Source organism: Dysidea avara, chromosome 3, assembly GCF_963678975.1.
Source record: "Dysidea avara chromosome 3, odDysAvar1.4, whole genome shotgun sequence".
Classification (NCBI taxonomy): domain Eukaryota; kingdom Metazoa; phylum Porifera; class Demospongiae; order Dictyoceratida; family Dysideidae; genus Dysidea; species Dysidea avara.
The window spans coordinates 25,850,181-26,134,482 of NC_089274.1; the positions used below are offsets into that span (position 1 = coordinate 25,850,181).

The window sequence follows — 284,302 nt, forward strand, 5'->3', positions numbered from 1 at the left end:
TAATTGCTTCAGCATGCAATGAAACGAGTGTCAAATCAAAACACTATCCGATTTGCCTGTTCATGAAGAGTAAGAATGTATTCACTGAAGGGAAGATTAGTTGTTTATGATGTTGTTTATGATGTGGAAGAAAATTTAACTGCCCTTGTTCCTTTTTTTGGACACATGGAGGAATATACATGTAGCACTATACCTTGATGGATTCATCTGTTTATGGGCTGCCAGTCTAGTCCACCAGGCCAGTCCAGGGATTGTATGCAACTGTACAACCAACATAATTGGCTGAAACCTTTCGCAGTCCATTTCTTTGTTATGAACATGACAGGTTTTCACACAGCTGGTCACATTTGAGGGGGGAATTAATGTTTGGATAACTAGTATCTCCTCATTTCATTTTTAGAATTTTCTTTTTGCTGTTTCTATGTTTGGGCTAAGTATAATAATTTTTTGATCACACAGAATATTTTACAAGGCCTTTTCTGTGTCATGATATACAAACATGGCAAGGTCATAGCAAGAGATGATAAGACCTTGAAATAGTACGGACTAGTTTTGCTATAGTGAAACTGTCAGTATCAGTTAACCCATTATTATTATTTCCCCGGTAGCATGTCAGTCTTGTGGTTTCATCCACATCAATGGAGAAGAAGTGGAGGAGTCTAAATTTGACATCACCATGCAGATGTATGCTAAGAAACTGGACAAGAAAGATTTCTTTGGGAAAGTATGATCTAATCTATGGCATGTGTGTCATTTGGGTGATATCATATTTAGCTATTGTTGAGTGGGCTGAGTTACAGGGTTACAATTTCCTGTTGGTGTTAAAGTCTAGACTAGCTTGTGACTACCCATAGTGTTTAGGGAGTGTAATATGATATTGCAGGGATGCTTTATTACATGTTATCTCATCCACAGTCTGATCCGTTTGTGGAGATAGCTAAGGCACAAGAGGGAGGAGTGTTCACTGTTGTCTATCGGAGCCAACCCATCATGAAGACACTAAATCCCAGGTGTGTTTAGTGTATCAGTGTTCCTTATCTCTTGTGAGCCCCTAACCAAGTGATGTTCACTATATGTCCATGTCAATGTGCAATAAATGGTACGAGAAGTTACTTATGGTATAGTGATCAACCTAGTCACTAGTGCTGGGCGGTATTGAAAAATAGCAAACGGTATACCTTCCATAAAAAGTATCACAGAATTAATGTAAAAGCATTAGTATTAAAGTAACTGCCATTTACCTCAACAAAGCACCAAATACCAATGGTAGGTCAGCAAACCTCAGGTACAAAATACCATAAACAAACTTGTTTACATAGTTTGGTTAGCTGACTACATCAGCACCTGCCTACAAACATTGTCACATGTCTGGTTACCTTCTAAACATGGGATGAAACAAGCCCACAGGGAGGCCATAGTGCCCAAACGGTATGGCGGTATTAAAACCATTGTGACTTAAATATCACAGATTACTAACATGGTATATCGCCCAGCTCTACAGTAGTCACCATCTTAATAGTCATTTATTATAACAGTGTACCATATGTGAATGTATGGTATATCTCATGTCTTCAGTAAAACCAGCAAGTCCCAAATGTAGCCAAATTGTAGTTTATGACCTCGTTAATGAGACCATGCATGTTGCTATAGTGACCATGTCAAGTTGATCCATAATATAGCTATAAGGTGTACTTTATATGGCCTCATTCAGTTTATAGTTATAGTTATGCATACAACATGAATATAATAAGCACACAAGAAATTGGACATCTTTTCTATTGGAAATCCTCTCTTATGTATAGTTGGAGAGAGTTTGATATAACTATGCAGAAGTTATGTAGTGGGGACTGGGACAGAACATTACAGTTGAGTGTGTATGACTGGAACAGGTTAGCAAGGACAGATCTGATGATGGTGTTGTTAATGATATTATTTGTCCTGTTGGTTACCAGGTCAGGGAACCATGAACTGATTGGCAAGAACACTTGTACTTTGCGTGACATTACAATGGAAAGGTACTGTGATATTTTGCTGCTTGTATTTTTGTACATTCGTATTGTGTTGGTACTATGATTATTGGTATACCGTGATTGATAAAGCACTAAACTTGGTATAATAATTTGCTTGATTCATGCTATTTCATATTAGATATGGTGCCATTAAAATTGCTAATCATATTATGCTCAAAGAACCTGACAATCAAAAATATTGGGGAAGTCATAAAAGTGCTCGATAGTAAATTTGCTGGGACTTTGCATCTACGTAGGCAAGCAAGGGATGGTCACATCCAAAGCTGATCAAGAGAGGTGTCCATCTAGGTCGTTACAGAGGGTAAAGGTATTCAAAGCCATAGTTGTACGATATATTGTTTCTATTGGATTGTGTCTGTACTTTTTGTACTGAAATATTGGCTCCATTAGAAGTGCAGTTTAATAGTTTCCAAACATACCTAAAGGCAACGTATCTCAAATGATCTACGCAACTTCCACAGAAATTTAGGTGCTCTTAAATGAATGATTTCATTAAAATTTGTCGCTTAGTTGCTCTACTATTACTCAGTCTGATCATTTCGTAACTATTTGTGTAATCATTGTGTAATCTCCGGTTTTGTTTGTATCCCAAGTTCAGAAAAAATATGGCACTCAGGGGTGTTGGCCTAAATCTGTTTGCATAAAGAAAGTTGTGTTAAGATTTAAGTAGGTAGTTCACTCATGACACTATTGTATATGACACTTATATTATAAAGGTTATACAGTTTTGGCTATGGGCTGTGTGTATTTGCAAGAAATGATTGTGTTGCAAGGTTGCTCATACTATAATATTGTCACATCCTTACACTCTTGTGCAATATTCAATAGCCTTGTCTTACTTTTGAAATACTTTGCTATAATGGTGATTACCCAACACCTGTAGTGCTATTGTAAGGATATAACAGAAGACATAACACCTACAGCATGTGATGATCACACGGATAGTTTACAGTAGTAGTACTATTGAATAAAGCCTATTGGTCAGCTACATTTAAAAAAAGATCTACTTGAAGAAAATATTAACCATCAGAAATATCTTGTATTGGTGGAATTGTAACTTTGATTGTCAAATTCACATGTACCAATTGCATATAATGTGATCCTCACAACTGATGATGAACTGTTGTTGTTCTATTATCACAGAGGAGGTAACATTACTCAGTTACAGATGATTCATCCTCACAAAAAGGCCAAGAAAGGTTACAAGTATCAAAACTCTGGAATTCTGTATTTCCATCACGTGAGGTAAGCAGATAGTAAACACTCTGTAGCAAGTGAATTTGGGGAAGGAGTAGTACTTTTAATATGAAACAAAAATTTATGATTTTTATTTTCAGAATTAGTAGTGACCAATATTTTATTCTATGATGCAGGATTGATGTTTTGGATGTGTGCAATTTTATATATTTGTAGGGCAACTCCATCATATAGTTTTGTGGACTACTTGAGAGGTGGATGTGAAATAAACCTCATTGTGGCTATTGACTTTACTGTAAGAGTTTATCTAATCCAAAACAGCCAAGCTGTAAAAAAAGTGTGCGGCCCTCAGAAAGGCTATGGTGAAAAAAGATGTGAAATCCAAGGTGGCGGCCAAGAAATGGCTGTGATGGTAGGTTAATGGTAAAATTTTTAATAATGACAATTCAGGTAAATTTTGTGAAGCGGCACAAAAATTCACCTGAATTGTCGTTATTAAAATTTTTACCATTAACCTACCATCACAGCCATTTCTTGGCCGCCACCTTGGATTTCACATCTTTTTTCACCATAGCCTTTCTGAGGGCCGCACACTTTTTTTACAGCTTGGCTGTTTTGGATTAGATTTCATTTCTTTTTGTATTTGTATACCCCAAAGCCGGCCTATGGCCAGCTTTGGGACTTTTTTAACTTATGTTTTTTTTCTTTACTACAGGAAGACGAAAAGATGAAGTAGATGTACTTTAAATATTTTATCAGTAAATGTACAAATTATATATGTGATCGGATTTGCGAAAAGGGGTCTTCCACACACATCCAATTTGCCAACTTTGACAATTGATAACTTCAGATTGGAAAGAGCTATTGCTTTGAAATTTGGACAGTGGTGATTTCTTTGCAGCTGAACTCTCTACATGATAGTTTCTTTGTAGCTGAACTCTCTACAAGGTAATTTCTTCTAGCTGATCTCTCTACAGGGAGATTTTTTGTAGCTGAACTATCTACAAGGTAACTTCTTCTAGCTGATCTCTCTACAGGGTGATTTGTTTGTAGCTGAATTCTTTACAGGTGATTTGTTTGCAGCTGAGCTCTTTACAGAATGGTTTCTTTGTAGCTAAACTCTCTACAAAGTAACTTCTTCTAACTGATCTTTCTACAGGGTGATTTGTTTGTAGCTGAACTATCTACAAAGTAACTTCTTCTAGCTGATCTCTCTACAGGGAGATTTGTTTGTAGCTGAACTCTCTACAGGTGATTTGTTTGTAGCTGAATTCTGTACAGGTGATTTGTTTGTAGCTGAATTCTGTACAGGTGGTTTCTTAGTAGCTGAACTCTCTAAAAGGTAACTTCTTCTAACTGATCTTTCTACAGGGCAATTTGTTTCTGGCAGAATTTTCTACAGGGTGATTTCTTTGCAGCTGAACTCTCTACATGATGGTTTCTTTGTAGCTGAACACTCTACAAGGTAATTTCTTTTAACTGATCTCTCTACAGGGTGATTTGTTTGTAGCTGAACTATCTACAAGGTAACTTCTTCTAGCTGATCTCTCTACAGGATGATTTGTTCGTAGCTGAATTCTGTACAGGTGATTTGTTTGCAGCTGAGCTCTTTACAGAATGGTTTCTTTGTAGCTGAACTCTCTACAAGGTAACTTTTCTAGCTGATGTCTCTACAAGGTAGCTAGTTTGTAGCTGAACTCTCTACATGGTGGTTTCTTTGTAACAGAACTTTCTACAAGGTGACTTCTTCTAGCTGATCTTTCAATAGGGTGATTTGTTTGTAGCTTCACTCTCTACAAGGTAACTTCTTCTAGCTGATCTCTCTACAGGGAGATTTGTTTGTAACTGAACTTTCAAAATGATGGTTTCTTTGTAGCTGAACTCTCTACAAGTTAACTTCTTCTAGCTGATCTCTCTGCAGGTTGATTTGTTTGTAGCTGAATTCTGTACAGGTGATTTGTTTGCAGCTGAGCTCTTTACAGAATGGTTTCTTTGTAGCTGAACTCTCTACAAGGTAACTTCTTCTAACTGATCTTTCTACAGGGCAATTTGTTCGTGGCAGAATTTTTACAGGGTGATTTCTTTGCAGCTGAACTCTCTACATGGTGGTTTCTTTGTTGCTGAACTCTCTACAAGGTAACTTCTTCTAGCTGATCTCTCTACAGGGTGATTTGTTTGTAGCTGAACGATCTACAAGGTAACTTCTTCTAGCTGATCTCTCTACAGGGAGATTTGTTTGTAGCTGAACTCTCTATAGGTGATTTGTTTGAAGATGAACTCTCTAAATGATGGTTTCTTTGTAGCTGAACTCTCTACAAGTTAACTTCTTCTAGCTGATCTCTCTACATGGTGATTTGTTTGTAGCTGAATTCTGTATAGGTGATTTGTTTGCAGCTGAGCTCTTTAAATAATGGTTTCTTTGTAGCTGAACTCTCTCAAGGTAACTTCTTCTAGCTGATGTCTTTACAGGGTCACTAGTTTGTAGCTGAATTCTCTACATGGTGGTTTCTTTGTAACTGAACTCTCTACAAGGTAACTTTTTCTAGCTCATCTTTCTACAGGGTGATTTATTTGTAGCTGAATTCTGTACAGGTGGTTTGTTTGCAGCTGAGCTCTTTAAAGAATGGTTTCTTTGTAGCTGAACTCTCTACAAGGTAACTTCTTCTAGCTGATGTCTCTACAATGTCACTAGTTTGTGGCTGAGCTCTCTACATGGTGGTTTGTTTGTAACTGAACTCTCTACAAGGTGACCTCTTCTAGCTGATCTTTCTACAGGGTGATTTGTTTGAAGCTGAACTCTCTACAAGGTAACTTCTTCTAGCTGATCTCTCTACAGGTAGATTTGTTTGTAGCTGAACTCTCTACATGATGGTTTCTTTGTAGTTGAACTTTCTCAAGGTAACTTCTTCTAGCTGATGTCTTTACAGGGTCACTAGTTTGTAGCTGAATTCTCTACATGGTGGTTTCTTTGTAACTGAACTCTCTACAAGGTAACTTTTTCTAGCTCATCTTTCTACAGGGTGATTTATTTGTAGCTGAATTCTGTACAGGTGGTTTGTTTGCAGCTGAGCTCTTTAAAGAATGGTTTCTTTGTAGCTGAACTCTCTACAAGATAACTTCTTCTAGCTGATGTCTCTACAAGGTCACTAGTTTGTAGCTGAGCTCTCTACATGGTGGTTTTTTTGTAACTGAACTCTCTACAAGGTGACCTCTTCTAGCTGATCTTTCTACAGGGTGATTTGTTTGAAGCTGAACTCTCTACAAGGTAACTTCTTCTAGCTGATCTCTCTACAGGGAGATTTGTTTGTAGCTGAACTCTCTATAAGGTGATTTGTTTGTAGTTGATCTCTCTGCAGGTTGATTTGTTTTAGCTGAACTCTCTACAGGCTGATTTGTTTGTAGCCGATCTCTCTACAGGGTAATTTGTTTGTAGCTGAACTCTCTACAAGTTGATTTGTGTGTAGCTGATCTCTCTGCAGGTTGATTTGTTTGTAGCCGATCTCTCTACAGGGAAATTTGTTTGTAGCTGATCTCTCTACAGGGTGATTTTTTTGTAGCTGACCTCTCTTCAGGGTGATTTGTTTCTAGCTGATCTCTCTACAGGGTGATTTTTTGTAGCTGACCTCTCTTCAGGGTGATTTGTTTCTAGCTGATTGTTCTACAGGTTGATTTGTTTGTAGATGAACTCTCTACAGGGTAATTTGCTTGTAGCTGAACTCCTTACTTTGTGTCTAGTTTGTAGCTGATCTCTCTACAGGGTGATTTGTTTGTAGCTGATCTCTCTACAAGTTGATTTGTGTGTATATAGCTGATCTCTCTGCAGGTTGATTTGTTTGTAGCCGATCTCTCTACAGGTAATCTGTTTGTAGCTGAACTCTCTATAAGGTGATTTGTTTGTAGCTGATCTCTCTGCAGGTTGATTTGTTTTAGCTGAACTCTCTACAGGGTGATTGCTTGTAGCTGAACTCCTTACATTGTGTCTAGTTTCTAGCTGATGTCTCTACAGGGTGATTTTTTGTAGCTGAACTCTCTTCAGGGTGATTTGTTTCTAGCTGATCTCTCTACAGGTAGATTTGTGTTGATTTGTTCATTGCTGATCGCTCTAAAGGTAATTGATTTGTTGCAGTTGAACACCCTGCAAAGTGTTTTGTTTGTAGCTGATCACTCTAAAGGGTAATTTGTTTGTAGCTGAACTCTCTCCACAGTATCTTGTGTGTAGCAGAATTCTGTGTAACTGAATTCTCTAGAGAGTGACTTAATTGTAGCTGAATTCTCTACACAGTGCATGACTTGTTTATAGCTGAACTTTCTTCAGTGTGACTCGTAATGTTCTGAATCTCTATAGTGGTATATTTGCTTAACTCTCCACATGGTGACTGTCTTCTTGCTGAACTGTCTATAAGATTAACTGTTTGCAGCTGAACTCCCTACAGAATAACTTGTGATGTAATAAAATTCTATAATGGAGTAAATAAATTAGCCGAATGCTCTATTAGGGTGACTGTTCTATTAGAGTATCTCGATCTCGCATTTGCTACAAGGAGTTGGCTTTCGAATCATAACTCAGTGGTTTGTAATCCGATTCTTCTGTACTACTGGAAGGACTTTCTATGAAGATTATTCCAGCTATACACCGATTTTCAGCTCATTGCTCTAAGCGGTTTGCCTAGTAGGCGTGAAAACTAATACTTTTTATTCATAAAAATCGATCGCGTAATTGTGACACAGGTTGGGTTTTGTGTCATATCTCCGTGGTCTTTATCTCGATTCCTTTCAAATCACCAAAAGGCACTCCTATGATGGTTACTCCATCTACATAGCAATTTTCAACTCATTCCATGAAGCGGTTTACCCTGTAGGCGTGACAACAAATCGATCTTGTTTTACGCGAATAATCGGGCATAACTCCTGAACCATTCATCGGATTTGTACCAAAGTTGATGCTAGGATTCGCCTTTGGACTCCCTTTCTGTGTGCCAAATTTCAAGGCGATCGGAGTACGCGTTTGCTTGTTATAGCAATTTTTGCAAGTGTGCGAAAAGACGAAGAAGAAGAAAAAAAAACAAAGAAAATAAAACGAAACTTTGGCAGCTCGTATCTCGGAAATGGCTGGAGCGATTTCCTTCAAATTTGGAATGTAGACTCCCTTGGTTGGCGGGCAACTGTGTAGCAAATTTGGTTCCAATCAGATAAGTGATCACCGAGATACAAAGGTGTGAAAATGACGTTTTCGTTCTTCCTGTCAATATACTCACGGTGTGGCGCGCCGGCTTCTTGGGCCGCACGACACACTACCGTGTGTCTTGATCCCATAATATATGAAATTTTATTGAATTGTGTTATTTTGTTTATATAGGGCTCCAATGGTAAACCTGCCAACCCTAACTCACTACACTATAACACTCCTTACAAGGTATGTATAAATGAAAACGTATAAAAAAAGATGCCCATCAACCTCAGACAATCTTCTTATAACAGTAGAATTTCATCAAATAAAGTAGTCCCATAGTGTCCATTTTAAGGGGTTCCACTTTTATAAAATTGTATTCTTACAGTGGCATACATACTGTCAAAACACTCTAATAGAACACACACTTGTTTTACAGGACAATGATTATGTGTCAGCCATCAAGTCAGTGGCCACCATATTAGCTGATTATGATTCTGATCAAATGTTCCCTGCGTTTGGATTTGGTGCCAAGTCACCTCAGTTTGGAGGTGTGTCTCACTGCTTCCCTCTCAACTTCAATTTCAACCAACCGGAAGTGAGAGGTGTCCAGGTAATGTATGCTCTATTAGAGTATATGTGACCAGATCTGCAAAAACTTGACACAATCACACAAGCCTAAATTTACAGTATAAAGCAGAATACAATGAGTGAAATGCTTCCATATAATTATTAAAGAAAATTCATAATTTTTAAAAATGTTTTGTTCTTAGTCAAGAAAGAGGTTAACAATAAAACCTGGATATCATCTTGTTTGCCTACTCAAGGGGAGCTCGAAAATCTTTGTTTAGTTGCAGTAGACACAAGGATACGGAAGTTATGGGTGTTTGTTTACGTCACATTGAAATGATAGTATGCATCAATCTTTCTTCACTGATTTTTCCATTGTCTGTAATGAAGAAAGGTGATACTAGGAAAACCTTACCCATTAATCAATTCCCCTACTCATGGCGAACACAATGGTGCAAATTTCAACTCCATGTGTCATTTTGCTTGTAAGTACAACTATTTTGGTAAGCACCTTCCCCCCCTCTTACTTCTGTACAAATCGATGTTTCTGTTGTTGCTACTTTGTAGGGCTGTAACTCCCGAAGTTATTTCTGTATCAGGCTGAAAGTTTTCCAAAACACGAAGTAGATTATAATATTTAATAAACAGGAATTCGAAAAATGTGTAATTGTGTCGGGTTCACAGATGCGGTCATGTATTGGTGTTTTGTGTGCTATGATGTTGACCAACAAAATTTCCTTTTCTACAAGTCAAACAATTTATATTTACAAATTCCTTTGTATAATGCTGTGCTCATACCAATGCTGGTTGTTTACCTGTCCACAATTCTTTTGTATCCTGGAAATCAATTTAAAGCCACTACTATCCTCAATATCATTCATCGGAAATAATTTTGTACCTCAAATATCTTTGCATACGGTATAAGTTGTTTAAATACAACAAAAAGATGTTGGTAGAACATGTGCTGTTTAACTCTTCTAGTAGAGATGACTTGGAAAAGAGGTTCATTTTACTATCATTTTGTAACATAGGGCATACTGGATGCTTACCACTACACTTTGAACAATGTGGAGTTGTATGGACCAACAAACTTTTCTATAATAATGGACAAGACTATGGAGTATGCCACACATGCTGGACAGAATCATCAACACTACCAAATTTTACTGATCATTACTGTAAGTATGTGTGTGTGGAGGGAGGGAGGGAGGGGGGGTGTACTCGCATCCTTGAGTGTGTGTACATGTACCAACATTCTGTTACAGTTTTTTTTTTAACTTCCACTTGCATTGCACCAGTCTACCAGGCTGTATTAATGGTGACCTGGGAAGGAAACACCAACTGTCCATGCATCACACTACATGTTAATGCCATTAATCATTGTGACTGTTATTTACAGGATGGCATTATCACAGACATGGAGAGAACAATTGACAAAATAGTACAAGCATCCACCCTACCATTGTCTATTGTGATTGTGGGAGTTGGGGCAGCTGACTTCACTGCTATGGTAAGTTGGACTTGTCCCTTTATTGTAAACTATTAATTGACAATACAGAAGTGCTTACAGCATGACTCAGTTCTCTAACTGGGTTGTGCATGTACACTATCATTTTATGGCACAACATAGAACATGTCTACCTACCATTTGTGTTCTATAGGAAATACTTGATGCTGATGATGTCCCACTGATAGACAGAAATAATGTAAAGATGGCCAGGGATATTGTCCAGTTTGTGCCGCTGAGATTATTTAAAACTCAGGGAGCAAATTTCTCCTTGGTACATAGAGCTGTTTTATAATACAGTGATGTAATCTTTTTGCTATTGCAGGCTCGAGAGACATTGGCAGAGATCCCAGGTCAGTTTATTGAATACATGAAGAAGAGAGGTGTCAAGCCAAATCCTCCTGTGTCACGGCCTCCTCAGCTTCAACAACAACAACAGAATTCATCCCAGCAGTTGGTAACAGCACCATATCCTCCTCCCCCTCAAACTGCACCATACCCAGCACAGCCTCCACCATATTCTACCACTGCCCCTGTATATCGCTCTACACAGCTCACTTCACAGCCTGCACCATATGCTAACTCACCACAATACACATATCCTCAGAGCACTGTACAGTAACACTATATGATTATATGTAAAACTGCATTTTTATATTGTCAAAATAATTTAAACAATAATGTAGTACCATTGACCATTTATATATTGGTTATAGCTCTATGTACATATGCAATTGCATAGATAATGTCTATGGCAAAGTAAAGACTTCCATTCAATTTATTCTCTCATACACTGTGTATAACTTCATGGTTTGTGGGAGAGTGATTTGTGAATTCCTCCTATATTGCTTGGTGGGAATTACCGTAATTAGCTTTTTTTTCTGCTGCAAAACAATTTTCGTATGCAAAAATAATTACATGAACTTTCTAGCAAAATTTTTTCCAATAGATCAAGATACTCTAATAGAGCAGTCATGTAAGTAACCTTGTGAAAAAATGTGTATAATTAACCATTAGAAACCCCAAGTACAAATCCTCTGTGAGAAATACTTGACTATTACAGTGTATATAATGTTTTCTTTTTAACATGATATTAGTGTGGGTATATGTAGGTACAGTGTAACAGAGTACATACAATTAGACTATAAAGGTGAAATGTACAGAGGTATACCCACTTGTACAATAAGACTGCATAATTATGAAGTGAAAACAAAAGTTATAAAGTATGCAATAAGAATCAACAAGTTCACACTACACACAATGTGGCACAGGAGAGATGCTTATGTATGATGTACTTTCATCTTTGATTTACAGTGGACAATAGAAGTTCCATTCCTCACACGTTTCTTTTTAGCTGGAGGTTCAGACAGTAGTAAGGGACGTAGAGAAGCCAACACAGTCAGTTCATTTTGTTGCTTTTTGACTGCTTCTTCATATGTGCCTTTGATCTTGATCAACACCAGTGAATGAGGTTTGGTAATGGTCTCAAAAACAAGCGTAACAATAGCCCAGCTCACTTGCTGCAAAATGTGCTCCTTCCTCTTCTTAATTACTGTAAACCTTTTTCATTTGGATTTTGCAAAAATTCCTTCAGCTCTTCACAGTCCTGACATGTACATGTCAACTTTACAGTACAAGTATAGTCGGATGGGGCTAGCACCTTTGTAGATGAAGCCTCAAGAGAACATACACAATAATCAAGAAGACTTTGTAGGGGCCTACTCTCAAGTTTGAAATTTCGACTTATGTCTACAATAGCTGGTCCCAGTGTTTCCATTACTGGGTAAAGACCTGGCTTACTGCACAAAGCACTTACAACAGAAACAAGTAAGTCACCACAACCTAAAGTGTTAACTATGGCTACAACTTGGGACACTAACTCTTTACTTCTGTTGTTCATTATCACTGGAGTACGATAATCATTGGTGAAAACCTGTGATGGCTCAGTTGATATTGTCTGATAAAAGGTTTGGTATCTTCCTCACTAACCAGGAAATCCACAATGGCAGCAGCAAGGTACTGGCAAAAATCTTCGTGGTCATCACTTAACAAATCTGATGAAATCTTCAACAAAAACCGACAGAAGTCATTGACTGTTCTACAGCAGCACGCAGCTTTGAATGGAGGCTTCAGGATGTCCCAACCATAGTTGTTTCCAATTGTAGGAAGTATTTCATGCAAAAATTTTAAAAATATACGGTGAAGGAAGCATGGGTCATGATTCGTGACTATAGGAACTATGTCTAAGCACTCAAAAATTAGTTCTGCATTGCCAACAACCAGCAAAGCTTGCAAAAACTGCATGTACGAATCAACACTTATCCACCAAGCACGCATCTCCCTCATTATATCTTTGGCAACCGCTGGTATGTCAGCTGCTTTCTTATCTTTCTTCACATCTTCATCAAACAGTTTGACCATATTGTTTCCACCCTTTACAGCTGTTCGCTTCTTGACTGGCCATAGAAGTAGTGCAGCCCAGTGGTAATGTCTGTCCACCGTAGCACCTTGATTGCCAGTCGCCTCTTGCAAATGTTCTACATCAGGAAAAACATCTCCAAAAATATTTTCAGGAAAAAGACAATGTTGTTCAAGCTCAATGCAAGAAGATATTTTCTTTGTATTGTAAGCCTTGAGGTGAACAGCATAAAGATACTCATTACATAGCTCTTCAATGGAGTAGTCACCACAGTCATAATGAGAGGCTGACTAAACCTCCTGAAGCAGCACATTACCCAAATAAAAATAAAAATCAACTTGCGCTGTTGCTTGAATCAAAACATCTGCTACAACTCTGTCAACATTCTTGAACAACTGAAATGAGAGACCTGCCTGGCAATACTGGTGCTCCAACATGAATCCCATCATAGTGGGACAATCTTCATTCTCAATATCTTCAATCCACGCCTCCAATGCTGATATGATTGTAGAAACCTGTCTTTGTTGTCAAATGGCGCTAGACAATCATTAGTTCCGGAATACAGAAGGTTGTAAATAAGACACTGTGAAAAAGGTGGGATATAAGATGGTATTTCCAGTGGCTTATTAAATACAAATAAGCCTTAATATAAACCCTGTATTATACTCATGTTATACTTTAGTATAATGCATACTATATGGTTTCAGTTTATTTACCACAATACCTAAAATAGCTTATATCAAATATAATGCCCACACTATACCATCACATATATGGTTTCAGTATGTTTAACACATTAACTAAAGCCTTACATGTGATTGTTAGTATACTACAGGTTATATCAAGCTTTTTTGTATTCAATAAACCACTGGATATATCATCTTATATCCCTCTTTTTTCATAGTGAGACACAACCGGTACCCCTTGGTGACTGACTTTACTTCATGCTCACAGTCAGCATAAAAAGCCGTAAAGTTACTGCTTGATTCTATTCCACTGAAACTGAATTCCATCTGCTTTTGTTGGTGAAATACAGTTAAATGGCCACCTTCATAATTTGAGGGTAACTGAATAACAAGTGTACCAGACATGTTATCCACCTCCTCAGTATCTCTGTGACGCTAGATGTAAAAAGAAAAATACATAAACTTTTAAGTTGTCACTATGCAAATAAAACAGAAAAGTTAAACTAAGCAGGCCTTCAATGAATATTAAACATTGTAGGTTTTTTTTGTTTGTCTGCCTGCCAGCTTAGCCTGACCACAGTTGAACTACTAAAGGCTTACTTGAATAGGGTACACAAATTTATCAGGTATAAAATGCTAGGCATAACAATATGCTAAGGCACTTCCATTGGCCAGAAATCTGGCCCAAATACACATGCCTAAGACATATAGTGCTGTAACTTTCAAAGTGTACCTCCTATCGCTACGCACTCTACTCATTATATAAAATGGTATCTAGGGTTTTACCCTAAGGCAAAACTGTAAGGCCAAAACCTGCTGAGTGAGCAGCTTTTCGGTAAAGAATAAAGAAACACACAAACCTTTTACATACCTTTACAATATGATCCATAATTCAGCGACGATTGTTCAGCTGTCAATGCGAAGATGGACAAGTACATTGGAATACTTTGACGCTTCATAACAAGTAAGCCTTTGTGTACAGTGTTCATGTAAACTTTTCCAAGTAGCCCAGTAAACAGAGTTTCAACCAATGTTGTTAAGTTTTAAGCAGAAAGAGTCAAGTCACCCCTTTAAAGTCGCCAAGTATGCCAGTATAATGTGTAAACACGCATTCCGCAAAAGTTCTTTACGGGTTAAACAGTTGTAGTATATACGTAGCTGTATTTGGGAGTGCCAATTAACCATACACACAAGGAATATTAGTCACTAGTAAACATGAACACAACCTCTCCTATATTGGATTTGTGTAATATATAAATATTTGTACAAGCTCTCATCTTGCTAACCTTAGAAAATCCACCTGGTTCATAAAGCAGCAACTTGTACAATTCACATCCAACTGTCATAGTTGTGTCACAACCAAGTTGTGTCTGTACTTTAATTAGAAGTGTGGAGATACTTCTTCCCCATTTGGGATTGCTGAAGTTGCCATGTACACCTCACAGAAGTGTCCACGATCGTCTTGTCTCCTTGGCCGAAAGGAGCCCTACTTGCAGGTTCTTTGCTTGTGGCTTGTCAAGGGGTAGGCCAAGAATTGTGTCAGGTTGTCCATCAATAGAAAGCGAAGGCAGGGGTTTAGTAATTTCTCCACCAGCAGCAAAACATCCTGGTCTCTTTATTGGTCCTAGTGTATCAACAACTGACTGATAGTAAGGCTTACCCAATGGCTCCTAGAAACAAATAAAGTATCTGCTGTCATAAACTCCATGTCACAATGTAGGTTGTAATCTTATTAAAAAGACTCACACATACATACGTGATATGTTATTCTTTACTCCAGCTCAGACAGCTGTGTTCACATACACGCTATAGGACCTTTCAACTCTTTTCCATCATGCACGTTGCTCATTAGTACACAACAGGCCTGGTTATGTGTATGACCCATGTAAAATTAACCACCCCAAAAACACCTTCGCTGTAAAAAAGGCGCGCCCAAGAAACTACAAGTACCTGGAACCCAATGTAAAAAAACAAAAAGAAAAAAACAGCTCAGCTGAAGTGAAAAGTAACTGGTAACTTAAAGAGCTGATATCTGAAGCGGCCAAGAATACAATTACTAAAGTTTAATCCATGCAAGAACACCTTGGCTATAAAACAGGTGTGCACATGAAAGTAACTGGCAACTGAAATGGCTGATATCTGAAGCGGCCAAGAATGAATGGTCATATACAACTAATTCAAAAATTTAACACCGAACCTTTATAATTCAGCTGTGTTCTATATTCACTCTTGCTGCATCGTAAAGTTTTAACTCTAATTGGCTGGTAATTTGGCCGCCTTTTTTTGCTCTATTATACTGACTATTAAAAAAGGCGGCCAAATTACCAGCCAATTAGAGTTAAAAGAAATTACTTTACGATGCAGCAAGAGTGAATATAGAACACAGCTGAATTATAAAGGTTCAGTGTTAAATTTTTGAATTAGTTGTATATGACCATTCATTCTTGGCCGCTTCAGATATCAGCCATTTCAGTTGCTGTTACTTTCATGTACACACCTGTTTTATAGCCAACGTGTTCTTGCATGGATTAAACTTTAGTAATTGTATTCTTGGCCGCTTCAGATATCAGCTCTTTAAGTTACCAGTTACTTTCCACTTCAGCTGAGCTGTTTTTTCTTTTTGTTTGCATCGCTGTCTATTAGCTTGCAGTCCAGTTTGCAATGGTAGTCCCCTCGCCAGACCCTTAGTAGGGTAGTACCTGCAACTGGTATTGAGTGGCCGCCGTATGCTGTTATTGCTGTCTGTGCTGGCATAACGTGTGATAGGATAAAATCTCCTGTTGCTTTCTTGTATACTGCAAGCGGAATCACATTACGTTGTGCACCTGTATTGGCCTGAAATCGAATATAGTTACCAGAATCAAGCTTAAGTGTGACTAACTGGGTGTCATCCAGTTGCACTGGGGCGACTTCCATTGGAAACGTTTCATCATCTTCCTCAGTGTCCACAGCTCTTACTACCCTTTGCACTGCTGGCCATTTACTGCGACATCTTGATGCAAAGTGATTCTGTTTGTGGCATTTTCTACACTCCCTTCCATATGCTGGGCAGTCTCCTGTTAGTGACATCATGTACCTGTCCACAGTTCCAACATTTTCTCTGTAGTTTCTGAGGTTCTGGGCGCTTATGCTGGCTTTGTGCAGGTCGCCTATTAGCAGACTTCCCCCGTACTGGTGCTTTTACAGTATGCACTGTTGTATCCGTTGCTTCGTTAACTATCTTCACTTGTGCGACCATGCGCTCAGCTGCCCTGCAGATCTCGTCCGTTTTTGGCAAGGTTAGCCCACTTTCTCGAAGCAAACGCTCTCTAACTTTATCGTCTTGTATCCCAAAAACTAAGCGATCGCGTAAAATCTCGTCCGGCGTTATTGATTGAAATGCGCAGCTATCTATGGGGTGCCATTTGTCTCAAAACCCTAAAAATTGAGATCTAAACTAAATATCGTCAATATTTACTAAACATCGACGACATTTGCTAAACATCGACGACATTTAGGCCACACCAAGTCAAACCTTAGTTTCTGGTCACCCGCCCGCATGGTAAACCTGGAACCCTAGTTTATGAGGACTATTATTAATATTACAGGTGCTTAAGTGCATGTGACCCAGCAAGACACTTATTTTTTACTGTAAAAGATCGAGATACTCTAATAGAGCAGTCACACTACTCTTAACTCTAATATTAGGTATATATGCCACACTAATAAAATGTTTCTAACTATAGCTAGTTTTGTCCTTGATTATATAGCTGTTCAGATTATAACTGCTACTAATGCTTCTGTAACCAAAGTAATTTCAGTAGCATTAACTACTAGCCCATGCAGATGGGCCATAGCTTTAACTTTATAATTCAAATGTAGTCCTCTAATGATTAGTCTAGTAACTTCAAATTCCTTATCACTGAACACTGCAGGGGTATGGAAAGCCGGCAACATTCGGTGAGCTTAAACTTAAACTTTTCCATAACTAAAATTAGATTGGCAAGTAGAAACCCTTATAGTTTAAACATTCCCAGATGATCACTAAAAAACACTAGTCTGGAGCACTCAATGACTCAAAACTTTGACAGTTACTTTTCTCAAGGTTACTGAATAGAAGGCTGGAAACACATAGCTAGTGGGCTACGACTTCACATCTGAATGAAGAATTTATGATGTGAAAATAGAAGTTAAATTTCATTTTGGGTCATGATCATTTGAACAACTTAGCTATATAAGTCGTAGTAATATTTTCCTGACATAGCTAATGAGACATTTATTTCACTTGGAAAGCATAAGTAGCTACATGAGCAAAACATTTCCTATAGTATATTCTAAATAAATAATTAAATAAATAAATAAATATACTTAAATGCTATACATCAGTGTATAGCTAGCCATGATCCATCAACAACTTTCCTAGTGCATTTTTGCCGAAGCACAACTACTTATGTTGTTGGTTAAGTTTGACTAAAAACAAAATCAACATGAATTTGCTAAATTGAGCAAATAATAATACCATACAGTATATTGTCACAGTAGAGTCTATAGTCCTGATCATCCGCCCGCCCGCATCCATTTGTAGGCTTGGGAGTGACCAGAAACTAAGGTATGACTTGGAGTGGCCTTAGCTAAACATCGACGACATTTGCTAAATATCGACGACTTTTGCTAAACATCGATGATATTTACTAAACATCGATGATATTTACTAAACATCGATGACATTTACTAAACATCGACGATATTTACTAAACATCGACGACATTTACTAAACATTGATGACATTTGCTAAACATCGACGATATTTAACAATTCACCTGCTTTTGCGTTTAATTTTCTGCGAATCCTCAGTATAATAATATTATAGGCGCTTATGCTTGTAAATACTAATTGCTGATTAGCTGCTTGTAACTGTAGATGAACCATCTGTGGTGCTATGCGTGACTCATTAGGCTTGTTTTCATTCGGATGAGTCCATGACCTTTAATGGAAATAATTGCTGCGCGTTTATTAAGATCAATGTTGCTGTCATTGGCGACGAGAGGAACTGATCTCATCTGTAACTAAGGATGTGAGGTATGGAGTTACTTTTTCAGTTGTAAATGTGACAATTTGTAAACTGCACGTGTTTCACTTTTCATCCCTGGGTGCCAATACTCTCAGTGACAGCATTATTGAATATAAGGCCAATGAAACTTGATTACCAGTTTCTCGCTCAGATTTTTGAAAACTTGATGCGGGCGGGCGATTATTATTCATTATTTTCCAAAAGCACAACACACATCCAAACATGAAGATTTCTGCCAAAAACAGTGAGATCTACATTGCATTAAAGTACGTTACTAATCCATATAACAAGTGATTTTTCCATTGGAGTATAGCTGATTGCTCTGTTATAGTAAAAGTGACTGCTCTATTAGAGTATTTCGATCTGAAATACCAATAATGAAATTCCATGCGGGTGTATCAAAAGCATGCGGGCGATGACGCGAAACTGCTAATCAAGTTTCATTGGCCTAATGCTGTCCGCTGTCACTGAGAGTATAATTCGGCTGAGTATAATTATTTAGTTGCATGAATCAAGTAGTGTTTTATTTAGTTGTTTATTAATACTTTACAGGACTGTAATGCACCTATCAATGTAATTCCCGACTACCACTGATACGGGCTAAGGGTAGGGGATGGTGGGGGAATTGATCGCTACATTTCTCCGACATAGTGGGGATCTATCTTCACTAAAGAAATTCACTCAGACAGCAAAGCTGTGTGCTTTCAGGTTAATTAGGAAGGAGTGTCTCGGGTGTTAGCTACTACGTTCGTACTAGAATCCACTCGAACTAACTCATCACTAGACCAACGCCACACAACCGTACAAATCCCCTCCTAGCCCCAGTATTCCCGGGGGTTACAAGTCGAGACTTGGTCGTGGTTTGCATTGCCAGTACGTCCCCAGTAGGTGGGGAATTGTAATTTTCAGTGATGCAAATCCCCACCTTCCCCCACCTCAGCCCGTATTAGTGGTAGTCAGGGATTACATTGATAGGTGCATAACAGATCAGTACACAAAAATTAAACTAGTAAAATAGCTTGTAATATTCATATGAATCTCAGCAGGCCACAATTTGAGTGCTCTTGCCAGACCAGTACTTTTTATTTAGTCAAATTTCCCAACCAAACAATATAATATGGACTTACCTGCAGATCATTCCAACTTGTCAACTAGCTACACACAAGGGTAGTTCTAGAAATTTGCTGCCTGGTCTCCCAACTCAAAGGTAGAGCAACTTGTTAAGCTTGATTGTCAGTTTTGCATTATTGGTTGCATGCTTTTAATTCACCCTCAAGGAATTTTAATATTGGTAATTTAGATCAAGATACTCTAGTAGAGCAGTCAATATTAAATTACTCTGATAGAATCATCAACATTATAGAGAGGCAACAAGAAGAATTTTATTTGCTAGAGTCATCCATGTAATTTATTTTATAGCAGGTACAGTGGAACCTCTCTTATCCAGGTAGTCTGGTATACTGTCCTTATCTCAGAAATATCCGTAACTGGTAAAGTTAACTGTTCTGCAATGTTACTATTGCTACTATACATTTTAGTGGGCAGAAGGGGAAGTCACTACAGAGCATTCGTGGTCACTCCCCTGGGTTGTAAATTTTTTTATCACCTAGCAACCAAGTGGTAGTTAGAATCAACAAGCCACCTAACACGTAAACATCTTATTGTCAATAGACTACAGGCCACATGTTTGTGACTAATTTGGACTGTCTGGGCCTGGATAAAAGAGGTCCAGATAAGGGAGATTTCAAAGTTATTTCACAGGTCCCTTAGTCCTGTAGGGCAATGTGTGAGAGGCTGTACAGTTGAATTACAAAGTGCAAAATGATTCCAGTTTGTGTCAATGAACACCTATCTACTGTATCAGCGTGAAAAGTTTAAAGTGAATGAGAATTTTTAATTAATAGTTGGAAAGTACTGCTTCTACCTTTTGCTACCCTGTCAGCAGGCTGCTACAATTTTCAAGGCAATAAATCATCACAGTTTTTTCCCAGTTTTAAGAGTAAACAATTTTCAAACATGAGATATTGTGTGTAAATCAACAGCTGTAATTTCAAACAGCTATAGTGCATTTTTTTACATCTGTACAGCAAACTGAAAAATGTGCATTGTATGATGTCACTAAAGTCTAGCCTCACTATATTATGTTTTTTTTGTTTTCTTTCCTTTTTATTTGTCTCCTGGCGTACACTCACAAACTTGATGTGGACATTCTGACAAATCACAAAAGAAACCCAAAACAGTACATTTCTGAGCTCTGATTGTGGATCATCCATAGCGAGTTGATGAGCAACTACATACTAGGTAGATCTACATACGAAGCAAATACAGTGGAGTAGAATCTTACACTGACACTGCACCATTTAGTAATATGCTTAATTCTTTGTTCCACTACTTGAGAAACTTTGGCAATGGTGAAATTGATTGTCACCAAAGATCTGCTGTAGTGACTTCAATGGTTGTATACTTCATACTGTTTTAATTAATAAAAGATTAAACATGTTAATGTTTAATATCAGTACAAAATACATAAGTACTGTACACATGTGTAACTCAGTAGTTTCCAAGCACAGATAAGATGTGCTTTATTACAAAAGGCCATCTAAGAATAGATGTAGGGGTGCTCGAACACTTTCTTTTTACTGTGTAGTAACTACAATAGGAAGGTACTGCTATAAGCTACAGGTGCACTTGTATTTTATAAACGCTAATATCTTTTAAAAATTAATGTGCTTGTGTCAATTATGTTGGCATGATTGTATATTAACAGGCTAGCAAAAGCATCAAGTATTATGCCAGCAAATAATACAAGATTTTAAAGCAATGTGAATGTAAGAAATACGTGCAACAAAACATGAACACACTATGCATAATGCTGCATTTGATATCAAATGTACAGTACTCTTATTTTTACAGTTTTTAACTGATTTGATATACTCTAATAGAGCAGTCACAAAATATATTCTAATAAAACTGTCAGCTCTCAAGCACATTATTTAATTGCATGTGATGGGGCATTTAGAATGTAACAGTATCCTCTCAACCAGTCAGTTTGGCTTCCACCAAAAACGTTCTGCTGATCTTCAACTACTATTAACTGTCCATGACTTAGCATCCAGTTTAAATGACAAAGCACAAACTGATTGCATACTGCTGGATTTCAGCAAGGCATTCTACAAGGTTTCCCATAAACTCTTACTGTTAAAGTTAAGGTGCTATGGAATTACCAGAGAGACAATTAACTGTATTTGGTCTTTTTTAACCAACCATAAATAGTAAGTTTTTTGTGATGGTTCTATTTCAGAAGCTGTCAACGTTACCAGTGGAGTACCTCAGTGCTCTGTATTGGGCCCCTTACTGTTCTTGTTTTTATAAATGACTTTCCCAGCTGTATTAAATCTACTTGTCACCTAATTTGCAGATGACTGTCTGTTGTAACGTATTAAGACACATACAGATAGGTATCTTTGGAATAAGGTCAATAGCTAGCTAGCATTCACAGTACATTAGTCACCTTGCATACCGTACGCAAGGAAATTTTGACAATAGAAAAATTTAACAAAATTGACGAATCAATTAAATTCATCAAACTTAAGTTCGTCAAATGTCTTTAAAAGTACAGGTTTTGTCTACAATTTTTTGATTTCGTCAACATTTTATTCATCAAATCTGCTGAAATGTGAATTCATCAAATTTTTCTTGTGTCAAAATTTCCTTGCGTATGGTACAGCAGTGTAGGTAAAGTATACGAAGTGATGCATACACATTTTTAAAATGCTGTATTGATGTCCATATGAAGATAGGCTTGTGTGTATATAAGACTGATTTTGCCACAAATATTTATTATAGTATGATAATAGTACATCACTGCACTAACAGGAAACAAATCTAGGTTGGCATATAAAAGTGTAAAAACAAAATACAAGAATGGGGTATGGTATCAATGAGCAGTGGCGTAGCCAAACCCGGGCAAGCCAGGGCATTGCCCGGGCATCAGACTTCTTTGCCCCACCATCAGCTCCTAGAGTAATTATAAAGACGTGGGCTGGATAGCTCGAGATTTTGCTAAAGTTACTTAACTAGTCACTGCACAACTTATACAACACTCACCGAGCCATTTTCGCCGATGGTTTCCTTCTTTTTGGCTAAACAGAGATGGGGGTTATCCAAGGGATTTTCCCTACCAGTAACTTGATTGTGCACAAATAGGAGGCAATAAATAGAAGCAAGATCACGTGATTACAATAAACCGCGCAGCATTGTGGCAAGGAGTGAAGGACAAAGAATTGGTTTCACTATAGTGGACTGGACGGTTTACATTTGGATTAAGTGATCACGGTAGCTATTGGTGTGGTCAAAACTCGGGAGGCAAAGCAATCTAGAGGTATTTGTGAAATTAGCACCCATCTATCCGTGTGGATACTGCTCAGTTGAAACGGTATGGAGTACTTGTTCAGTCAGCAATTCTTTTCTTTTTGTTTCCACTTTTCTAGGCTAACAACTGTAGTGGCAGAGCATAGTCATCACGTGATAGAGCGCCTCGTGCTTTAATTCAAGAATCTTTGTGGTCTGGCATTAAGACACATGTAGCTAGATGTATGTGATATGTTAGAAGGCCAATAGCTAGCTAGGCGTTCGCTTCTATTAGGTTGATATTAGTCATCTTGCATACAGTAGTGTAGGATGATACATAATGCATTTTAAAAATGTTATATTGATGTCCATATGAAGATGGGCATGTGTACGTGTGTTGCATGGGAAATGGCTTGCCCACCCATGGCGAAAAGTCTGGCTACGCCACTGTCAATGAGACAGCAACTCATTTGCAGCCATATACATATAGTGCATTTTTGAGCTAGGTTTTGAAAATATGTTAGGTGGTTATTCACCTGGGACAGTCAAGCCCATGAAACAACTAATTTAAATTGCCACGTAATAACACTACATGTAAATGGGTAGTGTCAAGACCAGTATAAACCAAGATTTGAACTGTACTAGATCCCTTCTTCTCCCTACCCAATTGGTCTGGCCACACAAGGCAACCCAACATACACCACGCATGCACAAATTAAAGTATGTAGCTGTCATTGTGCACAAATCTTGTATACTATAGTCTCTAGACCCTCGTTCACGTGAGAGTCTGCCTCTGCCAGACTGAGTTCTCAGTGTCATTGGAACATTAAAAATCGAAAAATGTGCAGTGTACCTTCTGTCACATTTACAGCTTTAGAGGCTAACCCCATACCTCTTATCCTCACAGATGAGTTCCTTCCTCTCAGTCCAACTCGTCGCCAACACAGCAACATTGACCTTAATAGATGCGCAGCATTAAAGGAGGTACGAATGCCTAATGAGTCACGTAGTACCACAGATGATTCATCTACAGTCGCAAGCAGCTAATCAGAAATTATTAGTACTGTACGCGCCTATAATATTATAGTAAAGGATCCGCAGAAAATTAAAACGCGAAAGCAGCTGAGTTGCTGAATATCGTCGATGTTTAGCAAATGTCATCAATGTTTAGTAAATGTCGTCGATATTAATTTTAGTAAATGTCACCGATGTTTAGCAAATGTCGTCGATGTTTAGTAAATGGGGTATCACTCTTTTCACCCTATTTCATAACCCTACAGAACTTAGACAAAAAAAGGTGAACCAAAAGGCGAAAAAAAAAGTGTAGTCTTGAAGGGGGATCGAGCCCAGGATCCCAGTGTGATGGTCCAGTGTGCTATCGATTATGCTACCGCTGCTAGCTCCCTTGATTCCCTTCTTTTGTATCTTATAAATGTGACTAATGAAATAAGCTGTATATAGTAAGAAGAACCTAACCCTAAAGGTGAAGAAGAAACCAAAGCTGAACTCTAACCCTAACCCTAACGCTAACACTACTAGACGCTTCCCCTAAAGTCTACTACTCGTGGCAACTACTGGACGATTCCCCTAAAGTCTACTACTCGCGGCAACTACTGGACGCATCTCCTAAAGTCGACTACTCGCGGCAACTACTAGATGCGTGCCCTAAAGTCGAAGAGAGAGAGCAACAACTACAGTAGGAAGTCTGGATGCTTTTGAGCTTAATATTATGTAAGGGTTATGAAAGGTGGTGAAAAGAGTAAAACCCTTAGTAAATGTCATCGATGTTTAGCAAATGTCGTCGATGTTTAGCAAATGCCGTCGATGTTTAGTAAATATCGACGATATTTGGTTTAGACCTCAATTTTTGGGTTTTTGAGACAAATGGCATCCCATAGCTATCTGCCAGCATTCGCAGTGCAGTACGATATTGGTCGTACGACTCCCCAGGCTCCTGTGCTCTGAGGTTGAAACGGTAACGTTCGAACGGTATGTTCTTTCGTGGCTCACAATACATCAAAAGTGAAATACGACTGTTTGCAGATGATATATTACTCTACAAAGTTATAGCAACACCAAATGACCATCACATTCTGCAGAATGATCTAAATTCTTTAACCAAATGGGCAAGCAACTGGCTGATGGAGTTCAATATTCCTAAATGTAACATTTTACAAATAACATTACATCACAACAAAAGTAGCTTTACATACAAAATGTCCAACATCCCACTCAATACAGTATTGGAACATAACTATCTAGGTATCCGTCTTCATCACAGATTATCCTGGAACCCCCATATCAACTATATTTGCAGCAAGGCTAACCAACTTCTTGGCTTCCTAAAAAGGACCTTGCACACTGCACCAATAGAAATTAAAGACCACCTATACAAACAACTATTACTACCATCCATTGAGTATTGTTCAGCCAACTGGGATCCCTACCACAATACAAGTATATACAAACTTGAAATGATCCAGCATCGGGCTGCTCGTTTTGTTCTAAACAAACCGTGGTTCAGATCTAGTGAGCAACAACACGACAGTATAATAGATATGCCGACATACTGTACCTTGAATGGCCTAGTCTCCAAGACAGAAGGACAATGACTCGACTTATTTTGCTATTTAAAATTTTGAGAAGGTTAATAGTCATACCTGATCGTTGTATACCTCTATCAGTTCCAGTATCATATACTCGTTCCAACCACTCCCTCAAGCTATTTCACTTACCAACAAGAATCGATGTTTACAAATACTCTTTCTTACCACGAACAATTATTCAATGGAACCAACTACCTATCTCTGATATTGACAAGATTGACATTGACACTTTTAAGAACAATCTGATTGGTATTGTGTGTAATTGTAATGAACATTAGCGTGTTGCCCCTGGTGGGCTTTGCTAATTAATAATAATAATAAAATAATAATATGATTTAAACTTATCTATCACTATACTAATCTTTGTGTCGTCGCCCTCAGCTTCCCATGTGAAGGTAGCAAACACTTCTCGAGCCTCTTCGCCAATTACTGTTAGCAGTGTGGTCACTTGTACGGCTTCTGATTTCTTATTTAATTCAGTTGCAACAATGTAGCTGCTCCATGCCCTGTAGAACTTCTTCCATTTCTCCGAGGCGTTGGTACCATGGATCTCCAACGGAGGTGGGGGCGGAAGGCTATAACCAGATGCCATGTGTACTCACTTGTTCTAATTGGTGCCCTGTAGGGAGAACAGCAACACGACGGAGACGATTAAAACGCGTGACTGGCCTTAACAGGTACCGTTACTAATCTGATAGAATGCCACGGTACCACAACGTGAGCACTTGTACTCCCGTCACCATGTAACGTTATGCCAGCATAGATATACTAACCAATCCCGTACCTGGGGTTAGTATATCTATGATGCCAGTATCCGACACGGCATGTTCAGTGATTCTAATTCATTCAATCTGTCATCACGTGCACCTACTTTACAATACCATTACACGTTACAGTAGTTATAGTTTGTTTTGTAAAATTTAAAAATAAAAAATAATGTTGTTCATTCCTCCGGGTGTAGTATCTATGATTCCTCTGTATGGGGTGCCATTTGTCTCAAAAACCCAAAAATTGAGATCTAAACCAAATATCATCGATATTTACTAAACATCGACGACATTTAGCTAAATATCGACGACATTTAGCTAAATATCGACGACATTTGCTAAACATCGATCACATTTACTAAACATCGACGACATTTAGCTAAATATCGACGACATTTACTAAACATCGACGACATTTGTTAAACATTGATGACATTTGCTAAACATCGACGATATTCAGCAACTCAGCTGTTTTCGCGTTTTAATTTTCTGCGGATCCTTTACTATAATAATATTATAGGCGCGTACGATACTAAAAATTGCTGATTAGCTGCTTGCGACTGTAGATGAATCATCTGTGACTCATTAGGCATTCGGACCTCCTTTAATGCTGCGCATCTATTAAGGTCAATGTTGCTGTGTTGGCGACGAGTTGGACTGAGAGGAAGGAACTTATCTGTGAGGATACGAGGTATGGGGTTAGCATAGGCGGCGGAAAGGGGGGGGGGGCTAGGGGGCTAAAGCCCCTCTCGGTCTGCTGATGGGGGGCTTAGACCCCCCTCAGAATGATATCACACCGAAATTATCTTTCTTGGAGTGGGGCTGAAAACCATGATAAAGATCGAGATACTCTAATAGAGCAGTCACTCTAATAAAGTAGTTAGTGTGTAGCGAGCTATGTAAGGATTTTTATGTAGTTTATCAGCTAGAAATGGTAGCTGGTGAGGTGGAAAGCTCTTGTCAGTGACCTTTTTTTTTTTTTTTTTTTGGTCTCACCTTACCAAACTATAGAAATAAGTCTGGGTCAGCCCAGCCCCCCCTCATATCAACTACTTCCTCCGCCGCTGGGGGTTAGCTTCTAAAGCTGTAAATGTGACAGCATGTACACTGCATGTTATTCGTGTTATTCGCTTTTCACTTTTCCAGTGACAGAACTCATTCTGGCAGAGGCAGACTCTCACGTGAACGAGGGTCTAGAGACTCTATAGCATACAGGATTTGTGCACAATGACAGCTACATACTTTAATTTACGCATGCGTGGTGTATGTTGGGTTGCCTTGTGTGGCCCAATTGGGTAGGGAGAAGAAGGGATCTAGTACAGTTCAAATCTTGGTTTATACTGGTCTTGACACTACCCATTTACATGTAGTGTTATTACATGGCAATTTAAATTAGTGTTTCATGGGCTTGACTGACCCAGGTGAATAACCACCTACCATACGCAAGGAAATTTTGACGTCAAAAAAATTTGATGAATTTGACGAATCAGTTTAATTCATCAAATTTAAATTCATCAAATGTTTATAAGCGGCCTTAAAAGTATAGCTTTTGCCTACAATTTCTTCATTTTCGTCAACATTTTATTCATCAAATCTGCTGAAGTCTACATTCGTCAAATGTTTTTGACGTCAAAATTTCCTTGCGTACGGTAACATATTTTCAAAACCTAGCTCAAAAATGCACTATATGTATATGGCTGCAAATGAGTTGCTGTCTCATTGATACCATACCCCATTCTTGTATTTTGTTTTTACACTTTTATATGCCGACCTAGATTTGTTTCCTGTTAGTGCAGTGATGTACTATTATCATACTAATAAATATTTGTGACAAAATCAGTCTTATATATACACAAGCCTATCTTCATATGGACATCAATACAGCATTTTAAAAATGTGTATGCATCAATTCGTATACTTTACCTACACTGCTGTACCATACGCAAGGAAATTTTGACGCAAGAAAAATTTGACAAATTCACATTTCAGCAGATTTGATGAATAAAATGTTGACGGAATCAAAAAATTGTAGACAAAACCTGTACTTTTAAAGACATTTGACAAACTTAAGTTTGATGAATTTAATTGATTCATCAATTTTGTTTAATTTTTCTATCGTCAAAATTTCCTTGCATACGGTATGTAAGATGACTAATGTACTGTGAATGCTAGCTAGCTATTGGCCTTCTTATTCCAAAGATACCTATCTGTACGTGTCTTAATACAATACAACAGACAGTCATCTGCAAATTAGGCGACAAGTAGATTTAATACAGCTGGGAAAGTCATTTATAAAAACAAGAACAGTAAGGGGCCCAATACAGAGCACTGAGGTACTCCACTGGTAACGTTGACAGCTTCTGAAATAGAACCATCACAAAAAACTTACTATTTACGGTTGGCTAAAAAAGACCAAATACAGTTAATTGTCTCTCTGGTAATTCCATAGCACCTTAACTTTAACAGTAAGAGTTTATGGGAAATCTTGTCGAATGCCTTGCTGAAATCCAGCAGTATGCAATCAGTTTGTGCTTTGTCATTTAAACTGGATGCTAAGTCATGGACAGTTAATAGTAGTTGAAGATCAGCAGAATGTTTTTGGTGGAAGCCAAACTGATTGGTTGAGAGGATATTGTTACATTCTAAATGCCCCATCACATGAAATTAAATAATGTGCTTGAGAGCTGACTGTTTTATTAGAATATATTTTGTGACTGCTGTATTAGAGTAAGCGACTGCTCTATTAGAGTATATCAAATCAGCCAAAAACTGTAAAAATAAGAGTACTGTGCATTTGATATATCATTATGCACAGTGTGTTCATGTTTTGATGCACGTATTTCTTACATTCACATTGCTTTAAAATCTTGTATTATATGCTGGCATAATACTTGATGCTTTTGCTAGCCTGTTAATATACAATCATGCCAACATAATTGGCACAAGCACATTAATTTTAAAAGACATTAGTGTTTATAAAATACAAGTGCACCTGTAGCTTATAGCAGTACCTTCCTATTGTAGTTACTACACAGTAAAAGAAAGTGTTCGAGCACCCCTACATCTATTCTTAGATGGCCTTTTGTTATAAAGCACATCTTATCTGTGCTTGGCAGCTACTGAGTTACACATGTGTACAGTACTTATGTATTTTGTACTGATGTTAAACATTACCATGTTTAACCTTTTATTAATTAAAATAGTACGAAGTATGCAACCATTGAAATCACTACAGCAGATCTTTGGTGACAATCAATTTCACCATTGCCAAAGTTTCTCAAGTAGTGGAACAAATAATTAAGCATATTACTAAATGGTGCAGTGTCAGTGTAAGATTCTACTCCACTGTGTTTGCTTCGTATGTAGGTCTACCTAGTATGCAGTTGCTCATCAATTCGCTATGGATGATCCACAGTCAGAGCTCAGAAATGTACTGTTTTGGGTTTCTTTTGTGATTTGTCAGAATGTCCACATCAAGTTTGTGAGTGTATACCAGGAGACAACTAAAAAGGAAAGAAAACAAAAAAAAAAACATAATATAATGAGGCTAGACTTTAGTGACATCACACAATGCACATGTGTGTTTTTCAGTTTGCTGTACAGATGTAAAAAAATGCACTATAGCTGTTTGAAATTACAGCTTTTGATTTACACACAATATGTCTCATGTTCTGAGGTGTTTGCAAATTGTTGACTCTTAAAACTGGGGAAAAACTGTGATGATTATTGCCATTCACTTTGAAAATTGTAGCAGCCTGCTGCTGAGTACTGACAGGGTAGCAAAAGGTAGAAGCAGTACTTTCCAAGTATTAATTAAATATGAACTGCTTATAAAAATTTCACATACTTTCATTGACATATAAGTGAACCAGAGGAGGTACAACACACTCATGTGAGCTCATAGGATTTGTACAGAGTAATAAAGCTACTTTAGAAGGGTTTCAATAAAAACTGGTTGACCTTGCTGAACCCCAGGAAATTGGAGACGTCATCAAGTGATAAAGAGCTTACTGCATGAAATGGCAACAATGGAAGAGATCAGCACTGTCAATTTTATTTATTAAAGCTTTAAAATACAAGTGCTGAAGGACTATAGGATTCCTGATCCTACCAACCTGTTTAAAGGAAGTATGTTTGAAAAGGTGAAGAAAGCAATTGTATTCAAGGTCTCCACAATCCAGTAAACCTAGGCTAAGCAGCAGCAGCAGCAGCAGCAGCAGCAGCAGCAGCAGCAGCAGCAGCAGCAGCAGCAGCAGCAGCAGCAGCAGCAGCAGCAGCAGCAGCAGCAGCAGCAGCAGCAGCAGCAGCAGCAGCAGCAGCAGCAGCAGCAGCAGCAGCAGCAGCAGCAGCAGCAGCAGCAGCAGCAGCAGCAGCAGCAGCAGCAGCAGCAGCAGCAGCAGCAGCAGCAGCAGCAGCAGCAGCAGCAGCAGCAGCAGCAGCAGCAGCAGCAGCAGCAGCAGCAGCAGCAGCAGCAGCAGCAGCAGCAGCAGCAGCAGCAGCAGCAGCAGCAGCAGCAGCAGCAGCAGCAGCAGCAGCAGCAGCAGCAGCAGCAGCAGCAGCAGCAGCAGCAGCAGCAGCAGCAGCAGCAGCAGCAGCAGCAGCAGCAGCAGCAGCAGCAGCAGCAGCAGCAGCAGCAGCAGCAGCAGCAGCAGCAGCAGCAGCAGCAGCAGCAGCAGCAGCAGCAGCAGCAGCAGCAGCAGCAGCAGCAGCAGCAGCAGCAGCAGCAGCAGCAGCAGCAGCAGCAGCAGCAGCAGCAGCAGCAGCAGCAGCAGCAGCAGCAGCAGCAGCAGCAGCAGCAGCAGCAGCAGCAGCAGCAGCAGCAGCAGCAGCAGCAGCAGCAGCAGCAGCAGCAGCAGCAGCAGCAGCAGCAGCAGCAGCAGCAGCAGCAGCAGCAGCAGCAGCAGCAGCAGCAGCAGCAGCAGCAGCAGCAGCAGCAGCAGCAGCAGCAGCAGCAGCAGCAGCAGCAGCAGCAGCAGCAGCAGCAGCAGCAGCAGCAGCAGCAGCAGCAGCAGCAGCAGCAGCAGCAGCAGCAGCAGCAGCAGCAGCAGCAGCAGCAGCAGCAGCAGCAGCAGCAGCAGCAGCAGCAGCAGCAGCAGCAGCAGCAGCAGCAGCAGCAGCAGCAGCAGCAGCAGCAGCAGCAGTAGCAGCAGTTTAAAAGTCAAAAATAATTATGCAATTAACACAAATTCTTATTGAAGACACTTAAAGAGTGTCATACCTCCTCTGCAGATCTGTGTGGGTATTCGTCTCAAGAAAATGTTTGACAAACTGCTTCTGGTGCATTCTCAGGTACCCGAAAATGATTAGACATAATCTCAGGTTATTACTCTTCCTGATGCATTACCCCCCTACATAAAACCTTGTAAATGTGCAAATGATAGATGACTAAGGTCACATTAATTTTTGTTGTAGTAAAAGCTAAGCAATTTGTATTTGCATAGCTAGTTGGTCCATGGTCCAGGTCCACCACCATATTCCAAGACTGAATTATACATAGCTGTGCTTAGTAACCACACACAACTATTTTCCGTATACCAGTTAAGGTTATGGTGTATATTTTTAATGTATGGGAGTAAAAAATTACAAAATGTGTTGTAGAGAATGATACTTTCAACAACTATGTTGTGGTAGAAATACAACACTGCAAAACAACATCTGTTCTTGGGAGTGTGGTACTGTGGTCCACAATAGTGATGATTTCCCAAAATACTCCTCAGCCAGACTCACAAATTACTGAAGCTGAATTTTTATAATTTCAACACAAGTAACTACAGAATGAAAATAGGTCTTATTTTTAAAGTTCATGTTTGTGAAGATGTTTTATTGGACCATTATTACTTTCTTTGAGTGAACAAGCTATATGAAGGCTTATATCTTCATTACTGGGAAAAACATGCCAAAAATGCTTCCACAGGCCCAAATAAAATTTAACACACAGTATCAATAAGCCCCAGAAATGTAGAGTCTACATCTTTTGCAGCATCATGCAGCAGAATAAAATGATAGCTGAGTGAGAGCAGAGGCTCCAACCTTGGATCTTTCTTGGGAGTGAGATTTTTCATAAAGGTGAACAATGGAGATGTAATCTAAGCATGCAATTCGACAAAGTTAAATCATAATCAGCACTTCAGGATTTCATGACATAATAGCATGGCCTCCTTGTACTAGTTACATTTGAAAGTGTTTGCACATAGTTACATCATTGAGAAGCTGTGTATTACTAGCTAAAAGTGTAAAATATTAATAGCTGGTTGTGTGTGTGTGTGTGTGTGTGTGTGTGTGTGTGTGTGTGTGTGTGTGTGTGTGTGTGTGTGTGTGTGTGTGTGTGTGTGTGTGTGCGTGTGCGTGTGCTACTGTACATTACAACTGTGGCAATTCATTACAATTTCTATGACAAATGTGACGCTCATGTGATCTGCTGGAGTACACACTTCTACAAGATGTCTTGCCAGCTCAACTATCTAGCTTCTAATCATGTCCACACAGGTTGTAGCTATCTTGTAGCAACAAGCCGCCTGGATTCCCAGTGACCTTTCAAAGTTCCAGTACATTGTTTGCTGTCCTTATACAACTCTCCTCAGTTGTGGAACCAGTCAACTGCCATTGAGAACTCTGACCACCAAACTAAAGTTTTAACGAGAGATCACCACGTGACTGCTGAAATCCTTGCACATGCCACAACCTTTTTTAGCCTCAGGGAGCCTTCAGTGAAGCATAGTCAGCAATAGAAAATTCTGGGAGTGAGCATCAATTTTAGGCATGAGAATGTTAGGCGTGATTGAAGGCCAAATTGTGAGCATCACACCTAAGGCATGAGAGTTGGAGCCTCTGTGAGAGCGAGGTACAACTGACTTACTATTGTTGCTACTACAACTTGCCTGCCTCAAACTACTGTATATAGCTACAAAAATTCTCATTCACTTTAAACTTTTCACACTGATACAGTAGATAGGCGTTCATTGACACAAACTGGAATCATTTTGCACTTTGTAATTCAACTGTACACCCTCTGACTCACACATTGTTCTACAGGACTAAGGGACCTGTGAAATAGCTTTGAAATCTCCCTTATCTGGACCTCTTTTATCCAGGCACTGACAGTCCAAATTAGTCACATGCATGTGGCCTGTAGTCTATTGACAATAAGATGTTTACATGTTAGGTGGCTTGTTGATTCTAACTACCACTTGGTTGCTAGGTGATAAAAAAATTTTACAACCCAGGGGAGTGACCACGAATGCTCTGTAGTGACTTCCCCTTCTGCCCACTAAAATGTATAGTAGCAATAGTAACATATTGCAGAACAGTTAGCTTTACTATATTAGCTAGTTACAGATACTTCTGAGATAAGGACAGTATACCAGACTACCTGGATAAGAGAGGTTCCACTGTACCTGCTATAAAATAAATTACATGGATGACTCTATAGCAAATAAAATTCTTCAATTATCCCTGTTGCCTCTCTATAATGTTGATGATTCTATCTAGTGATGTGCGATATGTGATATATATCGAAACATTGTGATAAAAATTTTTATATCGTGATATGATATAGAATCTTTATATCGTGATAATAAGCCTAGGTATAGATTTTAACTATAATTAGAGAAAAATGTACCCAAGATGTCATTGTATACTGTACTTTTTTTTGATAAAAGAGCTTGCAATGTTGTATGTTAGTCATGTACCATGTTGTATTGTACTTCTAGTACATCACTGCTACAAGTGTCAGTGTAAATACACTAGATGAGTGATGAGTTGTTGTATATCGTGATATGTATCGTATCGTGATATATTTGTACAATAATCGTGATAGGAAAATATCCTATATCGCACACCACTAATTCTATCAGAGTAATTTAATATCGACTGCTCTACTAGAGTATCTTGATCTAAGTTACCAATATTAAAATTCCTTGAGGGTGAATTAAAAGCATGCAACCAATAATGCAAAACTGACAATCAAGCTAAACAAGTTGCTCTACCTTTGAGTTGGGAGACCAGGCAGCAAATTTCTAGAACTACCCTCGTGTGTAGCTAGTTGACAAGTTGAGAATTCATCTTTGCAGGCAAGTCCATATTATATCGTTTGGTTGGGAAATTTGACTAAATAAAAAGTACTGGTCTGGCAAGAGTACTCAAATTGTGGCCTGCTGAGATTCATATGAATATTACAACAAGCTATTTTATTAGTTTAATTTTGTGTATTGATCTGTTATCTGTGTTATGCACCTATCAATGTAATCCTCGACTACCACCAATACGGGCTGAGGTGGGGGAAGGTGGGGATTTGCATCACTGAAAATTACAATTCCCCACCTACTGGGGACGTACTGGCAATGCAAATCACGACCAAGTCTCGACTTGTAACCCCCGGGAATACTGGGGCTAGGAGGGGATTTGTACGGTTGTGTGGCGTTGGTCTAGTGATGAGTTAGTTCGAGTGGATTCTAGTATGAACGTAGTAGCTAGCACTCGAGACACTCCTTCCTAATTAAACTAAAAGCACACACCTTTGCTGTCTGAGTGAATTTCTTTAGTGAAGATAGATCCCCACTATGCCGGAGAAATTTAGCAATCAATTCCCCTACCCCCAGCCCACATCAGTGGTAGTCGGGAAATACATTGATAGGTGCATTACAGTCCTGTAAAGTATTAATAAACAACTAAATAAAACACTACTTGATTCATGCAACTAAATAATTATACTCAGCCGAATTATACTCCCAGTGACAGCGGACAGCATTATAATCAATAATGCTGTCACTGAGAGTATTGGCACCCAGGGATGAAAAGTGAAACACGTGCAGTTTACAAGTTGTCACATTTACAACTGAAAAGGTAACTCCATACCTCACATCCTTAGTTACAGATGAGATCAGTTCCTTTCGTCGCCGATGACAGCAATATTGATCTTAATAAACGCGCAGCAATTATTTCCATTAAAGGTTATGGACTCATCCGAATTAAAACAAACCTAATGAGTTACGCATAGCACCACAGATGGTTCATCTACAGTCACAAGCAGCTAATCAGCAATTAGTATTTACAAGCATAAGCGCCAGGGGCGTAGCTAGCCAGAAGGTGATGGAGGGGCAGGCATGCCCCCACGAAACACTCAAAATCATTCATTTATTTATTTATTATTTATTTATTTATTTGTACTGAGCAGTCAGCCCTGCTGGTATGCTCAGGAAAAAAAAAAAAACAACAACAACAACAACAACAACAACAACAACAAAAAACAGTTCTAACTTAACATACAGTAAACCAATTGTTCAACTAATTACAAGCTAGTACTAGTGTGGTAATATGATTGTAAAAGTGATGTGAACGAATCTGGATCAGACGTTTCAATGATGTTAACAGGCAAGGTGTTCCATTCTTTAACAGTTCTTGAGAAGTAGCTGCTCTGATATGATCTGGTGGATGATGATGGAATTATGAGATGCAATGGATGGTATGATCTAGTTTCTCTCGTTGGTGGTAGGTAATATGATGGTATGCAGATGGCAAGCTGGTGATGGAGTGCCTTGTGCAGGACTTGTAATCTAGATATCTTGCGACGAGTCTCAAGAGATGGCAGGGATAATTCATTTAACATTGCTGAAACTGAGCTAAATCTACTATAGGCATTATAAATCCATCTGGCTGCACGACGTTGTACCTTCTCTAATTGCTGAATTTGTGAATTGTAGTATGGATCCCACACAGCTGATGCATATTCCATTTGTGGCCTCACCATTGTGATGTATGCAGATTTCTTAACTCTTTGTGAGCAACTACTAAGGTTACGTTTCAAAAAGTTGAGGGTTTTTGTCGCCTTTGCTGCTATGGTAGATATGTGTGAAGACCAGGATAATGACTTGTTAATTAAGATGCCCAGATAAGAGTGTTGCTCAGATGTTTCTAATATATGGCCGTTCAGTATGTAATTATGTGTGATGGGTGAAGTATTCCTTGTGCATTGCACTACAGCACATTTGATGACATTAAAGTTCAGTTGCCAGGTGTTAGCCCATTCAGATAACTTGTTCAGATCTTGTTGGAGCTGGATGGTGTCTTCTCTGCTATTGATTATTCTGTAAAGTAGACAATCATCTGCAAACATCCGAAGAGGAGAATCAATATCATTTGCTATGTCGTTTATATACAGTAAAAACATCAGGGGACCCAGGACAGTTCCTTGAGGGACTCCTGACAAAACAGGTACAGGGTTTGAGGTTTCACCATCCAAAACTACACATTGTGAACGTCTAGTGAGCCAGGATTCAATCCATGCAAGAGTACTGTCACTAATTCCATAATGCTTTAATTTAGTCAGAAGTCGTTGATGTGGAACTGTATCAAATGCTTTAGAAAAGTCTAGAAGGATTATATCAATTTGCTTTTGATGGTCAAGAGCGTAGGATATGTCTTCAGTCAAAGTGATGAGTTGAGTGACACAGGAGTGCTGTGATCGAAAGCCATGTTGATTTTCAATTAAAACGTTGTGTTGGTTAAGATGGTTCATAATGGAGTGGTAAATAATGTGTTCCATAGTCTTAGCACAAATGGATGTTAACGATATAGGTCGATAATTGATGGCACTACTGCGGTTACCCTTTTTATACACAGGACAAATGTTAGCTGATAGCCAATCACCCGGTAATGAGCTGGTAGACAAAGACTGGGTAAAGATCACTTGTAAAATTGGAGCAATTTCATTAGCACAATGTTTTAGTATGTATGGTGAAATAAGGTCAGGTCCACTAGACTTTTTCGTCAAGTGTTGAAAGTAGTTGTTGTATCCCAGACTGTGAGATGGAGAGAGTAGGCATGTCAGGTATAGCATTAATAGTATTACTTATTGTAGGTATTGTTGATAGGTTTTCTTTTGTGAATACAGACTGGAAATGATTATTCAGAGCTTTTGCTTTGTCTTTTGAATTATTAACAGGTTTTCCATTAACAAGTAGGGTGGGAATATCATGTTTATCCTGTCGTTTGGCCCTTACGTACTTCCAAAATTGGCGGCGATTCCCACTGAATGAACTATCAAATAGTCTGGCATAATAATTGTTGTGTGCCTCTTTCAATCTGCAGTTGACTAGGTTCCTGGCATCACGATAAGCTTTCCAATCAGACTCTAATTTGCTTCTCTTAGCCTTGTTGTATAGTTTTTTGCGTGCTTTCATATCTTTCTTTATTTGCCTATTAATCCAGGGTAAACTGTTGCGTGAACGTTTCACTTTGTGAGGAACATGGTTAGAGACAGCTTCATGGATTACTTGCTTGAATTCTTGCCAAAGTTGTTCAACTGGTCTGGAATGTGGGTCACTTAATAAGAATGTATTTGCAAAAGTTATTAGATCTCTTTTAATTAGGTCGATGTTACCTTTGTGATACAAAGCAATTTTGTGTTGCTTTGTACTTGGAGTTGCATGCTTGTTTATATCAAGATGGAATGTTAACGCATCATGATCTGAGATACCAGGAACAGTAGAAATGTTAACAATTTTTGGATAAGTACAGAAAACAAGATCTAATGTATTCTCTAAGCGGGTTGGCAAGTGCACAAATTGTTCGAGACTGTTATCGTTTATTACATCCAAAAACATGTTATTTAGAGCATTTCCATAAGTGGGGGTGGTAGCAATGTTACCATAACCATTGTGCCATGTGATACTTGGAAAATTGAAATCCCCCATTAACACAATATTTGGTGGAGTATTTGAATCGTTTAACCTGGCTAGTGAAACACTGAGCTGTTCTATGGGATATGAGTCAGGATTAGGAGGGCGGTAGAATGAACCTATGTGGATGGCAGGTTGATTTGATAAAGATAACTTAATCCAAAGTAGTTCAGCTTCCACCTCAAGGATTGGTTCTTCTGATGCAACCAAATTCTTTTTTACACAAACAAAAACTCCGCCACCACCCACAGTGCGGTCTTTTCTAAAGACATTATAATGGTCAGAAAATACTTCGGGTGTGTGATATGATTGGTCAAGATAAGACTCACACCCACAAACTATATCAGGATTGCATTCTTCAATAAGTGCCAAAAATCTTGCTCTTTTAGAGTTACTTCTCAAACTACAGCAGTTTAAACTTAAAAATGTGAGGTCAGATTTCTTGGTTAATTCAACACTAGTACTGTTATGTTGTTCACCGGTTGCACCTTCTTTATGAATTGGAATAGGTTTGTTGTTAGCTTCTTGAGAATCATTTAGTGTACCATTAGCAGGCAAGTAATCAGGATTTGGAATTATGATTTGCTGTTCTGGATCAGAATAGTTAGTTTGTATATCAGTAACGTTACATGAATTCATAATTGCAAAAAAGGCTAATGACCCAATGGTGGGCTAGCCAACATACGGTGTTGTATTATTACAGCTTAAATAACTAGCTACATAACCATTTTAGTACTGACTGCTTCCAATCGAGGTAGCTATATTAGTCGAGCATCATCGCACGTGCCACAACTGTACTCCAACAAATTCATCCACAGTCCGGTAGAGCTAATACTTTAGTGCAAATACAGGTTACTTTACGTTAGCCACAGCCTGTGCTGCAGTCCAAGCATACTGCTGACAGGATGACGTATTCACTCACTTCACTCAGCGAAATTCAAATGCCATGTATTGCACGAAATCCCACCTGTCTTGCTAGCAGAACTTGTAAGCTTGACTGATCCACCTGACTGACTGACAAAGTAAAAACAGACTGCACTGCCGTACGTACAAAGGTCCAGTGTGATCGACTCGATAAAATAAACTTGGTACATTTATTTAGCTAACACTTTATCACCTCGTAGACAGTAGGTTCGTAGCATCATCTGGTCTCCTTTGTCACTTGTGAGTTGTGACTCCTGCCGTGGAGAAGCGGGTCACTCTTTTTAGATTCAAAAATGTTCTATCACGCGAGTAATCTAGGCTAAATATAGAAGTATGTGTCTAATATTTTCGTTCGATGGATTCACGAGCGAGTTGAATGTTGTGTGTGCGCATTCACTAGCAACCCCTGGTGATACCGCGTAGTAGTGTACATAATTTACGGTCATTTGCGTGTCAGTTTAATACTGGTAAACTTGTGATGAAGGTTTTAAAAAAAAATCATTTAGTGATGGGGGGCAAATGCCCCCCCTTGCCCCCCCTTAGCTACGCCTCTGATAAGCGCCGATAATATTATTATACTGAAGGATTCGCAGAAAATTAAAACGCAAAAGCAGGTGAATTGTTAAATATCGTCGATGTTTAGCAAATGTCATCAATGTTTAGTAAATGTCGTCGATGTTTAGTAAATATCGTCGATGTTTAGTAAATGTCGTCAATGTTTAGTAAATGTCATCGATGTTTAGTAAATATCGTCGATGTTTAGTAAATATGATCGATGTTTAGCAAAAGTCGTCGATGTTTAGCTAAATGTCGTCGATGTTTAGTAAATATCAACGATATTTAGTTTAGATCTCAATTTTTGAGGTTTTGAGACAAATGGCACCCCATACCTCTGAGCGGGGGGTCCTTCAGGACATACAAAGTCCATCGACGATATTTCGAAATATGTGACCGGATTTCATATAACAAGGCTTCCACACACACAAAATCAAACTTACGATTTTATCAGAAATGGATTGCTGGTCTAATACACTATCATATTTCACACTGTACTTCCTTCAGCACTGGCAAGTCTGGTTTCTGTAGCAGCTTTCTTCCGACCCTGTCAAAGCCACGAGTGTGAGATTGGCACCATTAAATGGCCATGGCTTTGTGATAATGGTGTGTAGTGAGCTGGGACTTCACAGAGAGCTCGCCAATAGTGTTCTCAGTCAATTTGGAGTAATTTGAGGGCCATGGAGGGCCATGGAGAGCCCAAACTTGGCCTCTGGATTCCAATCGTCTTCTTACTTCATTCTATACCCGTATATTAAGACTACCGTCCACCCCCACCCTCCCACCCTATTACTACCACCTGTGATATTATTACCCGCTCGAAAAAAGCTGCTCAAAACAGGGCAAATTTTGGGTATCAGAAATGTATACACCCACTCAGTGATAGCTAGTGAACAGATGAACAATTGGTGCAAATTTTGTTTGCACAGCTGTAGGCACTGGGAAGTTATTACACAATGATTCCTTAAAACCGCCATATCTCCTAACAAAGCTTTGTGCGTCGAAGCCTTGTTTTGTCAAATTCAGTCACATATGGAAATTTGCCAACCCAAATTTCTAATTTCTGGATATATTTCTACCAAATTTCCAAATTTCTACCACAGTGTCCAAATTTGTCTTGGAAATTCTTGAGTGCTACGAAGTTGTAGCTTGAGTTGTACTATATTCTGTGCCTTATGCACTTGTCAATTTCATGCCCCACCCCCGGGGGTGGTTGTGGGAATACAGGGGATTTGACAAGTCGTGGTGTCAAATTCCCCACTATACTGGGGCAAAATCTGCTGTCAAATCCCCACTATGTCCCCATCCCCTAGTAGGGGATTTGACAACACCTCAAGGATAAACGCATATTTCATGCATGCGACTAATAATTAACCCAATGGCGGATCCAGGATGGGGCATTTGGGGCAAATGCCCCCCCCTCAAGAAATTGCATACAAGATTGAGATACTCTAATAGAGCAGTCAATTACTCTAATAAAGCAGTCACAATGTTCATGAGGCAGTGTAGTCTGGCGCCGCCCGCCCCTTTGCATAAAGTAAGGGTCTGGTGAAATACAGATACTAAATCATTTCTAGTGCCCAGATTCGGCGCTAGCCAATTAGTGCATGCCAATGACGTTCACACAGAAATCACCTTGGCAACACAATGCTTTTGTTCGAATTGAAGTGCAATTATCTGACGTAACAAGCATTACGTGCGCTGTCTAATTGAATTCCTTTTGAAATGATTAGGTATTTGTATTTCACCAGACCCTTACTTTTTGCGAAGGGGCGGGCGGCGCCAGACTAGAGGCAGTGTAGTTTACCTATGAGGCTATAAATAAGGATTTTATTTTACATAACATACATGATAGAATATATTTGGTAAAGGATAACTAGCTATTACTGTTGTGACCTTTTTTTTTTTTTTTTTTGCTCTTCAACTTTTTTCAGCAAAGTGCCCCCCCTCTTTCCAAACTCTGGATCCGCCCCTGTAACCTGGTATACACCTGTAGCTAGTAAAATTATAGTGAGTACGATTTAATTGTTTAGAAATGCAACTACCGAAAATCGGTCAGTGAATTGGAGAACTGTCAATTTCCCCAGGGGTGGGGACAAGAAGCAATGTCAAATCCCCACTTGGGGTGTGGGGACGCCCGGGGGTGGGGCATGAAATTGACAAGTGCATTAGGCTACTGTATTAGATGAGCTGTGGTTTCAACATGCGTTCAATCCGAGCCGAGCGGTTCACTAGCGGTCTGGTAAGCCATCGTGACTCTATCGCGGTTGGGGTAGTCTCGCGTGGCCAGACCGCTTTTTCTCGGCACGGCGCTTATCGATTGCATTATAAGTGCCTGCTCGAAAAAGGCGCTTATAATGCAATCGATAAGCGCCGTGTCGAGAAAAAGCGGTCTGGCCACGCGAGACTACGGTTGGGGCGAGGGTGCCAGTACATGTGACCTCTCAGGAATTTGAATAAAACACTCGTCAGTAATCTACGGACACACCAAAACGACTTACACTGTGGCCTTTGCACTGTGGGAATCGAATCAGCTCGAAAGGATACAACAAATTCACGAGCATATGAAGAAGTTTTGCTCAAAAATGGAACTTTCAGGCCAGCTGCCATGACTAATTAGGTGATTTGTCCAATTAAGATCAAAGCAATTAAGCAGCTGTAATTGATTCAACTTGCTATATTTCATTTATTAAAGGCTTTACTGTTGCTGATTTTTCATTTTGTAGGTTTTGGGACATCTCTACTACACTGAGCGTCAAAGATTAGCTATTCTTCCATAGTGCCAGTTGATGACAGATGTATTGGTGTACTAGAACTTTTGCACACATACAGTGTTTCATTAATAAAATAGTTTTAAAGCACTGGATTAAGTGTGGGAAGTTATTTATAGTTAAAGATTGGCTGTGCGTTGCTTGTCAAACCTAACTCGACAAACTCCGTGCCAAAACACAGCTTTAATCTCGCTCCGAATTGCCCGCATATTTTACCTCCAACTTTAGCATTGTTTTGACGAGATATACTTTACGCTGGAAGTGCTCACTATGGCTTGTTAGAAACGCTCAAGAATAGGCTACCAGAATCTAGCAGCGAATCCTGAAAAATCCAAACATGTCACGAGATATGATCGAATCTATAAGAATAGTGAAAATGCCCCATAGGAAATGTATTGAAACCAATTGTGTTCCTGTATTGTCAAAATGACGAGCGGGTTTTTTGTGTACCGAGCTTCATTTAGTATCATTCTGTTCACCATGAGTTGCTCTTTCTCATGCTACTTGGGAATCTGAAATACGTATTTGGAGTGAAAAGATACGTGAGTATAAAGTGTCTGTACAATAGAATTTATCCACTTTATAGTGAACAAATCGGTGAGGCTGGAGCAAAAACGTAGCAAATTTCCGCAAACTTCTTGATATGAAGATTACGAACACATGTTAGTGCGCTTATAATCTAGATGGCACTATATGTCTTCTATTGACAGCAGGCCTGCCAACCCTCACGGATTTACCGTGAGACTCACGATTTCACTACCAAGCTCAAGGTCTCACAAGCAGTAGCTCTAAACTCACGGATTTTTAGTTAAGCCTACCAATCATCACCGTAAAACTCACGATTTCTTTCACTTTCAAGCTCAGGCCAGAGTCAAAACTCTCAGAATGCCCTTTCCAGTTCTCAGGGGATTTCCCCGGGTACGTAATTGTGGTACAACTAATAATAGAGGCAAGATCACGTGATTATAAAGGCGGGCATTGTGGCAAGGATTCGCCTTCGGCCTTTTTTATTATTATTATTATTATTACTAGGACCGGGTCACACATAACCAAGTAAATTTGTTAACATATAAAACAACTTGTATTTGCTTTGTCTAACTGTGATGTATAATAAGTATTGTAGGACCTCCATTATCCGAACATCTGTTTCAGTTCAACATTAAAAGCTTCCAGTTAAGTGAATTTGTTCAAATAAATGAAGCCCATTTGTTTATATAGAGTTATGTTCAACTACTCTAATAAAACATACACATGCTCTAATAGAATGTTCATGTAATGGAAAATACTCTAATAGGTTACACATCCCCAGTGCAGTGGTCCCTTTAATGTTCGGCCATCAATACCCAAATGTTTTGTTATTCAAACAGAAGTGACTGTTCTATTAGAGTATTTTGTTTCAGAGTGTACACTGTATGTTCTATTAGAGTATTTGAATGGAATTCTGTGTATAAATCAATCGGTTTTAACTTCCCATTATTCAATGAATTTAAATAATAGAAGGACCACTGTACAGATAACAAGGGGAAAGCCATGTGCACAGTGTACATACACAAAATACATGGTAATATTATAAGTTGATGTCACCCGTACCAATACAAAGACACTGAAAGCTCAGTACAACTTCGTAACAACGTTAAAGTATGTTATCAAAATTATAGGGAAACAGATGGATCAACCAACACAGAGAAAAACTATCATAAAAAGATTGGGAGTTATCCATCACTTAATTTTATCATATGTGCACACAACAGTCGCACATTGTAAGCTAATAATGGATATTATAGCAATTTATTAAACAGTGGATCCTCAATAATCTGAACAGCACTGTTCTCAAGTTGATAAAAGTAGTAAAATTGTTCAGATTATAAACTATATGTGACCGAATTTGACAAAACAAGGCTTCCACACACATCCAATTTTCTGACTTTAACCAGCTGTAATTTGACTACTCAGCAAGCTATTGGCTTCAACTTTTCACATAGTCCTTCCATAGCATAGTACAATACCAGGTCAAACTTTGAGACTAATGGCTTACTGCTACATCACGTTATGGTACTTCAAAGTCATAAAAGTGGATGTGTGTGGAAGCCTTGTTTTGTAAAATTCGGTCACATATACAGAACCCTATTCAAATACTGTAATAGAACAAACACTTGTTCTCAAAATACCCTAATAGAACAGTCATTTCTACTGTTGGGATTAGATTACAGAGTTTGGGTTAGCGAGGATCTATACTGTCCACATACATTATAAGCTATATGCCAATAGTTTATATGATAGAATCTTAGTATGCACACTACCAACATGGCTATCCACTCCCAAAATGACTAGCTCAATACATTTACATTAGCACTGCTATTGTAGCCATCAGTACTCCAATATAATTGTAAAGTGATAGGTTTATTTGCTATGGTAGCTATAAGCCATGTTCATACACAAATTAATTTCATTCTACGAAGTGTACAGAAAAGTGTATCTACAATAGATTGGTCTTAACCAGTAGTCACACATTCAAACTGCTGCAAGGTATGGTGAAAGTGATCTTTAAATAAGATGCTCAAAGCTATACTATCATTCTCTGACATGTGTGCCTATATGCACCAAATGGACAGTACTGATATGTCTAGGAAAGCTGTATACATGAAACACGAACAAGTATTATTTATAAGAAAAACTGCTTGTATCAGTGATTTTATGCACAAACTAACAAATTCACTCTAATTATAAGACGCTGCTTGTATTCATTTATCAATTAGAGTATTACAGTCTGCATGAATCTTATGTTTGATACTGTCTGTGAGCTTACATGGAGCCAAGCCCATGGCCACCAGCAAGAGTTCATAATATATAAAGAGAGGAGAGTATCCTACTTCAGTATATAGCCTGTGCATATGCATATCTCGAAGCGATGATGCAATACCTATAGTCACTTTTAATGTGTTAGTTGGTCAGGTATCTACTCAGCATTAAGTTTCAATAACCCTTGTAGTTTGCAATAAGCAGTCCACTGATGACATTGTCAACTGACATCCTAAAGAAATCAAAGGTTTACTGTATTACTTCGAGATACACACCCTGTACATGATAACGATAAGTGGGTGTGGCTCACAAAAAAATAGATTGTATATAGCAGGACTAAGTTAAAACACTTCAAAGTGAACTAATTGATCCATCGCACACATGATCCAATCCAGATATTTGATTGCGCATCGGATGATCTAACCCTATGAAAGGGATCAGTGGACAGCTCACTGTGACTGAACACTAAATCTACAAGGCAGACATTTCAGCACAACAAACATTCAGGATACAAATTCATCCTTCTGTCAGCCTACAACATCTGCAACAGTGTAGAGCCAATTTACCAGTAAATTTAATAAAAATTAAATAGTGTGTATTTTGCCAAATTGACAACTGCAAATTGCCTAAATATTATTTTGTTGTTACACAGCATTTACACATGCTTTGAGGTTATGCTATGACATTATCACTTGTCAGCAGAAGTCTACCAAGTAAGTGGGCAAAAGACAGTACCAGTTAATCAGTTTTTCCATACCGGTTTACAACACTATTACACAGAAAACAAGCGTCAACTCTGTGCTCGGTGTACACAATTAATAATATTATATGGTCAACTTATATAAAGCTAATGTCCCCAATACCATGTATGACACTGAATAGGACCATTATCAACCCCATCTGCTTTATTCTCAGTAAAACCTAGTAACAATACTACAGTATGCTATAAAAATTATAGCATTACAGATGGACCGGCCAACACAACACAGAGTAACATTATTAAAGAAAGATTGAATGATATCCACTACTTAATTTTACTGAATGTACATACAATAATCACATATGTGACCATCTCAGTGAAAACCTGTCTAGTTCGCACAACCTCCAAATATTTTTTTTTTATTTCTCAGCATTATCTGCATAGTCCAAGAAATGGTTCACCAAAGTTTCAGCCTTCTGTGGTGAGTAGTTTTGGAATTACAGTGCTAGAAAGTAGGAAATCAATTTGTACGGTGACTAAACTAAAAATAAACTACAGGCGCTTGCATTCGCAGTCATACCCTGTAACTTCCATTTGGATTAGTCTACAAAGTTGAAATTTGGCTTACAATGTTCACCATGGATTGGCAGACCAACTAAGGTATAGTTTTGCCTTGCATTCACCTGTGCATAAGGGTATGAAGGTGGTTTTGTTAAAAAAAAAACAGCAATAACTTTGTTTATGTCTACTGCTCTGTAAACAAACTCACGTGACACACAAACCATTGGAAGATTCTAAAACAAAGATGGTGCATAGTTTAATTGATTTGAATCTTCCTTCTTTGAGTACTGGCCCGATAAAAACTTGCATATTTTTTTCTTGTAGCATGTGTAATTTTACGGATTATTTTAAAATTTCTATTTTCTAAATACTCATGCTTGTGCGAACTAGACAGGTATTCGCTGAGACGGTCACATATCGTAAGTCATCATACATACGTACTGTACACAGTCATACATTACAAGCTATATGTAACAACAGACATTTAACTAGAACATAATTATATTAGTATCCTATAGCATACTGTATGTATGCGATATATAGACTATTGTTATGCGAGTAGTTAGCAACAAGTTTATAGTTGTTTGCGAGTGAATCTTTGGTTTTGTTTTGGGACGTGAACAGGCAGCACTGCTATAAGACAGAATCTTAGTACAAACTCCACTAACACTGTTACCATCCACAAATTGAATAGCTCATTACATCTACATTTGCGCTGCTATTGTAGTCATTAATACTCAGTGTTAACAATATTGGTTTGAATGCTATAGTAGCTATAAGCCATGTTATCTACAATAGATTTGTCTTGACCAGCAGTCGCACATCTAGTGCTGCAAGCATATGGTAAAAGCAAATGTTCAAAGTATATTATTTATCTTATGACACATGTGTCTGCATCATTAGTGTACAACATGCACAGTACTGATATGTCTACAGAAGCTGCATACACATGAAACACAAACAAGTCTTATAAGAACGACTGCTCTATATGAAAAACTATTTCTTGGTGCCCCTTACTCGATCCTGAGCACAGTAAGAGTCTTTTATTTTGTTTTGCTACCTTTTTAATAGCTAAACAATGCTTGTACAGTAGTTACAAATAGTAAGTCACCACTTATGGACTAGTCACTAAATAACAGACCACACAGCGTAGTATCAGTGATTTGACAGTAGTACAAACTTGTAAATTTGGTCCAATAATAAGACTTTTCCCCTACTGACTATTAGCTAAAATCTCGTAAGTGTATTCTAATGCTTTTGCGCATTTTAATACTCAAATGGAATACCCTAAAAACTACTTGCAGTAAAGTAATAGTTGGAGTACATTACATAGAACTAACTTCCAAGTAAGAAAACATCGTTGCTTCCACCAATAATAGTGCTTTCCCTCATAGGAGACAAGGAGTCAAGCGCCTGGTTTAACGCGCAGGCGGCGCAGCGCATTTGAATTGGTTGCTATGAGCTACAAACCGGCCTTACTAGTTTCTGGGCACGCAAATAGGTTTTACGAGTGGTAACTAACGAGTTACTGGTTGTCAGGCACTGAAAAAGGATGGCGTTATATGGAAAACTGTATTCAATAACGAAGGCACGGAAGAAAAAATCCCTTTTTATTTTTCCTGTTTTACTACCGTCTAACACAATCCCGGTGAGCATTTGTGTGTGTGCTAAGTAATTTCGCTGTACATTAATTAATTAATTATTTATGACGTCACTTATTACTTGGTTATGTAATTATGTAATTACTGAGCAGTCAGCCCTGCTGGTGTGCTCAGATTTGCCCGAATACATGTAACACAATTACAATAATGATTGTAGTCCAGTTCTAAAAATGTCAGCATCTGCAACTTCAACAAGATCTACTGGTAAGGAGTTCCAATCATTAATTGTTCTTGAAAAATAACTATTTTGGTGTGCAGTGGTAGATACATGTGGTACGATGTAGTGTAGTGGATGGTACTGTCTCGTGGATCGTGATGTTGGTAGGTAGTATGGAGGAATTGTAAGTGATATTTGATGGTAAAAAATTTTGTGTAAAGTTTGTAGTCGAGATAATTTGCGGCGAGTCTGGAGAGTTGGCCATGAAAGCTGATTTAACATTGAGGTGACAGAACTAAGTCTACCATAATCATTCATTACCCAGCGTGCTGCTCTTCGTTGTATTTTTTCTAGCTCTACAATATCTCCAGTTTGGTGAGGGTCCCAGACGTCAGATGCATATTCTAGTTGTGGCCTGACCATTGTTAGATAAGCAGATTCTTTAACTTGTTCTGAACATTTGTTTAAGTTACGTTTCAGGAAATTAAGTGTTTTAGATGCTTTAGCCTTCTATTTAGTACCAATGCATTGGAGAGTATTTGGAACAAGATCTGGAGTTGATTTTAAGCGGTCAGAACTCTGATCAGAATACCAACCCTGAAGCGCTTGGTTTGCACATCACACAAGAGTACCTGCTTTCCCAACTGGGTTTGTAGCCTATACAAATGGTATGTACTATGTGTCTGGAGTATTTTATTTGCTTTCAGCCTCTAGGATGAAATTGACACATCTCCACCAAGTCATCATGTGATATTATAAGCACCTAGTGGCTTATATCAAGAATGTTCCATAGTCCAGTCACGTGTTACAACTTCACAGCACTGAATAAAAGAGTAACATGTTTCACTTTCAACACAGTGACTTCCGAGTAAGTACATTTAGCTAGCTGGTGAAATAAGACTCATGCACACATTTACTGCAGGTCTAGATATTCCATGCATAGATTAGTGATGCAAAACATGTTTAAATGCTATATTGATGCCCATATGAAGATGGGCATGTGTATATGTGTTGCATGGTAAAGGTGGCCTATTTGCCCATTGTAAGGGCATGGGACTGTTGCAACTTGCTGTGTCTGCCTATAATAATGTGCAGATACAGTAGTCCATTCTGGATGTCAAGACCAAGTCTCAAGGTTTTTCTGTTCCCTAGGTTGGCAGGCCTGTGACAGTGACCCCTATTCCTTGCATCTCGCTTCGTGTATATACACATGACATGCCATATAACTTACACTAATGAAATAAGCAACAAAATTCCATGCCAAACATTTTAAAAATTCTAACCGCACGGATTTATGTATTTAAAATTCAGTTACATGTTTCTGAATTTCTAATAAAAATTTCCAGTCATCGACGACATTTCTGGAAGTGAAGGACCCCTCGCCTCTGAGCCAGTCCAGCTACCGACGGATGTATAAAAACGGCGCCTAGTTTCCGGATGCCTCGACGGAAGTGTATGTACTGTACCATGACCTCACAAGTTCGGGGTAACACAGTAACACGTGGGCGCAAGCCGGTATATACAAGAGCTGTTCAGATATTGGAATAGATATTAAAAATTGTAGCAAGAAATATGGCACAAAGTGATTACTCCACTCACAACACTAAAGTTGAGCTGTCGTTCTCATGTACGGACCTGTTGGACATGGACGTCTTTTCGAAGAGTGACCCCTTCATCGTCCTCTATCAACACACTGGACAGGTGGTCATGGCCACTTCGAAGAGCAGCTGGTTGAAGTTGGGACGGACCGAAGTCATTTTTGATAACCTTAATCCGAAGGTTAGTGAGAATGTACCAGGGAGGTGTATTTTGTGTGTGGTTTAATTAGGTGTGTGAGGGCTATAGCTAGCCAACTTGAAGTGAAAACGAGCACTCCATGATGGTTCTACGTGACCACGTGTTTCTTTTCTTGTCTAGTTTGCAAAGACATTCGTGGTTGACTACCATTTTGAAGAAGTACAACATTTCAGTGTAGCAGTGTATGATGTTGATGATAAGAAACATGTGGATGACCTGTCCAGACACGACTTCATTGGAGAGGCTCAGTTCAGACTTTCTGATGTGGTCACCGCTGGAAAAGTGCTCACTAAACGACTAACATCATCAAGTGAGTACCTTCCAGCATTTGAAGCATGCACCATCCTTCGAAGGGTACGACATCTCTAGCAATCACATTTGCCCTTCAGCTAGCAGTAAAATCATGAGTGATTTCTGCCAACACAAACAATTAGAAAACTACTCTTGCAAAACAGATTGCAGAACTCAAGTGATGCAAAACTAGTGTTTATCATGAACTATTTGACCTTCAGAACCCAGTAATTACCTTTACAAATCATCCTATGGCAATCGTGTGTGAATTTTCAAAGCACAAATCAGGTTTCAAATCACTTTGAATCATGTACAGATAGTAAAGGTGTTGCACCCCTGAACTATACTGTGCCCTGGTATGCTATGACATTCATTAAATTTTAGTTCCATGAAGAAAACAGCGACTATTATTTTATAATTTGTAACTGGCTGAACAAAAAAAACCTCATCATGTTTGTAAATGCTAAAATTTTGCTACTCATTTCTCCCCCTCAAAAATTTAGTCAATGTATTTTCACTATATTAAGCATATGGAAAAAAAGATACGTACAAGTTTTCGAGGGATGTAATTTTTGTAGATTTCATGGTTGCTCAACTTTCTGCAAAATTTTCATCCTCGGAAATTAATGATTATTAGGGTTGGCTCTATGCTTTCTAATAGATAACCTCAGTGAAAAACAACTGATCCAAAATCGCAAAAAATCCTGAAATTTGTCGATCCACAAAAATTACGTACCTTGAAAATTTGTACATATATGGTAATGTGTTATCCAGGAGTTTATTGGTTGGAACAATGCCATCTTCTAGAATAGTTGCTGTTAGCAAATAATGCTAGTGTACATTGTGTGAGGGATACTGTATTGGAAAAACCAAAGTACAACTGGGCTTTAGGATTGTTCTAGAAATGTATTGCCACAACCTTAGCCATAGCATAACTCTCACAGTTCTCTTACTTACAATCCAACTGCAACATTTCAATGTCTTTGAAAACATGTACGATGTGGTGTGCCAGTGCAAACATCTCCACTTCCATAACGACCAATTCGCAAAAAAATGCCCTCATCTGTGAAAATTGTCGCCCTTGAAAATACCCTACTATACAGTGTTGAAATGCACTAGGTAAAAACTGCATGTTTTAATTGCTTCAGTATGCAATGAAACGAGTGTCAAATCAAACACTATCGGATCTTCCTGTTTATGAAGAGTAAGAATGTGTTCACTGAAGGGAAGATGAGTAGTTTATGATGTGGTAGAAAAATTAACTGCCCTTGTTCCTTTTTTTGGACACATGGAGGAATATACATGTAGCACTATACCTTGATGGATTCATCTGTTTATGGGCTGCCAGTCTAGTCCACCAGGCCAGTCCAGCGATTTTATGCAACTATACAACCAACATAATTGGCTGAAACCTTTTGCAGTCCATTCCTTTGTTATGAACATGACAGGTTTTCACACAGCCGGTCACATTTGAGGGGGGAATTAATGTTTGGATAACTTGTATCTCCTCATTTCATTTTTAGAATTTTCTTTTTGCTGTTTCTATGTTTGGGCTAAGTATAATAATTATTTGATCACACAGAATATTTTACGAGGCCTTTTCTGTATACAGACATGGCAAGGTCATAGCAAGAGATGATAAGACCTTGAAATAGTACGGACTAGTTTTGCTATAGTGAAACTGTCAGTATCAGTTAACCCATTATTATTATTTCCCCGGTAGCATGTCAGTCTTGTGGTTTCGTCCACATCAACGGAGAAGAAGTGGAGGAGTCTAAATTTGACATCACCATGCAGATGTATGCTAAGAAACTGGACAAGAAAGATTTCTTTGGGAAAGTATGATCTAATCTATGTCATGTGTGTCATTTGGGTGATATCATATTTAGCTATTGTTGAGTTGGCTGAGTTACAGGGTTACAATTTCCTGTTGATGTTAAGTCTAGACTAGTACCCATAGTGTTTAGGAAGTGTGCTGTGATGTGATGATGATATTGCAGGGATGTTTTATTACATGTAATCTCATCCACAGTCTGATCCATTTGTGGAGATAGCTAAGGCACAAGAGGGAGGAGTGTTCACTGTTGTCTATCGGAGCCAACCCATCATGAAGACACTAAATCCCAGGTGTGTAGGCATATCAGTGTTCCCTATCTCTTGTGAGCCCCTAACCAAGTGATGTTCACCATGTGTTCATGTTAATACACAATAAATGGTACGAGGAGTTACTTATGGTATAGTGATCAACCTAGTCACCATCTTAATAGTCCACCAATTGTGCTTTATCGGTGAAACAGTGTACCATATGTGAATGTATGGTATACCTCGTGTCTTCAGTAAAACCAGCAAGTCCCTAACATAGCTGAGTTGTAGTTTATGACCTTGTTAATGAGACCATGCACCTTGCTGCAGTGACCGTGTCAAGTTGGTCCATAAGGTGTACTTTCGTTTATTTATCAGTTTATGGTTACAGATATGCATACAACATGAATATAATAAGTACACAAGAAATTGGACATCTTTTCTATTGGAAATCTTTTCTTATATAGTTGGAGAGAGTTTGATATGACTATGCAGAAGTTATGTAGTGGAGACTGGGACAGGACATTACAGTTTAGTGTGTATGACTGGAACAGGTTAGCAGAAACAAATCTGATGATGGTGTTGATATTATTTGTCCTGTTGGTTACCAGGTCAGGGAACCATGAACTGATTGGCAAGAACACTTGTACTTTGCGTGAAATTACAATGGAAAGGTACCATGATATTTTGCTGCTTGTATTTTTGTACATTCGTATTATGTTGGTACTACGATTGTTAGCACCATGACTGTTGGTATACCGTGATTGATAAAGCACTAAACTTGGTATAATAATTTGCTTGATTCGTGCTATTTCATATTAGATATGGTGCCATTAAAATTACTAATCATATTATGCTCAAAGAACCGGACAATCAAAAATATTGGGGAAGTCATAAAAGTGCTCGATAGTAAATTTGCTGGAACTTTGCATCTACATAGATGAGCAAGGGATGGTCACATCCAAAGCTGATTAAGAGAGGTGTCCATCCAGGTCGTTACAGAGGGTCAAGGTATTCGAAGCCATAGTTGTACGATACATGTTTCTATTGGATTGCGTCTGTACTTTTTATACTGAAATATTGGGTCCATTAGAAGTGCAGTTTAATAGTTTCCAAACATGCCTAAGGACAACGTGTCTCAAATGATCTACACAACTTCCACAGAAATTTTGGTGCTCTTATTGCAAAGTAATTGAACGATTTCATCAAAATTTGTCGCTTAGTTGCTCTACTATTACTCAGTCTGATCATTTTGTAACTATTTGTGTAATCATTGTGTAATCTCTGGCTTTGTTTGTATCCCAAGTTCAGAAAAAATATGGCACTTGGGGATGTTGGCCTAAATCTGTTTGCATTGCAGCTCATAAAGAAAGTTGCATTAAGATTTAAGTAGATACTTCACTCATGACACTATTGTATATGACATGTATATTATAAAGGTTATACACAGTTTTGGTATTGACAAGAAATGATTGTGTTGCAAGGTTGCTCATACTATAAAATTGTCACATCCTTACACTCTTGTGCAATATTCAATAGCCTTGTCTTACTTTTGAAATACATTGCTATAATGATGATTACCCAACACCTGTAGTGCTATTGTAAGGATATATATAGAAGACATAACACCTACAGCATGTGATGATCACACGGATAGTTTATAGTAGTAGTAGTACTATCGAATAAAGCCTATTGGTCAGCAACATTTTAAAAATCTACTTGAAGAAAATATTAGCCATCAGAAATATCTTGTATTGGTGGAATTGTAACTTTGATTGTCAAATTCACATGTACCAATTGCATATAATGTGATCCTCACAACTGATGATGAACTGTTGTTGTTCTATTATCACAGAGGAGGTAACATTACTCAGTTACAGATGATTCATCCTCACAAAAAGGCCAAGAAAGGTTACAAGTATCAAAACTCTGGAATTCTGTATTTCCATCACGTGAGGTAAGCAGATAGTAAACACTCTGGAGCAAGTGAATTTGGGGAAGGAGTAGTACTTTTAATATGAAACAAATTTTATGGTTTTTATTTTCAGAATTAGTAGTGACCAATATTTCATTCTATGATGTAGGATTGATGTTTTGGATGTGTGCAATTTTATAGGGCAACTCCATCGTACAGCTTTGTGGACTACTTGAGAGGTGGATGTGAAATAAACCTCATCGTGGCTATTGACTTTACTGTAAGAGTTTATCCCATAATACATGAAATTTTATTGAATTGTGTTATTTTGTCATATATAGGGCTCCAATGGTAAACCTGCCAACCCTAACTCACTACACTATAACACTCCTTACAAGGTATGTATAAATGAAAATGTGATAAAAGGGATTCTTGAAAAAGGTGCCCACTGACCTCTACTACCTCAGACAATCCCCTTATAACAGTAGAATTTCATCAAATAAAGTAGTCCCATAGTGGCCATTTTAAGGGGTTCCACTTTTACAAAATTGTATTCTTACAGTGGCATACATACTGTCAAAACACTCTAATAGAACACACACTTGTTTTACAGGACAACGACTATGTGTCAGCCATCAAGTCAGTGGCCACCATATTGGCTGATTATGATTCTGATCAAATGTTCCCTGTGTTTGGATTTGGTGCCAAGTCACCTCAGTTTGGAGGTGTGTCTCACTGCTTCCCTCTCAACTTCAATTTCAACCAACCGGAAGTGAGAGGTGTCCAGGTAATGTATGCTCTACTAGAGTATATGTGACCAAATCTGCAAAAACCTGACACAATCGCACAAGCCTAAATTTACAGTATAAGGCATTGAATACAATGAGTGAAATGCTTCCATATAATTATTAAAGAAAATTCATAATTTTTAAAAATGTTTTGTTCTTAGTCAAGAAAGGGGCTAACAATAAAACCTGGATAACTCAAGGGGAGCTCGAAAATCTTTGTTTAGTTGCAGTAGACACAAGGATACGGAAGTTATGGGTGTTTGTTTACGTCACGTTGAAATGATAGTATGCATCAATCTTTAATTTCTTCACTGATTTTTCCGTTGTCTAATGAAGAAAGGTGATACTAGGAAAACCTTACCCATTAATCAATTCCCCTACTCATGGCAAACACGATGGTGCAAATTTCAACTCCATGTGTCATTTTGCTTTTAAGTACAACTATTTTGGCAAGCACCTTCCCTCCCTCTTACTTCTGTACAAATCGACTTTTCTGTTGTTGCTACTTTGTAGGGCTGTAACTCCCGAAGTTATTGCCATATCAGGCTGAAAGTTTTCCAAAACACTAAGTAAATTATAATATTTAATAAACAAGAATTCGAAAAATGTGTAATTGTGTCGGGTTCACAGATGCGGTCGTGTATTGGTGTTTTGTGTACTATGATGTCGACCAACAAAATTTCCTTTTCTACAAGTCAAACAATTTATATTTACAAATTCTTTTGTATAATACTGTGCTCATACCAATGCTGGAATTTCATGGATTTTACAGTTGTTTACCTGTCCACAATTCTTTTGTATTGCAAAATTGTTTATTATGTATCTATCCTGGAAATCAATTCAAAGCCACTACTATCCTCAATATCATTCATCAGAAATAATTTTGTCCCTTAAATATCTTTGCATATGGTATAAGTTGTTTAAATACAATTTTGGTAGAACATGTGCTGTTTAACTCTTCTAGTAGAGATGACTTGGAAAAGAGGTTCATTTTACTATCATTTTGTAACATAGGGCATACTGGATGCTTACCACTACACTTTGAACAATGTGGAGTTGTATGGACCAACAAACTTTTCTATAATAATGGACAAGACTATGGAGTATGCCACACATGCTGGACAAAATCATCAACACTACCAAATTTTACTGATCATTACTGTAAGTCGTGTGTGTGTGTGTGTGTGCACGTGCGTGCGTGCGTAGTGTGTGGGTGTGTGTGCATGTCCCAACAATTGGAGCATTGCATGGCCTCATGTGACTTTTATTTACAGGATGGCATTATCACAGACATGGAGAGAACAATTGACAAAATAGTACAAGCCTCCACCCTACCATTGTCTATTGTGATTGTGGGAGTTGGGGCAGCTGACTTCACTGCTATGGTAAGTTGGACTACAGCGTGGCTCAGTTCTCTAATTAGGTTGTACATGTACACAATCATTAATTTTTATGGTACAACATAGAACATGTCTACCATTTGTGTTCTATAGGAAATACTTGATGCTGATGATGTTCCACTGGTAGACAGAAATAATGTAAAGATGGCCAGGGATATTGTCCAGTTTGTGCCGCTAAGATTATTTAAAACTCAGGGAGCAAATTTCTCCTTGGTACATAGAGCTGTTTTATAATACAGTGATGTAATCTTTTTGCTATTGCAGGCTCGAGAGACATTAGCAGAGATCCCAGGTCAGTTTATTGAATACATGAAGAAGAGAGGTGTCAAGCCAAATCCTCCTGTGTCACGGCCTCCTCAGCTTCAACAACAACAGAATTCATCCCAGCAGTCGGCAACAGCACCATATCCTCCTCCCCCTCAAACTGCACCATACCCAGCACAGCCTCCACCATATTCTGCCACTGCCCCTGTATACCACTCTACACAGCTCACTTCACATCCTGCACCATATGCTAATTCACCACACATATGCTCAGAGCATTGTACATTAACACTATATGATTATATTTAAAACTGCATTTTTATATTGTCAAAATAATTTAAACAATATTGCACCATTGACCATTTATATATTGGTTATAGCTCTATGTACATATGTAATAGCATAGATAATATCGATGGCAAAGTGAAGACTCGTGATAGATTAACATGTTAAGTGAAATTGTGTATGTAATGGTTTAGACAGGTATGAGTTTTTCATGTAATTTATTCTCTTGTACGCTGTGTATAACTTTTCATGGTTTGTGGGAGAGTGATTTGTAAATTCCTCCTATATTGCTTGGTGGGCATTACCATAATTTGCTTTTTTTTCCTGCTGCAAAACAATTTTCATATGCAAAAAATATGAACTTTCTAACACAAAAACTTTTCCGATAGATCAAGATACTCTAATAGAGCAGTCATGTAAGTAACCATTATGGAAAATGTGTATAATTATTTTAATTTGGACCATCAGAAAATCCAAGTACAAATGCTCTGTGAGAAATACTTAACTATTATATACTGATGTTTTCTTTTTAACATGATACTAGTGTGGGTATACATAGGTACAGTGTAACAGAGTACATACAATTAGACTATAAGGGTAAAATGTACAGAGGTACCCACTTGTACAATAAAATTGTATAAATATGAAGTGAAAACAAAAGTTATAAAGTATACAATAAGAATCAACAAGTTCACACAATGTGGCACAGTAGAGATGCTTACGTATGATGTACTTTCACCTTTGATTTACGGTGGACAATAGAAGTTCCATTCCCCACACGTTTCTTTATAGCTGGAGGTTCAGACAGTAGTAAGGGACGTAGAGAAGCCAACACAGTTAGTTCGTTTTGTTGCTTTTCAACTGTTTCTTCATATGTGTCTTTGATCTTGATCAACACCAGTGAATGAGGTTTAGTAACGGTCTCAACAACAAACGTAACAATAGCCCAGCTCATTTGCTGCAAAATGTGCTCCCTCAGTTTCTTAGTTACTGTAAACCTTTTCCATTTTGCATTACAATTTTGCAAAAATTCCTTCAGCTCTTCACAGTCCTGACATGTACATGTCAACTTTACAGCACAAGTATAGTCGGATGGGGCTAGCACCTTTGTAGATGAAGCCTCAAGAGAATATATATACACAATAATCAAGAAGACTTTGTAGGGGCCTACTCTCAAGTTTGAAGTTTCGACTAATGTCCACAATAGCTGGTCCCAGTGTTTCCACTACTGGGTAAAGACCTGACTTACTGCATAAAGCACTTACAACAGAAACAAGTAAATCACCACAACCTAAAGTGTTAACTATGGCTACAACTTGGGACACTAACTCTTTACTTCTGTTGTTCATTATCACTGGAGTATGATAATCATTGGTGAAAACCTGTGTTGGCTCACTTGATTGTCTGATAAAAGGCTTGGTATCTTCCTCACTAACTAGGAAATCCACGATGGCAGCAGCAAGGCACTGACAAAAATCTTTGTGGTCATCACTTAACAAATCTTCAACAAAACTGACAAAAGTCGTTGACTGTTCTACAGCAGCATGCAGCTTTGAATGGAGGCTTCAGGATGTCCCAACCATAGTTGTTTCCAATTGTAGGAAGTATTTCACGCAAAGATTTACGGTGAAGGAAGCATGGGTCATGATCCGTGACTATAGGAACTATGTCTAAGCACACAAAAATTAATTCTGCATTGCCAACAACCAGCAAAGCTTGCAAAAACTGCATGTACGAATCAACACTTATCCACCAAGCACGCATCTCCCTCATTATATCTTTGGCAACCGCTGGTATGTCAGCTGCTTTCTTATCTTTCTTCACATCTTCATCAAACAGTTTGACCATATTGTTTCCACCCTTTACAGCTGTTCGCTTCTTGACTGGCCATAGAAGTAGTACAGCCCAGTGGTAATGTCTGTCCACCGTAACATCTTGATTGCCAGTCACCTCTTGGAAATGTTCTGTATCAGGAATAATATCTTCAAAAACATTTTCAGGAAAAAGACAATGTTGTTCAAGCTCAATGCAAGAAAATATTTTCTTGGTATTGTAAGCCTTGAGGTGAACAGCATAAAGATACTCATTACATAGCTCTTCAATGGAGTAGTCACCACAGTCATAATGAGAGGCTGACTAAACCTCCTGAAGCAGCACATTACCCAAATAAAAATAAAAATCAACTTGCGCTGTTGCTTGACTCAAAACATCTGCTACAACTCTGTCAACATTCTTGAACAACTGAAATGAGAGACCTGCCTGGCAATACTGGTGCTCCAACATGAATCCCATCATAGTGGGACAATCTTCATTCTCAATATCTTCAATCCACGCCTCTAATGCTGATATGATTGTAGAAACCTGTCTTTGTTGTCAAATGGCGCTAGACATTCATTAGTTCCCGAATACAGAAGGTTGTAAATAAGACACAACCGGTACCCCTTGGTGACTGACTTTACTTCATGCTCACAGTCAGCATAACAAGCTGTAAAGTTACTGCTTGATTCTATTCCACTGAAACTGAATTCCATCTGCTTTTGTTGGTGAAATACAGTTAAATGGCCACCTTCATAATTTGAGGGTAACTGAATAACAAGTGTACCAGACATGTTATCCACCTCCTCAGTATCTCTGTGACGCTAGATGTAAAAAGAAAAATACATAAACTTTTAAGCTGTCACTATGCAAATAAAACAGAAAAGTTAAACTAAGCAGGCCTTCTATGAATATTAAACATTTTAGGTTTTTTTGTTTGTCTGCCTGCCTGCCTGCCAGCTTAGCCTCACCACAGTTGAACTACGAAAGGCTTACTTGAATAGGGTACACAAATTTATCAGGCATAAAATGCTAGGCATAACAATATGCTAAGGCACTTCCATTGGCCAGAAATCTGGCCCAAATACACATGCCTAAGACATAGTGCTGTAACTTTCGAAGTGTACCTCCTATCGCTACGCACTCTACTCATTATATAAAATGGTATCTAGGGTTTTACCCTAAGGCAAAACTGTAAGGCCAAAACCTGCTGAGTGAGCAGCTTTTCGGTAAAGAATAAAGAAACACACAAACCTTTTACATACCTTTACAATATGATCCATAATTCAGCGACGATTGTTCAGCTGTCAATGCGAAGATGGACAAGTACATTGGAATACTTTGACGCTTCATAACAAGTAAGCCTTTGTGTACAGTGTTCATGTAAACTTTTCCAAGTAGCCCAGTAAACAGAGTTTCAACCAATGTTGTTAAGTTTTAAGCAGAAAGAGTCAAGTCACCCCTTTAAAGTCGCCAAGTATGCCAGTATAATGTGTAAACACGCATTCTGCAAAAGTTCTTTACGGGTTAAACAGTTGTAGTATATACGTAGCTGTATTTGGGAATGCCAATTAACCATACACACAAGGAATATTAGTCACTAGTAAACATGAACACAACCTCTCCTATATTGGATTTGTGTAATATATAAATATTTGTACAAGCTCTCATCTTGCTAACCTTAGAAAATCCACCTGGTTCATAAAGCAGCAACTTGTACAATTCACATCCAACTGTCATAGTTGTGTCACAACCAAGTTGTGTCTGTACTTTAATTAGAAGTGTGGAGATACTTCTTCCCCATTTGGGATTGCTGATGACAAATTGGGTAGGGTTCAGTTGCCATGTACACCTCACAGAAGTGTCCACGATCGTCTTGTCTCCTTGGCCAAAAGGAGCCCTACTTGCAGGTTCTTTGCTTGTGGCTTGTCAAGGGGTAGGCCAAGAATTGTGTCAGGTTGTCCATCAATAGAAAGCGAAGGCAGGGGTTTAGTAATTTCTCCACCAGCAGCAAAACATCCTGGTCTCTTTATTGATCCTAGTGTATCAACAACTGACTGATAGTAAGGCTTATCCAATGGCTCCTAGAAACAAATAAAGTATCTGCTGTCATAAACTCCATGTCACAATGTAGGTTGTAATCTTATTAAAAAGACTCACACATACATACGTGATATGTTATTCTTTACTCCAGCTCAGACAGCTGTGTTCACATACACGCTATAGGACCTTTCAACTCTTTTCCATCATGCACGTTGCTCATTAGTACACAACAGGCCTGGTTATGTGTATGACCCATGTAAAATTAATAGCAAAACCTTAATGGGATTAGCATAATGTTAATATTAACATGTATAAAAGGCATGCTAACACTAGGCAAAGTTGATTCACAGTTCATGACTTTTCCAAATGCATGAGGACAGGTGGTCTAGTTCACATTACAATGTGCAACATTGTAAAAGGTATTGCTTAGTTATAGCCAGTCTGCACTACTCATGACACAAGGGAAAATAGTTCTATACACTGATAGTTGTAACTATGACCATCGTTTGGCTACATGCTAGCACTCATTCTAGCCTACCAAATAAAGTTCCTCTCCTCTTGTCTCAAACAAGCCAGACTACTGTATGTGTGAGGTGCTAGTGACCAAATAAAATCTTACTATACACAAAATACATGCATGCATTCTTAACCTGGCAAGAAGTCAATGTTGTGTATTAGGTTAACACATGGTGGCAGCTATCCCACTAGGTTACTAAAGTCTAGATGTGGGGAGTCAGAAGCTTGCCAATAAGTACAGAAAAATTCTGTTTGGCACTTACAGTACTTCCACAACTCAGTTGTGATTGACTGTTCTAGTAGAGAATATGACTGCTATTTAAAGGGGCTAAGATTTTAGGGATACCTATCAAAGCGGTGCTTGAGCTCACCTTACCACTTCTATGTATAGTCACATAAGGATTTATGTATATAATTTAAGATATTACGTTACAAGATGTGATGTGTAATCAAGACACACTGCAGCCCAAGAAGCCAGCACACCACACCAGTGGGTTATTGACAGGAAGAACAAAAATGTAATTTTCACGCGTACATAACTCCATGCTGCCTTAATGACACCATACAAGTTTTGGTATGGAAATACCCTCCACCTTTAGCAGTCCACATACCAAATTTGGGCGCAATCGCCCCAGGAATTCCTGAGACATGAGCCTCCAAAAATTGGCTTAATTTTTTTCTTCTTATTTTTTATCTTCCGCACACTTACAAAAACTGCCATAAAACGAGAATGTGTCATCCGATTTCCTTAAAAATTGGTATACAGATGTAGGGTATAAAGGCACATCTTGGTACAGTGTACCAAATTTGGTTGGGATACCATGGAGTTATTAGTGACTATTCACGAAAAATAACACCAATATGTTGTCACGCCCACAGGATAAACCACTTCTGAAAATCAACATGTAGATAGGCTTAGTATTGAGCCTCAAACCTTTTGTGGTTTGAAAGAAATTGAGTTAAAGACTACAAAGATACAGCCTGAAAACCAACCAAGGGTAACAATTAGGCGATTGAGATTTGCTAATTATGTTAAAACTCACAGAGAAAACAGATATTATTATAGGTCTGATTTTTTTTAGTTGAGCTACCACGTAAAATTATTATTATTGATCAAATTCACAGTGACACACAGTCATACAAAATATATACACTGGTAAAGCTTCAGTTAGCCTGTACATTAGCAGGCTCCCCAGACTTTATACCTTACGTCTGTGTACCAAATTTTAAGGAAATCAAATTACACAGCATTTTATGGCAGTTTTTGTGAGTGTGCAAAAAGCCGGTGTCAAGACAACCGGACTGAGTATCACAGCATCACTCTACCCCCAATGACCCAGGAGGGACACTCTCTCCTGTTGCAACCACATAAGTAAGAAAGTGTTATTTTATTGTGTTATTTTATTTTGATTGAGCTACCACGTACTAGCAAGCAAGTAAGCTCTCCTGATTTTCACACTTTTTCACCAAAGGGGCCCGCACCCGTTTTTACAGCTTGGATGTTTTGGATTAGATTTCACTTCTTTTTGTATTTGTATACTCCAAAGCCGGTGCAAGAGCTGTTATTTCATTACTACAGATTTTTCTTTACTACAGAAATAAGATGTAGAGCAGATTTAGATTGACACTTTTTTGTAATTATACAATTTTTTATGCTTTATAAGTGAAACCTTCTCTACAGGTATACTTGTTTGTATATAGCTGAATTCTTTACAGTAATAAGCTGAATTTTCTACAGGGTGACTTGCCTATAGCTGAACTCTATGCAGAGTCACTCATTTGTAGCTGAACTGTGGTAATAATACTGAACTTTCTATATAGGTAACTTAATTACTCTACAGGATTACTTTTAATGTAGTTGGGCTCTCTACTACAGGGTGATGTCTGTGTAGCTGAGCTCTCTACAGGGTGATGTGTTTGTAGTTGAACTTTCCATAGGGGGACTTTCAATTTAGCTGAACTCTCTATGTGGTGATTCAAAATGTAGCTGAACTCTCTACAGCATTATTTTTTTTAACTGCTTTTTAATGCAGGCAAGGCCTGCATTAATGGTCTGTGGGCAACTGGTGCCCACAGCCAGAAAAAGTATATGTACAACTTACATTTACAATTGAATGTATAAAATTACAATCAAATTAAGTTAGCTGGCTAAAGTTATTACATAAATTTACATTTGATATATAGTTGAACTATCTAATTTTAAAACTTACATGTGTATTTAATAATAAACTTACTTACGTATATAGCTAAGTACTTATTTTAAGAGAGAGCAAGAAAAAAAAATTATTAATTACTGCTGAAGTTTGGTGGGCGAGGAGACTTGGAGCAGGTACTACAAGGGCAAACAAAGTGCAGACTGTGAGGATTGTCAGAGTCAAAATTGTTTGTAAAATGCTGCCAGAAGATCTTGAGTAACTGTGATTTAATGTTGGAAAAAGGTTGATTTAAGTCAAGTACTGGTAGACTGTTGTAGGTTCTTGGTAATCTGTTAAAGTAGAAGTTACTTTGTTTGTTGGATGATGTAAAATTGTGTTGAAGCTTGTTACTGGTGGAGGATCTGGTAGGATTGCGGCAAAAGTTGACATAGTTACTGATATTGAAATGATTAGATGGATGCTGGATTGATTTTACGAAGAAGAGTATGTCATAAAGATCATATGTGTACATCAGTGGTAGTATGTTAAGTTTGATAAGACGTGTTTTGTAATCGGTTACATAGTCATTTAGAATGATTTGTTTATAGTTGAGGTTTTTACAGGGTAAATTGTTTGTAGCTGAACTAAAGGTAGCGGCCAAGAAATGGCTATGATAGGTTAAAGGCAAAAATTTTAGTAACGGGAATCACCTGAATTGCTGTTATTAAAATTTTTGTCTTTAAGCTATCATGCCACCTCGGATTTCACTTTTCACCCTGGCTCTTAGGGGCCACACCCTTTTTTTACAGCTTGAATGTTTTGGATTAGATCATCATTAACTACAAATTGTTACCAGGCTTCAGGGTACACAGATAAGAACCTTCTAAAGCAGATGTACAGCCAAAATTGAGCAGAGAAGGTGCTTTGATTTTTGTCAACATTTAATTTGTCCAAGTCAAGTTTTCCTTTTCTCAAGGTATACTAATATCAGTGAGATTTATGTAGCTACTGCACCATTACATTACACATTTGATTGGCACCTAGCTTTCATTGATACCCTTTAGTCTCGCGCAGCCGGACCACTATTTCTCCCAACGGCGCTTATCGATTAGAGATTATAAGCGCCGTGGGGAGAAATAGTGGTCTGGCTGCGCGAGACTAGATACCCTTCTAAAGTACCTTTTTAATTAGTACTATAGAAATCCCATGAGCTCACGTTAGTGTGTCCTACCCTCTGGGTGCAGATCTGGGTGCAGATCTGGGGTGCAAATGGCGAATTTTGGAGGACAACGCGGATCGTAAGCGCTACGAAATTAATTCAGCAAATTATTAAGGTGTAGCGATAAGCGCCGTGAAGAAAGGTTCTTTATCTTGTGATGGGTCGTAGCGCTCAGTCACAAAATTACCCTCGAATGTCACACAAATAAAAGTGCCACCAAATGGCTCCATAAATGTCTCCATGCCAGTGCAATAACAGTGCACAGCCAACGCACTTGTCTCTCTCTTCAGTGTGCACGTGATTCTAGAAAAGGGATCCCTAAATAACTCCATTGCGCCACTAGAACTTCGATCCTCCTCACTCCAAAAAATCTCACCAACTTCAAAAAGGTTGTGATCACGTGATAGATGCACACTGTACATACGTATGTTATATATGTACCCTTGTTCTATCATCTCATGCCAATATGTATGCTTTTTTGTTATACTGCTTTTAATAATATAGCACTAGTAATTCTGTTTTCTAGCTCAGTATTTGAACTTTCATTAGCTACAGTGGAAACAGTGAGGACACAGGCTTGAAAATGAGACACCTGTGGCATAGCTAATCTGGACACTTGGTAATGGCCCCAAAATGTCCCTTTAGGCACACGTAAACTGACACGGAAAATCAAATAATCAGGACACTTATGGTTGGTCTGGCCCAAGGTGTCCATAATACACATGCAGGTTTCACAATAGCTAAACTTTCAGTCTGACAAAATTTCCACAAACTAGACAATGTATAAATTTCATAATGACGCCAAAATTTGCCTTTAACAATCTAAATTTTACACTATTTGTAGGGGTTAATGTCTATAGCAACATCTCCAAGTTTTGAAAGGATAGCATAGCTAATTATATAGATCAAGTTTGCAGTTTTCCCCAGCCCATACATTGTCTATGGGAGGGGGAAACCAGTGCCCCTTCTGGACAGTTATATAGATAATTCATGGGAAAACCACGAATTCAAAAATGTCATATCTCATTGTATGTAGACATAGCTAAACGTCTAAATTATTCTGTCAAAGTTTTGCAATGATATAGACCATGAGATATTACATTTTGAAATTTTTGGCTTTCCCATATTGGCTATCTATGTTATAGCCCAGAAGGGGCAACTTTTGCCCCTCCCATTGAAAATATCTAACTTTCAAATGTCCATATCTCATGACCTGTATATCCATCCTTTTAAAAATTGGAGACATTACTTTAGACATTTGCACCTACAAATAACACAAAATTCAGGTTGCTATATATAGTGGCAAAGGTTTAAAATTCCTTATTATTCAATTCATCTATTAACATAATTATTCATTTAGAGATAAATTAAGTACAGTAGGACCTTCATTATCTGAACACCTGTGTGCCAGCTGAATCACAAGTGTTCAGATAAATGAATTTGTTCAGATAAATGTAGCCTATTGATTTATATACAGAGCTCTGTTGAACTACTCTAATAGAACATACAACTGTGACAAAATACTCTAATAGCACATACACCTGTTGACAAAATACTCTAATAGAACAGTCACCACTACTGTTCGGATAATCGAGGTCCTACTGTATTGAAAGGAGCATGTAGGTTGTCTGCTCAGCAGAGATTGAATCAGATGTTGCTGGTAACAGTACAGTGATGATAGCTAGTGTTACACAAATCATTGTTCTTCTTGTCTATACAGATGCAATGAAAATGATATGACAAATTGGTGATAGATTATGTTGTTGTTAAGTGAAGTCATTGTGTATGTAATGGTATGAGTTTCTTTTCGTGCAATATATTCTCTCATGCACTGTGGAACTCTTTTCATGCCATATACACATTTTCTTCCAATATACCTTTCTTAGTTTTATTACACTTGCATAAATTTCACTGAGCTTCTTTTAAGAGAGAGTTGATGATAATAAGCAGGGGCACAACAGTAGGTATCACATTGGTCAATATGTAGCTATAACTTGGAAGTACATGTGATGAATAATAGTATTAGATGAGAAGCGATACTGTAAATGTAATATACAGTTTTCAACCAAATGTTTTTAGTTATATAAATTCCTGCATGTAGGGCAGGTAGCTATCAGGGTTAATCTATGGTACTACTTAAGTACTAGTATATAATACTCAGCTAAGGTTCAAAGTTTCCGTGTATTACTTACTGCATTTAATATTGCAACTGACACAATATATTATTATTATGGAGAAAAAAAAGGCAAGTATTTTATTACAACACAAGTAACAAAAGTAACATCCTTTGCAGCTACTAAAATAAAGAGTAGCACACACCAAGCAAAATGAAAATAATACCAAACACCTGTACAAAAACCTACTTAACATGAATACTTATTTACGAGTGTGTTTCAGTAGATAGCGTCGAATGATGAAGACCACTAAAGTGGATAAAATACCAATTAAAAATCACTATTAGCTATATTATGTGGAACGTGGTATTACATTGTATACAGCATGAATACAAGTAAACATACGTACGTAGCAGGTGTACATATTATATAGACATTTTCATGGATAAAATTAATAATGTGGTCATCTTCTTAGGAACTTTTACACTGTATATTCACTATTATAGTCAGTACACATTCACCTGAGCACCCACCAAATATAGTAACATCAAAGAAGTGAACATGTGTTCACTCCTAATGTTTTTGTACTGGAACAAGCATGTTTTCATGTTGTAAACATGTTTGTGCACCTGAATCGTCCATACTAAATGTATGAGATATTTTTAAAGCCTCATAACTCACTTGTTCTTGCCTGTATCAAAGTGCCTTTTTGATTAACAGTTCTGGCATTTAAAGAGCTTCACAATGCTACAAAATGTTTGGGCAGCTGGACCATGTAACAAGAGTTAAGAAATGGTGAACGCGAACTGACTATAATGTGGAAAACTGTAAAGCATAAACGTGCATATTATTAGCTACCACTTTTTTTGTTATGTAACTGTTATACAAAGAGCTACATATATGTATACAGTCAGTAGGGCTGTACCGATACCGATGCTATATCAGTATTGCTACTGATATTACGAGTATTGGTATTGCTTAAATACAAGTCCATAATATATGCAGATGAGTAGTAGAAGTGTATGTTAGATCTTTTGGTGATTCTTCAAAACTGTAACTGATATTTGTTATTTTGAGCTATAGCATATTAGAGTATATTATAGATGGCTGCATGTGTTAATTTCCTATATCCAAAATACTTCCCAAAAATACAATCCTTTTATTTGTAGCTATACTTATGACTGTTCATAAAGTGTTTTTAAATCCGAACTTGAATTAGGCAACAAAATTAATATCAAATATTGGTATTGGCATTGGATGTAAAATGTGGTATCCGTACAGCCTTAGTATTCAATCACGCACAACCACTCATACCACTGCACAACAGAGATGAAATAATCATCCACTTCTTGTTGTTCCATAACCAATTCCACAACAAACGCCATATCCAAACATATACACTTAATTCTGTTGTGACAAATGCTAAATGTAAGTAAGTACTATAATTTATTTAAAGATTATACTCAATAATTGACTGTTCATTAGAGATGTGTGTATTTGCAAATTGAAAATTGTTCCTATTATGCTGGCATAATGCTTAATGCATAGGAGGTGGAAGGGTGCTACGGTTGGGGGTGCCCAAAATTTATGATGGTAATAGTAGGGGGTCTGGGGGCATGCCCTCCAGAAAATTAATTGTCAGGAGATTGAATTTGGAGGCATTTTTGGTGGTTTTAGCTGTAATCAAATACTAATACTTTTTAATACATGCTTGACTGTTGTATTAGGGTGACTGTTCTATTAGAGTATTTCGATCGTGATTGACAGGTTTCTGGAAGTTCATGTGACGACTATTGCACAATACAGCTTTGAGTTGGGGGTGCTCAGCACCTCCAGTAATATAGTTGGGGGTGTTCCAGCACCCCCAGCACCCCCTCTTCCCCCGCCTATGTAATGCTTTTGTTAGCTTAAAATTATGTGCACGTATACAATTGGCACAATTTATGGTTGCACCAGCTACAGTGGGGTATTGAATGCATGACAGTAACAACCCTTGATCTGCCACACTAAACATTCATAGTACTAACCATTGATAGTTATTATAGCATAATTAGTGAAGTTCTTGCCACTGTTATTCTTTACCACACACCGGTAGCTACCAGAATGAGCTGGGGTTAGATTAACAAGAGTGAGAGTGTGAGTGTTCTGTCCAGTAACATCAGATGGAACACTACCATCTTGTCTCTCCCAATAATATGACGTTGCTCCTTCTGCCTCACAAGCTAGTGATAAACATTCATCATCACTTGATATTGAGACTGTTTCACTGTTCGGATGAGCAATTATGGTAGGTTTTGTTCCTAAAAGAAACACACATAATATAAGCTCTTTAGGTATACATATCTGTAAAATCCTTACTTAATTCAGAAGTATTAGATGTGACACAATCTCCACACTCATTCTTAACCACACACTCATAGGTTCCACTATGATCCTCTGTCACACTAACAATAGTCAGAGTATTACTAGTCTCTCCATTAATATCTTCTTTATTGTGTCTCCACTGGTAAGTGAAGTTCTCCTTCCCTACACCACTCACTGTGGTAGTGAACTTGACAGTTTGCGTAACCTCTACACTTTGACTGGGTGGATCCACAGTCACCACTGGTAGACCTGTATATCAAAACATCCACTACTATATGTAGCTATAATACACAACATTCATACCAGTAACTGTTAGTTGAGCTGGGTCTGATGTGGCACTACCGCCGCCATTACTAATTGTACAAGTGTATGTGCTATCATCAGATGACTTCACATCTGAGATCACCAGGATATTGGTATTTATACCAGTGACTTTACTAGGAAATGATCCTGATCCAATTGTCCATTGATAATTTACATTGTAACCAGTAGCAGAGCATATGAATGTGGCAGTTTGTGTGAGACATACAGTTTGGGATGATGGTTGCGCTGAAAACTTTGGAGTGCCAACTGTAAGATACACAACACAGAGTAGTATATAAATATTATTATTGTAAGTACATATTCAGTGCAAGAAGCCCATTACTGTACTAGTTGGTTAGGAATTAGGCCATGCGGGCTTCTGTTTGCTAAAAGTATATAGCTACTAGTATATTAAAACTTATTTCAAAAATGAAGTAGGGATCCGAGCGATAAAAAGTAGTGAAACAAGAGATGAATTATGGTATTACAGCATAGCTCAGTGGGAAAATCCTACTTTGGCATGTTATAACAACCATTTTGTACAATGTCAAAGTCAGTGGCGGATACAGGGGGATGCAATGGTTTCAGCTGAAACCCCGTCTAAAAATAAGGCGTGCGCCCCAAATCAGTTTACGGAACAGGTGCAGGTGGTTAAAACTACCTAGTTTATAGACAAGCAGCCAAGTGTGCAATTTACATTTGCTATAATAATAGCTAATGAGCTAGTTAATCATTTGATGTCATTCTAGCATCACCCCTATTTTGAGTCAGAAAGCAGGCTCTTCTTATGCAATAAGTGCTTCTAAAAATAATAATTATTTTAAAGCTGATTATTGCAAATCTAAATTGCATTTTCTAAAGGCTTTGATGTAATGGTAAGATTTACAGGTCTTTGCAATTGAATTCATCACCTTTGCAACTGACTTTATCCCATTTGCAGTAGAATTTGTCACTTTTACAGTACAATTTGTCTTATTTGCAATTGAATTCATCAGTTTTGCAATTGAATTCGTCAGTTTTGCATTAGAATCCGTCATACTTGCACAAGAATTCATCATAATTATACTGACTGCAATAAACCAGCCACTCATTACAAGGTGGATTGTTTAGCCATGGAGAATATCACTTGAGACACTACAGGGTAACTGGAACTGGTCATATGTGAAGCCATTCGAGTTAATTAGCTTGTTCGCAAGTGACCAAACAATGGCATAGTGCAATTGTGAATGCTGCTGAAAAAACTGTAGCAGAAGAATTATTGCCTTATAAAGAGTTGTCTATATACAACAGTTGTACTTCAACAAGATCATGAAACAGCTGCTACATCTTGTTTTCATGTTCACTGCAGCTACCAATCTTGTTACAGATGAATTCTTGTGCAAACTCGACAAATTCCAATGCAAACAAACTCTACTGCAAACGGGATGAAGTCAATTGTAAAGGTGACAAATTCAATTGCAAACACCTGTAATAGTGAAACATTGCTGGAGAGTGATTATTTTTGTCATCAAATATTTATTAGCTATACAGCTAGCCACTACTGAGGTAGCTATAGCTAGCTATATTGAAGCTACCAGCAATTACCATAGTGGAACCCCTGTTTGTTGAAAGTCTGGATCTGCTATTCTGAAACATTCATTTCTAATGATAGGCCTAGGAGAACTGCTCAAAGTGAAATGAAATCAGGAATTTTCTGGATGCATGAAATCATACTACTACATTAATTTTATGCTGTGCCCAGTCATGCATGTAGGTTCATAAGTGCCACTTCTAGAGACTGATATTAAATGTTTCTTTCAACATGTGATCACTTACAATGTCTATTCAACAAGTTCAGCACCAAATAAAACTAAAATGTGACCCAGTCTGGGAAAACCGGGCTTATCACCTATTTTAAAAGTTCCATCTATCTCACTAACATCAATGTCATCAGTTACCAGAGGTCATTCACAACGTTTCAGAATCCCACAAGCAAGAATTAACTCGTACTTATTTTCCTTTTTACCATCCACTATTAAATTATGGAACACTTTGCCAGAAGATGTGGTCAATCAGCCATCTATAAACTGTTTTAAGGACATTTTGTTAAATCATCTGAATTTACTTTGATTTTGTTTTGTATCTGTGTTATACTCCTTGATGGAGTCCTACACAGTAATAAATAAATAAATAAATAAATAAAAGTATCGAGAAATGCCGGTTTTAAGTATTTAGTGTGTTGTAGCTTGCAAATGGTTGAAGCTATGTGTACCAAATTCTCACATGTTTTACACCAATTCCTTACCTTCCACAGCATCCACTGTGCAAGTAGCCAACAACTAAGTTTCCCACCATTTTAGATAGTTTTTAAACCGAGGTTGACTGTATCAGGCGAGCTGCAAAATGGGTGGGAGGCGGGGGGCCTGGAAGGTGGGCAAGATGGTGTTCAAAAATTGAAAAGGAAGGCGTGGGGATGAATTAGGCCAAGTTTTGGGCCATTGAGGTCTCAAAATAGGCTAAAATGAAAGGAAATTCACAGCAGAGGTACTTATTCAACACCGCAGAGCTGTACATCCACATACAGTCATCCCCACGCCAACAAGAACTCCATTAAGGCCCCACACCACACATACAGATCGCCACTGGGCTTGGGAAAAGCAGCCAGCAAAACCAGACCACTCAAGTCTAGCTGATTTTGATTGTGGAATTAGATAGTTTATTCATGTAGCTTTGTGTCCTGGGTGAAAAATCGAATCTGCTGACATGGGCGATAATACCGGTTTTGTCAGACTGGGTCACAAATGTCAAAATTTTTCTGTATGTGTGTGTGTGTGTGTGTGTGTGTGGGAGAGGGGGCATTTGGTTGGTTTGCTCTCTGAATGTCAGCTTTTAGAATTGCCACTGCTAGAGTTGGATAATGAAATAACACCATGCAGTAATTCTTAATCACAAAAGGTATTACCAAATTCAATTTCAGAAGCCAATTTTTGAAGATTTTCCTGTGGGGGATGCCCCCAGACCCCCCAAGTGTGCTTCGCATACTTGTTGAGTGACTTCCACTAATGCCCATGTGAGAATATCCCAGATGTAAAAACCTGAAAGCCCCTCTGAGAATTTCTAGATCCATCACTGAAAGTAGGGATTTCCCACCAAGCTATGCTCTATAATATCTCTTGTTTCACTACTTTTTATCGGTTGGACCCCTACTTCATTTAAAATTATATATACTAGTTTGCTTGGTTTTTATTATAGCATAATAGCTATACACATGTGTCTGTTCTATTAGGGTGACTGCTATATTAGAGTATCTCGAGTCAGCCTTGAGGTTGTGTTTCTATTTCATACTCTAGCATTATGAATACAGCTAGACCTACAATAACAGAATGCATCATCGCAATCTAGTACATAGACTGTTAAGAGGTATGGTCTTGATGCTTGATCGTTATTAATCAACCAAGATTATGTTAATAGGCATGGAATTGCACCTATACTGAAGATACAGGTATCTACCAAGCATAAGCACTTAAATAAGTTGTAGCATCTAAATATGCTGCTCAAGGAAAGTGTTGATAGGGAAAATTAATGCCTCAATATGGTTTCATTGCATGAAGAAGAATGAAGACTGACCTCATTGAAGATAAAGGAAAGACAAGGCGCAAAGGGCAAACACTTGTCGGAACTATGCCACTAGTGAGTTTTGTTATTGTGGCATAAAATGGTGGCTGTGTGCTACTTTGTTCGGCCTCCAGCCTTGCAGCAAGCAGGCAGGCAGGCAGGCAGGCAGGCAGGCAGGCAGGCAGGCAGGCAGGCAGGCAGGCAGGCAGGCAGGAGTGAAAACTATCTTGCTCATTAAGTAGCTCTCTCCCCCCCCGCTCACGCACACACGCACGCACACACACAATTAATCCTACCACTGTAGTTCAAATATTCTTGTCGATGTGCACGGTGTGTATTCTGGTGGTACCTGTATAATTATGATCTTCATTGAATGATGGCATTCTAACCTAGAGAACAGCATAACTGACTTCAGATATAGTATTGAGGTGGTAGATGTATCTTAATAAGTAGCTGTGTGCTGGGTAAAACATTTTCATGGTATCCACAAATACAAGTACACCAAAAAATTGGAATTTTCAACTAGAGCAGGGACCATAGCACATCGATAAAAAGTACTGAAACAAGTTGGAGTAGTCCATGATATTAAATCGCAGTAAAACAATAAAAAGTGTTATATCCCTACTGTGCTCAAGATACCATAACGGAAATGCACAGTAGGGATATAACGTTTCTTATTGTTTTACTGTGATTTAATATCATGGACTGACTACTCCAACTTGTTTCAGTACTTTTTATCGATGTGATATGGTTCCTACTCTAGTTGAAAATTCCAAATTTTTGGTGTACTTGTTCATTGACTTGTTTTGTAAATAAATATTATGACTGGCGAACCCACACATACCACATCTGGAATGGCGCCGCACGCCCCAGCTATGTTAATTATCATCTGAAAAGTGAAGTATCCATTATGTTCTGCTGTCAGCTTTGTTCAACCCATTACACAGCATTTTGAACCAAGAACTGTTTGAAAAGCACCTCTGCAATCCCTGCATATCAAAAGAAATGGTGCCGCGCACCCCAGTTGTATTGATTATTGCTCGGATAAAAAGTGAAGTATCCATTACGCTTCGTTGTTGGCTATGCTCAACCCGTTACACAGCACTACAAATCAAGAACCGTTCGAAAAGCACCTCTACTAACAAAATAGTCACTATGAAAAATACGGATGATTTCCGTTACGAAGGGAAGCCATCACATACTACCACCAAATTGATACTTTTCACTGTCAGCAAAGATGAATGGGACACAAAGAAGGACACTGGTAAGTCCATGAAGAATACATTGTATGTACTGCGGTATGCCAAAAGGCAACTCTCGGCCGAAGCGACATCGAACAGTGAAAAAATCAAGCTCATAGCCTTAGTCGTTATTGAGTTACACTTGTCTGAAGGTATCAGTCAGTTACTTAGTCAGTCAGTAGAAAATTCCGTTACATAAAATTTTAAAAATTCTGTAGCAACTTGTTGAAAGCATTTCGGGTCGATCTGAAAGCTTGTTTGGGCTTAGCTTTACCTAACCAATACTGCCTCATCATCACCAGGGGAAATTGAGGCTGTTTTTAGGGTTATGTTATTTCGTGGGCCACGCCCACTCCTTTGTGGTTCCTACTATACTGTATTGTACTGTATGATATAGCAAGTTTATTGTACAACAAAATTATCTTGAAAGAAAGCATATGCAAACTACACTAGTGTGTGAAGTATGAACAATTATTAAGAAAAATAGCTGAGTTTTGTTGACCAACCCTTTGCTTGTAAACAGTAGTGAATAGTAAGCCAAGAAAGTAAAAGAACTTATGCTTAATAATTTAAAAATTAGTTGCTTTTGATGCATCAATCAAGTTCTAATTAAAACTTTTGGCACTTTATTTTCAAGATAAAACATACATATAAGAAACCAAAACTAACCATTGATAGCGATTGTCGCATAATTTGAGATGTTGCTGTCACATTCACAGCCCACAACACATCGGTAGTTACCAGCATGAAATGGTGTTAGATTAACAAGAGTGAGAGTATTACTGTTCACTCCAATGGCATCAGATGGAATACTACTGCCATCTTCTTTCTCCCAACAATATGATGTTGCTCCTTCTGCTTCACAAGCTAGTGACAGGCATTCATTATTGCTTGCTAATGGGACTGTTTCACTGTGTGGATGAGCAATTATGGTAGGCTTTGTTCCTAAAATAAACACACATATAAGCTCTTTGGATTTACATACACATCCGTATATTCCTTTACTTAATTCAGAAGTATTAGAAGTTACACAATCTCCAAACTCATTCTTAACCACACACTCATAGGTTCCACTATGATCTTCTGTCACACTAACGATAGTCAGAGTATCACTAGTCTCTCCATTAATATCTTCTTTATTGTGTCTCCACTGGTAAGTGAAGTTCTCCTTCCCCACACCACTCACTGTGGCAGTGAACTTGACAGTGTGTGTAACCTCTACACTTTGACTGGGTGGATCCACAGTCACATTTGGGACACCTGTACACCAAAATATTCATCATTACAATAGGTACAGGTTTGAGTATAATACTATAGTTTACAATTTACCCATTAATGCCTTTTGGAATTGTACAAGCAAATTAGCCTATTATAGAGTACAAGTTGTATCTTAGGAATCATGAAGGTTTGTTTCCATGAAAGAATATTCATATTGACAATGAGAAACCTGCAGACAGGCTGGCTGTGGTAGCATGCCTGGTATCCTGAAATTGTTTTCCAAAAGTGTGTCACTGCCCACTTTCCATGAATGTGACAAAATGTTTTATGCCAGTACATGAGAATACTAAACTTTTGCAATTGTAAGTTTTGCTTTGAGGTGGCTTATTTGTACAGTTAGAAATACAGATGTAATGAGCTTCTGAAGGACCTCTCCAACAGGCATGCAGGCAGTAATGTACATAATGCAGTGTCTATATATGCAGTAATCAGCTTTTCCACCTACGTACCTTAATGCATATTAGCTATGCATCAACAACTATTACAAGAACCAACATTAAAATTGTATATTATGTGTAGTGTATAGCTCAGTATATAGTTGTCTTAGCTGACATTCAACTACCTGACTACTCCATTGGAGTTACTGACTGTTCTATTAGAGTAGATCGTGACATTTTTCACAGGCAAGGATGATACTTTGGCATAACAATTCTGCCTGCTATGCCAACATTATGCTTAACATTTTAGGCACCTACTATATGCTTATAATTATTCCAGCATAATTGGTGGGTGCCTACAGGAACCAGGCAACTTCATACTTGTTAATATTACATTTGTAAAAAAGATAATTTTGGGGCTGTTATATTACAGAGCAGATAGTGTGGTTGCTACATACATATGTTATGTTTGTAAAAGGCTTGTATATCTTGATTTCTTTTTATACTATTTGTTTGGTGAGATAAGGTCAGTTCCGTAGACCACATTGTGTTCATGGTTGAACATGTGCCACAGCTTCCTTCATGCTAGGAACATGCTACATTATCAATCCTGTTCAAAGTTTTGTGTTTTCCCATACTAATGTACCAGCTAGCCAATGAAATCAAATCCACCAAATTTTGGTGGATTACAGACTGACCAATGATGTCACAAATATAGAGAGGGGGCAAGATAGCAATCTGGCCATGTGAGACTAATTAGTTGAACCTTTATGATTAAAAAAAAAGGGGTTTAACCCTCCAACACTTTTACCAATCTGTACAAAAGTTAGACTTTTAATATACAGTAATACGCTCTTACTACCCTCTTAATTGACAAAGCATGCAAAATTCTTTAAAAGTGTAAGAAGATGAAAATTAAGAAAAATCATACAAAGAAACTAAAGCAAACTTTGAAGGTGTAAATCTCAGTGATGAAACTTTGAACAGGTGGTGCCTTATCCTGAATGATGGAGTTTACACAGCAAAATGGTAAGTTTTGGAACTCCTAAATTACAGATGCATGAAATGATGTTTCCTTCCTGCTAGTCTGTTGAGCACCTGAATTTGTTTTCTTAGCTGAACAATAGGGCTGGAGATTATATCGATTAGAGTCAGGTTGTTTTATATACCAGCAATGTATTTGTACATACATTTTGCTGTGTTAAAGTCTGGACATCGTGATGTTGTGATATTACATGTAAATAAATTCAAAATGGTGCACATACTATTGTGGAAGAGCTTGATCTGGAAAACAAGCCTTCTGATACAGTTCATTGTGTAAATAAATCTTACTACTGAAAATGCTTACCTGTTACAAACTGTTGAATTTCTAAGGACACTATTATTCAGTATACTGTTTGTATTGAACTATAGCTGGTCTGATCAGTTGTATACAATTTCGCCTTGTTTTGGAATTTATACAAAGTTGTGCATGTATGATGCGTGTAAAGATATAACATCGTGATTGTTATCATAACCATGATATGTTGCATTCTACAAGTGAAGGTAGCAAATTGCTTTACCCTACTGAACAACACACTGTTAATATGTGACTTAATACATACATGTGTATGTGCATACAAACTTTATGTTATGTCATATTATTCCATTATAATGGATATATGACACACACAAGACTACATACATGAATCATACTTACTTATTCCCAAGTTTTCTTTGATTTCGCGGGCTAGTGATTGCCCATTTCCCCCAAACACTTCCATCACATTGAGCAGCCTGATGAAATAGACGTCAACATGACGTTCAACTATGTAGTCCAAAAAATATGATGCTTTGTCTACTTTTGTTTGCTTAGCCTGCATAGTGGCTTTGTGGTTACCAACAAAAAAATTGCTTTTTTCTAACATTGCCACAAAAATGAGATCATCCATTGGTAAGGAGCTGACAAGTCTCACTTGATATTCTTTCAAGGCTTCTGCTAATGAAGCACCAGCCATTGCTTCCTCTACAATAAATTAATTATTTTAACAAAACTTCTGATCACACACACACACACACACGCACGCACGCACACACGCACGCACGCACGCACGTCCGCACGCACACACACCACCCAGTACAATATAGTACTGTATAGTGTGGACCATAAATTTTGGGGTTCCACTGAAACAATGTTGGGAGGGAAACCACCCACATTTATCCTTCAAGCCCAAACTTGTCTTCAGAGTAACCTGAAACACTTTCTACAGAATTTAAAATGAAACTTACTGAAGTTTAAGACAAGCATAACTTGACTGGCTTAATTTTTTCACTATTCAACATTGCTTGGGTCCAAAATGTGCACTTTTCACCTGACAACAGCATGCATCATGGACTTACCTTGGTCCTCCTTTGTACCTTTTTCTTGCACAAGATGTCAATTTGCAGTGTTTGGGGTAATGTAACGCGTTACATAATAATTATTACTTTTGTGGTAACAAAGTAATATAACGAAATACGCTATAAAAACTGGTAATATAACTCAAGTTACTTTACTTTCAAATGTAGCACGTTGCCTAAGTAATGAAGTTACTGTAATGAGTGTAATATTAGCTATGTAATATTATTACTACAAGTAACGAAGTTACTAATCTTGTTAGTAATCCACTGAGTAACGTGTAGCCACAACGAAGTAATGAAGCCTACTGAATGAAGCTTATTCACCAGCCTCGTACTTATAACCAAGATTTGCACATTGTCCAACAACGCAATCATGTCAGCTTAAGGCTGTGTAATATAATATGTAATATTATTATAGTTACTTTATTATTTATATGGGTATTATGTAACTGTAACTAAATAGTTCAGTTGTAATAATATGTAATATGTAACAAGTTACTATTAAAAAGTAATTGCCCCAACACTGTCAAATTTTGTAGCAGCATATCAATGGCTTTGTGAGTTGTCAATCATTATACAGTACGGTAGTACGGTACTAGTAGCATATATTAGGGATCATAGTGATTTGGGCTTTCTTGCCCAGCCCCAACTTTCTTTTGTAACAGCTTGGCAATATTGATTTTGTAGGCATAGTCAAGTCCATAAATGTATTCAGTGCGACCCTAAACCCTTCCAACAAATTTCTATTAATTATTCTGTTTAACAGAATTTTATCCTTAACTGACTGATAACTAACTGACTGACTGACTGACTGACTGACTGACTGACTGACTGACTGACTGACTGACTGACTGACTGACTGACTGACTGACTGACTGACTGACTGACTGACTGACTGACTGACTGACTGACTGACTGACTGACTGACTGACTTACTGACTGATCATGACCGACTGATGCCCCCAGCCAAGCATAACTCAACAATGGATAAGGCTACAGGCTTGATTTCTTCACTGATTGACATTGCTTCTTCCCAAGACATGCCTTTTGCCAACCACAGTATGTGCAATACACAAATCATGGACTTCCCTTTGTCCTCATTTGTGCCCCAGTTCCTTTTGCTGACAATGCAAAGTGTTAATTTGTGATAATGCAATAAGGCTTCCCTGTGGCTGCTATCTATTAGTATTAAATTGTGCTATCACTTGTTTTCAAGGGATTTTCAACAATCCTTTTAATATGTCTAAAAGATAAATATGGACTCTCCTATTTCTATTGCTTGTCGTCTACTTTCATTCACATATCTTCTTACACTTTTAGTACATGTTAAATACTTACCTATTCTTGAACAACTGATTAACCCAATTCTTTCCTTGATTTTACCAGCAAGTGTTGTGATAGGCTCTCCATAAACTTCCATCACAGAGAGAAGTTTTACAAACAACACATCAATATCATGCCCAACGATGTCATCTAGAAAATACTGTGCTTTTTCAACTTCTGTACATTGTGCCTGCATAGCGGCCTTTTGGTTTCCACTGAAAAAATTATTTTTCTTCAGCAGTGCTACAAATACAGCATCGTTCATTGGAAGCTTTTGCAGCAGTTCATCTTGATAATCTATAAATGCCTCTGCTGGTAATGTTTTAGCCACTGCACGATCTAAAATAAATTAGAAATAAATGAAAGAACTTGAATGACAAAACGATAAGAAACAAAAACCCCACACACTATCATGATAACTTTGGGTGTATAGGGCTACACGGTTATGGTAAATTAATAAAACATACGGCAATATTTAAGTTGCTACATAGGTATAGCCGCATGTGATAGCAGAGAAGTGCTGGCATATATACAACATAAAAGTCTGTGAAATTTTATGTAGTAAAATTTAGGGAAAACACTATACCCATCATCTGTTCACAGTGAATGGACTGAGACCTGCATAGCCTGTTTCAGTCACGGCTCATGGGATATGATTGATTAATTAAATTCCCGTAATTTATTTGCCATATAGCTGCTGTACAAATCAAATTTCTTGCTGTTCCAACTGTCTAGTGATATAATTCCAAGACTACATAATTATACAGTACCACTCAAATGCAATGTTGTTTCGTGCAAGCGTGAGTGATCAAAAACTTGCTAATTGGCACCGTTTTGTTCGCAAGTATTCATCCTTCAACTCAGGGATGTAGACCCATGAATGAAACAAGTGCAACACCTTTTAATTAGCAAGTTTTTTAATCACTTGAACTTGCGCAAAATGACATTGCATTTGAGCAGTACCATATATAAAGTTGAAATGCTGTCCATCTGTCTATCTATCCATCACATAGTGCTAGTTCACCAGAGTCTGAGTATCTTGACATGCTTGAAATGAAGCACTCACCATCCATGTGGTAAGGTATGCACACACTACTGTGCATAAATATAAAACTATGAACTCTTGCTACTGCAGTTGTCTTACCTTATACAGCAACACACAATTCTGTTGGAGTACCTGTATGTTTCAGTGCATTTCAGTGTACTTTAAAAAGTCATACTACCATCCATGCTGTAGGGCATGAATGGTACTAATGTTTAATGCTTGGTTGTCATTGCATTAATTTATGAATTTTAGTTAATGTGGAAATGGTCCTGCACATAAGCAATGGTAGTTTTGACAGAAATCCCCTTTTAATTTACCTCAATGGCAGCTTCACTATTGTTGTATTGACAATTTGTCGTAGCAAAACAACTGTACACCACCTTATTTTAGTAGCATTCACACAATTGCATTGAACTACTTTGATTATAACTATTAAATCCTCAGCACCATTTTACTTTTCACCTCCCACTGCATTAACAACGATAGAAATACTCGAATAGAGTAGTAACTACTCTAATAGAGCAATCAAAGCTGCATCTTAGTCGCAAGTTTTGCTCTACAATTAGCCACATAGTATTTAAAGCATTGTGATTGATAACTCCTAAAATCAAATATCAGATCTTAAAAAAATTCTGAGATGTCGTCAGATGCTTGCCACATTAGGTCAATACCAATGCTAGGTCAATACCAATGGTCAAAACTTTGGCAGTCTCCTCCTTTAGATAACAGAAAAACAATAATATTGGAAACCAAGGAATGCGAGAACCTAGCAAGATATCATTTAGTCAGACACATTTTACACACATACAAATAAATTGTACAACACACTCTTTGTAGTTTCACACTGGCATGCTTTCTTTAACTTACTTGTCACTATCAATTTAGCATTAAATTCACCATAATCCCCATACTCATTTTTAGCCACACACTCATAGGTTCCACTATGATCCTCTGTCACACTAAAAATAGTCAGAGTATCACTAGTCTCTCCATTAATATCTTCTCCACTGTGCCTCCACTGGTAAGTGAAGTTCTCCTTCCCTACACCACTCACTGTGGCAGTAAACTTGACAGTTTGTGTAACCTCTACACTTTGACTGGGTGGATCCACAGTCACTACTGGTAGACCTGTATATCAAAATATCAATTATTACATAGCCAACATGGAATACACAACATTCATACCAGTAACAGTTAGTTGGGCTGGATCTGATGTGACACTACCGCCATCATTACTAATTGTACAAGTGTATGTGCTATTATCATCAGATGACCTCACATCTGGGATCACCAGGGTATTGGTGTTTATACTAGTAACTTTACTAGGAAATGATCCTGATCCAATTGTCCATTGATAATTTACATTGTAACCAGTAGCAGAACATGTGAATCTGGCAGTTTGCATGAGGTATACATTTTGTGATGATAGTTGAACTGAAAACTTTGGAGCTTCAACTGAAACGTACACAACAAAGAATACAAACATTATAATGTTATTTACACCATTATAATGTTATTTACACCAGTTAGGTAACAGGGGAAAATCCAGGGGGGGTTCAAGGGGTTTCATGGAACCCCCTTTTGGAAGAGCTCTAGAATTACTTGATAAGCTGCTGAAAAGTTTTTCTTACACTCAGTAAACCAAATTCAGCTTATCTTTCAAAGAAATATGTAGCTATTTATTGCAAACACTCATAGTGGCAAAACACTCATATTTCGTATCTTTATTGTAAAATCACTTACCCTAGCATCTTCATAATTATTATGCAGGAAGTGTCTTCAAAAATAATTGTCATTTTAGAGTAGAGCTATTGCAACTACTTCTAAATGCTTCAGTTGATAAACTTAGCCTGTAATGTCATTTAATCACTTTGAAACATTTTTGAAATAGTTATAGACATATGTTTTTATCATTTGTTACCAAAACAGCCAAATTGTGCTATAATCTACAAGTGCACAAAAAAATTGGAAGTTTCAACTAGAGTAGGGACCATAGTACATCGATAAAAAGTACTGAAACAAGCTGGAGTAGTGCATGATATTAAATCACAGTAAAACAATAAGAAGTGTTATATCCCTACTGTGCTCAAGTTCAAAAATGTTTCAAAGTGATTAAATGGCATTACAGGCTATTCTAGTTGAAAATTCAATTTTTTGTGAACTTGTTTTGTAAATAGTTATTATGACTGGTGAACCCACGCATACCACATCAAAAGAAAGAAATGGTGCTGTACACCCCAGCCATCAATTATCATATGAAAAGTAAAGTATCCATTACGTTTTGTTGTCAGCTATGTTCAACCCGTTACACAACATTATGAATCAAGAACTGTTTGAAAAGCACCTCTGCAATCAAAGTAGCCACTATGAAAATACGGACGATTTCCATTACAAAGGGAAGCCATCATGTGCTACCGCCAAATCAACACTTTTCGCTGTCAGCAAAGATGAATGGGACACAAAGGAGGACACTGGTAAGTCCATGAAGAATGCATTGTATGTACTGCAGTATGCCAAAAGACACCTCTCAGGTCGAAGCGACGTCAAATAGTGAAAAAATCAAGCCTGTAGCCTTAGCCGTTATCAAGTTATGCTTGTCTCAAGGAATCAGTCAGTCAGTCAGTTCCTCAGTCAGTAGAAAATTCTGCTAAATAATTTTTTTCAAATTCCGTAGCAACTTGTTGGAAACATTTCGATTTGATTCTAAAGGCTTGGTTTTACTTAACCAATACTGCCTCATCGTTGTCTGGGAAAAGTGAGGATGGTTTTTGGGTGATGTTTTTCATGGGGCCACACCTACACTTCTGTGGTCCCTACTATACAGTACTATCATACTACATGATACCAAAAACAGCCAAGCTGTGAAAAAAGGGTGCAGCATCCAAATAGTTGTGAAATCAAAGATGGCCGTCAAGAAATTAATGGCTGCAATGATGCTATTGTAATGATCTCATCATTAATTAGCTTTTGCCTTCCATATAATTTTGTTTTAATAATAATGACTGACATTAATTAGTATCATTGCAGCAATTTCTTATTTGGTTGCCACCTCTGATTTCACAACTTTTTTTACCCCGGCCATTTTGGGACCCGCATCCTTCTTTAACTTCACAGTCTGGCATAGATATCACTTCTTATTGTAATTATAAGTCCCAAAACTGGCAAGCTAGCTGAATGCTCTAATAGAGTGACTGCACTATATAGAGTATCTTGATCACGCACTGGTTACACGTAACTAATATAACAACTTTCAGCTAATTCCTTCAGCAGTTTGTCTGGTAGGATAGTACAGTACCAAATAGTTGTTTTATTTATGAAACTAGATCGTGCTCCTTTTACAAATGGTTGGTGCTTTTTGTTATAACTCCATGACCATCATCTCGATTTCTTTCTAGCCACAAAGTTTGCACTATGATAGTTATTATTTCATGTGAGGACTGATTTTCCATCAAGTGGTTTACCAGTGTGGGTAAAAGCATTTGAGTACTCTATTGTAAAAACCAGTATTTTAGCAAAACAATACCAGTACGATTCCTTCACACCAGTATTAAAAAAATTCCTAGCATAGGGCACATACATAGTTTAGCCCCCGAAATGGCACCTTATTGTGTGCATGAACTTTTATAGAGTGTCAAGCCCTAGATCACGCATGGCCTAAACTACATATATATTTCATTAAAAGCACATACTCATCAATCATGTTATGAAGTGCATTGTATACTGCACATCATCATTTGAACTACTGTATCAGTCACATGTATGGCCATATTTTCAATGTGTTTAATAATGTCTTCATCATTAACAAAGTACATTAATCCAGCTATTTCATTGGATAATATTACTTGGACATTTGATGGGTCAACTCCATTTCTGTCAGTTTTCCTTCTATGTATCATCATGCAGTCTTAATTCTGAACATGTAGCAGGCGAGGATGATGGAAAACTAAAAGCCTCACCTATCTGTGACAAAGTATTCAATTCAAATAAAGGCTACAGCACAAGTTGCCGTCAGACCATCAGTGTTGGTCAATGTAAAGCTTTAAAATAAAATAAATTATACTCTTCAGGCCATTCTTCAATGTAGGTACTGGGTATCACCTTTCATTGTTTTTTCCACGTACATTGGAAAATATTTTGATGCATCTGGGTTCTGTGCTACCACCATCAGATCTTGGTAAAACCTCCGCTATAATCTAATCAATCAGAAACTCTGAAAATAACTACAACTTTGCTGACTGCTAGGCAATACTATTTCATTAAAGGACACTACACAAGTTCTATATAACACACCACATACTACCAAGAGTAAATATAATGTACATTGTTCACATGGAATATCATTGAAATGTACAAATCAGTGTCAGTCACTGTAAAGTGTTAATAACAAAATATACATACACTGTGTATTGATCACTAACCATTGATAGTGATTGTAGCATAATCAGTGAAGTTGTTGTCACTTTTACTGCCCACAACACATCGGTAGTTACCAGCATGAAATGGTGTTAGATTAAAAGTGAGAGTGTTACTGTCCACTCCAGTAGCACCAGACGGAATACTACCACCTTGTCTCTCCCAACAATATGATATTGCTCCTTCTGCTTCACAAGTTAGTGACAGGCATTCGTTTTCATTTGATATTGTAACCACTTCACTCTTTGGATGAGTAGTAATGGTAGGCCTTCTCTCTAAAACATAAGTAAAGAATAATATGTATATCTATAGGTAGGGTGAAGAGTGTGTTATACAAATACTTACAACCAGGAGTGCATCGAATCCGGACAAGGAAGCATGTAACTCCACAAACAGCAAATTCAAACAAGGCTGCCATGTACTATAATAAGTAACTTTTGAAATTTTCTAAATTAGGATATTATGTGGAGGTGCGTGCTTGAGTACATCATGAATGAAGCAAAGCTATGGAAATGAAGTTCAATGGCATGACGGAGGAATAGTAGCACAGGCTTAGCAGGACAGTCTTTCTACAGTCGATAATCATGCAAAATTACTCCGCCTGACTATTCCAAGCTTCATCTTCGACTCGACGATCTTCCTATCAAAGCAACTTTACTACCTTCACACAAGACGATGGAGTAGCAGCCCATTCAGTGTATCCTGTTGTGTATAAGAATGATGTAATAATAGTAACACTGGACGCCATGTTTGAATTTTGCCTGTAGAATTGGTAGTGTACAGAGTTACACATTCCCTTGTCCATAGGATTCAATGCGCTCCTGTTACAACATAGAATGTATTATATACCTAAGGAGTAAATAAGTGAGGAGTATAGTAGCATGCCATCAGAAAATTTAACATTTGAAGGGCTTTCAGTGAATAGTAGTGTTGTGTAGGGTTTAATAATTACAATGCTAGTTATACGTTCCAATGCATGCATACTGCTGAAATATAGTGGTATCTTCAACACAGCAATTATATCTAGGTATGCAAAAACAGCCGAGCTATACAAAAATCTGCAGCTGAGTGAAAAAGGTTGAGGTGGCGGCCAAGAAATGATAGATGTAGCTTTCAAAAGCCTGGGTGAAAAAAAAGTTATGAAATCAAAGGTGGTGGCCATGAAATGATGTTAATGATAATAAATTTTTGGCTTTATTAACATTAACATCATTGAAGCCATTTCATGGCCGCCATCTTTAATTTCACAACTTTTATCACCCAGGCTTTTGAAGGCTACACCCTTTTTATACAGCTTGGCTGCTTTTGCATGAATTTCACTTCTTTTAGTATTTTAAGTACCCCAAAGTCAGCCATAAATTAGTTTTGAGGCTTGTTTTTACATCATTGTTTATTCTTGTCTACAGACACAATGATGATCATATAAGACAAAGTCATGCTCCACCAATAGAGAAAAATACCTACCGATATCAAAACCAAAGGATCTATATAATAACCAATACTGATAATAGCTCTATAATTTGTGCTTGCTTGTTCATGGCTATACGTACATGTATAGTGCCTGTATTTATTTGCAATAGTGTTGTAAATTCCTTCCAAGTCAGGTATGCATGATTGTACTATTTGTCTATTAAGGTTTATATCTTGCAGTGACTGTTCTATTAGAGTATCTCAAATTTTCATGCAAAACAGAGAAGTTGCACTTTTAACAAAGCAAATCATCCACCTTTTATGCTGGAATATGATTTCCAGTCTGTTGTCATAAGTTTTGCTAGCATAGCACTTATTATGATGATGACAATTGGCACTAGTGGGTCTCAATTGTAGTGTAAAACTAATCGAATCCAAAATGGATATAATATCGTGGCTCTGATTCAATGGAATACTAGAGAAGTTACAACAGTATTGTATTCAGAGTTTATTTGTAATACTCAATATTTTTTTGAGGATTAAAAATAGAACACACATAGAATGTTCTAGATTTTTCATTGGTAGATCTATGAAATTATAAACTTTTACATAAATTTTAGCTAGAAGATTCATTTATAAAGTAGAAATTAAGTAAGGAGAACAGCCATGATAACAGTGGCTCAGTGGTTAACCCTTAAAGCTGCATAAAACTTTACAAAACGCTATTGATATTGATCGATCAATAACTCATACATGACTGGATCTGCAAAAACCGGTCTTATCGCCCAAGACAGGAAGTTTGACTTTTTCACACAAACACAAAGCTTAATGAATGTACTATCAAATTTCACTGTCACAGTCGACCAGAGTAAAGTGGTCTGCTGTTGCTGGCTGCTTTTTTCAAACACAGCGGCAAGCCGTATGAGTGGTCTGGGGTCTTGATGGAGCCCTGGCCAACCAGGAGATGGCTGTGTGTGGCTGTACAGCTCCGTGGTATTGGACAATGACCTGTGCTGTAAATTTCCTTTCATTTTAGCCAGTTCTGAGCCCTGAATGGCCCATAACCTGGCCTAATTCATCCCAACACGTTCCTTTTCAATTTTTGAACACCATCTTGCCCACCTTCCAGCCCCCCCCGTCTCCCACCCCTTTCGCAGCTCGCCTGATACAGTCAACCTCGGTTTAAAAACTATCTAAAATGACGGGAAACTTAGTTGTTCACTATTTCTTCAGTGGATGATCTGAAAGGTAAGAAATTGTTGCAAAATGTGTGAAAATTTAGTATGTGTAGCTACCACCATTGGCCAGCTACAACACTCTGAATATTTAAAACCAGCATTTCTCGATACTTTTAAATGGGCGATAAGATTGATTTTCCCAGAGACAGTCACATATATGGAAGGTCACACAGACTTAGAATTAAGATTTTCAGAATGCTGCTATCACAAAAAATAAAATGGTGTTCAAGTTTTACTGATTCTGATGTTACTTTGCCAAGTTATGATGGTTTAAACACAGGGGTGTACGGTACTGCTCAAACGTAATGTCGCACTTGCTCGCACTGCTCAATTGTGAGTGATTAAAAAACTTGTTAATTAAAGGGCATGGCACCTGTTTCCTTCGAAGGAAACGGGTGCCACGCCTTTTAATTAGCAAGTTTTTAATTACCTGCAATCGAGTGGTGCAAGCGAGTGCGACGTTGCGTTTTAGCGGTACAGTAAATTCTCATAATGTTTTAGAGAAGAAGATATCTTTGAGGTTTGTAAACACTGTGGACTCTAGTTATGTGAAAGGTGTTTGTTTTCAACATTCTTCATGCACCTATTTTACTCATGGTGCCTGTTCTATTAGAGTATCTCAACCCTGCAATTTACAGTTGTTTGGTTTTGCCTAACTCTATAGTTGTCAATGCAAATTCTTTAAACCCTAAAAGGCTTGAGTTGCAATAGTTAACCTATATGCATACAGATTTTTGATACCGTTTACCTTGTAAGCATGACAAAATGTCAGCATTTCTTAATGAAAATAATCATCCATAGCTTTATAACTATTTATCAGATTTGTACCAAACTTAGTACGTGATTTTTCCACAATACGTTCTTAATGTATATCAAAATTCCAGAAATCGAGTTACTCATTTTTTGCATCTTATTATGGTTTTGTAAAGTGTGCGAAAACAATAATCTAAGCCCCCCAAGCCCCCTAAATGAAAAACGAAGACATTAAATTAAGCCAGACTTTGAGGGCCCATATTTCACAATCGTGTTTGACAACCTTGCATTTGCAGTACAAAAATAATTTCAATCCGGGAAGAGAGCACTGAGCTATACGTGTGCATGAAAATCACATTTTCTTACTTCCTATAAATATACTCACAGTGTGGCATGCCAGCTTTCTTGGCTGCACGACACACTAGTGTGTGTCTTGATAGCTAATGACTTTATAAATAAACCACTACTAAGCAAAATATAAAAGAGGGGTTTGACCAAAACCACAGAAGATCTGCCACTAAATTTCCTTACTTAATTCAGCAGTAGATGTGACACAATCTCCAAACTCATTTACAACCACACACTCATAGGTTCCACTATGATCCTCTGTCACACTAACAATAGTCAGAGTATCACTAGTCTCTCCATTAATATCTTCTTTATTGTGTCTCCACTGGTACGTGAAGTTCTCCTTCCCTACACCACTCACTGTGGCAGTAAACTTGACAGTTTGTGTAACCTCTACACTTTGACTGGGTGGATCCACAGTCACTACTGGTAGACCTGTATGTCAAAACATCCACTAGTACATAGCTACGATACACAATTTTCATACCATTAACTGTTAGTTGAGCTGGATCTGATGTGACACTACCGCCGTCATTACTAATTTTACAAGTGTATGTGCTATTATCATCAGATGACTTCACATCTGGGATCACCAGGGTATTGGTGTTTATGCCAGTAACTTTACTAGGAAATGATCCTGATCCAATTGTCCATTGATAATTCACATTGTAACCAGTAGCAGAGCATAAAAATGCAGCATTTTGAGTGAGATGTGCAGTTTGGAATGATGGTTGCATTGTAAACTTTGGGGCTTCAACTGAAACATACATGCACAACAGAGTACAACATTAGTACAACATTAGTACAACAGTTAGTTACACATTTTAATTACGCAAATAACCATATTTAATATTTGCATAACAACATCACTTACTCCATAGAATGTGCTACATCCATGTGCTTCACTTAGACAATGGTAGGCAGAGTTTACTTTTTTGTGTGGAGATCTCTTATCTACAAAACAAATTGCTGTAGTGTTACTTCTAAAACCAGGTGCCATGCAGCTAGCTAACTCATCTGGAATTAACCAACTATGTATTACTGTTTTAACCAATAGATTTTTGGTAGTGAAATAATATATATTATTATTAGTGTGTAATTCTCAGATTTCATAATTTCATAATTCTTCAATTACACTGCTAAGGAAGCGCTTGTTAAACAAACCGCTTTTAACAACATATTATGCACAGAAGTATCTTCTAAACTGTTTTATAGTTTGACTATCGTGCTTTTCCCACAATTCACTCAACAAAGCATCAAAGCTGCTCTTCATTTTCGTTTGCGTACGTAGGGGATACGCCCCCTTTCAACCAACTCAGAGGGAGAGGCTATTCCTGATAGTCTGTGAGGCCTGTACCATTGTATTTCAGTTGTTAAAACGCCTGTAAAACCTGAAGGGAAGATAATTCACAAAGTCTGAGGAGAGTCGCCACATCCGTATTTCAGACCGCCAAAAGAAACCACCTCAGAGCAACGTTTACCTGTGCGGAAGTGCAGTACAGTCTCTTTTACTTCTTACGTGCAAGCTGCTTTTACCATTTAACAATTTTGCTCAAATGGGTGCGTACAGACAAACATAGGTAGATAGATAGGTAGAGGTGTGCACTTTAACATCATAAATCTGGCCCAGTCAATGTGGTGTTTGTTAGTAATGAAGAATTGCAAGTTAACAAACAAGCAGAAAAATTGAGTTTACAAGCTAGTAGGGGTCATTAAAATAAAGTACCAAAACAAGGGAATTATCACCTGAAATATAACCCATTTAGCAGCATGGCTAAATTAGGGAGTAAATTTTAACTTTAGATGGCTAAAGCACTTACTAATTTTATTGTAATGATCTCTACTATCTTGCAAATTCCTAAATTTTTCTTGTGATGAGTCATCCTTGAAAGTGGCACACACCACTAAAAATGTTGTGTCTAAAAGCCATCATAGAAATATCACATGTGACAAAAATCACCTTTACGGAATATTCTTACTCCATTTAAAATCAAATACAGTCAAGAAAACACTTACAGGCCACCGAATACAGAAGTTTAGAAAGCTGTATTTGGTCTATATACCTACCTCACTTCCTTCCTGACCAGGCTAGAGGCCAAACAAAGTAGTGCACAGCTATCATTTTACGCCACAAATTCATGGGTGGGATGTGCCTATTGTGGTTCCAACCTTCTGCACTTTGCCATTCCTCAATCTAATAGTTGTCTTCTTCTTCATGCCAGGAAACCATACCAATGTGTTAATTTCTGTATCAACACTTTTCTTGAAGTTGAAGGAGTGTATTTATATGCCATGAAACTATTTGAGGTGTTTAATGGACTATAGTATCCTTAGTAGTATCGGGTAGCAGCTAAGCTGGGCTTATATAACGATTGCAATAGGCCACGCTCCCTTAAATGATCAGAACATGCCACCATACCTATAATAATAATCAGTGCTGAGGCCACACCCCTCAATGATCTAGAAAACAAAGTATTGTACCATGCCCTCTAGCTTAGTTTACTACGTAGTACTGTAGCAAGATCAAGATACTCTACTACAGCAGTACCAACCATACGTACAGTAGGTACATACGTGATGTGTTATCCTGGACTTATGTATATACACTAGTAGACAAAAAATTTGAATTTAAAAAAGGGAAGTAGGGATCTACGCCTCAAAAAGTACTGAAACAAGGGTAGTCTAGCTAAAATAGTGTAGCTAAAATGATAACATCAATCCATGATCAACTAATAAGACAGATGATCCCTACTGTGGTGAAGGCGCATATCATGTTGAAACTTTGCTAGGTATTTATACATTCACCACAGTAGGGATCATCTGTCTTATTAGTTAATCATGGATTGATGTTATCATTTTAGCTACACTATTTTAGCTAGACTACCCTTGTTTCAGTGCTTTTTGAGGCGTAGATCCCTACTTCCCTTTTTTAAATTCAAATTTTTTATCTACTAGTGTGTTAACTTTTTTAGCTCAGCTATTATAGGTGGCTAGCTATGCCTACCTATAAGTGTATGTGTATCCCTGCATCTCTCAAATTAACTTGATGATTCATATTGTTATAATTTTTCTGTTTAGAGTAAGATGATATTAGCTGTGCTACTGGATAAGCCTCGATGGATCAGAAGACTGACGAGTCGCAATTAGTTAACTGAACACTTTAGTGTTGCATTATGCATTGAACTTGTGTACCATTAAATATATACCGACTACCATGCATGCATGGCAGAAATTTATACTCAATCCCCATCTATGCCTAACCTGGGGTAGGTGGGGTGTGACTTTGACAGGTGCATAATCATCAAGTGGCAACTTGACAGATAATTATACTTAAAAAAACACACTTACGTAGTTGCAGTGATGCTTAATCGAGCAACCGCATGGAATGAGCACCAACTATTCAATCCAGGGTATGGGTATTGTAACTATTTAATGCTTAGTTTGGGTGTTAAACTCAAGAAGAAAGTTCATTCAGCTTAGGAGTGGCAACTGCAACTTCAAATGCTGGTAATTCACTGAACACTCAAACAAATATTGCCAATCAGTATTGAATATTTGGACGAACAAAATGATTCCTTAGGGTCGAGTACGAGCTCTCAGTACAGTAGTCCACGTAGTATAAGAGATAACCCCGCTTCGCGGACGCTGTTTCACTGTCAACTTGCAAATATACTTGAAAGCTCGATGAACAAAGAAACTCCTTCACTGAACACTCAAACAAATATTGCCAATCAGTATTGAATATTTGGACGAACAAAATGATCCCTTAGGGTCGAGTACAAGCTCTCAGTACAGTAGTCCACGTAGAGTATAAGAGATATCCCTGCTTCGTGGACGCTGTTTCACTGTCAACTTCCAAATATACTTGAAAGCTCGATGAACAAAGAAACTCCTTCACTGAACACTCAAACAAATATTGCCAATCAGTATTGAATATTTGGACGAACAAAATGATTCCTTAGGGTCGAGTACAAGCTCTCAGTACAGTAGTCCACGTAGAGTATAAGAGATATCCCTGCTTCGCGGACGCTGTTTCACTGTCAACTTCCAAATATACTTGAACGTTCGATGAACAAAGAAACTCCTTTTCCCGGAGTACTACCAGTCTGTATAAAGACTCAAATTATTCGCTGTTTCAGCAGCTTTCAAATATATTACGTTCACGTGAGAAAACATTTGGTTTCAGTACTTCCCGTTTTTTCTTGTAAAATTATTTCTGGTTACGTCAATTATCACCAATTACACAAGAAGACGGAAAGGCCAGTACTTGATGAAAGATAAAGGGAAAGAGCATAGCGCAGTCGCTGTATACCAACCAAATGGCCAAAAGGCACATGCCACCAGTGAGTTTATTGTTGTGACGTAAAATGAAACTGGCAGAACACTTCGTTTGGCCTGTAGCCTTGCGAATGTGGTCAGGCAGGCAGGCAGGCAGGCAGGCAGGCAGGCAGGCAGGCAGGCAGGCAGGCAGGCAGGCAGGCAGGCAGGCAGGCAGGCAGGCAGGCAGGCAGGCAGGCAGGCAGGCAGGCAGGCAGGCAGGCAGGCAGGCAGGCAGGCAGGCAGGCAGGCAGGCAGGCAGGCAGGCAGGCAGGCAGGCAGGCAGGCAGGCAGGCAGGCAGGCAGGCAGGCAGGCGAAAATTTATGTTTTAGCGATTTTTTAGAAATAGATTTTCAGCACTTTTCTGGTCATTTTCTGATATATAACGCTAGAAATAAAGTTAGAAACGTGAAGACTCTTTAGTTAAAAGTTTATTTGCTGCGTGAGATGTTTCTAGGATGATTTTTGAGCGATAGAAATTTGAGGCGCGCGCCAAATCCACCCCGATCCCTACTTAAACAGTACTATCGTACTGTTTGATATGTACGTATACTAGCACATTACATGGAACTTCTTTGAAATACAGTCTATTATTACTAAATAGCAAGCATGTAATAAAACAGTAACTAACCATTGACAGTGACAGTAGCATAGTCCGAAAAATTGCTATCACTTTTATTACCCACAACACATCGGTAGCTACCAGTATCCATTGGTTTTACATTAACAAGAGTGAGAGTGTTACTGTCCACTCCAGTAGCACCAGATGGAATACTACCACCTTTTTTCTTCCAACAATATGATGTTGCTCCTTCTGCTTCACAAGTTAAAGACAAACTTTCATTTTCATTTGATATTGTGATAGCTACACTATTTGGATGAGCAGTAATGGCTGGTCTTATCTCTAAATAAGGATATAAATAACAATTAAACAAATGCATCAGAAATTTTCCTTACTTAATTCAGCAGCTTTAGATGTGACACAAACTCCATACTCATTTATAACCACACACTCATAGGTTCCACTGTGATCCTCTGTCACACTAACAATAGTGAGAGAATTACTAGTCTCTCCATTAACACCTTCTCCACTGTGCTTCCACTGGTAAGTAAAGTTCTCCTTCCCTACGCCACTCACTGTGGCAGTGAACTTGACAGTTTGTGTAACCTCTACACTTTGACTGGGTGGATCCACAGTCACTACTGGTAGACCTGTACGTATATCAAAATATCAATTATTACATAGCCAACATGGAATACACAACATTCATACCAGTAACAGTTAGTTGGGCTGGATCTGATGTGACACTACCTCCATCATTACTAATTGTGCAAGTGTATGTGTTGTCACCATCAGATGACCTCACATCTGGGATCACCAGGGTATTGGTGTTTACACCAGTAACTTTACTAGGAAATGATCCTGATCCAATTGTCCATTGATAATTCACATTGTAACCAGTAGCAGAACATGAAAAAGCAGCATTTTGAGTGAGATGTGCAGTTTGGAATGATGGTTGCATTGTAAACTTTGGGGCTTCAACTAAAACATACACATGCAGTGCAGATTAACACATATTACAATGTATAATGTAAACATTTACATTGGCTGATACACACAGTAGCATGCCATGCTGCTACTGTGTGACAAAAAACAGCTATTCACTCAATATCCTTCACAAGTAACTAGCAATTGGATCGTGTGGCAGTAATCTCAGTATGCTAATCAAACTTTTATATTTATTGGGACTTGTACATAAGAAGTTAAATTATAACAGCTGTGAAATCAATGGCATTTACCAAGAAATGGCTGCAATAATGTCAACTTTAATAATAACAGCATTGCCGCCTCATTAGTAGAGATTAACATCTATTTCTCATCCACCAGCTTTGATGTCACAACTTTTTATAACTCTTAAAGCTGACCCTTTTCATCAGTATAACTAGTTGTTTTGTATTTATATACAACAGTATGTTGTGATTATAATGTACCGTATAACGGGAATGATTCAAGAAAGAAAACATTTGCGAATTTCACGATTTTAGATGTATTCACGAATATTTTCTTGCAAAATTTTTCCTACAATTAAAAAACTTTTTAATGGATCAGTTGATGCAGCATTCATATAATGAGTGCATAAGCGGGTAGCTAGTTGCCTTGCTAATTGCTAAACTGCTATATATGCGTGACGGTAAGACCATTCGAACAGAGATGCAAATTTCAGTGACAGTGAAAAAAATCTGTGCTACTCATTATTATTTGTTATTGCTATTATCTACTTTACCAGTTAGGCACTGGAGGGTGTACACAGAAGGCAGAGCCTGTTCGAGGTGTTTACCCATAGCCTAGGGCCTAATCGAAAATCCTTGAGCTAAATATCCTAAAGTGAAATGGGACAAATACCTAGAAGAGCTGAAAGTTATTATTATTATTATTATTATTCTTATCATGCAAGAGAAATGGTGCAAATATAATTGCAGCCCAGCGATTCACTGTGCCAGAATGGCGTGCCTTAGCCTTGGTATTAGTGCCGCCCCCAAGGCTAGGTGTGCCTATTGTCTGTGCTCATTATTGTGAATGCCTATTTCTCCAGTGAAGCAGCGATCATGCATGGCTACTATACGCATAGTACGCAACATGTCAGAGTCGAGCCATGTAGTCGAGCATTCCCTATCCATGATTAATCCATTGTAGACGCGCGCCCAATTATTAAATTACTTTATGCAATAAATCGCAAATGTTTTCTCGTGAATGAGGAAATTGTAGGTCATTCGTGAATATTTTCTTCCGCGAATCATTCCTGTTATACGGTATATGGTTGCTAGATTATGGCAGTTTAAAAGCATATAGATTAAAGCTTCTGCAAATTTATTGATAGGGGGTGAACAGATATTTTACTTGCTTTTTACATTATATGTATATAGAAAAGGTAAACATGGCAGTTACTTTGAAGAGCAACAGTTTTCATCTATGCAGTATAAAATACTGTACGTGACGACTAACCATTGATAGTGATTGTAGCATAATCAGTGAAGTTGCTGTCACTTTCACTGCCCACAACACATCGGTAGTTACCAGCATGAAATGGTGTTAGATTAACAAGAGTAAGAGTGTTACTGTCCACTCCAATGGCATCAGATGGAATACCACTACCATCTTCTTTCTCCCAATGATATGACATTGCTCTTTCTGCTTCACAAGTCAGTGACACTGATTCATTTTCATTTGATATTGTGACAGCTACACTACTTGGATGAGCAGTAATGGTGGGCTTCATCTCTAAAATAAGAACAAAAATCAACAATGACTGAATACACGTACACTGCATTAATAACTGTTCTCACTCAATTCAGAAGGTTCTGATATAACACAATCTTCAAACTCATTATTTACTAAACAGTCGTATTTTCCAACATCATCTTCTGTCACACTATTGATAGTAAGAGTATTACTAGTCTCTCCATTAATAAATCCTCCATTGTGTCTCCACTGGTAATAGTTCTCTTCTCCTACACCATCCACTATGGCAGTAAACGTGACAGTGTGTGTGGCCTCTACACTTTGACTATGTGGATCCACGGTCACCTTTGGTTGACCTGCACACCAAACACCACATAGCTAAAAGTGATGATGTATGGATTGATGTTTTTCATTATTTTAGGCTTTCATTAACTAGTTGAAAAGCAAAGAACAAGTTTTACAAGACTTGCACCAGTACCTTATACACACCATGCTATTCTGATGTGCAAGTGATAACAGACAAGTACAGTTAGGCAATTGACGTGTCAGTAGTGGTAATTGAAAAGCATTCTATGCAAGATATAACTAAGCTTCACAGAAAGATTACTAAAGCAAACATTATAATATTTTCATAAATTGTGATCTAGAATAAACACAACTATAGAAAATACAAATTTGGCACTAATGAAGTAACTGGTCCATCGTGTCTTTTTGTATACAGCACTCACAATCAAACTGTAATGAATGAGTAGTTAGTCTTATTGTGACCAATGGCAATTATAAATGTAGCATGTATATACCAGATAATATTGAAGTGCTTTTGTAATGTGAATAAGATCTTCATCCAACTACGTATGATGCAATGTATGTGAAATGGCAACTTGGAACTACATGTCAAAATTATGGAAGATTATCACTGACGGGGCAATTTGAAACAATTTTATTGTTGCATAATGATGTAAGTTGTTGCATCATGATGTGAGACTGGATCTGCAAAAATCCTAAAACAATCATGCAAGCCTAAGTTTTTATAGTACAAAACAATAATAGACACAATATATTGAACCTGGGCTGGGTTATTCAGTACAACCAGGTCACATTTTGTCTGGGTCAACCAGTTGCAGTAAAAAATATTGATTTGTGGGTAAGAAGTAGTCTATTTCTTCTTATCTAGAAATTACATTTCTTTAAACTTTCACAGTACATTTAATACAATTTGTATGACAAAGGCAATTGTGCCCAAGCAGTTTCTTTAAAAGTTATTGTTTGTGGTAGGAGTTCCAGTTGGCAACTTAACAGAGGATCTGCTAAAACACGTACCAGGCACCACCGATAGTAGTGTGTTTCCAATATAAATACTAATATGTTAAAAGTGATAGGAGAAGTCCAGAGATGGAGAGCAAATCATATGAGAATTTGTCTGTAATTTCAAGTTGAAAGCTTGTCATATATCTATGAGCTGAGGTGGTAAAACAGTGAGGCTATTGATAAAATGCAGAATTCTGGAAGTCCGGAGTGGAATTCTGCACCTGTCAACTTCATTACGTGATTCATAATAATTGAGTCTTAGCATGATACATTGGCAGAGTGAATACATTTGTATCTAACTTCTAGCACATTACGTTACAGTAAAACAGTGTCCTGTTAAAAGTGGATGACAACAGCAAAGCAGAGGACGTTGCAGCAGACGAACCAGACAGGAAACCGGTGTCGATTGTTAGTCATGGTGTGTTTATTAACTGAAACTGTAAGTGCTCCTTTGGCGAAATCCTGGATAAATCGCTAAGTGCTACGGCCATGGAGAAATTCAGTGAATCCATGATAGCAAGAATGGCACACTGTCTTTGTTCTACTATGCCACTCATCATTGAATTGTTGCTGTACCCGTGATAACACTGAGACAGTGTTGCAGGACTTTAAACAGGGCTAATGTATTGCTTACCGACCAGCTCCGCCTCAATTGTGCTGAGCACTACGCCAGGCAAGAGTGTAGTGTGTTTGTTGGTGCCGGATATGAAGAATTGACCTCTGTTCATTCCAGCACGTCTTTATTGATCCCACCATTCCAAAGAGTCATCTATATGACTCGCATGATAACATTAACCGGAGTAGAATTCTGCTCCAGAATTCCGTAATTCCGCATTTTACCAATAGCCAAACAGTGAAGATCATGTGAGCATTGTGAAACCGCTGCTACATGTAAATATCTCACAGTAGTGGTGGTGATTGTTTATTTTGGCAGGAACTTTTTACTTTCTTTGGATGCATGGTGTGCAGCACAGTTTTCAAGCCTGCATGATGATAGGAATCACATGTGGTTTATTACTACATTGATACATAGTACTACATATACATGTAACACAAATACTACAAACCTGATCCAGCCTTTACGACTAGATAAATGATGTCTTCATCCTCAATTAGATAATCAAATAATGTACATTCATCTTTTAATTGTCTTCCTCCTTCAAATAGTATCTGCTGGTCCAGTGGTATATCCTCTTCTTGTTTTATTTTTGCTTTGATGGCTTTTATTGTATCTTTGGACTCCACAGATAAAGTAATGTGCCTTTCATTTGCTCCAAGTGTACTGACAATTAATATCATATCTGTAGACAAAAATATAAGCACTTATTTATATGGAACAAATAGAACAATGTCAAATGTAGTGCCCCACATCACCAAAGCCTGTGAGTTAGCAGGACCATATAAAATATATATCAAACAGTACGACAGTACTGTTTAAGTAGGGATCCCCCCAAAATGACACGTGCTGCCTAAAATTCCACCTCTAGAAATATCTTATGCGACAAAAATCCCTTTTATGGAATAGTATTAGTCCATCTAACATATAAAATACAGCATGAAAAACAAGAAGCAGCCAGATATAGTATTTTTTTTTTAAATCCCCGAAACTCAAAGCTTCGTCTGACTGCCTGCCAGCCTGCCTGCCTGCCTGACTACAGTCACAAGGCTGGATACCAAATGAAGCAGTGCACAGCCCCATTTTACGCCACAATAGCAAACTCACCAGTGGGATGTGCCTTTTGGGGTTCCGACGGGTGTGTTCCCTCTGCACTTTGTCTCAGTGGTGGCGGCTGGAGCCTCCCCAACTTTCAGATGAGAGGGAGTTCCTCTAATAATTACCTTGTGTGACATTACAAGTGTATCACAAGATTAAATATCATCATGGTTTCCAAACTGGCAGCTATATATCATATAGTGGAAGGATTCATTGTATGTATATGTTGTACTTGAAAGATTATATTTGATAATACTTTTACAAAAGAGCCACCAGATCCAATCTTGTAGCAACTATTTTTCAAAACTTTTCTATAGGGTATCCAGACCTTAAAAGGAGCATGCTTTGCATGCTGAGTGTGCCACACTTAGCACACTGTTATAATCACTGCAACCATGAACAAGCCTCCAAATTTCATACAAGTGTCAGCTCAAATAATTTTGAGCCCCCAGGCGGTGCTTGAACATTATTAATCAACCAAGACCACATTAATAGGTGTTGTTGAGTGGGTGTGGTGTTGAATAGGCTTGCGCCAATTATGCCGGCATAATTTCAATTTCAAGCATAATAGGCTAGCAAAAGCATCAAGCATTATGCTAACATAATAGAACAATTTTCAAGAATTTTAATTAAAATGTGCAATGCGTGCACCAAAAGTACTACACAACATGTACATACTGCACATTATTGCTGCATTTCATATCAAAAAACCTTGCAATGTGAAATAAGATCGAGATACTCTAATAGAGCAGTCAAAAAATGCAGATATACTCTAATAAAACAATCAGCTCTTGAGCATAATCTTGATTTTGAGAGCATAATCTTGAGCATAATAGGCTGGATTACTGCTCAAAAGCATAATAGGCAAATTTCAAAACATAATTGGCTCAAGTAGTATTGAACCTGTTGTGAAGTTACTGGTATCTACCAATCAAAAGCGCTTATATAAGTTTGAGGTGTCTAAAGATGCTGCTCAAGGAAAGTGTTCATGGGGAAAATTAATGCCTCAAAATATTACATGAAGAAGGACAAAGACAGCTTGATTGAGGATAAAAATACACAAAGGTGGAGGAAGGGGGGGAGACCACACCTCTTAATAATCCACAGTGGAAGAGGTTTTTCCTGTTTCACAGGTAAAAATGTATTAATAGGAAAGCTATTGGCCAGTACTGGGTGTGTGGCTTGAGAGGATGACTTTGCTAGTAATGCTATAATAATGGAGTTCTATACCAAATTCTACCCGTTGGTAAAGCTGAGGTACGTATAAGGCTTTTCCACAGGAAAAGTGGCTTGCAAGTCTCAATTACACGCTGCAACCCTTTTCTTGTAAGAGTCATTTCTTCATGGGTTTTCTAGACTTTCAACCTACACACTGGCATAACCTTATAGAAGAATTTATCATAAAGGACAGTAAGAACATGATGGTGGGTAGCTAGCCACCTTAGCCAATGCTTAGGCATCAACTACCAACTACTGAGCAGTGATTGTAATCCTTCATTGCAATGACGTTTGTATGTCCGATTTGGATTAATATATGAGCCATGGAAAATAGAAAGTGACTTTAGGGTGAAAAGTGGATATCTCTAATTATCTGAACAAGTTCAAAAATTTCACTATTACGAAACATCACACATGTTCTATCCATTGTATTCGAAAATTTTTTGTGGTATATTACTAAAACATCAATGTATACGTATTTTTTTAATTACAGGGGTGTATATTATATAATTAAAACAATTGTGACATTCTAATTAATGCACACTGTTTAAATTATATATCCAACTTAATTATCTCAGGTGAGTGAGCATGGTGTTATAAGTGAATCACAAGACATATCCTGTGCCAATTATCGGCATGAGGTACCTAGCTATTATTGGCATGAGGTACTTAGCTATTATTGGCACCTTGTCCTTCAGTGATTGACCAATTAATCGGCAGACTGTACGAATTTGTCAGTAATTCTCTGGCACCTTGTTGGTTCTTTGTGAACTTTTTGTAAGATATACAGTCCTAGGATAACTCCAAGTTTTACGAAGATAAGACCAGCCGTTTGAGAGATATTCAGGTAGACGCAAAATACTAGTTTCCAATACAAAATTATTTTTACACAATTCCACGATTAGCTGGCATAGCTTGTAGTGTTCTGCGATACAGTGCATTTTGTGTATCATGTATCACCATTAATAAACTGGTCGATACGATACTGTATCACAATATCATAATGAAGTGGTCATGGCTAGTTATGACTGGTACTAGCTAGCATAACAGCTAATAGTTGTAACAATATCCAACTTATCTGTACCTAGAGCCAACACTGAATTTCATTCACTATGTTTACAAATTTCTATATTCAGTGAATGCTAATAAACTACATGTACAGTAAAGCTGATGTGACAATTAGCTAGTGGGCTCTGATGTGCACTACACTCATGCACATGAGTGATTTTTTTAGTATGGAGAGGTGCTGTTGCAAAAGCACATCTCTACCTGGATACCTGCCTCTATTGCACTACCCAGACAATTAGCTACCACAAACATTTTAATGCATGCTCCCACAAAGGTTTGTCCAGATTACTCCACGTTGTCAAGATGGTTAGTAGCTACGTATATACAACAGATGGCTTACTGCTTAGTGGTGCAATTCTTTATACTTAAAGTGTAACAGTTACGACCTGGGTAAGAATATTTTAGCCATAACAGCAGCGCTTATACATGCATATTTGTAGGCTTCTTACATGATCTCTAAGAAGGAAATCACTGTTACAGTAATGGAGCAATCGTTCTACTAGAAAATTTTGATATATCGATATTTTCTAAGTACAGTATCGTATCGTGATACTTATTTGCTGTATCAATATATTGCTGTATCGATATGTATTGCAGATCCCTAATAGCTTCTAGAGCGCTTTAGGAACAATAATCAGTTATTGAATGAAAACAATTGCAAGAAATGTTTTAGAGATATAGCATACTGGGTAGATTCTATATACTCCGTAGTCTGTGTACTTTACAAGTACTGATAATTGATACTGCCGACTTATGCCATATTCCTACGACTCTGTACTAGTGATGTGCGATATTAGGATTTTGGTTTCAGTACGATATCGATACGATAATTGGTAAAATATTGAAATTTCGATAATTTTTCGGTATTTTTGATTAATTGTGTAGGGCAAATGTTTATAATTAGCAGCTATGCTTTATAGAATTTGTGATAAAGGTAATAACAAGCCTTGGAAACTGGTAGACGCTTTTTAAAATGGCTAAACTGTACAGAACTGAACTTCATTTCTACTGTGATTGCACAATCACACACCAAAAGTTGTAAACTTACCAAAATATTACTCAATATATTGAAAATTGTAGCAAAATATTGACTACACAATAAATATTGATATCAGTTATAAAAATATTGAGATTCGATACGATATCGATATTGAAAAAAATATTGCAATGTCGATAATTTTTCGGTATATTGCACATCACTACTCTGCACTCACGATTTGTAGCTGCAGTAGTAAAATATATTACTATTATATGAAAATAGCTATATTAAAATAGTAATAAAACATGTGTTAATAAAAAAGAGTGCTTTTTCCAATGAACTGTTGATTTGTGCGATAAACAAACAATGCTTGTTGCGACCTGTATATGTTTCTACATAGTTATCGTGGAGCAGCTAGTAATCTGGAACAATTTACCCCCTACATTAGTTAATCTTGATTGATTGTCACTTTTAAAATCTGCTTTTGAACAGTTAGTCTTTTTTTGTCCTTGTATGCCTTGTTTGCTTTTGTTGCTGGTCCGGCTAGCTCTCGTGGTAGCTAATTGTTGTTGTAGGTTCAGTGTGTATGGGGCGGCACCGCTGAAAAACGGTTCATAGGACTGATGTAGTTACTCATTAAAAGGTGTGGTGTAGGTGCACTAGCTCACTTACTCAGTTCCGTCTGTTTTGCATCCTCGACTTGACAAGACTTAAGTTGTGGTGGCTATGACCAGGCGGCGGCCGCTCAGTTTAGTTAGGCAAACTTATCCGTACTGAGACAGCCTTGTTGTTCAATCTACAATGCGGCAGTCTCCGACGATGGTTTCTCCCACTCGGTTCCAAAGAAACGCTCGAGGAAATGACAATAGTTCTTTAAACTGTTATTAAATTCCTAGACGGCCGGGTGCGGCGAATTTCCGAGGGAGAATCCGACACTGACAGTCACGTGAGTCATTATTTTTAAAAGTCTTATGTCTGGGATTATGTCATGGTGATACATGATGCTGTGCACCGGCAATGAAGCAGGGGAATATCAAAGCTAGAGTGAGGTGTGTAATGGGAGAGGAAGACAACCTTACTTTGGTAATGCAAGTTTTTCCCTCAATATGCTGACTTTGAATACAGCTTGATAGCTACATACATATAGATGCTATCATACACAGGGTGCAAGGGATAGTTATTTTTAAACAACTTAAGATGCATGCTTACAGTATAATGTGACTGTTTTATTAGACTATCTCACATTGAGGGGCAGATCAGCAGTATTGCGGATCCGGTTTCAGTAGCTATAAAATGTATAATGATTAACTATAGCTATTATTGAAAAAACATTTTCAAGCAGAGATACACGTATCTGACCCAATTAGTGTTGTTTTAGTAAACCCAGCAATACTGCTACAATTGGTTCACTGCTAAAAACTATAAATTAATTGGGTAGCTAAACTAAATTAAGGTAAGGACATACTAAACTAATTTTAATATTTGACTGTATTCAGTTATACAAAAACTATATCATTTTTGAGACCTAGTAACTATGTGCTGTAAAGTTCAAGACCAACTCTTACTAAAACTAATGCTAAACCTGAGACCTTTACTACTTTGATTTTGAAATTTTATTGATTTAGCTAACTCAGGACAAAACGATAACTAAAAGTAATTTTAGTATACACGATCAGAACATAACTAAAACCAACCGACATTAAAGTTGTCTGACAACTTCTCTTACTAAAAAGTAAATAATGCTGCTACTACTGAAACTATAACTAAAACTAAAAGAACAGACATGCATACAAACTAAAACTAGCTATCAATCTCTAAAACCAAAAGTTTCAAGGCAACATTACTATGATCTAAATGTTTTTCTGATTTGTCAACATCAACTAGACTCAATGGGCCTTACCCTAACAAAACAGTTGCAAGTGTTTATATTATTCATAAATAGTATATTTAAAAATTGAAGGATTCATTCGCTAAAAGTGTTTGAAGTAAGAACCATGATTGCATACTGTAGTTAGGGGAAATCCCTTACTTTGGTATTGAGAAAATTATGTCGGGCTGTAACCCATGGCCAAAATAAGGACTTCCCGTGCAAAGAAATCATGTTTCTTGTTATATATGCCTAGCGAATGGATCCATGCTAGTATATACACTGTGAATGTTTATTTGCAGGATGGTATTATCACAGACATGGGGCCAACAGTCAACAGAATTGTACCAGCTTTCACCTTACCGTTGTCCATTGTGATTGTGGGAGTTGGGACAGCTGACTTCACCACTATGCATGGCATGTGGGTGGTGGTCCACCCAGTAAGCATATCTATATAGAGTCCTTTGTATGGGCACATCATAAAGTGTTTGTTTTATAGGAAATGCTTGATGCCCCCACTGTTAGATGTAAAGATGACCTATTTATTATGTGAAGCACCATTCCTGTGTCACAGCCACCTAAGCTTGAGCAACTACCAGGGAAGAGCCGACTGGTAAATTTAAAAAAATCAAACAATCGTAAATGACAACAACATGTAGAATTCAGTTGTATAATTAGTTTGTTTTTAAAATATCACACAAAAACAAATGGACAAGCACAGGAGGTAGGGCAGGCAGATGGTAGCCAATGATATAGCGAAGACAAGAGCGTCAATTGGATGCACCCTTCTCCTGAGCTAACTTACGTGCTAGGAGTAAGTTCATCTAACAAATGATCTAGTAAAATGTTCAAGGAAAATAGATCTAATAAAATGTTCAAGTGGAAGGAAAAGGTCTGTAGAAACACGAAAAAAGTAATTCCATCAGAAAGAGAGACCATGACATTAGGATGCATGAGGCTGTGTTTGAGCAAAGAGACTTAAGGTCTTAAGATCACCAATCCAGTCATCTAAAAAAAACTGTTCAAAGGCAAGAGTGCCAATTACCCCCCCCCCCCCCCCCCCCCCCCAAATAATGATGTTCTTCAGTAGGGACCGGTCTCCAAAGATATTATTGTTCTAGCAGTTGTAACGGTTTGCTTATAGCTAATTATGATAACCAGGATTTTCAGTTGTCCCAGCAGTCTCAGTCACCAAGTGTGGTCCTTAATTCTCCCTCTCATCCATATATTATACATTTTATACATCGTTAAAATAAAAAATCGCTAAAATTTAAATATAGTAAATATTAATTACCACCGTTTTAGTTAAAGGGTATTAAACATGGCTTCGGGTTCAGCCGTGCGTAATGGTATTATTGAACAGTGGAAAGTAGAACTATCTATATCATGTAGCAATTTACCAAACCTCGACAGATTCTCGAAGAGCGATCCGGTGTGTTTCCTCTACAAAAATGATCACAAACACGCCAACTCGAGCGAAAGAGTGTGGACATTGGTGGGACGTACTGAGATGATTCGCGACAATCTTAACCCAAAGGTACTACTTATGTATGTATTATTGTCAAAATATGGTCAAAGAATGGCCAGCATGCACCACAAATACTCGAATATACATAAACAGCTGACTCAGATCATTGCAGGCCGGATTTCCCCAACCAAATTCAAAATTTTACATTCCTTAAATTCTATGGTGTGGCAAATATTGTGCTGAGAATTTTAGTGTAAACCTTTGGTAAATCCTATATCAAGATACCAAAAAAAATAAATAAATAAATAAAATTGGTAGAATAACTTTACAGACAGTACAAGTCAAACTGATGGGCCTGTAATTAACCACATGCTGTTTACTACCCTTTTTGTAGACAGGAGTAACATTTGCACTAAGAGGTAACATGCCATCTCTTGAGAGATACATGTAGCTAGTGACTGATGTTTGTATACAACATTCAGGCACTGAGACTTTTCTCCTCCTTAGCATGGCAACAAGTAAGAAATCCAAAGTACCTAACATAAATTTGAAGTAGAATGACCACTCATAATATTTAATGACTGAGTCAGTAATTTGCTAGGAATACTGCATGTTCTATGCAATACTAATTATATACAGGTACCCCAAATATACGTAGAGATAATTAACTAATTATATTGTATGATAGAGTGATACAGATATCATAGTTAGCAGATACTTTGCAAAACATGATAATCACATAGATGATCAATAGAGATGGGATATATTGCCGTATCGCAATACGCAAGAGAGTGATACAGGTATTGATACAATTTTTAATATATTGATACATTGTGTATCACAATATATCGGGTACATCAACTTGAACATCACATACACAGCTGTGTTTGGCATAAAGTTGTCAAAATATTCGAATGCAGATGCCTGTTTACAACCAAATCATCGAGTTAGTATTGTCGTAGAGTTAGTAGAGGAGATATTCTGTCTGTCTTGTAAGAAAATCTGACATACACGGTGCAATATATCATGATATATTTGGGGCAATGTATTGATACTTTCAAATCCTGTATCGTCCCATCTCTAATGATTACTAATGTTGAATATTATTGTAAGGTAGCATTTTTTGGATACTACTTCACTTTGTTTGCTGCACTAAGGGTAGTAATTATTATATAATATGACATCACTACATAATAAAGAACAATAATAAACTGTCTCTGGCCAGAATTATAGTCAATTGCAGCTGCTACATAACAGCAGTGGGTACATCAGTATTATCATAACAGTATCACATGCCAAACAGTGCTCTTTCAAACTATAGTTGTTTTTTGATGTGGACAGAAGTCTTCAACAACTGGATGGCTGTAATGCACAATTCTGAACAGTCTTATCCACTTTGTCCATCTTTCAATCTCATAGGTCATAGAAAATTGCAGAAAAATTCAATAAATTTTAACTATAAGTAGTGTTGTAATTTTCCATACATTGTTATACAAAATTTTTGTATGGACTCCCTATGGGGAATCTGATTTCTCGAAATTTGATTTCATGCATTTTAATAACTACTTTAATTTTGGTGTAGTACATTATGAAAGTACAAAACATTGGCTACTACATGCTAGGCAGCAGCTTGTACTTCGTTATTGGGAGGCAGCTACTGAGAAAACACCAGACCCTTTTCCCTACCAATAATAAAAATTAATTAGCAAAAATATTTATGAAAATTGGTAGGTTGAAAATGACCATTTATAGCCTATAACCAAACTTTAATTTCAATCCTGCTATTAAAATTAGCATACATGGTATAGTTTGTATGTTTATACTGTCAACAGAAGGTACTGGCAGCGATAAAAATTTGCTGACTACTCACTGCACATACATGGTCAGACTGCTTTGGTCTGGTGTTTTCTCAGTAGCTGCCTCCCAATAACGAAGCACTCTGGCCATACAGGCCTTTTTAGAGCTAATAAGAAAACTCACACTTTACTAGTTTAGTTTACTAGTTTAGTTTACTGTATGACTATGTATGTCCCAACATGATTAAGAGTATGCAGATATCATGTATCTATTAGATTAGGGTACATTAACTGTGTAAATTCATTAATTTTATAAGTCAAAAGCTAATATTAATTGTATGTGATGTGGCAGGTGTAAACTTCTCCACCTTATCATATACTTTGTGTAAATGATCTTCAGCATATCAATCCTAATCTGTTGGTTACTTGTAATATTCACTGGCAATAGCTGGCATGCATCAAGAGCCACAATTCCCATGATGGTGACAGCAGTTGGCCTTACAGTATATCATTAAAACTATCTGCAACTATATATTAAGCTAAAAGCTGTCTGTCTGTCTGCATTCAATTTGAATTTACACATTCTTCTCACCAGCTGCCATACACATTGAAGGAGTTACAAAGTGCTTGTCTAAAAATAAAGATGTCCAGAAAATAAACCCAGGGCCTCCTGCTATCAAGCTAAATGCCACACACACAGAAGCAAAGTTGTCTATGAATGCACGCTTGGGTGAATGACACAGGTGTTTACTTGCAGTTTCCCAGCGAGTTTTACTATGTGCTCTTGCATTCAACACACCGAAAAATGACAAATAGTGGCAGCAGTGTCATTTAAAACTTATATCACTACCAAATATATAGTCTCGCATGCTAGACGGTTTGTATGGGGGTGTCAAATAAACCATCTGGTCACTGTTGCACACTTTCCGTGAACTCACTGGAATACAATTAGATTACATCATGGTATTGGTTTGTGCCAAGGATGATGTAATAATCGTTCCAGTCACCTCTGTTAGCGGCAGACTAAGGCGAAAATTGTACTGATAATGTCTTGGTGATGTATTTGAAACGTTGTTGAAGGTCTTTCTCGACAATCCTGCCGTTTTACAAATCCGTAGCGAGCCATATTTGCTCCTTTACCAACGCTTTTAAGGGAAACAAAGATCCTAAGCCCATGATGTTTTTAAACTTTTGTAAAAGCAGTCTGTAATCTAGATTCATTCCTTTATTACACTAAGAATTTGAGTAGTTAGTGTTTGTATTATCATCAAGTCCGCGAAGTGATCTGATTGGCTCTGCCAACATTCCGGCAGTGGTCACGGAATGTGTGCAACAGTGACCAGATGGTTTATTTGCTACCCCCACACAAAATGTCTGGCACGCAAGACTACCAACAATATATCACCATCTGAAACATCACAATATTACTAAATATCATGATGAGATGGTATAGCGAAGTATTTTTCCAAGAACTGCATAACCCACACTTTTCTTGGATATAATTTGACTGGCACTTCCATCAAAGAATTGCATAAATTAGAGGTGTGCAATTATCTAGATATATCTGATTATCTAGATATCAGAAGACTTATCAAGATTAGGATGATAGGTTTATTTATCTAGATAACAGTTAACTTCCGTAAATTACTTGTATATCAAGGAATATCTAATGATGTAGACATATCCAACTCTCCCACCACTTGGGCACTGTTCTAAAACCAACATTTTTCATTTCTTTATACTCTTCAAATTGTAATGTGCTCAAATTACTGGTTACATAATTGGCAGTTGACTATAATATACATTTGTTTCAATTATCTAGATATGTTAGATGTTCAAAAGGAAATGCCAAGATATGCCTAAATTTGTTATCGCACACCTCTAGCATAAATATAAATACGCAGAATTACACTAAATTAGAGGTGTACCGATAAGGATTTTTCAGTTGTACCAATATCCGATTAATCTGTACCTAGAAGAGCCGACACCAATTACACCGATCCGATTATTGTATATATAATCTGTAAAGTATAAAATAGACTTACAGGTGTATAGCTACTGCATGATGCATATTCCAATGATTTTTTTAGAGAAAACAGAAGTGATGTAACTATAACGCACAACTTTACCTTTGGTTGGTGTGGCCTCTATTGCACAAACCAGACAATTAGGTACCACAAATATTTTAATACATGGTCCCTTGTCCGGATTACTCCGTGTTTTGATTAGTTATCAAGATGGTTACTATACAGAGATTATCAGTTTAGCTTTCCTGTGGTGTAGTTCTTTATTGTTGAAGTGTAACAGCTACCGTTTTCAGAAGATCTGGGTAAGAATATTTTAACACAAGTAGCAGTACTTACACAAGCAGCTGTATGGCTTCTCGTTACTTAGCACTGTTATGGAATGGTATAGAGAGACTTTCTATTTGTTTGTAGTTAGCAAAAAGGCTTTTCATTGCTGCAAATAATGGCACTCTTATTTGCCATGTAAACTATCGGCAGCGATATCGGTTCTCAGAGTATTTGTGCCGATTACTGATATGGCAGAAATTGCCATATCAGCAACCGATCCAATCACCGATCCGATTATCGGTGCATCTCTACACTAAATACAGAGAATTACTGAAATACGATATGACGATATTGCAATTTGAAGATGGTATCATATGTAAATATCCCAGTGTATGATAATATCGTGGTATTTCCCAGCACTATTTCCAGCTTTTTTTTTTTTTGCTGTGGCATTCTGGTATAATGTTTTTACATTCCGATCCATGTGCGTGCCTTTCATGCAACCTTTTTTTCTCTTATGGTGTAGTGTATGCACCTACCTTTTTACATTTTCTTTCTTAGCATGTGATAAGTTTACTGCTGCTTTTAAGGAAGGTGATGATAATGGACAATATAAGTATAGGAAGCACTGCAGGAGTGTGGGTACATTTAGTAAGATTTACGTAGCTGTAGAAATGCACATGCTGTGGGATAATATAATGTGTCTAGATACTGTATTTGTAGCCTACAAATAGACATTTTTTCACTAACTATATATATATATATATGCTAAAGAAGAATCAAGGATCATGGTAGCAAGTCATATAGCCATAGCAATGGTTTTGTAATCCTCACCATAATTTGCATCATCCTTAGGAATTTTTGCACCTCAATTCCTGGCCTTATGACAAGCTCTTTACTCAGTACAAGAGATAAATATGTAATTCTTGTATCCATACAAAGTCACTCACTTGTTGCAAAGATTTGAAAATTCTTAATTACAACTTCTGCATTGCATTGATTGGTTCTTATGTGCCTCTAATCTACAGTACTTGTTGTTACCGTGCTCCATGCTTTATAATATGAATATTTGTTCTCAAACTGATTTCATTGTTACTTGACGGTTCATTTATAGCACCCCATGCAGCCAGCTCTATCAAAGACAAGTGGATGCAAATGGTGAAACTAGTGAAACAAGAGATGAATGATAGTATTAGCTCTGTGAGAAAAACCCTACATGGGCATGTTATACCAATTATTTTGTTGAATGCCAAAGTAGGGATTTTCTCACAGAGCTATGTATGCTGAAATACCATCATTCATCTCTTGTTTCACTGCTTTTTTATTTATATATCACTTGGATGGATACCTACTTTATTTTTAAAAATTTAAATACACTAGTTTGTTCAGTTTCTTTCTGATACAGCTATACATGTGTGACTGTTCTATTAAGGTGACTGCTGTATTTAGAGTATCTCAAGTCAGCCTCTAGCCTACCAAGACTGAGGCATGGTCACTATTCCTTATTTTCACTGTGCAATACAGCTAAACCAGGGTGTAGTCATCACATTTAATTATTAAGAGATATGGTCTCCACACTCGATTGTTATTAATCAACCTAGATCATTAATGGGTATGGTCTCAAACTTATTGTGAAGTTGCAGGCATCTATCAGGTGTCCAGTATCTTTCAGTAGTGTAAGCTCTTTAAATAATAATTTTGTGATGCCTAAATAAGCTGCTCAAGGAAAGTGTTAATATGGAAAGTTAGCACCTGTATATGGTTTCGTTGCATGAAGAAGATGACGACTAGCCTGATTGAAGATGAAAACAAAGACAGGGCACAGAGGACACTCACTCATCGGAATCCCAAGAGGCACATCCCACTGGTGGGTTTATTATTGTGGCGTAAAATGGTAGCCGCATGCTGCTTCGTTTGGTCTCCAGTCTTGTGACCATTGTCAGGCAGGCATGCAGGCACAAGTTTGGATAATTTTTAAAAATTCTATATCTGGCCGCCTGTGTTTTCTTGTTTTTCATGCTGTATTTGATTGTATTTGATGTTAGATGGACTAATATTATTCCGTCATGTAAGATGTTTCTAGGATGATATTTAAAGACAGCATTTTAGGCGGTGCACATCATTTTAGGGGTATTCTTACTTATTCAATGCATAACATAAACCATGCTTGGTTCTGTGTGATTTGTTTTCAACCAATCAGATTTTGAGGACATACCGTAGATTCCCTAAAATTTCAGCACCTCTAAATATTTGGCACTCCCCGTGCTTTGAATGCAATGTGCTCTAAATTTCGGCAAGCGCAGGAAAATTTCTAATTATAAGTGTGCTAATTTTTTGGCACTTGGAGCACTAGTTGATGAAGATCTCTTGAGTACTGAGGATTCCCAGTGACCTCACACAATACGTTACCTCGATGCTGGATGAAGCACCAAGTGTGAAATTGTTCAGAGGATGTGCCCAACGATATCATCATGTGACATCACAGCTACCGGCCGCAAAACGATCTTCGTTTCTGTTCACAGAATATAATCTCTTCTAGTCCCACTTCTCCTTGTAACATGATACACCCTCAGATAATGCTTTGTTAAGCCACGGAACACTTCATGCAGCATCTGATAGCGAAATTTATCACGAGATAGCTTAATAATATTACTGATTGTGGTTTCTATTTTTTACTTGTTGAAATCCTTAATATTACGTCTGGGTGATTGTAATCAAAATCGATGTAGTAATGACATTGACCATCCCTCCTGGATAATGTAGGCAATCATAGTATATAGCGCTGCGGCCAAGTGAGTGTTGCGGTATCATCAGTTTGCATTCCTGTTGGTCCCTGTAGAAAGAAATCCAGAAAGTAAGCAGTAAATGGATCGAAAATAACATAGCCTTGAAGCGTGCAGACTGTATTAGGGATACGTAGATCCCTAAAAATTCAACAATAGCACCAGGTTGGTACATTTTTCCTAACTGTTCGGCCAGACATGAACGGAATTAATTTATTTCTGCCGAATTTTTAGAGAATCTACAGTATTCAAATTGAAACTGTGTTGAGTTCTAAACATAAATCTGCAAGGTGTTCTGCAGTTTCACTGCTTGTATGCAAATTTCCTGTTTTACGAGTACAAGGAGGTCACCTACTCCAGCAGATATGTGTACGTTATTCCTGGCAGCTTACAAGGCTGATACACCATTTTTCAGCTGTTTTATGCCCATATAGCTCATTGTGAAAGGCATTCATAACATCTTCAGAATATCACTTCGCCTGTATGGCAAGAATAAAGTAAAACCTTCCCTACCTGAAAGGTTAATGCTGGTGCTGTACAGCCTTCATTTCTCACATACAGGCTTTGCTCACATGGGTGGAAGGACACACAGAGACAGACTCACATACAATTTTCCCAAACAATTACAATAGCTATACAGCCAGCAATAGTAATAGAAGTTTCACCCAATGGCATGCATCGACTGTTTTCCTAACAGCACTTTCTTCTCTTCCACCTCCATACCCAGGGCAGCCTCCATCGTATTCTGCTCCTACCATATTCTAACATCTCACAATACACATATCCTTAATATACTATACAAGGCATACAGTAAATGCATAGATATTGTCTAACTAAAATTGGTAATATATTAATAACCCGTCTACAAGTTTTCAGACTGTAAATGAAGGGTAGTTACTTCCACACTGCCAGTTGATATATGGGGTCTAGTTACACTTGGTTTTGTAGAGCATGGTGACGATGCCCCTTAGCGATGAATAATGGGGGATTTCTCCATGAGAGGCTAATTTGTGATTAGCGACAAGGTCAAGATATTCTGACAAAGCAATAACCCTATTACAACAGCCATGCTAACAGCAATATGGCTTCTACAATATAAAACTCTTGTTCCACATGATGAATTTACTCCTAAACTGGACTCCAAATGTTGATATATATAAGTGGTGGCTGAAATAATGCCATCCCAGAGTGCAGTAGTTACAATGATGTTTCTTTACTAGGCATATGTGCCTAATAAATAGTATAATTTTTTGTACAACTTTTCTCCCAAATTGTAAGCACATGTGCCTAACAACCAGACTTTACAGTACGTACAGTATTAGAAAATCACCTAGTTCACACAAATTAAATAATAAATGTCAAAGCTGTTTGATTGCACATCCACATACAAAATTGAAGCCTATCAGTAAAATGTTATCAAGTTTATATTTATCGCTGAAGTTTACTTGGTACACACAGCACAAGAAAATTCTTTGGTCTGCTCATAAGGAGGACATGGTAGTGATCCACACACTCCTTCTACTGGATAGAAGAGGAAACCATCGTTACCAACACTTGAACCAATTGCTGATGTGAGACTATGATCAACACAGGAGAATGTTGACCGGTGATGTACATAACGTTCACTCATCAAGTAGCCATAATATTCTCTGGTCCAGCCTGTTGGACAAGTATACTTAGCTGGTAGCATGTAAACAACATTTCTTGTAGGAACATAACATACTGCACACACTACATCTGTGTTGTGTGAATTTGCTACTAGTCCATTTGTGACCTCATACTCTGCTCCATACATATAGGCATGATTCTGTGTTCCACTAATTGTCTTGAGGTAGTTTGGGTCAAGTGGTAGACATTGTGGATTGCCACCACCTCCTTGATGATTCCATTGTGACCCACCAACTCTGCCAGAGTATACTAGTTGTGCTTCGGTACTTGGACAAGAGTTATGGCCCCATCGCACATACACCACTCCTCCTGCTCCTTCTCCCTTAGGACCAGCAGTTCCTGTGTCTCCCTTGGGTCCAGGAGGTCCAGTCAGTCCCCTGGAACCTGCTTTTCCATCCCTACCATCTCGACCATCTCTTCCTCTAAGGATTTCTAGTGTTGTCTCAGTAGTACTGGTAGATCTTTTCATTACAGTATGTTGTTTTGTGGTATAGTTAGTATTGAGAGGTTCATTGGTAAACTGGTCATTACTCTATAGCAAATACATATAGAGTTACTAATGTACATAGTTACTGGTATAAGCCAACTCACTGTTGGTTGATGTTGGTTAATCTGTAGTTGTAGCAGGTTAAGTTCCTTGACTGTTTCTTTGAGTTGTTGTATTATCTCAGCTTGTACCTCAAACTTTATCCTCTGTTCCATCAGTGATGAGTGAAAATACCAGCCACCCACAAACACAATTCCCAAACATAGTAGAGACAACCAATTCGACCCACTGTCTGTAGCAGTCATTTTCACAGAATAATAGCAATACTGTACACTGAACAGTAACAATCAAACAATGGCTATTGTCTATAAGAAGACAAGGGTGGAAAAGTGGGGAAGTCTTTGTGGTGAACAGTTTATATAGCATGACTATCTTGTGGCTTCTGTAGGAATGTTTAGTGCTGCCTATGAAGAGAGTGTTATTATTTTGCAGTGCGTGTGTCATACATAGCTATCTCCACATTCAGCAACTCTGTCAAGATGTATCAGACAATTAGGTTAAGACATACATCACATCAGCGCATTTATACAGAGTACCACATGTATTTTCAGCTACCATGAACTTTCAGATGTGATATTTTTAGGAGTGCTTGATCATTTATAGTGTAATTAAAAATTGAACGTGCCAGTGTAGGGATAGCTATCATCATTCATATCCCTTACTCTATTACTTTTTATCGCTGGATCCTTACTTCATTTAAAAATTAGTTTGATTATAGCATAGCTATGATATGCATGTGTGACTGTTCTATTAGAATTAATAGCAGTGGTGTTAGGATGACTGCTTTATTAGAGTATTTTGATCTTGCTACAGGTTAGATAATAGATCAAGGGGCGTGGTCACATTATCTTATAAACTACATACAGCTGCATGATGTTACAAGGGCAGCTGGATCATTAAGAGCCATAGACACCGTACTCTGATCATTTTAAGTATTGAGTTGCTCTGCTCTGATTATTTTGAGGGTGTGGTTGCTAATAATGCTCCGATTGTTGTAGAGGCATATATTATCTAATAGGGTGTGATAGGAATGATCTGATTGTAAGGACTGGGAGATTATATCGATTCTGGGATAAATCATAATTGATTCTGAACATTGTGAATTTGATATGTATTGTAAATAATTGTGATGTTGTGACGTCACATGCAAATGTGTATTAGTTAATTCAAAACGGTGGCATGTACTGTTGTGGAAGAACTTAATCTGTAAAACAAACCTACACTTCTGAGACAATTCATTGTGTGAATAAGTCCTACTAGTTAAAAGCTTACTTGTTAGAAACCATTAAATTTCTAAGGATACTATTATTCATTAGTAAACTGTACTCCCTTAATTGTGTTGAACAGTTTGTGTATACAATTTACCTTGTTTTGTAATTTGTACAAAGTTGTGCATATATGATGCTATTGATGCATGTAAAGTTATAACATCGTGATAGTTATCATAATCATGATATGTTGTATCCTACAATTGTGAAAGTAACAATCACTCAGCCCTACTGATCATTTAAGGGTGTGGTTGTCCTGCTGCTCCACTCTCCAATAAGTGCTAAACTTACAACTACTTTATCTACTTCCTTTTTACAGTAGCACTTAAAATAACTCTGACATCTAATGACGCTGGGAAAGTGTCAATACAGAAAATTCACGTTTCTGAATGGTGTCTTAGTATCATACAGTACGATAGTACTTTATAGTAGGGACCATAAAGGAGTAGGCGTGGCCCACAAAATAACTTCACCCAAAAATCAGCCTCAATTTTCCCAGATGACAGTGAGGCAGTATTGGTTAGGTAAAACTAAGCCCAAACAAGCTTTCAGATCAACCCAAAATGCTTTCAACAAGTTGCTACGGAATTTTAAAAAAAATTATTCAATGGAATTTTCTACTGACTGACTGAGTAAGTAACTGACTGATGCCTTCAGAGAAGCATGATTTGATAATAGCTAACGCTAGGGCTTGATCCTGTTCGATATCACTTCAGCCTGAGAGGTGCCTTTTGGCATACTGCAGTACATACAATGCATTTTTCATGGACTTACCAGTGTCCTCCTTTGTGTCCCATTCATCTTCTTTAACTGGGGCATGCGGCGCCATTTCTTTCTTTCGGTATGTGTGGATTGCAGAGGTGCTTTTTGAAAAGCTCTCGATTTGTAATGCTGTGTAACGGATTGAACATAGCTGACAACAAAGCATTATGGATACTTCACTTTTCTGACGATAATTGATATGGCTGGGGCATGCAGTACCATTTAAGATGCGGTATGCGTGGATTCACCAGTCATAATAATTATTTACAGTTAACAAACAACTACACAAAAAAATTGGAATTTTCAACTAGAGTAGGGACCATAGCAGATCGATAAAAAGTACTGAAACAAGCTGGAGTAGTGCATGATATTAAATCACAGTATATAAAACAATAAGAAGTTTTATATCCTTACTGTGCATTTCCATTATGGTATCTTGAGCACAGTAGGGATATAACACTTCTTATTGTTTTACTGTGATTTAATATCGTGCACTACTCCAGCTTGTATCAGTCCTTTTTATCGATGTGCTATGGTCCCTACTCTAGTTGAAAAGTCCAATTTTTTTTGTGTACTTGTAGAAAAGAAGATGACCATTTAATTGATATTCAAAAGAAAGACAAGGCACAAAACTAGGCAGACACTCATCAGAGCCAGAAAAGACAGACAGGAAAGCAGGTGTAGGCAGACCAAAAATTGACTTTGACGATGTTTTAAAAGTCAATATTCAACCATGTGTAAAGGTTTCCTTTGATGTTAAAAACACTTTATATTCTTCCGTAAAGGTGTTTTTCATCACACAAAATAGTTCTATGATGATTTTTGATGCATTTAGGGGGCACTATTTTGTTTGGGTGGATCCCTGTTATACACTACTACCATACTGTATAATTGCACTGTTATGAAGACCTATATGGTCCTGGTATAGTAAAATTAATATGAAAGGACTTGGTTATATTGTGTGGCTGCAGTGACCTATGAACCCACTATCAAATACATCGATACTTGGACAACGTTGTGTACCTTCGGATGCCACAATCTCTATCTTTCTCATTCAACTTATAAGTTATTAGATTTATAGTGATAACCTGTATCCATCTCAGAATGTAATTTTACAGATTAAGATTTGATCAGCTATAAAGGATTAGACATAATCTTTTTCTCCGAAAATGGTAACATGATCAAATATTGGACCCCAAATGCAAACATTTTTTGTAGTACATCACATCATGGTTTCATGTGTTGCCTATTATGTAGGAATGAAATAGGAATTGCCCATAATTTTCCAGTAAAATTAATAGTATCTGACTATAGACATGCTAAAAGCTGAAAGCCTACGTATATTTGCAACATACTTCAACAGTCAAACAAAGCAGATTGATTTAGCTTCACATATTGTTCTTCATGTATTGGGCTGTGTAATGGGCAGGAAATGGCTTCTTTGTTCACTGCTAATTAGATAAGGAGTGCGTGTTTCTAACATGAAATTATTACCTCATACATCTGGTTCCACTTATTCCTTTAATTGATACTGTGTTACATAAGAAATGGCTAATGAAATTGTCTTCAGAAAGTTAACAAACAAATTTAAAAACAAGTGTATGGAAATAATTGCTTTAAAAAATAAGGGATCCTTACCTGAAGTACGATCTAGCCCTGTTTTAGCCTAGCACTACAGGTGATGATCCCCTTGTTTTTAACACTTAATATTGTAATGACCACTAATGCTGTATAGAATTTCTATTGTTCCATACAGTTATTTGAGTGATTAATGAACTAATGGAGCTATAGTTTTATGCACTTACCTATAATTAAATTGTGTTCAGGATCATAGTATACCTGGTTGTTAAGTGTACGTATATATTAAGTGCATATTGCCTGTTAAGCTCATACCCGTTTGTCATACTTAATCATGGTTGATAAGCGCATGTGGACGAACACGAAGCTCCAACGTGACATGAAGCTATACAAGAGAAGAAATGCTAGAGGTTTGCTAATAGTGTATAGTGTGAAATTTCACGAAATACAAAGCCAAAATAAGTGCCTTTACTATACTTACCAAGCAAAGAGTTCTTCTGTAAGTATTCTCCACACAAAGGATTCAGTACACAAAAACTGGACTCAAATATTGGTACATGTAATGACTGCAATTCACACCATCCCAAGAGAGTGAATCCATAATAATTACAACAAGGTTTGTTTATTAGTCGCATGCGCTTGACAACTATATGCTAATCACAATATTACTTTTATTAGGCGTATGCGCCTTACGACCAGACTCTACGGTAGTTATGCTGTGGTGTTTAACTACTGTTTATAGGAGATGACATTGAGAAGAGCTGCTAAAGTGGTTCTTGACAGTCTGATATACTTTTATCTCTTAATGGTTATGTATCTGCCTTCTGCACTTTGCCATTCCTTTTGTCTTCAATTATATGGCATCTTCTTCATGCCAAGGTGTCAAGTTTCACTTTTCTTAGAAGAGCAAAGTCAGATACCATGATGCTGTTTGAAAGTACTGGTCACCTGGATTTCTGGTCTGAAAAGTATACCTTTTCGTAATTTTGCTGCGAGCTCATCTAACCATGTAGACCAAAACACTTAACACCAACCAATTTTAATTCTATTCCTATGTAAATTTGTACAGTGGTGGCTTGTTGAGAGTTGATACTATGATACCGATTGTAGAAGCATGTAACAATTCTTTTGTTATTAAAGCTTTACAGTGACCAGCACTGAAGGTCTGATAGCAACATGTGCTGCTTTGGTGTCACTTTACGCGAAGCTCTTGGCATATTAAAGGCAAGCTCTACTGCGAATCCATTTCCAACAGTACATGCAGGGCACATTGAACATCATTTAACTTTGTGCCTAGTAGACACTACACTATTAGATTTTAAAGATTTTCGAAGGAACCAAAAGCCACTATGACATCGACAAGCAGTACAAAAAATCTTTTTTTTTCATGCCACTCTGTGCCTACTACCAATCGCTTATATTACTCAACAACAGAGGTCTCCTACACAAGAATTAACTGGTATTGTAGCATATCATCTTAAATCACAGTGACGTATACCGCCAAAGTTTCACACAAACTATACGAACTCTTTTAAACAAGGCATCTCTGCTACTCTACGTGTAGGTTAGAGACCTAGAATGATCTTCGTGGATTTTGAAAACCAAAGTGAAGCCAAGGTTTTTAAAACACAAAGATCTTAGGGCATGGTCTCTAACCAACTTAGAAATAAAAGCATTTTATATGGGCACATAGGTGGAGTTATTGTGGGATTGGATTAGATGTTGTTTTAAAATCGTCACACAATATTAACATGAGAGTGCCAGTGCAAATGACGGAACATATTTTCATTGAAGAGCTGAAGAGAAATCAAAGCTAACACCTCATCACTGCTTCCTGAAGACAGACAGTAGTGAAGATAATCATCTCGACAAGGAAACTGATCAGTTGCTGCCATTGCACATGCCATGGCATCACAGCAGTGTGAAGAACAGATGAATAAACGTACCAGTTAGCTTGAGTGCTTACAATGATGATGAGTTGTCACTGTATAAAGACCAGGCTTGGTTTTACGTACAGACCACACCCACATTACAAATAATGCAAAGTAACCATTCTACAAAGACGCTTACCCATCTCGGTCTCTGGTAAAGTGTTTCTACAGTATAATTGAAGACAAAACAGGCTTAAAACACTTTAGACAACAGATGGGCGCTAAACTGAATTTTCTGTGATATTACTGGTCTTCTCCGTTCATCCACAAATGTAGCTACAATGTTGAACGGTATCTCCCATAATCGAATTGCTTTAGGCATGCTTATAAAAGGAATGAAGTAGTCAAACTTGTGTTGGCTTGGGTGATTTCACCCACTATAGGCTATTAGCCTGTAATATATGTTTGGGAGAGCATTGCAAATCAATGATCAAAAGTGTTGCTTGAGGTCATTTCTGCTAGCAGGTTTTTAAGCATTTTAAGAACCTGCTAACAGTTTTTTATAAACCTCATTATCTCCCAAAGATCAAAGCATTCTATGCATACCACCTTCTAATTACTGTTAAGGACTAAAACAGTCACAGCCACATGTGTATAATATTATAGTTTTACTGTAATAAAAAAACTAGTGCTATTAGAAATTATTAATTTGAAAAATGAAATTCCAATGATAAAAGTAATAAAACAAGAAATATGAATGACAGAAGCTATGTGGGAAAATCCCTACTTTGGCATTGAAAAGATGCTAATAGCATGCCAATGTAGGGATTTTCCCACATAGCTACCATCATTCATATTTCTGATTTCATTGCCTTTTATCGTTGGAGCCCTACTTCATTTGTAAATTTTTAATTGTAGTAGATTTATGTTTTCTGTAATCGGAATGGGAGAACTTTGTTGACACACACATGTCCAGTTCCATGAGTATATAAAGCATTGCAACAGTCTAAAAAGACCAAAACCGTCCCTCTTGTTTGCACTAAAATCCAAGGATGCTACATGAATGTTCAGTATACTGACTTGATATGCATCTAAGCCATGTGGCACCCCCTACCAGTCTGCATAGAGCTAGGTGCAGTGAAAGCTGCAGTTGTCTTGGAAGATGCTGTTATTTATGCTGAAACCTTCTGAGGACCAAAAGTTCAGTTCTTCTTTAGAATTTCCTTGGCAAGATATACTTATTGTGAAGTTTAATCTGACCAAGCCGATAGGTACCATGTCAGGGTGTCCTATAGCTGAAACCAGGTTTGATCAGACTAAAGCTAGATCAAACCCATGCAAAAGTCTTTCTCAAGACCATATCAGTGAAACTCCTGCCTAGGTAAGGAAGCTGTTCCTAACATGACGCATACTGGTGTGACTTTTATCATACAGTTTGACAATGAGAGACACTGGTCTAACCTTCCCATCTGGTGTGTGTAGGGGTGTGGTTCTGGTGTGCAGTGCTTGGTGATGTACATAGTGCAATGGCGGATCCAGGATGGGGCATTTGGGGCAAATGCCCCCCCCCCCCCCCCCCTAAATTTGTGGAGGAGCCACTGGCAGTCATACTTCTGATTAAAATAACTACTAAACTTTGTTGGGCCAAGAAACTCATGAAAATATGTACATTTTACTAGCAGTTGTTACAAATTTACCTGAAATCAAAGCGAACCAAAGTCAAATTACCTGTGAAATCGTCACCAAGCACCTTCGTACGTACTAAGTGCCTCTAAAAATAATTATCGTGTTGTATTTGTTAAAGACATTCAGAGCCTTTTAAACAACTTTTAAGACTTCACAACCATCTGAAAAGGCAAAAATGGCAAAAATCAACAGTGAAACACTACTAAGAGGTGATTATTTGTTGCCTCAAAAATGCAACATTGAATTAGAATCTGGCTCACTTACAACTTGGCTTCTTGTGCCCCTCCCCTTGCCAACTCCTGGATCCGCCCCTGTAGTGCTTTATTCTTACAGCATGGCTAACCATGCATACATGATAGCAACACCTGTGTGAAATAGTATGCACTCCAACCATGCACCTAGCACATTCTGTCTCTAATAATGCCAATGATACATCTAAGTGAGGGAATGTTTGAACATTATGTTATTATAAGCTAATCATGATGTTCTTTCAATACTGTGAGGATTCAAACATATAAGTAAGCATGAACTGTGTGTGTATCTATGTAGTAGATAGACGGATTTTCACAAATTTGTAGTGGCTCACACATACGTAACTACCATGACAACATTGGGAGCATGTGGCAGTTTTCATAAATAATTCCAACTATAGTGTTCATAGCTGTTGACATCAGGCCTTTATCAATAGTAATCACAATTATGCAAATGGTATTTGCCATACATGCACTATAGCTGTATTATTCATATTTTTATGAAAAAAACACTGCTCTGCCCTAACATTTAAATGCATATTAATCACTGAAATCTACTTGGTACACACAGCACAAGATAGTTCTTTAGTCTGCTCAAAAGGAGGACATGGCAGTGATCCACACACTCCTTCTACTGGATAGAAGAGAAAACCATTGTGATCTTGGTTTGAACCAGCTGCTGGTGTAAGGCTGTGATCAACACAGGAGAAGGTTGATCGGTGATGTGTGTAATGTTCACTCATCAAGTAGCCATAATATTCTCTGGTCCAGCCTGTTGGATTGATATACTTAGCTGGTAACATGTAAACAACATTTCTTGTAGGAACATAGCATACTGCACATACTACATCTGTGTCTTGTGATTGTTACTGGGTCCAGGAGGTCCAGTCAGTCCCCTGGGACCTGGTAGTCCATCTCGACCATCTCTTCCTCTAAGGATTTCTAGTGTTTTCTCAGTAGTACTGGTAGATCTTTTCATTACAGTATGTTGTTTTGTGGTATAGTTAGTATTGAGAGGTTCATTGGTGAACTGGTCATTATTCTAGAGCAAATACATATAGAGTTATTAATGTACATAGTTACTGGTATAAGCCAACTCACTGTTGGTTGATGTTGGTTAATCTGTAGTTGTAGCAGGTTAAGTTGTTTGTTTTGTTCCTTAACTGTTTCTTTGAGTTGTTGTATTATTTCAGCTTGTACCTCAATTTTTGTCCTCATTTCAACCAGTGATGACTGGAAATACCAGCCACCACAAACACAATTCCCAAACACAGTAGAGACAACCAATTCAATCTACTGTTTGTAGCAGTCATTTTCTCAAAGTAGGTCTAAACAGTACCAATGAGATGATGTTTATTGTTCAATGAGATGATGTCTATTGTCTAAGACAAGGGATGTGTGTTAATGGTAAAGTGAGGAAGTCTATTGTAGTTTATATAACATGACTACTGCATGGGTTCTGCAGGATGTTTAGTGAGTGACAAAGCCATACATGATGTTAGTGAAATCACATACCAGGCTACACTTTATGATTTTTGAGCACATACAATGTATGCATTTATCTAGATTGTTTTCAGTGGAAAGTTTGTAATGCAGTAGAATACGAAAGAGTACAATGTTACCACATGGTAGTTTATTGTTTATTAGTCACTATCCCACTAGGGACCTGCAAAGGAGGCTACTAAAATCATGTGTAGCAGGGAGTAAAATTCTGTTGCAGAAAAATTTCCAGGCAAGGTGGGGATTTAATCCACGGATAGCTTGCAGAGTAGGTAAGTGCTTGAGGTGCCACACAGCCGCTGTCAACTTGTATGATGTGGACAGTGAGAAACAGTACACTATTACAGTACAGTGGTCCCTCTATTGTCAGAACTCATTGGGCCCTGAGGGTGTTCAGATAATTGAAAAGTTTGACTAATAGAATCCCATTCATTTATATAGAGCCCTGTTCAAATACTCTAATAGAACAGTCACTCCGTAATTCTTGGATAACCGAAAATTCTGATAATTGATGGCTGGATAATTGAGAGTCCACTGTAGTATGACTATATATCAATGAAAGAGAGTTTAGTGTACCTATAGAGAAACTATAATACTAGCTAGCATACTATTTGAATGTTTAATAATGGTTCTAAAAAATAAAGCTTATAATACCATACAATACAAAAATTAGGAATTTAAAGTTCAATTATGGATCATAGAAAAAAGTAGGGAAACAAGGTTAGATTGCCTACACTTGCAGATATACTAGTGTACATATAATCCCTGATTCAGTCTATAACAATGACTGAATTAGTGATTAAATGTTCACTAGTCAAGATATCCACAGGTGTAGCTATTGTTTCTCTACTTTCTATGATCCCTAATTGAATTCTAAATTCTTAATTTTTCTATATACTTGCTTGTTTACTTTTTGTAACATTATTATGACTGGTGAACCCGTACATACCACATCAAAAGAAAGGATGGCTCCAGAGGTACTGAACGCACATCAATTACTGACGCAAAAGTGAAATGGCCATTATACTTTGCTTTCAGCTATGTCAGCCCAATTCACAGCACTACAACGAAGAACAATAGGAGAACTGCTTCTGTATTCGACACAGTCACCATAGAAAATGCAAACAATTCCTGTTTACAAATGTAGGGAAGAGAGCACTAGCTACCGTGAATTGATACCTTGGGCTGTCAGCAAAAAGAAATGTGAGGACCACGATGCATGCATTGTATGTACTGCGCTATGCCAAAAGGCACCTGCCGTACTGAGGCGACGTCAAACAGTGAAAAAATCAAGCCTATAGCCTTAGCCATTATCCAGCTACGCTTGTCTGAAGGCATCAGACAGGCATGCAGTTAGCCAGTCATCTAGATCCTTTGTTTTCATTTCAATAGATTCCTAGCCTGTCTTAGGGGCGATACAAACACAACAATTACATGTCTGTATAATTAGAGTTTCATAAAAAGATAGGAAATGCAAGTGATTTCCAGTTTGATTTTCATTATGCATGACTTGAAAGGACAAGATGGTTTTGTGCTCAAGTATGGAAAGTAGTGTTCTAAGCAGCATCAATATAGTAATCCAACAGACTATAGCAAGTGTTTAGGCCTTTGTGAGAGATTTTGGAGAGAATTTAAACTAGAGATTTTGTAACAAAAGGTACAGCGTTAACTGTGACTGTTGCACGCCATTGTAACTTCGCTCATGGTACCTTCATACCTCGTCTATACCACTTCTTACATAGCTGTTTCCACTTTTGAGTCTTGTGGTAAGTTGGGTGTGTCACTAAAGTAACTACTTTAAACACCATTATAAGCTTGTGTTTTGGTTTTCTGTGCTTAATTGTGAACCCACAATCAAAGCTTGCCACATGCTCATGTCATTACACTTGCTTTCAGGCTCAGCCTCAGTAACACCTTGTCATTAGGCTACTTAAACTTAATTATTAGTTTCTCATCCCCGCCTACATCACCATTTTTCTTACCTCATCAAGGATTTTTGCACCACTGATGGCTTAGTGCAGCCATCCAGCACCTTTAAAGTTGGTACCTTGCTAGAGTAGTCTAAGAAAACTGCATTCTGAACCGTTTTAACTAGCTAATTCAACTATCTAGTTAGTAAAAAATATTATAAAATCTGCCCTCCCACACTGCTATTTTGAGTGCAGGAGGATGAGAAAAGTTTGTGTGGCCTTATTCTTACGTACGTAAGTTACCCATGATTGAAATTCACATGGCCCTATAAATTCACTTGCAAAGTTTGCCTACTGTTTCCCTGTTCCCATAATTGCTCAACTTATCAACGGTTTATGCTTCACGTCAAGTATGGGACCACTGCTCACTGAAAAGTTGTAAAACTATAGTTTCTGTATTGAGAAACTTGGTTGGCAAGCAACACAATACATGAATTACTGTGAAGAAGAATGGCTTATCAGGTTGCCTATATCAGATTCTATTTTCATTTTTGTTTTATTTTAATTTTTGGAGTAGGCTCTTACAATTTCTAATCAATAAGTACCATGCCAGAAAAGCAGTCTGCCCATGTAACTGTGACCTGCAGAGTTAGCTAGTACAAGATTGTAGTCGTGAAGCTCATAAGTATCTGAGAAAAAATTGTGGGTCCCTGATCCTCTGTCCCAGGCCAGCTGTTCTTATCTACCCAATCATTACATTACCAATAAACCTTTTAACACAAAAATGAAAATTAAGACACTTGGCTGTACATATGCTATATGAAATATTCAACCAAATTTGGAGGCTTAACACTTATATATTGTTCTAAACATTTGTCAAGCATCTTCTTCTCTGAAATCTTACTTGGTGCACACAGCACAAGAAAGTTCTTTAGTTGAATCATAAGGAGGACACGGTAGTGATCCACACACTCCTTCTACTGGATATACAACAAAACCATTAAGGTTAGCACTTGAACCAACTGCAGATGTAAGACTGTGATCAAGACAGGAGAATGATGATCAGTATTCACGGTAATGTGCACTCATTAAGTAGCCATAATATTCTCTGGTCCAGCCTGTTGGACAAGTATACTTAGCTGGTAGTGTGTAAACAACATTTCTTGTAGGAACGTAACATACTGCACATACTACATCTGTGTCATGTGAATTTGCTACTAGTCCATTTGTTTGTCTATACTCTGCTCCATACATATAGGCATACTTCTGTGTTCCACTAATTGTCTTGAGGTAGTTTGGGTCAAGTGGTAGACATTGTGGGTTATCACCACCTCCTTTATGGGCAAACTTTGACCCACCCATTCTGCCAGAGTATACTAGTTGTGCTCTGGTACTTGGACAAGAGTTATGGCCCCAACGCACATACACCACTCCACCTGCTCCTTCTCCCTTAGGACCAGCAGCTCCTGTGTCTCCCTTGGGTCCAGTTAAGCCTGGTGGACCATCAACACCAACATCTCCTGGTTTTCCTGCAATGCCATCATAACCTCGTTCTCCTCTAGCGCCTTTGTTCCCTGGAGGTCCAGTGTCTCCTTTAGAGCCAGCAGCTCCCTTGGGTCCACCTGCTTCTCTTTTGAGTCCTGGTGGTCCCTTGAGACCTGGTATTCCATCCCTACCGTCTCGACCATCTCTGCCATCTCAACCATGTTGTCCTTTACATGTTTTCTCAGTAGTACTGGTAGATCTTTTCATTACAGTATGTTGTTTTGTGGTATAGTTAGTATTGAGAGGTTTATTGGTAAACTGGTCATTACTCTATAGCAAATACATATAGAGTTACTAATGTACATACGTAGTTACTGGTATAAGCCAACTCACTGTTGGTTGATGTTGTATAATCTGTAGTTGTAGCAGGTTAAGTTGTTTGTTTTGTTCCTTGACTGTTTCTTTGAGCTGTTATATTATTTCAGCTTGTACCTCAATTTTTATCCTCTGCTGTGCAATAGCTTCTATCATATGTGTCTTCTGCTCTTGTTGTTGAGCCACAAGCTGTTCTCTTATTCCAACCAGTGATGACTGGAAATACCAGCCACCCACAAACACAATTCCCAAACACAGTAGAGACAACCAATTCAATCCGCTATTTGTAGCAGTCATTTTAACAGAATAACTCTATATTGTGGACCAAACAGTATCTATGACAATGGCTATTGTTCACAATGGAGGCTGTGTGTGGTGGGAGACGTTGTGGGAGACTTTAGTTTGTTTAATGTATGGCTTCTACAGAAGTGATGTCTAGTGTATATATAATTGGTTGTGTTTGAAGGATATAACATATGGACCTTATCAGCAATGACGTCAGACATGTAAAAATGGCTGCGATAGTTGTGGGACTTCCATAAAATATGTATGGGCGACTATTGGAGGAAAAGTTTTGAACAATGATATCTCAGCCAAGATAGAAGATATCGAACTCTAACCTGCAGGTATGGTTATAAGGTAACTGAATGAATAATAATCTAGTGTTAGTTTGAAAAACACCCGAAAATTGCTTCTACGTATTTATTGTAATGTCTTATAGCCATACCTGATGGTTAGAGCTCGATATCTTCTTTCTTGGCTGAGATATGATCGTTAAAAAATTTTCTTCCCATAGTCGTCCATACAAATTTTACGAAAGTCCCACAACTAACGCCACCATTTTATAGCTGTGACGTCATTGCAGATAAGGTCCATTACGTTTACAAAAACATTTATACCCAGTGGCTAAGTGTGTTGGCATCTGTAAAGTCACATGACATCTTGAATTATAGCATGTGTAAAGCACAGGAAGTATGGCTACCAGATGAGTTCTGCTGCATGCCTAATGCTTTGGTAGCAATGTGGTCTTTTTGTATAAAAGCTTTGTAAAAGAGACACACCAGCATTCAAACCACCTGATTTACAGTCAAGTGCCATTCTCAAGCTTTCTCCAAAAAAGATGGATGTTTATCTTTTTTAACTGACTACTTTGTTGCGATACAAGCAAGTAAAAGGAGAATATAATTAGCCTTTATCCATACAGTTAAAAATGCACACACTTATGCATGATATCTGTAAAATTATAATTATGATGTAAATAGAAGGATGAATCAAAAAACCTGTACATACACATACACACAGTTTACAGATCATTTGAAGTTCAATATACTATTGATGACTTTTAGTTTTCAAAGAAATTTGTGGTGCCTTACAACTTTGAAGAAGTGCAGCTTTATCGTGCATCAGTGTATGATGTGGATGTCAGTGATAAAAACATTGATAATATCAATAAACATGATTTCATTGGTGAAGCAGAGTTCACCATAGCTGATGTGGTCACTGCTGGAAAATCATTTAGCAAAGAGCTCATCTCACACAGTAAGTGTTTGTTTTTAGTTTAAGATATAGACTGTGTGTGCATGCGTGCGTGCATGCTTGAGCCAAATGCCTAGAGCATCGGCTTGGTAATCGTAAGGCTCCAGATTTGATGCCTGGTTATGCCAATTTTCTGTTATTGTTTGAAACTTTACTCACATTGTTTTAGTCTACCCAGCTGTATAATGGGGACCTGCAGACTGGGGAAGCCTTGTCTCACTTAGTGGTGTTAGGGTCATTATGAAACTTTGGGTTCTACAGTTTCTCTCCATGAGACCTGGACAGTCCTCCTATGGGTTACTAGTCCTAGGATTTGCCTGCACACAAAACATGAGTGCTCGAGTGGTGCACAGGTATCCCAGTGCTGGTTTGCTGGGTGGTGATTAGCTGTGTTTGTGCATGGCCGCCGAAGGCTTTGCTGAGCGTAATGTGTGGATAGTGTGTGTGTTGTGTAAATGGGTATATTAAAATTTGAATTTCTTTTCTCTCAGAACGCAAATCCTGTGGAGTGATACACATACAGGGAGAAGAAATAGGAGAGTCCAAGTATGACATCACCATGAAACTCTACTGTACCAAACTGGACAAAAAGGACTTCTTTGGAAAGGTGGTTACCATATTCACTCAATGGGATATATTTTTTGCTCAAAATATCCTTCATTTGAGCGTGTACTACTAGTATTTAAACCAGTCAAATACTACCTAGCCTGCAACATGAACAAGCACAACACATTGTTACTGTGTGTGGTACTTATTTATTTGACTTTCTTTCACCCAAGCCAAAGTAGGGATTTTCCCATATCTCTATGTTATCATTACATAGATCTGAACCCCAAAAGGCATATGCCACATATTAGTTCACATTTGTTCTGTAAAATAGATGTTGTGTGATGTGCCAGATTGGCACGCAGGCATACATAATAGTTATTATATTAGTGGTTTTCTTACTTTAAACACTAAATTAGTTACACTAAGGCTCTTCCATGTATTCTTTGTCTCATAATGTATTTCTATGATGAGGTTTAAATGGCATTATTTTAAGGGGAACTATTTGTTTTGGGGATCTGTATACGTCGTACTACCATAGTGCATGATTAACATGTGCTACCATTTTTTAGGTAATGATTTTTCAACTTGAATAAAGACCCATTACTGGGGAATAAAAGTTCTAATCCCCTACAAATCCCAGGAGCGTATCCAGGGGCATATCCAGGGTGGTTTCCAGGTTTGCTAGTAATTCATAGTTGCAGAAATCTGGTTATTAGGATTTATCCGACTGCTCTATTAGAGCATCTCAATCTTTAAAAAGTTTTTCACTACAAAACCTAGTTCTTCCTTAATCCATTTTTTAAGAAATCAATGTAAGTTTCCTATTACACTGTAGCTACACTACACTGCCCTGTTCCCATTATGTATTTGGTGCTATTTGTGCTGGTGTTCCTGCCACAAGTTCAAATTTCAGAGGGGTTTCCGGAACCCCCCTAAATATGCTCCTGAATCCTCACCACAGTTGCTGGAGATTTAGAGGTCACATGTGCAGGTTCATGTGGACTATATAGCCTGCACACATGATTGCATGATTTATTAAGTTTTATCCTGGAGTCAAAAGCCCCCAAATCAGCCCAAAAAGTTGGTACAAAGTTAGATCGATCATCATAGAAAAGTTTTCAGTGGTTTAGAAGAAATCAGATAAAATTGTGCTACAAAAACCAGCCATGTGTAACAAGTGCACAATCAAGATATTCTAATAGTGCAGTCATTCTATTAAAGCAGTCAGATACATAACAAGCCACCCTTTAGAGAGTTCAGTTACAAACATCTACCTGAGTTACATTACAAGTCAGAGTTTAGCTACATGATAACAGTACACAGTTGCAAAATTATAAAACCGCATAGTTTGAAAATACCATAATATTTCTTTCTCTTCTTCCTGTAGTAAAGAAGAAAAAAAAAACAAGTATAAAGGAAGCACCAAAGCCAGCAATTGGGGTTTAAAGAAGTGATATCTATACCAAAACAACCAAGCTGTAAAAAAAGGTGTGGCTCCCAAAAAGAAAAAGTTGAAAATCAAAGGAGGCAGCCAAAGATTGGCTGCAATGTTCATTTTTATAACATCATTGTAGTTTGGCTGCCACTTATGATTCACTGGTCTTTTGGGGGCCACACCCTTTTTCACAGCTTGGCTATGTTGGTATAAACTTTCCTTACAAAATTTAACAGTGCAAAAGGTGAAATTCCTTTCTGCACTTTACCTCTTATTGAATGTGTAAAGTGTGCTGGCACAAGTATACTATACAACAATATTTATTATGATATTTTACATATTTTCACAAGAGCTGCCTTAATTTTACATTATTTTTAGTCTGATCCATTTGTTGAGGTATCCAAAGTACAGGAGAAGGGTGAGCGTATTGTTGTGTATCGTAGCAAGGCAATGATGAAGACACTGGACCCAAGGTGAGAATGATTATTTTGATGCACTTTTCATTTATGCTTACTTCAGTGATTTTCTATAAAGCCTCTGTATAAAGGCTCACCACTTTCCTGTTAGTGACTGTGTGTATTAGTAATGAATGTGAATAAATTTTAATGTCAAACCTTCTTTTCATGAATCTGTTTTCAGAGCACTTCTTGATTACTGTAGCATAAATATGTGATGTCCTATCCACCACATGTATATACACTTTTACCATATATGTTAGGTGGACACCATTTACCCGACCCATCCAGTCACTGTGCAATGGAGACTGGGACCGATTAATTCAATTCCGTGTCTATGACTGGAACAAGTAATAGTGTGTTTGTATTTGTGGAACACATGTTGGTCAAACACTGCAGCTGTATGATAGTACGTTTCTTATTGTGACTTCAATCCATTATGATGACCAATGTTGCTATAAATGCTTGTGTGCCATAGACATGTAGCTTTTTGCTTTGCAATTTTTTTTTTATATCGCGATTGTTGTTTTGGTACAAGGAATAACTTAATTCACACTTAGCACTTGTGAATTACTACATGTTGAATAATGCCGTGCATACATTCATGTGAAATAAATGTAAAGTTAACAGTTGAATCACATGTTTCAGACACATATTCTGCATACCTGTTATAATGCTGGGCTGCCACACAGTACACTACATTATGTTACAATGCAGCTTAGCATTTGTCCATTAACAAATACCATACAACATACATTTAATACTCTAGGGAACTTAAAACCAACAGCAAAATGTTAACCTGTATCATGTGCTCACCACCAGGTGATAATGTCAATTAAGAGATTTGGTTGTTATACCAACTGTGGACATGAATCCATAATTCAATTTTAGAATTACACGTTTCTTTAGTTGTATACTTTGTCTTGCACATTCTACACTTCTCTGGAAGCCACTTTGCCCATTGTTCATGAAGTCAGTTCCAGCAATTTTTACCTAGGCCTGGTACAACATGTAGGGGAGCCCTACACTCTTTTCCCAGATACAACACATCATGCTTCCAAGGAATGACATTTTGTGTAAAAGTTTATTGTCTATGTAAGTAACAGCGTACATAAAACCTTCATTCTCTGTATGCATAACATTGTGTACATATCATTTAGTTTGCATGCTTCTTCAAGTTTACAATGATTAAATTGTATTATTGACTTTGTCATTCAGCAATGCTAGAAACTTTTGTTTGTTTGTGAAATGCACAATTATTGTTGTACAGGTAACAGGCCTATGTATGTAAACAGCACTATTAGAATATCAATATCCTAATATTACTAGATCAGGAGTTCACAAACTAATTGGTGAAACATCATGTACACTGCGAAAACTGACGACTCAACAAATGTAAGCACAATATATTATACCTGCTACCAGAGTGGATACTGTTTGTATTTCAGAGGGGAGAAGGTCACGGAGTTGGCTCTCATTAATCCAGAACTGAAGGCAAAGAAAGGAAGCAGATATCACGATTCTGGTATACTACATTTTGCTAATGTCTCGTAAGTCTAACAATTTAGAGTTGACAATTTTAAAGCATTTTTTTTTTAAATCTGAAACTTGAGTATGTGTTTTTCTTTGTGTTTACTTCTTTCTACTGTAAGGAATTTTTTTCCTGCTAATTACAGATACACTGCCAGTTTCACATTCATTGACTACATCAAGGGTGGATGTTCCATTAACCTGATGGTTGCCATTGACTTTACTGTAAGTGTTTCTACCTACTGTATAAACTAATGAAGTACATGTAGATACTACAATAACCATTCATCCATAATACTTAGCTACATGTTCATTCTAGTGAAATCTTTGTGTAATACTTTGTGGTCATCAGGTTCACTCCCTGTGAACCAATTGCCAGAATGATTGTTCTATTAGAGTAGTTTATGTGTACCTGTATTCTGAGCTCCACTGTATTATGTTTCTGAATACTGGAAATGTGTATCTATGAATGTTGAATTATCATTGTCTGTGTGTAGAGCTCAAATGGTAAGCCAATAAATCCTAATTCACTTCACTACAATGATCCTACAAAGGTGAGCCTATAAATTGTTATTGGTCTAGAGAATGTACTTTATACTGTGAAGCAAGGAAGTTTGTGGTGGCAAAAACTTTCCTGCCCTATGGAGTACACTGAACATTATATCTAACCCTAGAATGACTGCTATTTTACTGTATCCCAGTCATTCTTATGTTAGGATATTTCATCTTCTTGTTGTTAAACTTTTAATTTATATTGCACTGCAGGAGAATCAGTATGTACGTGCCATCAAGTCAGTTGGTTCAATACTTGCCTGTTATGACCATGACCAGTTGTTCCCAGTATTTGGATTTGGTGCTAGAGTACCACACAAGTTCCAGGGAGTGTCTCACTGCTTCCCTCTTAATTTCAATAATGAGGAACCAGAAGTGAAAGGCATCCAGGTATGTGTGAGTGTAGTGTCCTCTGTGTGTGTACGTGCGCGCACAGCATAGCCAGGTGGTGAGCATCTACCAAAAAGGTTCCAGGCCCAGTCATGTCAATTCAGTGGTGGTGTTTCCTTGAACAAGAAACTTTACTCACATTGCTCCAGTCTACCCAGCTGTATATTGGAGACCTGGTGGTCTGGTGTCAACTGGAAAGTAGCCAAGTCGGCATGGGGGCAGAGCTAGTAACCCACAGGAGGTTTCACAGAGAGCTGAGGTTGCGGAACCTAATGACCCCAACACCACTAAACAAAAAAGGACAATTGGGCATTTGCTTCCCCAGTAATTGATGTTACAGCTTGCACAAAGCTCATGTAGCAAACTGTCTATCCCCCTTGACTATCATCACAGGCTATAACTAGCAAATAAACACTAGCTTGTGGACAGTTTGCAGTTACATAGAAATCAGCAAGTGCCTGAGTTGGAGCATAGGAATCCCAGTGCTGGTTTTGCTGGGTACCAGTGCATGGCTGCCGTAGTCTTTGTAGGCTTTAGTATTGGTGGGTGCATGTGTGTGTTAGTGTGTGTGCATGTGTATGTGACTAGAATGTGTGTAATAATACTCGTGCAATGCACCATAGAACAAACTATGTGTTTAGTAGTCAACAAGCAAGTCTACCCTACCCTAAAACATGTCATTTCTACAGGGTATACTGGATGCTTATCAGTACACACTGGGTGTGGCAGAGCTGTATGGACCAACCAACTTTTCCCTCATACTGGATAAGGCCATGTCTTATGCATCCAACAGTGTGACACAAAAACAACAAAGTTACCACATCTTGTTGATCATCACTGTAAGACATGAAGTACAACAGTTTAATTCCATGTGTCGCTTGTCCTATAATTATTGTATCAGAGGCATACATTATTAGAGCAATACATTACCACATGTACTATACAGTGGAACTCCTCAAAGAGGACACCCTAGGATTTAGGCACATTGATAATCAGGACCACAGTGCTCAAATTACATGAACGTAAATTTCTGGCATAAATACCAGGTTGGGGGTGGCTATACAAGTCACTTGGCACTTTATTGAAAAGTGAAGAAGTGTCCATTACGCTTCGTTGTCAGCTATGTTCAACCCGTTACACAGCAGTACGAATCAAGAACTGCTCAAAAAGTACCTCTGCAATCAAAGTAACCACTAGGAAAAATACAGACGATTTCTCTTACGAAGGAAAGCCATCACATACTACTGCCAAATTGACACTTTTCGCTATCAGCAAAGATGAATGGGACACAAAGGAGGACATTGGTAAAGAATGCATTGTATGTACTGCAGTATGCCAAAAGGCACCATTTGGGCCGAAGTGACGTCGAACAGTGAAAAAATCCAGCCAGCAGCCTTAGGTGTTATCAAGTTACGCTTGTCTGAAGGCATCAGTCAGTCAGTTATTCAGTCAATCAGTAGAAAATTCCATTTAACATATATTTTTTTAGTAACTTGTTGAAAGCATTTTGAGTCGATCTGAAAGCCTAACCAATCAAGCCTCATTGTTGTCAGGGAAAAGTGAGCCTGATTTTTGAGTGATGTTTTTTCATGGGCCACACTCACTCCTTTGTGGTCCCTATTATACAGAACAGTACTGTATGACATCGTACCGTATGATACACAAGTAGGGTTCTCATTGTTTATCCCAACCAGTAGGGCTGAGTTATAATTCTTTGCACTATTCTATTAAGAATTTCCTGGAAAAAGCTTGCATTATGCTCCAAAGCTTATGCATTATTCCAATAAATTGAAATAGAAATGTAAAATTGTATGGTTAATTATTGCACATAAACAAGATATTGGAATGTAGTATGCAAAAATAGGACTCTTTATTAGAATATATATATAGGTGAATGTTCTATTGAGTATCTCAATCTGGTGACTGTTCTATTAGAGTATATTGATCATTCATTCATGACTCTCAAAATGCTAGCATAATGCTAGAATAACGATTCTGGCATTATGCTGAAAAGTATTCCAGCATAATTACCGCACCCCTACCAACCAGAGAAAAATCTGTTTCATGGTTTTGGTATTATATTTTGCTGCTGTATCTTGTCAACTGCCAAACATCTAACAAGGTAGACTATTTCTAGCAAAACTTATAATAGTTTGAGTATACCCTCTGAACCATGGTCACTTTATGCGAAGCCTAAATATGTAGATCCCTAAACTGGGACACCCAAAGGACACTTATCATAGTTTCAGGAGGAAGAGCTCCACTACATATTGTTTATTAGTGGTGTATGGTTATAGGATGGTATTATCACTGACATGGAGAGGAGTATTGATAAGATTGTACAGGCATCTTCACTACCTCTATCCATTGTCATAGTAGGAGTGGGGAAAGCTGACTTCTCTGCTATGGTGTGTAACATGTGATGTGTAATGTGTGTACTTGTCTGGTGTGCGTATGTGTTGTGTGTCATGCAGTTGTTATGTCATACACATGGTGATGAATTTTACATGCAACTACAATTCTGGTCACCAGGATGTACTTGATGCTGATAACAAGAGACTGGTTGACAGTTGTGGTAAGAAAATGTCCAGGGACATTGTCCAGTTTGTGCCGTTAAGAAAGTATGCAAATCAAGTAGACAACTTTCCTCTGGTAATAATTTTACTAACTTCTATCCACTGCATGTAGTATTGTTCTTCTAGGCTAAAGAGACACTGGCTGAGATTCCCAAACAGTTTGTGTCGTACATGGAGCATAAAGGGATTGGTCCTAACCCACCAATCCGCAGGCCTCTACAGAGAATGTCCTCGTCACCACTTCTAAGAGCTCCTTTCTCATCAAATAACACTACTATCCTGCAATCTTTTCCATACCCATCCAGTGAATCGTACCCACGACAACAACCTGTATCTTACCACAACCAAATGGCAATGGCTAAGTCTGTTCCTACAACATCATCTTACCCAATTGATTCAAAGATGGCTCCTTATTGCACAAATTCAACAATGCCTCCATACCCACTTGATTCAATGACATCATCTAACCAGTCTGATTCATATCCAGCCAATCAAGACTATCCACCACCTTATAGTTCTAGTAATGGTATGTTTCCTTATCCAGGGGGTGCGTCTACTCCACCTCCCTATCCCACTGTGTCTCAACAATAGGAACTGAACTGATAAAGAAACTGTATATTTTGTATATATCACACATTGCATATACTGTGTACACAATACAATACTTTTTTAATTTGTGGTTCTACACTTTGTGTGTGGCTGTGTGCTATTTATTGTGTACACGAACTGTACACTTATAGTAGTATTGTGGTCAGGGTTCTGCCCAGGAGAGTGGTGGCCTAAAGTTAGTTAACATGATGTGTGTTGTATTAGAGTGTTTATGTAGTATATTGTATGTATTGCACATCAGTGATATATGTAAGAATTGGTACTGTCAGATTTAAGAAGGTACTGGTCGGATTTGGTCTCTCTTTGAACCACTGCCAACCAGTGTGGGCAGAACCCTGTGTGGTGTATTAAGGGAAAAGGAGTCCAGACTGCAGAGGCTAGTATTAGAGGATGACTTGTGGTGTACTGTCAGCTCAGGATAGGGAATAATGGGATGACTGGTATTTGATAAATGTATTTTCTGGCAGTTGAATGTGGTGAATTAGTCTCATCCCCAGCCGCCCACGTGAAGGTCGCATGGGCAGCTGGAGACAAGACTAGCAGTGAATCAGATAAAAATGAGCTCTCACATCATAATTATGTGGTTGCATCATGTCCTCATGTGATGCATTATATAGAAGGGTGGGATAGTGTGCATTTAATTATAAATGTACAATACAGAAACCCCAGTGCTGCTTAGGCTGATATCTATATTTTTTGTTAGCCAACTGGTGTGTGATGTGGAAGAGAGCTGAGGAGGTTGTGTATAAAATTGAACACTAGTTGCTCAACTACCTATTCTAATAGAACAATCATTGTTAAATAAAACTCTGGATATAACAACCGAGGGCATTCTGTACCGGTAAACATACAGAAAATGTAGTAGCTATCCATGAAAATAAACATTACAAAAATTCTCTTCATGGATATCAACCTAAGTGGTTATATACAGACCATTTTTTTCCTTAGAATCCTTGACATTAGTGGTAAAAAAAATCTCTTCAAACAACATTAGTTCTCAAGTCTCAATCAATATAAGATAAACTCTTAAAATGTACAAGTGCAAAATCGTAGTATGCATCATTGTACAATCACAATACAGTAGCAGCAGGTATAAATTAACAATACTCAACAACAACATAATCACTTAACACTTAGCTTGTAGCCCCACTTGGTAGATGCTGGAGCTGTACTACTAGCATCACCACACAAAGGAGGATATAGTTCATTGTTCATACGATCTCCAACATGATTACCACTACCCCATGCAGACGAGGGTTGGTGGTCCCCGCGACGTTGCTTAGATTTCTTTGTAGCTGAACAATAACTGGATTTTACATTATGACTGTGGTGTGCTTTAATTAGGTTATCACGTCCTTTCTTATCAGGAAAAGTAGCTACAAGCTCATCAAATACATTATTCCACTGAACATCACCAAACAATTTGAGACAGTTATTTTCGTACTCTTCAGCAGTTACTTTTTCCATTCTAAAATCACTTGACCATGTCTTAAATTGTTCGAAATTTTCACCATTTCCAAGAAGACGTCTCAGCTTCACTACAAATGTTTCCTTTGTTTCTGGTTGAGGTTTAGCAGCTGCAGAATTTGGTTTCATTTTTTTCCTAAACCCTGGAGGAGGGCCAATTGGTTTACTCTCTTGTGAACTGCTACTACTATTACTGTTGCCACCAAGAGCTGGGAAGCTTTCTTGTTTTATAACACCACCTACAACATTTCTGTAGGGTAGAGATGGACCACTAGATACAGTTTCTGGAGTTTTAACAAAAGTAGGAAAGTCTGTTTCACTAACATTATCCTGCTTCTTCTTAAAGCCCGGTGGTGGTTCAGGGGCGGGTGTTATTTGATGGACATCATCAGTTTTCTTCAACACAACCTTTTCATTAGCAGTAGATTTCTCTTTTTCAGCTAATGATAATGCTATCGCCCTTGAAACTTCGTCATCTTCTCTGCTTCTGTTTAAATGAAAATCAAGACATAAAGATGATGAAGCATTCAGGAAAAATCAGTACTGTTATACAACATATACTAATGACAAACACAGTTTCATTTATACATTTCTGGCAACCTAATTTTTACTATTATACATGTACTCAGTGATTCATGGGTGTCACTGAATTGCATACAGCATAGAAAACCGATTAGCTTAAGGACTCCACACGCATGTTTAGAGAGTGACAGTGCAATCCCATTACCATAAACCAACACTCCTTTACATGGTCAATTTACATAGAATGATTGTGGTATTATTTCCTTATCGGAACAATCAATAACTATAATTATGTATGTGTGTGAAGTATCTGTACATTACATTAATATATTATGTTACATAATACATACAAATCTATATCAGAAGGAGACATGGAATTATACGGCCCACTCATTTCATCCGATGGCGAAGTCACATGCTGAGTACCTGAGGAGTACCTGGCCAAACCTTACCTCATCCCTATCTTTAGCACAGAGTTATTGTAAACATTACACATCTGGGGGATACAGAAGCCAGCAACACATATCATTAAGAATAATAACAAAGGCAAGCAAACAGAAACCATGCAAGTTCCATTAATTATTTCAACAAACACTACAATGACTCACTTCTTATGGATAGTATTTATTGGCTTTCCTCTATCACCACTTCTCTGCTCCATTACTTCATGGTTACCATTGTTACCAGACCGGTTGTACCTGAACCCCAGTTGCACTTGTTCAATCTGTTTGCTCTGCTTACTTTGACTCTTGGACATTTTCTGACTATGTGCACTGACCAAATGAGCTTGATAGTCAATCTTGGTCTTAAAGGCAGCCTCCAATTCCTTGTGTGCACACTCATCTGTTTCACAGAGGTAGTGTTGTGATTTGAAATGCCTTTTGAGCTCATTATAGTTGATGTAATAGTCTTGCTTTCCATCACACTCGCAGAAGTGGCACCAAAAGTGAACCTTGTGCAAGTGTGAGTGAAGTTGGTCGCTGTCGAAATACCTCTGGTCGCAGAATTTACAATTGGGATGACCTTTATGTGACGTATCATCTGGGTCTCCTTTTCTACAATGTCTCACCCATTCTGTGTGCGAGTACAGCTTACGCTCAAAGGGAAACAAATTAAGATTCTCAAGGCATATATCACAGTAGTGCAACCCATGTTCCTTCTTGGTGTGGGTATTCAGCCTGCGCATACTGGGCAACTCTGTATCACACTTGGGGCACATGTAGCGCTGAACATCATGATAGGTTTTCATCAAAGTATCATTTTGGAAGTACACAGCACTATGATCGTCACACTTCATATCAGACAACTTGTAATTCTTGAAGGATCTTACTGTGACCACAAGCACCACCTAATAAAAAGTGGTAACTCCATTTAAAGCGCGTTTCTTGGTAAAACACCAGCCACAATGTTTACCTGTTTCATGTCGCTCCTACACACAGCGCATTCATTTTGTCCACACAGTAGACGCATTTTGATGGCACACAAGTGGCAAATGGGATGGTCGCACGGTCCAATCGCCCAAATGGTCGTCTCCCGACAACAAAGGTCACAAACACCGTCCATGGATTTGGTTGAGAGTTGACGAAAAGCCATTGTATATCTTTAAGCGTATGAACACACTGATAAAACACAAGCCACTAAATACGGCGGAAATTAATGATCTTTGGACAGGTCTTTTCGAGCCTTTTGTACACGCGTGTTTCCTTTTTTGGCGTGTACGATGATGTTAGCAAATTACGTCATAGTGACGTCAGATAACATAATATATAAGTGTGGTGCAAGATCCTCGGGTGACTAGAACGTGACTATAATGTATATATAACATCTATTGAACAACCGCCATAAGTTGCATATATGTACTGGGTGTGTATGCAGTAGCTTTCCATCCTACACAGTAAATATTATTAGTGAAAGTCAATCATTTAAAAAATGTAGTGAATGTCACTACCGCAATACACAGACACTATTTTTCAAGTGTGTAGTAACATTCACTACTACTTTTGTAGTTGACTGTCACTACCACTGGCATGTAGTGACGTTCACTACTATGTAGTGTGTGTCACTACTAGTACAAAAGTAGTGCCGGAGTGAACATCACTACTAAAACTAGTGAGTAGCTATATTGTGGCAGTGACTCGAATCCACTATTAATGTTTTACATAATTATATAAATCAGGCCGCGTTAGTTTTTTTGCAACTGGCAAAAACATTAAATTCTGTGAAATTTTAAAGCATCCTTAAAGTTAATAGCCGAGGACTACAACATATGGCTAGCTGCGGCCCCCGGTATACAGTGGAACCTCCCTATCACGAACATTTGGGACCCAGAATTTTTGGCCAGTTTTTGGTGTAATATAGAGGTTTTCCTCTTTCAAAGGTAAAAATGTATTGACCAGACTTGTTAGGGCCAAAATTTTTGTCCTTATTATGGAGGTTTTTTCTGTTGTGTCCTTATAATTTGGGACCGGAGTTTGTTAAGAGAAGTTCCACTGTAGTTGTACATTTAACACAATCAGATGCCCAGTTTGTGGAGTTACTGTGCTAATAATGGTAGTGAGTGGATATGATGCCATCATTCACCTTCAATCACTCTTCATATAGAGTTATGCAAAACATTGCGGGGAAAGCTGATGCCGTACAATCTGTCCATATAGTCTTGCAATGTCCTGTGTTGCATGCAATGTTAATACTGCATAGTGTGATAGCAGCACCTACATACTCTACTTTCCAGAGCATACTGTACAATGGCTCTGAATCATGCATGAGTCTTTTTATAAGCAGAGTCTGGCAAGCCAGCTTCATTATAATAGTTTGTGGTTGTGCCATCATATGGAAACAATTTTGCGATATCAGTGAATGTTCTATTAGAGTATGTAAATACAGTCTTCATGGATTTCGTTGATATACATAACACATTCAGAATGTTTGTGTGTATAGACACTTTGTAAAGTGCTATATACATCATATGGACCAATGAATTTGCTTTAATAATGAATAACATTTAAGAAACCAAATATGTCATACCTGTCTCATTGAGTGGTATGAATATACTTAACAGTTGTAAGGATTTCATTACCTGAATAAGTAAGTAGCTGACCACTAAAGAAGGCAATACAGAGCAACTGACTTTAAGTACAATTGTTTCTGATATACAAAAACAATTATTTTGAAGTTCTCTAATAAAGCAGTCGGCCAGGTTTGGATTTAATTTGTTTACAGTAAACAGTGATCACTTGAAGAAAAATTGAAGGGTTTGCCTTGAAGACAATTATTATATGCACTGTATGAGCTAATGAATTCCCTTCAATAATGAATCATGTTAAAGAAAATTAATGCGACAGAAAAGGCTTACTGTTGCATATTGCCATATGAATATAATTTGCACTTGTAGGGATTTCATTGGTTAGATGGGCAACTGATCAAAAACTAAAGATTTTTGCATACATCAATCATCTCTCAGTATGGCTATCTCTGTTATATGACAGAAAGATTTTCAAACACTCTAATAAAGCAGTCTGTCATTTTTTTGTATTGAATTCTTCCATATGATGCATTGCAAGATCAATTCTGCAACAAATACTAAGATTTATTATTTTTCCATTTTCAACTTGACTTGGTGCCACTTGTCGATTTCTTTGGAAGCAAAGATGAGCGGATACTTTGCTGGTACACAGGAGAGTGGCCATGATGACACATTATTGGAACAGGTAGGAAATTGCTCCTGCAATGCTTGCAATTTTAGCATATTCTGTGTTCAGTATGCTAGTTAACCATCAATTAAATAGCGGTTCCCATTACAATAGCTATCTTTGATAGCTTTTGGTTTTGCTGATAGCTTAATGGTCTTGCAGAAATAAAACAGGTAGATGACAAGCATTGCAATTTGACTAAACTTATTGATAGCACTGAATGTAGAACATTGTGAAACAAATAGTTTTGTACCGTGAATAGGTGAGCAAAATGCAATCATATTATACTACACACTCTACTTTTCCAGTATAGTATTCACTCTATAAACGATTGAAACTAATAGCACATCTGCAAAGTACATGATAAAGAACACATAACAATTCTGTAGATGAAGCAGGTTCTTTGTGCACGAAAGTTTCATATTATAGTACAGGCAACCTGTGGTCCTTAACTCTCTAAGCTGACTGATTGTAGTCCCAAGGTGAGTTAACGAGTCAAGATATTAATGTTTGTGAATATTTGTGCAGGAGTTCTTGGAGAAGACTTTTCGGCCTAGAAGCATGCACAATAGTGGCAATTTTCATCCCCTTCCATTGCTACTACCCTATATATCTGCTCAACTCTTCAAGTTGTATTTCTTAATTCAGCTAATTATAAATACAAATGCTATAGAAGTACATTCTGATATAAATAACATTAAAATGGTTTTGCACTGTAGCATTTAATACCTCAAGCTTACTACAGTACAACAGTCACTACTATATATATATCATGTCATCACTTTTACCATACTGATCATGAGGTAGGTATATGCATATCTACATATATATACTCATATGTATTATGTATATTGATTATAATATCAAGAGAAATTATCTAGCACTGTACAGAGCTTCTACAGATGCCGATTCAAATGGATTGTCTCTGCAAAACTCTAATTTGTAGCATACTCTATAGGTGAAGATTGTTTTAAGCATCACATTCCTTTGCTCTGCCAGTGTGCAATCATCACATTTCTTTGATCTGCTAGTGTGTACATGTTATCAAGTTATGTAATGGAATCTTTTTGACTCCCACAAAATCATTTTTATAGTTATAGAGACCCTGTACTCAGTGCGTTGGATACTCTCCTCTCTTGATAATATCATTGCACTTATGTAGCTACCTTGTATAATAAATTTACTAATAACTATTTTATTTCTACATTATGGGGTGAAAATTCTTGGTTAATCTTTCACATGATTATGATCTACCACACCAGCCACAACCATGCCTAAACCCACACTTCTTTGGATTCTTATAGATAAAATTCTGGTATTCTCTCTACCTTTTTAGTGCACTAAAAGGTGAAAAGGCTTAGCTTGTTTAAAATGACTGTGACAAATGGCGGAATGAAGTTAGGACTGTTCTTGTTACTAGTTTGTGTAGGAATTGTGTTTGTGGGTGGCTTGTATTTCCAGTCATCACTGGTTGAGCAGAGGATAAAAGTTGAAGTCGAGGTACAATCAGAAATAATAGAACTTAAAGAAGCAGTCTATGAGCTAAACAAACAACTTAACCTGCTACAACTACAGATTAACCAACATCAATCATCAGTGAGTTGACTTATACCAGTAACTATGTACATTAGTAACTCTGTATGTATTTGCTATAGAGTAACGACCAGTTTACAAATGAACCTCTCAATACTAACTATACCACAAAACAACATACTGTAATGAAAAGACAAAATGGTGACACTGATACAACACTTGAAGTTCTTAGAGGAAGAGATGGTCGAGATGGTAGGGATGGACTGACAGGTCCTATGGGAATCACTGGGCCTCCTGGACCCAAGGGAGACACAGGACCTGCTGGTAAAAATGGATCATCAGGTTTAGATGGGATTGCTGGACTTCCTGGGCTTAAAGGAGACATTGGACCAGCTGGTCAAGATGGATTGTCAGGTTTAAATGGAACAATTGGACCTCCTGGACCCAAGGGAGACACAGGAGCTGCTGGTCCTAAGGGAGAAGGAGTAGGTGGAGTGGTATATGTGCGTTGGGGCCATAACTCTTGTCCAAGTACTGGAGCACAACAAGTATACTCCGGCAGAGCTGGTGGGTCAGACTATGCTACCAAAGGAGGTGGGAGTAACCCACAGTGTCTACCACTTGATCCAAACTACCTTACGACAGTTAGTGGAACGCTGGGTGCAGCCACTATACATGGAGCAGAGTATGAACGAACAGATGTACTGGTGGCAAATTCACAAGACACAGATGTAGTATGTGCAGTATGTTATGTTCCTACAAGAAATGTTGTTTACATGCTGCCAGCTAAGTACACCTGTCCAACAGGCTGGACCAGAGAGTACTATGGCTATTTGATGAGTGCACGTTACAATCATTATCGTTCAACATTTTCCTGCATTGATAACAGTTTCACAGCAGCACCTAATTCAAGTACTGATCTTAATGGTTATCTCTTCTATCCAGTAGAAGGAGTGTGTGGATCACTACCATGTCCTCCTTATGATGAAACCAGTGAACTCACATGTGCCATATGTACGAAGTAGATTCCAGTAAGAACATGCACACAATAATGTTGAAGTTCTCTGCAACAGATTGAACTTGCATCATTTAGAAAGCAAGACATCATTATTCATTGATCCTGTAGCTAGATATTAATGTATGCCTATATGTATCAGACTGAATGTGGCTCTGTATGTAGAAATTGTTTCATTCAGCAATCCTAAAAGTGTAATGGTGTTTGTGATATGACAATGTCAAATTAATTAATTACTAGAAACCAAGAATGTTATTACAAATGTAGCTACAATTGATTTTTGTAGGTAGCAAAACATGTGAGAGTGGACCCCACACATGCACCAGGTAGGAGTCAGTTCTGTGTTCTGTGTATGTATGTATGTATGTATGTATGTATGTATGTATGTATGTATGTATGTATGTATGTATGTATGTATGTATGTATGTATGTATGTATGTATGTATGTATGTATGTATGTATGTATGTATGTATGTATGTATGTATGTATGTATGTATGTATGTATGTATGTATGTATGTATGTATGTATGTATGTATGTATGTATGTATGTATGTATGTATGTATGTATGTATGTATGTATGTATGTATGTATGTATGTATGTATGTATGTATGTATGTATGTATGTATGTATGTATGTATGTATGTATGTATGTATGTATGTATGTATAGCTAAGTACATTATAAACCTGTTAAACTTGTATTATGGTAGAAATTAGGTAACGATAATTCAATCATTGTTTGCCTGAAATTGAAAGATTCTATTAAAGCAACACATGAATAACACTACATTGTATTACCATAATACAATTATGCAAGCTAGCAATTTGGCAATGCCTGTAAACATTAATTTATACAACTACACATGTACATGTGAAATCAAAAGTGACCATTGCTACCATGTAGTGACGTTCATTACTATGTAGTAATGAAGGTCGCTACAAAAGAGTAGTGAAGGTGTATTGTGGCAGAAAATAGTAGTGAAATGACTACAATTTTTTTACAGCGCAGCATACAACAAAATACAAAAGCCATTACATGCACATGTACTACAGAAATTATGTCAGAAACTTGATCATGAGTATTAGACTCTATACAGTCCCTCTTTTCTGTGATACTGCATAACATTTGAAGTGCATTAGAATCATAACACTTACTAGCTGTGGAGGAAGCAACACAAGAGGTCTAATCTGCACACGTAGAGGAGCAAGTTGGAAAAGTGATGCACACCAATAACCTCATTAATCTACAAAAGCAATAAGAAAATTTAATTGTATATATGTGTATCGTTATGTCAGGTTTAACAAATAGGCATATAAAAGTTATAGATACAATGTCCATGAGGGGATGATTGGAATGGAAATTGTCTATTAAGCAGTTTAGATGGTGCATGACATCACTAATGACACGGGCAATGGTATGGACTTAAGTACTTTGTTACTCTTCCCAACAATTCTGTTTTACAGCATAATACATATATCAATATTTTTCTCAAAGCCATGTAGCTATAAGCTTATACACATTAGTACTGTTTTCTGAATGTTGCATATAATAAGTATTCATTTAAAATTTAATGGTTTGTTCTTCTCTTTACTAGAGGGGGATGGGGTGTATTTTGACCATGGAACACACATTCATTAAACTAATAATTAGGGTGGCTGGATCCTCAGCCAGTACCAGCTGAGTAGCACCTTTTCATAGCTACTTAATAATCCCTTTATACACATAATGATGATTAAGGTCTGGTAAGTGGCGGGTATGTTTGCAAATTGCATTGTTATAAGAATGCCATTGTAAACTGAAAAATTTAGTTGAAAGTTTTAATTACGTAATAAATTCAATGCTCTTCAAAAATTGTCTGCATAAACTATGCACACCTGTATGGATGGTTATAAAAGAAATAACAAGAATTTCTGACAGTAGATGATTTTGGATTGCTTAAAATGCTGAAACGCCCTTCCAAACTGAAATTTTTACCATGCACTAGCTAGCTAGCTGATAGAAGCTACAGAAACAATTGTATCATAACCAAGGGAAATAAAGAAGTAGAATGAGTGAGGGTAAGGCCTGGTCTCTCTAAGGAATCATTGAGAGAGATCAGTAAAATTGAAATATATTCTAATAGAACAGTGACCCCAGAACATCCAAAAAGAAGCTCTGTTGGCAAAAATGCAATGGATGCTTTCAATTTCAGCTATACAATTTTACCATTAACAAGTGTAAAAATTTAGGAATTGAACAAGCCAGGTACTTAAACAAAGAAGATTTTAAGTTTTATTTCAAGTATTTAGCTATGCATGTTTGTTTATTTATTGCTATTTGTATTGGAATTAAATTTATACTTCAAATGATGATCTAAGAACTTTTATGGTAATAATACCTATAAAACATTATAGCTTGTAAAATTCCAGCCTTCATGTTTGAATAAATGAACAATGTAGCTATAGCTATGTAGTTTTATCCAACATACATACATATCATTTTATTCATGTATTAGTTAATTGTAACAAAAACTTTTCTGACCCATTTGACAATGTGTAGAATTGCCATTATCAATGCATGTACATACATGAATCATTAAATTCTAGTTTTTTAGGAGAAGCTTTAAAATCCCAACAAGTTGAGTATGTCCTCCAATACCAATGATGCTGTTGTATACACCAGTCAAATCACAAGAAGTTGGTATTTTCAGGCATCAAATCTGTCAAGTCAGTGTTCTTATAGAATACAATGTCTGCTTTAGTTAGGTTACAATGTAGTGTTCCACCTTGGCAATTTACAATGTGATATGAGAATTATTTATAGTGTATATAGTGGTCATTTTACTCATTTAGATGCATGGCCCCACCACCCAAAATCAAATAATATTGTTGAAAAACTCTGTTAGTTGGTAAATGCACATAATTTGTACAACAGAAATGTCAGGTTCCCCCATTTTCTGCCTTATTGCTGACAAAGCTTACTGAAATAATATTACACTATATAGATGTCAAATATATAATTCTCTGTGATGCTGTTTACATGACTTTGCTTTCTGAATACATAGCTCCACCATGTTGCATTGCTGTATATTGTGTGCAGAAACTTTGCATTAGACCGTCCCTTGTAACTCATAACAGTTCTGTCAAAAAGATATAATACAGCTCCCCCTTGTCGTATATTCTGGAACATAACTACACACAACTTTCACTAAAAAGAAGAATATAGAAAACAACCTCTGTATTCTGACACCTCTGTACTCCATAATCCAACACAAAATTTGATTCCCTGGACATGAAAATACATTGTTTTTTACCATTGTAATCCGACAGAGAATAATAGCAGCATCAAAAACAATCACAGAAAATAATTTTTAAGCAACCAAAGCATTTAATTGGTTGACAGTAATAGAAAAAAAAGCTGCAATACTTGCAAATTCAAAAAGTAATCCATGTTAAAAACTTAACTTTACCTGTATAATCAAGAGTACATAATAAAAATAGGGAGGGAGAGTGTCTAACTGCTAATACAGCCTGTACAAAATCACTGCGTATTATTGAACAGACAATGATCTTTGAACAAATTAACACTTTAACTGATGATAGAGATCTGTTGATAGGTGTTGAGTGCTTTTGATAAGTGTTGAATAATGTAAAGTTTTTGCTCTACCAATGTGTGGATTGTCTATAATACGCAGTGATTCTGGTTGAAGGTGTCCTAGTTAGACACTCTCCCTCCCTATTTTTATTATGTACTCTTGGTATAATTTACTGCACAATCTGACATAATTCTAGACATTGTACAATGTCGGATTACAGAGGTGACTTAATAGTCCAACAACCTCCTTAATTTAACAAAATTTATGGCTCCCATTAAGCATTGGATTAGAGAGGTTTGACTGTATTACTATTTGAGTATAGCTGTTCCATCTAAGGTATCATCCATATTTTTAGCTTTTCACTAGCATACAGGAAGTGCTCTGCATACCCCTCCCTCCTACCCAATAGCATACTATATACAAATGTTGGTGCTATACTGTAGATGAATAATCAGTGCTATTTTTGGTTTTCATCTGTGCTTCATCTTTATCAGAATGTAGGCATTGGAAAAATGTTGATTATTTATGCCAAAGGCACAGTTATATATTGTCAGTATTCATCTTACATCACATTTGGTGGCAACTCAAGTATATGCATTTGATGCTAATGAAGCCTTGCCTGGAAATGGAGGAGCTGAATCAACACATATATAACCCATTATTCTGGAGGAACTATGTAGATTTGAATAATGATCTTACATCAGTTTTGATGTGAAAGCCTTGGAGGAACTGTAAGTTGTGAAGATTGTACAAGAATAATAATAAAGCCATTGGAGGAGCGGTATATTGCCATAGCTGATCTAATATCACATACATGCACATTGATGGAACCTCATTGTTGTGTTAGATTAATAATGAAGCTAGGCATATATAGTAGTGGAGAAGCTGTATTGTTCTGGCAAATCTATTATTTTTGATGGTAATAATGAAGATATTGACATCGTGGAGTTGTATGTTGTGGTGGTGTTTTTTGCATTGGTATCTATACCAATAATAAAGTGGTAAATGGAGGGGCATTAGTAGTCATGACATGACGTATTATTTAAAGGGAATTTAACTGCACACTTTATACATAATAGTGCTATACAGGGGGAGCTTTGTGTATTCCATTTAAAATTCTTCTGTTTTTCTCCATTTCCATGAAAAAAATGGTGGGGCTATAGTAATATCACATTTGCTGGGTGCTCATCTGCAGTGCTTTACAACGATGTAGCCGGACAAGTAACAAAAAACCTTAGCAAGTTGCTTTCACATAAGAAATTTTAAGTCTAATAATCATCATAAATATACAATAATTTATTAACAAAACAAAAACAACAATTTCAGTTTGATGTGTGTGTGGTTTGTAATGACGGAGCTCGAAACTCTTCCATTGCTTCATATGGTAGTTGCCTTGACAATAGCTTCATCCACATTACCTCTTCTTCATCATTCTCATCTATTTCAATGTTATAGTTGTTTGCCTGTGAATTGCATTAAATGTCATTACGTGTGTGCATGTAGCTTGGTTATACAATATTATATATAATTACAATACATCTTTTAGGGCTGAATTTGGTTATAACAATGTACACATCAGCATTGAAACCGGATTGGGTCATCTGGGGCACATTTTGTCTGGTACGTATAACCAGGTCTAACCAGGATTGGATCACGTGTGAAACGAATTGATTAGCTAGGTGATGTGGAAGTGTATTAGTGCATCATAGTCTAGTCTCAGCTTCTTTCATGAGCCACACCCACTTACAAGGATTATGTGTTGCTGTCTGTAAGGCATACATGGAGCCATGCCCATTGATTAGCAGATGTGTTACAGTCTGTAGGCAAGCATGAGTCCATAGTCTGTAGGCTTACGTGGAGCCATGCAAACCAATCAATTGTATATTGTATAAATACAAATTTTTAGGGACGTAATTTTTGCAGATTTCGTGGTTACACGGCTGTCCATGAAATTTTATCCTCAAAAATTAATGATTATCATGGGTTAGCTCTATGCTTTCTTATAGGTAACCAAAACAAGTGATCCTCAAAAATAAAATGCTGAAATTTGTTGATCAGCAAAACTTACATCCCTCGAAATTTGTACCTATACGGTAATGCACAGTTGTTGTACAAGTCATAGTCTACTCTTGCAGCTTTTTTGAGAGCTATACCCACTTATTGGGATATTGTCCGGAGGGAATTTTATAAGTAAGATGTGTTGAAGTTTGTGGGTATGCACAAAGCCACACCCATTTTTTGCTGTCTGCAAACTTACTCATCATTAGTTTAAAATTTACCTGTTTAGCTATATAGCTACCTGTTAACTTAATACACTAGTAGAGCACAGCTCTTGGCGCACACAATCTGGGTCAAACCCGGATCTGACCCAGATTGTTATCTCTGGGTCAGTGAGTTAGCAGCAGTGACCTGGTTTCAAGATACACATGTACACTTACCAGCTGTAGAGTGGCTAAAAACATTCTGCACACTTCATGTACTTGTTTATCATGAGCAACAGTCTTGAAACTCATCCTCTCACTATCATCTACATAAGCATGCAATATAAGATATATATACATGTTCATTCTAAATACAATTTCATGTCCATGCAGACTCTCCAATTGCTATCATAATTATAGTCTGACTGTTAGTACATGAATAATGATTATTTATTAGTCATATAACAACTCTTCACTCAATGGTAGTACCTAGTAGATGATTATCAAATTCGGTCAATATTGTTCCTCCATACTTGTGTATATCAAATGGTGGTCGCTGCTCCTGTGAAGTCATGACAATTAGAACATGTACATGAGTATGATGACATGCATACTTCCTCCTCAAGAATTGGTCTAATCCGATGTTCCCACTGTCTTACTCGTGATGACAACTCTGTCTCAACAGCATATGTCATAGCTGACTCAAGTGTTCTTTCCTGGTAAGTAACAATAGTCATACTATAAAATTTACCCTTTAAATCTAATTATAAGTACTTGAGAAAAAATGATGCACTGTAGCTATGTATTAAAATAGTCAATACATAGAATATCATGTACAGGATAGTTGAAAAATTACATTGGGTATATCACCCAAAAAAGGTATAATAAATGCATACCAGGATTGGAAACGGAAGTTGCCACCGTGATAATTTTATATAGAAACTAGGCAGTGGGTGGTAAATCCCTTTAAAGTTATCCGTGTTTTGGGTACTCTACTTCCAAGCATGGCAGAATGCTTCATGCAGTATGTACAGTGGAACTTTCTAGAAAGTATTGCATTACTAGAGTATAAATAGCCAGTATTTTAATATCATTACTCAGAGTTGAAATTGGAGTTGTATCGGGCCGTGTCACTCATAACTAAGTGTACAGCTGCATTGGAACATCCCTAGACAACTAGTGAAGCTTAAGTTAGGCTATATTCAGGATATTACAAGCTGTAGAAGTGTTTTATGCGTTAGTGCAGTTGTATTTGGAAAACTGTCCCTTTTTCGGTATGTTTTTAGGACAAAATTCACTTTGTGTTTCGGTTTTCTTTTTGGTACATGCATCGCCCAGACAAAGCAAAAAATCGTTTTGAAATTTGACTTGTAATCCCTTCTGCTAAATGCTCCAATTATTGATACAACAACACGGCACTGTACTTTCTACTCACAGCAATGATTCTAGTACAATGAGATGAAATATTACTTCAGGCGAAACACATATACCCATAACCACAACTTTGGTTTCCAATCCCGGTAAGCATTATTATATATCTATGGTCTCACTATCATCATGTTAGCATGGCAGTATCAGTTAGGCATAACCCAGCCCAAAAATGCCTTCGGAGTGACCTCAAATACTTTCATCAAATTTCTATGAATTCTTAAAATTGAGTTTTCTACTGCCTGACTGCCTGACTGATGGTTTCAGTCTACACTATACTTAAGGCTACTGACTTGATTTCTTCACTGTTCAACATCACTTCAGTCCAAGATGCCCCTTTTCACCATCAGCAGCATACACAATGGACTTACGTACTACGTACCTTAGTGCCCTATTTCTTTCTCCACTACCACATATTAGGTGTTGATTCGTGGCAATGCATCATGGCTTCAGTGCTGACTAACACAAGAATTGTTCCCCAGATAGGTGCTTCTCATACTGTCATTTATTTGTAATGTTGTAGAATGAGTAGAACATAGTTGAAATGAAGCAGAATGGCCACTTCAATTTTCAGTAATTAAAAGTCAGGGAAAGTGTTCAGTCGTAATTTCCATAGTCACCGAATGGACTGCAGAGGCACTTCTCACGCTGTTCTTTGTTTTTCTGGTTACAGATTGAACATCGCTGAAAATGAAGCGGATTGATTTTCACTAACTGATAGTTGGGCTAGAAGCTCTGAGAATAGATTTTAGGCTACTTTTAGTTAACAATCACATATTTTAAACTGCAAAATAAAACAAACTGTAGAGCAAAAGTTGCAACAAAGCTGTAACTTTGATTACTCTATTAAAGTAGTCTACTACTTGACTGCAATATTAGAGTATCTATTGTTTTTAATGCAGTGTGGGGTGAAATGTAAAGTGTTGCTGAGGGTTTAATGGCTATAATGGATATCAGTGCATGCTACTGAAATATGTACATGTTACGTGATTGTTTGCTATTGTCAATACAGCAATAGTAAAGGTGAAAAGAGGGTTTCTGTTGAGACCACAGAAACCCACCTACATCCTCCACTTCAGCTGCAGGTATAGATAACTCTATTGCTTTTTACTTCTATGATCCTACTCAAATGTAAAAGTTTCCTTACATAGTATTTGTCTTAACTACATACACACATGCTCTTAGCAAACAGCTATTATTTCACACACATACCACATAGTCTCTGACAATGTCCTCATAGCTCTGCACTATATTCAAATTATCACCTGCAGTTAAACACCACAATGTAAATACCCACTGAAAATCAACTACAGTGGATCCTGGATAATGTTGGTCCACTGTTGCTACCCTTCGTCTTTTAACTACACACCTATTGGAGCTTGTTCCACATATCCATCAGCAGGATTGTGTGAGTTGATAGCATCTTCAATACGTTGTTGATCAATGTTGTCACAGTAACCAAAAGCACCCCCACCATCATCATAATCTACACAGTACTCCAAACATGAGGTGGTCATGTGACACTTTAATGCTCACCAGACATATCTCCTAGTGGTATGCACTCTTGTTCCATGTCTTCACCCTCGGTCAGCCCCGCCCCATCCACTGCACTCTGGAGATGTTTAGCTATGTGTTCCTTCTGGAGACTTTTCTTTAGGAAAATAAAGATACAAGTAAGGTATGGCATACATAATAAAGGTATAATTTTTTAAAATTCATAGACTCCCCACACTACACACACTTATTCTCCTACCAGTTTTTGAGTTTCCTTCTTTCTGACTTCTTTCACATGTTGCTGGTGTTTCCAATAATGAACTTCAAATTCTGTCAACCAATAAGCTCAATAAATGAATTGCTATAAACAGTGTTAATACTAACCAGGGTATAGAGGCTTTTTCACCAGTTGTCTTGGAAATTGAGTGTAACAGGAATAGACTGGAAAAGTAAACCAGTGTTAACACATTGTATATTGAATAACTAATTGTGTAGAACAACTGTACACACTTAACTGACACTATATATAGTTGCTAGAATAAACTATCAGTAATTGTGAATATCATTATGTAGTATTGTATGGTAGGGATCATGAAACTGTTTTCCTACACAGTAAACATGACGAAAACAGAAAGTTACAATATGTAAACAGCCTTTATTCATTGAATGAAGGTTTATTTTCTGTAGCTCAAAGCCTGTTTGCTCACGTGTGTGTTGGACAGACATACCTACCTACACACAGAAACATGGTTTTAGCCAAACCATTTTCAGAAAATTAACATTCTGTGTGTTGTAGCTCACCAATGGTTGAAGACACATGTACCAAATTTTCACACTTTTATACCAATTCCTTACCTTCCAGAGCATCCACTGTACAAGTAGCCAACAGCTAAGTTTCCCACCATATTAGATAGTTTTAACTCAATTTTGACTGTATCAGGCGAGTTCTAAAAGGGGTGGGTGGTGGGGGCTAGAGGATGGCCAAGAGGCTGTTTTAAAAAATTAAGGAGGAAGGCATAGGGATGAATTAGGCCAAGTTATAGACAATTCAGGTCTCAAAATTGGCTAAAATGAAGGACATACACAGCATCTTGGTAAAATAGTAAATCTGCTGTCAGGGCAATAAGACTGGTTTTCCCAGACCCAGTCACATATACAGTATTGGTTGATGGTTCATAGATTATTTTTTGCCAAAATTTCCTGTTGTACAAGATGAACTAGATACCAGGTTTAATGAGTGGACAGTTAATAGAATGACTAACGCTGATCAATGTATCATTAAGTATGATAGTACTTAACAAGTAGGGATTGGTAAGAATCATATGGCTTCGTATTTTTTTTGCCCTTAAAAAAACAGCCTTGCAATAAGTTTTACCCGAAATACTACCTGGAATACATTAGTACTGCTGTAATGATGCTGTACCTTAATGTTTCGATGTACAGTGAGTTTTAAAAATTTCAAAATTCACCTGGATTTCGTCTGCCTGCCTGCCTGCCTGCCTGCCTGCCTGCCGTAAGACCTGGTTGTGCTAGGTGTATGGCTCCAGAAATTTCACACAGCCAAGGTAATGACGGTGGATTCACGAATCTGTTGCTCCGATTACGTTCTGTCCATTGTACAATACTGTTTGCTTTCATCATTCATTTGCTTCTTTGTTCTTCTTGAAGGATAATTAATAGTTGCGGTGCTTAATAGTAGCAGCGCGAGCCACAACCCAAACATGTGATTTTAACAAAGCGTGAGTACATGTGTGTAAGACAAGGGTGAACGTGTGTAGTACCCAAGGAGTTGTCTCTAGCATTTAACGCTGGGTAGTCGTTTTAAAGTCTTATCAGTTTAACTTTTTTTGCAAGGTAGCTAGCTAATAATTCCTTTGAGGGGCAGATCCACCTTGGGATCCAGACTTCTAAAAGCGAGGGTTCCACTCTTAATGGTGGACTCTCCAGCAATGTTTTACTGTTAAATCATCAACATTAGGCCATTAGAAATGCATCTGAAGCTTTTAACAGTTGCTGTAATAGCTTTAAAAAACAAAATGATAATTATTTTAGAGGCGCCTATTGCATATGAAAGTAAAAGATAGCTGCTTCAAGTGATATTTATACCATGTGGAAAACAAAGAGTATAATATAGCTAGCTAGCTAGACACAAAAAGTAAACAAACCAGCTTTTAAAAAAATTAAAAATTTGGAAGTAGGGATTGATATAATATACACGCTACAAAACTAAGGAAACAAGCTCAAAAATGTTACAGCTGAAATGAGAAATGATCCAGCAGTAAAATGTAAGGAAACAAGATTAGACGACTACTTGCTAAAATTTTAAAGGAAGTAGGGATTGGTATAATATACATGCTACAAAAAGTAAGGAAACAAGCTCAGAAATGTTACAGCTGAAATGAGAAACGATCCAGCAGTAAAAAGTAAGGAAACAAGATTAGATGACTACAGACACACTTTAATGCCTACTTTTGGTGAGCATCTTGAAATTAGAACATCAAATTAGCCAAAAGTAGGGATTAAACTGTGTCTCATTTTAGCAAGTAGTCGTCTAATCTTGTTTCCTTATTTCTTCCTTTTAAACTTTTTTAAATAGCTGTGATTACTAAAGTATGACAAATATTTACTAGATAATATAACTATATGTAATGAATTCGATTATTCCCATCTCCAAAGAAGAGCAGCTACTTTACCCATATAAGGTCATAGCTATAGTCAACCCTCTGACACAGTGGCAGATCCAGACATTATAAAAAGATTCACTCTGTAGCTAATTAGTTACAGCCTGCATAGTCTAGCTAGCCAGCAGTGAGTAACAATCACCCCTAGATACTGTTCCACTGTTGAACCTTACTATTCTGGGTCTGCAGATAGAATTGAAGTCTAAACAAATATGGTTACAATAGTTACAAGAAATCGAAAGAGCTCAAACGATAATTAATGTTAAAGCCACTTAACATGCTGGAGATACTGGAGAAACAATTTTCAAGACAACAAAGTAATTTAAATAATCTCAATACTGATTTTGGTCTGAGTATATTGATCTTTTAGTTTTGCTTTTAATAACCTGACTGTCTTCACTTGCATGCAGTCACTACCATCACAGTCAAAACTGTTAGTCATACATGTAGTACCATACAATATCTACTAATTCATTTTGTGGACTGTTTGATGATAATTGCTCAAACTTATCAATAACATGATAGTATTGTTCATAAACACTTACAACTGCTTGTGGAAAAGCATAAAGCTTACAAGTTTAGTGTAGTTTACAGTAAACTGCTATAGCTTTGTTTTGTAAGAATGACTGCTACAAACAGTGGATTGAATTGGTTGTCTCTACTGTGTTTGGGAATTGTGTTTGTGGGTGGCTGGTATTTCCAGTCATCACTGGTTGAAATGAGAGAACAGCTTGTGGCTCAACAACAAGATCAGAAGACACAAATGATAGAAGCTATTGCACAACAGAGGATAAAAATTGAGGTACAAGCTGAAATAATACAACAACTCAAAGAAACAGTCAACGAACAAAACAAACAACTTAACCTGCTACAACTACAGATTAACCAACATCAACCAACAGTGAGTTGGCTTATACCAGTAACTATGTACATTAGTAACTCTATATGTATTTGCTATAGAGTAATAACCACTTCACCAATGAACTTCTCAATACTAACTATACCACAAAACAACATACTGTAATGAAAAGATCTACCAGTACCACTGAGAAAACACTAGAAATCCTTAGAGGAAGAGATGGTCGAGATGGAGTGCTCAGTCCCAGGGGACTGACTGGACCTCCTGGACACAAGGGAGACACAGGAGCTGCTGGTCCTAAGGGAGAAGGAGCAGGTGGAGTGGTGTATGTGCGCTGGGGCCATAACTCTTGTCCAGACACTGGAGCACAACTAGTATACTCTGGCAGAGCTGGTGGATCAGACCGACATCATAAAGGAGGTGGTGGTAATCCACAGTGTCTATCACTTGACCCAAACTACCTCAAGACAATTAGTGGAACACAGAATCATGCCTATATGTATGGAGCAGAGCATGAGTTCACAAATGGACTAGTAGCAAATTCACACAACACAGATGTAGTATGTGCAGTATGTTATGTTCCTACAAGAAATGTTGTTTACACACTTCCAGCTAAGTATACTTGTCCAACAGGCTGGACCAGAGAATATTATGGCTACCTGATGAGTAAACGATACAATTATCATCGATCAACATTCTCATGTGTTGATCACAACCTCACACCAGCAACTGGTTCAAACATCAATCATGGTGATTTCCTCTTCTATCCAGTAGGAGTGTGTGGATCACTCCTTATGATCCAACTAAAGAACTTTCTTGTGCTGTGTGTACCAAGTAGACCTCAGTGACAAAGATGTTTGACAAACATTTACTGTAGAACTCAATTAATGTTAGGCTAGAACACAATTTCATGTAGCCATTATTTATCATGCATGTACGTATGATAATGATTTTTTCTCAGTATTTAATGTAAACAGGTGAACACCGTTATGTACTTACATATGTACATGTACAAATACTATGCACACACAATCAATGCATGATCACATAAAGTATGTATGTAACCACTTTCACACCTCAGATCAAAGGAGCCGCCCGGGCTGCATTACGTGTGTAGTACAACTAGGCAGTGATTATATAGATGTTGAGGCCAAAATTGATTGTGGGGATTGATTAATACTCAAGTGATTAAGATGCACAATTTGGATTTCACCATGAAAACCACTCAGACGAAGAGTGTTTTGTTTTCCTTGCCTTCCTAAGAGTTGAAAACATTGGGCTAAGGTGAGAACTAGTGCTATAGCTTATTCACTGATCGTTTCCGCATGTTTTCGAATACGGACGTGCCCCCATCACGAATCTACCACTCTGCATGGAGTAACTACTCTACAAGCAAGCCTACCTATCTAGGCCTTTAGTGAAAACTCCATAATTTTTCCATAAACAATTCAATAGCACTGATTAAAACATCACACTCCTGTAACTAAAATTCTCTGTGATATCTCCAGGATATGTCCGTTTATCATAACCGAACATAACCAGAACATACTAGCTGCTGACAAAAAATTTAGGTATGGATATAAAATGAATCCAGTGGCTTCATTTGTATTGGTACGGGTGGCTAATCACCAGGCAGGTTATCAGCCTGATAAGTGTTACATATTAGCTGTAACATGGGGCAATTGGACTTTGCCTGATATGTATGCCCTCGGGCAGTCGGGTATACATAACAGGCAAAACCCTCATGCCCGTGTTACAACTATTACATATACCTAGGGTGGCTAATGTAGCCAACTAAACTAGCAAGGCCAGATCAGTCTCTAATGTAACATCTTGACTGCCTGCAAGTGTTCGAGTGTTAATCGGATGGCTGCGGGTTCAAGGCTGCGCAGGTCCAGTCATGGATTTTTTTCTCCTTTCTCCACCTTTTCAAACACACTTTATGTAACAACTTTAAACAGGCTGTAGTCCTACAGATCTTCAGCACTTGTGCTGTAAAGCTTTAATAAATAAATAAATAAATAAATAAAAAGATAGTCACTCAGTTGTTTGAGATGGTCATGTTTACAAGTTTACAGCCACTTTCTAGGGAAGGCTCTACAAGGTATTTCTACCAAGCAGGGGCATACACAAGGATTTTGAGTAAACTGTTCTACAAGAGTAGATAATATTGCCTGGCTGCTTTATTAGAGTATCTCAACACTTCAATGCAAATTAAAGTTTAGAATAATTATTGAAAGCCTTAGCGTGAGGCAAGGAATCTGGTTCTATTTGACCCCATATATGAAATAAATAAATAAATAAATGTGTTTGTCTGAAATGGAATGGATGTAGTCTCTGTGAATACGTAATCCATGATGCTAGCACTATTTGCTCATTCAAGTACACAGAAAATTTTTAAATTTTCAACTAGAGTAGGGACCATAGCACATCGATAAAATGTACTGAAAAAGTTGGAGTAGTGCACGATATTAAATCACAGTAAAGCAATAAGAAGTGTTACCGTGTAGCAGAAATTTTTGGCAGGAGAAAAATTTGGCGAATTGATCATTGGCAGAAATTGGCGAATAATATTTTGGCAAATGCATGACATTAACTGTGCCCACGCAATTTTAATCTGACAGCATTGGCGACGAAGCTTTGCGATGTCTACAGATGAAGTACTACAGTTCAGTACCTCTCATTCAAATCGACGCGTTCTTATGCAAATAGCTAGCTCGAGAGCTAGCTGCAATAAAAACAACATGCACTAACTCGCTAAGTGAGTAATCAAGACTGGAATGCGCGTGGCAAGCAAGGCAAGGCAAGGCATGTGCATGGGTACTGAGCTGAATCACTCGAGCTGAATTGCCCATCTGCCTGAGCTATTAGTCTAAAACCATATTGTATTCAATGGGATACTTGGGCAAGACTAACTACTCACCACTGTAACAATATTCACTCACTGATGAACAGCATCTACTACACTTTCAGTGTTTAGAAAAATGGCGAGTAAAATTTTGGCAAATCCATGCATAATCGCCAAATTTGCCAAAACTTTCCGCTATACAGTATATCCCTACTGTGCATTTCCATTATTGTATCTTGAGCACAGTAGGGATACAACACTTCTTATTATTTTACTGTGATTTAATATCGTGCACTATGCCCGCTTGTTTCAGTACTTTTATTGATGTGCTATGGTCCCTACTCTAGTTGAAAATTCCAAATTTTTCTTTGTGTACTCGTTTGTTAACTTTTTTGTAAATAATTATTATGACTGGTGAACCCACGCATGCTACATCTGAAATGGCACCACATGCCCCATTTATATCAATTATCATCTGAAAAGTGAAGTATTCATTACGCTTCGTTGTTGGCTATGTTCAACCCATTACACAGCAGTATGAATCAAGAACTGTTTGAAAAGCACCTCTGTAATCAAAATAGCCACTATGAAAAATACAGATGATTTCCATTACAAAAGGAAGCCATCATGTGCTACCAGTAAATTGACACTTTTCGCTGTCAGCAAAGATGAATGGGACACAAAGGAGGACACTGGTAAGTCCATGAAAAATACATTGTACATGCTGCAGTATGCCAAAAGGCACCTCTTGGGCCGAAGTAACGTCGAACAGTGAACAAATCAAGCCCATATCCTTAGCCATTATCGAGCTACGCTTGTCTGAAGGCATCAGTCAGTTACTCAGTCAGTAGAAAATTCCATTAAATAATTTTTTTTTTAAATTCCGTAGCAACTTGTTGAAAGCATTTCAGGTCGATCTGAAGGCTTGTTTGGGCTTAGTTTTACCTAACCAATACTGCCTCATTGTCGTCAGGGAATATTGAGGCTGGTTTTTGGGTGATGTTATTTCATGGGCCACGCCTACTCCTTTGTGGTCCCTACTATTAAAAAACCTTCAACTTTTAGACTAAACAAGAAAACAAGCAGCTGTGAGTAATAATTAATAACTTTCGTCCAGCTATCATATCCAGGTGGGTTGTAGCGGTAAAGTGAACACTGGACAAGCAGCTATAGAGCAAATAACCTACACAGCAATTGTTGCTTGTAGGGACCCACCTAGTATGCTCAAAATTTTACCTATTATGCTATGCTGCACTGCTCAAAAAATTTACCTATTATGCTCAAATTATGCTCAAGCTTTATGCCTCATTTCCAGTTATGGGCACATAATAAGTGGCTGAAGCACATCTTTGCTCTTCAAAATGTATGTGACAGAAAAGATCGATATACTCTATTAGAGTTATTGACTGTTCTATTAGAGTATATCAATCTGTTTCTGCATGTAATATGTATTTTGACCATCAAGGATTTGTAATATGGCTCAAATATTCTTCTTATTATGCTCAATGCTTTCAGGCACCTATTATGCTCATAATTATGCCAGCATAATGGGTCCCTAGTTGCTTGACACATGGCAGATCAACTGCCATGCATGTATGTACATGTATTATGTATGTGGGCATTGTGCTATGTCTGATTATTTCATTCACATGATTCACACAATAAACAATTCATGCTTCACTGTTGATGGCACTGCTTTTTTTTGTTTTATTTTATAGTATAGTGATGCAGCACGTAGCTGCACAATCACCAACTTTGTACCAGACAAAGCTTCACTTTACATAATTTGAAAGCTCCGCTCTACATAGTTTGTTTAAATTTAAACATTGTTTTGTTCTGAGCACTTGTTTATTAAACTCTTCTTTCAATCTGTTATATGGTGTATAATCATCATGCTATTGTATGCTTGTGTGTACACTGCTGTGCAATATTTAGAACTATGAACATGTGCTCCTGAAACATGATGCCAGGCATGTGAAATCTCAGCAAAAGGATGGCAAACTATCAGTTACCTGCACCAGATGCAATGAATTGTATGGACAATGTGGCGACAAAGTGGAAAATCTTCAAAGAAGCGCATGCTCACAACCCTAGGGCTGTGCCCTCGGGTACATACATATCAGGCAATCCCTCATGCTCATGTTACAACTACTACTACACAATACACACAATATAACATGCTAAATATAGGCTCCTAATGTAGTTGGTGCATATTATTAGCTTTAGATCACTGCAATAAATTACACAAGATGTTGTCAATCACTAATACATGTGTTTACATAGATAGCTAAATGATAATGAAAGGTGTTGAGTAATCCGTTGAAATTCAAGAAGACAGACATCTATACAAGAATGCAGGGAACTGTACACACAAATACATCACAAACAAACTGTAGAAAAGAGCCTATAAAATTATGTGATATGATGACTTTGTAGTTCGAAAGATGGTAAATTAATTGTACTATAATATGTAGCAGCCACAATCTGAAGTTAGTAGCCAATTGTGATTAGAATTGCAGATATACATACACTTCACAATTTGTTTACAACACACAGAGTGTAACATGTAACACTTTTCAGATCAAAAAAGTTTCCCAGGCTACATTTTGCACAATAGGCATCAGAAAAAACTTTATGTTTCGGACCGTACTACTATTCGTATCATGATGTGAAGTTAAATCACTATTAATTACGAATTGTGTCACAAGCTGTTACGTGTACTTTGCATAATATAAGCAAATGTGCAATATGCATATATGGTACTGCTCAAACGCAATGTTGTCTTGCGAGAGTGCAAGCGATTAAAAAACTCACTGATTAAAGGGTGTGGCACCCGTTTCATTCATGAGTATTTATCCTGCTTCATTTGGGAGGAATATTTGTGAGTGGAACGGGTGCCACACCCTTCAACTAGCAAGTTTTTAATCACTAGCAACATACTATGCATGTATGCAACTTTAGACCTTACACTTGTTAATCCATGCATGTTGTTTCTTTCCTTACAGGAATGATCATTTCTCAAGATGATTCAATTGAGTGAAGCCAGCTGAAAAGGACATGCACCACACACTTTTAAAAATGTTTATTATCATAGTGATAATAATAATATAAATGTATGCATTACAGTGGCGGATTTAGGGGGGTTTCAAGGTTTCCACGGAAACCCCTTTGAATAATGATTATGTAACAGTTGAGTATTTTAATTAGTTATTGCAGCGTGTGCCTATAATAAGCGATGTGCATGCTCAACACTCCATAAATAATATACTTCGTAAATATTTATTTTTCACACTAAAATTGTTGCCAAATGCAGTCTCAGAGCATCAAAATTTCAGAATTTCTTATGGGGACATGCCCCCAGACCCCCCCTAGCACATGTATGCTTTACAGGTACAAAGGATCTATGCATGCATGGTGAGTGTGCTACTTTGTGCACTCATCAATAACAGTGCATAGGCGGTGGAAGAGGGGGTGCTGCAACTATTTTACTGGGGGTGCTGAGCACCCCCATCTCAAAACTGTATTGCACAATAGTTGTGCCGTGAACCTCCAGAAACTTGTTAATCACAATCGAAATACTCTAATAGAGCAGTCACCCTAATACAACTCGAGCTGTCTTAGCATGTATAAAAATAAAATTGCTAGTACTAGTATTTGATTAACAGCTAAAACCACCGAAAATGCTTCCAAATTCAATCTCCTGACACCTAATTTTCAAAATTTCCTGGGGAGCATGCCCCTAGACCCCCCCTAGAAATAGCATGCTTTACTACCACCATAAATTTTGGGCACCCCCAACTGTAGCATCCTTCCGCCTCCTATGCAGTGGATATGTCCACCTTCTAAACTGGAAACCCCCTTCATAAATTCCTAGATGTGCCACTGCATTAGTGTTGCATGTATGTAGCTAGCTAGCTAGGAGGAGCTTTAAAGCAACCACCAAGCTATACCCTCAAAGTGTCACTATCTTGTAAATTCTTACAATATTATTTACCTTGATCCTAAAAGTATTGACAAAAGAAACAAAAGTTATTGACAGTAACTCATGAAAATCAATGGTTTTGCAGCTAGATTAAGCAAAGATGACGAATTCTGCTGCTGAGCTTAGCAACAACTTGCAAGGCAAAACTTTAATGACACACCACAACTCTAGTTATATAGAGTGAACTGTACCTACTTAAATACAAACTGTAATTATGTCACATATCACCTAATATTTCTATTAACTACACATCACTTAACGCTAATTTACTGCGTGTTACGGATCGTATCACAATATGAATATAATAATGGTACGTAAAGCTTTTATGAGGCCTACCAAATGTAACCCAGCTAGCTGGGCCACATACAAAATGTAGACCGGGCTACATCTGGGCAGTGATTATATAGACGTTAATAAGGCCAAAATTGAATGTGGGGATCAATTAATACTCAATCAATTAGTATACATGATTTAGATTTTGCCATGAAAACCACTCAGACGGAGAGTGTTTTGTTATCCTCGCAATCTTATGAGTTGAAAAAGTTGAGCTAAGCTGAGAACTAGTGCTATAGTTCATTCACCAATCATTTCTGCATGTTTCCAAATACAGACCACACAACTGCCTGAGGGCTGCAGGCCCAAAGGCAGAGAGCATACATATCAGGCAAATTCATTATGCCCATGTTACAACTATTACATGAATTCTGTATGCTCCAGTTTATCTCTCCGCAGATAAAAGTATTGCATTGCTGCTAACACTATTTGGTGGTCATAATATATATAAACTATTCACCACAACAGACTTCCCCCTTTACCACTGACACACCTACGTACCTTGTGTTCTTGTAGACAATAGCCATTGTCATTACTATTGTCCAGTGTACAGTATTGTGAAAATGACTGTTACAAACAATGGATTGATTTGGTTGTCTCTACTGTTTTTAGGAATTGTGTTTGTGGGTGGCTGGTATTTCCAGTCATCACTGGTTGAGTTGAGGACACAGATGATAGAAGATATTGTACAGCAGAGGATCAAAATTGAAGTACAAGCTGAAATAATACAACAACTCAAAGAAACAGTCAAGGAACAAAACAAACAACTTAACCTGCTACAACTACAGATTAACCAACATCAACCAACAGTGAGTTGGCTTATACCAGTAACTATGTACATTAGTAACTCTGTATGTATTTGCTATAGAGTAATGACCAGTTCACCAATGAACCTCTCAATACTAACTATACCACAAAACAACATACTGTAATGAAAAGATCTACCAGTAGTACTGAGACAACACTAGAAATCCTTAGAGGGAGAGATGGTCGAGATGGTAGGGATGGAATACCAGGTCCCAGGGGACTGACTGGACCTCCTGGACACAAGGGAGATACAGGAGCTGCTGGTCCTAAGGGAGAAGGAGCAGGTGGAGTGGTGTATGTGCGATGGGGCCATAACTCTTGTCCAAGTACCGGAGCACAACTAGTATACTCTGGCAGAGCTGGTGGATCATACCGGCATCATAAAGGAGGTGGTAGTAACCCACAGTGTCTACCACTTGACCCAAACTACCTCAAGACAGTTAGTGGAACACAGAATAATGCCTATATGTATGGAACAGAGTATCAGCTCACAAATGGACTAGTAGCAAATTCACACAACACAGATGTAGTATGTGCAGTATGTTATGTTCCTACAAGAAATGTAGTTTACATGCTACCAGCTAAGTATACTTGTCCAACAGGCTGGATCAGAGAATATTATGGCTACTTGATGAGTGAACGATACAACCATCACCGATCAACATTCTTCTGTGTTGATCACAGTCTCACACCAGTAATTGGATCAAACAAATTTGAAGATGATTTCCTCATCTATCCAATAGAAGGAGTGTGTGGATCACTACCATGTCCTCCTTATGATCAATCTAAAGAACTTTCTTGCGCTGTGTGTACCAAGTAGACTTCAGTGATAATGATACTTGACAAAGATTTGAAATGTTAGGCCTCTATGTTATATTAAACATTGTAGCTGTTATATATCATTGTCATATGTGTGTATGCATGACTGCTGGTATTGGCAAGTTTACACCTTCTGAGAAGACTGCATTTGTGTTGTGACGTCTTCAATGAGTTTTAAAAAATGCCTTTGGACTATATATTATAGTGGAGCAAAAGAAAGCCTATATTATAAAATCTGCATAGATAAGTCTGGTTGCGAGGTGGTTTCTTAAAATATGGGTATTGCGAGTAACGTACAAACTGAAAGAACGGCTTTCCTGATGGACTTTTGACAATTTAATGAGCGAAAAATATCGCTGGCCTCAAAGAACAGCATAAGTATCTCTGGATGTTGAAAGGATTGTATCTCTTTTGTACACGTACAGAAATAAAGAGTACCCTAAAGATTGGTCTAGAGAATTTGTGCAAGAAAGCACAACCTCCATGCAAAACCAGTTCGGCTGTAAAACAGGGTGCATCCATGAAAGTACATAAAAGTAATTGTAAAAATAACTGGTAACTGAAAGAGCTGATATCTGGAGCAGCCAAGAACGAATGGTAATATAACTAACTGCAGTATTAAAATTGGACCCTTATCATTGACTTGTGTTCTATATTCAGTCTTGCTACATTCCCAGTTAATTATTTTAAACTTCGTAGCAATTTGGTCTCCTTTTTCAACAGTTATGTGGGGTGGAGAAAAAAAGGCAGCTAAGTTATGTGTTAGCCAATTAGAGTCGAAAATAATTATTTGGGAATGCAGCAAGAACATGAGCCAGTGATAAGGGTCCAATATTAAACTTTCAGTTAACTACTAGAACTTTTAGTTAATTACTAGCTGAGGCATTAATTTTAACACTTAGCATATTTTAGATACCACAAAATTAGTTGAAGCACTTATGCTAGGTAGATACCTGTAACTTCACAATAAGTTACAGACCACACCCACTGGTTGATTAGTAATGATCGAGCATGGACACCACACCTCTTGACAATCTATTTACTCGATCACGATGACTACACCTTCTGAATATTGGTCTAGCTGTATTCATATTGCTAGCACAGTGAAATAGTGATACGCCCCCTGAAGGCTGACTCGAGCTACTCCAATACAACAGTCGTTCTAATAGAACAGTCACACATGTATAGCTGTATACAGCAAAATCCAAACAAACTAGTACGTACAATTAATCTAAAAATGAAGTAGGGACCCAAAGCGATAAAAAAATTACAAAATAACTTGGTGGGAAAATCCCTACTTTGGCATTGAACAAAAATAATTCTTATAACATGTCAATGTAGGGATAGTCTCACAGTGTAATACTGTACCATCATTCATCTCTTGTTTCACTACATTATATTGCTTGGATCCCTATTCATTTTTAAATTAATAATTTTAGCTACAATTACGTATATGCATTGAGGATTCATCCCGTACAGGCCCAAGTGATATAAATCATGCAAAATGGCCTTATAATGAAAAAATACAGACTAGTAACTGGTTCCCCACTAGCGAATCATTACATACCACATCAAGGGAAAGAATGGTGCCATGCAGTCACATTGAGCATGCACCGGTTTATTTTGAAGCCCACTTGGACTTTGAAATATGTACTATATATTTCGCTGAAATTTTCTGCTTTGAAAATAACTTGCTACATGTACACATATAGTAGACGAAACTACATGTGTATAGGTCGATGATAAATAAATTATTGCCAGCTTCAAAGGAATGTAATTCATTATCCCAACCATAGAAGAACCCTGTCTCTATATAATCTATTTACAATAAACACATGGTAAATTTCCATGACATCATTTGTAGACCATCTAAGGCTAAACCTAAAAACATTTAGTCCACAAATGATATTCATACATGTGGTACCATACAATATCTACTAATTCATTTTGTGTACTATTTGATGATAATTGATCAATAACATGACTAAATGTAGTAGTATTGATTCAAATAACTTATAATTGTTAGTAGAAAAGTACAAACTTTACAACTATAGCGTAGCTTACAACACTGATATTCTGTAGACTTATCCACTGAAAATGACTGCTACAAACAGTGGATTGAATTGGTTGTCTCTACTGTGTTTGGGAATTGTGTTTGTGGGTGGCTGGTATTTCCAGTCATCACTGGTTGAAATGAGAGAACAGCTTGTGGCTCAACAACAAGAGCAGAAGACACAAATGATAGAAGATACTGCACAACAGAGGATAAAAATTGAGGTACAAGCTGAAATAATACAACAACTCAAGGAAACAGTCAACGAACAAAACAAACAACTTAACCTGCTACAACTACAGATTAACCAACATCAACCAACAGTGAGTTGGCTTATACCAGTAACTATGTACATTAGTAACTCTATATGTATTTGCTATAGAGTAATGACCAGTTCACCAATGAACCTCTCAATACTAACTATACCACAAAACAACATACTGTAATGAAAAGATCTACCAGTACTACTGAGAAAACACTAGAAATCCTTAGAGGAAGAGATGGTCGAGATGGTAGGGATGGACTACCAGGTCCCAGGGGACTGACTGGACCTCCTGGACCCAAGGGAAACACAGGAGCTGCTGGTCCTAAAGGAGAGGGAGCAGGTGGAGTGGTGTATGTACGTTGGGGCCATAACTCTTGTCCAGACACTGGAGCACAACTAGTATACTCTGGCAGAGTTGGTGGGTCAGACTGGACTCATAAAGGAGGTGGGAGTAACCCACAGTGTCTACCACTTGACCCAAACTACCTCAAGACATTTAGTGGGAATCAGAACTGGGCTTATATGTATGGAGCAGAGTATGAACAAACAAATGTACTAGTAGCAAATTCACACAACACAGATGTAGTGTGTGCAGTATGTCATGTTCCTACAAGAAATGTTGTTTACATGTTACCAGCTAAGTACACCTGTCCAACAGGGTGGACCAGAGAATATTATGGCTACTTGATGAGTGAACGTTACACACATCACCGATCAACCTTCTCCTGTGTTGATCACAGCCTTACACCAGCAGCTGGTTCAAACCAAGATCACAATGGTTTCCTCTTCTATCCAGTAGAAGGAGTGTGTGGATCACTACCATGTCCTCATTATGATCAATCTAAAGAACTTTCTTGTGCTGTGTGTACCAAGTAGACTTCAGTGACAAAGATGTTTGACAAACAGTTAGAACACAATAAATGTTAGGCTAGAATACTATTTCACAGAATATTGCATGTAGCTGTTACCTAGTACTGTATGTATGGTCAAGTGTCAAATAATTATTTCTGAGTATTCATTAAATGTAAAGCCAAACAAGCTGACACTATTATTACGTAGCTACATTCCAGGCATGATCAATAAGGTTGCACACATACACATTAACTATGCGTGTACCTGTATACACCCCTAGGGAGACAAACACACCCAACTAAACTAACAAGACTAGCTCCATTGTAAGATAGTCACTCAATTGTCTGAGATAATTGGTTTCTACTTACCATAAACTCCAGCTATTAGGCACATAAGGTTATTAAGTGCATATTGCTTGTTAAGCACATATGAAATATTTACGCTAAACGGAACGGACACACACACATACATGCTTATGTAATCTTGAACAGTTCCTGTTAAGCGTATATAGTTGAAATCGCTCCTGCAAGCTCGTACTATGTGAAATGGTATCAAAATACCAACAGAACAAGCCAGAAGCATCACAATACACTCAATACTTCGCCAGACACATGTCTAGCAGATACCACCGCCTGTATTAACAATAACTACACCTGACTTTTCAGGACTGTTTTTTCCTTGACTGAACACTGGTAACTAGATCACTAGAAAAACGTGGTGGGAACAAGTAATACTCTCCTAGCAGAATCCCGTTACAATCACTTATTAAGCACATGCGCTTAACAAGCATAGTGTATTTCACAAACAATTCCTCCAAAATTTATATGTGCATGCACTTAATAACCAGAGTCTATGGTATTATAGTTATGTTTACAATTTTACAGCTAATTTCTGGGGATGGCTCTACAAGGCTTTTCTACCAAGTAGAGGCAAACACAGGGATTTTGTGTAAACTAGAGTAGCTAATATGCCTGGCTGCTTTATTAGAGTATCTCAAAATAATTTAAGTAATAGATTCTTCATACATTGATTTAGCAGCTCATGTGGGATGCCTTTGTTCCTAGGTAGGGAACATTGCTATGTTAAATTCATAATATCAATAATGCACCTCCAAAAACTTTATGCTGCATAACTAGACTGGCAGTAAGATAACAAGAAATTAAACAGCTTCAATACCGACACACTGTCGTCCCTTTAATAATTCTATTTTATCATCTGTAGCAATTTTGGCTAATCATCACTACAAGTAATAGTTTATGGGTCCCCGTATAGTGTACAAGTGAGTATCAGTCAATGTGTTGACTATGTACTTGTGACCACTTTGTGATTGCCATGCAAGCACATGTTGTAGCTATTGGCACTTTACACTAATAGTACACATTTACTCTAATCTCAGTGCATGAGTGAAGTGTGGTAGTGTGGTATAGCTTAGTGGGATAATTCACCAAAATTGCTATAACAACGTTTGTACACTTAGCAAAGCCTTGCAACTGCTGATGGGACACTTGATCCTACAAGTGAACTGTATTGTAAGGTTGGTAGAACTCTTACCCACATCAGGTTTCCACGTATGATAAATCATCTACGTAAATACTTTGGTCACAAAAACTTATCTCACATAACAAACTTGTACATATATGCCTAGTTGTTCTAGTGTACACTAACTGTAAACATTTTGTGCTGGAAAGGATCAGTGTGTTCCATTGCTTACAGTCTTGGTATTGCCCATGTCCTCTTGCCATAGTATCCACTTGTGAAACCTGATCCTGAGGAATGTGGTTACTTGATGGTGAGAGTCTTGCATCGCTTTGCAAGCATTACATTACTATTGTCCACTATGCTTGGTTAGGGGTGTAGCCAGGTAGGTTTGAGGAAACCTTTGTGCACTGTTTAGAACATTAAGAAATTGAGACTTCAGGTTACCAAAATCTGTGGAATAGGATGGCTACAAAATTTATCTTAGTAGTTTGTCACATACATATGGTAGCAGCATCACTTTAAGAATATGTAATTTGCCATTAGACTCTTTTGGTGGTGGATTTGGTAGGTTTTGGAGGTGTCTAAGTTACTTAGACCCTTTTCATGTTTACTTAGTTAGACACTTTTCATGTTTATTATGCACACCTGCACTGGTAAAGCACCAATTAATTTTAAACCCTGTTGCTATGGGTGGAGTGATGGCTTGTTTCTACTAATTAATGATACATTTCTCTGTTACAAGCAGCTGTCAGCAATGTTCAGGTACAACAACTACATAAGAGTCCAAATAAGTTAGACATCGGACCTCAAGGGTCTAAGTAATTTAGTAACCCTCAGGCCCTGTGGTAGTGCCTTTGCTTCGCTCAGGTACCACATCGCTCAAGCGCCACAACACAGGGCCATCGGGTTACTAAATTACTTAGACCCCTGTGATCTGAAGTCTAGTGGGTAGGGATGATCAGGAGCCATGCAAACACAGAACAGTATAGTATATCAATGAGTAGTGAATGCAACATCTAAGATAGCAAAAACAAGTTGATGCTATGCTACTTCTAAAAACCAGGCGCCATGCAGCTAGCTAACTCATCTGGAATTAACCAACTATGTATTACTATTTTTATTATGTTGTGCAATAATGCACAATTTATTGTAATTCTCGGATTTTGTAATTCATGAAATTTTTGTAATTCTTCAATTACGTTGCTATGCACTACTAAGAAAGTGCTTGTTAAACAAACCACTTTTTAACAACATATTACACACAGAAGTAACTTCTAAACTGTTTTGTAGTTTGACTATAGTGCTTTTTCCAAAGCTGTTCTTTATTTTCATTCGCGTATGTCAGGGATACGCTCCCTTTCTAACTCGAAGGGATAGGCTATTCCTGGTAGTCTATGAGGCCTGCACTGTTGTTTCTCAATTGTTAAATGCCTGTAAAACCCGAAGGGAAGGTAATTCACAAAGTCTGAGGAGAGTTGCCACACCTGTATTTCAGACCGCCGAAAAGAAACCACCTCAGAGCAAAGTTCACCAGTATGTAAGTTAATACAGACTTCATTTCGCTTTTATTTCTCATGTAAAAGCTGCTTTTATCATTAACAATTTTGCTCACATGGGTGCATACAGACAAACATAGGTAGATAGATAGGTACACACACACTTTTACAAAAACAATTTCAGTAAACCAGGCGCGCGCCCCACAGGGTGCACACCTGGTTTAAAAAATATGACCACAAAATCTTCCATAATAAGTGGGGATACAGTTGCCCATCTCTTTGAAACAATGTCAGCATGCAGTAGGACCTGACCACAGCCACTAGCTAAAAGCAGCAAGAAATATTCTGTTTCTAGTCATGTGCTCTCCTCTTCTGTTGCTCACTCCTCAATTGTTCTCTTCTTGGTAACAAGTTGACACAACAAGATGTAGCATACAGACTTAAAATGATTTCATCAAGTATACATGCTGATGAAATATGTACCAGAAACCACAAGTAGTTTATATTCAAATGAGCACCATCATCAACAGCAGTAGTGTGACAGGACAGACTCACTAGTCAACAGCCAAAAGCTTAGATGGCTCAATACACATCATGACAGACCTCCTTCAATAGTTGAGCAATGGTGTTAGGAACAGACAGATAAAAAAAACACCCTGAGGACAGCTTAAGGTATGTTCAGCAGTAAGAGGTTCCACACATACAGACAATATATATATATATATATACACAGCCACTTTATTAGAAAAACTGTATTGTATACACTTGGGAGTACACGGCTTGTCATCAAGTGTCATTCACGGCAAGGCATAAATGCAACATAACACATCTTTTCACTGCAAACGTTTCACAGTTAGTGTATAGCCTGTAGCAGAAGCAGCTGTTGATATGAGAGGGTAGCTTGAATCTGTGGAAATAGTTCAGTAGCAGAGTTATATTTATTAACTGAAGCGGTAGATCTGATAATGCACACTGCAGCTGTTTAAGGCATACTTTACTGAGGGTTGAAAACTTTTCTGCATATCAGCACATTAACAATGGTCTAGATTCCAGACCCAATTCTATCTCATGACACAGTGATACCCTCTGCTTCAATTCTTTCAAGAGTACAATATAAAGCACATGCTGAAAAAAGGAATGCTCTAAATACATTGTAACAGTCTTTCTAGTAAGTTTTAGGCCAGCAAAAAAAACCAATTCTGCACAGTGCTTTGTCAAGTTGGCTCAGCCAATTGTTAGGAATAGAAATGGTCATTGAGTACATACATAGGAGCTTGAGCTAGCCCACCATTTCTCCATGATTAAGATATACAAGTGCAAGAAGACAGTCAATATCTACATAGCACAAATGTTAATCTTGCATTTTCTGGACTGTCCTTCAAACAAGCAAGTAAGAGAAAAACAAAAAAGTAGATACGTAGCATATCTTCAAAGGAATAGGAATTACCTAAATACAAAATATAGTACATATTTGAACAATTCTGCAGCGTGAACAATTCTGCTTAAACATGTACCGTAAGTTTGGCAAATCAGCATGCGAAGCAGGCTTGCAGACAAAACATTGACAAATTTACTATGCAGCTAATATGGAACTATATATTGAATAGCCGATTGGCAAATAAAGTTCGAAGAATTTCCTTGATTCATCAAATTTTCCCCAACTTTAGTAGTTATGTACTCCAAACTTTTGTCGTTTATAGTATAAGAGTGTACTGCATTTTTGTAAGTAATTAACATACGTACAAGATCCCATACCATGTTCTACACTTGTGGCTTCTAGTTCTACTTTGTAAGAAGTAATGAAACTTCTCTACATATGTAGATGTTGGCATTATCCTTGTGGTGTTACTGTAGATCTGTTGAGAAGGCTATTGAAGACAAAGTGAAAGCCAAATGAGAAGCCACACGTAATTAAACATGTACACTACTTATTGCTTTTAATGAATAGAAGGGACTATTGCAGTAAACAGTTCAATCTGCGCAAAGTGTTAGAATATTGGCATGCATACAAATTACAATATAATTAAATTACAGAACCTAGTCGCCTCAGGCCTGGAGTTGGTGTTTAATAGACATTAGTAGTTAAAGAGCTCCAACTTATTCAGAGATGCTTTCTTGAGAGCTCATGTGGTTTAGAAAGATTAACATGAGTAAATATCCAAATTGCGTTGTCTACTACCAGTATTGGGCATAACACATTACTTTTGTAACGCATTATGTAATATTATTACTTAATACAGTAACGAAGTAATATAATGTGCTACATTTCTTATGCTAGTAATATCTAACGGATAGTTACTTTACATAAGTAATGCGTTACTAAAGTAGCGCATTACTACTCGTTACTGTAATATTATTACCTAACAAAGTACCTTTATATATTGTGTAATATGTAATATAACATATTACTAATTACTTTTAAACTGAAGTAATATATAACTGTAACACGTTTCATCATCACAGTGGCAGTAACAAGTAATATATTACAACTTTTTAAAAGTAGCACTCCAATACTACTACGTAGCTGTGCAAGAATACTGGTTAAGCACTACAAAATTACACATTGTACTTTGTGGGGGAGGATCAAAGCGATACCACGTATCATATTGTCCATACAGTACTAATCAGCTGCATAACTGTACTGCATGAGTCATACAGTACAGTTATGCACTTAATTGGGCAAATACAGCACACTTGGGCAAATACAGTACAGTTATGCGGAGAATTTATTTAAGAAATGTTATAATCACGTAAACAACACACTGTAAATCACTAAAACCAGCCAAAATAATCCTAGGAGTTCGTTCTACGGCTACAAATAGATTGTATAAGCACTTACTGATTGCCTGATCATGAAGCTTTTTAAACACAACTCCACTAAGACAGCACAATTGATCACGTGCGTGACATTGTAAATCACTAAAACTAGCCAAACTAATCCTATTAGTTTGTTCTACGACTAGAGTTAAACACTTACTGATATCTGGCCTGATCACCAAAAATCGCAGTGGTTTGAGTACTAGAGAAAGTTGCTCCGAGCCAGATGACCAGGAAGTACAATATAACAGTTCAAGCACACCCTATGCTTGTGTGTATGAAAAATACAGCATTCGGGGGGTGTCTTGAGGCAAATACAGCACTTGGCTTCGCCTCATGCTGTATTAGCCTCTCAACACGCCTCCTCGTACTGTATTTTCCATACACACGTGTGGCGGTGCTTTAAAAATAACATACAGATTTGGTTGAGTGTGACTCACAATACACAAACACTTTGCTTGACAAAATTCTAGGGTATCCAGCAGTATGGCACAAAATCACTTTCAGTAGACAAGGGCTACCACATCCGAGTACAATTTATAGTTGCAACATGGGCACAAGTGATTTGCCATAAATGTATGCCCAAAGTCCGAGGGCGCAGCCCGAAGACTGCAGGCATACATTTCTGGCAAATCACAAGTGCCCATGTTACAGTTAATATGTAACACTTCCGTTAATGCTGGTAGCCTTAATACCAATATGAGTGGTATCACTGGATTCGTTATATATGCATGCCTGAAAGATTCGGCTTTTGCGTTGTTTAAAGACTAATCACAACGTATACTAAAGACCTAAACTTCATTATAGAGTGGTTAATTCGTGTCATCCGTAATGTGGGCATGTCCACATTCAAATACGTGCCGAAACACTTGGGATGCACTGTAAGACTAGTTCTCACCTTTAAGTAACATTTTCCAACTTGTAGAACGGCAAGGATACCAAAACGCCTTCATTTGACTGCTGCTTCTGGCAACACTTCAATTTGTGGTAATCATCACGTGAGCATTGATTTATTCCCACAATCGATTTCAGTCTGAGCTTGTATAAAACAAACAGAGGGTGGTACCACTACTTCATCCACATCAAGGCCATACTTGTTTTGATGAAAGTGGCTTGCTCTTTTAGAAGTGCAGCCACTTTCCCAAAATACATTTCAATGTACACCGGTGTACATTTAAATGTCTCCCTGTGTTGAGGTATACATGGCAAATGTATCCTCTGGAATTCCTTTGATCTGAGGTGTGAAAGTGTTACATCATTACATTAAATCTGTACCACAAATGAAGCATAAGTATGTCTGTATGTTGAAAGGATTGTATCTTTTTGGGGTACATGTACAAAAATAAAGAGCACCCTTACAGCTGGAATTAGTGTAAGAAAACACAACCTCCATGCAAAACCAGTTTGGCTGTAAAAAAGGGTGCATCCATGAAAGTACGTAAAAAAGTAACTGGCAACTGAAAGAGCTGATATCAGGAGCAGCCAAGAACGAATGGTAATATAACTACAGTCAAACCTCTCTAATCCGACACCTGCATAATCCAGAATCCTATCTAATCCAACCAAAATGTCAATTACCAACACTTTTGTGTAGAAAACAACCTCTGTAATTTGACACCTCTATATTCCGTATACAAAATTTGATTCTCTAGACTAGGAAATACATTGTTTTCAACCTTTGTAATCTGACAGAATATAAAAACAATCACAGAAAATAATTGTTAAGTATTTAATTGATTAACAATAATTCTATCCCAATGAAGCCATACATCAAAGTAAAAAAACTGGGAGTATATGACAGTTAAAGTGCGTGGTAGTTAAACCCCAGTACATATATGGAAATTACACATTAAGTGAAGTGCAAATTGAAGCCATACACAACATAAAATCTACAAGCTCAGCAAAATTTGAAGCCATACCATTACATATTCAGCAAACAATTAAGCCATACACAACTGACATGCTTATTAACACGAAATTGACTACTTCAAAGTGTGGGATAGAAGCTAGTTAAACCCCACCTGCACTTGTAGGATATCTAGTTATCAACACCTCGGCTTCACCTCTGATAGGTTGATAACAATGATATCCTACTCCATGGTGGGGTTTAACTATAACTAAAAAGCTGTAATACTTGCAAATTCTAAAATTCATTCATGTTAAAAAAAACATTGTGTGATCCATTTTACTGCATAATCTGACATGTAATTCTAGTTATAGAACTTTGCGTGGGCGAGATCAAATGAAGAGTGTACTTTAAATTTTATAAAGTACACTTTGGGGCAAACAGTGCTTTATTACCCACAAAACCCACAAAGAGTGCTTGCTAAGCACTCTTTGTGGGCAATATAGCACAGTTGCCCACATGCCTTAAGTGCAGGCTAATAGCCTGCAGGGCTAACGCCAGTACGACTAATCACCTAAGCCGGTGAAGGCTGATAGCCTTGCCGCACTGAGTGATCAATCACCCCAGCCAATATGAGTTCTACCACTGGATTGTTTTTATAGCCATACCTAAATGGTTCGATGATGGGTGGGAGAAGGTAACATTGCTGTTATGTTTGTTAATGTAAACGGACAAGTCCTGGAGATGTCACAGAAATACTTCACCATGTGTCACAATAGAATCGATTGTGGGTTATGACCCAAACCTGCCACAATATGCGATGAACGTCTACCATGCCAAACTATGGTGAACTACGCACAAGTTACTTTGTTAAACCAGTTTGTGTGCATTCAGGCTGCTAATAGTTCGTGCAATGCATGTTAATTATGAGTCTTAGTGTATACATGACTAGAAAGTTCCACAAATCATTTAAAACATAGCCTTGCTCGTGCTACATGTATATGAAAAATAAAGCATGAGATGCGCGGCCGAGATGCTAATAAAGCATGAGGCAAAGCTGAGTGCTTTATTAGCATCAAGGCCAAGCACCGAGTGCTTTATTTTTCATATAGCACTCGCGGCTATGCTTTAACATATACATATTGTACAAAGTCGGATTACAGATAATCCAGCAACCTCTTTAATCAAGCAAAATTTATGGCTCCCATTGAGCGTCAGATTAGAGAGGTTTGACTGTAACTGCAGATTTAATATTGGACTCTTATCATTCATTGACTTGTGTTCTATATTCAGTCTTGCGACATTCCCAAGTTATTTATTTTAAACTAGTAAGTTGGCCTCCTTTTTTAATAGTTATGTGGTGCAGAGAAAAAAGGTGGCTAAGTTACAACTTACTAGTCAATTAGTGTCAAAAGAATTATTTGGGAATGCAGTAAAACTGAATGATATGCCCCCTAGTAGGTAAAAGGCTGACTCGAGATACTTTACTCCACCTTTTCAAACATAACAACTTTAAACAGGCTGTAGGACCAGGTATCCTACAGACCTTCAGCACTTGTGCTGTAAAGCCTTAATAAATAAATAAAATACTACAACAGTTGCTCTAATAGAACAGTCACACATGAAAAGCTGTACATTAAATACAGCAAAATCTAGTACATTTAATTTTAAAATGAAGTAGGGATCCAAGCAATAAAAAGAATTACAGCATAGCTTGGTGGGAAAATCCCTACTTTGGCATTGAACAAAATAAGTGTTATAACATGCCAATGTAGGGATAGTCTCACAGTGTAATACTGTACCATCATTTATCTCTTATCGCTTGGTTTAGTTCTAACTACAATTACGTACATGCATTGAGGATTCATCCTGAGTGATATAAATCATGCAAAATGGCTTATAGTGAAAAAAAAATGCAGACTAGTAGCTGGTTCCCCACTAGCGAATCATTATATACCACATCAAAGGTAAGAATGGTGTCATGCAGTCACATTGAGCATGCACCAGTTTATTTTGAAGTCCACTTGGACTTTGAAATATGCACTCTATAATTTGCCAAAATTTTCTGCTTTGTAAATCAACTTACTACATGTACACTGTGTACTTAGACAAAACTACACTGTGTATAGATAAATAATTATTGTTAGCTTCAAAGGTATGTAATTCATTATCCCAACCATAGAAGAACCCTGTCTCTATATAATCTATTTACAATAAACACATGGTAAATTTCCATGACATCATTTGTAGACCATCTGAGGCTACAGCTAAAAACTTTTAGTCCACAAATGATATTCATACATGTGATACCATACAATATCTACTAATTCATTTTGTGTACTGTTTGATGATAATTGATCAATAACATGACTAAATGTAGTAGTATTGATTCAAATAACTTATAACTGTTAGTAGAAAAGTACAAACTTTACAACTATAGCGTAGCTTACAACACTGATATTCTGTAGACTTATCCACTGAAAATGACTGCTACAAACAGTGGATTGAATTGGTTGTCTCTACTGTGTTTGGGAATTGTGTTTGTGGGTGGCTGGTATTTCCAGTCATCACTGGTTGAGTTTACGATAAAAATTGAAGTACAAGCTGAAATAATACAACAACTCAAAGAAACAGTCAAGGAACAAAACAAGCAACTTAACCTGCTACAACTACAGATTATCCAACATCAACCAACAGTGAGTTGGCTTATACCAGTAACTATGTACATTAGTAACTCTATATGTATTTGCTATAGAGTAATGACCAGTTCACCAATGAACCTCTCAATACTAACTATACCACAAAACAACATTCTGTAACGAAAAGATCTACCAGTACTACTGAAAAAACACTGGAAATCCTTAGAGGGAGAGATGGTCGAGATGGTAGAGATGGAATACCAGGTCCCAGGGGACTGACTGGACTGACTGGATCCAAGGGAGACACAGGAGTTGCTGGTCCTAAGGGAGAAGGAGCAGGTGGAGTGGTGTATGTACATTGGGGCCATAACTCTTGTCCAGACACTGGAGCACAACTAGTATACTCTGGCAGAGCTGGTGGGTCACTCTATACTCATCAAGGAGGTGGTGGTAACCCACAGTGTCTACCACTTGACCCAAACTACCTCAAGACAATTAGTGGAACACAGAATCATGCCTATATGTATGGAGCAGAGTATGAGGTCACAAATGGACTAGTAGCAAATTCACACAGCACAGATGTAGTGTGTGCAGTATGTTATGTTCCTACAAGAAATGTTGTTTACATGTTACCAGCTAAGTACACCTGTCCAACAGGCTGGACCAGAGAATATTATGGCTACTTAATGAGTGAACGACATGCACATCACCGGTCAACATTCTCCTGTGTTGATCACAGTATCACATCAGCAATCGGTTCAACTGATAATCACAATGGTTTTCTCTTCTATCCAGTGGAAGGGGTGTGTGGATCACTACCATGTCCTCCTTATGAGCAGACTAAAGAACTTTCTTGTGCTGTGTGCACAAAGTAGATTCCCAGCAAAAACATACATGTTAGGCCTCTATGTTTCATTGAACATTGTAGCAGTCATCTATTTTGTACATGTGCATGCATGTATAGTCAAATGTCATGATAGCTCTTTTTCTGCTTCTTTAGTAATACATAGAGTTTTATCCTAACAATAAACTGAAACTGTGAGGCCAGAACTTGTCCTGTAAGTAATGTTTTGGTCAAGAAACACGTTAACCCTTTACATGCCTTTACTAAATTTGATGGTGGTTGTTCTCATTAAGTTGCGATAAGTTCTGTTTGATTCAACATTAAGTTTAAAAATCAGACCATATTTTACTCATGTGATGAAAGCCTCAATCGCATGGCAAAAATTCTGAATCACAGAAATGCAAGTTGCTGTCGTTCATCGCTTCATGTGTAGAAATAGGCAATGGGAGCTCCCCACCTACTAAATGTCACCATGTACACACGTATGCCCATATTGTATAAACCCAGAAGTTTTATGGGTAAAGATGATAAACAATGAATACCTTATAACATATAAAATGTAATAGATATATATATGTACGGATCGGCCATGCAGTGTTGTTTCACTTCTGCTCAATAATATTGAAGTATTGAGTGAAGGAGAACAGCTCTCCTGGTCTGCTCGTTGTGATTTGATTACAAGTCACAACATTGTCTGCATGAACTTCTATTTTATTTTATTTTTTTAATGTGTACTTTTTAATTATCATTGTAGAGTATAACAGCATTGTCAAATCATAGCTTCTCAATTGCAGCTCACAAAAGTTCTTAGCATAAGTACTAGGGCTGAGCGATACTGCCATTTTAGTATCACGATCAATACTAAAGCCACTATTCACAATACTGAATAGTTCACGATACTTACAAATAAGTCAATCATAGCTGGTGCCACATAGTGTATTGCTCAGCATTCCTGCAGGAAGTCCTTATAGGTGGCCACTATCATCCTTGTTTACAGTAACAGTTATTGTAACACATGCTTTGAGGTTATGTTATGGTGTTCACACCTCTCTGCAGGGGAAACCAGATGGGTGGACTTTATCATTTACAAGGATTCTTAGCCTAGTACTGCATAACAAATGGATTTTTAATGACAGTAATGTACAGGTATGGTATCACGATAGTTAATAACAAAATATCGCGATATCGATACTTTCAAAATATCATGAGATATCGCTAAAACAGTAGTATCGCTCAGCCCTAATAAGTACACATATGCACACATACATGCATACAATATATATGTAACACATGTAATACTACAGACACAGACACACACACACACAGACACACAGACACACACACACACCACACAAACACATACACACACACCACACACACACACACACACCACACACAACACACACACACACCACACACACACACACACACACACCACACACACACCACACACACAACACTGTTAATTTAATCACTATGTACAAAACAAAACGTCTCTTTTGTAAGACACATACACTACTCACATGTGTGCAGTAGAAACTCTGCCAATGGTTCCAGTTGTGTAGTGTTCTTATTTTTCTGCTTCTTCCCTTTACCTTGCAGTGAAGCTGGTATTCTGGTTGAGTTTCCTAAGGATTACATCAATAGTAAACTCCAGCATCTCAACATGGCCTGTGATACAGTACGTATACAGAGTTGGGGTTGTTACACTAAAAATGTAACTAGTTACATATTACTAGTTACTTTTACGCGATGTAGCGCACTACATTTACGTATTATATACCCCCAACTCTGTATGTATATACACCTAAGAGGTAATGACAATGAGGTTGCTTGCATTAATATTCCTCTAAAAAAAGTGTAGTTTGTGTTGCATGTATAAAACAGGTAGGCAACCTAAATTCCAATCGAATAAACTTGCACCAACTTGGAAGCATCTGGTATCACATTTGTAGCATTGTTAGGCTATTGTGGAGAGTTCCTGGTCTCAGTTATTAATACCCGTTATCAACTTTACCTGAAACTTGTGTCAATAACTAAGATATTTTCCCAAATATATGTAACACGTATTATATACGTATCAATGTTGATACTCCACTGTATCATATCATCAACACAGCCATCAACACATAAACATCTGGTACTATAACATGTTAGCTTCAGAAATCAGCTAGATGACATGAGCTTTTCATTGGCATTAAAAGGTTGTTCTGAAGCAATACCATATAGTAAGCAGGCCATGCTGTCATATGATCCTTCCATCTCATAATATAAACTAAAAATTAATAATTTTAAAATGAAGCAGATAGAAACATGCAAATGAAGGGATTTCCCCCACATAATACCATTATTTATGCATATCTCTGCTTTAATCAATGTTTTTTTAATACACTAGTTTACTTTTTAAATATAATATAGCTATTATATATACGTGTGTGACTGACTACTCTATTAATACGCATGTGACCAAATTATTGAAAGGGGTCTTCTACATACATCCAACTTCAAAGACCACAACTTATTGCTTAAGAAACATAAAGCTGAAATTTTCACTAAACCGTTTCAGTGCATGACTAAATTTCAAGTCAGTTGTCTACTCCAATCTGAAGTTATGCATCGTCATAGTGGATGTGTGTGGTAGACCCCTTTTCGCAAACCCAGTTACATATTATATTGCACGTGGTTGTTGTATCAGGGTGACTGCTTTATTGAGGCATTTTGATCTCACTGCTGATCTCATGTGATAGGTCAAAGGCATGGTCACTGTGCCTTGTTTTCTGCAGCAAAACCAATCATAGCTATAAGTGCAGCTGGAGCATTAAGAGGGTGTGGTCACCATACTCTGTTTTCTGTATGCAGCTATTTACTCCATCCCACAATAGCATAAAATCTTCAAATAAATACGTGGCATCTAAATATGGATGTCAATTAACACCTCAGTATGGTTCATTGCATGAAGAACATAATGACTAGTAAAAGTAACCAAAAGCAAAGGAAAGGTACAGAGAGCAGATACGTGTTCTTTGGCACACCAAAGAGTTTTCTATTGTGCTGTAAAGCGGTGGTTGTACATTGCATCGTTTAGCCTCTAGCCAATCAACTATGGCCAGGAAAGAAGGCACTGTAGACTGACCAAAAATCAGATTTTAACAAATTTTCTTTAAAAAATCAATGTTGGTGCTTTTATAAGGACTTTCCAAGTTTCTATAGATATGATCATACCCTAAGACTCTTCTGTGGAGGCATGTTTCATCAGAATATTTTGTATGATGATTTTAATGTAGTGTTATGGCGGGCACACTTATTTGAAATTGAACTACTGCTGTATTGTATGATAATGTGTCCTCCCCATATGAGATCTACAATCATAATCTGTAATTTATCTCAATTACAAAATGTTGTTATAATGTTGTTAAGAGGCTAAACGAAGTTAACGCTCAAGTGTATAGCGTGACAGAGCATGTAAGCCCACACACTTAAGGAGGGAAATTATACGTAATCCCCATGACAACACAGTCACATAGTAACACAAGTACATTGTGTTGGTTGCATCATTTTGGTGATTTCTGTCTAGTACTTAGTGAATTACTAGTAGCATCATGGCGGAAGTATCTCTTCGCCTGGAAGATAATTGCCAGGATAATGACACACCCAGAAGCCATGGAGTCAGTTGCACAACTCATATGCACAGCTCTCAATCAGTCGACCTCCCAAACAGATACAAATTCTGGAGCCAACTCAAGCACTATTTCAGGAGCCAACTCAGGAGCTAGTGTAGGAACCAACTCAGGAGCCAACCCTCAACAGCCCTCTTCAAGTGGTAAGTCACAGCTCTATTCTCATTAGACTCTCTTTTTCTCGCTGGGCCAACATCCAATTACCATGTTCAAGACACTCCATGTCTCCCCTATGTCGTACCATGTTGCGCATAGGGTGAAATTACTTCCTGTGGTCTTAGTAGGTAGAATATATTGTTTGTTTTGTTCTCTGGACTTTTCTCCACGCCTGTACCCACCTTACCTGTGTAGTTCAACAACACACCTCCTTACTGAATGCAAAAGAGTAGTAACCTCAAGAACACTGTTACACATCCGACAGTCAGTCATGTGTTAGTGGATGAGTTACTAGCTGATAGTTGGTTACAATCAGGTCACAAGACATGTATACTTGGAGTCCATACCCTTACCTAGGTATAGCCCTTCATAATATTATGCTTTTGGTCTAATGTACTATGTTGCTTACACTGGACAACAGGCAACGGGTCAGACAGAGCACAATGGACCCCAGGGGTGGATCCAGACTTTTTAAAAGGGAGGTTCCAGTCTAGAATTGCAACTTCAGTCTAGAATTGCAACTTCAGTCTAGCTGTAGGTCAAAGACCAAACAAAATGGTCATTACCTGCTGAAAATAGCTGCCCCTCACCATAGATACTAGGACTGGGACAAAGCTGCGAATGTTTCGGTGGTTCAAAGGTTAAGTAAACTTCAAATTTTAAAAATATCCTTCGAAGCTTCGTAATGCACTCATTGTTTACGAAAGAATTACAAATAAACGTCGTTGTCTTTAATGCAGCTGATTATTGATCTTGCACGATCGTTGTTCATCTCTTCGCGAGTGCCACGCCCACTTTTAAACCATCGAAGTTTAGCTTGTTATATAGCCTTGAAAAACCTTATAAAGTGATAGATATTACAGGAAAACGTCCTTTTAGCCATTAGTTGGTGTTTACCTATGCATGAATGCAGTATAGCAGACACGCCCATTTGCAATCGATCGATTGCGTCATTCAGTACTGCTGCTATGCGCTTTCCAAATGCTTGCAAACTTACTAAATAGGACTAGAAAGATAAAACTTAAGAAGGATGTTAGTAAGCACAAGAAAATCTGTAACTTGAAAGCTAACACCGAAGCTTCAAATGTTCGAACATTTTCCAAGCGAATATTTGAAGGTAAATATTGATATTCGTCCCAGCCCTAATAGATACCCTCACCAACTATATAACTCCACACGTATCCTGCTACACTGCTCCTCTAAGAATACTGTAACTGCTCTATTAGAGTATCTCAATCTTGACTGCTCTAGTGGAGTATCTCGAGTAGGAGAGGCTCTTTCAAAAGGGGGGTTCCATAGAACCCTTTGAACCCCCCCCCCCCCCCCCCCCTACATTATAGGTTTCCTACATGACAATCATGAATGGTGAATACATGCCACTATACATCCAGAGGTAACCCCACTGATAACCTCCATCCACCTGCAGACTTACTGGAGACCAGCATAAGGCAATTTGAAGAGGTGGGAAATCAACCTATTTCAGGCCCCCAGCACCACAGCTCACCCCTAGTGTAAGTAGCAGAGGGTCTTCCGATCCTCCCCACCAGCATTATCAAGCAGATACAACGGGGAGACTATTGCTGACCTCCCCCTTGCAAGGGTACTTTCTGTACTATTTCCAAGAGCATGGAGGGCCAAGTGGTATGGCTAAATATGCGTGTTGTTGTGTGTCCCAAACGCCTACCCCAAGACTTTCAGACTTGGGTGCAATGCTCTGGGCTATACTCAGCAGTGGTGGCGCAAACTCAGCCACACAGAATACCCGACCTCATGGCTCATCAATGCAATATCATGTGGTACCTGGCCAGCTGAAACTATAAGGAACTGTCCAGATCTGTAGGAATTGGTGATGTACATGACTTCGCAGGATGTTTGCCCAGGATGCTGGTGGTGCCATTGCACATGATGTTGACTGGTGCTCAATAGAATGGCAGAATTTACAACAAAGTTCCACTTGATCTTTCCTCATTGACATACGTAAAATACTCAGCATATAGGCCTTTATCTGCCTTAGCCCAGGATGAGCCTGGGTTAAGGTCTTTGGCTTGGCGGTAGTTGGTGTTGTAGATGACCCAAGAGGACCAGAGATATTTTAATGAATATTAAGAAAGATGTGAAGCAGTTTTGTAAACCATGCCCATGAGTGCCAAGTTGTTGGGAAATCAAATCAGAGTATACCAGTTACACCTCTGAAGCCAATTCCTGTGGTAGAAGAACTGTTCAGCCAAGTGATTGTAGATTGTGTGGGGCCACTACCATGTACCAAAGCAGGTAACCAGTATCTGCTTACAATAATGTGCGCTTCAACTAGATTTCCTGACGCCATCCCCCTTAGAAACATCAAGGCCAAGAAAATAGTTAGTGCCCTCATCAAGTTTTTACACTGATGTGTCTTCCAAGGTCAATTCAATCCGACCAAGGGTCAAACTTTATGTCTGGTTTGTTCCAGCAGGTTATGCATCAACTGGGTATCAAGCAATTTAAATCTAATGCTTACCTCCCGGAGTCACCAGGAGCCTTGGAACGATTCCACCAGACCCTCAAGAATATGATGAGAACATACTGTTTGAAGGAAGAGAAGGAATGGGATGAAGGGGGTGCACTTACTACTATTTGCCGTCTGTGAATCCATACAAGAATCATCAGGGTTTAGTCCCTTTGAGCTTGTATTCAGAAGAGTAGTCTGAGGACCATTGAAGTTACTGAAGGAGATATGGGTGGCTGAGAACATTCACTCGAACATTTTAGTATCTGATCTCCATGACAGATTATCTACAGCAGCACAACTAGCCCAGATGAATTTGAAAGATGCCCAAGGTTGTATGAAGCGATGGTATGCCAAGCATGCACGGTCAAGAACTTTTAAACCAGGGAACAACGTGTTAGTCCTCCTACCCATTCATCACCACCCACTACAGGCAAGGTACTGTGGCCCATATGTAATAGAGAAGAAGCTTAATGAGGTAGATTATGTCGTTTACATGCCGGATCATTGTAAACAGCCAAGGGTTTGCCACATTAATATGCTCAAGGAATACCATGACAACTCTTCCTCACCCTCAATAGTGCCAGTGGCCAATGTAGTAGGTCTGAAAGATGACTGTGATAAATGAAGAATTGGTGGAAGATGTCAGGCTGAAGAATTCGGATGCGTTAGCCAGTTTACACAGTAAACTTGGTCATCTCTCGGTGGAGGAGAGAGACAGTATAGCAAACCTTATTTATGAGTTTCCAGAGCCTTTTACTGATGCTCCCAAGAAGACTAATGCTATACAACATGACGTAGATGTGGGAGATGTGAAGCCTTGTAAACAGCACCCATACCGGGTGAACCCACCGAGAGCGCAGCATATGGAGAGTGAAATTAAGTACATGTTAGAACATGATATCATTGAACCAAGTAGCAGTGAATGGAGTTCACCGTGTATGTATATTAGATTCATAAGTTAAATGCTGTGACCAAAACTTGATTCTTTTCTGATTCCTAGAATCAATGACTGCATAGAGAAGATTGGTTGTCAGTAAGCTGGATCTATTGAAGGGGTACGTATTAAAAGGTCTCACTCACCTCTCGTGCACAAAGGCTGTCAGCATTTGTTACTCCCACAGGATTATACCAATATAATAAGGTCACGCCCTTTGGCATGAAGAATGCTCCCACAACTTTTCAGTGACTAATACAGCAGTTCTTTTTTTAACAAGTGATCTTGTTGGTTGTGAGGGATACATCAATGATGTTGTAATCTACAGTTCATCCTGGGAGCACCACATGGACCTCCTTCGTCAACTTCTCAGTGGACTGTCACAGGAAAACCTTACCATTAGCGTGGCCAAAAGTGAGTTTGGGCACTGTCAGTTAACATTGTTGAGACGTGTTGTAGGCCAGGGAAATATTTCTCCTGTAATGGCAAAGGTGGAGGCAGTTACTCGTTTTCCTGTACCCAGTAACAAAAGAGAGCTAATAATGTTTTTGGGTATGGCTGGGGAGTTTTGACCATTATGTTAGCTATTTAAAAAAAAAGAAATCTGATGAGCATCAAAAGAGGTATTCCACTATTGAGAAAGAAACTCTAGGTCTTATGTTGGCTTTGAGTCACTTTGATGTGTATTTGAATCCTACAGTTTTGCCAATAGCAGTGTATACAGACCATAACCCTATCGTGCTCATCAATAAAATGAAGGACAAAAACCAGCAATTGTTGCGTTAGAGTCTAAACCTTCAGCAGTATAATGTAGACATCTATCATATTAGAGGCAAAGAAAACATTATCACCGATGTCTTATCGAGAGTTTTGATTTGAACACTGACTGTATTATATAGTTTAATAGTTTCACTTTGTGGGTTTGTAATTAGGCTTGTAGGATCTTTTTTGTTGACAATGTAATTTTATTTAAAAGTTTCTGTAACTGCTCTGCTTTTTAAGAGGGGAGGCGTCATGGTGTGCAATGTTTTGAGTTATACAGTTTGGCATGTGAGTGGACCTTGTGTTGTTGTATTTGCTTAACGTCCGTAACAACAGTCTAACCTTCGCTCTGTAGCCCAGCACCCAAACGTAATCTCAGAACAAGAAGTGAGGAAAAATCAGGTAGCTGAACTCAGAAGGCACAGACCTACCCCTTACCTGGGGCTGCAGATCAGCCCACTTGGTGTGGTCCCATAAAAGGAAAAATTCAACAAGTGGAGGATGATTATGGACCTATCCTTCCCTCAGGGTCATAGTGCAAATGATGGCATCACTAAAGAGAGCTACAACTTCCACTACACATCCATCAATGAGGCAGCAGAACAAATCCCAGCATTTGGTTCAGGTATCTTAATGGTAAAGATGGACTTTTTGTAACATCTCTGCAGCCCCAGAGGACAGGCACCTTTTCTGGAATGTCTTGGGATGGTCATTTGTCTGTGGATAGAGTAGCCCCATTACTATTTTCAGCCATTGCTGACACACTTCTATATATCATGCTCGATAATGGAGTGTCTTGGGAAATACACTACCTGGATGACTTTATTACCATTGGTGCCCCAGATTCCCCAGAATGTTTCAGAACATGCAAACCATGCAAGCAATCTGTAGAGAGACGGGCCTGCCACTGGAACCTGAGAAGACTGTGGGTCCCACTACTACACTGACATTCCTGGGGATTGAAATTAACTCAGTGTCACTTCAACTCTGTCTTCCACATGACAAGTTAGTGGATCTCACAGAATCCCTCACCCAATGGCAAGAGAAGACTTCCGCAAAAAGCGTGACCACTTGTCACTTATAGGGTCGCTTTCCCATGTGAACAAGGTTGTTTATGCAAGCAGGGTATTTTTATACCGTCTGATAGACCTCTCCACTACAGTACACAACCCAGAGTATGTTATATGCCGAAGCCCGCTCTGACATTGAGTGGTGGTATCAATTCATTGAGGTGCATTCGCTACTCTGATCACAGATGCCTCTGGAGATTGGGGGTGTGGTGCCTATGTGGATACATCCTGGTTTCAACTTCACTGCGCTGGACACCTAACTGATGCTCACGTCTCTGTGAAGGAATTAGTTCCCATTGTTATTGCAGTAGTGATCTGGGGTCACAAATGGGTCGGGAAAGCTATCCTGGTCCAGTTGGACAACACAACTACAGTTGTGGCTGTCAACAGTCATAGCAGTCAGCACAAGGATACAGTGCACATGTTACACTGTCTGACATTCCTCATGGCAGTGCTGTTTGATCGCTGAGCACCTATCAGGGAGTAATAATGCTATTGCTGATGCTTTGTCACGAAATAATCTGACTCACTTTCAACCACTGTTCCCACAGGGAGCACCAGAGCCAAAATACCATGTCTACAGCAAGTATTTAGGGGTATACGTATCACACAAGCGGCTTCCTCTTCAATGCTTGTACCACAGCAGAGGCTACCCCTCGTACCTGATATCATTTGTCAGATTAGACAGACATGGGTGCAGAGAGGATTATAACTAGTCTTTGTTGATCTGACATTATGTCAGATCAAAGTCAAAGCTGATCTGACATTGTATGGTAATGCTTAGCAGCATGCATAAGCATACCAACTTGGGGCATACCCCCTGAAAACAAAAATTGGATTTTCAAAGCTTGGATGTGAGTATTTTGACACCCAAACTCCTTAGCAGCCATGCACTGTTACATTGGTAAACCACATACATAATAAATCTGTAATAATAACATTATGATGATTTGATATGAAACTATCCAATGTGATGTTTTGTGACATGTATCTATATCAGTTATGGTTTTAACTGCAAGACATTTAAAACCCCTTTAGAAACCAATAAGAGAATGTGTGAGCATGTGGTAGAATGGTGCAGATTGCACTTCGTTGAAAGGTGCAGATTCGATTCCTGAAATAAGACAACTTTTTCTTTTTTGCTTTTTTGAACCTTTTTTTAAAAAGCTGTTCGACTGCTCTTTTAGAGTCGCTGATTGTTCTATTAGAGTATATCAATCTTTTTTAGCAGAAATTGATCAGCCATCCTTGACCAGTTCAGTAGGTAATTGGGCAGTCTTTGAGCCAATTGGTTGGTAAATGTCCGATGGCTGACCGTTATAATCCACTCTGCATGGGAGAGAACCACCCTTGATGACAATAAGCGAATGTTTTGAGCAGCCTTTATGATGGCTTTCTTTGGCTTCATGCAGTCGGGAGAACTTTGTGCCAAGAGGGGATATGGCAGTGACACTCTCCCCTCAGGACATCACAGTCGATAATGTCCACGACCCACAATTGCTAAAAACTATTTTATATCGCACAACACTAGTACTTAGCATCTATCCTTAAATATAAACATCCACATTACAACAATTCAGTTCCTTGGCAATATGTTCCCTTTGGCGGTCAGAACTACATACTACAATCAAGTCAGTTAACAAACTAGACAGACCAATTAGGGTATGTAGACAGGCTTATCACTATCCATAGATATGTCAGTAATAGGCCAACAAAAGTGCATTACACAAATTATACCCTGTACTCAGAAATGCATGCCTTACACTATGTAACATATATACCTCTTCACTGACAGGATAACTATCACATGAGGTATGTATCTAATCATAGGGTCTGCCTAACAGGTTCCTAGTACCAAGCGCATAAATAGGGGAGCCATATAAAATCTGGCTGGACCAGGCTACCTGAATCACAATAATGTCAGCTAGGCTGCTCCAGTATGGCATCCCCTGATCATCTGCCAAACTATAATAATAGTCACACACATGGCTATCCAGATACACCCGATATAGCGTGCAGGAAGTTAATGGTCAATTGCCAAAACATCTTGTAGTAATTACTGATACTGTACTTACATGTCCAATGTTCCAACAAACACACAAATCATGTGTACCTTTCTTGAATGGTTTATCCACAGTAGCACTTGGTTGATGGGCATCCAGTAGTTGCCATGTATCATCATCAGGTATGACATCATCCTGCATCATGTCTATCCTCCTGCTAGACTGTACACGCCACACACCCATGAAATCATGTGATCATATTACATGTGTGTAGCTTACCCTTCGTAGCAGGTGTGATTTGGGTGTCTCCTCTGTGTCACTATGGTAACCACCACCCATGTCCATTTCTGGTGCATCATCAATTTCCATGGTATCCACTAAATAAGTACAAGGAAACTTAAAGAGATATATTAACCATTTGTGCACACATCAATATCTGAGCTCCCACAGGGTTGGAAGCAACATGTGCTGTAACTTTCAAATAATTACTCCTCTTGCTACATAATTTTTGTGCAAACATGTGTTCCTAAGCACATTACAAATACGCAATTGTTCCGTTAGAGTATACACCACTACTCAGGGCTGGAGGAAGCAATCTCAGGCACTGAAAGTTTCAAAAAGACTGCTATAAAAAGTTACTTTGTTGTGTTAAAATCCTACTTTCATTTAATCATTTTCAATATACGTTGATACTGTGTTAGAATACGTCTGATTACTTATTAGAGTGTCTTGGGTCCAGCATTTTCTGGACCTATTCCTCATCTTTGACACCTATCTACTGCCACTTCTTTATAGTGACATTAACAATTGCATACATCTCAAACATAGCTAAAGTCATGGCCTCATTAATAATACAACTTTGTTATACACGGTGGCCATATCCAATAGGTCCCAAACATGAGTAACATGACATCTTCATTATTGAGGTCATGTTGTTTGGTCCCAAAGGTGTGTAGCCCTACAAAAATGAGGTTCTACTAGAATTGTTCCCTATGGTGAGCTACAGTGTAGTGAGACTTTTGTTTAGCCTCCAATCTTCAAAAGCTGCACATCCTAAATGAATTGACATCTATCACTATCACACAACATACACACATATATTATATACATGTACACAAGTGACTCACCACCATTAGCAACTGGTGTTACTGCCTCAGGAGCTACAGCAGAAGTGTCCAAGTTCAATGGAGGTACTGGTGGTATATTTCGAGGAGGCAAGCCATGTTTTCCGTCAATATAAATGCGACTCATTGGCTCCAGTAACAGTGCCCCAGAATCATGAATTGATCCAGTATTCATCTATAGGTATAAAGTAGAAACTTACATACAAAGATCAGGATATTTGATAAGGTAATATGGTGTTCCATTGGCCCAGTGTGAACATATAATGGCCACTACACTCCATGGCTTCTGTTCTATTTTCTCAGCACTTTGTGGGCCTTCGTTAAAATCCGGAATGGACCGGACCGGACCAGAATTTTATTGTTGAGGAGCGCGTATCCAACTAAAATAAATTTAGGTGCGCTTGCAAGGGATACAGTACGTGGACTCTGTTCTTCATTTGCACTCAGGGCACGATTCTCCACTGATCGCCAGAGTGGCTGATGGTAATTTCGAAGCAAATATAGTCGTATACTGGTATATATACAAGTTTGCGAAACGGAAATGTAGTGTGTTACAAGGACTCGATATTCTCACCGTAGCTAACAATGGCGGCGAGATACAAGCTAGTTTAGACATGTCATAGATGATATAGCTAACTGGACTGATCTGTATACATACCGTACGCAAGGAAATTTTGACGTAAGAAAAATTTGACTAGCTAATCAAACCCGATTCGGCGTCAAATTCTCTTACGTATAAATTTCCTTGCGTATGGTATGTAGATCAGTCCTAGTGTATTATCTGTGACCAGTCTTAGCTAGCTTGTATCTCGCCGCCATTGTTAGCTACGGTGAGAGTATCGAGTCCCTGTAATAGCTACACTACATTTCCGTTTCTCAAACTTGTATATATACCAGTATACGACTATATTTGCTTCGAAATCACCATCAGCCACTCTGGCGATCAGTGGAGAATCGTGCCCTGAGTGCAAATGAAGCACAGAGTCCGCGTACTGTATCCCTTGCAAGCGCACCTAAATTTATTTTAGTTGGATACGCGCTCCTCAACAATAAAATTCTGGTCCGGTCCGGTCCGGTCCGTTCCGGGTTTTAACGAACGCCGCACTTTGTGGCTACAAACTTGAAGCAATTGACCCAGTGGATTACTGTTGGTGGAGCAGTAGGTATCTGGGTTGGGCAAGCTTAGCTCAGAACTTCATGGTAGAAATACTTATCAAAAACCTGACATACATAGATATAGCCATATAAACATATAAAACCTAAAACCTAAATGCTGTTAACTGTTCAGGAACTATACTCTTTGCATAGTGAGTGCATGTGGACCTCCCCTAGAGACCATTCTATACACAGGAAGCAAATCATTTAAATTTACAGAACCATCTACTCCAATATAACAATCATTATTTTGACATGAACTATTTTAATTGTACAGTCATGGTTTTTTGATTTGACAATAATGCTGATGCTTAATTTTCCAGTACTAACTACAAGAAGCACTCTTGTCACTCACAGTTGCCATTAATGTGGACACCTACTCACTCAAACACACACATATTAACATACACACTAACACACTAACACACACACACTTATTAACATACACAGAATCATATATCATGCCAAAAAAATATGCTAATGAGGTACACAGATTGTAGTATATGGTGTTCAGGTGTAATACACATCATGATATAATGTACCTTGTAGTCTTGCTTGTTGCCTAGTATTTCACCAGAATGACTGTAAGAAATATGTACACACAGTAAACCATGTACTTCATTAGCATTTGACATTTTAATAGCATGAACAATACTACCGTTTTAGTGATATATCGCGATATTTTGAAAGTATTGATATCGCGATATTTTGTTATAAACTATCGTGATACCATGCCTGTACTTTCTGTCATTAAAAATCCATTTGTTATGCAGTACTAGGCTAAGAATCTTTGTAAATGATAAAGTCCACCCATCTGGTTTCCCCTGCAGAGAGGTGTGAACACCATAACAACCTCAAAGCATGTGTTACAATAACTGTTACTGTAAACAAGGATGATAGTGGCTAGTTTGCTATCACCTATAAGGACTTCCTGCAGGAATGCTGAGCAATATGCTATGTAGCACCAGCTATGATTGACTTATTTGTAAGTATCGTGAACTATTCAGTATTGTGAATAGTGGCTTTAGTATCGATCGTGATACTAAAATGGCAGTATCGCTCAGCCCTACTATATATGTATAACGGATGAGCACCCTCACAGTATACAGTATGAATACGTTCTTAATGCAATGGAACCTCTAAAAACATTTTGCTGGCAACCACAACGTAATTTTGTAATGCTTTTCCCCTGCAGAATTGTCATACGTACATCCCTGCTCTATCCCAAGTAATGTTGCATAATATGGCTCTGCCAGAGTGTCGATAAAAATGGCAAATGCTACCAGACTCATTTATCCATGCCTATGCACACAAAGGGTGGAGGAAAAGAAACAGCGACTACTTCTCCATAATGGACACTTTGGGACCATAAATCCTTATTCCTTTTTGGCTGTAATATACAAGTATTACTAAAGAGACATGGCCTAACCTATGAAGTGACCACAACATAATTGACATGATCACTATCACAAGGTGGTAACTATATAGTGATCAGGTTCTGTACAACATGCTAGTGTAAAGGGAATTACACAAGTCTCACCTTCTCAAGGCACTGCCTTGTTTCTCAACATCTTGTAATGGTATCAATGCCAGAGGTGTCCGTGGTAACAATGCAACATTGTGCTCCTAACAAATATAACACATATGAAGTGTCATTACATGCACAACATCTTTGGATTAATTTGAGGGAAATATATCTAGTGAATTCTGTTACATATTAGTTAATTTGGAGAGTACGTACATTATGATTGGAGAATTGGTGCCAGGACCATATTTTTGGCAGATACTGGTGTATCTCTAATTTAATCAATTTGCCTAATTATTGTTGTCAATTAAATCCTGTACACAGTAATTATAACTTCTAGTCCATAGGGAATATGATTGAATTCAGTCCCTAATAACCTGTTGACATGCCATACAGAAACACTATAGATGTTCCCAAAACAACTGGTCTCATGAAGGTTACCATGTACTTAAAAAAATTTAAGAGGACAGACTTGTGCTGTTTTATTTCCTTGGGGCCGCCAAATCTTCCAGTACTTCATATTATTGGATCCTTCTATGTATCCATGAAACCGTTTTTGTTGAAATTTTGCAAGCCTAAAAAACTCCAAATGCAGGTATCTGCTATTATACATCCCTCACTTGGAATTTGTTTAACAGTGGAACCTCGGTTATCTGAGTCCCAGTGGTCTCAAGTAATGGAAATACTCTAATAGAACAGTCATTTAAATTCAGGTACAGATAAATGAGGGTTGGATGACTGGGGGCATACTGTACCTGTAATATGTGCATCTGATTAATAATAAAAGTTTGCAAAAGCTTTAAGCAAATAAAATAACCTCACCACGAGTGATTAGCAGCCACCATGTGTACCACCAATATTTGGAGTCCCATTTCTGTGGAAATAATTCATGTGGAGCATACTGCAGAAGCTAGTGAAGACCTTTTCAACAGATTGGTCATGTATCCCATGTGAAATTTCATACCTTGTACCGCTGACAAACTTCTAGCGTTTCTTCTCTTGTACAGTTGCACCATGTGTTGGAGTGTCCACATGCACTTATCAACCATGATTAAGTACAAGAAACAAGTGTGCACTTAAATAATATGCGCTTAACAACCAGACTCTATGGCATTTTCCTAGTTGTGACTTTTGATGCACTTAGGAGCAGCAACTTTTGTAGTGATACCTTGACTGTTCAGCTGGCCTCTTTATTGAGGGAATATTGTGTTAGTTTTATGTTTGGTCCCAGTCTGCAGTATGGGCCACTGGCCTAATTAATGAAGTGCCCTAGTTTATTAACAAAAATTACATAGAATGGAAAATACATCAGGACTTGGCATCTACAACAAGGTGGCCTTATTACTGAGGTGGCCACTAAGTGAGGCTTCACTGCATGTAGTGTAGTAAACATGGTAATATGAAGCAACTAATAATACCAAGCTTGTATACTGAGACACTAATGCAGACAAACTTACCTTTCCAGCATATTCCACCATGTCAATATTTTTTGCTTCTTTGATGTCGTCCAGGGACAAAAACTGGTATTGCTGCAAAGTGGACAAACAAATGTAGCCACATTATATGTTGTTCACTGTGACTCACCCCATCACCACTTTGCCCCAGGGCTGCAGAAACATCAGCATCATGTCCTTGGGCGTCCACCGATGAAGCAAGCCCTTCTTTCCTGACAGGTATATTATACAATGACGTCACAGCTTCACGAGGTTTTTATATTACTGACTTTTTGCTGCTAATCATATTCAAGGTCTGATATACTAGTTTATGCAGGTATTCGATCTGTGGGAAGGGAAACAGAACGATATGCTAGCACCACCTACTACTAAAGATCATATACACCTTTTTGCTGTACACACAGGCGGATCCCTGGATAACCAGGGCAGCCTCTGCGAAGTTCATAACGCTGGCGCCATTATCAAACGAAATGGTGATCCCCTCGATCTAAAACGAAAGGAGAAACTAACGTGACATGTCGAGTATCTTTAGCGTCCTGATCACCTCGTGTAAATACTCCTCGAGATACTTGGCAATATTGATATTCCAGTTCTCAGTAAGATCCCTGATTGGCCTGAGCAAGTGAGCAAAGCGACTTTCTGGTTCCATTCTTTGTACAAATTTTGCCGCCACAACTTACTCCACTACGCGCACTATAATATAATTCTTAAATAAACAATACAAAATATACACGCTATAAATAAAACATTAGAAATCATATGTGGGTTTGTCATTGGTGGTAAATTTTGTCTTACAGCTACATGAACCGGAGCATTTTTCTCCTTCGCTATCTTCTGCTTGTTTCAGTTTCTGCTTTGCTATGTGAGTTTGTAGATTAGCTGCAGTTGCTTTTCCTATGCCAAGACGTGGTAGGCCACGATTTAGTCCCTCCAACAAAATACAAGCCTTACAGAGTTCCTGACTTGATATATAGCCACACCTTAAACATGTTCCTTGCACTGGTAACTTCACATCACCCTTAACTGACAGGCTATCACCGGAATGTATTATATCAATGATTGTTGATGGTCGAATAGACTCAAGATCTTTTAAATAAGTTCTGGCATGTCCCCTGTATGCATTTGGTGAATAGATACACTCTGTAGAAAAGTAGTCCAACTTTTTAAAGTAAGCATACATCACAATTTCTTTTTCATAGGTGTACTTGAATGGTTTGGAGCGTGGAATTGATCCCTCAATGCCTGTAGTTATAGCAGTACACCGCTGTAAGCGAGCAATGTCTCCTCGTAATATATTCATCAACACAGTCTCAGCAATGTCATCTGCATTGTGGCCGGTAACAATTTTTTCAACACCTAGCAACATGGCTCCCCTGTCTAGAGCTTGACGACGGAACACACCACAAAATGTACAGTTGTTCTTGAGACCAATCTGCTGCACTATCTTATCCATAGTCCAACCATACAATTCTTCATAGGAGACTATTTTTAATGGCAGCTCGTATTGTTGTTGGTTTCTTTTCACAGTCTCTAAGGAGTCATCCCTGTACCCCGTTATTCCTTCATCCACAGACAACAGTAGTAGTTCCAGTCCGTATTTGTGTCGTTCGTTTAACGTCTTCATAACGTGTGCCAGCACCGTTGAATCTTTACCGCCGCTAGCTGCTATCGCTACTTTCTCTCCCGTCTTGAATAACTTGTTAGAGACAATTGTGTGGTGGACTTCGCTCTCGAATATTGAAAAGAAACATTGTCTACACAACGCTTCGCCATTCTTAGGTCTCTTCAACACTGCGTTACCGTCACATTTGCAACATTTCACAGGCATTCTAAACAGTGGGCGTTACATAGAATACGGTGAACTTTATTTAGAATTTTCGAGTAAATATTTAGCTCGAAAATCAATGTCTTGCAATCAAGTTCCTTTACTTGCACTCAACACCATATTGGTATTTGCTGCATGGGTGTTGAGTTGGGATGGAAGAAGTTTTGGAGTACCTTACATCAGTGACGGTAAGCTCAGGCCTGCCAACCTGGAAAGTAAAAAAAATCTTGAGATTTCTGTACCTTTATTGTAGTATTGCAGTGTGTAGTAAAAAAAAACTGGTAGATGCTATGCTGAGACCAAAAAAAAAAAAAAAAAAAAAAAAAAAAGGTCTCGACTTTTCTCAAAAACCGTGAGATTCGATCTGCTGCCCTTGAGCAGGGTAGTAAAACCGTGAGACTCACGGTAAATCCGTGAGAGTTGGCAGGCCTGTAAGCTTTACAAAACTTTTAATGTCATATTGTGCAGGGAGACGTTTGCAACACTCTTGCAATCAAGTTGCAATGCATCATGTGTATGCATGTGTTACCCAGGAGAGCTTGTACATAGTAAGAAGATAATTGACACATTTATTAATTGTTTATATGACATTGCATCATACACACACACTGGACACAAATAGAATGCTATCCATTACGGACTCATAACATAATAATAAAGTAGCACCTGGTTTGCAAGTAGGCACTTCTATCAGAACTAGAGAGTGGCACTCAAATATGTCCTGTACTACGATCAGTGGTGTACTAAATCCGGGCTTTCGAACACTGTAGTGTATTACTGAAAAGATCAAAATACTCTAATAGAGCAGTCAATGTGATGACTCTAATAAAGCAGCCACAGTGCTCAGAAGCAGTGTAGCCAACTATGTAGATATAAAAATAAGGATTTTGATTATCAGTGATATAATAGGAGGCAGCCAAGTAGTGACCTTTTTTTTTTTCTCTCTTACCAAATTATCTAGCCTGGTATCAGTGTTTGTCTAGTTACGCCACTGATTATGATCTCCTCTTCTTGTCAAAGTCAAGTTAGAATTTGCAGTTGATTGGAGGACCAGCACAATTCATCAGTAGTTTTAGATTACAAAATTATTACAGTTGTCAAGTGCATTTTAGTAAGGTCAAGGTTTATGTTTTAGTTGACCAAGATTAGAGTACGGAATAGAGTAAACCCTCCTTCTCCCCTCCTTGCAGAACTGCATCTGATAGGTTGATTGGTTGGACTCTTGCTTCTTGCTCTTGCTATTTAATTAACACGAATAATATTTTCAGATGGAGAATTGTATTTCAATCATGATGACCTACATGTAGTACATTCCAAGGAGGAAATTGTGGCAGTGATTAAACGTGCTCATGATGAACACCTCAAGATACGTGTGCTAGGTTCAGGACACTCATGGTCACCAGTAGCAACCAGTGATGGACTCATCATGTCATTATATCACTATCATGGGCTGGTGAGTCATGACATGGAGAAGAAGCAGGTGACATTACGTGGGGGAACCACCCTGGCAGAGATGAATGGTATACTAGATGGACTAGGATTAGGCTTGAGTAACCTTCCTTCAATATCTGCCCAAACCATTGCTGGAACTATTGCTACAGGTATGTGCACATGTTACTACTGCATAAGCTGCATTGTGTGTGTGCTCACCCAATTGTGCTCACTCATCAGGTGTGGCCTAGTTAGATTTTAAATTCCTTAATTTCACCCATGACACTAGTCCTGCCCTAAACTCCAAGAACCTGAAATAGTGCATGTAATTCCAATGCTCTCTGGGCAGCAATGCTAAGTTACAGCTACTTGCTCTTTGTAGGCTTCTCTGTTCATATGTGTACATACATGCATATCATAGACCCTTCATAACATAACTTGTTGATATGTTTTGTATTACTGTAGCTACCCATGGGACTGGCATCAAGTTTGGTAACCTAGCAACATTTGTTACTAGTTTTGAGCTTGTAACAGGAACAGGAGAGGTACTTAACTCATGATTGTATGATTGTGTTAATGACAGTACTAGTGAGTTGTGTGGGTGCATGTAACATTCTACTAACCGATCTTACCAGTTGTCTGTGTATGTCAGTACATGTGTCCAGTTTTTATCTACATACCAAAATATCAACAATCCAGTACAGTGGAACCTCAGTTATTCAAACCCTTTGGGAACAGGGGTAGTCCATAAGCCTGAAAGTCCATACCTGTGAAACTGTGTGTAAAAACAGTCACTACTCTAATAGAGCAGTCATTTCTGTAGTTCGGTTAACCAAGAATAAGTGGGTTCCAAATAACTGAGGGGTTCCACTGTATAGACAACTCGTCCGTGTACTGCATGACATTGCACAGTACACCAACCCATATCCAAGATCCAATGGTATATACTACAGTCAATTGCACAATTCTTACTATGCTGTAGCATACAGTATATCTGTAAGACCAGTTGTTAGTAACTTTCTGCATATCTAACAGATTTAGGACAAAAGTGACTTAATTTGGCACCACTGAAAATCATTTTCCTTCTCTTTCAAATTAATCACACACTAGTGCGGTGTGCCACCTTCCTTGGCCACACAACATACTACTGTGTGTTGTTTTGATTTATGACATGACAGGATATTGCAAGAATGAGCTCTACCCACTTTTGGTAACTTTATTTTACATTGCTGACCGAAAATATACACAAAAAAATTGTTAATAGTTCCAAGGTACATTGTTGTAATTAAATATGTTCATAATCCAACAGATAATCAAAGTCAGTCCTGATCAAAACACTGACATATTCAAGGCTGGACTGGTCAGTATTGGTCTGTTAGGAGTAGTCACAGAGGTCACTCTGCAGTGTGAAGATGCCTTCAACCTACGTGAGGTGCGGGAGCCAAAAACTGTCGAGCAATGTTTAGCCGAGATGCCCACTATAATAACAAGATCTGAACATGTCAAGTATTGGATTGAGTACCACTCCAACACATGTGCTGTATATGAAGTGAACCGTACCACAGAAGAACCACGTGATAATGTCCCACAAGCTCTGTTGGATTTTATGATGCACATATCTAATTTCTTTCAGTGGATAATGTCAGTCATCCCTCCCTCCACTCCTTATCTTATGAAGGCTCTTATTGGTACTGGAGTAGTGTTTCCACCCCACACTAGAGTGGACCACAGTCCAAATGTGTTCAACATACCACACAGAGTTGATGGCCACCCAGAAACTGAGATAGCAATCGATGTTAAGGATTGTGTTGCAGGAATAAAAACCCTATTACAAATGATCAAGGAAGACAATATACCAGTGAACCATATAATAGAGGTATGTGTGTACTGAAGCTTTTTAGTAATGATGCCACAATATATGGTTGTAATGTGATGACAGAGAAATAATCTGCTAGGAATGAGAATTTTTCACTACACAAGAACCATCTCGAAATAACATAACTTGGGACTCCTTATTGATTGAGGAATGTCTATTGTTTGTCCTATACACGTAGCTTAAATACTATCTTACAATACAAGTACTATAGTGATCATGAAGGTTGTTTTTGTCAAAATATCAGGATTGAGGAAAATAATTTATGATCTCACCACCTGTTTAATAATAAGCCTACCTAATTACATCTAGTAGGTCCCAAATGCAACTAAAGTGGACCTCATTGAAGCCTTATCTTTTATGATCTGATGTATTTAAGGAGAAATGATTGCCATAATTTGCTCTTTATTTCATTGTAAAATAATGTTCATATGCAAAAATTATACGATTTTTTCACAATTTTTTGCACATTTGCATTTTAAAGATACTTACCAAACATTAGCTGCATGTGGGGCCTACTGCCTTTAATACTTATATTGGCTTTCAACTAAGACACAGTAAGCATCAAAGAACATGGCTAGTCACTGGCTACATCCTTTATCACTGTAGCTCAGGGGCTCCCAAAGAATGGTGTAGCAACACTCTACTTTACTTAAAATTCCTTTGATGTGGTAGAAGGAATGTATATGATTAACAAATAATTGACTTTGATGTTTGTAGTAAATTGACTGTTTTACCGCTCTACTTTATTTTGCTGGGGAAACCTCTAGATCTGTTAGATCGAAATATTCTAATAGAGCAGTCACATAAACCACATACATAGACAAAATTCATTTACTGTGAATCATGTGAAAATTTAATAATTATCATGAAACTTTTTGCATGAAAATAAAGCAGTCATAGTATGGTGTCTGTTATTGCAACTTTGTTTCAGGTGCGATTTGTAAAATCTGACAATATTTGGTTAAGTCCAAACTACCAGAGAGACTCATGTCACATTACACAATTACTCTACTCTCCTAGTGAAGAAGTGAAACACAAATATTTTAAGAAATTCCATCATACAATGGAGCAGTTTAATGGCCGGCCACACTGGGGCAAGGAGTTTGGTGTCACTGTCAAACAACTGAAAAAATTGTATCCTAAATTTGTAGACTTCCTTGCAGTGCGCAGAAAGATAGATCCTGATGGAATATTTGTAAATCTATTTCTAAATCAACAGCTTGGATTGAAATACTAGTGAATTTAAAGATTTTTGACTAAGTGTTTCAAAAACTTTGTATTAATTGTTATTTTTATTTGTGTTGATAGCTGTGACATGAAGACCTATGTTCAATTCCTGTGACACAAATGCTTTCTTTGCCCAGTCAGTAAGTATTGTCTCATGAAACAGGATTGTCTGTGTATGGTGGGCTGCATTATAATATTTTTGTATGTGTGCAGGTACATTATGTTCAGTATGGCTAATTTGCGTTGTATGTATCCTAATATCGCAACTGTATAGTATAGCCTGGTCATGTTCACCTAATGCTCCAATAAAAGTCAATAACATCAAAGTAATGGACATGCATAATACTCCACTCAACAAAATACTATCAATTGTAACTCAGCATAAAAAAAAGAGGACCTGTAGTATGTTAAACACATTAGGGCTGTGGTCCACTCTAGTGTGGGGTGGAAACACTACTCCAGTACCAGTAAGAGCCTTTATAAGATAAGATGTTGAGGGAGGGATGACTGACATTATCCACTGAAAGAAATTAGATTTGTGCATCACAAAATCTAACAGGGTACGTGGGACATTATCACATGGTTCTTCCGTGGTATGGTTCACTTAATGAAGTAGGAATCCAAGTGATAAAAGTAGTGAAACAAAAGATGAATGATGGTATTACAGCATAGCTCTATGAGAAATCCTTACATTGGCATGTTATAATCACGACACAGTAGTGTGTCGTGCGGCCAAGAAGCTGGAGTGCCACACTATGAATATATTGACGGAAAGCGTGATTTTCACACATATGTAGCTCTGTGATCCCTTATCCGATTGCAACTAAATTTGGTACAGAAGTGCCTGCCAGAAAGGGGAGTCTACATACCAAATTTGAAGAAAATTGCCCCAGCCATTTCCGAGATACGAGCAGCCAAAATTTCATTTTAATTTCTTTGTTTTTTTCTTCTTCTTTTCGCACACTTTTCCTACCAGGTAAACTGCTTGGAAGAGTGAGCTTAACCAGTTTATAGATGGAGTAATCATCATAGAAAGTCCATGGGGTAGTATAGAAGAATTGTAGTATGAGAGATCCAACTATGTGTAGCAAGTGTGCGATTGAGATACTCTAATAGTGCAGTCATCCTATTAGAGCATTCAGTTTGTATACAGTTCAACTTACTTACATAAATTATATAGTTACTTCAGTGTGTTCTATTATTACAATAATGACATTTTTTATTCATTTGATACTGTTTTTGTTGTTGAAGAAAAAATCACAGGACTTCATAGCTACCAGCAACTGTATACACTGTAGATAAACTGGATGCTGCCTGAATGGAGAATTTAACTACAAACAGTCACCCTGTAAAGAGTTCAACTACATATAATCAGTAGAAAGTGTTGCTTCAAACAAGTCACACTATAGAGAGTTCAGCTATAAGCTAGTCACCTGGCAAGAATTCAGCTATATACAAGTCACCCTGTAGAGAATTTAGCTACAAACAAATTACCTTTAGAGAGTGCTACAAACATGTTACCCAGTAGTAAGTTCAGCTACAAACAGGTCACCCTCTAGAAAGTTCAGCTACCAACAAATCACCCTATATATATATATATATATATATATATATATATATATATGGAGAATTCAGCTACAAAAAAAAACATTGTGTAGAGTATTCAGCTACAAACAAATTACCTTTAGAGTGTTCTGCTATAAATAAGCTACCCATAAAAGAGTTCAGCTACAAACAAGTCACCCAGTAGAGAGTCCGGCTACAAACAAGTCACCCTGTGTAGAGCTCAACTACAAGCAAATCAAAGTTATGCTATAAGCTAGTCGCCCAGCAAAGAATTCAGAAGTGATATAGTAGAGAGTTCAGCTACAGATAACTTCTGTAACTAAATTATGTAGTAGATTAAAGTAACTACAGTAATATAACCAAGAGTTCATAATATAAGTAAGGGAGTTGTATTATGAACTCTTGATATAATAGTTACATAGTAATTTGTAACATTAACTGTCCAAAATTGCAATAAGTTGGATAATTACATTCTTTTGGCCAGGTGAGAAAATTTCATTATATATACAAGTACAATTATAAAAAAATGTACGTTCAACTCTACAACTGCTTTACATCTTGTTTCTTCTTCCTGTAGTAAAAAAAGACAGGTAAAAAGAAGCCCCAAAGCTGGCCTGTGCCAGCTTTGAAGTATACAAATACAAAAAAAGTGATATCTAATCCAAAACAGCTAAGCTGTGAAAAAGGGTGTGGCCCCCAAAAAGCCATGGTGAAAAAAGATGCAAAATCCAAGTTGGCAGCCAAGAAATGGCTGTGATGGTATACGAAAAAGGCAAAAATTTTAATAATGACAAATCAGGTGAATTTCTTGCTGAGTCCTAGTGAAACTTTGGAGGAGGCACTACAAATTCACCCAAATTGATGTTATTAAACTTTTGCCATTTCCCTGTACCATCACAGCCATTTCTTGGCCGCTAACTTGGATTTCACATCTTTTTTCACCATGGCTTTTTGGGGGCCACACCCTTTTTTACAGCTTGGCTGTTTTGGATTATAATTATTTTGTTGAATGCCAATGTAGGGATTTTCCCTCCAAGCTATGCTGTAATACCATCATTCATCTCTTGTTTCACTACTTTTTATTGCTTGGATCTCTCTAAGTAAATAGTTTTTAGTGTACTGGTTTGTTCAGTTTTTGTTTTGTTATAGCATGCAGCTATTGACTGTTCTATTAGGGTGAGTGCTGTATTAGAGTAAATCATGTCAGCCTCTAGCTTACCAAGACTGAGGCATGGTCACTATTCTTTAAATACAACTAAACCAATAAGTAATTGGTCATCGTGTTCAAGGGTTTCCACACTTGATTGTTATTTATCAACCAAGATTGTTAATGGGCATGGCCTCTCTACTCTCCTAGTGAAGAAGTGAAACACACTTCGGCAAAGAGTTTGATGTCACTATATACCAGGCCATTGAAAATAATTGTACCTAAGTTTATAGTACAAAGCAAAGCAAGATGGATCCTGATAAAATACCATTTCTAAATTAAATCAACAGCTTGAATTGAATTACTAATTAATTTTGTGATTGTGTATGTGTTTATGCTTAAATCGCCTCTGACTAATCAGCTTAAACCAGTACATAGTGATGATACTATACGTAGTGGCCAATACATACATGTACATCAAGTTGACAGATCACTCTGGAATGAACATCCACAGCTTCAGTTTTGAACTTACTTGTAATATACTTTTATGCAACTGGAAAGGCTGGTGTTTACATTAGGAGTAGCACCGGTAATCATGGAATCATGGATGCTAAACTAAGTTTCTTACTCACCATTAGATTGATAACAAAATGGTACTTATGATGGGATCTAACCATACTGTAACCACATGCAGGAGTAATATACCGTATAAGCAGAAATTTTGGCAAACTGAATGTTTGGCAATTCCTTGATAAATTGCATTTGGCGAAAAATTAATTTGGTGGAATGTATTATGTGTACATGTGCATGTCAGCAAGCCTTTCAGTGACATGGAATTCCAGCTGGAGTTACACGTGGTGAAAAAGTGTGTATGTGGCTGCCGGCTGTGGTATAAAATCAGGCGAAAGAAAACTGAAGATCGGAGTCGATAATTTCGAGGTCTACTCATCATTCCAGGAAGAGGGAGCACGCAGCAGAGATCTTGCGTGGAATATTACGCCCAATCACGTTACTTCCTTTCTCAGTGATGGCTACTGTATATGGATCAAATAAATTTTCATCCTCCATTTCACAAGTTGGATTGCAATTACTTATATTTAAGAGTCGCGACATGTACAAAATTAAACGGCTAGTAAAGATTGGCCCTCCCATCGTAGATACTAGCCTAGTATCTATGCTCCCATAGAGGCCGAACAGACGAAGCCATTGAAATCTAGACTTGTCACACAGACCATCAGCCAAGAAGAAAATGACAATAGCAAAAGTGGCTTCGATTTTCAGCAGGTCTTGACACGTGTACAATTCATATTATTACAGAAAAACTGACAAACAAATTTTAATTTGGCGATTTTGTAACAATTCACCAAATTTAATTCCATGCCAAAATTTCTACTTATACGGTATAAACAAGAGTTAATAATTAACTCTTGGTATAAATGTAATCAGTGAGGGTTCTTGGTATCCTTTGATCAACATGTATGATTATACCTTAAAACTTCAACTGTGCACATATCATAATTCCTTGCTACACTGTACCAAAAATTCCTATAGGAGCTATAGAACATCAACAGAGATTATTGTTATATATATATATTATTTATTTGTAATTGCTTCATCATACAATGACGATTATGCAATAATTTGTTATATTATGATTTCACAACAGTGTGCATTGAGTGGTACAGCTATACCATAACAAGTACACAGTGCAATTCTATGTGTGTCTACAAAACTAGCAGGTATACATAGTTAATAGTGTGTAAGGTCGTGACATGTGCATATAATCACATAGGGTGAAAAAGAATAGAAATAAAGATGAATGTATTAGCTTAAGGTAATTTGATATACACAGTTAAAAATCTATCGAAGGTTCTAATTCAGTGCAGTACCACAATCACATTCTTGGGGATTAGTTACGTTAGTGGCTCGAGCCAAGTTAAATCTCCAGCATCTTGTTCCATTTGTACTAGGATCATTCTGGGCAAAGCGACACCGATTTTCTTTATTTATTCTTTCATTGAAAGAATCTGCTAAGTTGCGATTTCCCTCTCTCATTTTCTGGTAAGTAAACAACAACTGCTGAATTCTACCACCTTGCAAAGCAGTCTTTAGTTCTTTTAGTGTTTCATCATCAGGGTGGTTATAGTATCTGCTGTTAGTGCTGACTACACATACCTCAGTTTTTATCTGAGCAAGAAATTCTCTAGGATTATTGTGTTTTGACCCATGATGTGGCATGTCTATGTACTTGAAATTGTAATAACCATTTGGACGTAAATGTTGTGCAAGAGTGGCATTTTCTGCTACTACATTTTGAAGGCCTCTAATAATCTTTCTTCCTGGTGTATCACCAGTCAATAATGCATATATATACCTTGTGGTCCCACCTTCACTTATTTGACACTCAATAAGAAGAGATGCAGAAGCCCTGTTAGGTGACGTTAATCTCATTTTGTTAGCAGCAGTTCTACGACTCTTATCAATTGCACTAGGGGTAAGCATAAAAATGCGTAAACCTTGTTTGGTAATGATAGGTGTGTTTGGGTTAGCAACCAAATCTTCCAATATTAAACCTCTTGGCAGTCTTTCATGAGCAAGATTATACAAACTTTTTCCATTTCGTGGTGATTTGAACCTTGCAGCAGGATCCTGTGGATGCATGGTATACAGTGTGCCAATTTCAATGGGAATGCTCACATCTTCAAACAATCCCAAAATACCTACAATATGATCATCATCATAATGTGTGACAACTACCACGTCAAGGCATTGGTCCATTGGCAGTCGATGGACAGTTTCCCAAAAACAAGGTGGATCTTTTAGAGGACCACCATCAACCAACATGTTGAAGTCATTCCAGTGAAATAGAGTACTATCACCATTAGATGCAGGGAACACTATTAGATGAGGGTCATCTATCAAGCACTGTGCAACAGGTTCTCTAGGCAGTAATCTGAGTGGGGCTGACAATGAAGGTAATTTTGCCTTGTAGTTTTCGATGACTGGATACAATTCAGGAAGAATCCCTGTTGCATAAAGAGGACCTGCAGAAAAGGGTACTATTGACACTTCGTAGTTCACACAGCCAGTAAATCCTCTGCATTGAATTTGTTGCACTATACTGTAAATTTGTAAGGTAATAAAGTGGTTTAATTTAACCCAACCACTAAACAACTGGTCATCTTCTGGTTCATTATCAGAAGCAATCTCTATTGCTTTTGAAATAGTATCATTATCATCTAGATCACTATAGTCAGTGATAAGAGACTGCAAAATCTCCTTTAGTTCAGTCATTTGTGAGGACAACTCCAAGCTAAGACAGCCAATTAAGAAGTTTAAGCAATTAATATCTTTCGCAAATCCAAAGCCATAACAACAGTTCAACAAGATATGTATTTTGAGGTAATGCTGTGGCATTACAGCTTTCAGAACTGCTAGAAGATCAGATCCTGAAAATCTATCATCTCCACGAAGAACCCAGCTACCACTGCCTTTTTCACCATGCCCACTATAAATAAAAGTAAGGGAGATGCCACTACACTGTGGTATATATGTAGACAGTACACATTTCAATTTTTCAGCTTTTGGAACCATCAGCAATGTAAAGACACCTTTTTCAGTATGGCACCGACCATAACCATTATGCATATGTGAGTCATAAAGCTTTTGCAAATCATTATCTGTGAGGCCAGCAATATGTGCAACAATTTTCACATCCATTTCCAGTTGTTCCTCCAAACCATTTGCATCACCAACCACCAGCATGTAATGGTGGTAACCAATTTCATGACAGACCACATCGATAGCTCTTGTAGCATCATTATCTACACCAAGAAATGAACCATGACGATAGAACACAAATAGTATTTCACTATCCAAAAACTCTGCAATGCATTGCTCAACTTTTATAATATATGGTTTCTCAATGAGACCGTTAGCCCATTTAATGTTTAGTCTTCTTAATTTTCGTCCTTCAACATGTGTGAAAGAGGCCACTTTAGGAACACACGGATAGTTTCCATGGAGCCTCTCAATATTCCCTATACCTGCTTCCATTGATATGACTACAGTGCCAAAGGTAGTTACATCGTTAACAATACTATCAAATATCCTCTGCACATTGTCCTTGTGTTCATCTATATAACAGAATAAGCAAACAAAGTATACATTTATTGCTGCAAACACACAGTAACACAAGTAGCATGCATGTACATGCACATGATATGTACAATAAAATTAATATATACTAATTGTGGTGCATGCCACTATATTGAATTAAAATTAATTTTGATGTTGGTTGATTTTTTACTGAGGTAAACGTCATCTACACTTTGCACCCCATGAAAATTTGTAGAAACTACTACTGTATTGTACCAGTGCAGTAGTACGGATCCCCCCACCCCCCCCCAAAAGTGACATGAAAATGCTGCCTTCAAAATCATTCTTTATGGAATAATATTAGTCCATCTAACATCAAATACAGCATTAAAAAAAAACAAGAAAACACTTGCAGTCAGCTGGACATAGAATTTTTCTAAAAAATCACCGAAACTCAAATGTTTGTCTGCCTGCACAGTTGCAAGGTTGGAAGCCAAATGAAGCAGTGCACAGCCACCATTTTACTCTACAATAACCAACTCACCAGTGGCATGTGCCTTTAAGAGTTCCAACGAGTGTGTACCTTCTGTGCCTTGTCTTTTCTATTATCTTCGATCAGGCTGGTTTTCATCCTTCTTCATGCAATTAAACCATATTGAGGCATTAATTTTCCCTATCAACATTTTCCTTGAGCAGCATATTAAGACGCTGCAACCTTATTTAAGCGCTATGCTTGGTAGATACCTGTAACTTTACAATAGGTTCAAGACCACACCTCTTTTAGCTTGTGTGGCTTTTTAAAGTTTGAGTTTTACATGGCTGCTACTAATCCACGGAACGGAACAAACCACTAAAACATGGAACAGAAAGATTTTTCAGTACCACTTAATTTTCAATATTATATGACATGTAACTTGTTTATTCTTTGCAAGTGCTACACAGTATTGCTGAAAGGCATGGACTGTGGCTTCAAGGCAGTGAAATACAGTTGCATATGCCCAGAGTTATGTGGAAATTCTGAGAACACAAGAAGCGTCCACGCTACTTTTGAAAATCAAGGGGTAGTCACTACCAATAGCCCTGTAGAACCATCTGCAACTGGGATCAAGGTTTTTGATCGATGAAAATGTATCTTGATTGCTTGATTTCGCCTGAAAAAGTGCCTCGATTGCTTGACAATGTAACAAATATTTTCGTAAATTCTTGTTTTGTTTTCAAGCTAGCTTGATCGCCACTTTCAAGGACTACTTGATAGCCTGTGAATACAGGGAGTCAGAAACATGTAACTAAAACATGAAGAATGCTGAAAAAAGTATATAATAACATGGAATAATGATGAAGTTTGCCTACCACTTTCAGAGTGAACAGGACTGTAAACTGGTACCATAGAATCTATGCCGGTACTGATACTAATCAAAGTGGCCCAACCATAGGTTATAGGAGGTCCTTACAGCCTAGTCTCGCACGCTGACAATTGTACTTCTCCTTAAACAAGGAGACAAGGACAGATGCAGGTGCATGCACGCGCACACTCTAGGAGTCCATGTTTGAATAACATGGCATGTGAGGCGGATTAAAAAGTCTATTATTGTTTTCAGTCATAGCTTACTTATAAACCAGTAATATTGTCGTGCTCTTCTCACAGGAAGAGTCACAAGGGAAGTCTGTTCATGAATGGAAACAAAGATTGTATCGTTTTGCAGTATGAGAAAAAAAATTGGCAGGGGTGAGAAGCCCCCTAAAGACTCACAATGGGACGGGTTTGTCCCAGTCACAAAGACCAGAGTAAAGAATGCATTTGACAGTACCATCAGCTTGTAAGCAGCATTTTGTATGGGGCCCTATAAATCATGCATATAAATCTGTGTGTGTATGTAGCTATCTCTCTGTGTAGTCACAAAGCCAGCCTACATACCCTTCTTCTTTTACCAGTCAATCTATTGGTCACGTTGGACCTTTCATATGTATACTGCTACAATATTTTGTCAGTAATCATATACCTCCCCTCCCATTCCAGCCACTGTTGTCCATTATAGCTGGCTACTACATACTACACTTGTTCTTCAATACCTCCTCCTTGTTAGTGATGCTACAGAAAGGCTGTGCATGTGAGTGAACCAACAGAATTACTAAGAACACATTGTAGTGTGTTGTCTACATTAGTGGTATCCCCCAAAGTGGTGGCGGGAAAGGTAATTCACCAAGTCGGAGTTTCCATCCTATGTTACAGGATACCCAAGAGTCTTTAGTTACCCCTACTGTTCCCATTGCAATCGTGACTGCCACAAGTGTCACCATGCTGTTACTGTCTGCTTTTACCTATAGCTAGGCCTGAGCCTATTATGCTCAAAATTTTACCTATTATTCTTTCCAGAATTTCCCCAAAAATTCTCCTATTATTCTTTTTGTTATTCTTGTATCCAGCCTATTATTCCATAATTATTCTCATTCAATATATATCTGTGGCTAGTCGCTTAGTTTTCAAGATGCTGCTATAAGTGGTTTTGTCCAAATTATTAATAGCCATATATGAAGCATTCCACCTTACACATTATTTTTCTATCCATAATAGTTACAGCAGACTTAGAATAGCTATCTACAGTAATAATTGAAGTGTATTTAATTATTAGTGTATTATAATAATATGCTGTATCTACTTTATAGCTACTAAGTTAGGTAGATAATAATGCTCAAAGACTTGAAGAAGATACACTGGTATAAGATGTACAAGTTTCAGAATTGCAGATAATCATGCAATTAAATCGCTGATGCTGGCTGCAGATTATTAACATGAAATGATCTGACTTCTCTATTAGAGTATTTGAGCGTTCTATTAGAGTATATCGATCTTTTAGAGGCTTTTCAGCTCCTTTCAGCCAGCACTCCTGTCAGCTTTATATCATTTGTAGTAGCTTAACTCTTTCTTCTAGGTAATCAAGAAGAGACACGCCCCCTAATTCCACCGATTATTCCCATGGTCGTCCGATTATTCTAAAATTATGCCTATAACCATCCTATTATTCCGGAATTATTCTCATGAAATTGGTGACCTATTATTCTCAAGATTATGCCGGCATAATAGGCGCAGGCCTACCTATAGCTCTGCAGCAGTGAAATTGGTTAGTCAGTGTGCCAGATTCCTGATGACTAACCCAGTTGTTATCAGTTTATCTGTGACCTTATAGGATGTTGCATTGCTATAATTACAAAAGAATTAGCCTATAAAATTCATACAACTAAAGTATCGTCATACATGCAAAAATTAACAGAGCAAGTATGTAAGTGTACGTGTCGTATAGCTACAGACAACATTTTGGAGTTCTCAATAATTCTACCTCAAACTCATGTCTTCACACATCTAAATTCTGTGGCAACCACAAAAGATTTAGGGCATAAAACTGTTAATTTTGTGTGCCCAATTAACTAACTATATATTGATTCATAAAAGATTTCCGACCCATGTAAGTGCAATCTGTATTGATAAAATGCACTGTAACAAAGTGTTCCCAGACATTACCCCATATATTGAGCAACTCATAACCATAGTAACTCAAAGGCACCGTACCCAATCTTTTAATCTAGCTCATGTGCTGCACCCCAAGTGTTACTATGCTGCTTTCTGCCCTAGTTCACAGGGAACTTGGTCTGTGCAGGAGTAATGGAAAATAGCAACATTTCAAGCACAATTATGACATCTTAGAAACACTAAATCTTTCTACAGTGACAAATTGAGACTACTTGTAGAGAGTGTAGCTAAGTTCTATGCCATGAAGGCACAATATAAAATTCTAAAGCACAACTTTGTTCTTAAATCTGTAGGGCTTTGTTGAGGTATAGTATAGTGGCTAGGACTTGGTTGTTAGAAAAAGTGGTCTAATTGCTGACCAAAAAGCAGTACTACAAGACACTACACCAGTTATTCAGTTAGTCAACAGCCTGGGCATGTTGTCAATTGCTGCATTGTTGGATCGAATATTATTTAGAGATTAGCCCTGTCAGGGGGCTATGGGCCAACTGTAGTGTACTGACTACCGGTAATGAACACACTCCTCAACATTGAAATGTCGTTAATAGAATATCACCCTCCTGGAACCCAGTAATGTCTAAACACATACAGCTGCAGCACTCAGGCTATGGAACAAAGACTCCTAGGTAGTATATACAATGTCAGACTCTCATGAATAATAGCAATGTAATTGTAGTAGTAATACCCTTCTGCATATTACACAAAACCAACTTACAGTATGAATAGCAGTCACACTTTACTTGTCAAATATTCATGATGCAGGTTTCCATTATGCCCGTGCCAGTTTAGATTTACAAAATTATTTTATATTGACCTGCAAATATCAAGTTTAGAGTAGCATTATTGAAATATCAGAAATTAATTATCGCATAGCTCCACCATTACGTGAGTAATGTTCATCATAAGTAACAGCTGCAAGGTACAATCTGTGAAGTGCAAATGGGTTTCAGCTTTGCTTATTTATGTTGGTAGTCTGCTTGCAGATCCCATGAGGATAGCAAGAAATAAAAATCAGACCAAGGCCAACCGAGCTCTTCCCCCAGTAGGTTTGAGTGAGTCCTGTCAAGAGGTGATAAACCAGTTGTTAAACCACCAGCAGGGAAGCCCTTCTAAACAATAAAGAATAACCCCCTCCTGGCAACAACAACATACTGGCTGCACAGTGCCTGTAGCTCTCCAGCTGCATAAGTCCCCAAGGCAAAATCTGGGGAAAGCCCTTCAAATAAGTATTAGCACTGCCTACCCACACTAGTTGTCTCCTGGAGACAGCAGAAACGAGCCATATATGGTCCACCAAGAGGTAAGTATGAACGGGGCTCTATCAAGGGATTATAGACTGGCTGTACAAGTTTAACCGAGCTTCCTAAATAGGGGAATGATAAAGTAACACTCTCTTGGTACAAGTTTTATCATAGATAATATAGGATGTACCTATAGTTCAAATGGAGTCCTGTCGAGTGGTTATAAACCTGGCTGTATGTACTGAACCACCAGCAAAAACAGCACTACCAGAGTGTAATAAAATACAAACCCTTCATATGTTTTCTGTATCAGCTGCACAGCAGCTATAGCATTTTAGCTGAAAGACTCTTTTTCTTGAGTCCTTGTCAACCTCACATTGCAACAGCTTTGTGTGCCAGCTACATGGCAACTGAATCTTTCGGGCTGCTGGGACTAAATCCAAGCCCCTTTTAACTTTACACCCTTCATGTTGTAATGGCTTTGTGTACTGGCTGCACGGCAGCTCTCAAGCTACTAGGCACTGGCTAAATCTGAGCCCTGGTCAACTTTACACCCTTCACATTGTGATGGCTTTGTGCACTGGCTGCACGACAGCTGCAGCTTTTGGGCTGCTAGACACTTTCCAAAACTAAATCCGAGCCGAAATATGCCGAGCAAGGAGCTCCAGCACTTCCTTATGTGACAATAGAGCGGTAACACCTGACATCACAGTAGTTACATAATCACTTCCGCAGGGCAGAAAATGTACACATACCATTGGAGCTTGAGTTTACTTCACCTCGAGTTTGTTGAAACCGTCTTTCTAAAAGTGACCACGTTATCAAGAGGAAGGAAGAGAGTAGTGCAAGAGATATTTAAGTAGCGCAGGTTAATCTGATCCTTGCTGGGCAAGTTACTGCTGATAATTGGCAAAAATGCATGGGCACAAGGATTTTGACACCATGCCAGCTGCACAAGACAAGATTGTTTACTTGTATTTTATATTGTAAAGAGCATGGCATGTGTTTTATATTAATAGTCCAGCGCCTAAGCCAAATATTCATTCACTTTTTGATAAAAGCACCAATTTTTTTTACAGAGTATATGGAGCATGCACTAAGTGTTTTAAGAAGGGGAGGCACGTAAAAAGTCCTCAGGAACACCCCTTTTTGCACCCTGACAAGAAAACTATTTGTTACTATTTAAAATCAATCATGTTTCTATCAAGTTAACTGCTGGGCCTAATATCATAGTAGTACAAAGCATACAGCTGGAACATAATAGCCTATTAGTAATCTATAAAAAACAAATAGTTTTCTCACCTAGGCAGTAAACAAAATCGCTAAAATTTCCATTTGCAGGGATTCTGTTAAAGTTTTGGACCTTTAATGCTGACGATTGTGTAGTACTATATACAAGGATCATCCTGATGTGTATCGTTTCTTTATTAAAGGGGTATAACAAAAGTTATGTAATGCTAAAGTCACAGGTGGATATCTCAACAGAAAACCATGAACAACAACAGTTCAATTATCAAGCACAGAGCTTGGACAAAAGGTCCCTTGTCCTTATACTGGGCACCATATGAAAGGTAATTAAATTTCTAGTTTAATGAAGGCAGTTGCAAGTTGTTTCAACATCTTGTTCTCAAGTTACAGCGCTTTCAATTCAGTGTAATATCATCAGCAAGAAAAGCACAAGGATGTGTCATAAGGTACTTTTTAGTGCTCAAAATATCACTTCATTGGAACCCAGCTCCTTTATGCTTATTTTGAGCATCAGCAGAGCACTAAGAAATACCTTAATACTCATCTGTGTGCTTTTCTTGCTTATGCTATATTACACTGAATTGAAAGCACTGTAACTTTGAGAACAAACAACTTGCACCTGCCTTCAATAAACTAGAAATTTAATTACCTTTCATATGGCGCCCAGTATAAGGACAAGGGTCCTTTTGTTCAAGCTCTGTGCTTGATAATTGAACTGCTGTAGTTCATGGTATTCTGTTGAGATATCCACCTGTGACCTATTAAAACTTTAGCATTAAATAACTTTTGTTATACCCCTTTAATAAAGAATACACATCAGGATGATCCTTGTATATAGTACTACACAATCGTCAGCATTGAAGGTCCAAAACTTTAACAGAATCCCTGCAAATGGAAATTTTAGTGATTTTGTTTACTGCCTAGGTGAGAAAACTATTTGTTTTTTTATAGATTACTAATAGGCTATTATGTTCCAGCTGTATGCTTTGTACTACTATGATACTAGGCCCAGCAGTTAACTTGATAGAAACATGATTGATTTTTAATAGTAACAAATAGTTTTCTTGTCAGTGTGCAAAAAGGGGTGTTCCTGAGGACTTTTTACGTGCCTCCCCTTCTTAAAACACTTAGTGCATGCTCCATATACTCTGTAAAAAAATTGGTGCTTTTATCAAAAAGTGAACTTACTTGTAATCTTGTTATTAACGTGTAAAGTGGCCTCTCGCTCTCCTGCAGTCACTTCACGGACATTCACTAATCTTCTCCTTCACGCAATCTGTAATTAAGCAAGGGTGTAGTACTGGGTGTTATTATAGAATTACACGTATGGTCAAGTCATGAGCACAAACGGGGCACAACGATTATACGTTTGTGCCTTCGTTCACAGGCGAATCGATCCCCAGTTAGTTTATGTCTCTAGGCCTCGTAGTTTTCTCAAACATTAATTATTTATTTATGACGTAATTTTAACCACGTTTCGTATTATTCTTAGTGCTTGGTTGTATAATCATATATTCCAATACAGCAACTTAATGATGTCACACATCGCTGATTGAATATTCTTGTTACTTATAACCCCATATAATAGATAGCTAATAAGTCATTCTCATAAAAATGTTTAAGGTATGTGCTTAATGTATGTATTTAAAGTATACAACCTGTACATGCATATGTGAACACATTGCAAACCTATGCATGACTGTAGCTAATAGCTAGCTATAAAATGATACAACAACAACAATAAACTCCCTTTGAGAAATACCACCAATAAGCTAACAGTGAAGTGCTAATGCACCTATCAATGTCACGCCCCACCTATCCCAGTGGGTGGGGGTTTCGTCACCCTAACTTGTCCCGGCATTTGCAATGCAGATAACTATACTGTTAGCATGTGTTAGTGATTCCCGAGATAAATAGTACGAATTGGTAGGAGATTTGTAACTCAAAGTTGTCCCTAGGGGTAGGGAATTTGTCGTCTGGCTTTTGCAAATCTCCAATAAATCCCCACCTCTGCCCAACAGGGGCATGACATTGATAGGTGCATAATCATCCAGTACTTGTAACAAAGCAAGAAATAATTAAGCATAAAACATAGCTAATATTAATTAAATATTCAACTTTAACGATATGGATATCAATTCTCTGTAACAAAAAAGTAGTTCTTTTCCTTCCCGTTTTTCTCATCAGTTTTCTTTCTCTCCCTGGAGAAATACCAAAAACAAGCTTCTTGCATGGCCAGACCACTTTTTCTCCCACGGCGCTTAGTGTTTGCTCGAAAAAGGATCAGGTCCACATAGGCATAGGAAGCGGGGGGGGGGGGGGCTGTGGGGGATATAGTCCCCCCCCCCCCCCAATAATTTCGCTAACCATTTCAAGTTATCTCTTAAGTACTCAACAATCTACCTATCACCAACAATTCAGATTACCATATAATCACCTTTTTAACCAATCAGCAATCCATAAAGTAGTTATGAAACTATCTACCTGCAAACTCAACTCCTTAGCAACACTTTAGAGTGATGATCGTGATAACCACTCTAAAATTAATTTTTGTGTTCAGAAGTGTTGTTTGTATTGGACATAAAGGTAATGTACACAAGTAAGTATACAATACTAGCATGATTTTTACTGCTAAAAATACACTGAATTTCAATTTCAGAGCATCAGTTTTTAATTTTTCTGTGGGGGCATGCCCCCAGACTCCCTAGTTTAGCAGGCTTCCTCACATGCTTTGCATATTCAACCATCATTTTATCTTTACCATTGCCTAGCCCCCCCCAACCACACGGTACTAGCTATGTCTGAGGTTTTGTTACCATATAGTAAAAAACTTTGGCAAGTAACTAACATTATAATTGCCAAAGTTTTTCCCACTAATTATTTTTAGCAGTCACATGAGCAGATCATAGCTATGTTGAAAGGATAGGTATCGAAGTATCGTGACAGGTATCGTGGGTATTTCTCCAAGCGTTCCCTTCGATTATTGCGAGGGTCATTGTCCCTCAAGAGTTCACGAAAATGCAAACATCACTCTTGACTAGCTAGATATGGGTATACTCAAAGGCCTGCGGCCTAACCTATAGCAGACTGGTATGGTAACCGCCCATTCAGTAATAATAAAAATAATGACATTTAGAACCAGCGAATGATGCTTAGGCCACTCCAAGAAAATTCATTGTTTCCCATTTCCCACCTGCATGCAGATTTGCATGGTCATTCATGTCAACCAAACATTTTATTCATTATTAAATTTATCCTGTGATCGATTGCATAGCAGTAACCAGTTTAGCATTCAGAAAGCCCATTTAGCTAGCTTTTCACTGTTCAGGTTCTTAGCTTTCTAGCTACTGTGTTTTTACCTGTTAGTTATGAATTTCAAAACTTAGTGGAAATATCTATAATGAATCCTGATAATGAATAATGGATAATGAACCACCCACCCGCATGTATTTTTGAAGTCAATGAAATGAGAAACAAGGAATTTTCTTGGAGTGGCCTTACACTTGTATGGTAGCTACCACTCAAATGTAAAGACTCGCTAATTAAGGGGTGTGGCAGCCGTTTCCATCGTGAGTTGTCATCCTAGAGGAACAAAGACTTGCGATCGAAATGGCTGTCATGCCCCTTAATGTTAATCACTCGCACCATAGATAACATATACCTTACTATGCTCACACTCGCATGTACCGATGTTGTATTCGAGCGGTACAGTATGCAGTAGCTAAAAAATTTCAGGTGAAGCCCCATTTGCCAAAGTTTTTTTTGTCAATTTTGCAATAGTGGGTTTTTGCCAAACTTTTTTACTGCCAATTTTTTTACTAAATGGTATTGTTACACAAGTGTTTGCATCAGCAAGTCGTTCTCAGCACCATTCTCAATGTTTCTATATGATCGAATAGTGCACACAAAAAAAAATTTGGCAGTTGCTATTGTTCCGGCAGTCACGTGAATAAAAAAGGTCCTCAAATGAAAATATAAAAACACAAAATATAAAAACACAAAATCCTTGAGTGGGAATTAAACACAGGACCTCCAGTGTTTGAGCCTAGAGTCTTAGCCATTGTGCTATGTGGCTCCCAGCTACATAACTCCTTAGTTTCTACCTTATATGTCTCCAAGTGGAGTGACTTCTATATATATATATAGGCAGTGGTTACTGAACCGAAAGTCGGTTCAATAAATCGGACTCACTATTGAACCGACAGTAAAACTTAGACAAAAAAGGGTCACTAAATGACAGACAAAAAAAAAACAAAAAAAAACTTAACCTGGGTTCAAACCCTGGACTACTGGAACTGTAGGCAGTGGGCTTACCACTGTGCTACCACTGCTAACTACCCACTACCCCTACTTTTCTACCTTATAAATGCTGTAGTCTCACTATGTATAGTAAGAACATAATCTAAAGCTGAAGAAAGAAACCAAAGCTGAACCTAACGTTAATGCTACTTTTTGCATCCCCTAAAGTCGAATGCTCGGGGCAACTACTAGACGCAAAAAAAACCTTTCGGTTCAGTAACTACTTCCACATCAGTCTCGTGGCGCCCGACCCTAAAAAGAGAGTCTGGTGAAACTGTGTAACAAAAAGTTTGAACTCTGGAATGTTTATTGGATGACGTTTTACGTGTTACGTAAGTGCACTGTTTGCGTCACAACATCCATCCAACCAGATCCACTTACAGCATCACCAAACTAATAGCGCTACTTTATTTATTCAACATTAAAACAAACCCAACAGAATTGTATGGCTGTTTTCTCAATGAGTTTAAGCGGTAGAGTCACCGGATGTAATTAACCGTAAGCCCCGAATCTTTTGAAATGTACGTACGCATTACATAATCAATTTGAAATGGAGCGATCTGATTGGAGCTTCCAACATTCCGGCAGCGCCAAACTTTTTGTACACAGTTTCACCAGACCCTCTTTTTAGGGTCGGGCGCCGCGAGACTACTTCCACATATATATGTTGAAGGTGAAGAAGAAACCAAACCTGAACCCTAACGCTAATACTACTTTTCGCACCCCCTAAAGTTGAAGCTCGGGACAACCTACTAGATGCGTAGTCTCGTCCTCGCAGACCCTTCTCTCCGGGGTGGCACTTATCGATTAGAGATTATAAGCGCCCCCTTCGAGAGGGCGCTTATAATCTCTAATCGATAAGCGCCACCCCGGAGAGAAGGGTCTGCGAGGACGAGACTACTAGATGCGTGCCCTAAAGTTGATCACTCGGGGCATAGCATACAACTAGTGTGCCTGATAGTGAGAAATCTATAGTGGACTGCCGGAACAATAGCCCTGACAAAATAGCTAGCAATTTCGAAAAAATTATGTACTAACTAACCAAGCTCGGACTCCAACTGTAAGGCCTGTTTAAGTTCAGCGACTTTTGTGTAAAACATATCAGCTTGTTTTCGGGATGACTGATCGTTGATCCTCAGACTTGAGAGCGCCATCGATAGACCACTTCCGGCGGGAGTGGTACATAGTCTAGTCTCGTGCCCAACCGGGCCCACGCTAATACAGGAACACATCATTGGACCATAGATATATTATCTATGGTATATCTATGATTGAACCATAGATATTAGAGGCGCGTAAGCGCCTTACGCGCCTCTAATATCTATGAACATTTATATTATAATATAGTGAAAGTTTTCAGCTGTTAAAAATTATTATAGTCTATAGAGAGAGAGATAAACGTAATAATAATTGACAATTACATGAACAAATAATTACAAGGGGTCAGGAGTCCAGTCTCAGGGTTACCAAGTTATTACTAAAAAGTATGGAGCCCTGGCAAGACCAAAAAAAAAAAAAACTACATACAAAACTAAACAATTATACATGGTTTCTCAACAGGTAAACAGATCAACTACATCCCAAGTAGTGGAAGCACGGGAATTAAAGATCCTATATGAACAGGAGATTGCAACACGAGCTGCTTACTGAAGAATACAACGACTGAATAGTATTCTTCGGTAGATGGCATACCATCGCTTGCTATGTAACAAATGGAGTCAGTACTCAGTAGGCCTTAGTCTCGCATAGCCAGACTCTATTTCTCCGCACGGCGCTTATCGATTAGAAATTTATAAGCGCCTGCTCCGAAAGTGCTTATAATTTCCAATCGATAAGCGCCGTGCGGAGAAATATATAGGGTCTGGCTACGCGAGACTAAGTAGGCCTAGGTTTATGATTTCTGGTCACAAGCCATATAGTTATTTCAAATAATCAGGGGCGGATCCAGGAGCTAGGGGAGGGGCACAAACAGGCTAAGTTGTAGGTGGCTGGGGAGAGCCAGAATCTCTTGTTAGTTGCTACATTTTTGGAGCAGCAAATAATCACCTCGCAGCTAGTTTAACTATACCATACGCAAGGAAATTTTGACGTCAAAAAAATTTGACTAATTCAGACTTCAGCAGATTTGACGAATAAAATGTTGACGAAAATGAAGAAATTGTAGGCCGGGGCAAAACCTGTACTTTTAAGGACGCTTGGGCTAAACATTTGACGAATTTAAATTTGACGAATACCGAAATTCGAATTTCCTTGCGTACGGTAGCTCGCTTTAGTTTCAGGTGAATTTGTAATAAATCTAGTAAAATGTGCATATTTTCATGAGTTTTCAGTATGAACTCAGTGATCCGCTTGGCCTGACAAAGTTTAGTATCTGATTTTAATCACTATAGACTGAAGTATGGCTGGCTCCTCCACAAAGTGAGGGGGGGGGATTTTCCCCAAATGCCCCATCCTGGATCCGTAATTGATAATAGATCAGTTAGATTAATAACAAACCAAAGTACTGCATTGTCAGTAGACATGCCGGCATGCCAATACCTTCTAACCATGTAGCTAAGCCATAAATAAGTAAAAGCCAAAATCTGAGCAACAGATATGGCTTAAGTAAACACTAAAAATAACGTAACTAATACAAGACTGTAGTTAGCTACAATAGCTAGCTAGCAGCAAGCTACAAAACACATGAATGTGAATTGATACAGTTAGTTACCGGCAGTGGCAGTGCATGCATTCCACAATTTAATTAATGCTGGGTGGAAGCTTAAGCTGAACTGCAAACATAGCTACAGGCGTCCTTAATTGTACTATGAGGAGGTTCTATCAAAAATAATAGCTGGAATACATTTATACTGATGTATTGATGAGACCTTGAACATCATGATAGTAATTTGAACTGAATGAAGACATGGAAGTATGATAGCAGCAACCATTGTATTAATCACTGAATAAGGCTGCATGGCAAATCACTGCTTTTACTTTATATTCTTGGCAAGGAGTAGTTTTGTTTTGAATAAATTAGCTAGCCAAAAATCTAGCTATGCTCTTGATCATAATACCAGTCGCCAAAAATCCTGGAGCCGCCTATGTATATGGTACATGTGTATGTAGTTTATATTTCACTTCTTGCCATGCCCACATGGGTGTTTTAACGCTGCTCAGTGGTGTCAATGTCATGCCCCATCTACCCCAGATCAGGCAGAGGCGGGGATTTGGAAGAGTTGTTTGACTAATTCCCCACCCCTGCAGCTGGGGACAGCTTTGTGTTACAAATCTCCATATATTTGCCATGGAAATCACTAATGGTATGCCTAAATTTGTTACAAATGCCCCTCTACCCTGGGGAGCAAAAATCAGTAGACAAATCCTCACCTGCTGCCCAACCTGGGGTAGGGGAGGCATGACAATGATGGGTGCAAAATGATGCCTTTCACTATCTGCATGTAGGTTTTAAGGGTTGGAAGTCACTTTGACCCAACTAGCTTGCCTTGAACTCATCAAAAACTTACCTTCAGTTTATACAAATGGTGTGCTTGATAATTTAGTTGTTCTGGTTGGTGTCAATAGCAATTGGTGGTGTTATTGTCACTGACAGTTGACATCAATAGCTGCTGTGTATGTTTATATTCTATTCCACTGTTTACTGCATAACTGTTCTGATTGCGTACTTGAACTTAGAGTATATTAGCTATGAACTTTCTTCTATAGTTTCCCAGTCGTGGAAGAAAACCATAACACTTGTCCCTTTTCAGTCTCAGACTCCCAACAGCATGCATGGAGTACTGTAGTAAATATAGCCACTACGTATGTAGCTATGGCCATATTAAGAGTTGGAGGAGAGTTTTTTATGCTGGATTCACAACTGCTTTTGTTCAGTCTTGTTGGACGTTATTTATCATATTGTTTGCTTTGACACTAAAAACTTTGTTGTCAGGTGTTCCATTCCAGCAGTACAATCCAGTGATTAAAATGTTACAGTATACTTCTTAGTTATGTGCATGCCAATCTCTTAACACATTCGGCAATAATTTCACACTAAATTAATGAGACAAAGTAATAGAGGCTGCATAAAATGTAGCCGGCAGCTTATATATAACAAGTTAACAAATAGCTGTGCTAAGCTAGTAGTGTATCAGTTGCACATATAAGTTGTTCCTTAGCAAACATAAATTGCTACTGTTTGCTGAGTTTGAATTGCTTTAGTAGAAAGACCTGAAGGTAAATGGCAATCATGCCAGCGGCACTCTGCCGGTGAATCAAGACTGCCCCAAATTGTATCACAGTTTTGAAGGTGGTTATAAGGGCTGTGTTTATCAAACGCTAATCCTAATAAATTAGGATTTGTCGAATGGCTGGAAGGAGCTGGTAGTATTCCTTTATTTGCAGTCGTGCATTGATCAACGATTTTCTTAAAGTCCACCAACACTCCACCAGTCCAGTCATGGTCTATATTATAGTTGAACACTCCTTTATATGCATACACAATGGTTCCCTTGTGGTAGGCTACAGTCATTTGTTCTGTTGGATTGAAGCGTTCTTATTGGGTATATTACACCAACCACTAGCATAGGTAGCACAGGTCTTGTAGTAATCTGAGAAGTAGTACATGTTAGTGGAGAGAGGTGATGTTTCCATGTATGAGTGTTGCCATACAAGTGTCCATCCTCCACCATCAGTTGTCATGTCACAGTAGACCTACAGCCAGTAAGACACAAATATCATACATGCATGATATATAAGTACCTGCTTGTCCTGTACCCAGTACACTCCACTATTGGGTAGGTTAGTACAATCAGTTGCTAAAACTTTTCTGATGTGTTTACATGAATCAGCACTGAGTGATCTAATCTTTCCCAATTGTGGCTCAATCCTTCAGCATAAATAGTTGAATGCAGACATGTACATTACAGTGCAGTGCATTACACAGTGCATAATTATTAGTACGTAATTCTCACTGGTAGGGTATCCATTCTCCACTTCGACATATCCATATTGAGTTGTGAAGACTTCCATCCAGCTTGCTGAAGCCCTCATTAGAATCAGTACATTGGGTTTTTGGTGGTCCAGAACTTTTCTGCATTAACAGTATAGCAACACAACTGTAGCAGAAATTATTAAGCAGAAACATACCTTCACAACATTATGCAAAACAACATCAGTAAAATTGGCATCAGTCGCTCTGTACATACAAAAGAGTTAGATGGTTTCCATACTTAATATACAATTAGGGACCCGCCGATTATGCTGGCATAATTATGAGCATAATAGGTGTCTGAAAGCATTGAGCATAACGCTAGCATAATAGGTAGAATATTTGTGTAATAGTATGAATTTTTGCTTATCAAAATAGGTATCACAGAAAGATCGATATACTCTAATAGAACAGTCAGTAACTCTAATAGAACAATCACATAACTGACTGTTCTATTAGAGTATATCGATCTTTTCTGTGATATGCATTTTGACAAGTAAGTTTGTGCTTCAGCCACTTATTATTTATCCATAAATTGGAAATTATTAGCAGAGCATGAGAACTGAGGCATAAATAATTGGGCATAATTTGAGCATACTGGGTAAGTATTGAGCATAAATTTAAGCATAATAGGTAAATTTTTGAGCAGTGCAGCATAGCATAATAGGTAAAATTATGAGCATAATCGGCGGGTCCCTATATACAATACACAAGCTACAATGAATGAAAGTGACTTACTTTGTCATCAACACCCACTGGAAGTTGAAGATTAAACAAATCCAAACAACTTTTGCTGGCATTATAGCTGAATCTCACAGAAAAGAATTTATACAGTATACCAGTAGTAATGAAGCAAACAGAATGTACATAACCATAAAAGGCTAAAGTAAGTTGAGATAACACTAAGGTGTGAAATTTTATCTGGACACGCCCTATCATCAATTTTGACTTCCATTGCACAAAAAAAAACTACAAGCACAATGACAGCTTGATATATATAGGCTTGAGCAAACAGTATTATAGGATGGCAGATGTATCTGGTGGTCAACTGTTTTGCACTGCAATGTATAGGTACACTTGCTAATGAGTTTGGTATTTGAGTATTAAAATTGGTATGCATTATATTAAAGAACTTGAAAGTTGTATTGGAGTCCTTGATTGTTTCAGCAGTCACCTCTGCATTGTAGTTTTTGTTATAATATAGATACTTCATCTCTGACAGTCATGTACCTGTTGTGATTTAACTTGTCAATATCAGTAGAACACATTGCAGTAGTGCCCCTAACATTTCTATACTGTAAAAACTGAAGTGTCAGTGCATACATAGCTAGCTATATGAATTCTCCATATTTTATCCTTTATATATACTATCATTAACTTGTTGTCATCTATAAGACTTGGAATGATCACAAGTGGTGAATGTAGTATTTGGAGCATAACATATTACACAATTTCTGAACTACAGATGTATGGCTAATATATTAGACTGTGCAAAAGGCCTGTGTATATGGTATAGAGTTAGAGAGACTTCTCTACCTGAGAGATATTCTAATAGAGCAGTCAATAGAATTGCAGTACCACCTTTCATCAAAATACAATACTTGAGGGAAGAGGCCACTCAGATCAATTTCATTGGCATCAGTACAATAACAATTTTGACATTCACACATTTTGTAACATTGATTGAATTCATAAAAACTTAGCATGGATACTTCACTCCTATCCACCTGTATTTTCACTTACTTCCTGAGCATGCCCCCCTCCCCTTGCTAGCTCCCCACCCTCGATTTGAAACATGCACATCATGCAGTAGTATTTTGTTGCAGCCATATCACAATACTCATCATAAGTATAGACCAACACAAAACAACATACAAAAAGTAAGTCCATTATAATGTGGAAAATATGCACAAGTGTATGGTCTGTTACTACACTGTGTGTACTAGTATGTTACATGTACAGCATGTGCTAGTCTTCTTGTTTTTCAGGAGGTAATCCACAGGGTAGCAGCATTTTCTGTAAGGGAGAATACTCTAATATAACGCACAACAATTTTGAAACACACCATACTTATAAACTTTTAAAAGCTTCATGGTACATATATTGGCATGGATTTTCCCACTGTAATACCATCATTCGTCTCTTGTTTCACTACTTTTTACTGCATAGATCCCTACTTCATTTTTAAATTAACAATTTTTTCAAGTATTAGTTTGCTTACTTTTTTGTTGTAGCACAGCTAGTCACAGTGTAACTTATGACTGTTCTATTAGAATATCACACATGATTGTTGTATTAGAGTAACTGTTCTATTAGAGTATCTTAAGTCAAAAAAGGAGTGAGGTAATCTTTTTTATTGTTATGTAAATAGCTAGCTTGTTAGCGGTGTGGTCTGCACATTCTACTGCTATTAGTTCACCTAGATCTTTAATTGATGGGTGTGGTCGCGAACCTATTGCGAATGGGATCCCAATCACAAAGTTGCAGATGTCTATACCTCTTATGTACCACTCTGCGTGGGCAGTTCAAAGGTACCGTGAGTGCTATAATTCGTATATAGCACTGCTGTACTAACCGCAGCGAGTGCATTATAACTTATAATGCACTGACCGCAGTGCAATATATTTATATTGTACTAGCTGCGGTTTTGTGCTACATTGCACAAGTGCTGGCGGCTAAGGCCGCTACGACACCTCACCTAATAGGTGGCAAGACGCTACCCTCTTTACTCGAATTCTTATATAGCCTAACATGCGAAATTTGATTGTGGGGCCATACAGGGAACATCACTACTACGTTATACATGCGATCTAAAAGCAGCCAATGGCGATCAAAGAGGCAAACACAGCAGGTAAAACTCTATTTACATATATATAAACGTAGTTACATACCTTACTAGTTTGATCGAAGCTTCCACCTTAACAATTCGCTTTTTAAAACAATATTGTTCTAATTGATACTCACCATAATAATCGATTGTGGCGTTGCCATGTGACTGTATGGTCAAGGCCATGCTTGATACATAATAATGTCGTTAGTTTTAAGAGTGCCACAATCAATATCGGCTTTCTACCTTATAAAAGAAATGTAGCTGTAGCGTTAGATCTTTCCACCTATTAGGTGAGTGGTACATAACAGTTATACCATGCACTTGTGTTCTGCCTGTATAAACGCACTCGCCTTCAGGCCTAACGGCCCTCAGGCTAATGCGTTTATATCAGGCAGAGCATTCGGGGGGTTATGAAAAAGCCTTTTCCAATCTGAAGTTATGAGTCGTTGAAGTTTGTAGATTGGATGTGTGGAAGGTCCCTTTTCACAAATCTGGTCACAAATATGACTTTATAAATACATTATCATCAGGCATACATGCTTCATGTTAAAATACTTCAAAAGGTAACTACAATTCTATTATATCATAAGCTATACAAGTGGAAACTTATTCAACACATGACAATACTCTGTCTAAAGTATATCAGAAAGAAATGTATTGGTATTCAAAGCCCTTCATTCATTTTATTGTAGTGCTCCTTCCACATATCTAAAACTGAGGCATGACACTCTTCTAGCTACTGTATGGTCTCACCTGCATCAAGTTGAACTTGGTCCTTGCTTTAGACTCGTTCTCCACCAGTGAAAAGTAGGACACCATGTCATGATGACCGATGAAGGAAGCAAAACTGTCCCTGTGCTGGTTAACCATCCACTCACTACAGAAAATATGTAACAGTGATGCAATAAGCATGAAATCTTGAATCAGCTTATGTGTGTGCTTCACATACATACAATATATATATATATATATATATGATATGTGATACATCTGTGTTTATCAGAGTCTACGTATATGGTACTTGCATCTAACAGCTGTGTTAATCACTGATACGATACAGTTTCTGTACAAAAGCTCTAAGTGCATGGTCAGCTAATAAACTTTCACAGGTAAGTACAAACAAATAGTCCATTACACAATAACAAGCTTACAGATCCTAAGAAACTAGTAAACAACCCAGCTACACTGTTAAATTGCATAAAACCAGACCTTCATATTTTTCATGATCAACCACTGTATGATATTGCAGTACATGGCTGGCTGGGAGCCATAATAAAATGTTCAAAGGAAATATGTTCAAATCACTTTTCACATCAACCTAGATGGAATTTAGCCAACGCTGCAATGCAACACAACGTAATTCTAAAGTAAGAAACTTCATAAAACATCAAGATACTCTATTAGAGCAGTCATTTGTGTTTTAAGTACAGTGCAGAGTCAGTTATCCAAACCAAACTAGATGTTCGAAAGTATGTAAAATCAAACAAATAATCCTTACTAAAATGTGGGGATGTAGGAAGTGAAGGAAATGATTATCACTGACACACACCCTTTATAGCATTTCTGTTTTCAACAAATAACATCAGTCAGCCTAACAGTCAGCCTAACATCTAACATGCTGCTGCTGCTGCTGCTGCTGCTGCTGCTGCTGCTGCTGCTGCTGCTGCTGCTGCTGCTGCTGCTGCTGCTGCTGCTGCTGCTGCTGCTGCTGCTGCTGCTGCTGCTGCTGCTGCTGCTGCTGCTGCTGCTACTACTACTACTACTACTACTACTACTACCATTACTACTAAATTTACTGAGATAATTGTGACCTGCTGAGCAAAAGTCCGACTAGTTTGCATTTTTCTTTATTGATTCTTTCTTGTCTAGAAGGAAAAACCAAGTTTCAACCTTAACAGGTGAATATACTTTGATTCATCCCTGGAGTAACGTTAACAGTGATATCCCTACAAAAGCCACCAATATATAAACACATGATTGTCCATGGTCCCATTTGCATGCATTACAGTAGTACATGTACCATACATGTACTCCCCTCAAACAGGGACTTCCCAGGGTATAAGAATAAACAGGATCCACTGATATAGTAGCCACAAGCATTATAGACCCACAGCTCCTCAATAAACATAACTGTTCACACAGCATATACACTACACAAATCTGAACAATAACATGCCTCTTAATACTGCAATGTGTAGTGAGTCACATTTAAGGGGAAAGTGTGTCAACTTGTACAGTATTGTAAACAACCAACAAGGTATAGTCAGGGCAAGCTTCAGTGAGCTCCACACTGGTAAGAAGTTTTTGTCTTATCTTATATGCATGGTCCTTGGTGTCACAGTTAACAATTTCCTGTCCTCCTACATGTAGACTCTTGGCCAGCTATTGTTCATGGATGGCAATAAGATGATGCATCAGTCTTTCTTTAATTAAAGCCCACCACACCTGTCTACTTTGATACTATAAATATCTGCTAATGGTCAAACAGTATCCATTAGTAAACTAACCACAGAGTAAACACATCTATGAATGTTCATTGGGAAGTTACAATCACTCCCTTGGTAACTATACCGATGTCACAGTTAATATCATTATCACGCAAGCATGGAAAATGTAAGTCAAATAAGTACAAATTAGCGTCACACTACTAACTGGTCAATCTTAGATAATTCCCTACAGTGTTCACTAGCATTATAAATTCAATTCTACAAAAGCTATCAAATGTAATGCGTTTTTGCCTGCACAACTTAGTGCACACATGTCCTAGGATGGCATGTTTGTGAAGGTGATGAATACAGGCTTTTTTATATGTACACACATGTGTACGTACGTACATAGTACGTATGTATGTATGCATTGTGCACATGTAGTGTGTAGTACGTGCATACATGGTATAACATTAGTCTGGTAATTGCGAAGTGCAAGGTTCAATGCAATGCCACAGTAGCGCAAAGTTTTATTTTATTTTTTTAAACTAGGCGCACACCCCGCTGCGGGGCATGCACCTGGTTACTGCAATATGTGTGTGCGGTGTGTGTGTGTGTGTGTGTGTGTGTGTGTGTGTGTGTGTGTGTGTGTGTGTGTGTGTGTGTGTGTGCCATTTCACCCATGCGAGCAAGCAAACAGTTTTGTGTAAAAAGCAGCCTGCATATGTGAAATGATAAACATTGTTACACTTTTAAGAACTTAACTTTTATGCTGAGGCCACTATTTCAAAATTTGAGTTAAACAGGTTAAAGAACAACTTTCTTAATGGGCTATATGGGCATAATACAACCGAAAAAAAGTAGCGTAGTAGGCTTTGTAGGATATCGGAAATAATGAATTCCTTTTTGAAGAGAAAGGTGGTGTGAGCAGTTGAGAACATTTCTGTGTGCAATTTGCAGTTTAAAGTGGTTTGCTAGAGTTACGCTTCCTTAGCAGTGCATAGCAACGTAATTAACAAATTATACTATAATTCATGAATTACAAAATATACTATGTACAAATCTAATCATCTAGCTGAAGTAATAATAACAACACCATCTATCATGTGTGACATGGACAGTTAGCATTTACTAAGCCCAATTAATACCACTGATACAAGTTGATGTTATGCTACTTCTACAAACCAGGCGCCCATGCAGTTAATACTATCCCATTCTAACTAAATAGATAATTAATCAACCATGTTTATATTCATGCGGAGATGTTCAGATGACATTTCAGGTGCCCATGAGATGTGGTACAGCATCATGCAGGGTATTAGTCTCAGGATATACCAGTAGGCACCTGCAATAGCACACAGGTGTCCTAACTGTTACATGTAATCACGTAAAAGCAGCTGAAGGTTATACTTTCTGTTGTAGTGTGTGTGTGTGTGTGTGTGTGTGTGTGTGTGTGTGTGTGTGTGTGTGTGTGTGTGTGTGTGTGTGTGTGTGTGTGTGTGTGTGTGTGTGTGTGTGTGTGTGTGTGTGTGTGTGTGTGTGTGTGTGTGTGTGTGTGTGCAGATATAATTGCAGTATTCAGTTGACATTAACCCCAACAAATATAGGAGTACTATGTAACTACACAACTTACTATTTACTCAAATCCGCATGGCCAGTGCCAACATACTTGGATTGTACTGTAACAATAGCAACAATATGTATTTAATTGAACACACGTACAACAAACATCAACTGGAAAACTTGATTTGATTTTAAAATACACAATGCCCATACTTGTATCATTGGCGAGTCTTAATATAGAGCAAAAAAACAAGATGTCATTTTTTCAAACAACCAAGCAAGAGCAATTATAAAGCACAGTAGAATTTGTCTTAGCGACTACCTATACACATGTAGAGACCACTTTCAAGTTCTATACTAATCTATAATGATAAGTTTATCCACCTGTCAAAATGCCTATTAAAGCCTAGAAGTCTGCTTTAACACTTCGAATGAAATTGGCCTCACAAATATTTCTACTAGATTAATAGGAGACCAAAGCACTTTGTGTGGATAGTACAGATTCTATTTAATATTGTAGAATTCAAGGGACATATAATTTCTTGTTTCTTGCGATAGTAAAAGTTACTGCTCAAGGCTATTTTGCTGCTTCACAAAATATGGATTCCTATAGACCAAAACAGACCAGTGGGATGAGTTTTATTATTATAAGACAGCAGATTTTATAAAATGTTCAAGAATTTTAGACAAAGTATGTAGTACTCCTATACTACAGATACTCATAGCTACAGCAACACAACCACTATAAGTCATCCTATTCAACAACCAGACACTGTACACAAGAGTTGTTATACAATCCTTCCCTGTTTGATAAATGTGACAGACATGTGACTGTGAGTATCACGTACTAATACCACTTTTTACTGACACTTCCAATGGACTTTATCCACAATGACGTCACGAGCACAAGATGGCCGCATTATTTGGGGTACTAATGTACAGGCGCCTATATGGAGAAATTGTTTTGATCGATCATATTTCACCCGTGAAGAAAGATACTGACCAGTAGCCAACAGGTATGGGTATAACGTAACAAAAACTATTGCAAACATGTGTTATCTCGAAAATTTTCCACCATGTGATACAAATCGTTTATTGAGTTGTCTTGTACCCATGCCTGTTGCTTAGAGCTTGATATCTCCTTCCCTGGCTAAAATATGATCAATCAAAACATTTCTCCATAGGCATCTATACATTAGTACCCCAAATCTTGTGCTCGTGACGTCATTGTGGATAAAGTCCATACCAGTACTTGTAGTGAAATAATCTGCTAATACTGATGCTAATATTAAGAATTGAAACCTAGACAAGTTTAAAAATCCATCTGAAATTCAGACATTTATATATGAACTATATATATATATATATATATATATATATATACTACTGCAAACATCACACAGTTAAACACTGTAGCTTCTTTTTGAGGAATAACTTCAAATACACATGGAGCAAGTGTAGCAATACTTGGTAACAACAAAGACTTTGCATTTGCTACTTTGTTAGCCCAAGTAACTCATTTGCTACTGAAAACTTAGTCAGTGATGGTTGAAGATACAATAAACGTGGACTGGTGGTATCTGCAGCTTTGTATTACCGACCTGATACCACTGGCATAGGCACACCTCTAATATTAAAGTGATATTTTGTTTACGACCATCAGTAAAAGCTTCCCAAGTTTTTTTTTACATTTGCACATTTAAATACGGTAGGTTATCTAAATTACACTTTTAAGAACATGAATACCTCATTGTCAACCATACAAAAGTAGATATTAATAATGTCAATGGCAAAATACATAGTAACACCTTTTCATCATGGCCACTTTAAACTAGAGGCTACTCTATTATAGAGGTAAACAATGTATGAAGCAAGAGTTGGTTTGGACCACAGAAAAAATGCTCTTTTTTTTTTAAGAAGCGAATTGCCCTTTTCTAAGCTCTCTAAAATTGAATAAAAGACCAGTAAAAAATGGTCCCCAACAATCACAAGTGTATTGTGTGTCACACACACACATGAGAATACCCAAATTGAAAACTTTTGTAGGTAGAGAAGAATAGTAAACAATGAAATGCTGGAGACAATGCCTTGCATTTTGATGACACACACAACATTTGGAGAATATGCACTCACAGTACCAATTAAAAGCCGCAGCAATTATTACCTCAGTTCTAAAAGTCGATGCAGTGACTGTTAAAATTTGACCACCACTCGATACTAAAAAACAACGTTGAAGCCCTTATTTTCAAAATCGACCATTGCACCACTCAAGTGCGGCTACTATTGAAGGTGTGACGTTTAACCAAGTAAATATGGTATACCACAAATGTACATTAATCTGTAGTATGTCTGCACTTGTCCATTAGAAATTACAATATTGGGACTATATTGTTTATAGCAATAATTCAACACTGGCTGTAATTTCATCACACCAGCCTCATATTGCAAACTGGTGGATTACCATGCAATCACATCTAAACACCCAAGAGTTTGGGCAATTCAAAGTGGCATGACAGGAATGCGACAAGCTATCCCCCCTCCTGGTGTTAGAAAACAAGTACCCTCTCACCACAGATGCTTAAAATTACTAATATACCAGCTAAGGGTCTAGACTAAGTGTACATACAATAAAAAATGTACACTAAAATGATGTGAGAGCAACTACTGTACATAACACCCAAAAACCCATTGTTTGTATACATGTCACAGCAAAACAAACACAGAACCACATGGGTATATTACCAAGTGGCCAGACCGCTATCTTACCTCCTCTTTTTGCATTTGTGATGTCATTAGCGAGCGAGATGGGGTTACGTGGTAAGTTCCACAGACAAAGTTGTGTTTATACTAGAACAGTTACCGTAACTACTTCTTGCCTTTCTTGCCAGGAAAATGCTATGTAGCAACAGTATACAGTCTTGTTTGAAGTTTTATGTTCTGCCATGCCAACATACAGCTAGCCAACTATATATTAGTCATTGAATTAAATGCACAACTGTCTCCAGAATTCCACCAGACCCTATCTTGCCAACCAATGATGTCCCTTATTGATACCGCAAATTAAAAGAGAAAGCAAGATACTGGTCTGGCCATGCAAGAATAACTTTTAGACATAGACATAACAGTTTTATCTGGAGATAGTGCTTATTTACACAAGAAGGGCTGAGAAAACATGGTTAGTGCCAAATTAAATTCACAGAACACATCATGTTCTAATTAACAACAAGTTTATATGCCAGAAGAGCACATGTTGCAAATATTTACAGGGTGGATACCCACTTGTGTCCGATATAAATATTGAATATAAGAAGCCAGTAGTACACAATGTTGAAACTTAAAAACACTAACAGTCTATTTTCATATGCAAGGACATTTTAAAGCTAATTCTTTACATGTAAAGCTGGTATTACATTATAGCACAGATCGTACAATGATCCCAACACATCACAACTCATGAATACCTTTACTAGTACCTCACAATCGGACAAGCTATCAAGATCTTTGTTGTGTCAACAAATAAGTAAAGTAAATATTTATCAATTTAATGATCTAAATAACTCCACAGGCCATACACGAGTCTTGGAATCAAGTTTACCAGTTTACACGGCGATTACAACACTTACAATGTTCCAATTGGCTGTGAATATTGTATCTCTCCGAAGCCTACAACAGTAAAACGAATGTTATTATGAATCTCACACAAGAAAGGAGAACACTTACCAAAGTCATCTTGCATGCGTATTCTAATAAATCAGGTCAATCGATGGTAAAAACGTGGCGCGCCAAATTATATTGCGCCTAAAGTTGGTCGCATCTATTTTTAGCGTGCTACTAAAAATAGATACAGAAAACTAAGAATAGTAGTTCTATATTTAAAGTTACCCTTATAGGGAATTTTGATTCACTTTTTGCTTATAAAGGCGCACTCGCCACCTACTAGGTGTGTATTCTTGAAGTTGGGTTAGCAGTAGAGAAAAGGCGTTGTAGCTAGAAGCGAATTGTCAAAATGCAGGCGATTAAGTGTGTCGTAGTCGGCGATGGGTGAGTATCGAGCTTTGAACATCAAATATTGACAAACTATGCACGTGCTTTATACTGAATTTATAATGTACATTCTCGGTAGATAGTCAGTAACGATACGATAAGTAATTTGTCATCTGTGTTGTGCATTTACAGAGCCGTTGGTAAAACTTGTTTATTGATCAGTTACACTACAAATGCGTTTCCTGGAGAGTACATTCCTACTGTGTAAGTGATGCCATTGTTAACCTGACCATCAAATAACTACTGTTTGTCCATAGATTTGATAACTACTCAGCCAATGTTATGGTAGATGGCAAGCCTATCAACCTTGGGCTTTGGGACACTGCAGGTAATTCCATTGGAATTCTGTAATTTTATTTTGCATTGCTTGTTCATTATGTGTTTCCATATATTTTAATATTGATTCTGCTTGCAGGTCAAGAGGATTATGACAGACTTCGACCCCTCTCCTACCCACAAACAGTAAGTTCTATGGTAGACGTTAATGTGAAGACATTTTTTAAATGACCATTTTCTCTAGGATGTTTTCTTAATATGTTTCTCGCTGATCAGTCCAGCTTCATTTGAGAATGTCAGAGCAAAAGTAAGCATGCAATATTCTGTGGTTAGTATACAGTTTTCATCATCCACCTTTTCTTTCCACAGTGGAATCCAGAAGTTAGTCATCATTGTCCTAATACTCCAGTGATCTTGGTAGGGACCAAGCTTGACTTGAGAGACGACAAGGAAACTATTGAAAAACTAAAAGAAAAGAGGCTGGCACCCATCACATATCCACAGGGACTACAAATGATGAAAGAAATCGGAGCAGTTAAATATTTAGAATGCTCAGCTCTTACACAGAAGGTATTTTTTTATTAAAAATCTGTTTTCCATTCAGTCTTCATAAGTAATAAGTCTGGTGATCTAAAGTATTTGTTATGTGGTGGTAGGAACATTGTTGCTACATTTGCTGTGCTGGTCTGTGGCTGAACCATATATAGTAGTTGGACTTTGAATTTAAATTGGTTTTATTACTTATTCAGTACCATTACATGTTTTAAATGTATGTATTCAAATGTACAAAAACTCTTTCAATGAAGTGTTTCCAATATTAAATGCTTGGTTAGACACTGTATACACTTTTTAGTCACTTGTGTTTTCTTTTAGGGATTGAAAACTGTTTTTGATGATGCTATTAGAGCGGTATTGGCCCCCACCAAGATCCCAAAGAAGAAGGGCAAGTGCCGCATTCTCTAAAGCAACATTTAGTTTTAAAACAAAGATATTTGTTATATTTAACAACAACTTGTAAAACACTAAACATTTTTCTCGTCTGTAACTAATAAGTATTATTATTATTGAAGATAACAAAGTGGTTAACTGTGTAGTGCTCTCAATATTTTTTGTAATATGCCTATGTATTTTAATTTCATTCAAAAGAATTGAGTGGTCAAACACATTCAGGTCAAAGTTTGTTGCATGACTTTACAGGAAGTGACAAGGTGACCCCTTCGGGGTATTAAATATTTGATATTTCCTTAATATACGTATATGCATCACAAGTTCATATATGTACATGGATTAGTGTCTTAGTTTATGTACACTGGTGTAACTGGGGGAGATTTCTGGCAGGCTCTGATCGGCATAGTCATCTGGTGTATCAAAGTCTAGAATGAAGTCCTCTGATCCTGCTGAATGGATTCCCATTCTTGCTGCTCGTAGCTTGCGCAGGTCTTGCGTGAATTGGTGCTCCCTGCGTAGTTGTGTGTACTGTTTTTCTAATACTTTCTTTTGTCGCTGAAGATCCTGTGTCATTTGTATGAGTTGCTGCAGTTCTTGACGCAGTGCATGGTTCTCAAATTGTACACGTTGTGTACACTTATCCAAACTAGTGACAGCCTCCTACACAGGAAACAACAAAGATTGTATATCATGGAATTAAGGTACATGTCTCCACTATCACATAATGTGCACCAACTACTACACACATATAAAACACACAGGTTGCACAGTAATGGATAGGCCATGTCAACTGTTTCACAGGCCACCTTTCTCATAGACAGAAATTTTCATAAGTGGTAAAATACCATTAGCACAAGCTTTGTATTCTCCCAATGTAGTTGAAATTTCTTACCTGTAAATATCTTATCAAAACCAGTATGGCTGCAAACAAGTTGCCGTTTTGTCAAAACCATGCCGCCTTATTTGTATTTCACTACGTTTGTCCTGATTAATATTTTTTATTTATATGCCGACCTTATACTCTCAAGATTTTCTGGCAGGCAGTGACAATATCAAGTAAGAAATGTTTGTAGCTTGCAATAAATGATCACTTTTCTAAACAATTTGAAGTTAAAGGGGAATCAAATAATCTGTGACAGTTTTTCTACATATATGCCTTGTATTATCTATATGGCTTTCTCACACAGTATATCTCAGAACATGGTCTAGGGCTGGGATTACAAAGTATGACCTGGAAATGTACAGCAGCTATCTTCATACAAGTCAACCATAAACTTCCTTTGCGACTAGACTAGGTGGTCAACATAACAGCAGCCTCAATCTGGTACAGAATCTGCACAATGAGTGTTGGTAGGGGGCCAGGGGCTCTGGTATCACTCCCAAGCAGTGGCGGATCTAGGAATTTTCAGAGGGGATTTCAGGTTCAGGAAGTTTTAATCACTTGGCTATAGTCCAGCTGGGGTTGTTAACTCAGTCTTATAGCTCAGTGGTCTACAGCTACATAGATGTATAGTGAATTATAAAAATCGCTCCAAAACATTGCTTCATAGTAGATCCAGGCCTTCGCAGAAAGTTTTAAAGCAAAACAGCACTAAAATGACAATTACTTTTAGAGGAGCGTAATACGCTTCAACGCCATAATGCCATTTTTAGTGATTTCAAAGGCAAATTATGAAGCTTGGCCAGTAGAAATCCCAATGTGATACACTATGTATAACCGTTGGTGATTTTGTCACTCACATGAATTGTAAATAAACTAGGGGCGTGCACACTTTTTCAGAGGGGGTTTCAGCTGAAACCATTGCAACCCCCCTGTATCCGCCACTGCCAAGTTGTTTATCAATAGAATTTGGTGTGTTAACAATGGGATCTGGTACAGTCAAATCTCTCTAATCTGACACTTGTATAATCCAGAATTCTCAATCCAGAATTCTCGTCATGCACCAACAGTTTCATATTGAAACACAACCTCTATTACGTGAGATCTCTGTACTCTGCAATCCAACACACAATTTATATTGTTTTCAATATACAGTTAAAGAGCTACTAACGTACACCATTGATCATCGGATTAGAGAGTTTCTCTGTCCAGCACCAGTGGTCAACACTGAGAAGTTTGCAGGGAAGTACTACATGTGTGCTTACAACATTGCATGCATGTCACGTACACACACAACGCACACCCCTCCCCCCTCACACACACACGTACCATATAGAGAAAAAATTTGGCAATTTGCTACAAATTTGCCAAAAGTTTAATCTGTCAATTACTTGTAGCACCTCAGATTAGCATCTTAATAGCTAAACATTGAGCTTGAATTCGCCAAAGTTTATTTCACCAAATGCAATTTAGCTTGTTATTTGCCAAAGTTTAGCCACGCCAAAGTTTCCCTCTATATGGTAAATTAGGGATCATGAAGGTTTGTGCTTTTCTGGCCAAAAATATCACCAACCAGCCTCACAATACCTTCATAGCACCTTGGTGGATAGGTATAACCAAGCCCAAAAGTGCCTTCAGTGTGACCTGAAACACTTCCAATAGGTTGTGACAAAATTTCAAAAAAAAAAATTTTTTTGTGGAATTTTCTACTTACTGCCACTCAATAACTGCTAAGACTATGGGCTTGACTTTTTCACGTACTATTTGACCAGCCCAACAAGTGCCTTTGGCATACTGCAGCACATTTCATGGACTTACCTGTGTCCTCCTTTGTGTCCCATCATTTGTCACTGCTGACAGCACAAGGTGTCAATTTGTGGTAGTGGCGCATGATGGCTTTCCTACGATTGTAACAAGAATCATTCAAGTTTTCCCGCTGTGACTGGATTGATTGCAGAATTCCTTCTCATAGTGTTTCTTCATTTGTACTGTAATGGCTATTTCAATAATTGATATTTGGGGCATGTGTTCAGACAAAAACAATAAGCCCGACACCATTCTTTCTTCTAACACAGTATGTGTGGGTCCGCTAGTATATCTTCAGGTGTAGGCAACCTCCCATGTTTCACTACTTTAATTTCTTTGATCCCTAATCGAATTTAAAATTCCTTATACTCGTTGAACCATGATACCGAAATATCAAATATATAGTAGTGGTAAATAGTAAAATAGAAGGAATTAGGATGTTGTGGCTTCAAAATATTCTGCATGTTTACAGTAGTAGAGGTAGCTAATTATAAGCGCAAACGTTTTTTGCCTTGCCTCTTGCTAATTACTTCTCCCATTAATCATTTGTATCTATATTTATCAATACTGAGGTATTAAAGGTCTTTGGCAATAGCACAGAACTCTGCTACACACATTACATACACACAATATACCACAACAAACCATAGAAACTGAATGCTATAATAGAATGCCATACATGTGATGAGATCAGGTGTGTATGATGTGTGCAGTATGTGTCTGTAAAGTTTCAATCAATGGCAATAAACGTATTAATTGCCAATTAATAAAGGCTTAATGCATAAAGGGAACATAATGGAAATATGGCGAAAACAGATTGACAGGTGGTACCCATCTGAAACACTACAATAAAATACAGATTAGATGATCTGCTTGAAACAATAGCATGATTTATTGCCACAGCTTAATAAAGCTCCAACAGATCTGTTTATTACCATGACCTGTTTATGACCATGACCTGAGCTGTAATCCCTTACTTCAGTATGGTGATTACTAATATGTGATGTGGTGTGTGTAGCGCATGCATGTAGACTACACAAACACTCAACCAGTTTCAGAAATAAGGGTCAGGCATTACTTAGCCATCCATGGAAGTAGAGACATTTTAGGAGATAATACAATGGATTATTAAAATACAAAAATTGTTGAGAAATGTTACGATCAATCCACAAAATGGCTAATAGGTAACTGACACATGCAAAGCAAGCCTCCAGCAGCCGTGTACAACACACAGCTGTGCCACCCAGTGAACCACCACTGGAATGTCTGTGCACTACTCAGGTATTTGAGTCTTATGCAGGTAAATCTTTCTGGGACAGAAATAGTAACTCACTGGAGGACTGTCCAGGTATCATGGAGAGAGGCCGCAGAACCCGAAGTTCCACAACGACCCCCAACACCACTAAGCAAGACACGGACAGTTGGTCCAATTACATAATGATGTTACAGCTGGGTGGGCTACTTCCCCAGTTGACACCAGGCTACTAGATCCCCATTATACAGCTAGGTAGACTGAAACAATGGTGCTTAAGGAAACAACAACACTAACTTGGCATAACTGGGCATCACATCCTGAAACCTTTGATTACCAGGCCAATGCTCTAGCCACTTAGCTATGCTGCCTCACACACACACACACACACACACACACACACACACACACACACACACACACACACACACACACACACACACACACACACACACACACACACACACACACACACACACACACACACACACACACACACACACACACACACACACACACCCTGCTGGCATCAGAGGCCATGGACTGCACTTTAGTAGTGGACGACTCCTCAAATGCTCGTTTCTCCTTAAGGAACTGTGTCTTCAATGACCTCAGCTTGTCTTCATGTTTAAACCTCATGTCTTCCAATTTCCTCTCCAGCTTGGCAATCTCAGTTTCCTGCTCATGTTGGAGTGCCTACAAGTTACAGTGAAAACGACCACATCAGAAGGGACCCCTTGAAATGTGTCCACAGACAGCACAAACAAAATGGACACCTGTTCACTAAAGTGTAACTGTACACCCCTGAAATCAGAACACTTCTGAGATTTGTAAATAGATGTATTGCAAAGTAGTTACCTAGTTGGAGGGTACCCAGAATAACACATTCTATTGCAAGTGTACACAAATGGTTGTAAACTACAAGGAGAGGAGGACGGGGGATGTATATCATGGGAGCTAACATGTGAAAGGTGCATGGGTTATCAGTAATACAACGTACAGTTGGCAAATCACCACAGATTAAATCACCTCCACTTTGTGCACTGTGTTGTAGTGCTCTGTGATATATCAGTAATACCGCTTATCGTGATAAATTATCATAACCAATTATCATACCGTGACAGCCTTTGATAACCAATATATTGAAATACTGGAATATCGATGAATACCAGTATAGGATTGCTTTAACCCAGCCTTTGGTGTTTAATTATCCAATTTGTTGATGGTTTTGCAGACACGCCCTAAACAAAAATTTGAGGTTGTCACAATACAGCACATGCCTACTTGTACTGAACTATATATTTTTGGTTTTTGGGATGCATACTGCTTCATACTAGGTCCAAGAAATGGTGCAATAGTTACAACAACAAGCTAACTATATATCGATATACCGCGATACTTTCCTGTTACTAATACCATGTATTCAAATTTCAATACCGCCGAGCTCTACTGTGTTGTTCTGGCAGATGTAGGGCCGAGCCAACAGCAGCAAAATATGTACATGTTTACTCAGAAAAGAAGAGTATGTATGTATGTATGTATGTATTCAAAAGTGTTCGGTAAAATCAAGGACCCATAAGATCATGCAAGACATTTGTTGTCAATCAGAAGTGATGGATAAAACACATACACTGTCTGATAAAGATGTGTACAAATGTCCCCATACAATCCATGTACAATGGTGCTGACAGTCAAAACACACTATCAGATAGACCCCAAAATAATAAGAAATTCATTAATAAAGTGTAGATAAACCAACATGGAGCCATCCACACATCTATGCATTCCTAGCTTTCAACACTGTGGATACAGTCAAGATGAAACTTAGCTGAATTCACAATAATAATTGGCATTTGGGCTGATTTCCAGTAGTGGGGATTTCTAAATAGACAGTTAGTTAGCATCACCATATAAAGTAATCACTAGCCTTGTAGGTTCCACAATGTACTTTACACAATGATATATGCGACATCTAACTGTTCAGTGTTCACCAATACCACAAACAAAAGCCCACTGATAAACTTTTTTTTTCTTTTTCATAAAATTAAAACAAACTCTGAGCAATTAGTAAAAGTGAACATCACTCAAGTGTTACCATAAATGGAAATACTGGGTACCTGTGGTTGGCAAGGAAATGGGTACAACTGGGCAACAACAGAAGCCAAACAGGAACACCACAAAGCCATTGTATATATTGTACACAATGGGATACCACAGCCCAGACAAGCTTACTTTGTAATGCTCAAGATCTTTTAATTCCTTGTTGACTTTTGCAAGTTCTGTTTCTTTCTCTAATATCATGCTGCGTAGATCTGTAATAGAAGATACCCCACCATGGTGACAGTGTAATATTGATGCCGGAACTCTAGTCAGAATGCAGTACTCAACCAAAGTAAATGCTCATATATGTTTAAACAAACAAACAAACAAACACACACACACACATGTTTAGCCATGCGTCCTGAAATGTGTACACACACACATACACGAACAACATGACATACACGATTTCCGGTCCTCAAATTCTTTCATCAGTTCATCTTTTTCTTTCTGCAGCTGCTGCAGATCATCAAGGTTCTTATCACTCAGTGACACAATCAGTGACTGTCTCTTCTGTGACTTCTTGGACATGTAAGACATGTACTCTTCCTGTATAACACCCACATCAACCAAAACAACTTCACTTGGTAACCCACATTTTCTAGTTGAGTTTTTTCAGCCTCAGTATGAAGCCATTCATTCTCAGTGCGGCTTTACTAATGTTAAGGAAAACTACACTTGGTAGGGTACACCACAACACTTCATAATAGACGCATTGTCACAGCACTGGTTGTTGTGGCTCTTTACCAATTGTTTTTGTACACTTTTGATTGTGGAAGCCATTCAAAATTATAACATCATGCCCTTTGATAAAAAAATTTATTTCAGGACTCCCTCAGCTTCCAGCCAGTACCTTTACAATCTTCGTACACTGAGGGGAGGCTATATAGGATGTAACCTGTTATCGGTGACCTTTGAATGGCTAAACTCATATCTATCGTGTCCATACCCCTGCACTTGGGATATATTATCTATGCATGAAACCTTGGTGTCTGGCAGGATGAATGAGCTACTGGATACCTAGAAAATACCATGTTTTTAGGAAGGATACAGTTCTTCGACTTGTTTCTTTAACGTTTCAAGTTCTTCGTCTAAACTATGTAACCTACAGTGTTACCATGGGAATTACGTGATGCGCGTTATAAGGAATATTCTGTCTTACTCTTGTCGTAAAGAAGATTCTTTAGCAGACAAAGCTGGCATAATGAATGGACCTGTCTTTTCTTTAGCTTGGTCCACTTCCCCTCCTTTTTCGGTGCTCTTTTTCTTGCCTCCTTTTTTCTTCGGCATAGTATCCGACACCCGGAAATGACACTATAGTATACGGAATTAAATGCAATGGCTGGAGTCTCGGCTGGTGTAGAGCGAGGTTCAGAACGAGGCATGGAAATCATCCCTAACAATCTTTTGTACTGTGTAAGGATATTTAGAGCAATGTGTGTTTAACTAATCAGTATCTGTTAGCAAGAAACGAAACAATAGCTTAAACGAGATTGGCGGTGATCTAGTACAATAGCTATTAAGTACGGAGATTTCAAGGTATTAGTTAGTAGCCAGGACAACTTTGTCAAATTAAAATTCTGAGGTGCAATGTACGGCATATTTCGAGCACATACTGAATGCTGATCGATAGCTATAATCTATGTTATAGCTAATTCCTATCTCTGACCATGTTTCTTGCATGTCAGTGTGGCCATGCTGCTTTGTGAGGCAATATACTTTCTCTTCCAGAATGGATGTTTGTAGCTGTGAATATTAATGTGAAATAGTTAGCTTAATTGACCTCAATGCGTGGAACTGAATATTAACATATGGTGGACTTCACTGGGTGATCATAGGCATCTGTTGTGCCTACAAATTAGATTATGTCATTTCCATATGCACATGGTGGGCTTGGAGGTACAGTTGGTTGTAAATCTTCTGGCACAAAATTATTTCACTAGTGCTGTGGGCTGCAATATGTTGCAACCTCTTCAGCTCAATCAGGCTGTTGACAGTGCTGTACACTTATAAAACAATCGTTTTGTTGTAACTATGATATAACTGTGTGGCTGCAAGTATTATATAACTAAATACTTTGTGTACAAGGATCACTTGAAGGGTGGCAAAGCTAAGATTAGGACTTATCAAATCTTGACTAATATTTAATTATGAATCCAGATTCAATATGTACTGAAATTCTTTAGGATCTCGACTAATGGAGCTATGATGGCCCTTTATAAGTGTGTATAATAACTTAACTACTCTGTATCTAAATTGTGCAGAGGAGAAGAACCATTGTATATTTTTCTTCTGCTTTGTCAGGCCTGATTTAAGTCATATTAGAGTACCTTAGAATGTGTGTTTGCGTGGGTACTCCCTGTAGCTATGAGTTCATCAAATCTAAAGAACTCGTGTTTTCAAGGAATTATCTAGTACAGTAACCATGATAAAATCACCAGTGACTGTGACGTAAAATTTCTGAGGGTGTTATCTGCCACTGCTTAATAGCAAGAGTTAACTCTTGTTAAACTTTTGTTCCAAAGGTGGAATATACTGTAATAACCTGTGAACTTTTAGCTTGAGAGATCACCATCATGATTGAAACCTATTGCTGATCCATAAAACAGAGACCCTAAAAATTTGCAGTTGAAACTGAAAAGTAGAGATTACTACATAGATCGTAGTTACATCAACTTTACTGTGACTTATTGAGTCATAACAGTCTGTTTAGCTAAGGAGCAATCAAGAAACAAGCAGTCCAATGTGTAGCTAATGGGATAAGAATACACCATCCTGAACTATATAAAGGACTGATTTACAAGTATTCTTTTAGCAGTGGATGGTCACCAAAAGTTTTCATTTAGCTATAGTTGCTCTCACATTATATCTAGTGTGAGGTATGTATTATGTAGCACTTGGAGAAATACAACTTGGTTTATAATTTGACTCAATAATCACTAATGTATATATCACAGACCCACTGTTTGATATGGATTATAATGCTTGCAAACATAAAATGCATAGAGGTCTTCAGAAAACTGTGATAACATGTACTCTTATGAAACATTACATTATGTGAATACCCATAGTTTTATAGAAACTGAATGTACAATATGGACCATTGTGACATACTGGATGTTCTGTTAGCATCTCAAAAACCACCGGTGAAAATTGGCACTTTATATCCATATTGTCTGTGAAGTCTTGTGCTTAATTACAGCTTGTTAGACGAAGCACATAATTGACCTAAGAAAACCCTTTCTCCTTTTTCATTACATTGCTCTGACTGTTGGTTTGTAATATATATACAGTTTCAAGGAACACATTGTTACATGAATCTATTTACATGTACCCAAATCTTATCCTTGTCAATTGGAATACCTACAAGTTGGCTACATTTTAAATTATTATCAGTCTGTGCTGAAATGACTTCCTAATAATTGAAATGCTAAGATACAAAAGATTTGCACATGGTGAACCAAAAATTGGTGATGAGTACATGTGACCCAGTCTGGGAACACTGGTCTTATCGCCTACTTAAAAGTATTGAGAAATGCCAGTTTTAATTATTTAGTGTGTTGTAGCTTGCCAATGGTTGATACTATGTATACCAAATTTTCAAACGTTTTATACCAATTCCTTACCAGAGCTCCAATAAGGCCCCACATCACATGTATGGATCACCACTGGGCTTGGGAAAAGCAGCCAGCAACAGACCGCTCAAGTCTAGCTGTGAAATTAGATAGTTTATTCATGTAGCTCTGGGTTCTTTGTGAAAAATCGAATCTGCTGACATGGACGATAAGACCAGTTTTTCCAGATTCAGTCACATAATTATACAGTTGACATTATTTGTGTAGTACAGATAGTGAAAGTATACATTTTTACAAAAAATTATTATGAAACAAATTCTCAGTAGTGTACAAAATTACAAAACTATACCAGCTGTTCTTGTTTAGTATGTAATTATCATGTAGTAGTAATGTAGTATCAATGTGAGAATCCTCGATGAAGCGATGAAATGTTTGCATACTAATCTGTGCATTATAACATGTTTAAATTTGCTAATAGTATGTTAATATGTTCTGCTTATTATATGTTCTGCTTGTAACAGAGTCCAGAAAAATATATAGTGAAGTTTCCCAGTGGAAAATTACCAACCAAACACTCTCAGTACACAATCGATTATCAGTTTTCAGATGGATCAGTACGAACTGATATTTTTGTAGAAATTTTATCTCCCAATGTTTTATTGGTATATCATCCTGGTAAGTAATACATGTTCTTGGTTATCATATTGTTATGCTGTATATTTTATACAATAGCCTTGCAGAAGCCATGTAAGTTCATAGCAACACTTCATCCTGCTGGAAACAAGACAGTTGTACTAGCTACATATTCCCTACGTGCAGTGTCACCGATGGAGTATGTGTATAAGAAAATGTTCTGTTCATCATCTCATAGTCACAGTGAGTCAATGCATAGTAATAATATGTGTTTTATAGGAATAATGATGCGGTGCTAGTAGTGTGCATGTATATTTCACATGAAAAAATGGTTTGTATTTTGTTAGTAAAAATTATATAAAGTTGACATAATTTTCATATGTACTGAATCATGTTATTAGTACCTTCTTGTATTTTGTAGATTCATCATTCGCTGTAGACCCGAAGGTTTCACAAGCATTCTTTGCTGCACTACTAGCTTACTACAGTAACATAGAAACAAAGGAGAATGACTCTGATAGTGTCAATGTTGATGTAATGTTTTACAACTTACTTCATTCCTTTCAAACTTTATGTGGTGATGAGCGACGGTGGAACATTGCTGCTATTACTGCAGGTAAATGATTTCCACAAGTAGCTTGCTTATAATCAGTCATTAATACAAGTCCAAGGAGAACTTGAAAAGAATAATATTATGTAAAATTCCTCCTCATCTTCCTTTCACATATGAAAGCAAGCTGTGCTGTGTGTGTTGTACCTTATCACAGAATTTTTTATCTATTGGCATAAAGAGGCCTAGGGTATAAAAAGTAAGTAAGAAAATGTTGTGAATGTTTCTTCCTACAAATATTATGTAACATCCATGATTTGACCACATCAGTAAGAATTTCTATGAGGTGCCTTCACCTCAACCATTACTAACCTAAGTGTAAATAATTGACTTATCATTAAAGACTACAACTGTATGTTTATTTCTGTGTTCTGTTGTTGTGCACCACCAAACTAGAACATGTCACATATGCTGCATACAATATCAGAAGTGTGTAAGTGGCCCAAAAGAAATGGTCATGTATGCTTTGACAGTTACAGATATGGTATTGAGATTGTGGTAAATCTGAAATGGTTTTTAATGTGATATTTATTGGCATTAACAAGACTTCATAATATTTATATTGTGAAGCCTTAGCACAAAGCAACTTGATGGTAAATAAGCAGGTAATGGGGAAAAGAAAGTATTCTTGTGGTGTGGTACATAGAAGGTATCTGGTATGCTTCAGCCACAATTAAAACTTGTCATAAAATATTAAGAGCAATGTTTTTTTTGTGCCAAAAGTTTACAAGTTTTATGAAAATAATGCTACTATAGTGTTTTAAAAATGAATGTCTCTATACTTTTACCCAGAGAAAATTTGTAAGGTACCAACATCATCCATTTTAGAGCCATGTATGGGCACAATTTACATTGCTAAACAAAGGATTAAGCCACATGTACCAACTTATCAAGAATTGCAATGGACCTTTAAAAATGAAGCTCACCCACCACAGTGATTTGCCACTTCACAAGTGTCATTGAAGGATCAGCTATGTATCCTTTGCAGTACTATTGTGAAGAAAGTTCATCCTCAGATCACCACTTGCCTACATACGTACCACCATCACACTGTAATCATTGTTATTATTATCTACTTTACCAGTTAGGTACTGGAGGGTGCATACAGAAGGCAGAGCCTGTTCGAGGTGTTTTACCCATAGCCTAGGAGCCAAAGCGAAAATCTTTGAGCTAAATATCCTAAAGTGAAACGGGATAAATACCTAGAAGGGCTGAAAAAAAGCCAACCCCATCATGATCGATACACAGAAAAATCTGTGTATAGCCAGTTTTGATGTAGTTTTTCAAATCATACCAGCTTGAAATACAATAAGAACTTTTTCAGTTCCAAGTCAGCGGGAGTTGGTTTGTGCATGTATGTTAGTCTAGTAGTGAAGAATGCTTGAGAATGCTCTTGAAATGGAACGTATGTAGCTAATTCAACAGTAATCTCACTACTTTTTACTACTTCATTTATTTTTTAGTTGCATTAGATTGTTGACTTTTCTTGCTATAATGTATGTTGCACACACACAGCTGTGACTGCTTTTTAGAGTCTCTTAATCTCCCTGATTGTCTCGAGTAAATTACACAATATATTAAGAGGTGTGGTCTGCTATGTCTAGTTTTCAGCAAAACCACAACTTATTGCAGCTAGATCATTAAGTGGTATAGTCATGGCATATTCTGATTGAAAAGAATGGAGCAGCATGTTCTGATCATTTAGGGGGTGTGGTTGGTCCATGCAAATGTTTTATAAAAGCTACTATGCATATCTGTTCAACTTACAATTGCTAAAGTGCTTCGAATGGTTTTATGCTTCTAAATGTGCTCCTAATGTCAATGCAGCAAAATTAACATATCAGTATGGTTTCCTTACATGAAGAAGATGACCATTTAAGATAAAGAGGAAAGGTAAATCGCACAAGGCAGACACTTGTTGGAACCCGAAAAGGCACATGCCACCAGTGAGTATTGTTATTGTGGCTTGAAATGGTGGTTGTGTGTTGCTTCGTTTGGTCTCTAGCCTTGCAACTGTGGTCAGGTGGGCAGGCAGGTAAGTAGGCAGACTGGCTGGCAGGCAGACCAAATTCGGGTTTTGGAGATTTCACTATCCGGTTGTCTGTGAGGGGCGTCTGGATTCAGTGGAATGGAATGGTGGACTGGAATGGACTGTAATGGAATGGTGGAATGGAACGGTACTTTGGTAATTTCAATTGGTGATCACCTCTTTATAAAGACCACCTTCTAACAAAGACCACCTCTTTATAAAGACTGTTTTACTTTAATGTTTAAATTGATGCTATCTTGTTGTTTTAGAGTGTACCCCATAGAATGGTCTTATTGATCAGTTGTGTGCCACATGCCTAGAAAAATCAGAGTGATATCTGATTTGTAACACAGCAATATACCCCATGCAAAAACAGTTTGGCTGTACAAAAGTGACATTCTCATCCAACTAAAAGTAACTGATAACTAAAGGAGGTAATATTTGGGTGAGGCCAAGAAATACTGGCAAATAACTCACTATAATTTATAAAAATTTGGTCCTTTATCATTGACTCGTACAGTCTTGCTGCATTCCTAGTTAAGTCCCTGTAACTCTAATTGGCTAGTAATTTAGCCACCCTCTACAATGCCAGACTATTGAGAAAGGTACCAATTTACTAGCCTATTAGATTTACAGGGAATTAATTGGGAATAGTCAGACTGCACAAGTCAATGATAAAGGGCCAAGATTATTGTAAATTAGTTGCCAGTATATATTAACATTCATTTCTTGGCCTCACCAGATATTAGCTCCTTTAGTTGCCAGTTGCTTTTAGTTTCGTGGAAACATCTTTTTGTATAGCCAAGCTGTTTTTGTATGGGGCATATAGCTATTACCGCATTGTATCATAAATCAGATATCACTGGCTTTTCTAGGGGACATAACATGTGGCACACAATTCATCAATAAGACTGTCTTATAGGGCTCTAAAACAACAATTCAGATATTAAAGTAAAACGGTCTTTATAAAGAGGTGGTCTTTTTAAAGAGGTGATCACTAATTGAAATTACCTAAGTACCATTCCATTCCACCATTCCATTCCACTGAATCCAGACACCCGTCTGAGTGTTTTCTTGTTTTTAACACTGGATTATGTACTAAGACTATTCTGTAAAAGTGATTTCCATCACATCTACAATGATTTTTAACCGCACCATTGTGGGAGGCAGCCATCAATTTAGGGGGAACTACTAAACAGTATGGTATATTGTTTGATAACAACAAAAACTATCGACAAATGTAATTAGTTCTCTTTAAAAACATGTGTATCCAATTCACTGATAAATAGATGAAACTAGTCTCAAATTCAATCTCAAAGTCTTCCATTTTTAAAAAAGATTCCTTAGGGTGCATGCCTCTAGACTAAGAATGGGTAATAATCATGATTATTTTGTTGGCAATAATTGACATCGTCTAATTTTCATCAGCTAGTGATAATCAAAATTGGTAATTATCGCATAATAATTGAGGAGTTTTCAAAAAGAATAATTCAATATTTTAGTGTTTTTTATTACAGTGGTTAAGTGGACAATAATGATGATAATGGCTCATGACAATTATCATATCGCAGAAATGTCAATACCATCCATCCCTACTCCAGACCTCTATATAGAAGACTTTGTGCTTCACATTGTGGGGATGTGCTTTGCACACCAACTCAGCCTTATGGCCATGCAATTTTACTTACTTTTGATGTCCGAGTAATAATATTTTCTCTTATATTGTGCTACTGTACTCTGTAAATGATAGCAGAGTTGCTTTCAAAGCTGCTTCACTACATGCTCTCTAGTATAAGATGTTCACAGACCACTATTACACTTAAGTTGCTTCTTAAAGCCAATAGTCTCATGTATAATTCCAAAGACCCTGCGAGAGTGGCATCATCACAAGCATTGCTTTGCTCTGCATTGTAAAGGATATATCCTAATACATATTTGAATTGGCCAAGAAACAAGTGTGGGCTAGCTCCATCCACTGGATCCCTACTTAATTGCAGTGGAACACTCAGTTATCCAAACTCCTTGGGACCAGGGGTGGCCCATAAGTCTGAAAAGTTCATATATCTCTGAAATGGTATATAAATAAAAAGAACATTTTAAAAATTTCAGTTATTATCAACTACCCTAATAGAACAGCCACTGCTCTAATGGAGCAGTTACTTCTGTAGTTGAGTTAACCAAGAATCCAGATAAATTAGGTCTGGATAACTGAGGTTCCACTGTAATTTTTTGTTATAGCAAACATGTGACTGTTTTATTAGAATATTGAACATGGCTGTTGTATTAGGGTGACTGCTTTATTAGAGTATTTCAAGACAGCTGATATTTTCAAGGGTGCGGCCATCCTTTTCACTGTGCTACAAGTAAGAGGTGTGGTTGATATGATTAGCACAGCTAGATCATTAGGGTTGGTCTGGCAGGCAGGGCCTCATGCTGTTTAAGCTTTCCCAAATTTCAATGCACAACTTGGTTAACTTTTAGAATGTTGGTTGCCACCTTTACTCGTGCATAGGTGTACACATGACTAGTTTTTTGGGATTTGTCAGAACAACTTTGTTACCAAAAATATGCCAGATCAAGTGCAGTTGAAAGTGACAAGCCGTGCGCATACAGTCTGGCCACATGAGACTAGTATTATGTATATATTATCTGATTAGAGTACAGCACATAATTATGTAGATGTAACTAATTTATTAAGAAGCCAGCCTATATGTTTCATTAGAGAATGGGTAGCAAAGTACATATGTATTACTGTATCATAAAATCAGTTCAGCATTGGCTGTCTTAATGTTATTCATCTTGCAGAATTTGACTTTTGACTGAATAAATGTGCTATAAATTTCTGTCCATGCATTTTTGATGACACAGGTCTGGAAAGTCAAGTGCCATTTTTGTTGAATACATGGTTGAACTGTAATTGTCATTATTAGCTTTCGTAACATTTGCTATGATAGTTTTATTACTGTTACATTGTTACCTTTCATTATCAACTGTTGCATAAGGTCTTTGAAGAATAGATCGACTTGACATGCTTGCATAAGTTAGAGTATTGCACAGTACGCTAAGTTGAGCTGTGATATTGAGTTTAAGACAGCTGTTTCATGGGTAGAATGTGCAAGTGTTGAATAAAACTGGTGACAAGCTCAAGTGTACTGCATGCAATAAATTTCAGTTCACAAGTGAAATTTTAGCAGTAGTTAGGTGGATATCATAACTAGTACCAATTCAATCCACACTGAATATAGCAAGTAGGCCTATTGATTGAACTGTCCAATAAAAATATTATGCACAATTTCAAATGCAGTACGGTAGTACTGTATAGTAGGGATCCCCCCAGAATGACACGTGTCCCACAAAATTGCCGCCCATAAAAACCTTCATAGAAATGATGCACCTTTGTAGAAGATAATTTAGTGTTACTAACAGGCAGGTAAGCAAACTAAAAATCGAATTTAGACATTTTAAAAAAGATTGGTATTTGTTGATTTTAATGCTATATCTGGTGATGGGTTAGCTACCTGTGTCAGTCACAAGCATGCAGTCTTACCTGAAATATCTAAGTAGAACTGATGCAAAGTGTTGTTTAGAGACACAGTAAATTACCAATACTTGTATAGTTTCTCAGCAAAAATGTACCAGACTGAATTTTTAGATACAGGTGTCGGAAAAGTATATAGTCTGACCACACGAGACTAAGTAGCTATCAGAGTTGCAACAATATGGTAGTTGGGTGTTTTGATATGTGTTCTCCATTGCATCACTATACAGCGACATATCAGAAGATACAAAGTGGAACTGCTAAATAATCATTTAAATATTAAAACCGGCACCTACAACATACAATAATTTGATTCATAAGAATGTTGACCATTAAAATGTAGTACACTTCTCATACATCATGATACACGTTATTTAGCTAATTTCTTCACCAGACATATTTACTAAGTTTTCTTGTACTTGTGGTATCAAGTATAATATTACTCATGTATACATTTTACAGGCCTTTATGGGTCTCAGGAAAATCTCTTACATTTTGCTTTGAGACGACGATATGAAGCTTCAGCCACTCACTTAGTTAATGCTTATCTCCAAAGCTATGAATATGTTTTGTTTGAAAGGGCAAGAAATGGGGACACAGTTGCTGACTTAGCCAAAAAGTCTGAGTTAAAAACACTGGAGAGTTCTATCCGGCAGAAAATGGTTAGTTCATCCTTGTACACAAATTGTCTTGCATTCATTTGCATTTTTTTTGTTTGCTCAAAATAGGCAGCACTTAAGCCATATGAAGGTTAGCAAAATCCTTTTTTCTATTGAAAAGGTTTTATACATATGTGTAACTCTTTTATAGTTGTGAGTTTGCCACCAACGCCGAAGGTATGTATATTAGAATAAGTTGTATAACCATTACAATTTGAATATTTTATGCAGCGAGAGAATAAAGAAAAACCTACACCTGATTCAACACAAGAGCCATCAGATTACCAGCCCTTAGTTGTACGTATTGCATAATCTAAAATTTTATATTAGAGTGATTAATTGTCTCTATAAAATGTTTAGTTCCAATCTCCAATAGCAACTGCTTCAGTATCATCTTCAGTAAGTAATGATAACATGTTTTGTGGCTTTTTTGTAAACATCATGTTTACTTTTAGGAGAGAAACTATTTAGAGGATGATCAAGCAGAGTTCATACAAACACTAAAACGGTCCACTATCAACCTGGCCACAGTGATAAAAGATTACAATCCTGATGGCAAGGATGGATGTATACCATTGCGGGTCAGTGATAGGAGGGTGGTTATCTTACAAGAGTAGTCCTACAGCTACGTACCTTCTAATAACACTTGAAAAAAAACCCTGTTGTTGACCAAAGTTAATACCAGCAGTCCCACTAGTTATTGACAAATGTTCACTAACCTCACTATGAGTGTTGAAATTACTGACCTGGAAATAAACTGGATAAAAGAGGTGTGCATCAAGAGCTACATTTTGGGCTTGCATGATATTGGCCGAGTTAGCCATCATATGCAAGTATTGCTATGCCATGGCTGTAAGTCTACAGACAGCAACTTGCAATGGCAAACACAGATTGCACAACATGATTTGAAAACTGCATGCTCCCACTCTGGCTTGAATTAAATTTCTATTTCTCCAAGCTAATGCTTATTCCATAAGCTCCACTTTTACATGAGAGGTGCTTGTAATCAGCCAAAAGGGCTGCAGCACTAGTTTCCTTGTTGTCATCAGTAGTGACTCTTTGTAACTTCTATATAATGAACTTCGTGGTCTGGTGGTCTACCAAGAAACAATAACCATTGAATCATGTTATCTCATAATAATTTTAAAGCAATCACTCCTACAATGAATCTGGTTATAAAAGACTAAGTGGTCACAACTACATGGTCTTTTTATAGTTGATGTACTTCATGTTATATACCAAGTAGCCTTTCACGCCTGTTGACTTTACTAGTTGTCTTCACTTAGTTGACTTTACATATCTTATAAGGCAGCTAGCTATGGTTTATGTATCTTGATAATATATAATTAGATCTGATTAATAATTGAGTTAGCTTGTCAGCAAAGTGGCTACCCTGTGCAGTCCAAATGTCTGCTCAATTAAAAAAATATTGAGTATGTGGTTAATTGCTTTTCTACTAAGTCACACACTGTGTATGTAGATTGCTTTGCACATAAGAAGTTGTATGATTGCAGTTGCCAAGCAACCCAATAGATACTTGTAACATGTTGTGCTGATGTAAACAATTAAAAGGTTTTTCACCAACCACTTGATTACTTCCTCTTTTATTCATAATATATGAGTATCAAACATGTGTGACTTCCTCTTGTAATCAAAAATATCTTCCTGTGTGTTTCTTTCATGCAGAAAGGAGAGTTGGTACATATTATGCAGTATAATGACAGCGGATGGTGCTTTGGTGTAGCCACTGATAAATACGGATTTTTTCCTACATACATAGTGAGTTCCTTGAATGCAAGCTGTATGCTATTACCATGTGTGCAATTTAGATAAAGGAAAGTGATGATATGGTTACTGCTAATGGACTTGATGCTGTTAAACATGATAATTGTGCTGATGTTTTTACAAAGCTTGATCAAGCCACACCCATTTCTCCAGCGTATAAAGATGTCAAGAAGTCCATTATGATACTGGACGAGATAAGTGCAACTGGGATTCCCAGTATCGATTCACTTAAAACCAGAAGCCAGTACCGTGCGAAGCTTTTAGAATATTATCAAGTAGCTTATTTGTCTTCCGTGAGTGGTCCCAAAGTTGAATTAACGGTGAGAAATTTTCAGCACAAATGCATACATATATTTACAATGTATACTAATAATTAGTGATTATAATAGTTGTACATATTTGTATGTACATTTATAGATTTTATCTTCCATGCAGGCTGGTGAAACAGTTGATGTCCTTGAAGAAGTTGACACAAATTGGTGTCGGTCTATCTACAAAAGTTTCATTTGTCTTTTGCCTAAGGCCATTTTATCAAAGATACCAACTGCTGTGAATGGCAGATTGGATTCAACAGAAGATGATGCAGAAGATGCATACGAGATGATGAATCTTAACAATAATAATGTGGTAATTCATAGGGATGCAAAGAAGAAGGGCAAGAGTGTGAAGGGAAAAAAGCCAGCAGAGGTATGTGTGCGGTGATACGTATATGGTCATACCTGTTTGTAAAGTTGTCGCTCAGGTGAGTGAGGTCCGACCAACCCATTTTCAGCTAATCTGTTAAGACAGTGTTTTCATCATTTATGCTTATATGACTTTTGTCGACAAAATGCAGTGAAATATTTTTAAATTTAATCTCTTCTGTTTGCTGGCTTACTGACACATTTTCAGGAGAAACTATCTGAGCAACAACGTTTCAGAAGTATGGCCAGTGCTCAGCTATCAGTGCACATACGATGTTTTAAAACCCATAATGATAATAAGTAGTGCAGGATATTAATGAATGCTATTCGCTGTCTGCATGTGTGCATGTTTACATGCATCAACTCTATAATGTCTTATTAATTGGTATCTACTCTTTTCTGCTTGTAGGCTCCATCAGACACTCCACCTGTTAAAGTGAAACATGACAGTCCAGTTGTACAACAAAAAACACCCACCACAACACCCAGTTCTAGTCCAGCAACGATAAAGCCTGTGAGAAAGGCTCCACCACCTCCAATACTTGGCAACAAAACTCCACAAGCTTCAACTCATGGTGCAAGTGGTGACCACAAACAAGTCTTGTCTCCAGCTACTGTCACAGAAGTCAAACCAATTGTTACCTCAGCATCTGAAACACAGCTACACCAGCAACAAGAACAAAAGCAACAGCAGCAGCAACAGCAACATGGTAGGATTCAGCATCAGTCACCACAGGAAGAGGATAGGATTCAAACCCAGCCACCACTACTACAACAACAACAGCAGCAGCAGCCCATTACTGTCAAACATTTAAGCAAATCATCAAGTTGTGGTGAAATAGTCAAATCCCAAGGTAGGAGGGTTCCACCACCTCCTCCAGTCCGAGATTCCTCCCTCTCTAATGAGCCCTATGATGAACAGAGTGATGACAAAGGTTCCACTGGCCAGGAGCCAAGGCAGGGTAGAGTGAGCAAGCCTGTACCCAAGAGGAGAACAAAATCAGTTCACCATTAGCTATGTACTTGACCCCCATTTGTAATTATGTCATAATTGTGGTACGTATTAATTTTTGTTTTTAATTTTTTTGGTTTCGATATGGTATTAAATGCTGAAGTTTGTTGACTTCTCGTGTAAATAATCGAGTAAAGCAACTGTTTGTTGAGCTATTTTGTGTGCGGTTTAGCTGTTTATCGCGACATTTTAAACATGAGCGAAGTCGATGAGAATGAATGGCCGATACTTTACCCTAAGGCGTTTCTGATCGAGGTACAAGCAGTAACAGTGTACATATACTGACTTGTGTGTGCATTTCGTGTAGTGCTACGAGAGCTATGAGGTGCGATTTCAACCAGGACTGCTTCCTCCGCCGCCACAAGAAGTCGCTTTGGTGTACGACTTCGAAGGTGCTGGTATTGAGATCAACAACAACTCTCGTAGTCGAGTTATGGCATACAGAGTTGAAGAGGATAAACTACGTGTTGTCGCATCACCAAGTAAGATAGCTACATGGGTCAAAAGAAATTAGATTTGTGTTAAAGGGTTGGGCTACAAAGTTGTGTGGTTTCAAATGTCCGGCAACATCGTGGCCAGTCTATACGTCACCAAACAAATCAATGACATGTATTACTTGAGTCAGTAATTCTATGAGAATTTTAATTATGAGCTACACCTATTAATACACTAGACCATTGACTCTCCTAAAGATGGTATATGTGTCCTCTCATGCATAGTGATCCAGTACAAAATTCTTTTGCAGAACTTTTTGCTTTTAAGCCACTCCAAATAAACTCTCTGTTTCCCGTCCACCACCTACATCTCTTTACTGTCAGCACTAAAATCTTCCATTATTTCGTATTCTTCCATGTTATTCATGCATACTGATCTTGTAAGGGTGTCAGCTGACGTCAGTGTGCTATCAAGTCGGCACAAAGTCACTTTTATGCTATTCCTGCAACCAAGAGTAACGTAAGTCGCCAATTATCGGCACCATTTCATCACGCAATTGTAATTCCTTAATTCAATGGCATATTAACTTCCGGTTTGAACCATTTAACAGAGCAATCCTTCGTCTCTTAGCACACCAAAATTTAATTATCTCACGTGAGTGAACGTCTTGTTATGAGAAAAATTGCAATGTCTATCGTGTGCCAATTATCGGCATGGGGTACCTATTATCGGCAACTGTACTTTCCTGATTGACCAATTATCAGCACAATGTGCAATTTTGTGTGTAACTTCATGATGGCTTGTCAGTTCTTTGTGAAATTTTTATGGGAGGTGCAGTCCTTGGATAACTCCGTTTCGCAGAAGTTTTACGAAGATGAGGCCAGCCGTTCCAGAGATATTCAGGTTAGACGTAAAAGCATACTGGTTTCCAATACAAAATTATTTTACGCAATTCCATGCTTAACCAGAATGGCTTGTATAGCGCTTTAACAGCAATAATCACTGAATGAAAATGATTCTAAGAAACGCTTTAGAGGATATAACAGCCCATTGTGGAACTTGGTAGCCTCCATATGTCCTGTAGCCTCTGTAGTTTACAAGTGCCGATAATTTGTACCTGCCGATAATTGGCGACTTACGCTATAAATACATTATTTACTCTTGCTGCAACTTAAGGTACAAACTTGACCATGTGTTCATGTAGCTTGCTACGGTTTTACCAAGCGAATAATAACTGATAATCTCATAATGAAATAATGGAAATGGACCGCCTCCTCCGTCCACTTGCAAATATACCTGGGTACAGCACGGGAAACAGAGAATATATTTGGAGTGGCCTTAGTTACTCCATGAATATGAACAAAGAGTTGAAGACTGTGCAATTTTGGCACTTCAGTTGTCCCACTGTAGTTACATGCAGCTATGACCATGCTCAAATCAATGACTGATATTATTATTGTAGTTATGAAGTATACAATTATAATTATTTTTCAAGTGAAGCTAGCAACAAGATGACTACATATACATGTGTGTGCTATCATAGGAGGAAGAATGGGGGATTAATTTCCTTGCAGAAATCTCAGTGTCATTTAAACATGTCAGGATGTTAAGGTTTATAATTACCAGTGACAACGTATGACACAAACAAACAAAAATGTTACCCATTAATTACCCACAGTTACAAGTAACCCAGTGATTCCATGGAATTAATAATGTGAAATTAAACCAGTTCACAATCTGTACTCATGCATAGCTATGCACACATATATGATGTCTAGAGATTTATTGAATGTTGACTACTACCGTATAGTAGAAAACTTTAGTGATATAAAACATTGAGGAACTTGATGAATTCATCCAGCCATTGTGTATGGTGACACATGATGAAGCACGGCAATTCATCAATTTTTTTTACCAATTAGGTTTTGTCAAAGTTTACCACTTAAGTTTCCCACAATACGGTACTGGGACATAGACAATATTCCATCAATAAGGGATAGAAATTGTTACTGAGAGAATTATTCTAAGCTGAATGATGATGATGATATTGATATTAAGTGTTTGACAACTAATCAACCAAGCATCAACCACATTAAATATCCCACTGAATGCATTTGCTTTCTAAAATTAGACTAGCAGAGACTGTACCTTCTAACATATGGAGAACTTGATTTTAATCATCCAAAGTCCATACCATTTCAATGCTCATGTGTTTGTATACAATCATAAAACACATCACTATGGCCTGTGTAGTGTACTTAATGATAGCTCTATTGATAGTGGGTCATCATTGTCTGCTTCATGTTTGTTTGTGCATATGCTCAATACTGTACAATGTTTTGATTACTGTGTATCCTATTGAAAGGGGAAGGAAGGGGATCGACAATTCAAATTGATCAGTGGTATAATTTTTTATTGTAGGAATCCCCAAACCATGTACCATACGTGTGACTGTTGAGGCATCTGGTATGTCTGAACCACAATGGTTTAGTCTGCAGTTCTACTCACCGATGGAATATATCTATCACAAGATGAGACATAATCCTCATCACAGTATGTGTATCTGTGTGCATGCATACATGCACATGTATTCACTGTTTAGTGTGCATGAATGTTCATATGCATACATGTATGCATTCTGCCACATGTACGTGCATGCGTGCATGTGATACATTATGTCAAGATATCATTTATGGTTCCTATAGGGACACCAATTTCCATTTCCAAGTCCATTGCTGGACCATTGTTTTCAGCATCATTAGCATATGTCAGTGGTGGAGGTACTCCTGAAAATTTAGGCCCTATTGTGTATGATTTGAAGCAGCAGGCTGGAGTACAGGCAGCACCAGGTTCAATGGTGGCATCTGTTGTGTTAGGTGAGTACCATGAATATTGTATCATATCTGTGTACAACCTGATGAATTTAGCTTATATGGCATGTTTTGTACCAGTGTGGTTAATAGTGTATGTATGCTTGCCATATATGGTGCAGTATTGCAGTAACTACATAGTCTCCTAATGTTTTCTCTAAAGTTTAGTTAGCTATAAGCAATCTTTCCTGCCATATTTTATGCTAGGCTATATAATTCATTCAGACCACATGCAGTTCTGGAAATTACGCTTTCACACATATACTGAGTGTCCAGTTTATCTTAGTGGTAACCAAAGCACTGATATTTCAGTGAAGCTCTAATGTTGATAAACATCATCAATTGCCGTTGTTAAGAGTAGCACATGGCTACTGCAAAATCTGTGGCTACTTAGGTTACTGCCACCTATCGTGGGAATAATCCTGTGTATGTTATAATTCTTAAATACACATCAATGCATAACAACAAGGACACATGTGTTTACATGTTAGGAAGTTTCAGTACTTGGAAACATTTGTTATTCTCTATTAACTATTGTACTCTTCAAAAGTATTTTGTTTTCTATTGACTATACCTTTTGAAAGTGTACAAGTGTAGCTATAGCTACTGTGTGTAGCCTTGTATGTATTATATTTCAAAAAGGATGAGAACGTCCTCAGCAAACATGTATAGCATTTTAGAAAGCAAGCTATAGTGTTGCTACACCTATATGATCACAGATAGGGACCAAATTCTTGTAATAGTTGTTTCTCAGTTGACATGGTGATCTAATACTTAATGTGGTTTGTTATCAATTCCTGTTTTCTTAATGTGGTTTAGTTCCTGAGTAAGCTATCCTTTTTTTTTTTTTTGAAAGTTCCTCCCATATGCAACAGTTTGTAGAAGCAATTCCCCTGACTTGTTTCCTGTATGTGGCTAGCATCTAGGTATTCCAATCTTATAAACCATCATACTAACAGACCAATGAGTCCTGCAGACCTTCAGCACTTGTGCTTAGTAAATACAAAGTTGTGATCACAATATGATGATCAAGCATGATTACATGTTCTGATTAGATCATCATAATTAAGAATTAAGTAGTATCATAAACATTGTGATATGCAATAGAAGAAAATATTAATTTATACAACTGTGATTAGCACTGTGTTAAAAATTACTAATAGTGTCTCATGGGAACAAAGTAGTATAAGAAATTTTCCACTCGTATAGTGATATATGTATCAGGCTTGTCACAAGTGTTATTTATGCTATAATAGGAGATGACAGTGCAGAAACGTTTGAAAAATTTACTGTGAAAGCCAACTGGGTTGCACTGAGGCAACAACTTCTTCATCAATACCATGTACCTGGACAATCAACAACTTCTAATAAAACTGATGATGTTGGCGAAGTATGTAATTGTTTACTTTGAGTGCATTGCTGTGTGAAGCTATGTAGGTAGGAATAGTTGTCCAATTCAAATATGTAGCTGCAGTTACCATTTGTGTCCAGATATTACTAAACCAGTCCAAGTTGTACATCATGCAAAATCAAATTAACATCACCAGTGGGTAGATACTCAGCATTACTCAAACTACTTGAGGGTGGTTTTAAGAGCCTGGGTGGTTTGGCATGCTTGAATGGAAATTTCTGGGCTTGGTAAGGATTTAGCTTGACGAGAACCAGTATTGCATTGGCGGGATGGCCTGTTACAGTTGGCCAAATGTTTTCAGTGTTGATTTTACTCCGTTTTGGCCACTAAGGAGTCAGCACCACCCTGTAACCTCATGTCTTGTGGTCCTGTACTATTTTGAAGTGTATTTTCTGCCCACCTTACCGCTCCCCACCCTCCACCCTTTTGTGAGTACTCGTAATACTACACTCATCCAACAAATTGGTGCATATCTGGTATAAATTTTATACATGTGCATTGTGCACATTACCCTTGACAATTTGTAATGTCTTGAATTCATTTATTTTGAAACTACTGATGTGCAATTTAGACAGGTTTTCCAATTTCAGTCTTATTTGTGAACAGCAATAATACAATTGTGTGTATTTTTAGAAACTAGAAGGCTGTAATGTGATTCCTGATGCTTTTATTGAGAGCTTAAAGGAGCAGGCTCTATTTAAGGCAATAGCCACCACTGATTACTGTCACAGTGGTAAACCAAACTGGTTAAATCTTCAGGTACGTAACTAGTTGGATACTGTGTATTATGTAGTTCCCTTACGTACAGTATACACTATATCATATCATGTGTATATGGTTGTAGCTTTTTTACTGTATTTTATAAAAGTAATGAGAGCCCATGTGTAGTATAAACGTGATTGCCTTTTAGGTTCAACACACTTAAATTCCATATTTATCTGTATTAAAGCAACGGTTCAATTACACACATGACTAAGCTCTTATGTAACATGTGCAATCTAGGGTGTGGTGCTCTATAAAATCACATGCTCGCAATAAGATTTTTTGAGGGTAAAAATTTCTGCACTCTATGCTATATAGGAAATTTTTAAAGTGTTAATGCAAAGGAATCATACTGGAAGATTATTATTATTATTATTATCATAATGTAAGTTACTAGCTAAAAGTACACTACATACTTGTGCCATAGTGCTTAGAGATTGTTTTGCAATGGAACACTCGATACTTTTTGTCCTCACTTTTTCCCGTGAAATCTGAAGCCGTAGCAACTTTTCACAAGACAACACTTTAGATTGCACATGGTCTAAACTATACTTGCATGTTGTGAATAAATATGGATATACGTGTTTCATTGTTGCCAGTGAAGATTCCATACTGTAAGTCAATAATGTAAGTACTTTAGCACCACTTTACCTCATTTAAATGCTGAAAATAAATGCCGGAAGACACCCCCTAGTGCTGTATTTTTTGTACACACAAGCATAGGCAGTGCTTTAAGTGTTATATTGTACTTCCTGGTCTCTTGCTTGGAGCATTCATCTTGGGTCCCCGTACCACTTTAATGTTTGGTGATCAGACTATCAGTAAGTGTCCATGTAGAACCAACTGGTAGGAATAGTCTGGCTAGTTTTAGCAATGTACTATGTCATGCACTTGATCAAAGAGTACAGCTATGTAGCTAATTGGTACTGTACTCGTCGGGATTTTGATCCTCCCACACAAAGTACAATATAACACTTAGAATACTGCCCATGTTTGTTTGTACAAAAATATAGTACTTGGGGGTTATTTCGAGACTTGTGCTGTATTGGTCTCTCAACGCACACCCCATACTGTATTTTTGTACATGTGCATGACGTTGCTTTATGTACTTAAAGTAGGAAGTACATTAAACCACTCAAGTGTATTGCTATTGATCTATTCAGTCTAGCAGTACTACACATTTTTGGAAATTGCTCGGTATCTGGTTATGAGTTGTTTGTGATAATTTATATTTTATAGAAAGGTGACGAAGTGTATGTGGTCGACTGTGCACAAGGTGACAGATGGTATGGTATATCATCCAATACTCATGGCTACTTCTTACCTGCCCATGTTGTTAAAGCTGATAAGGTCATAATGGTATGTGCTGATTGTTCTAATAGACATAAGCACGTTACGTAACAGTGTATATAATTTTACTTGGTTCATAACTGTTACTGGTTTATAAAGGAGGTCGATATTAACTGTATTATTTCTTATTACTCATTTATAGTACAACAATGACACCCGCAAAGTCAGTCAAATTTCAGTTGATGATGGGTTCCATTCCAGAACTGTAAGCAATGCGTCACAAACATCAACCCTCCGAATAAGTACAGTAAGTTACACATATAACCATTATGCAGTTATTTCACTAATCCTATGTAGTTTGCATAGGTCTTTGATTGCAACTAGTAAAACATTTACTCATAGTTGTAGTTATATATGTGTATATGTGATTTCAAATTCCTTTATATTTACAGGGAAATGATACATATGTAACAATGCAGTCAGTGCTGGAAGCACTTGGTACCAACCTTGTCACCTCTCCAAAGAGTAAAACTCCACCACTATCATCATCATCACTAATAACTACTTCACCATCACTCACAGATGTTGCTAATACACCTACTAAAGATCACTTTTATGATACCATTCCCTTATTTGATACATCACAGACAGACGATTCCTCCACAACACAACCACCCACTCAGCTAGTGTCATCGCCATCTGGTTATGCTGACAATTACATTTATGACACTGTTCCTTTAAGGAACCGACTACAGCCGGCTGCAGGTGACGGGGAGTCTCATTATGCTGTCCCTAGACTGTTGAGTAATTCACCAGCTGTGTCTCCTCGTACCAGGAGAAGAGGCTCACAACCTATTACCCAACACCACACAGTTCAATCACCATCGCTGGATCAGAGACATTCTCATTATGATGTTCCCAGGCCAGCCAGTCGTAGTAGTATATCACCACCACAGTCATCACCAGTTCAAGGGTCACCATCAAATAAACACCGGTCACACTATGATGTCCCAATCCCAACAAACAGCACTTGTGTCTCCCCACCTCAATCATCACCGACCCAGTCACCATCATGGTCTTCTTCTCCAGTGAATGAACCCCGACCACATTATGATGTGCCTTCTAGACCAGTTCCAGCCAGTAGACGACCACCAAGTCAAGTCACACAACAGCACGTTCCTACAACTGTGGTTACCACCCAGGAATCATCACCTGTACAAATGAGAAGGAGTTCTTCAGATTCAACTGTCCTGGACACTGTCCCTCAAGTTACCCCTCCTCCTGTTAGGCCAAGGCCATCACCAAATGCTTCAAGGCACACAATTGACCGAACCAGTGGGTTAAGCATGAACAATCTTGTGTCAGAGCTTAAGGCAAGAACATCAACAATGTCAACTGGTAAACCAAATAGTTAAACAAGTTGCACACATAAGGTAATTAAAGTCATACAGATGATATGTATCGCATGCTGCAATTCTTAGCTAATCATGAATTGTATTTATATATTTTTAAGCATTTTTGTTGAATGAAAATGTAGCTCAACAAAGTGAAGCAATAGAGGTATAGTCACTGTAGAGCCATCTGTCCATTACCGAAGTATACAGCTAGCTATAACACTTATAGAAAAAAAAGCTGCATGTATGAACCATGCATGATAGTCATGAGTTCAGTTATGAGCCTAAAAATAAACTGCAATGTAAGGACCAAGTGTATTCAATATCCTGGCAGGTTATATAGCTAAGTGTGCCCATGAGTTGGTGCTGCAGGTGTAAGGAATAGTGTTATATTTGGTGACTGTTTTAATGGAGTATTTGACTGACTGCTCTATTAGAGTATTTTAAGGGAAGACTATTCAGTATACAAATACTGCTTTTCAGCAGTGCCCTGACAAACTATTACATAAATATATTGCATAAAAATGACTCGTTACTTGGTTACTCACTGTTTTGTTACATAAAAGAACGGAATCAGTGCAGTTTATAGCAGCATACTGTTCCCCGTCAGCAACTCCTTACTAGATTTTGTTTCTATGGATCTGTAACATCTAGTGTCCAAGGTAAAGATTGTTTCTATTAGGATAGAATTATTAATGCCAGTATGGTGATGAACTATTGGTGCTAGGGATCTGCTTTCCCTGGGGTTGGGGTAATGCTGAATAAGACATTGTCATGGTCATCATATATATCAAACATAGCTAAGAAAGCATCTAATTATAATACACTAAAATGTACAAGAGGCACAAGCATGTCTCTTACCATATGCTAAGACCTCAAATGGAATTTGCAATGGCTGTTTTAACACTGATGTCAACACCCTTTTCTAACACTGATGTGGACAAATTGCTGCAGTGTCAAGCAGCCAGATGTGGTCATTAGTGAATATAATAGATCTAGTTCCCTTCATATTATCAACCTGCACACTACAGAGACAAACAAGACAATATCATTCCTCGCATTTTACTGATTCTACCCACATCATCAACAGCATCATACTGACTCAACAGTCATACTGATCAAGATCAATCATAGAATGAAATGAGTTACCAACTATAGCTGCTCACTAATAATTTGGCACAACCGAACCTGCAGCAGATCTTGTTTTTTTTCTTGGGCACTGGCCAGCAGTTCTGAATCTGACTGCCCAGTAATCATACTATAAATTGGCAGCGTAATTGGCTAATACACTCACACTTCTCGTATAAATACACTGAAATAAAAAAACATTTCAAAATATCGGTTTCAGGCGCCATGTTTGTCGCCCATCAATAACTATACACTACCCTGAATTTAGCTATACTCACGGCACGTGCGACCGATTGCCTGGCGTAATGGAGCAGTTGATTCCTCGACATTTCCTTCACTGTGTGAGTTACTTGTTGTCAATTGACGCAGCTCAGTTTTGTGTATCCCTTCATTCGTTGTAGCTAGACTATATATAGCTATGTAGCTGACTCGATCCACAAAGTAGAATATAATATTCGATGCCATGGTATACGCCGGATGTCTCTGGTCCCATGATACGCAAGTTTCAGCCTCCTTGCAGGTCCCATACTCATCCGTACATGCATGTAAAGAATGAAATGCTCATACCCGGCAACTACAAGACTGAGTGTACATTCGTATGCGGTACGTCACTGCTCTCTACGTACTGCAGCAACTGTGCCGGCTGATCGACCATCAGTACATGAGTATTGCCAATAGTAAATAAGTTGCTACAGGTTTTGTCCTCTTAAGTATCAGTAAGCCAAGGGGTGGTCACCCAGCTAGCTAGCGGATACACTTGCAACCAGGCCCTTGATCAAGAACTTTGATCATTGAAATTTTGCCTTGGCTTGATATCACCTAAAGAGCCTTGATTCTTGATTGTCAACCATATTAGCCTGTTATATTACTCATTTTGGCCTTTGAAGGTGGTTAATCACCACTTCTACAGATGTCTTGATCGTTTGACTATGATTCACTGCAAAAAGCCTAGCTCTTAATTGGTTGTGAATGTTTCAACAGATAGTATAGAATGACTTACCCCTTGAAGGATGGCTATAGACTATCTACATAACTAAACTGTATTTGTTGGCCAGTCTGACTACCTATATGAATCAGTATGACATTTGCAGCTCTAAACACAATAGCTAGTCATGTCGGTTACACTTGAGTACAGGATAAATTATAGAGTAGACCTCCCACAGATTTGTGGCTGTTGTATAATTGACAAGTTTATATGTTGTGGTTGTATGCACCTTTGAAGGTCTTCAGTACAGGCACTTGTGCCACCTTATATAATTGTAAAAACAACCTCAAATAGTTTAGTGATGCTCAAATTCCTGAGAGATGCAGCCAAGTCTTAATTTAATACTAGGCCATGTCAACTTGATTACCAACCAACCCATTTTTTTCATAGAATGAAAATGAAGCACTGAAAACTCTGAGTACAACCATTGTATTCTACCAATGCATTTAACTACTGCGAATATACTCAAAAACCTAGTTCAAAAACACTGGCTGCAAACAGTTATTCTAGTTGCTGTTTCATTAAGACCATGTGTCCTTACTTGTACAGTGAAACCTCGTTAATAGGGCCACCTATGGGACCCATGATAAGTGGCCCTATTACTGAGGTGGCCCTATTACTGAGGTGGCCCTATTACCGAAAACCTTATTAATGCAGCCATAAAACAAAATGGGCTTATTATTGAGGTTTTCAACAAACCAGCAACTGTAACATCAGTATACAATTGATCTAACTAAACACACTATGTAGAGTTTATCACAGAGAAAGGTAGGAGCATACGATGTACCAATTATTCCAGCAATACTTGAGACATATTGGCTGGAAAAGTATGAAGTATACTGCCAGAATAATGGGTACCGCTTTCAGTAGTTAAAATGTGCACTTAAGCACAGCAACTTTTGCAGTGATATCTTGACTGCCTGCTCAGCAGATCTCTTTCCTGAGGGAACATTGTATTAGTTTTACCAGTTTGGTTCAGTGGTATGTGGCCACTGGCCTTTATAATGAGGTGGTCCTATTAACGAAACTTAAATAAATGTAACATAATGGAAAATACTTTTGGACTTGCTGGACCTGGCCACTATAATGAGGTGGCCTCATTACTGAGGTGGCCACTAAGTGAGGTTTCACTGTATTTTGTAATTTTTGTACCTTTCCCCCTGATTTCTTTATTTATATGCCAACTTACTGACCCTATATTCTTGAGATTTTCTCTCGTGAAACAACTGATCTAGCCATTTTTCTAAACATCTTGTCTACCAACAGTTTTGTGGATTTGCCCAGTAGACACACACAAGAGTGACAACAAGCAAAAGTAGGAATTAGAATGTGGAGACAAAAAAGAATTTATTATAGCATCCTGTGTACACATGTCCATACGTAATTTGTATTAATGCATGGCATGAATTAATAGCTGACAAATTACTCTGTTGTAGGGCCACTTGGTTAGAAACGTCACCTCTCTGAAATGCATGACTAACTATTTGTTGAGAAATTTATATAGTATACAGCCACCTCCTAGTAAGGCCAAAATTCTTGGTCCAGAAGGTGACTATATAGAATTAGAGTGAAATATACATACATAATTCTATGTGACATTAGTTTGTCAATTTTCTATATATATAGTTCATATCAGTTTACCCTGTTCATCCCATAATGTGTTTTCTTGGAGAAGTTTATTCCAAGGATCATGTGGTATTGTCACTAAGAAATGTGACTTGTCCTTGTTGTGACTAAATCACCATCCTATGGATTATGATTTTGTAATTTGTATCAATTATGGATAACAACATGTTTATGTACCTGCATTTTGTTTGCATACTTTGTATGTCAACAAAGGCAGTATGGCTATAATGTACTACAATCACAATTACTTAGTTATGTATGTGTGTTCTTATTTATATTTTAGTGTCGAGAAAAATATTTGATGAAGTTTGGTAGTCCATGTCTCACTCAGCCTCCCAAAGGATACACTGTGCGCTACACTTATCCTAATGGAAAGCATGAATCTGTTGGAGTGGAAGGTGTTAAAAGGGATGAATTGATTGTCTCCTCTTCTCCAAGTAATCTTTGGTATCTACATGTGTGCATCCATATCCTATAAACATTATTTATATACATGCACACAACACTCCTATAGTACTTAAAGTATCAATGTGCCTGAACTTCCATATGCTAGATCTTACACATACTAGTTGTATGCCTATAATACGTAACTGTTTGTATATTGTTTGGTGTAGAGTATGACAGCTCCTGCAAAGTGACTGTGGAAGTTTGTACTTACCAAGGCTCAAAGAGTACTGTTGTGGCTAAGTTTAATATCGAGCTATTGTCTTTATCAGACTATCTATTTCAGAAGATCTTCTTTCCATCAAAGGATAAACGTGAGATTTTTTATTGTAAAATGTTTTATTGCTGGGCATGCTATATAATGGTTTTCCATAGTGAGACTTTTAGTATTTAAGGTCATCTAATTTGTGAGTAAAATGTTTTCACATGATTTTACAAAGGTCACATGTTGAAAGCTCTATCATTAATAGACTTTTAAAAGAAATAAATCATTGTAGTTTAGCCATCGTTTGCTGTAAAGTGTCCAGCGTCCTCTTAAGGGTTTTCCCAGACTATTTTTAGTATGGACACAACTGTTGATTGCTAAATATTTTGTGTAAGGTTATTTAATTTTGTGTGATGCTACTAATAACCTTATATGGTATGTATATGTGTATGTAGTTGTAATAAGAGAAGCTTTCATGTGTGAGTACATACTTTCTATCTGGGAGAATTATTGGTAAACACGATTTGTGGTTTACTAGCTACCTCTTTTTAAAACACCATATATGGTAAATCATTTTGATTTTGATAGCAAGTCAGTGGCACTGGATTTTCCAGTCCCTTATTCTAACACGTGTGGGAAAATGGGAAAATTTGAGTAGATACCTCTGTGTGCCCTGTTAAGGTGGATAATTGTAAACTAATACTCATCATGTTGTTGTAACTCTGTTATCAAACCATGAATGGCCACCAGCATTTTTAATACACGCATAATTGTAACTGGACAACAGACTGGAAAACTCTGATAACAGTTGTATATCTTTCAGAATCTGACAAGCCTAGCCTTGCAGGCTTACACTAGCAAGATTTAGAGTAGACATATTATGGTTATCAGTATCATAACAAGTAAATTTCTCATGTAGCTCAAGATTGCCTTGTAGTGATGTCACTACCTAGTACAGTGTATATATGTAATATACAATGCAAGTAAAATTATAATATAACATTAAAGTGTTTGTGACTACTAGCACATGACTCTAACATACATTATCACCTGTAACCACCAAGCCATAAGTATGGCTTTTGTCAAACCACATGTGGTACTTACTTGCACTAAACAAACAGGATGATCATATAGGGTAAACCCGTTGTACATATGGAGGGTAAAACTGTAGATTTTCATTGTTCATTAGAAACTAATCCAGAAATTCAAATTCATATTATTGTTCTTGGTGTTCTCTCGTATGTGAGAGAAAAGTGTTTCCTACATATCATGTGAAATGATTTGATACTGTGTTCCATGTAGTAAGGCTATGTAGCTGCCACCTTTGGCTAACTATCTAACTATTTACCTTGACAACAATAAGGGAAAAGTTTTTTACATTCACACTTGGCCAATCTATGTAGCTAGGTACGTACATACATGGTTATTGTTTGTCATTTTCACTGATAGAATTTTCTGAAGTTGTGGATCCTAAAATAGCATCTAGCCTTCTCGCAATGTTTCTGGCATTTTACTGCAACCTTGACAAGGATGTGAACAAAGAGCAGCAAATTGACGGGATCCTGCAAACGTTAATAAGCCAGTCTAAGGATCACAAAGGAAATCTAGCTTCAATCACTACAGGTATATATATGTTTTGTATACAGACATACAACGAACAACTCTCCAAATACATAAGTAATGGATACAATGCTGATGTTTGGTTGCATACAGGCACAACAGTTGATGTATTGCTTGCAAACTCAGTCTGTACAAGCTATTATAAAGTAACATTATAAAGCTATCACTACTAAAGCATATATCAAATTCTAGGCTTGATAAGATGTACATTTAGGGTCAATTGTATAGAAGCTAAAAAGCAACTCTACATTTCCTTGGTTAGATCACAAATAATGTAATGTTAATAAATATGGAGACCTCAGTTAATTAGAGATATAACCACCCTGGAACGTGTGCAGCGTAGAACTACTAAATTCACATTGAATGACTACATCTCATCTTATAAATCAAGGATACAACAACTAAATTTATTACCACTAATGTGTACATCTATGAACTGAATGATTTAATGTTTCTGATCAAATCCTTGAACACACCAACAGACAACTTTGACATCAGAAATTATATCTCTTTCAACACCAACAGCACTAGACCTGGAAGCCACTTGAAACTATACGCCACCCTAGGACAGTATCCATCACTCATCATCATTTCTATTTCAATCGAATTGTAAGACTTTGGAATCATCTACCTGTTATAAACTTATTTATGTCATCAAACAAAGACTTACAAAACATCTATGGGACCATTTTACAGTTAACTTCAACTCTGATCAATCCTGTTAATTTCATCCTTATGTTCATGCCATCGATGCTCAAGACAACCAGTCTCCACCAATTTTCTCTCCCTTTAATTACTGACACTGATCTGCAAATTAGTAATAAGTACATAGTTACTCTACATAGTTAGTAACAAGTAACTGTAATGTAGTTAATCAATGTATAGCTGTACATTTCTGGCTGTGGGCACAGGTTGCCCACAGGCCTTTGATGCAGGCTCTCTCCTGCGTCAAAAAGCATTATAAATGAATAAATTAATATACATTATTTTCTGTTTACATGAGTTTGAGGTGGTTTACTTGTTCTTCTATTTTAGCATCTTATGGGACTCAAGAAAACATAATTCATTTTGCACTGCGTAACAGGCTGAATAAGACTGCATGTTACTTAATCCGAAATTTAAGAGGCTATGACCACTTGTATCTAGAGCAGGATAAAAACTGTAAGACTCCACTTGATTTAGCCAAGGAGGCTGGATATCATGACCTTGCTGAGGACATAACAGAAAAGGCTGCCGTTGAAGTCAAGGATTTTCCTGGAGGCAAAGTAAATAATTATATGGTTTATGTGGTCAAGTGTACAAGTGAGTACTGCATAGAAAAGAGTGGGTATATTGTGTATGTGTTACTATGTAGCTAGTGCATGCATAAATGATAATTTGCTGGACTAATTTTGCTGGAACAGCTGGTACAGACTAGTCTAACCACTAGCAGTTGTCTAATTGCTTTCTAAAAGTGTTCTCATAGAGTACCTCCATTGGGCTTACCACCTTACCTCATTTATAGTCTACCTATCACCTGTTGTAATAATACTAAATTTTCCCAATATTTGGGTGGAATTATACTTTACTAACACAATAGCAGCCAATATAAGACTGCCGTCATGATGAGAATTTGGTAAGTGCAGCTTTATCTTTAACCAATGTTTTCTATGTGCAATATATAAAAAAGTCTACGTGATTTTGTTATAATCGTATTTATTACAACACAATGTACATTGTATTTCCATTATGTAATTATCTTTTCTATCACAGAGGCCACTTGGTAAGACCAACAGCAATCTCTATGTTGCTGTTCCTTCAACACCAGCTGATGACTATGTCTTCCAGTCATGTAAACCTATATCTAAGGCAATCGTTCGTGAAAGGTTCAAACATCCACGAATTACAGAATTGTTGGAGGTACATTTGTCTGTATGTGTGCATGCGTGTGTACGTGTGTGGGTGCATTAAAATGTGTCTGTTAGCAAAATGCTCTTTTAGTGAACCTCATAATTACATTTTTTTAAAAAAGCACTGACTGATTTAAATTATTGAAGGTAAAAAACATTAGGGATGTTGTTAAGCACTCTTAGTTTATTGTGTTCAATTCACTACTGTCTGCTTTATGTAAACTTGTTTTCATTGGCTAGCAAGACAGCAACCTGTAATCATAGATAATAGAGTACAAAAAAGAGATAGGGAACGAAATAATGTGACATCACAAAACACATACATTTCTATTGGAATTCCGTGTATTATGTCACGAACATACTCGTCACGCTTGCTGCGCTTGTATCAAAGAGTAACAAATTGTTGTAAAGACAGAATTTTGTAACCAATGATTGTGAAACTTCGCTACAATGAACTCAAGCAAGTAATTGAAGGAATTAGGATGGTACCAACTCTCAAGGAAGTTATACACAAAATAAAATTGAAAGGAGAAAAACAGCCAATAACTTTCAAACCCCATAACTTTCTTTGCAAATATAGGCTATACTTTTAACTGTGATTACCATTTAACAGAAAACAGAGGAACAGTTGCTCAAAGAAATGGCAAATTATCTTCCAAAAGTTTAAACCCCCTAGCAGTGCTACGCAAAGGTAAAAGACTGTGTTAGTGAAATGCCTAGCTTACCACAAGACTCGAAAGTGGAACTAGCTATACAACAAGTGGCATGGACGAGGCATGAAGGTATGAGATTTTGGCAAGAGAATTCAAACCGTAGATTTTGTAACAAAGTGTATCGCATTAACTGTGGCTGTTACATGCTGTTGTACCTTTGCTCATAGTACTCACAAAGGCCTTTGCACTTGTTGTGGTCTGTTGGATTACTATTTACACTGCTTAGAGCACTAATTCCCATACTTGAGCACAGAATTGTCTTGTCCTTTTCAAGTCACGTGTAATGGAAATCAAACCGGAAATCACTTGCGTTTCCTATCCTTTTAAGTACTCTATTATCTATGTTGTAATAATGGCATTTCAAACTGAGTCATCAGCTGGATTTCACATTGTTTTATATTACAGCTGTGTATACAAATACCTTTGCATATGTGTATGTACGTGTATGTCTGTCACTTCACTTACTATGATCACTCATAGGTTGGTGATTCAGTTGACATTATTGATGGTCCCACAAATGGTTACTACTATGTTTGCTTCAAGGGTTGTTACTGCTATATGCCTGAGGTGATACTGTTGAAGGTATGCTCTAAATTGTTTGGAACAACTCCACAAACATTAACAAATAATATTTTTTTGCATTTTTCATGAGCTCAGCAGCAAAATTGTGGTTCATAATGGGGAACATATTATTTTGCCATGCAATTGTATGTCATATGTCTGAAGCCTTTCTTTAGTTTGGTGCAGTGTTAAATGACACACTGTCATGTGTCTTGATGCTGTATAGTGCACGTTGTGGTTGGTATCTATGTTTTTTCACTTATCAAAGTTGTTTAACTGAGGATTGGTCAAAGTTTCCTGTTGCACTGTATGCACTACAACATTTATTCTTCACAATTTATAGTACAGTTCTTGTAATAAAAGAGGCGCATATTTTTCAATTGGGAATTTACTGCTGCCTTAGTTACTACCACCACAGGCTGCTGCTTATACTCCTTCCTTAAATGGAAATAGTTTTGGAGTACAGTTAACAGTTAAGTGAATGATGAGGTCTAGTATTTAGGCACCTTCCAATTACACTGGCATAATATTGGACATAATAGTGTCTGGCATAGTGCTAGTATAATGGGCGAAACAATTGTGTCATACTGTAAATTCTTGTCAGTGAAATGCATGTCATGGACAAAAGATTGATATACTCTAATAAAACAGTCAGTAACTCTCTAATAGATCAGTCACTATTTGACAAATCTGTTTTATTAGATTAAATGCATCTTTAAAATTGCCAGATAAATACATTTTCCTTTGACAGCTATTCAGAAAATTCATTTGTAATTGGTACAAAAATATTGAGCATATCAGGTAGAATTTTTGTGTTCTATATCTTAATAGGTAACATCTTATAATATTAACCAGCTTACATGTAATATATAGCTACTATGCTCATTGCAAGGGGAGAATGGTTGCATGAGTATGTGGGAATGTGCACAGATCATGATTGTCTTTACTAAAGCATGCATGTAATGTGTTTCCACATACTGTGCATATTGCTCGTATAAAATGTAGTATGGCGATAACAGCACTTACAGCAATATAATTCAGTGGTGTACCTAGGAATGGGCCTAGGTGAGCCTGTGCCCTACCTGGTGCCCTACCAAATAGAGCGGTCAATCATTCTAATAAAGCAGTAACTCTGTTCAGAGCAGTGTAGCAAACTATGTAGTTATAAATAAGTTCTTTATCAGTGATATAATATAGTTGGTGGAGGGCTGCCATTGCAAACAGGCAGTTACCTTTTTTTTTTCCTTGGCCCTACCAAACCTCAGAGTTATGAGTACAATTAAACACATTAGATCCATTGCAGGTGGACACAACCATCCAGAATGATACTGTACATAATTATGAAGACATTGACTATACCCAGCTACAACGCGATCAAGTTAGTAATATTATTGAGATGTGTAGTTATTGAATGATGCTGTCATATGTTTTAGACGGTCGGTGAAGACTTATACACAAGTGTAACTGCAGAGCAAGTTCAGACCAATATTACCACACCAGCTAGTCCCACTGCAGCAAGTATAGCAGAACGACAGCCAATGGCCCCTCCTAGAGAAAAGAAGAAGAAGTCTGCTACTACGCCAAGATCTTCCAGCACAAGCAGTGCAAGTACAGCCAGCACAAGCAGTGCAAGCACAGCACAGCTGAGCACAAAAAAAAATGAAAAGTCTGTCTCGCATCCAAAACGACCTCCTCTTCCATCATTTTCAATTCCATCCCGTCAAAAATCTCAAAGTCTTCGAACACCTCCACGCAAGTCTAAGTCAGTTTCACATGTAGAGGCAATTTATGATACTCCTATTATAAAATCACCACCTCTTTCTATAAGCCAGGTAGATGAGCCTGAGGAATGCTATGTGGAACCATTTATCCCTCCGAGTACCAGTGGTCCTGAATCTGATACTAAGGAAAAGCCTGTCACAGATAGTTCTGCAGCAAATACCAACTCTCCCACAACTGAGAAAAGCAAAAGTACTAAAGAAAAGCCTATCACAAATAGTACTACTGCAAGCGACAGCAGTGCCACAACTGAGAAGAACAAGACCTCTTTGGAAAAAACCCTCACTAACAACAGCACAACAAGCAGCAGCTCTCTCACAAATGAGAAAACTTCTGAGGAGAAAGCTGTCACAAATAATGTTGCTGCTGCGACTGAGAAGAAAAATGCTCCTGTTAAAAACAAGGTGACTAATTTGAATGAAACCAAAAGTGAAGAGACTAAAAGTACACAAAATTCAAGTCCTGCTCGCATTTCATCTGTTGATGTAGCACCTCCAAGCCATAACACTGAAGCCATTGATAATATCTCACAACAGACGACAACAAATGGTGGGACAAATTCTACTTCCACTGCTAGATCTGTATCAGCAGCAAAGAAATTTTTTGAAGCTAAGTCACCACCTCCTGGTAGCAAGCCAACTGCTCCCAAGAAGCCAGTTTTACACAAGAAGCTAGCTACTACTAGTGCTACTACTAGTACTACTACTAGTACTACTAATGCTGCAGGGACCACTGCTAACTCCCAACTAGCTAATAACAGCTCCAACACTGAATGCCAAGATGGTACTAATGACTCTCAGTCAGCTTCAAACAAAGAAAAAACACCTGAGAAGGACCAAGGAAAGGAGTAATCAGTTACTTTGTGTATCTAATTTCTATGTTTCTTTTCAAGTGTGTGCCTTAACGTGTTATAAAATGTGTTGTTTTAGCTACATGCATCAGAGAATGTTTTACTATGTTACAGTCATGTATATTACTAACATGCAAGTTAAGGAGACTATTATGTATAAATACTTGTTTCCTACTGTATGTAACAATATTTGTTGATTTTTTATGCATATCATGTACAGGGTTAGCATTTGAATAATGTGGTACGATAGCATCTGCTCTATCTGATTAAATGGTTACTGATCCAAGGTGTATTAATAACATCCTTGGATCGAGATTTCAGCTCAGCAAAGTATGCATATTGCACAAAAGCTTATCTTAACATAGGAAGGTACAATACTGGACTGGTGTTTTTTTTGTCTTTAGTTTCATCTTTTACATTCCAGGGCACAGGGTTGTGTTTGTTGCTGTATTTGTTAAAACTTATCCCTCAGAAATGTCTACTTGATATATACATCCTCCACCAAAGCATCTATTGCAGACTAATTGCACATATAGCATGCTCTGTTAGTTGAATGATAGTAAATAGTGCCTGTGTTGATCCCCAAATGTTAGCAGTATTGAAGAGAGATATTCTGGATCAACTGCTAGATTTGCACAAAGACACTAAAATTTTTCAGGAGATTAGATGTTGAAATGATATATCAGTACCTGCAATTACACCTGTACAACAGATAATCATACCAAGTAGTGAGTTGTAATATTACATATGCGTGTGTTGTACCATTCCCCTACAAAATAGAATGGTTTGGTAGAGAAGGCACCAAGGAGGCATTTCTACATAATTTAAATATGGCAAAAAAAACTAATATATTGCTAATACCATAACTAATCCAATAATCTTGGGACATATCACGCTCACATTCAAGCAGTTTTGACTAGAGCAAGTGTTGAATAGCCAATGTGCCTAATAAAATGCAATCTAAAAAAAACACCAGTTCAGTAGTCCATTCTAGTGGTCCAGTCCTGTGTTTGTACCTTCCCTGTTAACATGTAACCAAGAGCACTGATTTAAAAGAGTGTGTAAACAGTGGAATGGACTACTGGGCTGGTGGAATGATCCAAATAAGTACAACTCCCCTTAAATAAGCAAATAAATTATATAGGATTCCCTTTGAAGTCAGCTCTTTTAGCATAGTTCATTTATCGTCAACTTTACCAGTTAGGCACTGGAGGGTGAACACAGAAGCCAGAGCCTGTATGAGGTGTTTACCACTAACCTAGGAGCCTAAGCAAGTACCCTAAAGTGAAATGGGACTATCTTGTAAGCATTTACAATGAACCTTTTCCACAATTATGTCAGAAAACAGCCAAAGTTTCATTGTGGCAGTGCCACATTGCACACTGAACTAAAAGACAAGTTAGTCATAAGTCATACAAGTGCTGTGTGGTAAGGATAAGTGTGCTAAATGAGCTGACTTCAAGGGGAATCTTATTTAATTTTGCTTACTAAAGGGGGAGGAGTTGGATCTAAAAAATGATATCAAACTTTTTAAAAATTCATTCCATCATTATTCCACTGTTTACACACTCCCCTCTAGATAAATTTCTCTTACAACAGTATCCAATGGTGAAATCAACTCCAGAATGTACATGTCTTGTGGTTATAGTGATTTATAAACAGCATTGTTGTCATAACAAACATCTATGAAGGTGTTGATGAGTAAGTGATCATCACTTCACTTTTTAATGTTAGCTACCATCAATTTGACAGATTCTAATGGTTCATAATAGAGATCGCCTATGTTTTTTGGCCAAAATTCTAATACACACCTAAACACCACCTTAGGAAGCTCCCCTGACCACAAAAGAAGCCTTAAAAGTTAATTTGGAAGAAGTTTAGTTCCACTGGAAAATATGAAGTCAAAAGGAATGAATAAAAGTACTTTTTTAATTTTTTGAAATATGCTAATTTGTTCATCTTAATATTATTTTTTTTCCACAGGGCTAGAGCAAAATGTGATAACACCCATTCTCAAGCAAATTTGCTTCTTGTAGGTTCACTTTGCCATTGATCTTCTGACTTAGTTTCTGCAAGGGTGACCAATGTGTTAATAAGTATCCAATCTATTTATACCAACACAGAGGAGGGTGGACATGCGCACGTGAGCGCATACATTTGTATTAAAGTATAACTAAGCCTTCAGCGAAGTTTAAATAAGTACCATTCGAAAGTTTGCTGGACGTTTAGTATATTTCGCCGGTCTGCCCCACTTTTCCCCGCTATTCCGGGCACGTAAATCGCTCTTGAATTTATAGAGGATCACGTGTGCAGTAAGTTTGTAGGTGGAATCGATGCGTTGCACTCTAGAGACAACTTATAAGCTTGTATTCGAGCCCAAAAATCGTCGAAGAAGGTATTATGAGCCTCCTATGCTCGCTCCCATGGAATTAAAGAAAGGATAGCGGACGCCGCTAGCGTGTCCTCATGGAGAATCAAGCAGGAAACAAGACACCTTCGTACTCATTTTCTTCCGTTTGGCACAAGAAACACAAGATAAATTAGTGTGGCTGTTGCTAAACAGTTTTAATCACTTCATTTTAGTCTTGGTATTAGAAATATTCAATTAACGGTAATAGTTTTCAGTAGCAACAAGTTCATTTGGAAACCTTACATCATTACCTATATTTAACCACAGTATATTAAGTGCAACAATGTTGTGTACCACTGGGTAATTGACTTATTGTGACCACATCACTGCACATGTGGGAATAGTCCAGAAGCCATACTATTGCTGACCACAGCATGCTTATAGTCAAAGCTGTATAGTATCAGGAGCTTATAAGCGCCGGCGCTTATAAGCTCCTGATAGTACAAAGTACATAATTATAAGCGCCTTCGGCGCTTATAAGCTCCTGATAGTACAAAGTACATTCAATACATTACACTGGTGTTTGCTAACTCTGACAGTATTAGCTGAGGCTACTTAACAGCTACTATATAAATGATGACTACAGGGACGGATCTAGGGGGTGGGCTTTGGGGGCTGAAGCCCCCCCCCTCCCTTCACTTTTAGGCTTTACTTGGTCAATATGCTGAGGATTATAATGAAATTTTGTCTTAGCATAATTATATGATCACTAATAATACAAGTACTCATAAAACCACCTTATAAACATCTTTCCAAGGCATTATTAGTGGATTTATGCTAAAGGTTATGCAACAAAGACCCGGATCAGCATGGAGGTGTACAAGATCTAGATACTCTAATAGAACAGTTACCTAACTACTCTAATAGAACATTCAGTGTAAGCATAAAAGTTGGTTCTATTATGGAATTTTTCCAAATCTGCCTGCACCTATACATACAATGAGGTGCATTGATCTGTTTAAAAGGCTTGTTCATCTACTTGTGTAGTTATTACCGGTACCGGTATACTTAATTCAGGTACATTATTTTCATTGAAAATGCTCAATTTCGTATCATTCAAATTCTAGTTTCAACATTATTTTTCTATCATGCATGCAATTGTGAGAGGGTGCATCATGTGCTTGGTTGTCTGAACCTACCCAAACCTTTCCATTAGCAAATGCTGCAGAGAGCCATATATATATACATAAAGGTAGTATATAAAATATCTACAGGCAGAAATATACATTTTATGTGGAAATGTTTCTAAGTTGCAGTATTATAACATCTGTATATTTCAAAATTTTCCTGAGAGGGGCATGCCCCCAGACCCCCCTAGTTCCAGCATGCTTTTGCTGGGAGGTGTGCTTTGCACACCTCCACCCAAGAGATTAGTACCTTGAGTTAACCTCCCCCCCTTTTATAAATCCTAGATCCATCCCTGGACTAACTTGATATACATGTTTAGTGCTGTGTAATATTAGCAACTCTTATTATCATGCTATAGCTATCCATAAATAGATTTATAAATAGTAAACAAACTAGTGTAAAAATAATTTAAAACATCAAAACAAACATGGGAAAAGAGATTGTTGAAAAAAGTAAACAAGCCAGCATGTTAAACACACAGAGGTCTCTATTTGGACACAAATAAACATTTATATAGAAGTACTCAGTACTTATCTGCCCCTGATCATGATTTATGGAGAAACTACTGTTTTTTCCTTAGTTTCTATACCATATCCATTGAGTTCAAAAAAACTATTTTTTACAACTAGCCCAAACCTGAGACCAGGGGGGGAGGTTTGGTAGTAGTGCATATAAAATATAAACAAAATTTTCTTTTGTGTTTAAATTTTGTGTTCTATATTGTCACAATTGTTGTGTTGCAAAATGTCAGTGAAGAGAATGATTGAATAGATTTCAGAGGAGTGTGGGAGCATACAGGTGATTTAGCTATGTAGTTGAAACATAATTGTGGCAACATTGAATCTGAGAGCACTTTGAGATAAGTGACTGAGATCTGGAACTAGGAAATAGCAAACAAACTTACAGTGATGTACAAGCCAATTCTTTAGATCAAACTATTGTTATATAAGGGAATTATTTAATATCAATAGTGCCTGGGAAAATGACCATAACCATATGTAGCAATTTTAGTGGACCACAAGTGGAAAACTTTTGAAAATGGTAATCTCAAGACTGGCCCTTGAGATACTTTTAGTCAAATCCCTGTAAACATGCACAGCACATGTATGTAATTTTTGACTTAATTCTTTTCTGTGGTGCAGTTTTCTATTTAGTTTGACTTTTACAACTAGCCAAATCACCATTTACAACTAGCCAAAAGTCATTTACAAGCAGCTTTTTGGCCACAACTAGCCCCTTTTTTTAGCCCCTGGTTCAAATAGAGATCTCTGTGTGTTTAACATGCTGGCTTGTTTGACTCTTGTTTCTTTACTTTTTTCAGCGATCTCTATTCCCATGTTTTAATTTTTAGTTGTACGCTTTCTGAAATAGAATTTGGTGAACCGCCTTATGGATTCAACTAATTATTTTCTAGTAGTGGTAACTAGCTTTCATACAAAGGGCACAGCACTAACATAAATGCTGTAGTATATGGTTTGAGTTCAAAGTTGAAGTTCGAGGGTCTATATAGGAGTTGGTCTTTGTTTTTTTTTTAAATTAATGATGATGTTCTATTAGGGTAGTTGACTGTTCTATTAGAGTATTTCGATGTTTAGCAGCATTTTAAGCAGTTTTTACCCCCAAAGTTGATGAAAGTTGATCCCCTCTTGTTGATTCCTAGAAGAGATTAGCTCTTTTCTTCTCACTCTCTCCATCTTTTCATTGCCCATGTATATGCTTTAGATGCGTACTGTAGATCTTTCTAGCTAAATTTTGGAGTTTTTCAGCCTCTTATGCACCCCCCAAATCCGCCCTTGCTGTGCATGTCTGCATAATAAAAAAAAAGATAGTTTGTTGCTGTAAATCAGTATTTCAAGCATTATATATAACTGGTCAGTGACATATGGATACATGATCCCTCACATCCTCGGTAGTAACATTTCATATTTATATGCACATGTAGTTTAAGTAGTTGTATCAAAGGGATATCTCCAAACTAATTTTGCTATCAGCATTATGACACTTATTAAATTTCAACCAACCCCGTCACACTATGAAACTGCAATAGAAGCACAAAACACATATTCTTTACTTGAATATCTAGCTACTATAGTCTGCAAACAGTATTAGTTTTCATGGCTGGCTGCTGAAATTTTCTCCCTCAACGTCATTATGACGACACTTATGACGTCATAGATAATATACCTACTGTGTCAGCAGGTATATCAGACCACTCCAAATAAATTTCCTGTTTCCCGTCCTGACCTCGGGAATATTTGCATGCGGGCGGGCGGTCCATTTCCATTATTTCATTATGAGATTGGCAAGTTTTCAAGCCATTATTTACTTGGCACAGCT

General features: G+C 37.8%; 20 protein-coding genes, 1 long non-coding RNA gene and 2 pseudogenes across 29 annotated transcripts in view; 12 read left to right on the top strand and 11 right to left on the bottom strand.

The window, feature by feature from the left end:
* Nucleotides 1-11,166, top strand: part of LOC136250476 (copine-9-like) — a 13,511-nt gene extending 2,345 nt beyond the window's left edge. The window contains exons 3-14 of the mRNA XM_066042682.1: nt 609-724; nt 916-1,010; nt 1,803-1,889; nt 1,953-2,015; nt 3,174-3,275; nt 3,444-3,522; nt 8,584-8,640; nt 8,834-9,007; nt 9,996-10,142; nt 10,364-10,474; nt 10,626-10,745; nt 10,797-11,166. Of these exons, the coding sequence (XP_065898754.1) occupies nt 609-724; nt 916-1,010; nt 1,803-1,889; nt 1,953-2,015; nt 3,174-3,275; nt 3,444-3,522; nt 8,584-8,640; nt 8,834-9,007; nt 9,996-10,142; nt 10,364-10,474; nt 10,626-10,745; nt 10,797-11,093 (1,448 nt within the window). The 3' untranslated portion in view covers nt 11,094-11,166. The remainder of the gene's footprint in view (nt 1-608; nt 725-915; nt 1,011-1,802; nt 1,890-1,952; nt 2,016-3,173; nt 3,276-3,443; nt 3,523-8,583; nt 8,641-8,833; nt 9,008-9,995; nt 10,143-10,363; nt 10,475-10,625; nt 10,746-10,796) is intronic.
* Nucleotides 11,167-25,442: 14,276 nt separating this feature from the next.
* On the bottom strand, nt 25,443-26,357 carry LOC136250489 (uncharacterized). Its single transcript, XR_010698560.1, has 3 exons — nt 25,652-26,357; nt 25,552-25,602; nt 25,443-25,480 (listed from the first exon to the last, which is right to left on the bottom strand). It is a non-coding gene; the product is annotated as an uncharacterized lncRNA (long non-coding RNA).
* A 21,896-nt stretch (nt 26,358-48,253) lies between these two features.
* On the top strand, nt 48,254-57,135 carry LOC136250475 (copine-9-like). Of its 2 annotated transcripts, none has more exons than XM_066042681.1 (17): nt 48,254-48,316; nt 48,374-48,438; nt 48,507-48,820; nt 48,860-49,931; nt 50,070-50,259; nt 51,964-52,079; nt 52,273-52,367; nt 52,790-52,876; nt 52,934-52,996; nt 54,178-54,279; nt 54,439-54,517; nt 54,579-54,635; nt 54,851-55,024; nt 56,040-56,186; nt 56,300-56,410; nt 56,519-56,638; nt 56,690-57,135. In XM_066042681.1, exons 4-17 carry the CDS (start codon nt 49,725-49,727, stop codon nt 56,996-56,998), a joined length of 1,857 nt encoding a protein of 618 aa, XP_065898753.1. In that variant the 5' UTR covers nt 48,254-48,316; nt 48,374-48,438; nt 48,507-48,820; nt 48,860-49,724; the 3' UTR covers nt 56,999-57,135. The 2 variants fall into 2 exon arrangements, with proteins under 2 accessions (XP_065898753.1, XP_065898752.1); XM_066042680.1 differs by having other exon boundaries at nt 48,294-48,316; nt 48,374-48,820; nt 48,860-49,020; nt 49,499-49,931.
* A 9,763-nt stretch (nt 57,136-66,898) lies between these two features.
* LOC136250490 (basement membrane-specific heparan sulfate proteoglycan core protein-like) lies at nt 66,899-103,645 on the bottom strand. 5 transcript variants are annotated; one of them, XM_066042697.1, is made up of 22 exons: nt 103,401-103,645; nt 99,473-99,588; nt 98,817-99,050; nt 96,546-96,797; nt 96,205-96,480; nt 94,474-94,743; nt 94,158-94,412; nt 93,832-94,104; nt 89,370-89,639; nt 89,066-89,317; nt 85,139-85,408; nt 81,906-82,175; nt 81,588-81,848; nt 79,691-80,014; nt 77,673-77,978; nt 75,324-75,578; nt 74,988-75,263; nt 69,484-69,750; nt 69,175-69,429; nt 68,844-69,116; nt 68,131-68,223; nt 66,899-67,125 (listed from the first exon to the last, which is right to left on the bottom strand). In XM_066042697.1, exons 3-22 carry the CDS (start codon nt 99,046-99,048, stop codon nt 67,079-67,081), a joined length of 4,977 nt encoding a protein of 1,658 aa, XP_065898769.1. In that variant the 5' UTR covers nt 99,049-99,050; nt 99,473-99,588; nt 103,401-103,645; the 3' UTR covers nt 66,899-67,078. The 5 variants fall into 5 exon arrangements, with proteins under 5 accessions (XP_065898769.1, XP_065898767.1, XP_065898768.1 ...); XM_066042695.1 differs by having other exon boundaries at nt 68,131-68,238; XM_066042696.1 differs by lacking the exon at nt 99,473-99,588 and having other exon boundaries at nt 68,131-68,238.
* Nucleotides 103,646-105,881: 2,236 nt separating this feature from the next.
* On the top strand, nt 105,882-137,591 carry LOC136250491 (copine-9-like). The gene is made up of 14 exons (XM_066042700.1): nt 105,882-106,132; nt 129,184-129,376; nt 129,865-129,980; nt 131,736-131,830; nt 132,076-132,162; nt 133,142-133,207; nt 133,261-133,362; nt 133,489-133,567; nt 133,840-133,896; nt 134,108-134,284; nt 134,974-135,123; nt 136,582-136,692; nt 136,817-136,936; nt 136,987-137,591. Exons 1-14 carry the CDS (start codon nt 105,917-105,919, stop codon nt 137,449-137,451), a joined length of 2,034 nt encoding a protein of 677 aa, XP_065898772.1. The 5' UTR covers nt 105,882-105,916; the 3' UTR covers nt 137,452-137,591.
* LOC136251595 (uncharacterized) lies at nt 114,309-115,396 on the bottom strand. Its single transcript, XM_066044056.1, has 2 exons — nt 115,196-115,396; nt 114,309-115,136 (listed from the first exon to the last, which is right to left on the bottom strand). The coding sequence occupies exons 1-2, from the start codon at nt 115,394-115,396 to the stop codon at nt 114,378-114,380; spliced, it is 960 nt and encodes a 319-aa protein (XP_065900128.1). The 3' UTR covers nt 114,309-114,377.
* LOC136251596 (uncharacterized) lies at nt 123,122-128,134 on the bottom strand (annotated as a pseudogene).
* Nucleotides 137,592-138,463: 872 nt separating the features above from the next.
* Nucleotides 138,464-141,195, bottom strand: LOC136250492 (E3 ubiquitin-protein ligase ZNF598-like). Its single transcript, XM_066042702.1, has 3 exons — nt 140,872-141,195; nt 140,067-140,806; nt 138,464-139,423 (listed from the first exon to the last, which is right to left on the bottom strand). The coding sequence occupies exons 1-3, from the start codon at nt 141,049-141,051 to the stop codon at nt 138,592-138,594; spliced, it is 1,752 nt and encodes a 583-aa protein (XP_065898774.1). The 5' UTR covers nt 141,052-141,195; the 3' UTR covers nt 138,464-138,591.
* A 3,279-nt stretch (nt 141,196-144,474) lies between these two features.
* LOC136250495 (short-chain collagen C4-like) lies at nt 144,475-166,901 on the top strand. Of its 3 annotated transcripts, none has more exons than XM_066042708.1 (2): nt 144,475-144,743; nt 165,967-166,897. In XM_066042708.1, the coding sequence occupies exons 1-2, from the start codon at nt 144,519-144,521 to the stop codon at nt 166,723-166,725; spliced, it is 984 nt and encodes a 327-aa protein (XP_065898780.1). In that variant the 5' UTR covers nt 144,475-144,518; the 3' UTR covers nt 166,726-166,897. The 3 variants fall into 3 exon arrangements, with proteins under 3 accessions (XP_065898780.1, XP_065898778.1, XP_065898779.1); XM_066042706.1 differs by lacking the exon at nt 165,967-166,897 and adding an exon at nt 144,803-145,721; XM_066042707.1 differs by lacking the exon at nt 144,475-144,743 and adding an exon at nt 165,595-165,907 and having other exon boundaries at nt 165,967-166,901.
* Nucleotides 150,515-198,051, bottom strand: LOC136250493 (condensin-2 complex subunit H2-like). Its single transcript, XM_066042703.1, has 20 exons — nt 197,908-198,051; nt 197,749-197,850; nt 197,633-197,688; nt 197,494-197,575; nt 197,367-197,438; nt 195,925-196,010; nt 194,927-194,966; nt 193,233-193,404; nt 192,385-192,482; nt 192,216-192,327; nt 182,539-182,643; nt 154,780-154,836; nt 154,655-154,725; nt 154,438-154,552; nt 154,271-154,387; nt 154,114-154,166; nt 152,088-152,189; nt 151,963-152,035; nt 151,711-151,799; nt 150,515-150,735 (listed from the first exon to the last, which is right to left on the bottom strand). Exons 1-20 carry the CDS (start codon nt 198,010-198,012, stop codon nt 150,595-150,597), a joined length of 1,848 nt encoding a protein of 615 aa, XP_065898775.1. The 5' UTR covers nt 198,013-198,051; the 3' UTR covers nt 150,515-150,594.
* On the top strand, nt 157,685-158,783 carry LOC136251597 (uncharacterized). Its single transcript, XM_066044057.1, has 2 exons — nt 157,685-157,977; nt 158,037-158,783. Exons 1-2 carry the CDS (start codon nt 157,699-157,701, stop codon nt 158,781-158,783), a joined length of 1,026 nt encoding a protein of 341 aa, XP_065900129.1. The 5' UTR covers nt 157,685-157,698.
* LOC136251875 (uncharacterized) lies at nt 168,716-170,078 on the top strand. The gene is made up of 2 exons (XM_066044277.1): nt 168,716-169,100; nt 169,160-170,078. Exons 1-2 carry the CDS (start codon nt 168,822-168,824, stop codon nt 169,916-169,918), a joined length of 1,038 nt encoding a protein of 345 aa, XP_065900349.1. The 5' UTR covers nt 168,716-168,821; the 3' UTR covers nt 169,919-170,078.
* LOC136250498 (uncharacterized) lies at nt 179,928-181,174 on the top strand. Its single transcript, XM_066042710.1, has 2 exons — nt 179,928-180,228; nt 180,288-181,174. The coding sequence occupies exons 1-2, from the start codon at nt 180,016-180,018 to the stop codon at nt 181,044-181,046; spliced, it is 972 nt and encodes a 323-aa protein (XP_065898782.1). The 5' UTR covers nt 179,928-180,015; the 3' UTR covers nt 181,047-181,174.
* Nucleotides 198,052-198,067: 16 nt separating the features above from the next.
* Nucleotides 198,068-199,220, bottom strand: LOC136250496 (cytoplasmic tRNA 2-thiolation protein 1-like). Its single transcript, XM_066042709.1, has one exon. The coding sequence runs from the start codon at nt 199,189-199,191 to the stop codon at nt 198,112-198,114; it is 1,080 nt and encodes a 359-aa protein (XP_065898781.1). The 5' UTR covers nt 199,192-199,220; the 3' UTR covers nt 198,068-198,111.
* LOC136250494 (L-gulonolactone oxidase-like) lies at nt 199,206-203,942 on the top strand. 2 transcript variants are annotated; one of them, XM_066042704.1, is made up of 5 exons: nt 199,206-199,376; nt 200,457-200,789; nt 201,085-201,164; nt 201,929-202,495; nt 203,427-203,939. In XM_066042704.1, the coding sequence occupies exons 1-5, from the start codon at nt 199,268-199,270 to the stop codon at nt 203,730-203,732; spliced, it is 1,395 nt and encodes a 464-aa protein (XP_065898776.1). In that variant the 5' UTR covers nt 199,206-199,267; the 3' UTR covers nt 203,733-203,939. The 2 variants fall into 2 exon arrangements, with proteins under 2 accessions (XP_065898776.1, XP_065898777.1); XM_066042705.1 differs by lacking the exon at nt 199,206-199,376 and adding an exon at nt 199,389-199,736 and having other exon boundaries at nt 203,427-203,942.
* Nucleotides 203,943-208,058: 4,116 nt separating this feature from the next.
* On the bottom strand, nt 208,059-222,018 carry LOC136251876 (uncharacterized). Its single transcript, XM_066044278.1, has 2 exons — nt 221,890-222,018; nt 208,059-210,571 (listed from the first exon to the last, which is right to left on the bottom strand). The coding sequence occupies exons 1-2, from the start codon at nt 221,999-222,001 to the stop codon at nt 208,308-208,310; spliced, it is 2,376 nt and encodes a 791-aa protein (XP_065900350.1). The 5' UTR covers nt 222,002-222,018; the 3' UTR covers nt 208,059-208,307.
* Nucleotides 222,019-224,931: 2,913 nt separating this feature from the next.
* Nucleotides 224,932-225,708, bottom strand: LOC136250553 (uncharacterized; annotated as a pseudogene).
* A 1,935-nt stretch (nt 225,709-227,643) lies between these two features.
* LOC136250552 (splicing factor 3B subunit 5-like) lies at nt 227,644-236,464 on the bottom strand. Its single transcript, XM_066042770.1, has 5 exons — nt 236,356-236,464; nt 236,259-236,298; nt 232,706-232,751; nt 229,400-229,523; nt 227,644-227,832 (listed from the first exon to the last, which is right to left on the bottom strand). Exons 1-5 carry the CDS (start codon nt 236,362-236,364, stop codon nt 227,785-227,787), a joined length of 267 nt encoding a protein of 88 aa, XP_065898842.1. The 5' UTR covers nt 236,365-236,464; the 3' UTR covers nt 227,644-227,784.
* A 50-nt stretch (nt 236,465-236,514) lies between these two features.
* Nucleotides 236,515-238,120, top strand: LOC136250546 (ras-related C3 botulinum toxin substrate 1). The gene is made up of 7 exons (XM_066042764.1): nt 236,515-236,676; nt 236,812-236,883; nt 236,937-237,007; nt 237,095-237,141; nt 237,200-237,262; nt 237,325-237,525; nt 237,829-238,120. Exons 1-7 carry the CDS (start codon nt 236,642-236,644, stop codon nt 237,916-237,918), a joined length of 579 nt encoding a protein of 192 aa, XP_065898836.1. The 5' UTR covers nt 236,515-236,641; the 3' UTR covers nt 237,919-238,120.
* Nucleotides 238,121-238,156: 36 nt separating this feature from the next.
* LOC136250531 (coiled-coil domain-containing protein 166-like) lies at nt 238,157-245,270 on the bottom strand. Its single transcript, XM_066042749.1, has 7 exons — nt 245,104-245,270; nt 244,993-245,046; nt 244,538-244,592; nt 244,346-244,490; nt 244,074-244,153; nt 242,361-242,537; nt 238,157-238,563 (listed from the first exon to the last, which is right to left on the bottom strand). The coding sequence occupies exons 1-7, from the start codon at nt 245,229-245,231 to the stop codon at nt 238,243-238,245; spliced, it is 960 nt and encodes a 319-aa protein (XP_065898821.1). The 5' UTR covers nt 245,232-245,270; the 3' UTR covers nt 238,157-238,242.
* LOC136250499 (uncharacterized) lies at nt 245,244-258,576 on the top strand. The gene is made up of 14 exons (XM_066042711.1): nt 245,244-245,357; nt 248,038-248,191; nt 248,249-248,392; nt 248,571-248,765; nt 254,789-254,988; nt 255,055-255,076; nt 255,137-255,162; nt 255,217-255,282; nt 255,346-255,384; nt 255,441-255,566; nt 256,672-256,764; nt 256,815-257,090; nt 257,206-257,457; nt 257,863-258,576. Exons 1-14 carry the CDS (start codon nt 245,280-245,282, stop codon nt 258,466-258,468), a joined length of 2,277 nt encoding a protein of 758 aa, XP_065898783.1. The 5' UTR covers nt 245,244-245,279; the 3' UTR covers nt 258,469-258,576.
* Nucleotides 258,526-266,784, top strand: LOC136250503 (mucin-2-like). Its single transcript, XM_066042720.1, has 9 exons — nt 258,526-258,720; nt 258,773-258,947; nt 261,322-261,453; nt 261,606-261,776; nt 263,027-263,160; nt 263,815-263,940; nt 265,183-265,302; nt 265,436-265,540; nt 265,686-266,784. Exons 1-9 carry the CDS (start codon nt 258,661-258,663, stop codon nt 266,646-266,648), a joined length of 1,986 nt encoding a protein of 661 aa, XP_065898792.1. The 5' UTR covers nt 258,526-258,660; the 3' UTR covers nt 266,649-266,784.
* Nucleotides 266,785-267,968: 1,184 nt separating this feature from the next.
* Nucleotides 267,969-278,652, top strand: LOC136250500 (uncharacterized). The gene is made up of 9 exons (XM_066042713.1): nt 267,969-268,096; nt 270,650-270,803; nt 270,981-271,124; nt 272,465-272,638; nt 273,671-273,900; nt 274,388-274,534; nt 275,718-275,819; nt 277,102-277,176; nt 277,232-278,652. Exons 1-9 carry the CDS (start codon nt 268,061-268,063, stop codon nt 278,426-278,428), a joined length of 2,259 nt encoding a protein of 752 aa, XP_065898785.1. The 5' UTR covers nt 267,969-268,060; the 3' UTR covers nt 278,429-278,652.
* The last annotated feature ends 5,650 nt before the right edge of the window (nt 278,653-284,302 follow it).

What these genes read in the sequence shown, in the direction of transcription:
- LOC136250475 (XM_066042681.1), top strand. Translation starts at nt 49,725, where the DNA reads ATGGCACAAAGTGATTACTCCACTCACAACACTAAAGTTGAGCTGTCG. An exon ending in TCGTGGCTATTGACTTTACT is followed by an intron (nt 54,518 to 54,578) that starts GTAAGAGTTTAT and finishes TGTCATATATAG; the next exon opens with GGCTCCAATGGTAAACCTGC. An exon ending in CAGCTGACTTCACTGCTATG is followed by an intron (nt 56,411 to 56,518) that starts GTAAGTTGGACT and finishes TGTGTTCTATAG; the next exon opens with GAAATACTTGATGCTGATGA.
- LOC136250490 (XM_066042696.1), bottom strand. Translation starts at nt 99,048, where the DNA reads ATGATATTAATTGTCAGTACACTTGGAGCAAATGAAAGGCACATTACT. An exon ending in TGCGACAATCGCTATCAATG is followed by an intron (nt 69,751 to 74,987) that starts GTTAGTTTTGGT and finishes TGTATCTTACAG; the next exon opens with TTGGCACTCCAAAGTTTTCA. An exon ending in TTCATCTCTGTTGTGCAGTG is followed by an intron (nt 67,126 to 68,130) that starts GTATGAGTGGTT and finishes TATCCACTTTAG; the next exon opens with TGGTCTTCATCATTCGACGC.
- LOC136250491 (XM_066042700.1), top strand. Translation starts at nt 105,917, where the DNA reads ATGGCTTCGGGTTCAGCCGTGCGTAATGGTATTATTGAACAGTGGAAA. An exon ending in GCGACAATCTTAACCCAAAG is followed by an intron (nt 106,133 to 129,183) that starts GTACTACTTATG and finishes GATGACTTTTAG; the next exon opens with TTTTCAAAGAAATTTGTGGT. An exon ending in AAGCTGACTTCTCTGCTATG is followed by an intron (nt 136,693 to 136,816) that starts GTGTGTAACATG and finishes TCTGGTCACCAG; the next exon opens with GATGTACTTGATGCTGATAA.
- LOC136251595 (XM_066044056.1), bottom strand. Translation starts at nt 115,396, where the DNA reads ATGACTGCTACAGACAGTGGGTCGAATTGGTTGTCTCTACTATGTTTG. An exon ending in TTAACCAACATCAACCAACA is followed by an intron (nt 115,137 to 115,195) that starts GTGAGTTGGCTT and finishes TATTTGCTATAG; the next exon opens with AGTAATGACCAGTTTACCAA.
- LOC136250492 (XM_066042702.1), bottom strand. Translation starts at nt 141,051, where the DNA reads ATGGCTTTTCGTCAACTCTCAACCAAATCCATGGACGGTGTTTGTGAC. An exon ending in GTAGGAGCGACATGAAACAG is followed by an intron (nt 140,807 to 140,871) that starts GTAAACATTGTG and finishes ACTTTTTATTAG; the next exon opens with GTGGTGCTTGTGGTCACAGT. An exon ending in ATAAATACTATCCATAAGAA is followed by an intron (nt 139,424 to 140,066) that starts GTGAGTCATTGT and finishes TCATTTAAACAG; the next exon opens with AAGCAGAGAAGATGACGAAG.
- LOC136250495 (XM_066042706.1), top strand. Translation starts at nt 144,519, where the DNA reads ATGACTGTGACAAATGGCGGAATGAAGTTAGGACTGTTCTTGTTACTA. An exon ending in TTAACCAACATCAATCATCA is followed by an intron (nt 144,744 to 144,802) that starts GTGAGTTGACTT and finishes TATTTGCTATAG; the next exon opens with AGTAACGACCAGTTTACAAA.
- LOC136251597 (XM_066044057.1), top strand. Translation starts at nt 157,699, where the DNA reads ATGACTGCTACAAACAGTGGATTGAATTGGTTGTCTCTACTGTGTTTG. An exon ending in TTAACCAACATCAACCAACA is followed by an intron (nt 157,978 to 158,036) that starts GTGAGTTGGCTT and finishes TATTTGCTATAG; the next exon opens with AGTAATAACCACTTCACCAA.
- LOC136251875 (XM_066044277.1), top strand. Translation starts at nt 168,822, where the DNA reads ATGACTGCTACAAACAGTGGATTGAATTGGTTGTCTCTACTGTGTTTG. An exon ending in TTAACCAACATCAACCAACA is followed by an intron (nt 169,101 to 169,159) that starts GTGAGTTGGCTT and finishes TATTTGCTATAG; the next exon opens with AGTAATGACCAGTTCACCAA.
- LOC136250498 (XM_066042710.1), top strand. Translation starts at nt 180,016, where the DNA reads ATGACTGCTACAAACAGTGGATTGAATTGGTTGTCTCTACTGTGTTTG. An exon ending in TTATCCAACATCAACCAACA is followed by an intron (nt 180,229 to 180,287) that starts GTGAGTTGGCTT and finishes TATTTGCTATAG; the next exon opens with AGTAATGACCAGTTCACCAA.
- LOC136250493 (XM_066042703.1), bottom strand. Translation starts at nt 198,012, where the DNA reads ATGGAACCAGAAAGTCGCTTTGCTCACTTGCTCAGGCCAATCAGGGAT. An exon ending in AGAGTTTCTACTGCACACAT is followed by an intron (nt 154,837 to 182,538) that starts GTGAGTAGTGTA and finishes TTACTTTTCCAG; the next exon opens with TCTATTCCTGTTACACTCAA. An exon ending in ACATTGTCAGAGACTATGTG is followed by an intron (nt 152,190 to 154,113) that starts GTATGTGTGTGA and finishes GTTACTTACCAG; the next exon opens with GAAAGAACACTTGAGTCAGC.
- LOC136250496 (XM_066042709.1), bottom strand. Translation starts at nt 199,191, where the DNA reads ATGCCTGTGAAATGTTGCAAATGTGACGGTAACGCAGTGTTGAAGAGA.
- LOC136250494 (XM_066042704.1), top strand. Translation starts at nt 199,268, where the DNA reads ATGTCTTGCAATCAAGTTCCTTTACTTGCACTCAACACCATATTGGTA. An exon ending in TGCTGGAACTATTGCTACAG is followed by an intron (nt 200,790 to 201,084) that starts GTATGTGCACAT and finishes GTATTACTGTAG; the next exon opens with CTACCCATGGGACTGGCATC. An exon ending in TTGTAACAGGAACAGGAGAG is followed by an intron (nt 201,165 to 201,928) that starts GTACTTAACTCA and finishes ATAATCCAACAG; the next exon opens with ATAATCAAAGTCAGTCCTGA.
- LOC136251876 (XM_066044278.1), bottom strand. Translation starts at nt 222,001, where the DNA reads ATGGCGCTCTCAAGTCTGAGGATCAACGATCAGTCATCCCGAAAACAA. An exon ending in ACAGTTGGAGTCCGAGCTTG is followed by an intron (nt 210,572 to 221,889) that starts GTTAGTTAGTAC and finishes TCTGTTATATAG; the next exon opens with ATGAACACAAGGACAATGTG.
- LOC136250552 (XM_066042770.1), bottom strand. An exon ending in TCACAGCCAATTGGAACATT is followed by an intron (nt 232,752 to 236,258) that starts GTAAGTGTTGTA and finishes CTATTGTTACAG; the next exon opens with TACAATCCAAGTATGTTGGC. An exon ending in CATGCGGATTTGAGTAAATA is followed by an intron (nt 229,524 to 232,705) that starts GTAAGTTGTGTA and finishes TATTTTCTGTAG; the next exon opens with TGAGTGGATGGTTAACCAGC.
- LOC136250546 (XM_066042764.1), top strand. Translation starts at nt 236,642, where the DNA reads ATGCAGGCGATTAAGTGTGTCGTAGTCGGCGATGG. An exon ending in GGAGAGTACATTCCTACTGT is followed by an intron (nt 236,884 to 236,936) that starts GTAAGTGATGCC and finishes GTTTGTCCATAG; the next exon opens with ATTTGATAACTACTCAGCCA. An exon ending in GCTCAGCTCTTACACAGAAG is followed by an intron (nt 237,526 to 237,828) that starts GTATTTTTTTAT and finishes GTTTTCTTTTAG; the next exon opens with GGATTGAAAACTGTTTTTGA.
- LOC136250531 (XM_066042749.1), bottom strand. Translation starts at nt 245,231, where the DNA reads ATGCCGAAGAAAAAAGGAGGCAAGAAAAAGAGCACCGAAAAAGGAGGG. An exon ending in GAATCTTCTTTACGACAAGA is followed by an intron (nt 245,047 to 245,103) that starts GTAAGACAGAAT and finishes GTAACACTGTAG; the next exon opens with GTTACATAGTTTAGACGAAG. An exon ending in AAGAAACAAGTCGAAGAACT is followed by an intron (nt 244,593 to 244,992) that starts GTATCCTTCCTA and finishes ACATTAGTAAAG; the next exon opens with CCGCACTGAGAATGAATGGC.
- LOC136250499 (XM_066042711.1), top strand. Translation starts at nt 245,280, where the DNA reads ATGGCTGGAGTCTCGGCTGGTGTAGAGCGAGGTTCAGAACGAGGCATG. An exon ending in GATTTTTTCCTACATACATA is followed by an intron (nt 256,765 to 256,814) that starts GTGAGTTCCTTG and finishes TGTGCAATTTAG; the next exon opens with ATAAAGGAAAGTGATGATAT. An exon ending in AGGGAAAAAAGCCAGCAGAG is followed by an intron (nt 257,458 to 257,862) that starts GTATGTGTGCGG and finishes TTCTGCTTGTAG; the next exon opens with GCTCCATCAGACACTCCACC.
- LOC136250503 (XM_066042720.1), top strand. Translation starts at nt 258,661, where the DNA reads ATGAGCGAAGTCGATGAGAATGAATGGCCGATACTTTACCCTAAGGCG. An exon ending in CTAAGGCGTTTCTGATCGAG is followed by an intron (nt 258,721 to 258,772) that starts GTACAAGCAGTA and finishes CATTTCGTGTAG; the next exon opens with TGCTACGAGAGCTATGAGGT. An exon ending in GGTGGCATCTGTTGTGTTAG is followed by an intron (nt 261,777 to 263,026) that starts GTGAGTACCATG and finishes ATGCTATAATAG; the next exon opens with GAGATGACAGTGCAGAAACG.
- LOC136250500 (XM_066042713.1), top strand. Translation starts at nt 268,061, where the DNA reads ATGGAGCAGTTGATTCCTCGACATTTCCTTCACTGT. An exon ending in AGGATTTTCCTGGAGGCAAA is followed by an intron (nt 273,901 to 274,387) that starts GTAAATAATTAT and finishes TTTCTATCACAG; the next exon opens with AGGCCACTTGGTAAGACCAA. An exon ending in CTGAGGTGATACTGTTGAAG is followed by an intron (nt 275,820 to 277,101) that starts GTATGCTCTAAA and finishes GATCCATTGCAG; the next exon opens with GTGGACACAACCATCCAGAA.